The sequence below is a fragment of the Molossus molossus genome, unplaced genomic scaffold (genome assembly GCF_014108415.1).
Source record: "Molossus molossus isolate mMolMol1 unplaced genomic scaffold, mMolMol1.p scaffold_m16_p_23, whole genome shotgun sequence".
Taxonomy (NCBI): Eukaryota; Metazoa; Chordata; class Mammalia; order Chiroptera; family Molossidae; genus Molossus; species Molossus molossus.
In genome coordinates this window covers 9,687,300-9,902,500 of record NW_023425359.1, presented here as the reverse complement: position 1 = coordinate 9,902,500, position 215,201 = coordinate 9,687,300, and the positions used below count along the sequence as shown (strand labels likewise).

The following is a 215,201-nucleotide window of genomic DNA, read 5'->3' as shown; positions in this document are numbered from 1 at the left end:
CACCAGAGGAACATCATAGAAACAGACAGGAGCACTCATGAAAGGAACCTGGGAATGTAGAAGAAAATTTGAAAACACAATTTGTGCTTTTATACTCTTTAAAGACTGAACTACAAAGTATGTGTGTATATACATATGTAATTGTCCATCCACACCAGATCTTATCCCACAAAAGGGCTAAATTCATGTACAAAAATACATACAGTACAAAAAGTGAAAATAAATTACTTGGGCAATCTGGGCCAGAGATGACTTGTACAATATGAGAGGTAGCCTTGTTCTGAAACAGCTGCTGAGGGAAGGAGATGAATTTGGCTCTAAACTTTTTTAGTCATCAGTGCAAAGAGAAACAACATCCACTTACAGGAATTATGGTGTCCACAAGATCAAAGAAGATCAGTTCTTCAGACGAAGTACAGCCCTTTCTAACCCTGAGCTCTGAGAGAGCGTTCTCTCTTGAGCCTTTGTAAACAAAAGACCCTGTGTGATTGAGGCAGGATGCTATCACCTCTGCATCCTTGTAATAACCGCTACGGCAGCTTCTGTTTCACTCTTTATTACAGTGTTCCTCAATTTAGGTCCAATAAAGCCAAGTATGATTCAGCAAATGCAACTCAGTGAGTTACCAAAATAAGGTAGTCCAAGCGTACAGCTTTGGAACAAAATGATATGATGTAAGAGACAAACATATATTACATTGCTTTTCGCACATATTGAATTGTTCTCTTAAGGAATGAAATGAGAAAAATCAGGTTATAATAGGAAGCTCTACAGAGGGAGAACTTCAGAAACGAAAATAACTTCTTTTATTCTGTACAAAATGATAGCTCTGTTTCAGTCCTCCTGGTACTGGGTAAGAATGCAGAGCTATTAAGAAGGTAGTTTGTAAGGATGTTCTCGGTATTTGGGAGCTAGCTACCCTTGGGCACCAAACTCCAAAGACCCAGTATTTTCCATTTTTCTATGTGGTACTAATATTTGCTCATCTATTTGGCTGCTAACAATATGGATCTTTAAAGTGATCACTGGTAGGCATATAGGGTTTGCTTACCCTTCAAGAGGAGCCGACAGAGCTGGTCTTCCTGGAACCCTTGGTATTGGCGGCTTGGCCACGGAATGAAAACATTGTTATTAGAGATTCACACTGTCTCTTGGTTCTTCAGTTTCCACAGCCTTTACTCACTATCAATGCAGTGTAAATGGAGCTATCAGTGAAGGACAAATAATTTCTTTTTCAGTTTATTTTCAGTTGGAATGTGATGGTTATAGGACAAAAGTCACGGGACAGGTCAGATCTTACTGGGCAGCTATACCATGCTGTGCCCAATAAAATAGCACATGATATCGGCACATCACTCCATAGGTTTTAAGACACTGAAGACAGGTAAGCAGGACAGGCGACTCTCTTCTTTTCCAGATAAGAAAATCAAGGATCAGGAAGATCAGGTAGCTTCTCTGAAATCACACCGCTTGAGTTGGCACAGGCTGCACTCTGAGCAGTAACCTAATTCCAAGGTCAGTGGTTTCCCCACGACCTCATGGATATGACACTGTCACTCAACACATTCTTACGGAGTCCCTGCTCTGGGCCAGGCACTCTTCTAGGACGGGGGGACACAGCAAGGAATGCACGTACTCGGAGTCCCTGGTCCCAGAGAGCTTACCTACTGGAAAGAGTAACAGACAAGGAGAAACAAGCAAGTGAGGACTGTCAGCTGGAGCTCAGCACTGTACAGAACAGGTAAGAAGAATAGAGAACCAAGAGGTAGAGGTGGCGAGGCAGGTAGAGGAGGTGCTATTTCAACTGGGGATGGTCAGAAAAGGAGTCTTATCATGTGACACTCGAGCAGGGACCTGAAGGAAGTAGAGGATGTAGCGACGTGCCCTGGGGGAGAAATTCTTTTATACCAGACATGCTGACCCAGGTATATAGCCTTCCTTTTATTTTAATTTTACTTTTTGATACTTTGCTTGTGTTGAAAAGCTATGCTTTGCCCTGCATATTTTTGCCTTTTTCCTCCTCCTGTAAAAATTGTCATCGGTGATTATGATCACATTGTGATTATTATGACATTGTGATTATTATGGAGCGGCCCCAGCTTGGTGGGAGTAGAAGCTGCTAGACTGGAATAAATCTAATGACGACGTGCTAAAATGTGGTGAGATGGTGCCCAGAATATCCTGGCAACACGCTCGAGGCCGGGTGGGCTTGGCCTCAGAACAGGGCTGAATGAGACAGCAGATGGGGTTGCAGGATTTACGGGATGAAGACAGCCAGATTGTATGGCCAAGATCGTATCTTCCGCAGGGAATGAATCCGATCCTTTATTTCCATCCAATTTTTTAAAAGTATAAAATTTCTCTACTCGCAACAACTTTATAATTTAGCTTGGTTACAAACAAAAGCACATGATGTATGAGTGAATTAAATAATAACAAATGGCCTCTCTCTGAGCTCAGCGTCACTGGGGATTAGTAGCACTCTGCTGAGGCACCGGGGTCTGGACCTGCTCTGGTTAATATTTCCTTCCCATTTTGCCCAGTATCTCATAATGTTATCTTCCTAGTCTGCAATCCTGCATGTCTCTATTAGATAGGGCCACTCAGCGATAACAAGCATTCCTTTGGCCTCAAACATTGACCTTCTCCTTCATCTTCCTGTTCAGTAGTCCTGACTCTGGGTGCAGGTGAGCCCACCTGGGGAGATGAAGGCAACGACAGAAATGGTGCCAGGCCTCACCTGGGAGATTGAAATCGGTGGTTTTCCTGCTGCTAACAATTCAGCACGATCTTAATGGATTAAAACAACGCACGTTTATTTTCTTACAGTTCTGAAAGCTAGATGTCCGAAATGAATCTTACAGGGCTCAAATCACGGTGTCAGAAGGGCTGTGTTTCTTCTAGAAGCTCCAGGGAGCATCTGTTTTCTTGCCTTTTCCAGCTTCAGAAGCAGCTCGCAGTCTTTGGTCTGTGGTCCCTTTTTCTTTCTTCTTCTTTTTAATCCTCATCCGAGATATTTTTCCATTTATCTTCAGATAGAGTGGAAAGGTGAGGGGGGGAGAGAGAGAAAGAGAGAGAGAGAGAGAAAGAGAGAGAGAGAGAGAAAGAGAGAGAGAGAGAAGCATCGATGTGGGAGGGACACATTGGCTGGTTGCCTCCCGCACAACCCAGACCAGGGCCAGGGACGAAACCACAACCGAGGTGTGTGCCCTTGACTGGAATTGAACCCTCCCCCCTGATTCTTTGGTCCGAAGGCCAACCCTCCAACCACTGAGCCAAACTGACCAGGGCTGTGGTCCCTTATTTCATCTTCAAAGCACATCACTCCAGCCTCTGCTTCTGTTGTCAAATCTTTTTTGTTTTTTGTTTTTTTGACTTGAACTCTTTTGCCTCCTTCTTATAAGGACTTTTGTGATGACTTTGTGCATACCTAGATAGTCCAGGATACACTTCTTATCTCAAATCCTTAATTAATCACACCTGTAAAGTCCCCTTTGCCATGTAAGGCAACCTGTGTACAGATTCTGAAAATTAGGGTGAAGATACATTTGGGGGAAATTATTCTGCTTCTCCAACTTCCCTCTACCCAGTCATATTTTTTTGAAAGTTCCCCTAGTGATTCCAATGTGCAGCTATTTGAGAATAATTTCCCTAGTCTATATATGATCTGTATAATATTTGTATGTTCTAATCTATTGCTACTAGAAGACGTAACAGTGATAATAACTAAGGCTGTGCACATACCCTTACATGTCTTTTAGTACACAGGTGCACGTTTCTGTTAGGTATACAGATGGAGGGGAGGAATCTCTGAGTCAGAGAACGTGCATTTGTTAATAGACAATACCAAATTGTTGTCCAGACTGGTTGAACCACTTTCCACGTCCACCAGAAGTGTATGAGTTCCTGTGGGCCCTGTCTGAGTAGCTCAGTTGGTTAGAGCATCGTCCCAATATGCCAAGGTTGTGGGTTTGATCACTGGTCAGGACACATACAAGAATCCTCTTCCTCTCTCTCTCTAAAAAAAAACCACAATAAATAAATTATTTTAAAAAAAAAGATTACTCTATCCTGCAAAGCTATCATTTAGAATCGATGGACATATAAAGAGTTTCCCAGACAATAAAAAGCTAAAGGAGTTCATCACCACCAAACCAATATTATATGAAATGTTGAAGGGTCTTCTTGAAGAAAAAGAAGATAAAAGATATGGACAAACAAAATGGCAATAAATACATACTTATTGACAACTGAATCTACAAACAAAATGAACAAGCAGAACAGAAGCATTCTCATAGATAAAGAGAACATTTTGTTAGTTGCCCGATGAGAGGGGGATGGGTGAAAAAGGTGAAGGGATTAAGAAGTACAAATTGGTTGTTACACTGACAAACCTCAAAGGGAAGGGAGGGTTGGGGGGTGGGAAGAAATAAACCAAAGAACTTATATGCATATATGCATAAACAATGGACACAGACAACAGTGTGGGGAAAGGTAGGAGGGGTGCGAGAGTGGGGAGGAGGGGGTCAATAGGGGAAAAAGGAGAAACATCTGTAATACAGACAACAATAAAGATAAGTTTAAAGAAAAAAAAGTTCCTGTTGTTCCACATCTTTGCCAATACTTGGCATTGTTACTCCATTTAACTGTAGCCATTCTGGGGTTTGTGTAGAGGAATCGAATGTGGTTTTGATTAGCATTACCCTAATCCTGGGGAGATTGGGCACATTGTCACACATGAATTGGCTGTTTGGATGTCCTTTTTTATGAAGTGTCCGTTCATGTCCCTTGTCTATTTTACTGGGTTGTCTGTATTTTTCTTACGAAGTTGTTGGTTCTTCACATATTCTGGATATAAATCCTTCTTAGTTGTATGTGCTGCAAGTCTCTGCCACCCTGTGGCTTGCCTTATTACTTTCCTAATAGTGTCTTCGGTGAACAAGAAGTTAACATTTTAATATAGTTCAATTTGTTAATGTTTTTCTTTATGTTCAATGCCCTTTGCATACTATTCAAGAATTTCTGTGCTCACAGCTCATGAAGAACATTTTCTTTTATTCCAAAATTATCTTATATTTTGCCTTTTGTTCTCAGAATTGCAATCACACGATACTCATTTTTATGCAGTGCGCGGTAAAGGCCATGTTATGTATTTTTTTCAGTGTAGATCTCGAACTCTCCCAGGATCATCTATTGGAAAGATCATCTTTCTTATACCATGCTGACGCGCTGTCTCTGCCCAAAGGCAATGTCCAGATGTGTGAGGGTTGCTTTCCGTCTCTATTCCATCCTCTGGTCTATTCTGTGCCGATGCCACTCAGTCTTAGCACCTGCAGCTTTTCAGTAAGTCTTGGTCTACAGTGAAACAATTCTTTTTTTTTTTTTTAATTCTCACTAGAGGACATTTTTCCATTCTTTGTTCAGATAGAGTGGGAGGGAGAGAGAGAGAAAGAAACATTGACGTGAAAGGAACACATGGAGTGGCTGCCACCCACACAACCCAACCAGGGCCAGGGACAAACTGCATCCGAGGTACGTGCCCTTAGCGGGAACCAAACCCGGGTCTCTTCAGACCACAGACCAACGCTCTAACTGCTGAGCCAAATTGGCCAGGGCTACAGTGAAACAATTCTATGTCCTTTTACGCGAGTTCAAGAGTATCCTGGTTATTCCTGGCCCTTCTTATATCCTTAAAGTTTTGAATTTGTTCATCAACTTTAATTGTCTTAAATGTGGAGATTTTGATTGAGGGAATTAATTTAAAGATTGATGTCTTCAACTTACTTTGAAATGAAAATAAAAAAAATAAGATGAAGCCCTGGCCAGTTTGGCTCAGTGGTTAGAGCATCGGCCTGCAGACTGGAGAGTCCTGGGTTCGGTTCCCGCTAAGAGCATGTACCTCAGTTGCAGTTTGTCCCCGGCCCTGGTTTGGGTCATGTGGGTGGCAACCACTTGATGTGTCTCTCTCACATCGATGTTTCTCTTTCTTCCTCTTTCTCTATCTGAAGATAAATACAAAAAATGTCCTCGGGTGAGGATAAAAAAGAAAAGAAAAAAGAAGATAGATTAATGGACTAATAGGTGGATATGTGATAAAGTAAATCAAATAATATGTTAATTGTAGAATCAAGGTCATAGGTATGTATATAGGTCATCATTGTAGATATCTTTCAAATTTTCTGAATGTTCAAATTTTTTCCATAATAAAATGAGGGAGGGAAAAGAAGTCTAATGAAGAAATCAATAAAACATTTTAGAGAAAAATGAAAGAATCTCTGTAGAAATGCCACGGTGTATTTATATTTATGGTTTTGAACACTTAATTTTAGAAAGATGAAAATTCTCTCTAGATTATTTAAAAAAAACACAAAAAATCAAGTGGCTCAAAACTCCAATTATTGTATTTGCTTATGATTTTGTGAGTAGTTCGGGCTGGGGCCAGGCTCCCATTTCTGGTTTTACCTGGTGTCCCTGCGGTGAGGGCCGGCTGGCCTCAGGTGGCCTTTGTCACACAGCTTGGGTTTAATGCTGGCTGTTGGCTGGCCCTCTCTGTTCTCATCCCCAAAGAGCTAGGCCAGAATTCTTGATGGTCTCAGGGTTTCAAGAGGGTGAGAACACTGTGTTTTTTTATTCTAAAATTTCCATTTGATTCTTATTCAACAATTCTAGTTCTCTGCTGAAATTCCAAATCGCGTGTTTTATCTCCCTGCTCACGGCAAGGAGTTGTTTTAGTCTGTATTTGCTAAGTCCAAGATCTGGAGCCCCTGGCTGTTTGGTTCCATCACCTGCTTTTTTTGTGTCAGTTCTAATTCTTGGTGCCTTTCTCCTCATGAACCTGGCCATTTTTAATAGTGGGTCAGACGTATTTGGAATACGAAGCACATAATTTAAGGCCTAAGATGATGTCGTCTTTCTCCACAGTACTTACCCTTGTTCTGCAGGCTCCCAAGGGCCCTCGTGATGGAGGATTGCCTCAGTCCAATTTCAGGGACTGAAATTGCTCAAAGCTGAACTGTAGTCCCCAGTGAAGATCTGTCTACCTCTGCATCACCCACATTTCTAGGATGCAGTTCTTTGGACCCTCGACCCAAAGTGAGAAGAGCTTACCCCTTGATGAGGCCTGGATCCCATTCCATCTTCTTAGCTCTAATTACCACATCAGCTTCTTAGCTTCTCTATTTTCCCTTTTGGTATCAGAAGGGAAATTGGCTTCAAAACTTGGGTTCACCGCCTGGCTGGCGTGGCTCAGTGGATTGAGCATCCTCCCATGGACTGAGAGGTCCCGGTTCGATTCCCAGTCAGGGCACAGCCCGGGTTGCGGGCTCCATCCCCAGTAGGGGGCGTGCAGGAGGCAGCTGATGGGTGTTTCGTTTTCACATCAATGTTTCTATCTCTCTCTCCTTTCCTCTCTCTCTAAAAAATCAATAAAAACATATTTTAAAAACTCCTAAAGTGAGTTTGGAGAGTTCTCTTTTTTAAGAAAAAAACAAACAAACATTAGGTTCACCTGCTTGAGCCCCGTCCTTCCCCAGAATCTGGAGGTTCATGCTTCACCATCTTATTTGTGCTCAGGTGCCTTCATAGGGATGCTTTCTGCATTTTTCCCTGTGTTCTAGCGGTCCTCGGTGGGAGTGATTGGTCAGTTACCTAGTCTACTATTACGGGAGCAGAAGTCATTACTCTATATATTTTAGTAAACATTTTAACACCACAGCAAATACAAGGTAACAAATTATTCTTAATTAGTTTGTCAAGTCAAGCATTTTCTTTTTTTTTTCTTTATTGATGTTTTAGAGAGAGAGGAAGGGAGAGGGAGAGAGAGAGAAACATCGATGAGAGAGAACATTGATAAGACACCTCCTGCATGCCCCCACTGGGGATCAGGCCCACAACCTGGGCATGTGTTCCGACCGGGAATCGAACCAGCGACCTCGTGGTGCATGGATCGACACTCAACCACTGAGCCATACCTGCTGGACTAAGCAAACATTTTCTTAAATGATTCATTTAATCATCCTGTCGTTTGATAAATGAGGGAAAAGACAAAATTTTCTACATATTATGTGTATCCTTAAAAATTATAATTACATATTTAGTTATACTGCCATTCTTAACAGTATACTGATATAAAATCTCTTGTTACATAATGTGCAAAAATACAGAAATGATTTTTTTTTTTTTAACATCCTAATATATCAAGAAGTTGTCGATTTCTATTAAAGGAGGTTTGAGAGACTTGCTCAGTCACAAAGGGAGGTGAAGAATCATTTAGAAACCTCAAATGACACATTGAAGGGGCTGAGGGCTTGGGAGGGTATTCAGTATTGTCTCGTTTTAGGAAATCTCACCTAGGGATTAAATTTCCTTCTTTACAACCGAGATTAAAAAGTAGGAAATGGAATCATTTTCGTAAACTCCTTGGAAATTTTCTTTTTTACTTAGAATTAAAAAGAAAAAGAATCTTCTGGGGCAAAACAGATGAAGGGGTTAAAAGGTACACATTTCATTTATAAAATAAATACGTCATGGGATGTAACGCACAGCATGGTGACTACAGTTGTTAATTCTGTGTTGCATATTTGAAAGTTGCTTACAAAGTAGATCTTAAAAGTTCTCATCACAAGAAAAATATTTTTAATTATATGGCGATGGATATTAACTAGACTTATTGTGGTGATCTTTTCACATTACATATTAATATCAAATCATTATGATTTATACCTGAAACGAATATAATGTTATATGTCAATTATGCCTCAGTTAAAAAAAAGAATCTCTGGCTTAGTTAGGTGTTAAAAGTGTTAATTTTCCATAACTATACTCTGTTTTTTCTAAAGTCTCTTATTTGAGTAAATCATACAAATTATTTAAAAATATTTTAAAAACCTTAATTTTCTTCCATATTTTCTTCTGAAATTTTAGCTTCTTGTGTAATTAAAATACACGAGTAAGCAAGTTAAAAGGAAAAGACAGTTAGCAGGGGAAATCACATTCCTTGTGATTTACAACAAAAATTAGCACATGCCTAGAAACAAACATTTTTAAAAAGTGTGTGAAATTTACATGAATTAAAAAATATCTTTATTTTTCTAAGATTGTTGGAATTTTAGGAACTTTAGAACTCTTCCCAGAATGGATAGGCAGAGTTAAATGCAGGGCCCACAGTTTTTTTGTTTGCTTTTCACCAAACGGCACAGTGTTTCGGGGAAGCAGACCACCGTTGACATGGGACCACTTTCGTCACTCAGACTGTGCATCATTTCCCAGAGAGGCCGCGGTCGGCCAATCAGCAGGCTTCAATTCCGATCCTTTCCTCATGCCTTTGATTTATTTAACATCGCATTTATTATTGATCAAATTTAGACACTTTTACTTTTTTCATGAGTTCCCATTGGTGAAATTAATCCTTCGCTCCAAATAACAGAAGCAATTAATAAAAGAATTAATAAGTGATAAACCTTAAGAAGGTTAGATAATTATTCAAGTTCTATTTATCTGGAGTCATCTGGACTAAATGTAAATAACTTCTGACTTAGTATCTAAGAAACTCTGAATATTTTCTCCCAGATGACATTTCCCTGAATAAAAAAGACAAACAGACAAACAGCTAGAAGGTTGACGGGTACCTTTTTCTTTTTAATAATAATTCTCCTGCTTACCAGATAGCATGACACACAAATAATATGTCTCTTAATGCATACATTGTGATAGTAATTCTGATTATGAATCAGGTGAACAATGAAGGAGGTGGAAAGCTAATTATTATGATCCTATTATTTTAGATCTGCTTAATCTTCTTCGTTCCCTTTGTCATTTTGCTGACAGTGAACAAGAAACACTGCCTATGCCTTACGTAGATTTCAATGTATGAAAGAAGTTGGCTCTTGCTTGGGATTCAGAAGTGAGGTCACCTGAGCTCCAAGAACGATCTTCTCTGTTGATGAGCTGGCCCTCGCTTTCATCCTGAAATAAAGACTGGCATACCATTCAGACCTTGCTGTCTCACGTGCAGCCCAGACCAAGGCGGCCAGCTCTGATTTTTCTATCTTATTTGGAGATGGTTGGGAAGAAGAAAGAAGACAGATTTATTTGTGGGACGAAATTCCTTTTCAGACTTCTCCTCCGCTGTCCCTGTAAAACAAAGGACACGTCAGTTAATAACTGGTCTGACATGACAAACACTTTTCTAGAGTCAAGTGGCATTGCTAATTTTTTCAGAGCTTTTAATCCTCCTAGAAATAAAGTGTATTTATTTATTTATTTTTTTTATTATTATTATTTTTTTAATCCTCACCCGAGGACATTTTTCCATTTTTTGTACAGACAGAGTGGGAGGGAGAGAGAGGAAGAGAGAGAGAGAGAAACATCGATGTGAAAGGGACACATCGAGTGGCTGCCACCCGCACAACCAACCAGGGCCGGGGACAAACTGCAACCGAGGTACATGCCCTTAGCGGGAACCGAACCCGGGTCTCTCTGGACCGCAGGCCGACGCTCTAACCGCTGAGCCAAACCAGCCAGGGCTAAAGTGTATTTATTGACTTAACTGTCCTGTGTGCTTTTAGGGTAAAATATGTTAAAAACAGGGGGTGGTACTCCAGAAGGGTATGGATGGAAGAGCAGAAGCTTTAGAAATACTTGACTGGGCAGTTATTCATTCTGTCACTCAATTGTCCAAACTGTAACGAATTGGTTAAAACAAAAAACAAAACAAAACAAAGAAGGTTGCTAGGTTGTTGTAAGGCATAGACATATTGTATAATAATATCATCAGAGTCCAGTGACTTATAGGAAAATAAAATCAAGTGATGATCCCGCAAATGAGAAATGAAAGTTAGTTGCGATGGGATATTTTTGGAAGACATACATGTAAATGTTAAACTCATTTGGTTTAAAAAATTCAGATCAAGAAGCGTGTGATATTATCAATAGCATTCAGCCAATATTTATAGTACACATCAATGTGACTTTGCGGTCTAGTATGGGAAAGGAGAGAAAGAAGATAAGGGGAAGGGCAGACGTAGAGTGTTCTAAGGTAAAGAAAAAGACAGAGTGAGCCCCAAGGTCAAAATGTAACTACCTAAAGATACCCTAGGGTTGGACACCCACAGGTCATGCGACTGTTACTTTCTCCCTAAGATAAGGTAGGACGCTTAGTTCCCCAGACCAATCTGCTAAACAGCTGAGGCAACTTCCTAAGCTTCATTGATCTTTCTTTTTAATTTTCTATTCTCCTTTTCTTTCTCCTCCTCCTTCTTCTAACACATTCTTTCATCCAGCAAATGTCCTCTGAGCATCACTTATGCGTCCGTCTGTTCTCAACACTGAAGTTCTAGTAGAGAATTAGTCCAAGTTCCTGCCTTCATGGAGCTGAGGTGGTGGGATAGAATCAATAAAAATAAATTCTTATACAATGTAACCTCAGGTAGTAACAGGAGCTATAATGAAAAATAAACTAGCCTGGCTGGTGTGGCTCAGTGGACTGAGTGTCATCCCATGGACTGAGAAGTCCCAGTTCGATTACTGGTCAGGGCACATGCCTGGGTCTTGGGCTCGATCCCCAGTGGGGGGCGTGCAGTGGGCAGCGGATTGGCTTCTCTTGCATGTCAATGTTTCTATTTCTCTCTCCCTTCCTTGCTCTTTAAAAAAATCAATAAAAACATGTTTTTTAAAAAAGATAAATAAACTAGTGTGAGGTGATAGAGCCTGATGGGAAGGAAAGGTTCTTCAACATTCATTATTTGTAACCTGATGTGACCAGGAGCTTACCTACCTCGGACTTACACTGCACTGTATTTAAGTGTCCAGGCTCTGAAAGCAAAGTCCTAGCTCTATTGATGTGTATTTATTGATTTGATTTCATCTGCTATTTTTTAACTTATAGCTGTTTGAGTTTCTAAAATGATAATCAGCAAATGACACTTTAATCTGCACCGGTTTCCAGATTTCATTTTCCACTTGCTAAGTGCACACTTTTCTGAAAAGGACATGATTTCACTTTGAAAACAAAGTTTAGTCCTCTGGCTACACTTAACTCTTTTCTTCATTAAACCAGAAAGAGAAATGAAATTTTAATCAGGATTTTGGGGTTCCTTTTCTCTAAGTAAATGAGAGACGATCACTGTTGGCTTTTTAATTATCTATCAGAGTGATTAAGAGAAAAGAAAGTACCTATTAAAATAACAGATGCATTCAACATTCTTTAGTGTCTGGACAAATAATTTATCATCTTTCATGATCTCTGATAAAATTAATCATAATAGAGTCAATTTTTGACTGAGTGAACATTACTCATTATGTAGATTAACCATGACTAATTTTTAATTTCATTTTTGTCTTTCCCCTGGTGTTTAAGATATATTTGACTACTTTTTTTCTGTCCCTTAGTTTTTACTGTTAAATAAATAAATAAAATTAACTATGTACATTTGGAGATTGAAGTGGCTTTATTAAATGATTCATGAGACTTCCGGTCAAGACGGCGGGTAGGCAAACATGGTATCGGGTCCTCCCACAACCACATCAAAGTTACAACTAAACTACAGAACAACCATCATTCAAAACCGCCTGAAATCAAGCTGAATGGAAGTCCTATGACTATGGGATTAAAGCAGCCGCCACATGGAGACTGGTAGGAGGGCGAAGGCTGAGGGGCTGGTCCCACACCCATGTGTGGTGGATAAAATCAGGAGGACACCTCGGCTGAGGGGTCCCCCTCCCACACCAGACACCTCACTCAGGGTTCCAGTGCCAGGAAGAGAATCCCCATCACTTCTGGCTGGAAAAACCAGCGGGAACTGAGGCTCAGGGAGGCTGAGGCGGCTGGAGCCCCAGGCAGCTCCTTAAAGGGCCCGCGCACGGACTTATCGGACTCTGTCCCTCTAAACTTGGAGGGGAGGCAGCTCGAGGGGCGCCAGAGACATACAGGGAAGAACTGAGCTGTTTGGCACTGTAGGGAGGGCTGGAGAGGGAGCTTTCTCCGGGACAAACGTGCTGTCAGAGGCCTTTGTTCCTTTGGTGAGCCCTTCCCGGGGGCGGCGACAGCCGCCATATCTGGGACTCCAGCAACCTGGCTCACACTGGTAGCCCCGCCCTGGTGACTCCCTGAAGCCCCGCCCACCCAACTTTCAGGCCCACCCAAGCTGTTGCCACTTGCTTAACCATAGGATTGGCCTGTCTTGGATCCTGCTTCAGGTTTTCCTAAATTGTTTCAAACAAGCAACATCTGGTCTCAGTTAGCCCCATACCGCTCGTTAAGTAATATATAGAAACAAACACAGGGAGGCAGCCAAAATGGGGAGACAAAGAAACAGGTCTCAAATGAAAAAACAGAACAAAACCCCAAGAAAAGAACTAAGCGAAATGGACATAAGCAACCTAACAGATGCTGAGTTCAAAATACTGCTTATAAGGATGCTCAATGAACTCAGTGAGGGCCTCAAGAGCATTAAAAAGGACCAGTCAGAAATGATGGATGCACAGTCAGAAATGAAGGAGGCATTAACTGAAATAAAGAATAATTTACACAGATTCAATAGTAGAGTACGTAAATCCAAGAAGCAAACCATTGATTTGGAATATAAGGAGCAAAAAAACGCCCAATCAGAACAGCAAAAGGAAAAAAGAATCCAAAAAAATGAGGATAGTGTAAGGAGCCTCTGGGACAACTTCAAGCGTGCCAACATTTGCATCTTGGGAGTACCAGAAGGAGAAGAGAGAGAACAAGAAATTGAAAACCTGTTTGAAACAATAATGGCAGAAAACTTTCCTAACTTGGTGAAGGAAACAGACATACAAGTCCAGGAAGCACAGAGAGTCCCACACAAGATGAACCCCAAGAGGCCCACACCAAGACACATCATCATCAAAATGCAAAAGGTTCAAGACAAAGAGAGAATCTTAAACGCAGCAAGAGAAAAGCAGTTAGTTACCTACAAGGGAGTTCCCATAAGGCTGTCAGCTGATTTCTCAAAAGAAACTTTGCAGGCCAGAAGGGAAGTGTCAAAATCTCAGATTGATGAAAGCAGAACCTACAACCAAGATGACTCTATCCTGCAAAGCTGGCTTTAGCATCGATGGCCTATAGAGTTTCAGACAAGAAAGTAAAGGAATTCATCACCACCACAAACCATTATATTATTTTTTTTTATCCTCACACGAGGACCCTTCCATTTTGTTCGATAGAGAGGGCAGGAGAGAGAGGAGAGAGCGAGAGAGAACACATCGATGTGAAGGGGACACATCGAGTGGCTGCACCAGCACGACAACCAGGGCCGGGGACAAACTGCAACCGAGGTACATGCCCTTAGCGGGAACCGAACCCGGGTCTCTCTGGACCGCAGGCCGACGCTCTAACCGCTGAGCCAAACCGGCCAGGGCCCAAACCATTATTATATGAAATGTTGAAGGGTCTTCTTGAAGAAAAAGATAAAAAAAATATGAACAAACAAAATGGCAATGAATACATATCTATCGACAATGGAATCTACAAACAAAATGAACAGGCAGAACAGAAACATTCTCATAGATACAGAGAACATTTTGTTGGTTGCCAGTTGGGAGAGGGGTTGGGGGAATGGGTGAAAAAGGTGAAGGGATTAAGAAGTACAAATTCATTGCTAGACTGACAAACCTCAAAGGGAAAGGGGTTGGGGGGTGGGAAGAAATAAACCAAAGAACTTATATGCATAATCAATGGACAGAGACAACAGTGTGGGCAAAGGCGGGAAGAGGGGCGTGAGTGGGGAGGAGGAGGTCAATGGGGGGAAAATGAGGAACATCTGTAATACATTCAACAATAAAGGTTAAAAAAAAAAAGATTCATAAATTAGGCATCATCCCATCTAGTAAACAGTAGAGTGCTCTGATAAAAATGGAGGGTTTTACAGGAAGAAGGATGGTGGGGAATTTCAGGGGGTGTTATCAGACCAATGACCTCTCATTAGTGTTGGTCAGGAAATTCCAGACTGATCAGTTAAAAATTCCAGACCTGGGAGAGTCTGAAACTGCAATTAGATTAGGTATTAAGTTTTGGTGGGGCTTAGCACAAGTGACTTCATTTTGGGTCTGGTGTCTTTTTAACAGTACTTAGAAAATGTAAAGTACATTTAACACCAGATGAGGCAAAACAATGCAAATATGGGACATAAAATATATGAATTATAAAACCCCAACAAATATTCTATTGATTACCTATCAGTGTTGGATTATTTATGTACTGTTTTATCCATTACTTAACAAATTGAAAGTAAACGATTCTATTTTTATAAAAAAAAACTTTGCCAAAAATTCTTATTCAAATAATTGCTAGAACTGATGATAACAAGAACCATGCATATTCTCATTAAGGGCATAAACTAACAAAATTATGGTCAAGTTTTCTGTATTAATTAAAGCAGCTTATTTTGTCATTGTAGTTGTGTTTGTTACGTGTTATTCGCTTTGGTGCAGACAGTAACAATCCAAACAGAAATGGGATATACCATTTCTGACTTACTTTTTCATGTTGAACATGACTTCCCTTCTTCTTTCCTGGAATGCCATCGGGCTCCCTCAGAACCTCTGACCCAATGAGTGGCAGGAATTGTAGACTCGTGGGGCTTGGGACCTGGAAGCCACAAATATAGAGTAAGACATACAGAAGTGATTACTTCCGTTATGTGAATTCCGGGGTTGGGGAAAGGGGTTGAAAAATTCCAACTGCTCTAAAATACACCCTCCTTCATAGGTGCCCACTATTAATTCTTAATAGTTCACCCTCAGCCTCATCTGTAGCTTAAGAGTTTGAAACCTATTACAGTTAAGGTGTTTTTGGCAAGGAGAAGTAACATTTTAAGAAATAAGTTAAGATTAAATTGAAATATTCTACCTTCAGTGTACTATTCTTGGTTAATGAATCAATTATTTCATTTAACAAAGGTTATCTGAAATGGAGACTTGCAAGATGAGTGAGGATTTGGAGAAAAACAAGGGGTGATGAATTCTGGGCAGAGGGGTACCCAGGCAAAGTCACAGAAGAGGGACAAATAGTGATGCTTAAGGAATAGCAAGCGATTTAGCATAGCTGTAGTGCAAGAGACATGGGACAATGTGGAAGAAGCGAGGTCATACAGTTCAGGCAGGGGCCAGATCATGTAAGGTTTGTATGACAGGCTGAAAGCATTTGGATTTTATCCTGTAGGTAATGAAGAGCTAGTGTGAAGCTTAAGTTTCCTGCAGTGTTCAACGTGGAATGCCAGAGACAAGGGAGCAAGACCGCTGACACACCAAACTGAAGACTCCCCTGTGATCAGATACAGCATGTTCATGGACGCAAAGTCAGCCTGGTGACACGATTTTCTCCAACCTGGCTTGCTAGCCCAGGGTCAGGAACGAGAGGGCAGATTCCTATGGTTCTGTAACCACTCCAGCACTAGAAATGGTCAACTCACCCTATATATGGGCAGAGAACCGAAAACAACCCCCGCCTCTCTGTTTTCAGCCATGAAACCTTCTATGGCATGCTTTTGAATCTGCGAAACAGAGGAATGAATGTTTAATGAAGAGGACACATTCCATAAGTGGCAAAATTCCTGGGTTCAAACTCTGACTGTCACTTATTAGCTGCGTTACCTTACCATACCTGCATTGACCTTAGGCAAGTTTTTGCCCTGTTTAATATTTTTCAGCATCAAATGAGGTTGTGTATATAGTAAGGTGCTATTCAAATGTAAGAGTTACATTATCATTGTATTACTGATGATATGTCAAGAAGAAATTAGCAGAAAATAAATAAATAGAGAAATAATACACAATTAATAATGAAAAGGAATGGGCAAACAAGATTGCTGGTAAAAGTCAGAGATTCCTAAATAAAAGGTATTTTAACTCAATATTAATATTAAACTTTTGTTATTCTGCCAAGCAAGTGAGAAGATGAACGTATGGTAAGAAGAGAGCAAGCCTTGAAATATTTGGGGCATTTAACTGTTTTAAAACCTTTCTCCACATTTATCTGTTTCAGTTAAATTACTTTTTTTTTTTCTTTATTGATTTTAGAGAGAGAGGAAGGGAGAGGAAGAAAGAGATAGAAGCATCAATGAGAAAGAACATCGACTGGCCGCCTCCTGCACGTCCCCCACTAGGGATTTGGCCCACAACCTGGGCATGTGCCCTGACTGGGAATCGAACTGGTGACTTCTTGGTGCATGTGTCGATGCTCGACCACTGAGCAACACTGGCTGGGCTCAGTTAAATTACTTTATTTATTTATTTTAATTTTTAATTTTTTTTTTGTACAGATGTTTCTCCTTTTTTACCCCATTGGAACCCCCCTCCCCATAACTCCTGCCCTGTACCCGGCTTTGTTGTCCATGTCCATTGGTTATGCATACATGCATATAAGTTCTGTGGTTTATCTCTTCCTACCCCCCCACCCTGTCTTCTGAGGGATATAAGTCGGTGCCCTACTTCCATGTTTCTTGGTCTACCATATTCCTCAGATTGTTATGTTCATTATATTCCTCAAATAAGTGAGATCATGTGGTATTTGTCTTTTATTGCTTGGCTTATTTCACTTAGGATAATACTTTCCAGGTCCCTCCATGTTGTCTCAAAGGATAAGAGATCTTTCTTTCTTACCGCTGCATAGTACTCCATTGTGTATATGTACCACTGCTTTTTGATCCATTTGTCTACTGATGGACACTTGGGTTGTTTCCAGATCTTAGCTATTATAAATAGTGCTGCTATGAACATGGGGGTACATATATTCTTCCTGATTGGTGTTTCAGGCTTCTTAGGGTATATTCCTAGAAGCAGGATCACTGGGTTAAATGGAAGTTCAATTTTTAATTTTTTGAGGTAACACCATAGTGTTTTCCATAGTGGCTGCACCAGTCTGCATTCCCACCAGCAGTGCACTAGAGTCCCCTTTTCTCCACACCCTCGCCAACACTTGTTGTTTGATGATTTGTTGATGGCGGCCATTCTGAGAGGTGTGAGGTGATACCTCATTGTTGTTTTAATTTGCATCTCTCTGATGATTAGTGATGTTGAGCATTTCTTCATATGTCTCTTGGCCATTTGTATGTCCTGTTTGGAGAGGTGTCTATTCAGCTCCTCTGCCCATTTTTTAATTGGGTTCTTTGTCTTCCTTTTGTTGAGTTGTATGAGTACTCTATATATTTTGGAAATTAACCCCTTATCTGATGTATCATTGGCAATGATGTTCTCCCATACAGTGGGTTGCTTTTCCATTTTGATGATTGTTTCTTTTGCTGCGCAGAAGCTTTTTAGTTTGATGTAGTCCCATGTGTTCATTTTCTCCTGTTTCTGTTGCCTTAGGTGATGTATCAGTGAAAATTCTGCCGCGTATGATGTCCAAAATTTTGATGCCTACATTTTCTTCTAGAATTTTTATGGATTCACGGGTCACATTTAAGTCTTTTATCCATTTTGAGTTTATGTTTGTGTATGGTGTAAGTAGATGGTCTAGTTTCATTTTTTTTGCATGTAGCTGTCCAATTTTTCCAACACCATTTACTAAAGAGGCTGTCTTTACTCCACTGTATGCTCTTGCCTCCTTTGTCAAATATTAATTGAGCATATTGACTTGGGTCCATTTCTGGGTTCTCAGTTCTGTTCCACTGGTCTATATGCCTGTTCTTGTGCCAGTACCAGGCTGTTTTGATTACAGTGGCTTTGTAATATAACCTGAGTCCTGGGAAGGAGCAAGATGGCCACCGTCCTGCGTGGCAGCAACTCAGCAAAAGCTCTGAGCGCCCTCCAAATCCGAGTGTCCCCACATAGTTCCAGTCCAGTCTGCTCTCCCTCTGCCGCAGCCCAAGGTGAGGGGCTGTGGCTTTTTTAGCCTCTGTCCCAGCTCTGCGCTGTGGAGCCACTTGGGAGTGTAACCCGAGGGCGCTGCTCCCAGCTAAGGCGGCTGCTGTCTGTGGGCTCCCAGCCCATCTCCCGCCTTCGCAATCCTACTAGGATCAAGTCAGTGTCCCTGGTTATATGGTCCTTGTAAGCTGCTTTTCTGTTGCTTTTTCCTGTCGATTTGTCTGTGTTATAGTTGTAATTCCAGTTTGGTTCTGAGAGATGGTCTGTGTAGCTTCCGTTCACTCTGCTGCCATTTTGGAATGCTCAGTTAAATTACTTTAAAAAAAACATTTTTTATTATTCAAATTGAAAGAGAATATTAAAACTGAATACCGATCTTTATTTTGGGGTTGTACTATTTCAATCCTATTCAACAAACTTCAGTATCTGTTACATGCATACATACATGGGCATGTATCTTTGCCCATCAAGAGCTTGTGATTTAGTAGTGGGGGGTGGATGTAAAGGTCAGTATATAAATAATTCTAATTCAATGTGGACCATGGTAATTAACATGCTTGAGACATGAAGCCCAGAGAGATTGGGGTCTTTGGCAAAAGAGGAATTAACATTTACTGAGTATCTACAATGTATCTGGTATACATTCTCTCATTTACTTCACACAGCGATTCTTTGAGAGCCTTTAATATGTGTAAAGAGATAAAATAACTTATCTCAGATGAAACCCAATTCTGGTACATTCCACATTTAGTGTGTCTCCTGACTGTCACCCTTCTGGGAGAAACGATCTGAATTCCATTCAGACAGAAAGGTTTCCAAATGGCCTCATTTGGAAAGTGTTAAATATTTATTAAATATGGAGTTAATACTGTAAAAGAATGATTACATAATGAACATCTCTGGATCTGCTGCTCTGTGCAAATTGGAATAATACCTTCACCTTCGAGGTCCTCCGTGAGCCATCCTCGGGCCTCATTTCTTTTCACCGGCCCTCGGTGTCATGACTGGCCTGAATTTTGCGCTTTCATTTCTCTTGCTTTGCTTTATATAGTTTTGTCTTACATGCTTTTTGTCCAAAACAGTATTTTATTAGTTTTTCCTCTTCTTGAATTTTATGTAAATGAAATCATTATGTCTACATTCTTATATAAAGCTCTTCTCATTCAGTAGTAGGTTTCAAGTATTCATTCATGGAGGTGAGTGTTATTCTCGTTCATTTATTTTGACTGCTACATAGTATTCCAATTTATAAACACACTATAATTTATTTACCAGTTATACTGTTGACAAGCATTTAGGCTGCTTTTAGGGTTTTGCTACTACAAACAATGCTTGTCTGAGCATTCTATTTGCCTCCTAAGCACATGGTCAAGTTTCCCCAGGGTTTATTTTCATCACGGTATGCCTACTTTCAAATGTACGGGATAATGCTGTGTTGTTTTCCAAGGTGGTTCTACCACCAGCAGATTAGTGTTCTGATTCTGCCAGTCTGCCTTGATGTTGTCAGACTTCAACATCTGGTGGCTGTAAAATGGTATTTCATAATATTATTGATGTGAATTTCCACAGCTACTAATGAGGTTGAGCATCGTTTCACGTGTTCATTAGATTTTTTTCTTTTGGGAAGTATCTATTTAAGTATCTGACCTTTAAAAAATTGGCCTGTCTTTCCTTCTTATTCATTTTGAGGAGTTCCGGATACCGATCCTTTGTCAACTACAAAGGTAGTTAGAAAGGAAGGGTGGACTTTGACAGACAGAGGTCGTGGATATGGCAGGGACAGCCCAGGTGAACTGCAGGGTGGAAGACAGAGAGGCAAGCTCAGGGAGACTGTTCTGCTGTGTAGAGGGTGGGCAGCTTAGGTTAGCCATGGGAGGTAAATTGAGAAGGGTAGCCTTGGTTGATTTTATGGGAGATCTTGAAAAAAATCAATTTTAATTAATTAATTGCAGACTTTAGCCTAAAGATGCATGCTATATCCATTCTTTAGCAGGGTTAGAAATAGACTCAGTAGCAATACATTCTCCTAATTCTGCACTGAAGAAAATTGTGTCTGTCTGTGGTAAGAAGAATAAGGGCAACCAAAGATGTGTGCACCCTACTCCCCTCAACCCCGACTTGTGAATATATTGCTTCACTTGGCAAAATCGACTTTGCAGATGTGATTAAGGTTAAGAAGTTGAAGGCTGATTAGCTAGGCGGGCCCAATCTCATCATAGGATTCCATAAAAGCAGAGAAACTATCCTCTTATGTCAGAGTCATGTGACCATGGAAGACTGGTCAGAGAGATGTGACATTTCTAGCTTTGAAGATGAAGACAGGGGGCCACAAACCACGAGATAAGAGATGTCCCCTACGGCCTCCAGTAAAGGAACCCAGCACTGGTGGCACCTTAATTTGAGCCCAGTAGGACCCAGGTCAGACTTTTGTGTTATTTTAACACTTAGTTTGTAGTAATTTGTAACAACCGCAATAGCAAACTAGTACTCTGTCCATATCTAAATTCAGGAAAACAAAAGTAAAGTGGTTTTTTTGTTAAGTTACCTTGGGAGAAAAAAGAGACTTGAAAAATTTAAAATCATGTTCCACTTTAAAGGGCTTGGGGGGTGTACGTTTGAAAAGCAAAGACATTGAGCTCATTTTTCTCCATCTGCAAATGAAGATACAAGAACAGCTGTTAAATACGTTCCCATTCCCCTTTTTCCCCTCTGGGTCCCAGTTTCTTCAGCTCTCATGGCACCAACCCTAATGATGCCCCTTGCACTTAAGTCTTATTCCATTTGGCTTTCCAGATTCCCCTCCATGTGAACTAAAGAGATTTCTACTAGACCTGAACATTCCATGTAGTTAAATTCATTAATAATAGCCATTGGGCCCTGGCCGGTTTGGCTCAGCGGTTAGAGCATCGGCCTGCTGTCCAGAGAGACCCGGGTTCAGTTCCCGCTAAGGGCATGTACTTCGGTTGCAGTTTGTCCCCGGCCCTGGTTGGTCGTGCGGGTGGCAGCCACTCGATGTGTCCCTTCACATCAATGTTTCTCTCTCTCTCTCTTCCTCTCTCTCCCTCCCACTCTATCTGTACAAAAAATGGAAAAATATCCTCGGGTGAGGATAAACAAACAAACAAAAAAAATAATAGCCATTGGAAAAAATACATACTGTACAGTAGGGATGAGGAAACCCGGGGTACAAAACCAGCGTTTGATATTTGGGTGACTTGGGGAAGCTTCCACATAGTGAAAACGTATTTATACATATATGTAAAAAGCCATAACTAAGCATTGAAAACATTTAAAAGAGAATAAATATCCCTAACGAGCAACTCAGACTTCAACCTGTCCAAAACCAAACTCACTGTCTTTTTCTTTCAATTTTATTTTATGTTGGATTCCGGTGTACAGCTTGGTGGTTAGGCAATCATCTACACTATCTTTTTCTTCAGATCTGCTTTTCCTCTTGTGTGTATCCTGTCTCAGTGATTTCAGGCAAGTTGAAAATCTTTTTTGTGTGTGTGTGTGTGGTATGTGCCCCTAGCAGGAACCGAACCCGGGACTCTCTGGTCCACAGGCTGACGCTCAACCGCTGAGCCAAACTGGCCAGGGCCAAGTTGAAAATCTTTATGTTGGTCCATAAGAAAAAGCTCATCTCTGTAGAATTTCCTTGCTTAACTTTGTACCATGTCTTCCCTACTTGCTCCCTGGATCCAAACCTTGAAAGACTATGTAATAATCTTTCATTATTTTGTGCCTTTGCTTAGGCAATGGCCTCTTTGGTCTTTATTTGGACAAATCCTGTTTGCCCCTCTGTGATTATCTTAAGAATTGATATTCTTAGCAGTACTATTATACTGAATTATAGATTTTTGTCCACCCTTCCGCTGGATTCAAAATTATTGAAAAGTTTTGAGTTCTTCATCTTTGAATTCTCCGTGTCCAACACAGTGTTACCGTATCATAATAGTTTAATTCTTGTCTGTTCTCTAAAGAAAACCCAATGGGCTTACCTTTGCCGGTCAAATACCAGAGGATATTCATATTTTTGCTTGTTCTCTGTGAACTTGCTTTCTTCTTTTATTTCTATGGGATACTCATTAACATCACAAGGCAAAATGAAATCACTTGTCTGTGATATGTCAAAGGGCCTTCGCTGTCCAAAATATCCACAGTAATGGCCATTGAGGGCATGCCAGACCCTGAGGAACGGGAAAAGGCAGGAGGGTGAAGTAACTAGAATTCAGCGGAAGTTATTCTCTGAATGGTCAGATTTTCATTGGTCCATGAAGAATTTTAGACTTGAGTCCAGAATTCTTCCTATTAAATATATGAAGCTAACTATAGCATCAACTTTTTTTTTTTTTTTTTTAATCAGGTAGAATTATAATCTACAACAATTTTGGGAAATGTCAATTTGAATCTGTACTTATGACATCCAGTCATTAAAGTCAGAAAATAAGAAACAGATTTTTCCCTAAATAACGCTGTTCATTTAAGTTAATCAGAATTCATATTGACTGACAGGGTATTAGTCCAACAGGTCTTAGATTGGGCTGTATCTCAGCTGTCTACCTTCTGTGCCAGCAACAATAGAACTTGTAGGAGGAGGTACCTACTGATGCTTTTTCTATTACCCAAATCCTCTCCACTTCCATCTACAATTCCAACTCTTGTGCAAACACCATACTAATTTTTACAATGGGGTCTGAAATACAGCAAAAGAAGTGGCTCTTCATCCAGATGCATCATTTCACCATCAATTCACTCCAAAAAGTCCCCCTCAATAGTGCACATGGTTTAAAGCAGCAATTTTCAACCAGTGTGCTGCACGAATTTTTAAAACATGCAGTACCTGACTAGTTAGGGGCACCAACTTCTTTTACCTTAGATTGTCAATTTAAAAAAAAATGACAATAGCCAATACAACAATAACCATACAGTATAAATGAATCAAAATTATACCTATTTCTTTGGTCAAAAATTATACCTATATTTTTGCAGCAGAATTTTAGTAATTAGTTTATGTATACCATGAGATGAAAAGGTTGAAAAAAGTCATTAGCAGGAGCAGGTGGCCCGTGTCTTAAGGAAAGATAAAATAGTACTTGGAAGATCTTCCTTTTATGTCTTGATTTCAACCTCAGAGCAGCAAATGATAGAAACAATCACCATGTGCCCACAGCAATGACCCAGGAGAAGGATAAACTAATGAACTAAGGGTAGGTTCCACAAAGTCCAAGCGGTACCCCAGATTCAAGCAGAAAGCATTGAAGAAGAAGCAGAGCAGAGGTATCCAGTCAGGACCCCCCACACCGAGTGTTCTGACAAGGAACATGACCAGCCTACATCCCTGACATACTTGCATTCCCCAACACTACATAAATGTCATGGCCCCGCCAGACCCATTACCAAAGTGAAATGGACCAGCCCGTCCAACATAGAAGTTAGAGGGATGAGGGACTGATTTAGGACAACTCTAAATTCATTCTACATAGGCAAGGACTGAAGTAACCTTTGGTCTCCTTGCTTTGGGGAAGTTTCTGTTCCATTTCTCCCAGAGGACATCTTGCCACTCAGCCTGATGTCCTGGGCCTCAGATATGAATCCTCAGCCCCTTCTATCTTGTGTCCCAGAGGCAAGCCTTTATTATGCTTTTTCCTATTATAAAGTTATCATCTTTTTCACAAATAGGTTTAGAGTGTTAAAACTACTCACTCCTTTAGAAAGTGGCAGCTAGTGTTAGCAAAAGGATGGGGTTTAGTTATGAAGAGAAATGTATTCTGAGATAGCTATTAATAGAGCTAGGTTTTTAAAACTGAGTGTCTAGGAAGTATGCTTGAAGGAACCATAGAAGTAATTTCTTCATGTCAAGGCTGGCTGGTTTGAGCAAGGAACTGTTTGTAACAACAGAGGTGTGCACACATGTGATGTGTGTGTGTATGTGTGTATTACAATCCCCAGTGACACGTCTGATGACAGGTAGCTGGAGATCAGCTAGCGCAGAGACTGGAGGGACAGAGTTGTAAAAAGCATCTATAATAATGTAATATCATGTTCTTAATTTTTCCTACGAATAAAACAGCAGGTCCCCCTTCTGACAGAAGAAGCAGCTCTGTTTGTCCCCAAATAGGACCTTACCCCCACCTTGAACTCAACATTTCTAAAAGTTTTCCTTCATCCTTTCACGTTATAAATCTTTCCCTCTTTCAGTGACTCCTCTCTCAATGAATGTTCCCCTAGTTACATACACCAGCAGTTCGTGACGCCTACCGCTTACCTTCGCGTTCAGTGAAAGTTCACAGGTGGGTTTTGCATTCTAGTTCTCAGATCCCAAATACTTATCTCCGGCACTGCTGCCTGCCCCCCAGCTCCAGCCAACATACCCCCACGGACATCCCACTGGTCTCCTCACGCCCACTCCTGCTGCTCTGCAATCCACTGCCCATGGATTTTTGTTACATTCTTTTAAAAAAATTAATTAGTTTTTAATTGAGGTAATATTGGTTAACATTATATATTTGTGTTTTTAACATTTTGCGCACGTATATTTAGCATTATGTAACTGAAAAACAAGTAGGCTTTGTATGTTACGGACTATAGTTAATCATGCTATATTGCATATTTGAAAGTCACTAAGAGAATAAATCTTCAAAGTCCTCATCATGAGAAAAACTTTTATAACTGTGTGGTGATGGATGCTAAGTAGACTTGATGTTAACTAGACTTACTGTGGAGATCACTTCACAATATAAACAAATATCGAAGCATTACGTTGGACACCTATAACTAATGTAATATGTACATTATACCTTAATAAAACAAAGAAAGCTAACCCTGCAGGGAGGCTCTCTAAAGAATGTAACTGACCACAGCTGCAGTGTAGGTCATGTCAGCTGCTCCCTTTGCAGACCTATGCTAACACTGCCGAAGCAGGCGAGGCAGCCATGAGAGTAAAAATCAGGCTTTGCAAAATCAATCGCCTTGTCCCTGAAGCTACGAACTCCCTCTCGCTTTTCTCAATATTAGTTTTCCTTTTCTATGACTTTTTTATGACTTCTGTTCCCGTGTCTCTTTCTGTCGTCTTCCCTGGGCTTGGGCTCACCTCTCTGAGCTACTCATCTTGCTTAATTCTTCGAAATAAGTCTATAAAAAACACCCGTTGAAGGTATTTATTATACATTCTAACGTAGAGCAGCATGACATCTCATTTCCGTAGGCATGGAAACGAATTCCAAATCAATGGCCACCTTCCTGTAGCCGTTTTGTGCCATCTTTACTTGTTCGTTTATTTGTTTTAGTCAGTTAATCAAGATTGCATTAGGCTCTGTACTTAAACCTTAGCTTAATACCCTTTTCCGCTCATACTCAAACCCCGGCATTCACAGTACGAAGGTCCATACCTTACTGAGCCATCGACGGAGGCAGTAAGCACTATTTGTTTGTCTTCTACGTAGATTGCTTGAAGGATCTCTAAAGAATGAGCACGCCAGGCAAGCAGCTGCTTGAATTTCTAGAGAGCAGAAATGAAGCATAGACTTTGGAGTAAGTATGTGCTGATCAAAATTCAATCTTGAGCCAAACTATGAATCATTAAAGAGCAGCCCAGCTTATGAGTGAATGGCGTGGGCATATGTGGAAGGTGATGGTGCCTCCACCCCAACAAACTCTTCTCTTGCTTGTTAAGGTATCGAACGTTCCATATTTAGGTCTTTGTTAATCTACACAGATCCCGGGAAGAGAAAGTACCTTATGTCTTTAGCAATTTATCATTTAAGTGAGGATTAGCAATTCATTTAGTTGAAAATTACAAGATGCCTAGATGAAAGAATAGAATAGCCTCAGGATGACAGTTGTGGAGGAACTCAGAGTGAATATAATCAGGAGCAGGAGGAAGCAGAGTTGAAAGGTGGAGACTAAAGGGGAGATTGGCAAAAAGACTTCGCTTATTTTCAAATTCTATCCAGATATAGACCTAGCTATTTTTATTTATTTTATTTTATTTTATTTTTTTAGTGGTGGTGGGGGGGCAGGTTATCTGTACCACAAGAAATACACAAAAGACATGGGCCCAGCTCATTCTCTTCCAAAGACATCACAATGATTGATTGGTGTGTTCCTTCAGATGTGGCTCATTCTCATAAGATCCTAAAGGAGCCACAGAAGGTCCTGTAATTGTGTGAACTAGAGTGTCAGCCGAGGAGCTGGCTCTGTGGCCACATTGCCACAGAGTGTTTCCTCTATCACTGATGAACAGAGTAAGACTTGACCTCTTCCTGGGTCATCTACTTAGGAGTATTTGCGTAGATTGAATTCCGGCAGCTTGGAGTTCTCCTATGAGGGCTCCTCTTCATTTAAACTTTAACAAAGGTCTGGCACAATTCCTCCTACAAGTCTTGACCTTCTGATTTAATTCCCTGAGGTCCTTCTTAGAGAACTCTTCTCCTACTTCTTGTTGTCTTCAAGCTGTTTAAGAATATCTGGCCACCTGACGGCCCTTTCCCTGCCTTGGTTGGGGTTCTTTAAGGCAAGTGTTTCTCTAATATTAACCATATCTACAGTAAGGAATACATTTTACTTCATGACCCCGTAAACACATCTCTGTACGTGCATCTGTAATGAGTTTCAGTATCTTTCACAAAGGAATACTTAACCTTATTATGTGTAATTCACGTTGATACTTTCTATTCTATTCTATTGCATTTAATTCCACTTCATTCTTTTCCGTTCTATGAAGATACTGCTTGCTACTCATTAAATTGATTTTATAATCCTCTAGTAGATTACAACCTGTAATTAAAAAGACACTGTTCCACCCTGGCTGGTTTTGCTCAGCGGTTAGAGCGTCGGCCCACGGACCAGAGAGTCCTGGGTTCGGTTCCCTCTAAGGGCACGTACCTTGGTTGTGGTTTGTCCCCGGCCCCAGTTGGGGTCGTGTGGGTGGCTACCACTCGATGTGTCTCTCTCACATCGATGTTTCTCTCTCTCTCTTCTTCCCTCTCTTCCTCCTGCTCTATCTGAAGATAAATGCAAAAATGTCCTCGGGTGAGGATAAAAAAAAAAAAGACACTGTCCTAAGATGTTTTATATGCATGTTTATATAATCATATGTGTGATTTTTCTTTCTGTGGGCAGATTTTAACTATTCTGTCTCTTAGAATATCTGTACTTCATGAAGTATCTTTATGACGGTAATGGTTCAAGAGAACTAGATTTGCCTCTGACTTATAGGCTTACACATTAGGTTTTCATTGCAGTTGCAGGCTGTAACTGGATCTGGTTTAGTGCAGGGCATAGATTAGTCTTTGTGATCATGAGGCATCTTATAGCCAGATTCTGTTGTATATTTACAAATAGGCAGCCATGTAAAAATTGGAAAATCACATTGTTAAAACACAGTAAAGACTGAAATGAAGCTGGATGGGAAAAAATAAATAAGTTATTAAAATAGATTCTCTTCTTTTAAATTGGTGAAAATGCTTTATAATCAATTCTACTACTCGACTAATTCAATATCAGCATATAACTGTTTTAAACACTTTCTCTGAATTTTAAAAGGTCTGTTTGCCAGTTTGCAGAAAGTCCATTTGTAAAAATCATATTTTTTATCTATTAAAATTAATAATAGAATATTGATAATCAGTCCAAGTGGGAGAACACAATCTATTAGATAATCTTCTATCTATTCATGGTTCAAGCCTCTGATCACTTCCGTTCAGCCCATAGCATGCCTTGATTATAGGACATTTATAACTTGATAAATGAAACTATGTGCTTCATCAGTTGAACCTTAATGTTTTCCATTTGATACCAGTAGAAGCTATATATGGAAAGATCACTGGATTAGAGGGCAAGAACCCTGTTTCTGACCCTGACTTCATCATTAACTGTCTATGTCATGCTAGGCAAACCACTCTCTGATTTCCCCTCTACAAACTAAATACACTCACACCAAAGCTAAAGTATGAACTTTATAAAAATTATAATAGATTATTTGAAACAAACAAAAAAACACTCCATGTATAAAATGAACTAATAACAATAATCATTTGAAATAATAACCATTTTAAAATGCCCCCAAAATAAAAAAATATTATTTAAACTAATGTTTAGCTTTTGAATATGAAGTATTAGCTTAAAGGAAAATAAGCCTATGCTAAAATAGTGTTTCCTGCTGTAATCTTTAATTAGTGTTGAGTCTTTATAATATATGTATATATTTGTATATCCACATATGCACAAGTGTATATTTTATGGCGACATTAATATTACATTCACACTAAAAATAGGATATGTATGTTTGAGTGATAAAAAGGATTTAGACTAGATGTGACAAAGATTTTCCTGAAAATAATAATGGTTGGAAACAAGATTAGGCTTGCAAAGAAATGTTACAGAATTTTATTCTATGAAGATATATAAGATATAAAAACTGGCTGTGGAGGACGAGATGATGCATAAACTCTTTTAAGCTCTGGATTTCTGCATAGATTCTCACAAATAAGTCAAAACATGAAGTAGATGCAAAGTGACCAGTGCTGGCTCACTCACTCACTCATCCCCTCTTTCACCAGTAGACCATTGTTACTTGTCACATATCTTAAAGTTCAGTAGCAGTATATATGAACTGAGAGTAGGGAGTCTTGGCTTGTAGATCTTTTGTGATGTCTAGCACAGAGATATGCTCAACAAATATGTGCTGATTCACAAATTAAACTAAGACTAAAGTTCTTACCTTTTCATCATGAGGTGGATTCAGGAAGGAACCAATACTGCAAAGGATAACGTGTCCTTCTGTATGAACATTAGACATTGTAATATGTAATTGGGTATTCTGTGGTCTAAGCAAACACTACCTAGACTGCCAAGATATTTTGACCCAGGCATTTATAATGGTAAATAAAGCAGAATCTGAGAAACTAGAAATGAAAGAAGAAATTTTATATCAATTTTTATATGTAGCAATTCTTTTTTGTTTCTGGCTTAATAAGTCTAAATGAGGTTGCCTTATATACTCAAACTCAAAGTTCTAGACATCAGGGTAGATTAAATAGAAATAAATGGCACAACAACCAAATGAAGCCCAAACTGTTATGGAGATAATCATCCTACAATCCAAATGATAGTTACAACAACTAGATTTTAAAGGCAACAATGACTATACCTAAGCATATCATATTCAAACTGAAGAAAGTCAGAGGTAAAGAAAAAATTTTTGAAAGAAGCCAGAGGGAAAAATTCACCTTACTTATAGAGAAGTAACGATAAGAATTACATCTGACATCTTCTCAGAAAGCATGCAAGCAAGAAGAGAATGGAGTTAAATATTTAAACTGTTGAAAAAAATCCTTGCCAACCTAGAATTCTGTATCCTTAGAAATTATTTTACAAAAGTGAAAGAGAAATGAAGACTTTATCAAACAAAAATTGAGAGAATTAGTTGCAAGTAGACCTACCTTGGAAGAAATATTTTTAAAAGTTTTTAAGAAAGAAGAAAAAATGACAGATGAAAAACTCAGATTTACATAAAGGGAAAGCATAAGAAAAGGAATTAGTAAAGACAAAATAAAAATAAATAGATAACAGTTTATTTGAAATAGCAATAGCAACAATATATTTGATTATTATAATTTATGAATACTTGAATAACAATGATGAAATAAAGTGAGGGTGGAATTAGGAATACTTTGATATCACAAGGTATTTAAGTACCTGTGAAGTGGTATAGTGTTATTTGAAAGTGGACATGAATTATATGTAAATATATATAGCAAACCCTGAGGAGGTCACTAAGAAAAGTTAAAAAAAAGAAATATAATTAATATGCTACAAATGGAGAGAAAATAGATTAATATAAAATGCTCACTTAAAACCACAAAAGGGTGGGTGAAAGACAAAAATAGAAACAAAAAACAAGGTCAATAAATCAAAAACAGTAAGAAATATGGTAGATATTAAATCAACTATGTCAATAATTACTTTAGAGGTCAATAGTCTAGATAAAGCAATTACAAGACTGAGACTTAGAATGGATTAAAAAACAATAACCAACTATATTTTGTCTACAAGAAATTCACCTCAAACATAAAGAAACATATGGATTAACAGTAAAGTGATAAAGATTTACATGCTAACAGAATCAAAAGAAAGCAGAGTAAATATGTTAATTTCACACAGAAAAGATTTCAGAGCAAGGAAAATTATCAGGGATAAAGAGGAGCATTATACAATGTTACAGAAGTCAGTTCTCCAAGAAGATGAAACAGTCCTCAACACGCATGTACCTAACAGCAGAGCATCAGAATACCAGAGGTAAAAACTGAAAACCTTTAAGGAGAGATAGATAAATCTACTTTTATAGCTGGACACTTTAATCCCCATCCATAAGAAATGGACAAATCCACCCAGCCAGTGTGGCTCAGTGGTTGGGCATCGACCTATGCAACAAGAGGTCACCGGTTCGATTCTGGTCAGGACACATACCCAGGTTGTGGGCCCAATCCCCAGTGGAGGGTATGCAGGAGGCAGCCAATCAATGTTCTTTCTCATCAATGTTTCTATCTCTCTCTCCCAAACTTCCTCTTTCTTTAAAATCAATAAAGAAAAAAAAAAAATCAAAAGAAATGGAGAAATCCAACAGGAAGAAAATCAACAAGGACAAAGCTGAACTTAATAGCAACATCAATCAACTGGATATAATTGACATCTATAGACTTCTTCATCCAACAAGAGCAGAAAACACATCTTTTCAAGCTCTCCTAGAACATTCACCAAAATAGACCACATTCTGGGCCATAAATCACACACTAACAAATATAAAAGAATAGAAACCATAAAATATGTGCTTTCAATGTATGAAATGGTATAATGGAATTAAATTAGAAATCAGTAATAAAACTTAGCTTGAAAATCCCCAAATACTTGGAGATTAAACAATATATTTCTAAATAATGGGTCAAAAAAGAAACCTCAACAGAAACTTTAAATATTTTGAACTACATGAAAGTGAAAACACAACTTATTAAAAATTTATGGGAAACAGTGAAAGCAGTACTTACAGAAACATTTATAGCATTAGATGTTTATTTTTTTAAAAAGGAAAGATGCCCAGCTCGTGTGGCTCAGTGGTTGAGCATGCACCAAGAGGTTGCTGGTTTGTTTCCTGGTCAAGGCACATGACCAGGTTGCAGCTTGGTCCCCAACGAGGGGCGTGCAGGAGGCAGCCCATTGATGTTGATGTTTCTCTCTCATCAATGTTTCTTTCTCTCTCTCCCTTTCCCTCCCTCTCTTTCTAAAAATCAATAAAAAAGGAAGACATATCTTAAATCAATAATCTAAGCCTATACCTTAAAAAACTAGAAAAAGTATAAGTTAAATTAAAAGTAAGCAAAAGAGGAAAAATAATACAAATAAAGAGTAGAAATTAATGAAACAAAAAATAGGAAATCTATAGCGAAAATCAGTGAAATTAAAAGTTGGTTCTCTGAAAAGATCAATAAAATTGATAAAACCACTAGTTAGGCTAACTAAGAAAAATAAAGGCAAGTGCATAAAGATTACTAATATCATAAATTAAGAAAAAACATCACTACAGATCTCATGGGCATTAAAAGAACAATAAATACTATGAACTCTATGTGCACAAATCTAATAACCTAGATAAAATGAACCAATTCCTTGAAAGACACACTGCCAAAATTCACACAAGATGACAGACAATCTTAATAGAGCTATTTTATTAAATACATTGAATCTGAATTTGGTAATCTTCTAAACAGAAAGCACCAGGTTAAGATGGGTTTGATGGTGAATTCTACACATTTATGGACGAATACAAATTCTTTACAATCTCATCTATAAGATAAAAGCAGAGGGAATACAGCCTGCATTACTCTAATACCCAAAGCACACCAAGACATTACAAGATAAGAAAACTGCAGACCCAAATCTCTTGTAATAATAGATGTAAAAATCCTCAACAAAATATTAGCAAATTGAGTCCAAGAGGTATTAAAAATTATATACCATGACCAAGTGGTATTTATCACTGGTATGCATGGCTGGTTCAATATTTGAAAATCAATTAATGTAATCCATCACAACAATAGGATAAAGAAGAAAAGTCACATGATCAGATCAATAGATGCAGATAAAACATTTGACAAAATCCAACACCCATTCATGATAAAAGCTTTCATGTACATTCATAGACACATAATCTTTAAACATATGGGAAAGATGAAATTTATAATTAATTTAAAAAAACAGGAGAAAGAAAATAGAAATGAATAATCAAAAAAAGAATAGTTCACAGCAGCATTATTTACAATGGCCAAGATTTGGAGGCAGCCCAAGTGTTCATCAGATGAGTGGATAAAATGCTATGGTACACTTACACAGTGAAATACTGTTCGACATAAAAAGGAAGGAAATCTTACCTTTTGTGACAGCATGGATGGACTTGGAGAGCATTATGCTAAGTGGAATAAGCCATTTAGAGAAAGACAAGTACCATATACTTTCATTCATATGTAGAATCTAACAAACAAAATAAACTAACAAACAAAATGGAAACAGACTCATAGATAGAAAACAGACTGACAGCTGTCAGAGGGGAGGGGGATTGCAGGGCTGGATGAAAAAGGTGAAGTTATTGAGCAAAAAGAAAATAAAAAGCTCATAGACACAGACAATAGTATGGTGATTACCAGAGGGGAAGGGAGTTGGGGGTAGTTAGAAGAGGGTATAATGGGGATAAATGATGATGGGAAGAGACTTGACTTGGGGTGGTGAACACACAAAACAATATATAGTTGAGGTATTATAGATTGTACACCTGAAGGCTATATAATTTTATTAACCAGTCACCCTAATAAATCCAATAAAAAAAGACAAAAAATTAAAAACAAAAAAGAATAGCATTACATGAAAGAATTAAGACCAACTATATTCATTATAACAATAAATATAAAAGAAAATCCTCTATTAAAAATAAATAATTTCAAGCTTCTCCTTTTAATAATGAAGATGAATGCAACACAACCCTTTTAAGATTAAAAATGAAAAATTTACATTTTCCCCAATATGTAAGGTAAGGGTAGTCTTATTCCCAACTTAAAGATGGAAGAAATAGAATGTCTTGCTGTAAGGAAAAGCTAGAAAAGAAGTAGGTTTTCATATCCATTCATTGTGTTATTCATTCAGTGAGCTATCCATAGTACTCTCAACACTCTCGTGTCTGAGCATCCCTCTTATTCTTCTGTATCAACACAGGTCACATATTTTCCTATATTCCGTGTTACATCTTGTAGTTTAAGATACCTGTGGCCGACTACATGAGGGTAATGACTTACCTACATTGCTAGTCAGTAGTATCCTGGTACAGGAATCAATATACAGCGATGTCAGAGAAATGGCAGAATGTTTTGTAAAAGGTAGCATGTCTTTCAGCAGTTTTCCCTGCATAAAATAGAATAACAAATTCTATAAAATATTCATATCAGAGTTGAGTTTCTCTGTAAGTAATCTACCTAAAGATTGATCTCTACTACTGAAACATGATTCTACTTGTAATAAAAGTAATTTGAAACTATTCATAGGAGCTTATTTTCTTGAAATTGAATATTCATAAAGGTGTAGAGAACTTGAATGATAAGCATCTCAACTTTGATTATTACAGATCATTTCTACATTTGGGGCTTTTTGTACTTCTCATCACCCTTTCGTGCAATTCCTCCGACCTCTTTTCCAGTTACATATTCTTTTAAAGAAACATTCTTTTCAAGCTTAAGTGTTTCTCATTTGTTTTAAACAGGAATATTGTATTTGCCTTTTCAGAAATATCTATTTTTGAATACTGGTGCAAGATTAGAGATTGTACGAGATTCAGATTCAGCACATCATTTTCCAGCACTTAGTATGTCAAGATCAGAAGACGCTCCACGTGCCCTGCCTTCTTAGAGAAGAAACACCAAGCTTGAGAAGAATTTGGAGTCAGACGCGGCACCGTTGTGCTAGGAAGTCCTAAGCTTGAGAAGAATTTGAATCTGCTGCTTGGGTATAATTTTTTCCTTCCTAATTCTCTCACTCATTTATTTCTCGATTAGAGAAAAAGGGCATTGCTTCAATACCAAGGTCATCTCAGAGAAGGTTATGGTTACAATATTTTGTGCTTTTCAAGTCAAGAGTTTCTCCTAATAAGCTAGGATCCATGGACTTGGAGGTTTCCTCCAGCTCAGTAATGCTGCTCTGTGCTGTTGGATTCCATGACATGCTACACAAAACTGTTGCTTTTTCCTGGGGTTCCCTCTTTTTTTTTTTTATCCTCACCCGAGGATATTTTTCCATTTTTTTGTACAGATAGAGTGGGAGGGAGAGAGAGGAAGGAGAGAGAGAGAGAAACATCAACGTGAAGGGACATATCAAGTGGCTGCCACCCGCACCACCAACCAGGGCCGGGGACAAACTGCAACCGAAGTACGTGCCCTTAGCGGGAACCGAACCCAGGTCTCTCCGGACCGCAGGCCGACGCTCTAACCGCTGAGCCTAACTGGCCAGGGCTGGGGTTCCCTCTTGAAAGGAGCCTAATGAATGGTATTCCTTCCCTTGCTCTCTAAGGACTCCATGCCACCATCACCAGTCTACTCAAGATCTTTCCTTCCATCATCTGCTGTCCTCCAAACTCAAATTCCACCCATCTTCCACCCCAAGTCACTTAAAAGCTTCTAGTAAATAAAAGATATATATTTTAAATTAAAATGTTTAAGGACACCCATTACAATGTAATAACTTCCAATAGTATAAATAACTGAAATTTTATGCATACCCAACATTTTAGTATTCTTATATTATTTCACTATAATACATCATTGACATCCTCTAATATTTAAATACCCAATGAAATATTTAGTGGCATGTACTCATCGCTCAGTTTAAAGAAAAGAAAGAGGTAAAATAGTTAACTTTTCAATTTTGATGATTTTATTTCTTGACTTACAAAACTGGCCAATGGTAAAGTTTAAGTAGCATTGTCAGTCAGCAGGCTACAAAACTGGCAATTTGACTAAAGGTTTAAAAAATACTAAAATTGGATGCTATAGGAAACCCTAGAAGGCCGGGGTGTATTTAGTAATCCTTTGAATCCTTCTCATCCTTTGCTACTCCCGTAGATAAGGGGCCTCATCACCTCTATACTCCATAAGCGGAGGTGGCCGTCCTCGTGAGCGGTGACAAGGACAGGTGGCTGAGTCTCTGCAACATGCTTTTTGTCCCCTGGCTGTTGCTCTCCCACAGTGACATCTGTTTGCTCACCTATTGAAAAATTAATGATCTACCTTGGTGTTTGCAATACTTAGAATTCAAAATTTTATAGAATGCTTCAGAGAAGGGAGGTAGGAAATACCAAAAACAACATATTTTCTTCCCTAGAATTTATTTTTAACCCAAGAGATTTTTAATCTGGGCAGAAAACAACACAAACATGAATAAGTGGATGCCGGTACCACTAGAAAAACCTGCAGAGCTTATTTATGGTCTTATTGCAAAGCCTCTTCACTGTACATAACGGCTAAAACCATATAAACATCCAGTTTAGGTCTTCTACATCCAGTTTAAATCTTAAACATCCAGTTTAAGTCTTATACATCCAGTTTAAGTCTTATACATGGCTTATGAATCTAGTAGAAGTTCTAGAAAAAGGGCTGGAGATTAAGAGGCTCAATAATATTTTGGATTTTAAAAACCTAGAATTAGGATTTAAAACAGCATCATCATAATGGAAATTCTGCTTCTTAGACTGCTTAACCCTATTGCTCCTCAATATTTAGTCCAAAAAGAATATATTCATTAAGAGTATTCTATCACCTAACCTCCCTATTGCAAAAGCATCTTTTATCATAAGGAAGAGAGGTGGTTTCGTACTGACCTTTACCCTCACTGTCATGGATGCTCTGTTTGCTTCCCTGAATTAGGGGAGAAAAAAGAAGATATTCCTATGACATTGTAAGGGAGTGAGAGCCATAGATTCTTCAGATAGTTAATACATTTCTAAGCATTGAAGTTATTTTTAATTAATTCTTTGAAATATGTATGGCAGAGATTTTCATGCTCATAAATCGGTGCCTGCACTACATTTCCCTGGTGGTTCAGACAGAGAGATTAAATGCCCAGTGCATGCTGCATTCTCGGTGCACATCATTCTTAATTCTATTAGCAACCATGCAAGTTGGGCTTATTATTCCCTTTTCACTGATGAAGAAATAGAAACTCAGAGATTAAGTGCTGTCTCTAAAGCGAATAGATAAGTGGAACACATGGATTTAAGTTCAAGTCTATCTGACTCAACATTCTTTAAAAAAATTTTTTTTTAATCCGCACCCGAGGATATTTTTACATTTATCTTCAGACAGAGTGGGAGAGAGAGAGAGAGAGAGAGAGAAACATCAATATGAGAGAGACACATTGATTGGTTGCCACCCACACAGTCCCAAGACCCAAATTGGGGCCGAGAACTAACTGCAACCGAGGTACGTGCCCTTGGCTGGAATTGAACCCGGGACTCTGGTCCACGGGCCGACACTCTAACCGCTGAGCCAATCCAGCAAGGTCTGATTCAACAGTCTTATAAGTTTATTTTTTCCACAGTTCTAGTGGTTTTTAAACAAATTTTGCAGTGAAAACTCCCCTGGAAACAAATTTCTCACTAGAAGTGTCATGTGTAAAAATATGTAAAATTGTAACTGAAAACAGAATTTCAAAACCACACATTACATTGTGTTATCTCTTTCCCCCATGAAATGTATGGACCACTTTTAGCAAAGCAGTCTAAAATTACTTCATTTTACAAATGTAAATGTAGCATATGTAATGTATTTTATTCATGGTTATATGATTCTTTGATGTTATGAAAGCCTTCAAAATAGGGGGAAAAGGATGAAAACAGTTTAGACATTGCTTTTTAGGGAAAACAAAAAGAAATTTTATGTACACACTTACACACAGAAAAAATTCCCCCCTTTTATCAAAGGAGGAGGTCAAATGCAACAAACCATGGTTTTCGGACCAACACTGGTGTAAAAGGAAGTCACACTCTCCCTGTTTCTTGCTTACCTTGCTGCTCTGAGGACCTTTACTGGAATCACACTGGGACGAAGAGCATACGGAGTCCTGACTTGATCTTCTGTAAGGACAGAGAGGAAGCCCCAAGAGGAGACGTTGAGTTTCTTTCATACTCAGAGGGTGGTCTTCTCTGCTTTAATTTCAGTCGATTCCTTCTTTCATCCTCTGTAGATATTGAGCCACTCACTTACAAAACAAAGCACCCCGTATCTTGTGCGACAAATACTCATCTGTCTGGTGTTGGTGGAGACTGTTAGTGAACCTCTGGAATTCAAGTTCACTGCTGCCTGGTCTGGGGACTAGAAATCTTCCCTGTCTCAGGACTAAGGCTCGATGCAGTCCCAGAGGCTCTCCCCTGACATGGTGGGAGTGGGTTGGGGTGGGAGTGGGGTGATGGTGGTGGTGGTGGTGGTCCTGAGTGGCCTGGCTAACTTCTCCACAGTTTCCAGTTCTGGCCTGGTCCACTCTGTGGCATTCTTCTGGAATGAGCTAAATGATGTTCTGGTACAAGCATATCCAGAACAGGTCCTCAAAATACTCTCAGAATGAGGACATTTCAAGCCAAGGGATGGAGAAGGTGTTCTGGCTCACCTCTGGGTGACCCCAGACTAGCACAGAACTTTTGACTTCCTCCCGAGATGTGTTTATCATGGCCTAATGCCTGGAAATCAGAGCTCACAAGCAAATATAAAGAGGAAAAAATACCTTCTCTTAAGTATTTAAGAAAAGATCTCCCGCTCTCTCCGAATGGATGAGGATTGCTCAGTTTCAGTGGATGGCATATTACTCTGCTGCATTTGACCTGTCATGTTGGCTTTGCAAGTCCCGTCTGATTTTGGCTACAAGTGTGGTCAAATGAGCATTTTCCCTCTTTACTACCTACTGTTGTTAAAGGTGCTGCGAGTCTGACAGAGTGAGGGAAATTAAGTTCCCACCCAGCAAATTAGATCCCTGGGGACTACCCACCGCAAAAGACAGTGACAGAGAAGAAAGCTGAAACCATGTAGTCTACCCAACTTGTCTTCCCTCGGTTGTACCTTCCTTAATGCTGGGATGGGGAGAACTCTTTACATATCACCGATAAGACCCAGACATTATTTATTGACCAGCAAGTACCAAGTTACCTTGCACATTCAGGGGTACGAAAGAGGAACAGTATGTCATTAATTCTAAAGCGTTTGGGATCCAAGTCAGGGTTTTCAGTGAAGCAATCTTCAGGTCTGTATCTGGGAGGAAGCATACAAGTACATGATACACATTTAAACAATTATGTAACTTACATTACTTACATTAACTATCCCATACAAGGCTAATCAACTCCTAAAACATTGACATCATTGAACGGGAAGGGAAACCCAGATGTGTAGAGTTTGACCATATCTTTCTTAATAAGGCTCTGGATAACAACACCACCATTTAGTGTTTACAAGTCTTTTAATTCAACCAGTTGGTCTAGTCTCCCTACTTATAGGTCAGAGAGTGGGCTCATATAACCTCCCAGAAGTTTCATACAGTTTAAAGAATAAAATTCTACTATTTGAGTAAGTAAGAGTGACAAAGTTGGATGAAATATAGTGACTGCCATCAAGGACCTTAGACTTGAGTGGAGACAAGCAGGCAATTCGGTGATTATACTGCTTCGTTCCTGGAGTCTCCCATCGGCCCAGATTCCAAAGCGAACACCTTCCTAGGCACTTTCCTGGGAGCACAGCGAGAGTCCCTACCCGCTACACTGGCACTTCATGCTCAGCTCTTAAAGCCACACTCAACGTTCCTTACAGCAAACAGACCTTGTAGCAAAATGTTCCCTTTCCTTTAGTGGAAATCGCCTCTGCTAATTGAATCTGATGAATGATGAAGAAACCTCTGGGGGGTTGTGGTGAACCAAGCTCAACAGAGGAGCTTGTGGGCTTGATGATTTGTTAAACTCAAACTTTTCATTTATTTCTGCTCCGCAGATTAGCTGAATGGTGATGTGGATTATTAATTGCCAAGGACAAGTGCTAGATGGGTTCACAAAGAGCTTGAACAGGAAGAGAGGGGCTATTTGTCCTGACTGGGGAAGGGATCTCAGGCAGAGTTGAGGGAGAGGTAGGTAGAGGTGGCCTTCACCACGAATATGGCTACCATCTTGCACACTGGAGCTTTTAAAGCTTGGTCTAAATCACACTAGACATTTCTGTGCTCAGTTATGTTTTGCAAAATACTCCAGTGATTCTAAATCAGTTGGTTTTACATAATCATCTTTTTCTAAGAAGGGGACACTATGTATAACCCACGAAGTCGGTTCTTTTTCTTCGATGGGATGTTGAATTTGCATGCATCCCTTGGCAAAATGCCTAGCCCTTCCACAAGGAGGATCTCCACCCTGAAGCTGGACTTGTTCTTAGGGGAGCTTCCCTGTCTTCGGCTGTGGCATCAGTACTATAGTCTTTGCCTTTTTGGTCTGATTTCCCTTGGTAATGAGTCACGCACAGGCTGAAACTTATAGTGTGAGAACCACATTAATAAAAGGGTGAACTGGTCAGTTTGGCTCAGCGGTACAGAGTTGGCCTGAGGACCAATGAGTCGCGGATTTGATTCTGGCTAAGGGCACGTACCTCAGTTGCGGTTCATCCCCGGCCCTGGTTGGGGTCATGGGGGAGGCAACCAGTCGCTGTGTCCCTCTCACATCAATGTTTCTTTTGCATTTTCTTCTTTTCCCTTGTCTTCTCCCACTCTCTTCTGCCCTCCTTTCTACCTCTTCCCTTCCTCCAAATGCTTAGATAGACCTGACTTTATTGTTATTCATTCATCAAGGTTCTTGACCACCTTGTACCACAAAATACAATATTACAGACTCTTCTGACATAGGGTGTTCACACGTGGCCCTTGCTTTCTAGCCCGATTGCACAACTGTGGATTGCTTATTATTTGCAATTTATCCATAGCAAATAATACAGTCGTTACATTACTTCCTTTGTGGTTAACCAATGGCAAGAACATTTAGAAATGGATGGCAGGCAGAGGGTAAAGTGTTTGGCCGTAGTGCAAAGAAAATCGAATTGGTTGAGACTGAGAATTGCACACGCCACACCCTCGTCAGCACTGTAATGAATTAGGTGTGTTGGGGTAAGGAAAAGCCATCTAAAATGTCTATCACCATTTGACTGTGGTGACTCAGTAGATGGTGTCACTGGGAATACAGGAAGAGGAATTGTTTGAGGGAAGGGTGTATCGGGACAAAGTTTGGGGAATAGGGGGCTTTAAGGGTCTTGGTGATTACCAGATATGTATGTTTGAAGCTCTGGGGGAAATTAGAGTTTAAAATTATGTGTTTTAAGAATTTGTTGAGGTTATGAATTTGGACAAGATCACACATGAAAGCATGTTCTAGAGTGAGAAGTGTGAAGATCAAAGCACTTGAGAATACACATGGTTCAGGCTCATCTTATTTATATTATTCTGGGATTTAGACAAATAGAACATAGTCTCCTCATGAGCATAACTCCAGGAACATCTCCCTTGAGAGTGATTGTCACTTATGTTTATTGCTTTGGTGTGAATGTTACTTTGGCTCTTCTGTAATACAACTTACATTGTTTAAGGAACAGATGCAACTTACAATTCTTTGACAGTGGATGTTACAAAATTCCATAAGATGATCACACCATTTAAGGTTCCAGCAACTATCATATTATATCCTTCTACTTGTAATAAATCAATGCAGTTCACTTCTATACCAACCGCTGGATTCTGAAGAAGGAATGAAATCAACTCATTGACCATTGTGAACATAATATCTAAAGATAGTACAAGTGCTATGTGTGCACTTTGTAATTCTATCATAAACTTAAAATACTTTATTTTTCAAAAATATTTATTTAAGTATAGTTGGCATACAATATTATATTCATTTTGGGTGTACAGCGTAGTGATTCAACATGTATATGCCTTACAATTTGATCACCATAAGTCTGAAAACTATCTGTCGTGCAAAGTTATTATGATGTTATTGACTATATTTTCTATGCTGTACATTACACCCCTATGGCTTATTTATTTTATAACTGAAGCTAAGTTATACTACATCGAATATCATTGCATTATTTTCTCTACTTTTCTATATGTTCGTAATGTTCCATAATAAAAAGGAAGGAAGTCAGGAAATGAAACTTACAGTAACATGTTGAGAAGAGGTTTGCTCAACTATCAGGGTCACATCTGGGAAAGGAACGCCCCTATCTTTAGTAGCCGTCTTCAGACGCACAATGTGATTACCATCCTGTAGGACAGGCACAACATCAGGCAGCTCCCATATCACCGTGAGACAAATAGTATCTTCTTTACCCTTCAATAAAAATCCAGTGAGTAAATGATGTATCTAACACCCAGTGTTGCCAAATCTTAAATTCTATCTATCACTGCCTAATATAATTTCTCTTTCTGCTTCCCTCTCCCGAGGTAACTAGTGATCTGAATGTCGATGTTAGTTATGCAAGTTTTAATATTTCTACACAAACATGTTATATGTGTGTGTGTGTGTGTGTGTGTGTATTGTTTTCAGGCTTTTAACTTTTTTATCAATGTTATCAAATTGTATAGATTATTCTTCAACTTTCTTGTTTCACTTACAATTATATTTTTAAGATTTATACTATTACATGGAGCTCTAGGTCATTTATTATTTTATATGTTTTTGTTGATTTTTTAGAGAGAGAGGAAGGGAGAGAAAGAAACATCAATGTGAGAGAAAAACATCAATTGGCTGCCTCCTGCACGCCCCCTACTGGGGATTAATCCTACAACCCAGGGATGTGCCCTGACTGGGAATTGAACTGGGACCTCTCAGTCCATGGGATGACACTCAATTCACCGAGCCACACCAGCCAGGCTAGTTAATTTATTTTTAATTGCTTTATAGTATTGTATGACTATACTACAATTTATTTATCCATTCTCTTAATGATAGATGTTCAGGTTGTCAATTTTTGCTGCTTGTTTTTATGGACAATTGCTATAGCTTCTAGAGAAATGCCTGGAGTAGAATTATCGATTTGTAAGCTATGCACAATATTGCCACGTGATTCTTCAAGGGAGTGTTTTCTGTTTCTACTCCCACCTGGGGTAGATAAGACTTCTTCTTTCTTCTCGTTCTTGCCAACACTTGGTTTTACTTGCTTAAAACAAATTTTTTTTTTTTTTCCTATCTGATGCGTTTGAAATGGGCCCTTTAAAAACAAATCTTCAAATTTATTAATTATATTACTCACATTTTCTGAATTAGTGAGTTGAACTGTTTTTTTATGTGTTTGTGAGACATTTGGGTTTCCTCTGTCCATTTTCATCTTGGGCTGTTGGTTTTTCTCAAAATAATTTTTTTTCCTTTATTGATTTTAGAGAGAGAGGAAATGAGAGGGAGAGAGAGAGAAACATCGATGAGCGAGAACATCGACAGGCCACCTCCGACATGCCCCACGCTGGAAACTGGGCCCACAACCTGGGCGTGTGCCCTGACCGGGGGTCAAACTGGTGACCTCTTGGTGCATGGTTGACGCTCAACCACCCAGCCACACCAGCTGGATAGGCTGTTGGTTTTTCTTCTGGATTTGTGAGGTTTTTTTAGCTAGTCTCGTTCTGAATCTTTTCTCAGTTACCTGGGGCATGGTGAGTGGACTTCTCACATGATGTGACTTGTCTTTCACTTTGCTTTTCAAGAAAAGTGTTTCTTTTGTTTATTATTACTTTCCCTTTTTAAAAAATCCTCACCCAAGGACATTTTTTAATTTATCTTCAGATAGAGTGGGAGGCAGAGAGAGAGGAAGAGAGAGAAAAATCGATGTGAGAGAGACACATCGACTGGCTGCCACCCACACCACCCCAACCAGGGCTGGGGACAAACTGCAACAGAAGTACGCGCCCTTAGTGGGAACCGAACCTGGGTCTCTGTGGTCCACAGGCTGATGCTCTAACTGCTGAGCCAAACCGGCCGGGGCTATTTTTTCCTTTTTAAAATTACTTTATTTTTGTTACAGATGTTTCTCCTTTTCCCCCATTGACACCCTCCGCACCCCCGGCATTGTTGTCTGTGTCCATTGGTTACGCATACATGCATATAAGTTCTTTGGTTTATCTCTTCCCTCCCAACCATCTCCGAAAAGTGTTTATTTTAAAATTGACTGTCGCAAAGATATCTTTGTGGCATCTATGAAAATGTTATAGCTCTCCATATTTTCAGGTTGGTTATTTGTTTTTATGTCATTTCTTTATTTCTTTTTATCCTTTTCACAAAACTCTTGAATATTTTTGTTGGACTTTTTTTAGTAACCTCATATTTTTCTTTGCTATTATAATAATTTATTCTGCTTTCTAGTGGTTACTATTGAACACGCTATTAATTTTTGAATTTTGAATTTTTAAATGAGGATAAAGCCAAACTTAAAAAACAAAATCCTCACCTGAGGATATTTTTCCATTGATTTTCAGATAGAGTAGGAGGAAGGGGGGGAGAGAGAGAGAGAGAGAAAGAGAGAGAGAGAGAGAGAGAGAGAGAGAGAGAGAAAGAGAAACATCGATATGAGAGGGACACATCAACTGGTTGCCTCCTGCACGACTCCAACCAGGGCCGGGATGAACCGCAACCAAGGTATGTGCCCTTGGCTAGAATTGAACCTGGGACTTATTGATCCATGGGCCAATGTTCTGCTGAGCCAAACTGACCAGGGCCTAGCCTTCGTTTTAAATATGAAGAAGGCATTCTTAGGTAGTAATAGCCTCACAGGAAAAATAAATCAGCCTCCGTCAAACCTCCCACACAACCCTGAGAAGACTGCATCATTAACCTTAAAGTACACAGTGCACTTGTGACGACAGTCTGGAAAAGTGACTACGGATTCTAAGGGACAGGGAGAAATCCTCACTCCCTCTGACAGAGCCAGCTGGGGGGCAGCTTTGCCAGTGCGTATGCCCCAGTGAAGGTATAGCAATGTCAGCGGTGGCAGCAGGGTGTCAATTCAACCCTTCCGATCCCCAGAAATCCTTCAGCAAACACTGGATAGAGGGATGCTGTGGCTGAGCAGCTCTTCTGTTTAGCTCTTGGCTCGGACCTGGGCAAGCTTACTTCGGAACATCCTAAGAAGGCTGGTAGGGAAATGCCCTCCTCAGCGGGCTGGTGAGAGAGGAGGTCAGTGGGGATTATCTGCCGACTCAGCTGATTTTCCCAAGAAGAGCGGGGAGAGTAGGGATGTCATGATGGCATCGCTAACCTGCATCATTTTGACCTTCCCGCTGCGCTCCAAGGCCAGGAGCAAGTACTGGTGTTTCTCCTGCGCCTTCAGGAAAAACAGGCGTTTGATCCAGAGCTCGTCTTCCTTCCAGTCCTTCCCTTCGGGCAGAACTTTCACCTCCTGGCCACTGCCGAAGTCCCAGATCTTAACTGTTCCTGGGCACACAGAGGAAAGACCTTGTGGGTGAAAAGAATTTATAGAAAGCTTCGCTTTTATTTCAGAGAAAATTGGTCTAATTGAAAGCCTCCTGCCCACACTGTGTCCTATCTTTATTTCCTACTGAGATGTGAGTGTCCCTGGCCTCACCGTGCACACAGCGTATTTCTGTTGGCCTTGGTTTGTCACAGGCTGATCAAAGCTAACCGGGACAATGTCTTTTTTTTTTTTTTTTTATCCTCACCCGAGGACATTTTTCCATTTTTTGTTCAGGTAGAGTGGGAGGGAGAGAGAGGAACAGAGAGAGAGAGAAACATCGACGTGAAAGGAACACATCGAGTGGCTGCCACCCGCACGACCAACCAGGGCCGGGGACAAACTGCAACCGAGGTACGCGCCCTTAGCGGGAACCGAACCCGGGTCTCTCTGGACCGCAGGCCGACGCTCTAACTGCTGAGCCAAACCAGCCAGGGCCGGGACAATGTCTTGAAACCCTGACAGTTTTCTTTGAACTCAGACTCTCCCATCTGAGCTTTCTGTTTTAAATGGACCTCTTCTGCCTTGGTTCTCCCAGTGTCCTCCAGTTTGCTAACTACCCCTACTATCTGTCTGTCTACCTAATAGCATGCCACAGTCCTCATGAATAGTAAAGATCATCATTGCAAGCAGGGCACAGTTCCAAAGCTGCTGACATGTTTTAGGACTTTAGTTCCGCTGGGTAGTAAAAGGTTCAAGAGACTCCCAGCAGACAAACGATCAGGCTTTAAGTTGTTTTGTTGGTTACAAGGGGGAACATAGAAGAGGAGGGTAGAGCTTCTTTATGTTTGAAATTGTCCTTTCTGCTGAGTTATCTTCACTCATCTAGTTAGGGGACCTTGATGAAGGGGCCAGGAACAGTGATAATCAGTGCAGTTGTTGGATGCCTGGTTCAAGGTCAGTCCTCAGGGTAGAGAATTACACTCTCACATGGGTTTTTACAGTGGTCACCTCAGGGTTAGATCCCGTGGACTTTGCCCCTCACAGCACTTTGCCTCCCCCTCCTTAACTGGCAATGTTTAAATACCTCTAGACTGTATCACTAACGGAATAAAATATTATGCCCGCATGAAAACAGTGCCATCTGTCACGCTGAGCTGCCTAATGCTTATGTCTGATAACAGGTGTACATTGCTTGGAATTTTCCTGGGACCCTGTGCAGAGGGCATGTTGGTAAAAGCAGTGGACGCCCCACCCAGTTTGGCTCAGCGGTTGAGCATCTGCCTGCGGACCAGAGAGTCCCTGGTTTGGTTCCCGCTAGGGGCACGTACCACAAAATAAATAAATAAATAGATAAGAGCAGTGGATGCCTTTGTTCGAACTGTCCCACGCTGGAGACACTGCACTTATTCACACCCTGTCACTCAGCAGCCACACTTTTATTTCCTGTGTATTGTTATCCGCTCACACTTTTATAAATCAGACTTTTACAGCAGGGTGTTCACTCAACCATCAGGGGCTTACATGCCAGCATGGACTGAGTAACTATGTCCCTAGAATAAAGTTATTCTGTGTAGTGCATGCAGTTTGTCTACATAAAGCAGTTCTTTCCTGGGAGCTCAGAACAAGATGAGGTGCATGTGTGTGGGGGGCAGGTTCCTGGAAGTTTCATGTGATGTCCCAGCCCCAGGACATCACACACACAGCACAGCCTGAGCCCCATGTCCTCCAGTGTGCCCGGCACACGCCCCCAAAGAGCTGGCGCGTATAAACACGTCCAAGGAGAACTCTAGGTGTTGTATGACAAAGCTGGCTGGATGTTTTGTCTGGCCCCAGAGTCTACTATCATTAAAAATATTACCAGTAATCACTGAATCTAATGTCTCTCTCTTAGCGGATGGTACCCAAAATTAGGACAGAATGAGTCAGTGTGACACAGATAAGCCCGGCCAAAGATAGAGTGAGAGAGATTGTATGTGGGAAAGACTTACAAACTAGAGCAACTATGTGAATGTACTGTAAGGCACTGGCTATTCTGAACATCAGCGTCAGGACATTGATGCCCGTTAGAGAAGAGTTGTCACTCTTCAGTCAGTGCCATCTCGCTGGCACGGCGCATGTTCCCGCCTGATCCTTGCTCCCTGTGACCCAAGCAACTAATGCGTTCCTAGAACAAACTCTCAGAACATTGGTCTGACCATTGTATGCTCCTGTGGCAAAAATTAATCCGCTGTCATCGATGGCTGCAGAAGTCAGTTCAACATTGAAGCCGTGAGGGTCTAAAATCTGGTATATATGGAGGCCAGTCTCAAGCTCCCACACCTGTAGGTAAGAACAGGAATAATCAAATGACCCACAATCCCTTCGGTTCTTATCAAAATTTTACAATATTCAAAACAGCCTCAAAATTGGTGCTTTGTCCCTAGGGCTAACGCCTTTCCCAGCATTCTGCCCGGAATGTTGGTTTGATCAAAGGAAGTTCTGACGGATGCAGGACTGCCCGATGGTTACTGCGCTGCCCCGGGCAAGTCTGCTGCGCATGTACGTGGCAGCAGACTCTCCCAGGAAGCCCTGGCTTGGACCAAGTAGTCAATTGCTATTGTAAGTATGAAGCAAGACGAAAATGTAACAGGTTATGAGTCCAGCAGACAAAGACTCTGGATTTTTTTCTCTCTGTTGACACTCATCCAAATTAGCTAGAGGATCACTGGACAGAATGTGTGGTTAATAGCACGGAATCCGAGAGAACCCGGAGGGAAGAGCTTTCCAAGGAGTATTCTGATTAGGGAGAGGGGTTCGGAGAGAGAGAGGGGGAGAGGAGTGGAGGTGGAGGGCTAAGACTTTAAGACCTCAGAGAAGGCTGCCTCTAATGAGGATGGCTGTGATCAGAAAATCCAGGAACATGTCGAGACTCATCATTCTCTCTCTTTGGAAACACAGTAGACACTGTAGTCTCGCAGTCCTTCAGCCTGAATCTCCCCCCTTCATGGATCTGCTATGCTCACACATAATAAACCTGAAGTGGCAGCACAGGCCGAATTTGGTCGCACTCAGGTTATCCCGGGAGGGGCAGTGTAAGCAAAGGGCCTGCGGTAGGAAGATGCACTGCTCCTCCAGGGAGCTGAAAGAAAGTGGTTTCAGGGGGTGAATGAGGGGGAGGGGAGGAGCTGAAGAAATAGTGTGGCGGCCAGATGACAAAGGCCACCAACTGGGAAGTGGTAGAGCCAAGATCTGAAAGGAGCCAACCTGGCCGCAGAGGCCATGCTCTTAACCGCCTCACGCCCCTGAGTGTAAACAAGGTCCTTAAGGGAGAAAGAGTGTCACTGCGCGAATGGGTTTCAGTCACCTATTTACTGGCATGAAGGACACGCCCCTCAAACCAGTGGGAACTCCCCCAGATGTCTTTCTCCCCCAGGGAAGACACTTTCCCTTTAAGAGGCCGCATTGCATGAAAGCAGGACAGGTTTCAGTGTTAATTTCCTTCCACTTACTCCATAGGCATTAAGGATGAAGTGATAACTGACCGAACTCATGAGATCTGGACCTGGGAACATCTCCCACAGACGTGCAGAGGAAAGACTGGGAGGGAGTTTGGAGGGTTTCCAGAGGAATGCTCTCTACTCGCCCATGTCTCCTTTTGGAGGGCATGCACGGATTGAAAGGATAAACACTTGAAGCAAACACCTCCAGCCATCACTGCTACGCCGGCAGTGAACGCAATTACGGTACTGTTGCCATGACCACGTACCCTGGCCTCTAGGGAACGCAGTAGGGCAGGGCCAGAGGAACGAAGAGGAAAGGCCATGGGTTCATACCCCAGTCCTGCTGCTCAATCTCTCTGCCCTCATTTGCTCACCCTTCAAATGGAACTCTCTTGGTCCATAGAGGACTGTTGTGAGGATTAACTAAGGTCATGGATTTAAGGCACGTGGCACGTAGCCCATGCCTAAAGGGGTTATAGGAAACATCTATCAATTTCTTTCCCTTTTTTCTTAACATACCCTCTTCCCATAGCTCAGTTTTAAAAAATTACATAGATAGCCCTGGCCAGTTTGGCTCAGCGGTTAGAGCGTCGGCCTGCAGTCCGGAGAGACCCGGGTTCGGTTCCCGCTAAGGGCACGTACTTCGGTTGCAGTTTGTCCCCGGCCCTGGTTGGTCGTGCGGGTGGCAGCCACTCCATGTGTCCCTTCACGTCGATGTTTCTCTCTCTCTCTCCCTTCCTCTCTCTCCCTCCCACTCTATCTGTACAAAGGATGGAAAAATATCCTCGGGTGAGGATAAAAAAAAAAAAATACATAGATAGATGATAGACAGATAGATGGAAAGATAGATAGATAGATAGATAGATAGATAGATAGATAGATAGATAGATAGATTTTCTTTAAAATTCCTATTTTGATAGTAACAACTGGCTTTGTTTACTTAATTGAGAATGTGGCTTAATACCAGGCAGTTAGAGCTGGCTTAAAATACTTGTTTTTCATGTGTTTGTGAAAGCTTGAAAATAGATCGAAGTAGGGTCTCATCATGCCTGCCACTGCATTTACTTAATCATTCAGAGACTTACCAGGAAGAAGAAAAAATTCTGTCTGCTTTGCCTTTTTCTTTCTGCTCAGTCAATATGTGCTTACCTTAATTATGGATTCAGAGCAGATGGTAAGTACTTGGTGAAAACTTTTGTTGTAAAGCATGACATTGATTTCTCGTTCATGAGTGCGAGGAATCTGTTTTGTATCTTGTATCATCTTAGTTAAAGGGTACATGTCAATAACAGTTGATCCTGGAACAGAAACAAGAATCTCATAAACACCCAATGTTAGAAGTTCTGAATCACAAAGAATTTTATCCAACCATTTGCATTTGGAAATAGCCAATCGGTGAGATTAGTAATATCAATGCCAGGAACTCTAATGAGTGACAATGCATTCACTTACCAAACAATTTTGATAAATAAAGCAAATGTGATTTGGCCAGAGAAAAGAATCCATTTTGGGCTTCATTAATTTTCAAGTTCAGGTCATTTGGATTTCACTAATATCCTCTTTTCGGTGACCTCTCTTTTCCTATTTTTTCCTTTTTAGAGTGTCTCTCCTTCTGATGTAGGGTAATGGAGATGGCAATGGGAAGGAAGCTGTCATTTAGTGACTGGAATTTATTGTTAGAGAGCCCTTTTCAACCAATGAATGATAACAAAAATACACTGTAAACATGGTCTTATTAAATGTAACCAATGAGAATGATTGCAAGACAGTGTCTGCAACATTCACATTAAATACGATTATTTCCCAAATCACCATAGTGAGGTAGATGGAGAGCAGGTATTTCTCCCCTGCATTCTTTTCCAAAGGCGTTTAGGTTGGTTTTACAGGAATATGGTAATCTGCAAGTATGATTTAACTCTCAAAACCAACAAACCGTGTATCCTGGACACTGGTCTGAAAATATGAATAAGAACCCGAAGCATCCCATAGCTCAAAAAAATAAATAAATAAAATAAAACCGCTTTCTTATTTTTGATGTGGATTTTTTCCTTGGTACTGAGTCCGTCAAGTCTCTCCAAAGAAATCTCAACTTTAGGACAGGTTTCAGCGGCAGTTTTGAGTTACTGAACACTTTCTTCAGGTGCTTGACTTTTAAGATAAAATCTATTCATGTGTAAAGTATTGCGATGAATATTTTTTGATTCAAAGACCTCTATGTGGAAATAGGAGGAATATGGTACCCAGCCAGTCAAATAACACTGGATGCTTCTTGGTAGATCCTGTAACATTACATTGGCTGGGACGTCAACACAGCTAGAGACGCTGATGAACTAGTGGCACCCTCTCCATTTTGGCTCGTTAGACTATTGCTCTGGAAACAGCACAGTACGAGAAAGACTGTGGATTCAGGACTCAGAAGCTTTGGGGTTGAATCCCGGCTCTATGTTTCAACCCTGTGTCTTTCTACTAGTCAGCTGAACTGTGTGACATTCAGTTTGTCATTTATAAAATAGGAAAAATAATAACTCCAACCTCACATGGTGATTGGGAAGACCAAATAAAAGGAAGTATATGAAAGCAATTTGTAAAAGACAATACAAAAGGTAGTTGTCTTAATCAGAGTAATAGCAATAACTGTGTATTCTCTACAGCATGTTCTATATAGCATTTCCAGAAGGTGGTTGCTGCTGTCATTGGGGTTCAGAAAATCACTACACCTGCTTCATTGAAATCAAAGCATGAATTCAAATCTGAGAAATAAGCTTCATGTAATTCTGTGTCAGTTGACAGTTGCCATTACATATACAAGATGAGTGATTAAGCAATACACAGACCTCTACATTTTTATAAGCAAAATACCATCATAATTACATAAAATTGAGAAGAAATCTTGATTTTCTGCCCGCCACCCCGACCCCCACCTCTTTTGGTCTTCATACTCAAGTCCTTAGTTACTCTGTAAATGGGGTGGAAATGATGAGCCCAGTAATGAAACATGAAGTTGGGGCACTAAGCGAAAACTTGCTTAGTCATTAGTATGATGCTTTTAGAGGAGGTGATACAAGGGAGGGATGCTCACAACGAGAATTAAGTTCTGCTTTGCAAGGTGGAAAATTATCAAGCCGGAAGTGCTAATTTACTCCTAATCCAGGGAACAAACTCAAAAGTTAAAAATAATTATGCTCCCTACGAGCAAAGATAGCCCCAACCACTCCCCTGACCTAATTAGCTCTACAGGAAATCAGAGCAGGTGGTCACCAGGAAAATGCTTAGGAAAATGCATTCTGGGTTGGTGTTCCAAAAGGAAGATGTATTATTAATATGGTTCATTTTTCCTCGAGAGTCGAGGGTATGGATATAAACAGTGTTCAACCTAAATACTTAGCAGGGTCCTTTGTCTCCTTAGCAAGCCCGTGTTTCTAAGAGGCAACAAGAAAAGGAGACCTAATCTGTAGGCATCAGCCCTGGGCATCTGTCCTTCAGGCCTCTGTTCTCTCTCCACGTTCTTTGGGTAGAAGCAAAGGCAGGTAGGAGGGTCAGGACCCTTCTTACTGAGGAACCACTGTCCATTATCAGAATGTCTGGGGCCAAATTGCTTGAAGAAAGTATTGCATCTGTTCTCGGGTGGACCATATTCCTGCCCCCAGAGTCTAAGCAGAGCTGAATTGACCTGGTCTTAGCAACAGGTTACACCCCACGTTTCTGCTTAGCCCGTGTCACACCTTTCTAGGTTCGAGAACTTAGAGCCCTGATGTGGTATTTTCATGTCAGAGAAGGGTAGTTACACATCTTATCCGCCCAGCAGGGACTATAGGAAAGAATGGAGCTGAATTAAATCTCTACTGTGATGAATCAAGGTTAATAAATTCCACTCCCTCTAACAACAAGTGCTGGCGAGGGTGTGGAGACAAGGGGACTCTAGTACACTGCTGGTGGGAATGCAGCCGCTATGGAAAACAATATGGTGTTTCCTCAAAAAATTAAAAATTGAACTTCCATTTGACCCAGTGATCCCGCTTCTAGGAATATACCCTAAGAAGCCTGAAACACCAATCAGGAAGAATATATGTACCCCCATGTTCATAGCAGCACTATTTACAATAGCTAAGATCTGGAAACAGCCCAAGTGTCCATCAGTAGACGAGTGGATAAAAAAGCTGTGGTACATGTACACAATGGAGTACTATGCAGCTGTAAGAAAGAAAGATCTCTTATCCTTTGAGACGACATGGAGGGACCTGGAAAGTATTATCCTAAGTGAAAGAAGCCAAGCAGAAAAAGACAAATACCACATGATCTCACTTATATACAGAATATAATGAACATAACAGTCTGAGGAATATGGTAGACCCAGAAACATGGAAGTAGGGCACAGACTGACATCCCTCAGAAGAGGGGATGGGGGGTGGGGGGGTGGGAAGAGATAAACCACAGAACTTATATGCATGTATGCATGACCAATGGACATGGACAACTAAGCCGGGGACGGGGCGGGGGTGGGGTGGGGAGGGGGGTGCCAATGGGGCAAAAAAGGAGAAATATCTGTAACAAAAAAATAAATAAATAAATTTATAAAAGAAAGAAAGAAAATAAGCAGTGTTAGAGAATAAAACAATATATTTGGAGCCCTGGAGAAAAATAAAATAAAATAAAATAAATTCCACTCCCAGTTTTCCTTCTAGTTTGTGCTCAAGTGCTAGTTAAAAAAAGATTAAAAGTCAGGATACGAGTTTTGATTGCCATTAATTGGGGGCATGTACCTGCAATAAGCATGCCGTGGTTGGAGTCATATATCATGGAATAAATTTGCATGTCTCCGGGTCCTCCCTGGCTGTCATGGAAGACTTGCAATAGTGACAGGGTCTGTATATCCCACACCCTGAAGACCTGGGGGCATAAAGAACATAGTTCGCCACTTTGACACTTGACGTTCCCCACTCAAAGCTGTTTTTATGCGATGCATTTTCAGAGTCTGTAATACGCTCCTAGTATGACATATGATGAGCACATATTTGCTAAACTCTAATTTGACTGTTGGTTCAATTATTATTATTTTTTAATTAAATAAATCAATGAATAAATGAGATGGCTGCACAAAACATACAATTCATTTACTATTTTCTTAGGTGGTCATAATATGTTAGTGACTTTGGAGGAAAAGAGTAGTGATACTAATTAGACTCGACTGATTGTAGTCCTCGTACTCATTCCCCCCAGAGGTTGCCTGTTCCTGTGGTTGGTGTGAGTGTTTCCCAGCTGGAGAGGAGAGCTGGAGTCAGGTCTGCCCTGAAGGGGTTTAGGAAGGGAAAACATTTCAGAAAGAGACTGAGTTGACCTAGAGAGAAAATCTGAGCGGATTGGTGGTTTCCACTAGAGAAGCCCTGGGATTGCAGAATTGAATGTGTATAAATTAGAAAGTAAATATTACAGACATGTAAATAAAGATGAAATTACAAAAAAGATTCAGCTGCTAGTAGCAGTGAAGCCAACGATGATTCTGATTTTCAAACAAACTGGAAATGGAATTAGGTGGAAGTCTTTTTCTTCACATTGGGAAATTCCAACCATGAGGCTGATCAAGCTTTCAGTATAAAATGAAAACGAAACCTTTTGTGATGCATGATTAATACATAATGATGAAGTAGAAAAATCTGAACAACGCTGCCTGTGTTTGCCAGGAGCGAGGGCGGTTTTGACTCAGTCATGTTCCCTAGCTTTTAATTCGTGCAAACTTGAGGTCAATCACTATTTTCCAAATGCATTATTAAAATGTCTTTTTTATTTTTATCTATTTATTTGTAAATATGTATTTATTGTTTTTTTGGTGTTTTTTTTTTTTTTTTCTTTTAGAGTGAGAGGAAGGGAGAAGCAGAAAAGAGGGAGAAACACAGATGTGAGAAAGAAACATCGATCAGTTGCCTCCCATGTTCACCCTGATGGGTACTGAACCTGCAACCTGGGCATGTGCCCCGGCCAGGAACTGAACCAGTGACCTTTGGGTGCATAGGACAATGCTGTGTGGTGAAAGTGGGGTGGGGGTGGGGGTGGGGGTGGCGGGAGTGAGGAGGAAGGTGTCAATGGGGGAAAAAAAGAGGGACATCTGTAATACTTTCAACAATAAAGATAAATTTTAAAAAATAAAGTGTCCTATTTTTTATTCTTAATGGGTGTTTATTATAGAGTGACCAGAGCAGAATATCTGATGTTTACGAGTTGGTCTCAGATACATAAAATAATGCAAACCTAACATGACACGCAAAAGTGGTTATAGACCAAATCATTATGGAACTCTGGGCTGAGTGCTAGAGAAGCCAAGATCAATAGAAGCACTATTACTGTTCTTGAATAGATCTTAGTGTAAGTAGGAAAGTAGATGCAAAACAAAAAATTATAAGGCATTTTAAGAAATATTCAAATGAAAGTTTATCATCGTGTTATGACAAAAATTGCATTGGCAGAAATCTCTGGAATGCAGTAACATTTAGATAGAAGAAGAGACATGGGAAATTCACTGGGATTTTGCCTGTCTTGCTCATTTTACCAAATGGCTGCAAAAGGTAAATAAGAATTTTGTCTCCAGATGAATCAAATTAGGGTGACATAATTTTACATTGAAAGAACTTAAAGAGCCCTGGCCGGTTTGGCTCAGCGGTTGGAGCGTCGGCCTGCGGTCCTGAGAGACCCGGGTTCGGTTCCCGCTAAGGGCACGTACCTCAGTTGCAGTTTGTCCCCGGCCCTGGTTGGTCGTGAGGGTGGCAGCCACTCGATGTGTCCCTTCACATCGATGTTTCTCTCTCTCTCTCTCTTCCTCTCTCTCCCTCCCACTCTATCTGAACAAAAAATGGAAAAATGTCCTCGGGTGAGGATAAAAAAACAAACAAACAAACAAAAAAAAGAAAGAACTTAAAGATATCTATTGTAAACCTCTTTTGAAAGTTATAGTACTAAAGACAAATGGTATACTTGAAAACCAGGGTCTTATAACTGTGCAGTACAAATGGTGGTCAGTTAACATTATGTGTGTAGGCAATTCAATGCAAAATGTATTTGTTATGTTCTTGCAAGTAACTTAAAAAGAAGAAAGATTTTTGTAGCAATGTGAAACTAAAACTGTCGATTTTGTTATCTTGCTCACATATTTCCTATGTATTAACTGGCAAATAGAAAATGAAACAAAGACACCCAGCATGTCTTTTAAAATTTAACTTTTTTTTTTTATCCTCACCCGAGGACATTTTTCCATGTTTTGTTCAGATAGAGTGGGAGGGGGAGAGAGAGAGAGAAGCATTGACGTGAAAGGGACACATCGAGTGGTTGGCACCCGCATGACCCAACCAGGGCTGGGGACAAACTGCAACCGAGGTACGTGCCCTTAGCGGGAACCGAACCCGGGTCTCTCAGGACCGCAGGCTGATGCTCTAACCGCTGAGCCAAACCAGTCAGGGCAAAATTTAACTTTTTAATTACCACTCAAGCTGGTTCCAGTGCCTTTTCCACACAAATGGCCTGTCAAGACTCATGCTTCAGAGTTTCCTAAAATCTCTCAAACAAGCAACATCTGACCTCAGCATGCCCTGTACCTCTCACTAAGTGGCCCCAGGCCCAGCACTAGTAGCAGCCAGCTGTGGTTCACAGCTTGACCTCTCCTGGGCACCTCCAAGACCAGCATCTGCAGATCAGTTTGTAGCTCAAGCTGAGTGGCCCTGGACAGAACACAGGCACAACTGACCATGGCCTGCACCTTCCAGGAGGCCCCAGAGCCAGCACACCTTGTGGACAACACCACTCAGCCACCTCTACAACAACACACTCAAGGGGCAGACTCAGTGGGCCCCAGAGCCCTGCTGAAGTAAGTCCTGTTCTATGGGGTGGGACCCTGCACAGGTGATCCTCCACAGTGGGTTGGTGGTTGCATCCAGCTCTTGCAGCAGTTAGGACTAGGGGTAAATCTCTCCCATTGATGCGCCAATAGCAATCAAGGCTTAACTACAATAAGAGGGTGCACACAGCCCACATGGTGGTGAGAGTGTGCAACTAGAGTACCTCGCTTGGATGACTGGGGAGGCTGTGCCACTGACCCTATAGGACACCTACTACATTAGACCACTCTACCAATCTGGAGAAACATAGCAGCTCCACCTAGTTCTAATACATAGAAACAAACACGGGGAGGCTGACAAAATAAGGAGACAAAGAAACATGTCCCATATGATCGAACAGAACAAAACTCCAGAAAAAAAACTAAACAAAACAGAGAGAAGCAATATATTAAATGTAAAGTTCAAAACATTGGTTACAAGGATGATCAGTGAAATTAGGGGAAGAGTAGTTGAACTTAGAGAGAACTTCAATAGCATTAAAAAAACAAACAAACATGGAAACCATAAAAAAGGACATGGGAACCATATAAAAGAACCAGTCAGAAATGAAGGATACACTTACTGAAATGAAAAGTATTAAAAGCAGCAAGAGAAAAGCAGTTAGTTACCAACAAGGGCGCTCCCATAAGACTATCAGATGACTTCTCAACAGAAACTTTGTAGACCAGGAGGGATTGGCAAGAAATATTCAAAATGATAAAAAGCAAGGATCTACAAGCAACACTACTCTACTCAGCAAAGCTATCATGTAGAATTGAAGGACAAAGAAATAGCTGCTCAGACAAGGAAAAGCTAAAGGAGTTCATCACCACCAAACCAGTATTACATGAAATGTTAAGGGCCTTCTTTAAGAAGAAATAGAAAAAAAAAAGATTAAAAATATAAACAATAAAATGGCAATAAATACGTATCTATCAACAAATGAATCTAAGAAACAAAATAATTGAAGTAGAACAAAACAGACTCACAGATACAGAGAACATTTTGACGGTTGCCAGATGGGAGGGATACTATGGGTATGAGTGAAAAAGGTGAAGGTATTACAAATTGGTTGTTACAGGACAGTCATGAGGATGTAAAGTTCAGCACAGGGTATATAGTCAATAATATTTTAATAACTATGTATGGTGTCAGATAGGTATGAGATTTATTGGGATGATCACTTAGCAAGTTATATAATGGCTAATTACTGGGGTGTACACCTGAAACTAATATAATATATGTCAACTCTAATTAAAAATTTTTAAGAAAAGGATCCCAGCTGGTGTGGCTCAGTAAATTGAGTGTCGCCCTATGGACTGAGAAGTCCTGGTTTGATTCCCAGTCAGGGCACATGAACTGGGGGTTGTAGACTCGACCCCCAGTAGGGGGCTTACAGGAGAGAGCGATTGATGTTTCTCTCTCACATGGATGTTTCTATCTCTCTCCCTTCTCTAAGAAATGAATAAAAATATATTAAAAAAAAAAAAGAAATCACCCTAAGGCTATATGAATATTCACCTGTGCTTTCTTCTGGAAAATTATAGGACTTCTATGGTTTGTAGTTTGCATTTAAAATCTTTAATCCATATGGAATATATTTTTATATTTATTATGAAGTGATGATCTGATTACATATTTTTCCTTATATAGTTAATCAGTTTTCCCAACACTTAATGAACAAAACCACCATTTGCTCACAAATTTGAAATGCTACTTTTACCATACAAAATTCCCATACACACATGAACTAATTCTTGCATTTTCTATTTGTTTCATAGACGTGTCTAACAATTCCTGCATTGACTACTACTTTGTTTTATTTATTGTGGTTTTATAATATGTTTTAATGAGCATCTGACAAGGAAAGTGTCATCTTATAATATTTTCCAAAATTTATAGGACATTCTTATATATCACTATTTTTACATTAACTTTAAACTCGGAAAACTGATATTTAAATAATCCTGAATAGCACTAAATATGTAACTTAATTTGTTGGACAGTATCTTACAGTACAATATTCCCATGCAGAAACATAGAATGTCCCTCTATTCTGTTCTTAAATAAAAGTACACCAGTAAAACTTCATAGTTACCTTATACTAATAGTGAATATTGCTTGTTATGGTTATTTTTAGGTATTTCATAATTTTTTGACCTTGTGAATGCTATCCATTTGACCTTTTTTTTCTGAGCTGGTTACTGCTCTTACATAGCAATTTACTTTAATAAATTGCTATTATAACCAGCTACCTTATTAAACTTATCATAAAATATTAAGCTGATTTTATTAAAATTTTCAAGCAATCCCATTTTTTGGAACTATAATAAATGTCTCCTCTTTTATAATATTTATAACTCTTTTTTTTTTATCATATTAGATAGAACATTTAAAACACTGTTTGATAACAGCAACAATAATAGAAATCCTTCTTTGTCCTGCATTTAATGAAGATGTTTTGTCTGTAATGGGAGGGCCTCTTGTGTCTGACTATTGAGGTTAATATGAGCTCTCTCCCCAGAACTGTATTCTTTCTACTCTCGAAACATGTCCTTCCTCATGCTGTAATCAGAGAAACAGAAAAGTGGCTCATCATTTTCCTCTCTACATCGATGATATTTTTCTCAGGGACTATCGGCTATTTCAGTAAAAAACTGTCTGTATTCTAGATTTTCCAATAGTTGATTTTAAGGGGAAAATTAGCTTTTTTCTTGTTGTTTCCTTTTGTTACCTTGGCAGAGGAAAGGCTGATGACGAGTTGGTCTTTCTCATTTGTGACGATCTCAGTGATACTGAACATGTGCCCTACGAGCTTCCCCACTGGCTTGGTGTTGATATTGGGGTGCCACAGCCGGAGCACCTTATCATCTCCTGAAAAGGAAATGGAACAGTTTATTTTTTCAGGGATCCAGGTGATCACAGTTTAAAGAGTCTGTGTCTCCCCATTTCCCCTGCCCTAGCCCTTGGGACCCACCATTCTACTATATTTCTATGCGTTAAATATATACTACAGTACACGTCTTTCTCTGTCTGACTTGTTGCACTTAACACAATGCCCTCAAAGTCGGTCCTTATCGTCACAAATGGCAGGATTTCCTTCTTCTTCATGGTTGAATAATTTTCCGTTGTGTATAATATACCACGTCTTATCCATTCATCTGTTGATAGACACTTAGGTTGATTCCATATCTTGGCTATTGTGAATAATGCCGCAATGAACATGGGAGTGCAGACATCTCTAGGAGATGTTGGTGAAAGGCTACAAACTTTCAGTTGTCAGGTAAATAAATTCTAAGAATCTAATGTACATAATGGTGATTCTTGTCAATACTACTGTATCAAATCAACAGGTTGTACAACTTAAACAGTGTTAATTAACCATGTCAATTATGTCTCAATACAGATGGAAAAAAAGAGTCTGTCTCTCATCCAACCAATATCCTTATCTTTATCTCTCTTCTAACAGCAAATCACAGTCTGTTTCTTCCGGGGTGAAGTCTGGGACTTGCTAAGAGGGTAGCCTTGTTTGGGATCTGTTTCTTCTTGTCAAGGCTTTTTGTAATGATTGTTTTTACACATACAAATGTGAATTCTCATAAATATTTGATGAGCCCTTTTCTTGATTCAGTACTTTCCTGCTCATTCATTCATTAATGTATTATTTATACTTGATTTACTTCCCCAAAGCATTTAGGGCAGCTGTTCTTTTGTTTTCACATTTCAAAATGATGCTAACATTATAATAACGAAAGAAATAAAAGGAAATGGAAAATTGCACACAATCTATACCATTATAACAAATCAACTGTTTTCATTTCCCATATTCTTTTCTAGCACATATAATTTTATGTAGTTACTATCATAGCATAGATACTGCTTTTTAATTGTTAAAATCATGCAGGCACATGGTAGAAGATTTATACAATATGGAAGGGTATACTTTATGTCTCTTTCTTAGATAAACCACATTTTCTAAATTCCCTCGCAGTTAGGTATAGTCAAATCACTGACTTTTAGCCATTGAACTATAAAAACAAATTTTTAGATTTTAAATGACTGAAATACATTTCCATTGTGTTGGAGTCATTATACACTTGGGGGCTTCTTTGTTGTAACAGCTAGCATTACCAGGATTACCTGAACTACTGCATAGTTGTAATCCAATTGTCTATTTTTAAAAGTAATTTAAGCCATGTATAATAGTTTACAAAAATAGAGTATTTTTAAGATGTGTGATTAATACTATAATGTCTTTATGGAAGTTGTCATAAAAATACAAAATAATTTCAAGTTGGGAAGCTAGAGATTATATGACCCAACTCTCATATATCACAAAAGAAAGAAACTAGCTCTAAAGATTATTTTAAGTAAATGATTTGATTTAATGATTTAAATGTGATTTGTTCAGAAACATATACCAGAAAATGCTATTGCATTAGAAATGTTATGGTGCATCTATAATATCTTATTTGTTACCAAGGACCTTCAGGGCAACAGGACAAAAAAGATATTTAGTAGCATTATAACCCAAGATATATTTTTTATATAAGCTAAACCATAAAGAATCACATTTCCTATATAATATATCTAAAATTTAGCACTGTTGTTTTAGTTAATCAGGTAGCATATATTTGGCAACCCACAGGATGAATTTGCTAATGTGCTTTGAATTTTTTTATGTAAATATACTATATACATTGAAAGAACTAGTCATGTATGGAGGAGAATTAGGCAACTTGCTAGTTGGATATTCATAACCTAGGCAAATGTGATAGATCAAATGCTTCTATAATTCTATGGTTATGTTGTTGGACCCCATGAAAAAGGAACATAGTATTTTCTCTACACTTCTTTTTTCTCCTCAAATATTTCAATCCATCCTTCAAATATTAGCATGGCATAACATTCCAGAATGTCCTCATATTCTTCAAATCTGGTGCCTTGCCATTCTGCCTCCCACTCCCATCACCTCTTATAATTGATTATTTTTCTAGACCTGCTGCTAAACTCTAAATGCCTTATAGGCAGAACTTTTTCTTGTTTATTATGGTATCTCTAGTGTGTAAGCTTTAGTAGGAGCTCAACAAACATTTGTTGAACAACTTGAATAACTTCAGCGTTGAAATGATGAATCCCCATCAAAGGTTTAATTACCAACTGGCAAAAGGATGGGAAAACATGGATCCAAACAAAAAATAAATCTTCATTGAATGTTCATCTGTTAGCTATTTCTCAAAAATATGTTTTTATTGATTTTTAGATAGAGAGGAAAGGAAAGGGAGAGAGAAATGTCAATGAGAGAGAAACATCTATTGGCTGCCTCCTGCACGCCCCCTACTGGGGATCGAACCTGTAAACCCAGGCATGCACCCTGATCAGGAATCAAACAGGTGACCTCCTGATGCATGGGACAATGCTCAATCCACTGAGCCACACTGGTTGGGCCATCTGTCAGCTATTTTATTCTGGAGGTAGTCAGGTCCTGGAGTATTATTAGAGTCAGGATGACAAATTTCAGAGCACAGCTGACTCTTAGTTTCCATTGCTCAGGCAACTGCTATGGATCAAATATTGCTGCCTCCCCCCACCCCCTACACCCACACCCATTCCCCACACACCTCAAATTAATATGTTGAAGCCCTAACCCCCAGTGTGATGGTATTTGGAGATAGGGCCTTAGGGAGGTAATTGGGTTCAGATGAAGTCATGAAAGTGAGGCCCTAGTGATGAAATTCATGCTCTTATAAGAAGAGACACCAGAGTTCAAGTTCGCTCAGTTTCTCTACCTGCCATGTGAGGAGAAAGCAAGAAAATGGCCATCTGCAAGCCAGGAAGAGACCCCTCACTAGAAATCGACCTTGCTGTCATCTTGATCTTGAACTTCTACTCTAGAAGTGTGGGAAAATAAATTTCTGTCGTTTAAGCCATTCATTTCAGTCTATGACAGTTTGTCATGGCTGCCTGAGCCGACCAAGGCAGCAGCCAAGATATTTTAAGGACCATTGTCCATGAGTAAGTGGGATGTTTTATTAAATTGAAAACTTACATGGTACTCTTATAACAAGAAGAAAAAAAATATCTTGAGTGATTACTGTATATTTGGCATTTTGAGCATATAAAGAAATTCTACACATTGACCCTATTGAAAGTCAACTTTTTTAGAAGACCAAAACTTAAACCCTTTTAGACTTAGTTCCAATTTTTCCTCCCTAATGCCTTCCCTGATTACCTTCTCTAGCCTCAGATTGAGTTAAGACTTCTGTGTTCTTAGGGTGTTTTCTTCAGATTTTTTAATAGCATGAATTCTATTCAATTTTAGTTCTTTGCTTCCATATATGTTTACCCATTATTTGGTGAACCCTATATTTCTCATTTATAGCAGTGTTTGACAAATAGTATTTAATACGTGTTTGCTAAGTAAATTAGTTGGCTAGTAGAGTCATTCACAAAGTGGTTAAAATGTATATTTTTCAGTAAGTCTGCCTTGATTTCAAACCTGACTCTATCACTTCCTAGCTTTATGACTCTACCTAAGTCACTTCCCTACCCCGTGTTATATAAATGAGGCTTATGTCCTAACATTATTGTGAAGATTAAATGGGTCATACATGTGGACTGAACAGTTTTTGGACCCTGATCTGACTATTACTGCTCCTACTACTAAGTCCCTGCCACGTGCACTTCATTTTACAGAATGTTTGAGAGGAGAGAAGGGGAACTGGGACACGGATATATGAAGCCTGGTCCTTCCTCTTCATCGTCGGCAATCTGGTAGTAGTGATAAGGCACGGATGAAGGATATCAGGTAAAGAAAAAATTCATAAGAAAGATATCGAATCTGAAGACAGGACATGACACTATAAATGACATATTATGGTTCATAAAGAGCTCGTGTCTTGTTTCTTTGTTATTTTCCATTCATTTCTATTTATTTTGTTGTGAAACCAGGATTTAAATGAGGGCACACACAAGATGGGATTTCTTTTCTTTAGCGGGCTCTTATCTCAGTTGGTGAGTCATTTGACCAAAATGAGTCACTCTGGATGAGGTGGATGGGCTCAGGTCAGAGAGAAAAGCGAGGGAACGAGTGTCTGTGGGGCAGGTTACTGTGGCCCGAGGAGAGCAGGGGCTGGGAACACAGACAACTGACTCAAGCTCAGTCCCCGGCTAAGTGGCCATGATGTTGTGGCCAATCATTTTCCTTCCTGGGACCTCAATTTCCCTATCTGTAAACACATTTGTTTCTTTTTGGTTAATCTTCACCTGAGGATGTTTTTTTACACTGATGTTTAGAGAGAGAAGAAGGGAGGAAGAGAGGGGGGGAGAGAGAGAGAAACATTGATGTGAGAGAGATGCATCGATCAGTTGCCTTCTGCATGCCTGACTGGGGCTGGGAGTTGAACCTGCAACTCAGGTAGGTGGCCTTTACCAGAGTCAAACCTTCAACCCTTTGGTGCATGGACCGACGCTCTAACCACTGAGCACATGGGCCAGGGTCCTTATCTGTAAAAATCTGATCTCCAAGATTGCTTCTAGCTCTGAAGTTTTAGGATTGTGTGCTCTGGAGGAAGAGATTGCTACATTGAGAGTAAGAGCAATCTGGGATTTTTAAAGGTAAGTTAACAGGTATGTGATTTAAATGGAATCATTCCAATTATGCAGTGTCTTGCTTGCTTTTGCTTTTCACTGCCCATGGCCACGAAGTGTCACCATACAGTACTCAGGTATGTTCAGGATCCCAAGCCTCAGGCCCACGGCTGGTCCTGGACAATGTTGGCAGGAGCACCTCCTGGAATAGGCTTTATCTCACCTGGAGGATGAGGCCAGGCTGCCCCCAGAAGAAAATCCATGCCTTGCTTATCGCACGAAGAAGGATTCAACAGAGGATTGCTACCTGGAAAATGTCCAGGACTTTTAAACTGAGGGCTGTGTCCAGTGTGCAGGACAAAGGAAACCCAACCTTCCAGAGGTTCCCTATTGTCTACTACAGGGGTCCTCCATCTCTGCCTGCTGTCTGTTGATAGTAATAGAACCATTTATGGTCTGCATGGTAGCTATTTGGAGCCAGAATAAATAGAAGGGGGCATGATATTAAGTTCTAAATGCCTACAGCATTCCATCTATATTATTATTATTATTATTATATCTGTTGAGTCATGCTCCACTTTGTATGATAGCCACTTGTAAACATGTCTTATTTGAACTATTAGATTTTGAATTCTTAAGGATAGAAATAAAACCTTATCTTTATGTTTTATAATACCTAATCCACAACAGCTGTGCAATCGATATTTCTTGAATGAAACATTAACAACGTATGCAGAGCCCCCAAGGCATCTTGCATGCAGAAAATTGATTTTATACACTTGACCTTCCAAACTAGGAGTTTAACTCTTAAAATGGCCAATAGAGATGAACAAAATAGGTCCAGAGGCATGGATACATGGGACAGAATGAAAGAGCTCAGAGCCGAGGTGGGGTGGAGGGGAGGGGGAAGAGATTACTCAAAGATTAATCAAATATATATCTGCATAACCCATGGACACAGACAACAGTGTGGGGGAGGCCTGGGTGGGGCAGGGACTGGGTGGAGGGGACACAAAGAGGGGAAAGGGGGGACATCTGTAATACTGTCAACAATAAATAAATAAGTAAAAGAGAATTCTTGCTGGTCACCAAAATAATGCTCAGAAAATTTGCAAATTTTTGGTAAATACCTTGTCCTGGTTTGGCCTTTCTTTTTCCCCCCATGCAAAGACTTCTGTTTTTTTGTTTGTTTGTTTGTTTGTTTGTTTGTTTGTTTTTAAGGTCATCAAATATCCCTGCATGTTTAACACAGTTAGTTGCAGCTAGACAGCTGCTTTCATGGTATATTTTGAGTCGTCAGCTGGTATATGTGCTTGGCTGAGTCCCTAGTCAACAAGAGTATTCCCCAGAGAAAAACGTGTTTTCAGTTTTGAGGGATTGCATTTTCAACTAATAGAGGCTCCCTAACTGTGACAATCCAATAAATTATGCATGGGGAAAAGTATTAGTTGCTTGTCATTCCACTGCAAAATGCTCTCTTGCTTTTGTAAGGGAGCTAGAAAACCTATAATTAATAAGTTTCCAAAATTGTAGATGGGGATCTTAGAATACAATGAACACTGAGATTAAGGAGAGTCAAACGCCTTAATCCACTTGAAGTGGTTTGAATCCCAGAGCTTTCCCAGGCACATTTTTCCCCCTAGAAATGATTGAAATACTTAAGATGACAAAGGATACGAAAGCTCGTCAATTCTTATGCTTTGTGTTCTTTTGTGTGAGAACACGGGCTGTCCAAAGGAGCTGGTGAGATTTGTGTGACAGCGCATCAGATTTGGGAAATCAAATCTCCCTTTAGCCACACATTTAGGTATTGCTTTCTCAAAGGGCTTTGTGGCAGGCTTTGAGATGAAGGAGGTGAACACACCTAACCGAAGACATAGTGGTGCAGCACCCATGGAGGTTTGAGTCTCAGGCCATTTTACTGCTTCTTCCGTCAGCATCACTATGCTCTCCTTCCTCCCTCATCTCTCGGATCACCCACCACTCCTTTGACGTGAGGTCCAGGCCAGGAAACCTGCCCATTTCCACTGCAAGTAACAATCCAAGACATTCATCAACTCAGGGAGGGGCAATGGGGATCAAGGAATTGTGATACAAGCTTTCCAGTTCTGTTTTGGAAAACATCCAATTTCGTATTTGTTCCCTATGTGTTCTAGACTTGGCATGGAGGTCTTTAATGACAACTTTAATTTATTTATTTTTATTTTTTTAATCCTCACCCAAAGATATTTTTCCATTTATCTTCAGATAGAGTGTAGGTGGAGGGGGGAGGGGAGGGAGAAACTATGTGAGAGAGACACATTGATTGGTTGCCTCCCACACAACCTCAACCAGGGCTGGGGACCAACTGCAACTGAGGCACACGCCCTTGGCCGGAATCGAACCCGGGACTCCTTGGTTCAAGGGCTGATGTTCTAACTGCTGAGCCAAACTGGCCAGGGCTTTAATGACAACTTTAATTAATACAGTTCAAACATTCAGATTCCAATTTGGAAATCATCACTATCAAGCTTCAGAAAACTCACTGTCAGTCCAAGCCAAGGCCCCCAAACTACTCTGCAGACTTCTTAGCCACATGCCTGTCCTTTGTTGATGTCTTTAGTTGAAATCTAGAAGCCTGCAGCCAATTAATGCTGTTTTGCAGAGTACCCAAAGCTGTGACTATGCATTGAGTGATATCTAATTGGCAAATTGGGTTCCAAATTTTCCAAAGGATTTTTTAGTTTAACTCCCTATGAGCAGGAATTTCTTAAAACAATGGCATCAGAGTATTTTAGGCTCAAAGGGATCCTGGAATTTAGGAGTCCAACTGTCTCATTTTATCCGACGAGGAGATTGGGAGAGATTGAGTGATTGTTGAAAACCATGCAGTTGGCTCGTTGTCAGCCTTCTAGCCTCTGGTGCATGCTTTCTATTTGCTTTGCCTTCCAGTAGACTATTATATAAAAATAATATTTGAACTATAAGTTAATTTTACGTTAAGTGTTGTAGAAGCCCCAGAGCTCAGAATAGATTTAAATATAAACTTTAAATACACAGTGTGCTTGAAAAAGATTAGCTTTATTCCCTCAGGGAGATCAGCCAGTCTGTGTTTGTATTATCAATAGCAGCACCCCGGGCTGAGGCCGGGTACTCTGGCAGGAAGCAAACATTGTCTGCTCTGTGTGTGTTGGGGAAGGAATTTGACAACATCTTACATGGAAATGGTCAACAGTACATTTAACATCTCGGCTTCTTTAATAAATACCTTTGCTGTAAACTATTGGCAAATGGTACATTTGTTGATTTTTTTGGATGACTCTTCCTTTTACAAAAATTGTGGGTTTTTTTCTCTTTTCCTTTTTAAAGTACAGCTCTCCAGTCTAGACCATTTTCTTTCTTTCTTTTTTTTCATGGTATATTTTTCTATTTATGTCTTCTTTATTTTTATTAATTAATTTTTGTTACAGATGTTTCTCCTTTTTCCCCCACTGATACCTCCCTTCCCCTCCCTCCCTGCCCTGTCCCCAGCTTTGTTGTCCATGTCCATTGTTCATACACACATGCATATAAGTTCTGTGGTTTATCTCTTCCCCACCACCCCCTCTTCTGGGGATTGTCAGTCTAAACCCCACTTCCACATCTCTGGGACTACCCCATTCCTCAGACTGTTATGTTCATTATATTCCACAAATAAGTGAGATCACATGATACTTGTCTTTCTCTGCTTGAAGGCCATTTTCTTGATGTTTCTTTGGGTTTCTAATTTGTTCATTTACTTCTTTCAAGTCTACCTGGCTTTTGTGTCCTTGAAGGTGACCTTGACCTCCTTGAGTTGCTGATGGGAGTTCCTCTTCCAGACACAGGCAGCCTGGGAACCCTCGCATCCCAACCTACCGCTGGATCTTCCCATGAAGGGAACATCCTTTAGGAAGTCTAACAATGACTTCTTCTCCATGAAGACTGCCTAACGCTCTCCTGTTCATCCAGCCTTGATCTCTCGCTCCATGGTCACCTTAGCCCACGATGCAGTGTGCTATCATTTATCATTAGTCTACTTGTGACTTCCTTGGTGTATCAATCACTAGTATTTGTACAATAAATTGGAATCATTTCACTTGAAAAAAATTAAAAATAAAATTGAGTTTGGTCTACTCTCCTCCCCATGGAGCCTCCTCTTCTGTGTGACCATCATCAGTACAACGGCTGTCTCCTGCCCTACACATTCAGGGCTGGTGATCCCTCTTATGAACTTCCAGTATTATTCTGTCTTCATGTTTTATAAATAATGTATTTCCATGTCTTTGAGACTGGCTCTTTCTTTCTCCACAACACCTATGATCAGAGTTCTTCCATCTGTCACTCATGACTTCAGTAACAGCCTCCCAAACAGAATCTCAGGTGTCATTTTATTCCAACAGAACCTCCACACATCTGTCAAAGTAATTTTGCTTACATGTTGTAAATAGATTGCATTAATATTTGTTGAGAACTTACTATGCACCAGGCATACATTATCCCAATTAACCTAAACACCACCATATGAAGTAGGTGGGTTTTTTAAAAAGTGTGATATTATTATTAGCAAATTTGTAGTGAACACTTAGGTGCAAGACACTGTGCTAAGGACTTTATTCGAATTTGCTTAGTTTTATAACAGCCTTATGAGTAGGTACTACTATCAACTCCACTTTACAGATGAGATTGAAGCTTGGAGGAGTTGAGTAACCTGTCAAAGGCCACACAACTTGCTGGGAAGAGAGCCAGGATTTGTTCCTAAGCAATCTGACTCCAGAGCCCAGGCTCGAAGTGGTCGCCCTGTACTAGAACCCAGCGTTACAGATGAGGAGTCTGAGCCCCTGAGAATAGTCAGTCTTCTACCTTTCGCAGGTTCTTATGGCATCATCTTAGCCTTTACTCTCAGCAGATAACCTGGTTTCCTGTCTTCTACCCTACTTAGCCCTTAAATGTTGGCACTTTTAAGGACATATCTATGGCCTTCTTCTCTGTTAACTTGAAACCATGGGCTTTTGACGTTTTTGGTCACGGACGCCCTTTGACGATTTGATAAAATTTTGAACTTTCCAGAAAAATGCACATAGACACACAAATCATTCAGCTTTAGGGGGTTGCAGGATTCCTTTAAAGTCTAGGCATGGGTCACAGGCTAAGAACACGTGCTCTCACACATTGAAGTAAGTTCTAGATAAATTCAAGAACTAAAGTTAAACTATAAAATGAAACAATAAAAAATTATAGTAAAATATAGAAGAATTTGCTTCACATATTCTTGGGCAAGGGGAGGCCTTTCTAAGAACCCAGAAGCTACACACACAAGGCAGATGGATTTGACTTTATATACATGCTTAAATTCTCGAAAAGGTTTTTCCAGCAGTAAAATTCAACCACTTCATGAAAGTTCTGTACTGTGCTAATTAGGAGAGCCCAGCTTGCAAAGTAGGAAATCTCTGTGCAACACGAACTATTCTCTTACCTCCAGTGACAATGACATTGGCTTTTATACAGTAGCAGAAGGTGTTTGCTCCTCTCGGCATGGAAAACTCTCTGACAGGCCTGGGGACACAAACTTGATGTCAAACATGTTTTCCGGGATGAAGCTAATTCCAGTTTATAAATAGGTTTTGTTCAATAGGTTCATTTCTCAGTTGGTTACAACTCCATTTACCCACAGAAAATATTGTAAGTAATTATTAAATCCTCACTGACCCACACAATCCATTTACTCCATAAGGTGGTGATAATAGCACCATACTTTGTAGTATTTCTACTTAAGAAAAAATATCCAGGAGGTTAGGGGTTTGGGGGCTGGGTGAAGAAGGCGAAGGGATGGAGAAGAACACATTGAGAGTTACAAAACAGTCACAGGGATACAAAGTACAGCACAGGGAATACAGTCAATACTATTGCCATAACTCTGTATGGTGTCTGGTAGGTACTTGAAATACCAGGGGGAGGGGGGCAGAGATCACCTCGTAAAGTATATGATCATCTAACCACTATGCTGTACACCTGAAACTAAAACAAAATAATACTGACTGTAAACTGTAATTGAAAAATAAAAAATAAAAAGAGATCTAAAAGCACATCCAGTCCTTCACCTTGGAGGTATGGCTGTGCTGTTGCTAAGGATGGGCAGAGATATGTCATGTCTTAGTCCAGAAAGCACACTGGGTGGCTAAGTGAGTCCCCTGGTAGCCTGTATGCCAGGACACAGTGCACACTTCCTCTTCTCTCACCACCCACATCCAACCTGCTATCAAGTCTTGTTGATTTTTGCCTCGAAAATACACCTGAAATCTCACCACTTCTTCCCATTCCCACCACAATATCTTGGTTCAACCCTCCATCCCTCTTTTTTTTTTTTTTTTTTATCCTCACTCGAGGACATTTTTCCATTTTTTGTTCAGATAGAGTGGGAGGGAGAGAGAGGAAGAGAGAGAGAGAGAGAAACATCGATGTGAAAGGGACACATCGAGTGGCTGCCACCCGCACGACCAACCAGGGCCGGGGACAAACTGCAACCGAGGTACACGCCCCTAGTGGGAACCGAACCCGGGTCTCTCTGTACCGCAGGCCGACGCTCCAACCGCTGAGCCAAACCGGCCAGGGCAACCCTCCATCCCTCTTTATACTCTAATAAACTGCTAATTTCTCAGCTTCTGCAGTTGCCCATTCTTCCCTCCCCATTCCCATCTAAATTCCATTGTCAGGCCACAGCCGAGTGATCTGTGCGAAACATGAGTCAGATCACGTCTCTTCTCTCCAGCGGCTTCCCCAAGCTGGAGGACGAGCCCCGTCCCTTCACCTGGCCCACTTGGTGTAGGTGGTCCGTGGCCTTTCTGGGCTCACCCCAGGCGCTCCTCATACATTACAATCCAGCCACATTGCTCTCATCCGCCTCCTTGCTGGGTCCCTGAGCTTTGCCTCCTCCAGGGCTTCCGCAGAGACCAAGGATGTTCTCCCCCCAGATCCAAGGCTTGTTAGCAACTACCTTCCTACAGGTGTTACTTTCTCAGAAAACCTTTCCTGACCTCTTCCCTCCACCCCTACCAACTAAATAATCTCTTATATATTACGTTCTCTCCAGTACCATGTTACTTTCCCCCAAGGCATACAGCATTTATCACGGAGTCTCGGGATTGATGTTGGCCCGTGTTGTCCATTCCATAACAAAGTAAGCTGTAGACAGCACCGGACTGGGGCAAAGAAGGCTCCCAGCAAGTGTCTGTTTGGATACCATGAAGGGACACACACCTGGTTGACAACACCGCTTTCCAGAGTCATATAGAACAAAAATGTAGCAATTCTGAAAATTTCCCTCCGAATCTTCCCCTGGTACCCTTGATATGATAGCACTTTTGAAAAAGAAACAGTTTCCAACAATTTTCGCAAAATGAGGGTGGGAAACACTACTATCAAAAGACCCTGCGTGCCTGGCTGGTGTGGCTCAGTGGTTGAGCATTGACCCATATACCAAGAGGTCGCTGGTTCAATTCCCGGTCAGGGCACATGCCCAGGTTGTGGGCCCGATCCCCAGTGGGGGGCATGCAGGAGGCAGCCAATCGATGTTCTCTCTCATCGATGTTTCTCTCTCTCTCTCCCTCTCACTTCCTTGCTCTCTAAAATCAATAAAGAAAAAAAAAAAAAAAAGCCCTTGCCTGAATCACAGCATGCTCCATCCAGGTCTCCCTGCTGTGCTTACACATACTTGCAAGCTTGGAGCCGAGAGGGGAGCTGGGTCAGCAGATGGAAGGTGAAGAGGTGACTGTCCAAGGGCACGTGCTACATGACTGGGTTGTTTAGTGAACGTAAGATGATGCCCTGACACGGAGGCATCCCAGGGGCTCGTGTGCTTGCTAACAAGCAAGGCCAGTGAGCCAGCCATGTCCTTCTGTCTCTTCTCACTTTGGTCATGGGGGTAGTTGGTAAGACATTTTTATTGTCGCCTTGGAGATGTAAAGTAAGACATTTCAGGGTGCCTCAGGTAGAGGTATTTTTTAAAAGTGGTTCTCACTCTGGATTATCAGCTATTGTTGAACTGCACTGTGCCCATTCCCAAGGGAGGGTGCCGTAGAAAACTCTAGAAGATGAGTTGGCAAACTTTTTCTTTAAGGAAGTAGATAATAAATATTTTAGGCTTTGCCACACAGTCTCTGTTTCATAACTACTCAACTCTGCTGTTGTACAAAAACAGCCATAAATAATACATAAATGAGAAGTCACGGCTGTGTTCCATACCATTTTATGAGCAATGAAACTTGAATTTCATATCATTTTCATGGGTCATGATATATTATTTTCAACCAGTTAAACTTGTATGAACTATTCTTATTTAGCGCATGTTATAAAAACCCATAGCCCCTGAACTTGCGCCCCCCAACCCCCCCCCAACCCCCGGCTTTTCTGACTCCTATTTTAGATGCGGGAACACAAAGCCCATAGCAGTATGGATCTATAATAGCTCCACCTGTTCTCCTCGGTATTCACATTCTTTTTTTAGATGGTTTTCAGTATCTTCATTAAGGAAACAAAAAGAGACTTACATGTGTTGAGCACATTGTGCCAGACATTGTCAGGCACTTCATGCGAGTTAACTTAGGTCACTTTTATAAGATTATAAGGTAGGTATATTCGTTCCCATTTAAAGATAGAAACATTGAAGAAGTGCTAGTGGTAAAAGTCACAAGGCCAGTGGATGCTAGGACAGAAACCAGTTCTGTCTAGCTTCACAGCAACTCTGCTGAGAGGCACTGTGCACTCTCCAAAGAAATAATCTGCCTCTGAGTTGGGTGACTGATACAAAGTAATGCCAAGTAGTTATTTGCAAATTTCTTGGAACTTACAAGCTGTGGAAGGGTGAACCTTCCAACATATGTCTCACAATAGGCCAACATGCTTCCGTGGCATAATTAATTGCAGGTGTTCATCTCCTGGCTGATACAAAACTGAGAAATAGTCACATAAAATGCTATCCAGAATAATAATCATTTTTGAAACGGAAATTTTTTTGAGAGGAGTTTTTCCCCCAGCTTTTCTGGGATCTGTGCTGGCTCCCATTTTAACAGCTGGCCAATTATGAACTGGTATAAATGCAGTTTCATCTGGTTCAGCTCAAGACTCATTATAGGAAATTGCAGGAAGAGGAGTTTGTTGAATCTGGGGCTGCAGTGGACCCGACTCTCCTCCTGTTGAGGAGACTGACACTCCAATAGCGGTGTGGTTCAGGAAATCGTGATTGCACTGTATCACTTGAGAACTCTCTTTAGCTTCCAGATTTAAAAGAAGAGTGGCTCAAGGGAGCAACTGAAAAGCCCAGCCAGAATCTCACTGAATAGATCAATAATCACCATTTGCTGAAGCTGTCTGAGTATTTTTATTTCACAGTTGGCTGACTCCCTTGAGCTGAATGTATCATCAACCAAATTCCAGGAGATAGAGTAAAATACCAGGAGGCACAAAATTGGGCTCAGAGACAAACTCCTGACTATTGCAAAATGGATGCTTTTCAGAGAAAAGCAGAAAGTACTGGCTCATTGGAAAAATAAAACCTTCTGGATAATCTCAGTGTTTACAATCGCTAGGTAGCAAATCTGTGGAACACTATGGAGAGTAGGGATTTAAATTCTCCTCAATACTATTACATAAATGAAAAATGCATAGCATTTTGCAGGAAACATAAACACAAGGATACATTAAACCCACCAGAATGGTTGCCTGTAGGGCTGTGTGTGTGTATACACGAGACAATGGAATGGGATACAAGGATTAAAAGGAGTAAAAGAAGAGGAAGGTATTTTCCTTGACAAAAGAAGATGTTCAATCTGAGTGAGGTCAAAAAGATTGCTATCTCACTTAAAACCTAACGCAAGAATTCACCACTTGATTAGCAGATCCCAATGCTCAGAAAGGGTCTATTGGCTCTATTGTAACTTGTTCCCAAAGGAAAAGATTAGTGCCTTTCCTCTCTTCCAGTATCGGACTATTTATTATTATTGTTGTTGTTATTATTATTATTATGGATTTTGACAGCATGTGGAAATCAAAGTAATCTTTAAAAATCCATGCTTCATGAAAGAGCTTAAATGTCTATGAGCAAAGACTAAAACTCAATTGTTACAGCATATTACAGTTTTCAAAGCGCCTCTGCCCATCTAAGCTTATTTGAGCAATGCAAATCCCATGAGTTATGAAAGTTGGTATTATTCCCACTCATGAATGAGGTCATTGTGTGTATGTATACACGTTAATTCCAATAAGTTAAGTAACATGCCCAAGACCACTTGGTCAATAAATAAGTGGTAGAAGTGACTCATTTGCTCCCTCATGAGCTTCTTGCTTCACTTACATTTTCTCTATCTTAGAAGCACAGCCATGCAAACAGCCCTCTGGACCAGAAGCCTGGCAGTCATGCGTTGCTCTAATACTTCCCTGAGATATTTGCATCCTTTGCTCTTCTCCTCTCAGACCTCAGCTCAAAAGCTACCTCCTTAGAGCATCGCTCGTGACTATCCAATCAGAACCACTGCCTCCCATCACTCTCGACCCTGTAACACTCACTGCTTCATTTCCATCACATACTAGCCCAAACTTGTAGTGTGCATTTGATTATTACATGTCTCTTCCACTGGATTATGAGCTCAGGAGAAGAGAAAGTTAGTCTCTTTTATATTCCTTGAATCACTTCTTGGAACAGATTTTGGTCTATAATAGGCACTAAACAAATATTGTTGAGAATGAAAAGATGAAACTTAGATTCCTCTCTTTCCTTCGTTGCTCTCATCTAGTCGGTGACCAAGGTTTGTACATTATAAAATAACCTGTTTTCTCTCCATTCTCACTGATTACGTTCAAGCTTTCATCATTTACTTTCTACACTGTCACTGTGTCTTCCCAAGGGGTCTCCCTCTTTCAACTTGCCTTTTCCCTTCTTTAGTCCCTGCCTGGCTGCTCGGATGATCTGTCAACACACATACTTGATCACTGTCCTTTCTTTTTTTTTTTTATCCTCACCCGAGGACATTTTTCCATCCTTTGTACAGACAGAGTGGGAGGGAGAGAGAGGAAGAGAGAGAGAGGGAAACATCGATGTGAAGGGACACATCGAGTGGCTGCCACCCACACGACCAACCAGGGCCGGGGACAAACTGCAACCGAGGTACGTGCCCTTAGTGGGAACCGAACCCGGGTCTCTCCAGACCGCAGGCGGATGCTCTACCCGCTGAGCCAAACCAGCCAGGGCGATCACTGTCCTTTCTAAAGCTTTCAGTGCTTCCTGTAGCTTTCAGGCTAACGTTTCCACGCTTCATCGTGGCATGCAGATCTCTTCATGTTTGCTGTGTCCAGCCCCATTTCCCCAACCTTCCCCCTCTCCGTGCTCCAATCACATTGAACCACTTACGGTTCCTAGAACTCATCATCTTCTTTTTTCCCTTTTATACCTTTATAAACGCCATTTGTTTAATGAGGTTATTTATCCACTCCACTCACACTCAACTGCTTTTTTCTTCCTGACTCAGTATGCACGGCACGTTCTTTAGAAAGCTTCCCAATTTTTCTCCCCCTACAATCCTACATTACAATGTGCTGAGAACTCTCCCCTGCTCCCATCAACCATCTGATCTGTATCATGACACTTAACACCCTCTCTGAAAATCTGTTTTCTCTCTCTTTAGACAAAAGATCAAGGACCTACCCCCCCTTTTTTTGCTCCCCATTTTCTAAGACAAGAGGCTTTCCACACTGGACCCCAGTCCTGTCAGGATAGCCTTATTTATTTTTAAATTCCCAGCACCAAGGACAGTGCCTCAAACATATGAATGAATCAATAAGTATTTTCTAAACAAATGAATATTCAAACTGCTGCTCTACAGCTTCTTTTGAAGTCTTCCCTGTAGTTTTGTTCAAATTATAGGGCAATCAGAAAGAGTGTTGGATATATTAAATAACTCTGAACAAGCTTAGTCTCTTGGAAAGACATGTCCTTAAATGTAATTAAAATGCAGTGAATACAAAGACTGAGGCATATTAAGGGTATCTAACCCAGTTAGGGAAGAGGTGTTGGGGAAAGGCGGAAAACTCCCTAGAATTGGCTTCATCTAATCCTTAAACGATTATGGGGTAAGTTATACCTCAATGAAAATAGAGTTTAAAATAAAAACCTTCCCCACACCCCTAAAGAAGGTTGGAGGAAGAGAAGAACAGGGAGCGTATTTCAGCAGCGAACATGTATAAAGTCCCAGTGTGGGATACCCAGGGAGTGAAAAAAAGTTCAGAGAAATCAGAACTTAAGTACAAGGCAGTGAAGAGCATGAGGACGATGAGGGGAGAAGTCCCCAAAGGCAGATTATGGAAGTGCTGTGGAAGGGACAGAGAAATGTGAAAGGTTTTGAGATGGCTGGATATCTTCTTCCTAAGAGTACTCTGGAAGATTAATAAACAATAGTTTTGGCAGGAATAAAATTGAGGCAAGAGACTAGTTGGAGTTAAGAGCCTAGGAAAATAGAGATAAAGATAAAGATTCAACAAGAGTTTATAAGGTTGAACAGACAAACTAAATGCTTGATGGTTTGTGGGGGTTGAGGGAAAGGAAGGAATTATGTGGGGTTGCCAGATTTCTGTTTAGGGTGAGTTGATGGATCATGGTGCCACCAAAAAAAATTAAAAATGCTATAAAAGGTGTGGATTAATAGGTGGGAAAGTTAAGTCCAGTTATGCACAGATGAGTTGGAAGGGTTATGACATAGATATACAAGAGGAGATGGTGAGCAGGTATATGTATATGCAAAGTTCATGATAGCTTGGGTTTCATCAGCATATAAGTATTATTATGTTGGAGAAGAGGAACATTATCCAAGACTTGCATAGAAAGTGAGAATTAACATTGGCTAAGTACAGAATTCTAAAGAACAACACCATTTAAGAGCAGATACAAAAAGAAGAATCACAAGGAAAAAGAATAAATAGAAAGACACCAGGAGAAAACCCTGGCTTCCCCAAAGCCAAGAGAGTAGAATTTCAGAGTGGGTGAGATCAGTAATTTTGAATGCTCTGAGGCTATCTGATGTAAGTGTCCATTGATTTGACCATGCGGACATTGACCAACTTGAGAGTCCTTTCTAGAGAGCCAGAGGGGGAGAGACTATCTACGGGAGGGTTACAGAGGGAATTGATAATGTCCAGGGAGTGGAGATAGTGAATCCACAGTACTATTTTTGGAAGAGGTGTAGTATAATAGTTCAAAGGAGATTGGAATGTAGGTTAAGAAACACATTACTCAAATCAGAACAAACTTGAGCCTTGTGGGTTGAAAATGAGAAGGTGGGAGAAACTGCGATAGGAAATCCTAGAGAAGGAGTTAAGTGTAAGGTCACCAACGGAGGATTTGAAACCTCAACTTGTGAAACGGAAAGAAGAGACTTGCACATGGGTGTAGATACAGAAAGTTCTGAAAGACCAGAGGTGTTGGGGAATCGCTCCTGAATCCTTAGAGTTTGGAGTCGTGTAGGAGGACAGGGCATCAGTGGATAGTGAGAGGAGCTGAAGTAGGGGAATGGAGAGGGAGTAGATCAAAGGTGTGTAAAAGGATTGAAAGGCTGAGCGTAAGGGCTCTGCTGAGCAGAAGGGCTGGGATTTTGCTGATTGATGCAGTGGGCAGACAGGAATATAAGGCAATGAAGAATGTTGGTGAGATACGAACTCAAATGATTTACCTGGGTCCAGGTGGCGAGGGGGGGAGAAGGTCAAGGAGAGAGCTGATGGAGAGAAGGTATCAGAAGCCTCAGCGAGGTCAGCAAGAAGGTGCAGTGGGGGTTAGAACATTCAAGGGCTGATAAGGTCAGACGCGAAGGTCAGACAGAGAGGGATAATGGAGTTCCGGAGAAAAGTTCTAGGTACCGGAAGTTAGGACCTGTCAATATCATTCAGACTAACTGGTAATGCCAGATTGGTAATAGGCAACTACACACAGCCATGTCAAGGTACCTTTAAGAAGGAAGAAATAAGCCTCTTCATTTCTCCAAAAGCTGACTCGGCATGTTTATTGTTGCTGCTGCAACTTTTCTTCTTTAATGAAATCACTAACAAATTTATTTACATGTCCCCCATATAAAACTTCTTGTTTTCATCTCTATAGACCTACTAGAGGACAAGAATTTATTACTCCCTTTTCTGAACCCCTATTATGCCTAGAATCCGACACCACTCAACTGGCCTTCAGCACGCTCAGCTTTGCAATGAGAATTATCCTATGCTGTGGTGGATGGTAAGCGGGGGTGGGGAGTGTCCAGTGGTTTATCATATTTGCTATTTGCTATTATATATATTATATATATAATTGTGAGCTTACACAATTTACTTTTTAGTGATGGCAGTGTTTAACAATAAGTTGACCAAATTCCTGAAATCTTAGTAATCGACTCTTACGAGCTGATACGAGCTGGCTCCAGAGGACCGGTGATTTTATGTTTGTATTTTTTGTCTCCCACTTAGCTGTTAAACATGAGAAAACAGGGGTCATGACTTAAACATATTTGTATTGTCCACAGTGCTTAACATATAGTGACTCAGTGAATATTTGTTGAATGATTGATACACTTTTGGGTTAAGGGCTGAACTACGTGACCTGTATAGTTCTCTGGTTGACATACTGACTGTCGGAATTACCCTCGTGAGTGCCCTGGAGGTATCTGTGCTGCTAACAGTATGGTTGTACATTTGTGTATCTTGGAAATGAAAACCCCTTTTCTGGTTGTTGAAGTACAATATATATCTTCAATAGGATCACAAGAGCATATTATATTTGCACATACTTTCACAACATTTCTTTATGGTTGTAAATGAATTTCAACATAGTATACAATCAAATTAGAAACAAAGTCACATTTATTTCTTAAATGTTCAAAAATGCAGTCCTTTAAAATGCCATCGTGTCGTCACTAGCAGTTATTATGTTACAGAAGCTATTGTTTATGCCACAGAAATGGTATCTGTGGACTCAGAGCTAGTGTTAAGAAACGAATCTGTTTTTAAAGTGCTGTGAAAAGTTTGTAGTACATCTCTCAGTGCCATATGTTACACACTAAGATAAACATTTTCATCTTTATCTAAATAAGGGAAAATATGTGTCCATTGCGGTTAGGACCGAGTGATGACTTCCAAACTCCTTAAGGCCAAACTGGAAGTCTCAATGCATTTTTCAGGGAAGGCTTTATTGAGGTATAATTTATATACAATAAAATTCACAAAATGTAAGTATGCAATTCAGTTGGTTTTAGCAAACTTACAGAGTTGTATAACAACCACTGCGATAAGTTTGGGAACATTTTCATCGCCCCAGAGTATTCCCTTAGCCCACTTGGGACCCCTGCTGCCACCACCTCGTCTTGGCATCCACCGATCTACCTCCTGTTTCTACGAACTCGCCTTTTCTGGACATTTTATATAAATGGGATCATCTAACACGCAGTCTTTGGTGTCTGGCTTCTGTCACTTAGCATAAGGTCTTTGAGGTTTATCCACATTGGAACCTATATCTGAATGAATTTTTTTAAAACGGAAACTCCAAATACAGTAACCGTTTTATAGTTACTATATATTAACATACTATTACTGCATTAACATAACCATTAACATAGAGTTGCTGTACGTGCATAGTGATTAAGAAGTTATCCACAGTCACCTGTCTCCAGGAAAGCCACCGTGTGTGCCTCACGTGACGATTGTCCCGCACGTCCTCTCGGGCTCTGCTTAGCCAGCTGACGTGCAAGAATGATCTTTAAAGTACACGGATTTTAAAACTATGTCGTTTCACCAATAGGACTGTATTTGGGAAGTGCAGTTATGGATACACCTGCATTGATTTATTCCAATCGATTATAGCAACAATCAACCAACGAGCAAAATTGCTGCCAGGAGCACCCGTCATGTTAAGATTCGCACAAATAAGTTCAATTTCCTCCCGCAAATCGAATCTTGTCAAACAAATGGAATAATGAACAACTGGTTTTTCTGGAAAACAATTTGATGGCGCCAAGGCTGCCGGCTTATCAATGATAGGAAGTCTGACGCGCATGCGCACTCACCCTCTCAGGAGCACCCCCGCTGGGTTCTCTTCTCCCCCCACCCCCAGCCTGCCCTTCGCCTTTCTCTCTCCTAAGCTCCAAGGGCCATTCTTTTGCCTCTGGAACTTGTCTCCTGAGCCTATGCAGCCCAGCTGGCTCCCTTCTACTACCTCTGTAACTTGCCAGAAAATCGTTCTCTTATACTTTGAAATAAATAAAAATAAAAAGCCTGAAAGTCACAGAATATTCATGTATATAAACTATTGTACTCACGAATTATCCTCAAGTCTTTTCAAGGATTCCAAAACCAACGAGTGGACACTGTCTAAGGAGCAGGATCCAAAGCAATTCAGGGTTGAAATATATTTGATTTTCATAACCCAGTCATTATGTAGCTTCCTTTTAACACTGGAAATGTAAAGAAAAAAAATAAAGAGGGATTATGTTAGACACACAGACACATCATGTTGAGTGTCTGTTTGTCATTTCAACTTTTCTTTAATCAAATTGCCACTCTGAACAGGGGTAAAGCCTGCATATATAATACCACCCTATGCATTATACCACTTTTAACTGTTTAGCTAAATTTTCATGACCTAATTTCTTTAAAATGAAAAGATAAAAGATTATCAACACATTTTGAGGTATAGATTCAGAATTTAAAAAATAATATAGAAGAATCTCAGTCCAATATCGGTATTATCTCCTTTACTGAAAAATATTCTGGTCATCCAAATGAAAACTGTGTTTCATAGCTTACATGAGTCCATTCATTTTTATATTTTCTAGTATTATAAATACTGATCATTTAAATGAATCATTCCCCTATTGTTGGACACTAGATTTTTTACTATTAGAAATAACACAGTGACAGATACATCTGTCAACACTCGGGGACCCCAGGTCCCAATGCGTGAATGTTTATTAGGACTCTTGATGCATCTGCCCGAGTGTTTTCCACAAAGGGACCCAGCTCATAACTTCACCACCCGCAGGGTGTGAGGATGCCCATCTCTCAGCATCGTCCTCATTTTCAGTCTTTTTCAATTTTATAAGTGAGAAATTATATCCAATTTTAAGTGGTTTTTCTTTGATCAATACAGAAGACACATTTAATACAAAGTTTGTTTTTCTGCTAATAAAAGAAATATATGCCTTACTCTAAAATCTTCAGAGATACTATAGTTATAAAGAAGACAATAAAAATCACTTGTGACCTTATCAGTTGGAGACGATCGTTGCTGGCATTTTTGCCCGATAAGCACTTGGAAATGTTTCTTGACTATTTGTATTGTGTGTGAATTACCTGTTAATGATCTTTGCCCACTTTTCTCTGGGGGAATTATTATTTCTTTAACTGAATTCTAATACTTATGAAAGAGTATTAAACTATTGTCTGTCATATTGGTTATAAATATTTATTCCAGTTTATTTACTTTAAAAATGTTATCTTTTGCCCTGGCCAGTTTGGCTCAATGGTTGAGCATCAGCCTGAGGACCAGAGAGTCCAAGGTTCAGTTCCCGCGAGGGGCACGTATCACAAAAAAAAAAAAAAGTTATCTTTTGGTGCCCAGAGGTTTCATTTTGTGTAGATTCAAATCTATGAAACTTTTTCTTTGAACATTATATCTGCTTTTGTTTAGAATCTTTTTTCATATTTAAATGTTAGCAAATAGTTGCATTTATCTTCTATCGTTTCTCATAATTTAATTTTAACTCTTTAATTTATTTAAGTATCTATAGATTTTTAACTGCCAAAAGCACTTTAGAATAAGAATTTTAGTTGCTAATTTTCCCGTCTGTTTTCCCTTCGCATTGGAAGTTCCTGAGGTAACAGGCATTTCTTGTTCAGTTTTATGTCTCAAATCATTACCACGGGGTCTGACACACTGTTTTTCCTCTATAAATACTCGAATGATGTCTATATGAAAACAGTTCATTGTTTTTACTATATAAATACTTGAGCAATGTCTATACTAAAACAACTGGACTACCCATGCAATACACTTGCCTATGAAAGTCCTTAGAGTCTAGGACCTGGCTTTGTAACTTTTTCTTGGTTTTTGCCTGCTTTAACCCGAAGTCGTCACTATGCACCGTGAATTTGTTCACAAAACCGCCGTCGTCCCCCAGGAGGATGTCATCCCGGCAGAGCTGGTCGGACAGGGGCACGACACACACACAGAGGAGACAGTGGTCCATCGGCTTTATGACGAAATAGTTTTCCTGGAAGCAGAAGACCACTGTCAACAAGTGAGCACGGTGCTCTAAATACCTAAACATTAAATTTAAATATTGTCCTTACTGTTTGATAAAAGTTTTGCTTCTGATATTTCTTATTTTAGATCTTTTAACAGTGTTAAAGGAGCTTGAAAAAAAACAAAAAACAAACACAGTTAACCAAGTAAAATTCATGAACACTCCCTGCAAGCCCGAGGTTGCGTTTTAGGCTGATTTGTGGAGAAAAGAGTGAGGAGCCACCCTCTGGCTCAGTAGGGATGAGATTTTGGGGTGCCATCATGTGACTGTCCCTTTGGGGTGCCATCATGTGACTGTCCCTTTTTGGATTTGTAAGGTGCTATTAACAGGAAGCATAAAAAGGTTCAGGTGTCAAAAGACAATCGGCATAAACTTGGAAAACAGGAAAATCAAGTATCCAAGTCCCAATTAATTCACAAAGAGTTATCAGGAGAAACATATCCTAACACCCAAGTTTATCCAGAAATATCAGCCAGCGATTGTGAAGCTGACGGAGCTGCGGTCCTGGGCTCCTGACACTCAGTCCCCACCTGAGGCAGAAAAAAACACATATTTCAATTTTTTAATCTGTTGTGTTCCCTTTAGAATGAGTGAGTTGAACATATTTAGAGATTCATTCCATCACTCAACAAATACCTATGACACGCCAAGAACTGTTATAGGCACTGGCCATACAGTGATAAACAAGACAAGTTCCAGCCTTTGTAGAGCTACCATTGTAGTGCGGGAGGCAGATGAATGAAACAGATCAGTACACAGCGTGGGAAGTGCAGGTAAGTCAATAAACCACAGTGCTGTATTGAAGAGAGACTGAAGAGACCTCTGCAGGTCCAATGGACGGGGAAGGTGACCTTTGAGCTGAGACCTGACTCAGAGGAGGTTAGGAGGAAGGAGAGATTAATGATTATTTATATATATATATATATATATCTCGAGGGCAAAGGCTTTGGAGATTTTTTTCTGGACCAGGCAGGAGGTGACGAGGGTGTCATGTACAATGATATTTTGCCTTCAGCAAGAGGAAGGAACAGAGAAAGCAAATAGCAAGTAGGGGTGTGTTTCTAGTTAACGGTGCAGGGGAGAGGGCTGGAATTTGACAAGGAACAAGCCTCACAGATTCAGTTTTCTCAGCACAACAGGGGCGAGCTCAGCTGGGAGAAGGGAGGAGAGGGCCTGAGAAGAACAGAGGCATCTGGGGTACTTGCCAGCAACGGGAAGTGGGCAGGCGAGGGCAGGAAAGAGATGCATAGAAGCCACTGAGCCCTCAGATGAGTCTGCAGACCCCGAATCTGGGGTGATGCCAACCAGTGTGGCTCTGCGGTTTTCTCCAGCAGTGCTCAGCCGTGAAGGGCCCGAGAAGGGCCATCGCATCTGCCCAGGACAAGAGTCTTGAAGGAGAAACACTTAAGAGAATGAGGGGTGAGGATGACTTCAACCAGCTGATCCGCTCAGGAGCACGGAGGAGAAGGAAAAGAAGGAAGAGGGAGGTGCTGAGGAGTGGAAGAAAAACAAGAGGGAAGCCCTAGCCAGTTCCTCAGTGGTTAGAGCTTCAGCTTGTGGACCAAAGGGTCTCGGGTTTGATTCCTGGTCAAGAGCGCAACCTGGTTGCAGGTTCTATCAGGCCTGGGTGGTGCGGGAGGCAATGAATCAATGTGAGCGCTCTCTCTCTCTCTCTCTCTTTCTCTCCCTCCCTTCTTTCCACTCTCTCTTAAAATCAGTGGGAAAACATACTTGGGAAAACAAGAGAGAACTGGAAGGACACGAGGTTGCCATGAAGCTGCAGGACAGAGGAGAGGGACACCTCCTATAATAAAGCACATTAACAACCACCTGCCTTCTTGGAAGTCATTCTGGTGTCCCTAGCTGGCTACAACACTGTGGACAAGCATGAGAAGTTCGCTTTTCCACCAAGACTAGGGACAAGTATAGCACGAAGGGAGCTTAAAGTATTTCTTTTTTAATAAAATATTTTTTCTTTATTGATTTTAGAGAGATCAAGGGAAAGGGAGAAAGAGATAGAAACATCAATTGGCTGCCTCCTGCATGCTCCCCACTGGGAATCGGGCCCACAACCTGGGCATGTGCCCTGACTGGGAATCGAACCAGTGACCTCCTGGTGCATGGGTCGACGCTCAACCAGTGAGCCACACCAGCCGGACTTAAAGTATTTCTTAATCCTCCATGTTTTTCCAGTCAGCTAGCTTCCCAAGGGCACCATTTTAGATCCTTGCCATTCATGGTTCTTGTGACTCTATTCTTTTCTGTATCAATATATTATCCATTATATTTCTTCATGAGATCCTTCAAGACCGAATTTTGTTTGAGAGCAGGGAGTGTGTTCATTACTTCCATATGTCTGCAAATGCTCAATACTGTGAACTGGTTAAGTGGTAAGCTCTCAGCCACTGAAGGGGTTAACATTAACATCTGCCCCCCTAGATTTTTTGCCAGAACTAGGCATTTGATTTGAGTAATTTTCTTACCAAACGAAGCTGGGCTAGAGAGAAAAGCTTGAATAAATGAGCATAGGCAAAAAGCTAATACTTGGATGCAGAGCAGGCTATAAAAGGAAGGAAGGAATTAGCCCCTTGCTATTAAACAAACAAACAAACAAACACACACAATATACCCAAGTTAAATAGACACAAAGTGGAAACCTATTAATAGCAATATTAATGCCGAACTTGATTATTTAGTTAAAAGTCCCCCTTTGACATGTAAGGAAAGTGATATTGCTCACTTCCTACCAGCATGGACAAGACGATCTCATTTCTGTAAGTATTTCTCTGGATACAGTACCTGGCTGCTCCCTTGAGCTTTATAATCCCAGACTATAATGGTCCTTTCTGTGGTGGCAACGATTCGTTTCAACTGTGACAGGTAATCGCAGCCTGTAATCCAGGAGGTGTCCTGATAGAAAAGCACAGAATCGGAGGGCGGCATACACTATGTTTTGTCCTGTCCTGTAGTGATGGTTACTAAACAACGTTAGTTCCACGGAAAGCCCCATTTTGCCCCTCATTTGCAGAGGGGCCTCCCAATGTCTGTCCTGTGATGTCGTGGGAGAGGCTCTCACTGTTTTCCCTCTCACCCTGGCCCTGAGATTCTGGGTGCTGTCGGCAGGGGGTCGGTGGAGTGAGTGCCTGTCACAGGTCTGGAGGCACATGGCAGCTGTGCCCTGTTCACCTAGGTGACTACCTTCTTCACAGGGACACACGGGGAGACTAGATTGGTCCCCGTCTCGGCCCTGTAGCCATGCTTACCGTTTTTAGCTAGAAACGACCTCAGTGATACTGGTCAATGATCAAGTTGAGACCAAAGAGTTGGTCTGTGTCTTGCCTGAAGTCACCAAGTTGGCACAGGGAGGATCAGAAATACCCAGGACAGCATGCAACTGAGCAAAAAACCAGCTCCCCTTGGTGGGATCCGGGAACTGCTGGGTGTGTTTCAGGCCTGCCCTTGCACCTTCTGTAAAACACACTGGGAATCCTAACAGTTTCAGAAACAGAGGCCCAGAGGCCTAGAGAGAAAGCAGACCCCGCGCCCGAGGGCCTGGCGCCCTCCGTGGTGGTTCAGCGCACCGGGTGCAGCAGGCAGGAGGACCGGCACCACCTCCGGGTCTCACAAAGGCGTGGCGGGACTCTGGGGGCGAGCACTGTAGCTTTGTGTCTGCTTCTGGGTCACTTTTACAGTCAGCAGTGTGGACTGCATCAATTCCAACCCTGCACTCAGAGTGGTACGCGGTTTTCAAGTTTAAAATAAAATGCTTGAAAACTCTTCCTACTGGCTACGTCCTTGTCGTTGTTCTCACAATCTGGGCTGTGCCCACGTTGTACATTCCTGAGTAGTGGGTGCTCCGAAGAGCTTAGGTGACGCTTTCGATGGAAGCTTCCCGGAGGGATCAGTGTTCAAGTACGTCTCTGCCGTCAGCGGAGCTCCACAAAGCAAGACCGGGGTACCCCTGGCTTCTGCTCAAGGTTTGGTTTTGGTCAGTGGACCTACATTTACAATCTGTGGGAGTTTCTTATTCTCAGAGCATTTCTGAGATTGTGATTAGTTACCGAGGAAACATCATCAGCGCCCTGACTTTGACATCATTAGGATTTTGTAAAATGCACTTACTGTGACATTGGTGCTGGTCTGGATTCTCATCTATAGACAGAGGGAGAGAAAAATGAAACCTAGTTGGCTCTATAATTAAAGGTGAAAATGCTGACTTGTAAACAGCACAATATTCCCTGGCTTGCTTTATTTACTTATTAAAAAAAAATTTTTTTTTTAATCCTCACCCGAGGACATTTTTCCATTTTCTGTTCAGATAGAGTAGGAGGGGGAGAGAGAGAGAGAGAGAGAGAAACAACCACGTGAAAGGGACACATTGAGTGGTTGCCACCTGCACGGCCAACCAGGGCCGAGGACAAACCACAACCGAGGTACTTGCCCTTAGCAGGAACCGAACCCAGGTCTCTCTGGACTGCAGGCTGATGCTCTAACCGCTGAGCAAACCGGCCAGGGCTATGCCCTGGTTTTAATCTCCCCTGTCAGTTCCTCTCCCGCCAGCCTCCTCCCTGTTTCTCCCTCTCTGAAGGTTCTAGCTCTGTGGAATATGCCCTACCTGCTTCGGCCAAGGTTTGTCGTTAAGCCTGGTGACTGTGCTCTCAGAGTCTTACACTTGACTAGTTCTTTCTATTTTGCCAACTGCCTCACGTTCTTTAGTTATTCAGAGCAAATAAAAAATTGGGACTGCAAAATAATACAGCAATGGCAAGAGTAATGAAAAGAATGCTACGTGGGTTGATGTAAATATAGATTGATGCAGAAGAAAACATTGCTTTGTTTGACATTTATCTCTCAAGTTATTGAGAGACTGAAGAACACTCTGTACTAAAACAGTTGAGGATCATAGATTTGTTCCATACAGAGCTAGAATGTACACAAGCAGTCTCTTATACCCTTAAGGCATGTTAATTAATTGTTTAGTTGAAGTATATTAGTGACCTGTTTTTAAAAAAAAATAAATTTATTGCCCTGGCCGGTTTGGCTCAGCGGTTAGAGCGTTGGCCTGCGGTCTGGAGAGACCCGGGTTTGGTTCCCTCTAAGGGCATGTACCTCGGTTGCAGTTTGTCCCCGACCCTGGTTGGTGGTGCGGGTGGCAGCCACTCGATGTGTCCCTTTCACATCGATGTTTCTCTCTCTCTCTCTCTCCCTCCTGCTCTATCTGAACAAAGAATGAAAAAGTGTCCTCGGGTAAGGATAAAAAAATAAAAATAAATAAATAAATTTATTTATTTTTAGAGAGAGAGGAAAGGAGAGGGAGAGAGAGATAGAAGCATCAATGAGAGAGAACACTGATTGGCTGCGTCCTGCATGCCCCCCCACTGGGGATTGGGCCCACAGCCTGGGCATCAAATCGATGACCTCTTGGAGCATGAGTTGGCGCTCAACCCATGCACCATACCAGCCGGGTGACCTGGTTTCTTTTCAATGCTCAAATATGTAGGAAGTGGCTGCCCAGAAAAAATGGATTATGTGAAAAGGGAAAAAGTGAGTCAGGGCGATCACTGAAACTGTTAGCTGTGGTCATCGCAATGTGTCTTTCACTTCCTGCCAGGGACTTATTCTAGATGGACACATTTCTAAGGAAATTGGTGAGCAGAAAACAGAACACCTAAGGTTTCTCCTACTCAGTTTCTCTAACTGCATCCTCAGGGGAAGTCTCTAAAGTTCTCTTATCTTCTTTAACAGTTTATCTTCTGAATTTTTAAAATCTAGCCTTTTTGGCAGGAATTTTTATTAATGACGTTTAAACTCGAGCTTACCAAGCCCTCTGGAGAGCACCAAGAAAATCCTTAAATGTATTTATTTGACTTCAGATAGAGCCTAAATTATGGATTAAGCTGTGGTAAAATGTTTTGCATTATCGGCAACCTTTTAATAAATGATTCCTGTGACTTAACCTACCAAATTACTATTCTCATAGAATGTGTCATCGCGCCTGTAAGGCATGCCGCATTTAAAATGCTATATTTACTCCTGGTGTATCAAATCTGAGAGGGATTGTTTAAGCAATGTTTTCCCTCCAATTACAGTATCTTCTAGGACACAGATGTGTCTGTGTGCATGTGAGTGGACATGTGTCACCTGTAAGCATGAGTGAGTGTGAGTGATACACACATTTCTGCAAATATGACGCCACCTCACTTACTCCACATAACCCTGGACTATTTCACCACGAAGCTCATTATTTAACTTCTCACATTTTTATTTAGACATCATATTAGTTCTATTTTTGAGGCAATAAAGGTAAAAAATGAGAAGCAAAATAATGCACTGAAAAAAGAGATCAGGAGAGACGTTCTCATTTCGTTTTCATATCGTTGGTTCGTAAGCCTGGTTGCCAACGTTCACCAAATGCTCACGATCATGCGAACTGAGCACTTCTTGTGTATGAGCTTATTGAATCAGCACCACTGCCGAGGAAGGGAAGTTGTCTGGTTCTGAATGTGGAGGAACCAGAACATGGAGATAAACAGGTAACCTGCACAGCTGGGCGGGGAGCCAGGTCCCACCCCCCACTCAGAATCTCTCCTGCAGGGCCTCTGGGTGCAGGAGGCCCCTCCTCACCAAATCCAGTTGCCTGTAATAAAGATCACTGAAGGGCTGACAGTTATTGTTGACATTTTAATCATATGATGATTATTTTAACATATTTTACTTGTATACAGCTTGCCTCTAGTTGGAAATAAACTAGTAATTGGAATTATTTTTTGATATTTAACACCAAACATTCACCTTGTATTTTCATAGTGAAATGCTATATATACTATGTCTCCATTATTTCATATTTTAAACATAGAAGTCCAAAACTTATCAATTTAGAAAGGAGTGACAGCAATCAGGGCAAGACGTTTCGCTTCTACAGGGATTGACTGTTGATAAAGTGATTCCTCATCATCATCTCTCATTTGACCTTCACTGAGTCCTCTGGGGGGAAAGAGCACTGGTCCCACTGTCTTCATTTTACAGATGTAAAAAATAATGCCCTGGCCAGTGTGGCTCAGTGGTTAGAGTGTCGGCCCTTGGACGAAAGAGTCTCGGGTTTGATTCCGGTCAAGGGCTCGTACCTCCGTTGCGGTTGGTCCCTGGCCCTGGTTGGGGCCATGCGGGAGGCAAACAGTCGATGTGTCCCTCTCACATCAATGTTTCTCTCTCTTTCCTTCCACCCTATCTGAAGATAAATAGAAAAATATCCTTGGGTAAGGATGAAAAAAAAGAGATCTGAAAAATATATTGGCTCCTTAAGTTCCCTACTTAACATCATAGCTAATAAAAGGGCTGGAATTTGATCCTCACTTTTACTCTAAGGATTTTTTTTTTTTTTTTACCTTTCATTATTTGGTAGAACTATGACAAAATCACTGGGCTTGTGACTTTTTCTGAGAAATCATCCAAGGTCATCCTTTAATTATGCCGATGCCACATGGTTCGTGTGGTACACCAGGAACAGTGCTAAATGCAGTTAAATTTCAAGGAAGGAAGGCAGGGAGGGAAGAGGAGAGGAAGGAAGGGGGAGGGCAGGAGGAGTCCGAGACTTGAAAGTACCTGGTTATTGAAGACGGTTATTAATCCTCTTTGAGAAGCTGCTATTAGCAAATCCAGCTGAGGGATCTTGACAATGCATTTAATCACATCCCGTCTCCTGCTACCTGTTAACGGCATGATATTCAGTTCAACTCTCAGCAGTAAAGATCCTAAAAGTCATTCGTTAGGTGAGAAAGAAAGAAAGAAAGAAAGAAAGAAAGAAAGAAAGAAAGAAAGAAAGAAAGAAAGAAAGAAAGAAAAGCAATCAACTATTTAAGAGAAAACACTGTCCCCATGAAGGTGCAAATTGGTACTTGGGGTGTGTGTGAACGAGTCTTACTCTTTTTGTGTGTAACACACAGGTATACCTATGGTACGAAAACAGATACATAGTGCTGTGGGGTGGGGGAAGGGGGCTGGGAGGGGGTTTTGGGTGAAAGGGGCCCACAATTAGGAAAAATGTCTAAAGGGCTCCTTAGGGGACCAATAATGGAAAAAAGACTGAGAACATATTCTTAATGCAAGACACCACCAACCTATCTGCTTCTAGCCCTTCTCCACTGTAGACGACATTCAACACAGAAGCCAGAATCAACATTGAAAGTATAACTCAGATCCTGCCTGTCCCTCTATCTGCAGCCCCCTTGAAGCTTCTCAAGTCTTTAGCGTGGCCACAAGGCCCTAGACATGTGTCCCCACACTCACTGATGTCCCCCCCCCCCACCTGAAGCATATGGTTGACTCTAACTCCAGGTCTTTACTGCCTTCCCAGCGTGTCTTCCCCGACGACCTATTTAAAATCCCGCACCATGTCCCCATCTCCAGACCAACTTCTTCCACAACCTGCTTACTTCATTTATTTTTTCTGTATCACTTAATACCATCTGACCTACCATATATTGCTTGTTTAATGTTTTTCATTGGCTATCTCTCCCCATTAGAATGTGAATTTCATGAGTTCAGGGATTTACACTTATTTGCTCACTGCTGTGTCCTCGGCACTTAGAGAGCTACCTGGCCCACGTGTTGACTTTTAACACATGTTTGTTGAATGAATAAATAAACTACAGAACTCAACTGCCATTTAGAAAGATGTTTTCAAAGTTCTAATGTAGGATGCCAGCAACACGGGTCCCCTGCTTCCTGCCAGCTCAGTGGTGGTGGCAGCAGCAGGGGCAGCCCCCTGGCTCTGTTCTGTGCGAAGAGTCCCCGTGGCTAGAGTTTGGGCTCTGGTGAGGCCCATGGTTGGGCTGAGAAAGGCTTGGAGGCAAAGGGTGGGCTTGAGTCACAAAGAACTGAGATAAATTCAGGTGCTTTTGAAAGGAAGAGCAGATTTGACCTGGACTAAGGCTCTTCATTTCAGAATTCGGGATGAAATGTGAGAGAACAGGGCAGATCAAGCTTGGACCTCTCTCTCCCTGGAGGGAGACAGGAAGGAAAACCCACAGGGTCAGCAGTTGAGAGGGATGGGAGTTGTTGGGTCCCAGGCTCCCACTGAAAAATAACTTCCCTGCAAACTGGAGACTTTCCAACATGCGGGAACACCCCTCTGTGATGGGCCTAAACACAGTTTCACATGTAGGGTCAAACCTCCACGAGACCGTCAAGGATGGGAGTGTGGAAAGGAGATCTAAGTAGTGAAAACTTGAGAATTCAAATGTAAGGATACTGTAAAAGAAATGTGATTCCATTTGGAACGTGCATTCATAAGGCATCATTGGGGAGCTTGAACTTGAGACCTGTTCCTCCTCAGTAAAATGTGATCCCTGCCTTCACATTCCCTGTTCAGTGTTCGTTAGAGCAACGACAACATTTCAAACTCAACTGCAGGCACAGTTTCTTCTGATAGTGCATACGAAACTGTCACTTATAAGGTAAGTGAAATGAAAGGTGAGTCCATGGGAATGTTATATTCCCAATATTTGTTTTTGAGAAAGTATGAAAACATATTAATTTGGAAGGACAATTGACAATTTCACCTGAAATTACAACTCGCTGTTTTCTAGAGATGAGGAAAACCAAATTTTCTTCATCCATGTGGGAAATAAGCGAATCGTCTTCAGAGGAGTAGTATCCAAAGATCTAAAATCCCAAACACATATACACATGAACGGTGTTTCAGAAATCATTGCAAAGTAACACATTGGATGTTGGTTGGATTTAAAGTCTTGGATTAATGGTCAACACCTTGGTTTGTAAATGTCAGGGGGTCTCACACAAAGAGAAGGCAGTCTAATACATCCAAACACTGTGTGCTGATGGTGCATGAACTTTAAGCAGTCTGAGTTTCCTTTGTGATGGATGGACCAGGCTGGTGTCCCTGCTCAGACTGATAGTTCTGTTAGGAGCTGGTACTTGGCTGGAAATCATATCAGCCTTTATCAGACAGGGTCCCAGTTAAGACCCTTGACATTGAATTTGGCCACTGTCAAATGACTTTTCCTATCCATTTCCCATAAATCTTTTTGGGCAAGATTTTTATCCCTTTTAGGAAGAGTTTTAGAATTTAAGAGGCTATACAGCTTAAGACAGATGTTCAATTAATTGTCTTATGAGTAAGCAGACATAAAATTCTCATAAATTAACGATAGTATTTCTCATAAACTTGAGACTGGTTGGTACTTGTTAATGAATAGACAGAATGAACTGCGGAGATTTTCTGAAACAATGGTATTAACACGAGTCACTGGGAAGCCTGGGAAGGTGCAGATTCTGATTAGGAAGGCCTGGGGTGGGACCTGGGAGTCTGCATTTCTAACAAGCTCCCAGGAGGGAACCACACTTTGGGAATAAAGAACCTTCTGACAAAATGACTCAACTGAAAATAAATCAAAACCAGCTATACATCAGTTTGTTTTAATAACATTTACTCTGACTCTTGATGATTTCACATTATGTTAACATACGTCCCTTCAGTTGCTTCACACATCACTACCTCCTCCTCTACAACACCCAGCTCGCAAACCTCACAACATATAACAAATGCCCCAAACATGTTCCACAATTAAACTTCATTTGGTGGGAAGGTCAGGATTCTCCAGCAAAAGCAGCACTCAATAAAACCTTACATTTACCATCTGTCCAGAAATTGCCGCTCACTTTCCATGAGTACAACACTTCTGGATTTAGTATCTAATTCCTCGAAAGGATTGGGAAAAGAAAAAGAAGGGTACTTCCAACAAATCTGTGCTGGCCTGGACAGGAACCTTTTGTCACGCAGGGTCCTCGTCATCACTCACGGATGCATCATCCAGTTAATCATCAAGTGTTGATGTGCACCTTAACACTGTGTCGTGTGAACCCACAACATGGCCTGAGGGCAAAGGGCATGCACTGTGCAATCAGATGTCCACTGTCTGAGTTCAGGCTCTACAACTAATTGGTCCTCAGAACTTGGACAAATATCTTCACCTCCCGAAGTTGCAGTTTCTTTATCAGTAGAGTAAAAGGACAAACTTCTGAGTTTTTAAAATGATTTTTCCATGAGATAATGCACGGCAAATACTTTGCGCTGTGGCGGCAGTCAGGTGGGCATCGGGACAAGCTGATGGTGTGTGGAACCACACCGGGAAAGGTTTGTATGACTTCCCCAGCCAATCAGAACTAAGAGGGAAATGAGCCCCTTGCTCCTCCTAACCCATCAGGTCCCTATGGCTTTCACCTCCTTTCTTACCCAGTTTAGAGTCAGGGCCTGTCACCTCAATCACAGATTTCCACAGCCCTCTGTTCCTTTACACCACTGCACCGGCCTGGAAAGAACCCCCCTGCTGGTAAAGACTGCCTGCGTCCTTGACCCACACCTCTGGCTGATCAGCCCCAGAGAGAACTTCCCAGCCCCGTGGACGTGGCAGCAATCATTCAAGAGCTCCAACCTCCTGGGGCCCTGGCCACTGGCCATCACTCTATGCTTCCCTAAGTGACTGCATCCATTGTCCACAGAAACAACGCCAAACCTTCGCTCTCGTGGAACATGGGATTCCACCTTTTTGTCACGCTCAGCCACTGACGACACCTCCGACTTCAGATGATGGCAGAAGCCATCAGACAGTTTCCCCAGCTCATCTTGGGATTCATCCTTCCTTCCTTCCTTCCTTCCCTTTTAAAGGCAGATGGGTTTCGCCTTTCCCAGACCAATGCTTCCACCTGGTTTCTGCACCCCATCCCCTTCCATCTCTTCAGAGCTTGTGTCCTTTTCCCCTCAGTATCTTCTACGTCTCCCTTTCTGCTGACCTTTGCCTTCAGCATAGTCAAACCTCTCCTCTTAAAAACCAGAACACAGCAAACCTCCCACGGCAGTCACAGAAAATGAGCCTTGGTCTGTCTCGATATAGTTCTCTTTCTCCAAGCCTTGCTCCTCCTTCCGTTGCTACTGAATCTGAATCCCTCTCATGGCTGCACTTGGTTTTTGTTGGTTGTGAGAGCAGACACAGTCTTCTTGAGTTTTAACACTGTCTCCCCTGTGTTCGCTTTTCTGTGGCTACTGAAATGAATTCCCACAAACACAGTGACTTAAAATAACATCCATTTTACTAGCTCACCACTTTTGTAGGTGAGAAGTCCAAATTAAGTCTCGGGCTAAAATCAAGCGATGTGTTGTTTACTGAACACTTGGGGAAAAAATGGCTTCCAAATTCAGTCAGGTTGTTAGCCCAAGTTCCCTGTTTCCTTGCTGGCTGTCAGCTGGGGCTGCCTTTTGCTCCTAGAGACCTCCCGTCGGTCCTAGTACATGGGCCTTACCACTCGTCACTGGCAATGGTGCTGCAAATCCTCACCACATTTGGAACCTCACTTCCTCCTTCCTCTGCTGAATTTAAGGACTTGTGATTAGACTGGGCCCACCCACATAACCCAGGATATCTCTCTACTTTCAGGTCAGCTGATTAGACCTTAATTACATCTGCAAAAGTGCCTTCTCAGCAGTACCTAAATTGGTGCTTGATTGAATACCCAGGAGACAGGAATCTTGGCAGGGTGAACCTTTAAAATTCTGCCTGTCACGGCTTCATTTTATAAATGCAATTTAGTACAATTTCAATGACTTGAGCAAAATACAACCAAAGACTGACTGATGTTAGCAGCCAATTAAACCTCACGTGGTGAGTTTCAGAAAAGATGGAGTGACGACTGTTTCTGTTTCTCAAGGATGGGGGGACTCCATACCACATGGGTTGCCCCTAATTGAGAGCAATGCTCTTGATATGTCTATAGACTCTACATGTCCAAGAAGCAGTTTATAGACCATTCAACTCGATATTTAATTTTGGTGTAATTTTGATGGAGACAGCGATGTGGTATCTGTTAAGCATTGAGAACAAGAGTGGGAAGAAATCCAGAATCACTATTGGGAGATTTTGACTTGGGCCCGGGTCCAGTTCCAGTTCTACTACTGCCTGCTAGTCACAAGACCTCAGTCATCGTCCTTCATTTCTCTGTGTCTAAGTTTTCCCCGTCTGTAAAGTAAGGATATTCAGTGATAACCCAAACCATATGTCTTGGTGTAAGCACTGAATGGGGAAATGCACCATTAGATTACTTAGCAATTAGGAAGATTAGGATTTACTTAGATTGCACCAGGTACCAGGCAGGGACTCAGTTGACATTGACATTTGAGTAAATATAATTCCTAATTTTGCAACAGACAGTATAGGAAATAGAGCTCAGATGTCCTCTTAGCCAGCTTAAGACTGTCCACCGGGCCCTGGCCAGTGTGATTCAGTTGGTTGAGCATCATTTTGTGCACTGAAAGGTCATCGGTTTGATTCTCACTCAGGGTACGTGCCCAGGTTAGGGTTTCGTCCGGGGTCGGGGTGCATATGGGAGGCAACCAATCAATGCTTCTCCCTCACATCAATGTTTCTCTGTCTCTCTCTCTCTCTCAAAAAAAAAAAAAAATCAATAAAAACATTAGAAAAAAGAGACTGTCCACTGGGCACTCTGCTGCCTGTCCAGGCAACCCATCAGCCATGCAATTTGTCATACATACATTTTATAGTCACAGCTACATGTCGGTAGTTGCCATCCTATAGGACATCTGCTCTATGGATATGATAAATTTTGCTGCTTTTACTTATAACAACATAATATTATGATGCTTACCAGAAACAACTTCTAAAGGACACTAAAAACATCAAATTGCTAACATTTCTTAAGGAAAAATTTAAGGGATACTACACCAGATAAACTCCTTCATAAGAGACAACTAAAGTTTTACATTGAAAGAAAGTGTTTCAATCAAAGAAATGGTTTTAAACATTTCGTGATGGAGCACACAGCCTCAAGGATCTCAAATTTCTCTTTCAACAGTTCATTGCAGTCTAGTGATTGTACTTGTGACGTGCTTGGAGCATTTTATGACTAACAGTGACGCATTAGAGTATCAGTTCTTTTCTTTTAACTGTGTTATTTAAAGAGCTGGCTCCATGCTTAAAGTGATTCATTTTTTATCTACACTTATCTTTGGATTATGTGAGGAACACGTAGTCAATGGAACACTGGGAGAAAATGAAAAGCAGATAGAAGAGAACCAAAACCTATATGGAACGTACTTTTTATTCTACCCTGGAGCACTCTTGTAAGGTTTTTGAAGTTCACAAATAGAATTTTAGGTTATAATAATTCACTTGTAATGCACTGTGGGGAGCACATAGTTATAGGCATCCCTTACGGTGTTGGATGCCAAAGAGGCCTTCTTTGAACTAATTTGAGTGTTTTCATGAATTGCCTACTGGAAACATAGACTAACATGGTCTTGTAGCAAAAGTATATTATAACTGTACCAGAATTTCCCACTAACTAGCTTTATAAATTTAAGACCATCACATTTCTATAGATCCTTTATTTCTAGTGTTTCTCATTATAAATTAAAGGGGCAGATCTCGATGATGTATTCATTGAGAGCTAAGTTTCGTTATTTTACAAATGTCAGTTTTCCCAAGCTCACCTGTATCTGAAACCGAGGAAGAGATAGTGCGCATGTCATGCCATCGTTACCGTGAAGATTTACATTGAGAGTCGGCTTGCACCGTGTGCTAGCTTCAAAAGAGCAAACCTAACTCTTATTACCTGCCTTCTAACGGCTGATCAGGAGCAGCTAATTCATCCTGAGATGCAGTTACTCTTCCAGCACTGAATTTCCTTTTTATGATTTACTGATGACAAATCTGAAGCCCAGGAAGGTGAGGTCCCACGACTTGAAATAGAAATGCCTCTTAGGAGCATTGGCACAGAGAGTTTGTAAGGAAACTTTTTAAAAAAATTTAAATGTGTGTTGAGAGCTTTTCTGACTATCCCCCTCTGGGCCGCTTTGCTGTTCGTGACATGAGACAGACAGTTGCTGTGGGTGTCGTCAAAGCAGTGGACAAGAAGGCGGCTGGAGCTGGGAGAGTCACCAAGTCTGCTCAGAAAGCTCAGAAGGCTAAATGAATATTATCCCCAATGCCTGCCACCCCAGTCTTAATCAGTGGTGGGCGAACGGTCTCAGAACTGTTTGTCTCAAGTGGCCATTTAAGTTTAATAGTAAAAGACTGGTTAATGATTACAATGCACGGTAAGACCTTCTGAAGGAAAGGAGAATGTTTTGTGGACCACTTGTTTTTGTGTGTGTGTGTGTTGCAGTTTCTAAGTTATTAGTTTTTAAAATCAGTACTTTTTAATGGAAACAACTTGACCAAAAATCTGTCACAGAATTTTGAGACCCATTAAAACAAAGTTTAATGAGGAAAAAAAAACCCCGCAAATGATTCTTCAAATACATGCAGAGTGTCAGACATTCAGCCTAAGTTTTTCTATAAAACTTGCATATGATTTATAGGAACCCAAGAAATGTCATGAAAGAAAGAAAGACAGAAAGAGAGAAAGAAAGAAAGAAAGAAAGAAAGAAAGAAAGAAAGAAAGAAAGAAAGAAAGAAAGAAAGAAAGAAAGAGAAGGACAAGGAAAAGTAGTCAGCTTGGCAATCAGAATGATCTTTGCTGCATGGACCTGGTACTCCAGTAACCCCTTTCTAGTTCTATCTTTATCTGGATTAGATGTTTTCATATACGTTGTGCTTTCATATTTTTCACTTTTGATGGTATAATCAAGTAAAGATCTGAGTGAAAATCATAGTTTTAATTTTCACATCTTGCAAAAATGAACGTGCTTTAGAAATATGCTCCCCAGTAGAATCCTCATGCTACAGTGTAGGTGTCCAGGGCTTTGTGAGAATTCACCAGCAGTTTATGAGAACAGCTTTCAATTTCTACAAGCAGCCTGAAATATTTATAAGAATTATCAAGAAGACATAGGATGTATTAAAATTCAATTACTGTTGTGTCAGGGTTTCTATTAGTTATATCTGCATTAATTTCAAAAATCTATTTCATTGGAATTCTATTAAATGTATAAGCTAATTTGGGGACAGGTAGGATCTTTGCAAATTGAGTCTCTCAGTTATTCTCCAGATTGTCTCTCAATCCTTCAGTCCAGTTTCATAGCCTTGTATGTTCCTTAAAAGATTGATGTCGCCCTGGCCAGTTTGGCTCAGCGGTTAGAGCGTTGGCCTGCGGTCTGGAGAGACAAGGGTTCGGTTCCCGCTAAGGGCACGTACCTCAGTTGCAGTTTGTCCCCGGCCCTGGTCGGTTGTGTGGGTGGCAGCCACTCGATGTGTCCCTTCACGTCGATGTTTCTCTCTCTCTCTCTCTCTGTTCCTCTCTCTCCCCCCCCCACTCTACCTGAACAACAAAATGGAAAAATGTCCTCGGGTGAGGAAAAAAAAAAAAGATTGATGTCATATTTTTTATTTTATTTGTTGCTCTTGTGAGTGGAATCTTTTTTTTCCTGTTACTTGTGTGTGTGTGTGTGTGTGTGTGTGTGTGTGCGTGTGCGCACAGGGGGTATTGATTATTGTTTGTGAAAGTTATTGATTGTTGCATGTTTATCTTCTTTGAATTCTCTCCTTAGTCTGCCATGAAATTCTGAATATTCTTGGTAGACAACTACAAATAATGATAAGTTTGCATTTTAATGGTTTATTACATATCACTTCCTTTCCTTTTTCTGTTTTTGTTTGCTTGCTTTGTTTACAACCTTCAATAAAATGTTGAAGGGTAGTGGTGCTAACAGACATCCCTTTTTAAAAAAAAGAATAACTTATTGGTTTTTAGAGAAAGGAGGAGGGAGAGAGAAGCATCAATGTGAGACACAAACATGGATCAACTGCCTCCTGCACACCTCATGCACACCAAGGATCGAGCCCGCCACTGGGGCATGTGCCCTCACCAAAATTGAACTGCCAACCTTTGGGTGCACGGGACAACGCCCAACCAACTGAGCCACACTGGCCATGGTTTATTTGTATATTATTTTAAGATCAAAAGTCAGCAGACTTTTTCTGAAAAGGGTCAAGTAGTAAATATTTTAGGCTTGCAGGACATTTAGTCTTTGTTACAACTATTCAATTTGCTGTTATGGCGCAGAAGCAACCGTAGGCAACACATAATGAGTGAGCACTACTGCTGTGTTCCAATAAACTGTTACAGATCAAATGGCTGTGGCCTGGCCAGGTAGCTCAACTGCTTAGAGTGGCATCCCGATAAGCCAAGGTTGTGGGTTCGATCCCCAGTCATGGCACATGCAAGAATCAACCAATGAATGTATAAGCAAGTGAAACAACAAATCGATGTTTCTCTCTCTAAAATTCAGTCAACCAAGCAGTAAGCCAAACAAATGGCTATCTAGATTTAGCCCGTGGACTTCAGTTTGTTGTTCTCTGACTAAGGTTATCAAATTATTTTTTCTTCCCTAACTTGTTAAATATGTTATTGGGTTTCTAGTATGAATCATCCTTACTTTTCTGAGTAAATACTACTTAGAAATGACTTTGTAATGCATTGCTGGATTCAACTTGTTAAAATTTTATTTCAAAGTTTAGCATTTATATTCATAAGTAATATTGGCTTATAATTCCCTGACATTTTATCTTCATTCAATTCAGTGTTATTTTAGCCTTTTAAAATGGATTGGGTAGCTTTTCAGCTTTCCTAGGTTGTAGAAAAAATGTAAAGGCTTAATAGAAGCTCTTTTAGTTTGCAATTGTTTTATAGAATTATTTTTTATTTGTTTGCTTTTGGGAATTTGGGCTATCTTTCTTATTAGTTTCTAATTTTGTTATGTTGGAATTTATTGAAATATTCTTTTTAATCTTACACACGGTGAATCTTGTGATGGTCCTTATATGTAGTTGAGATGTATTTGTTCTGTATCTTGGGTCCAAAGTTCTCTTTATACATATCTACCAACTGACTAAATGTTATAGTCAAATCTCTTAAATCCTTACTTTTTCTTTTGTCTACTATACTACTGATTTTTTAAGAAAGAGCCTGAGAATTTTAAAAATCATTTTAATTACTATGTATGCATGTATGCAAGTTTTTAATCATAAGCTACTACAAATCCTTTTAGAATAAGAATCTCATTTATAAATAAATCTACAGTCTGGTCTTCTGTGTGTTTAAACAAAGGTCAGAGGCATTTTCTCTCCATTTCCATAGTCCACTTAACTACCAAACATGCTTCTGCGTGTTCTTCCAAGAACACCAGGGTGATAGCTAAGGAATCGGTTCTGTGATAGTCAGAAAATGACTCAGAAAATGGAAGAGGCGGTCACTATCACCTTTTCTTCTCTTATATTGAGAATTTGATACACAAATAAGTGTATACATTGACACTATTGAAAAGGAATATTTCATTTAGAATGCAAAGAAGATCATTAAAATCTTAGCTGTTGTTAATAGTATGTAAAGTTCTTCCAAAGGGCAACTTGCACTAGAAGTATTTAAGAGTTACTCAATAATAATGCAATTAAATATCCATCTGCTTTACCCACTTTTAGTTATGGGCAATGCCCCCTCTGTACAGGTGTAGACATTTAAACCTACCACCACACTCTATGTTTACCCCCTATGGGAGTAACACTTTGATTTAATTATTTATTCTAAACAAAGAAAAAGAATACGTGCATTTCATACTATAAACATGAAGAATGACTACCTCACACCAGTCTGGAGGCACATCAGGGTTGTTGCAGAGTTTCCTGTAAAAGCATTTCACATCATGATTCTTCACTTCTGGACCAAACAGTTCCTGCACTGCTGCATAAAACTTCTCGTAATCAATCATATCTGCATTGTAACAAAGTGCAAGCACAGTCATCAAACCCCAAGGACTACATTGCGTTTTGTAGCTGCCTCTTCTATTCACTAATCTATTTCATCATTTCAGCCTACAAAAACCAGGTTCTTTTGCATTGTAAAGTTTTTTCCCCCCCATTGGAAATATAACTAGGGACTTAGCTAAAAGGTTACTTAGAAAATATTTTACTTTGGTGTTTAATACCTCGTCCATAGCTTTTGTTGCAACTATTTTAGGAGTTTTGTTCAGGAATACAAAGATAAGAAAGTGAGACACTTCTTTTTACTGTGAAAAGTTTTATCAATCAGGAGTCTTTGCTCGAGTTCAGCTTGAGTTAGCAAAAAACAATTCTTGATTGGTTCTTTGACATTGTAAGCACACAAACACACCATTTCTTGAATATTGATTTTGCCAAATTTGATGATTCACTGGGGTATGACTATTGAGTCTGAGGACAAGAAAGACTTAGACACAAAAATGTCCTGAATATCTGCTATGTGTCAGAACTGAGCTAGATGCTGACATTCTAGTGCGAGAAACAAAATTAACAGGGAAACAATCAAATATTTACAGACTGTGACACGAAGACCACTGCCAATAGGCAGTAGATTAGTGGCTAATCTGCGTTAAGTTGAGAAGGGCATGAGGGAACTTTCTGGGATGCTAGAAATGGTCTTTGTCTTGATCTGTTTGGTAGATACAGGTTTGTTGACCAATGTCCAAATTTATTGAGCTATATACTTCCGATTAGTGCATTTTATGGGCTTCACTGTATGCATGTCATACCTTAGTAACAAGGTAAAACTCATTACTTAGAGCATGAGACACGTGCTAGGAAGGAAACCAGTAGGGACCTGTGACATGCAGTGGGGAGTGCTTAAGAGAGTGGTGGTGGGTGGAGGTGGCCTCAGGCACGCCCTGCCCGAAAACATGGGGGGAATTAAGCCAAGACCTGAGAAGCAGGAAGGATTCAGCCTTGTGTAAAGTGAGACAGGAGCATTTAGGCAGGGGCTGACGAACACAGCGACGCAAGACTGGCGAGAGCCTGGCATATTCTGGGAGGTCAGTGAGTGTGGGGTAAGGTGGGGACCCCAGATCGCGCTGTGAGGTTAGATCAGAGGAGGAGGACAGGGCTTGAGTCAGAAGTTTGAATTTTGTTTTTTCTTTTGTTTTGTTTTTTTATCCTCACCCGAGGACATTTTTCCACTTTTTGTTCAGATAGAGCAGGAGGGAGAGAGAGGAAGAGAGAGAGAGAGAAACATCGATGTGAAGGGACACATCGAGTGGCTGCCACCCACACGACCAACCAGGGCCGGGGACAAACTGCAACCGAAGTACGTGCCCTTAGCGGGAACCGAACCCGGGTCTCTCCGGACCGCAGGCCGACGCTCCAATTGCTGAGCCAAACCGGCCAGGGCAGAAGTTTGCATTTTATTTGGAGCATGATGATAAGCTATCTCTTCAGTGTTTTTTGCAGGAAAATGATATGAGTTGATTTAAAATTTTTTGAAAGCACAGTGGCTGCTGTGAGAGATGAGTGGAAGCCCCCCCTTCAGGGGCTGGTGTATTATTGGGGTTCCCGACCATGCAGGCTTAGGCCAGGGTAGTCCAGCGGGTGATCATACATACTGGTTGCCATGGAAAGTCTCATCCACACCTAGTTCCTCAATTTAATTACTAATAACAACCCCTTTCACTCCCCAAAGTGCCCTCAACTGGATGTGAGTGGGACAGGCACCCAGGAGATGGTGCTGAGATGGCGAGAAGTGGCTGGAAGTAGAGTCGCAAAGACTTGCTAGGGGCTTGGGAGTTGCTGCAGCAGGACAGCTGAGTGAAGGAAGGCGGGGATCTAGGGCAACTGTTCACGTCCAGGGGGGACCTTCTCCCTCTCTTCCACGGGGACAGGTGGCAATGTCTGCAGTCATTTTTGATCGTTACAACTAGGGCTGGGATGCTACTGGCATCTAGGGTGTACAGGGCAGAGATGCTGCTAAACATCCTGCAATGTACAGGACAGCCCCTCCACATACACATACACACATATGCATATGCATGTGCACACACATACACACATGCATGTGCGTGTGTTCACACACACACACACATTCATACATACATAGAACAAAGAATTATCCAGCCCAAATGTCAGTAGTCCAAGGCTGAGAAACCCTGTTCTAGAATAACACTCAGGTAATTTATCTAGTAGTACTTAGTCTTTATCAAATCTATATTCTCTATAAAATGTGTACTATAGTATAATATTATATAAAATTGATACCTATAATATATATTCTTTCTCTCTGTGTGTATATGTACATATATTAAAAGGAACATATATGTGTACACACACACACACACACAAATACTACAAAGGAAGAAAAAAATTCAATATGGCTTTGTGATTGCAAGCTTTTAAATGAAAGCAAGTTTCGCCTGTTCATTCAGCCCACGTTGTAGGAGTACAGTACTTCCTGGACACCAGACTCTGGGCTAGCCCTGGGCTACAGAGCCTTCGCCGCATGCCCGGCTCGATGAGGGGGAAGGAGCAGGGCGCACACATGATGGCGATCTCAGCAGGTGAATTCCCCGAAGTGGCAGGACAGTGCCCTGAGTGCTAAAGATGACTTTGCTTGGGGAAAGATTGGACGTTTTAAGTGGAGATGACATTTAATTCAGGTCTTGAAAGAGAAGCAATAGTTTACTGGTACAGAAAGAGGAGGAAAGGCACCCCACATGGGGGCAATGATGTGCAAAGTCAGTCTATAAAAGCAGAAATTCCTGGAGATGCCGAAAAGTTCATGTCAGGGAAGAAGATGCTTGATGGGAAGTTCCAGGAACCGAGGCCAGAAAGGGAGGTTGAGGCACGACTGAATAGCCCTGGATGCCAAGTTAATGTGTATGGATTTTAGAGGTGAACTGATAAGCCAGGAAAATGGCTATTTAAAAATCTTTTAAAGGAAACACTCTCAGCAGAAACATAGAGGAAGGATATAACTTTTGGCAAGGAGACCATTCTATTGAGAGGCTGTTGTAATAACCCAAGTGAAAAACCATGCAATAGTCAAAAGCTTTACCAAGGTACCTGGCTTAGGAGACCATGCAGATGGCATCTGGGCTCTAAGACTGAGAGAAAAGACAGGCAAAGCTCAAGGAAAGAGAAGCAAAGAAAGAATGAGAAAGAGAAAAAGAAAAGACTGGTACGATGAGAGACACAGAGGGAGGAAGTTTCTGGAAGCCAGGGTAGTTAACTGTCAATGCAGTGAAACAGCCAGTAAGCTGGAAAATGAAAAGAATTTATTGGATTTGGCAGCCATATTAGATGATCAAATACCCCGGGAAAAGCACTTCAGAGAACTCATGAGGAACGCCAGACCTGAGTAGATTGAAAATCAAGTGGTGGTGCCTTGGAGAAACCTGGGAGAAGCAAAGGAAAGATATACTGTAATAGCTTAAAGGGAAGAGGAAGTTAAGGTGGGGATGGTTGGAGGTATTTTTAGTTCGAGAGGACAAAGCCAGTGAAAACAGAGATTTTGACGTTGCAGCAAAGTGATACCCTTGGAGGGGAATAGGGTGGCAGAAAGGGCGGGTGGTGCTTTGGGAGGGAAGGGAGTTTGAGAGAATTCTTGTCTTTTAGTCTTGTTTTCTCTCGACATTGGAAGCTTGGCTGAGAGGAGCTGGTATCCCATAGAGGATGCAGGAAAAGTGGTAAGGTTAGGAAAATCCACTACAGGGAGAGGTAAAACAAACGGACTGGGAAGGTGGAAGTTTTGTTGAGTAGTTTAGAAAACCCAGCCAAGTTCACAACCACCTTAGTCTGAGTCTTAGCTCTAACACCTGGAAGTTGAGTGCCTTGGACAGATGAATGATCTGTATCTCTCATTTCTTAACAAATAAAATTGGGATAATGGCAATAATAGTAATATTTGTCTATTAGAATTTTCACGAGAATCAATTACATTATATTTACTAAAGTGACTTATAAATTTGTAAGTACTATTCAAATAATATTAGTTTGGGCTTGAACACCTGAAGTCAACAGCTCAAAATCATTCCAGCCTAGAGACACAGGGAGAGGCCCAGAGGAAAGTCTCTATGCTCTCATGACACCTTTAAGTAAAGAGATGGCAGGTAGGCCCTGGCCAGGTAGCTCAGTTGGTTAGAGCATCATCCAGATACGCCAAGATTGCAGGTTCAATCTCCCGTCAAGACACATACAAGAATCAACCAACGACTACGTAAATAAGTAAAACAACAAATTGATATTTCTCTCTCTCTCTCTCTCTCTCTCTCTCTCTCTCTCTCTCCACTCTAAAATCAATAAATAAAAATTAAAAAAAAAAAATGTTAAGGTGATGGCAGGGTGGCTTACATGTACTACCGAGTCCCAGATCAACCAGTGAGCCATCAGATGGTAGACCCTGCAGGAGAACCCTTAGCTGTCATTTCAACCCCCTAACTTTACACTTGAGACAATTAAGGTTCAGACAATTAAGGTTCAGACAAGTGAAAAAAAAAACGATAAGAAACAGATTGAGGAACCTCGGAGGAAAGGGGTGGGGTGTGGAGTTGGGGCAGGAAGAGATAAACCAAATAATTTGTATGCATATAAGCATAACCGATGGACACAGTCAATAGTGTGGTGAAGGGCAGGGGGAGTGAGGAGGAGGGGGTCAATGGAAAAACAGAGGGACATCTGTAATACTGTCAGCAATAAAGATAAACTAAGGAAACACAAACAACAAACAAAATCTTCCCCCAGACGACTTCACTATTTAGGGACTAAGTCAGGAGGACTCAGGCCCCCTTTTAAATAGTGTCTTTGCTCTCAAGCCACATTACCTCTCTCTGGTGGCTTAAAGCATTTCCCATTTCTAATCAACAGACTCGACTGGATCACGGATCTCACCTTCTTTCTGGACAAACAAGCCTGCTCTTTCATCTCTTTTCTGGGCCGCTGTGCGTTCAACCAGTTTTTCAAACCCATTTAGGGCTACCTTGAAATTGCTTATCTGAAGTGCGGTGTTGACATGCTTTTCCTCCATGGAGTCCATTGGAACACAGGGAAACCTTTCCTTTGTACAGAGAAAAATAATGCAAATATGCCAGCTTGGAAAACCTCCCAACTCTTACATTGCCTTCCTGCTGTCTCAGTTGCCCTCGGTCTCATTCCTTTGCTCTTAAAATCCCATTCCGTGGGAAGGAAGAGTACGAGTGGCCATTAGGGTGTTGGCTGGGAGGAACCTGACTGAGGTCTAATGTGTGTCACATGGGCAAACATTTCAGTAAAATTCTGACCTCACAATGTTACCAGTGGCCTTCACAGGTAGCCGTTGCATCATAATATCTCTGTCACATCCTCCTCCCTTGATAAGGGGGGCATTGAGTTTGTTTTCCCACAAATTGTATGTGTGGGGGTATGTGTGCATGTGTGCGTGCGTGTGTGTGTACATTCCATCGAGGGAAGAAGAATGACTAAAGACCAAGAAGGGAAACTGGGCATGACTTTCTCTCCCCTCTATCTACTCTCAAATCTTTTGCCTTCTTCCTCAAGATGCCGTGGAGAGTGACAGTCACATCCATTCTTACAGCTGTAGTGGCGATGAAAGCATGAATTTCTCGAGAGGAAAGTGTTATTTCAGCATCTGTCATTTCTATCACAAATGAAGGTAGTTTTTAGAGGCCATAAAGACTATAAGTGCCTCTTATTCCTTTAGGCGTTGTTCTTCAATTAAAATAGCAGTGAGCCAGGAATGGGGAAGGGTGAGTTCTTCACGGGGTCATTGGTTGAATGAGAAGAGGATTTTCTGCACACCTCCTTCCCTGTCTTTGTAATCTTCAATACTCCAATACCATTTAGGCCAATTGCTATTGAATAGAGTTTTTTAATCTTCAACATTTCATGGGAAGGAGAGGTTGTCTAGGGGTAAAATCGCATGGTTTAGGTGAAATAGATGAAGTCCATCTTTAAAAACATCTGCAAGACCTTGCATTCGGAGGTGAAGCAGATGGCACCTCCAGAAGATGCTGGGCACCTCCAGTTCTAGTAATCTCTAGGTGTCCACCTCTGATGACTCTCAGGAGAGTGACATAAGATTTTTATACAGGAAATAATACCCTAACTTTTTTTTTCTTCTCTTTTCCCTCTAAAGCTTTCAAGGTACTGAATGGTGACATCTGAAGAACCACTTTTCCTATAGTTCTAATGCACACATTCTTTTGTTTATCCAGCCAATAGTCGTTGAGTACCTGCTTCATGCTATTTCAGGCGCTGAGGATACAGCAGTGAACAAAATAGCTTCTCAAACTACAATCTAATAGAAAAGACAAACACATAAGCAAATCATATGTTAGAAAGTGATATGTGCTACGAAGAAAAGGAGTACGGTGTATGTTGGAGGATAAATAAAAGTAAAGGGGTCAGGCCCTGGCCGGTTTGGCTCAGTGGTTGGAGCGTCGGCCTGTGGCACAGAGAGACCCGGGTTCGGTTCCCGCTAAGGGCATGTACCTCGGTTGCAGTTTGTCCCCGGCCCTGGTTGGTCGTGCAGGTGGCAGCCACTAGATGTGTCCCTTCACATCGATGTTTCTCTCTCTCTCTTCCTCTCTCCCTCCCGCTCTATCTGAACAAAAAATGGAAAAAATGTCCTCGGGTGAGGATAAAAAATAAAAAAAAAAAGTAAAGGGGTCAGGAGCGTAGAGCAGGCCTTACTGATAGACCCTTGGGCACCAACCACGGGAAAGGGAGGTGACAAGCCATGCATGTAAATGGGGGAAGGGTTCCAAGGAACAGAAAGCCTGAAATCCTGAGATCAAAGTGTGCTTTTCACATCTAAGAAACAGCAGAGAGGCTGTGTGAATGGGGTGACATCGGCGGGCGAGGTAGCGTTGTAAGGACTTTGGCTTTCACCCTGAATAAAATGGGGAGTTTTGAGTAGAAGAACTTACATTTGAAAGGGACTACTCCAGCTACTTTGGGGAGAATAAACTGATGGAGAGAAGGGGTAGAAGCAAGGAAACCAATTAGGTGGCAGTTTCAATAATCTGAGTAGGAGAGGATAGTGGTTCAGATCCAGGTCCTAGTGATGGAGGTAGGGCTCGGGGGTGAGTCTGCATGAAGGTGAATGAAGGTGAAAAGATTTGCTTCTGGATTAGACGGGAGTGTGAGAACAAGAGATGTAGGGAGAACTACGATTCTGGCCTCAGAAAACTGAAAAGGTTTAGTTGTCATTTACTTTGGGGAAGAAAGTTGGTGGCAGGAGATTTGGGGGACAAATAAGAATTCATTATGGGAGCTGTTAAGTTGGAGATGTCTATTAGGTAAGGAGTTGTAGATGATGTAAAAAATAACCAGATGTAAGAATGCTTGAGAATCATCACCATTTTGATGATACTTAAAGTCCTCAGACTGGATGAGAGTACCTGGGATCAACGTGGATGAGCAGGAAAGAAAGCTGAGGATGGAACACTGATGATGCCAGCGTTCAGGGACAGTGACCCAGGAGCACGAGTGACAGAGACTAAGAGGCATGACCAGTGGGGTAAGAGGAGCCAGGAGAGACTTGCATCTCAGAAGCCAAGAGAAGAGAGGGATATAAAAAGAAAGGAGGCATTGGAAACATCATTGCATTTATTCATTAAGAAATTGAATAAGAAGAAAAAAGAAGGAGCAGGGACATACAGACTGAAAAGAAATTTAAGGATGCACCAACCAATCATTGTGTGTAAACTTTATTTAGATCCTGACTCAACCAAACTGAAAAATAATTACAACGTCTGTGAGACAATTGGAAAAACACCAACTAGATATTTGGTGATATTGAGAAATTACTATTATTTTAGATGTATTCTAATTTATGTTACATTGCTATTAGTGGGATATTCTATTTTAGATCTACATACCAAAATATTTACAGATAAGCATTCAAATACAAAGGAGGGGTAAGCTGTGCCAAATAGTGCTGCTAAGGTACATACAATGATGACTGAAAATTAAGCACTGGACTGTGGATTGTGGTGATCTTGAAAAAACTACCTTAGTGGCACAGTGGATTCAAGAGAGAGTGGGAGGAGGGACGGTGGAGACAGTAGGTATAAATACATATTATGGCACCAGCTTTTGGGAACATCTTAAAAGTGTAGGCTGTCACTATTCATAGCTATTATGGCTATTTATAGAGCAACAAGATGCATTTGTACTATTTTCTCAATTGCAAAAATGACCTAACCACAAATTTAAAGAACATTAAAAGCAATCACCAATGTTCCTGCCATTCTTACAAAACTATTGATTTTCCAAAACCGCCTTCTAGGCCCAGGTCACATACTTTCATAATTGAAAGCACTTTCAACAGAACTGTGCACATTATTTAAACATCAGTGTTCTGTTTCTAAAGCTGTACCCCTGATTCTAATACCCTTTATGACTTTAATTTTTCTTTTCCTTCTATTTTTCTCAATCATATATTTTATTAATTACTTTTTACATATAAATGATTGTAAAAAGTGATGGCTATAAAAATTCAGAAGCAAGCCCACTCCTAGCTGTAGAAGGAAAAGAAGTAGAATTACCCCTGTTAGAGAAGGGTCTAGGAAAGAAAGAACCGGAATGGCTACTTTATAACTACGATGGCTTCCACCTATGAGTCCTCTTATTGCCGTGTGTGGAAGGCTGTGGGCAAGGCCATGACACAGGCCTGTGGTTAGGTCCTCAGCTGGTCTGTGACATGGCCCAGGCACTGCCACCTGCTAGAAATTCTATCAGGAGAATACCTAGCTCCACGTTTTCTGCTTCTGAGCTCACCACGGCCAACTCCAGCTCTCAGGATCAGTAGGTCAGTGAAGAACGTCTCTGGGGTGACATGAGGAATCTCAGTCGATGCATGTGACAGGGCACAGAGATGGGACAGGGTTTTCATTGGGCAGGGCACTGGCCGACTGGGTACTGGTAAGCACCTGGGCCATGCTCATGCAGGCATTTTCAGGGTAAAAACATGGTCCAAGAGCAGAAGGCATCTTGATGACGCTCCTCCACGTGTCCCTCCAGCCACATCCCCGCAGCCAGGGCTGATGGATGCCTTCCCTCGCCAGGGCCCAGCTGGCACACTGCTGCCTGAATTTGCCATCGTTTGGGGAATGCCCTTGTCTTCTCTTCTATATTCTATGTCTTTCTTTTCCAGAGTTTATTCCCTCAGTTTGGTGACTCACATCCAGAAATAGTACCTGGAAGATAAATTTTTGATACCTTGCATGTCTGAAAATATCCCTAATCTCCTCTTGCAATTTGATTGATATTTGGTTGGGTGTAGAGTTCTATGTTGGAAATTGCTTTCTTTCGATATTTGGAAGGTCTTTTTACTTCTAGGGTTGCTGTTATAAGAAGTCTATTTTAATCAACTTCGGTTGCTGATTATAAGCTATTATTATTCCCAATCCTTTGAACATGATTTGTCTTCATCCTCCCCAACTACCATCACCCAGTCAGGAAGCCTGTAAATGCTCTTTTTGTCCCCAGTGTAACAACATTCACTATAATGGACATCAATGTAGAAATTATATATATAATAACTTTATGGACCATTTCCTTTTAGAAAGTGACTGTTTATTCTTCCCTAAGTCCTTGCTCACCCAAACTCTGCTTTTAAGAGCAAGGTTATAAATGAGATTTCATTTTTAGGCAAATGTATGTGTTTGGGGGAGGGGAACGTGGACAGGTACACAGTTCACACCAAGCTGATTGCTGCATCTCCCACATCTGATGTCCGAGGGGCTGTGGGCACAGGAAGGAGCAACATTCAGAACCTGAAGGCGTGCCAGCTTCCCTTTTCTTCTTAAGTTCAGTTACATTCACTATATTACATTTTCTAGGCAGGAAAAGATGCAGATATGTTTGGCCAGATTTCCTGCAAGGGCTCTTCTTTCTGCTTCTCAACGGGAACCAAGGTTAGGGAGGCCAGGGGAGAATGGATCCTTGCCCTTGGATGACCACTCCATTCGGGTTGACTTAGCCTCTCAGGTGACATGTATGTGATGCAGAAGGCTAGGGGTCATCCACGATCCAAGCAAGAACAGCAGATAACACCAGTCTCCATTCTCACTCACCACCCTCTCGTATTTTGCAAAGGACTTTCTTGGATTAAGTGACTGTGATGGTTTAATGCTCGAGTGTAGGCGGATACTGAAATAGACCCATTTTCCCTTGGGTGAGGCCTCACACTACCATGGGCTTGAAGAATCTCCCCATTCCCAAGGCCAGTGCTGCATAGCCCGTGGCAGAGGATGTGTAGAAACACGGGGAAACCAGTTCTGCATGTATCAGCCCATTCTCTTCTTCAAGCTACTTAAGGCGGGTTCCGTAAGAGGTTGAGGAGACCCTTAGAGGACACTTCCTTAAAGAGAATTTCCAGGGTAGTCAAGGCATCAGGACTTTTCACCACTTCTTTCCACCCAATGGGGACCGAAGGGGAAAGACTAGGCTGGTCGGTTCTCCACAACAGACCACGTCCAGAATTTGGTGGAGCAGAGGTGCATGCACAGTTCCAGAGAGCCAGATGCTGGTCTCCGAGTAGAGAAGTCAAACGGGGTCATCTAGGGAGGAAGGAACACAACTGGGGAAGACTGCCTGTAAGGCAGGGGACCCTAACCAGGGTCTGAGAGGAGACCCCAGCAGCCAGCTGACAAAAGCATTCATTCCCCCTCTCAAGGGCATTTGGGGGAAAAGATCTTCAGTGACTTCAGGTCCTCTGAAGAACCCACAAGTCACCCTAGAAGAGAAAAGCACAGCATTTAAAATCTGTACAATCAGAGAGCACCAACATCAGGTGACAACTTCACCAATCAAGGAAGACTTTTCTTTGAAATCCTGGAGGGGCCCAGAGCAGCATCTGAAGGAAATGAGAGAAGCTAAACTTATTATCCCCTCCACACCTACCCTCACCGAAGTTTTCCAGGTATGAAGCAGATTCTACTTTAGAGGTGGACAAGTGAGTTTTCCAGGAGTTTTAGTGTTTCAGTATTACAATATTCTGGACTTTATATTAACTGCAAGTGAACAGAAAGGCTTTGATGCCTAACAAAATGTCATCCAAGGGCAGTAAAGAACGGGTGGAAAGAAGACATTTGAAATGAGCAGTGGGAGAGAGAGTAAAGTAACTTTTTGCTTGCACCAGACTGAGTCCGGCTTGCTCAAGAAACTGGTTCTATCAGTTTACTTCTGCTCTGAGAAGTGAGATGCAGGTACAACTTACAATTTACATTCAATATTAGTTTGTATTAGTTTTAGGTGTACAGCATAGTGGTTGGTCAATCCTATATTTTACAAAATGTTCCCCCCATTATTTCCAGTACCCACCTGGCATCATACATAGTTATTACAGTATTATTGACTAGATTCTCTATGCTGTACTTTGCATCCCCGTGATTATTCTGTAACTACCAATTTGTCCTTCTCAATCTCTTCATCTTTTATACCCAGTCCCCCAACCTCTCTCCCTTCTGGCAACCATCAGTCTATTCTTTATGTCTATGAGTCAGTCGTTTCAATTTCATTAATTTTGTTCTTTAGATTCCACATGTAAGTGAAATCATATGGTATTTTACCATTTGTGATAGCATGGCTGGACATAGAGGATATTATGCTAAGTGAAATAAGTCAGAGAAAGACAAATGTATGCACTTTTTTATTTCGGTAAAATATACATAATGTAAAATTTACCATTATATACCATTTTAAGTGTACAGTTCAGTAACTTTAAGTATATTAACAATAGTGTGTAACCATTATGGCAATTTATTTCCAGAAATTTTGCATCACCCCAAACTGAAGCTCTGTAACTAATAACCACTAAGTCCCCATTCCTCCTTCCTCCCAGCTCTTGGTAACTGCTATTCTGCTTTTTGTCTGTATGGATTTGCCTATTCTAAGTCCCATATTAAGTGGAATTATACACTATTTGCCCTTTTGTGTCTGGCTTATTTCACGTAGTATGTTTCCAAGGTTCATCAATGTTGTAGCATGTATTAGAATCTCATTCTTTCTATGACTGAATAATATTCCATTGTATGTATATACCACAATTTGTTTATCCATTTGTTTTTTGATGGATGTGTGTGTGTGTGTGTGTGTGTGTGTGTATTACATCTTTTGGCTATTGTGAATAGTGCTGCTATGAATATTGATTTACAAATATTTGCTTGAGTCCCTGCTTTCAATTTTTTTGGGGGTATACCTAGGTGCAGAATTGCTGGATAATATAAAAATTCTATGCTTAACTCTTTGAGGAACTGCTAAGCTGTTTTCCACAGTGGAAACATTTTACATTCCCAGAATTTTACATTTAAATCCCCACCAGCAATATACTAGGGTTCTAATTTATCCACCAACACCTATTTTCTGTTTTATTTTAATTTTTTGATAAACGCCATCCTAGTAAGTACAAAGTAGTATTTGACTGTGTTTTTGATTTGCGTTTCCCTAATGACTAATGGTATTGAACAACTTTCATTTACTTAGTAGCCATTGCATGTCTTTATAAAAATGTTTCAGTTCTTTACCCATTTTTGAATTGGCTTGTTTGTGTTGATGAGTTGTAGAAGTTCTTTATATAGTCTGGATATTAATCTATTACCAGATATGATTTGTAAATATTTTCTCCCATTTTATGAGCTGTCTTTCACTGTCTTGATAGTGTTTTTTTTTTTTAATCCTCACCTGAGGATATTTTCTTCCATTGATTTCTAGATAAAGTGGAAGGGAGGGACAAAGAGAGAGAGAGAGAAACACAGATGTGAGAGAGACATATCAATTTGTTGCCTCCCACACAACCCCGACTGTGTCTGGGATCAAAACTGCAACCCAGGTATATGCCCTTTACTGGGTATCAAATCCACAACCCTTCAGTCCACAGGCCCATGCTCTAACCACTGAGCCAGGGTAATGATAGTGTTTTTTGATGCACAAAAGTTTTTAATTTTAATGAAGCCCAATTTATTTGTTTTTTTCTTTTATTGCCTATGTTTTTGGTGTCACATCCAAGAAATCATTGCCAAACCCAATGTCATGAAGATATTTTTCTCCTATGTTTTCTTCTAAGAGTTCTATAGTTCTAGTTTTTAAGTTTAGCTCTCTGATCTTTTTTGAGTTAATTTTTGCATGTGATGTAAGATAAGGGTCCAACGTCATTCCTTTGCATGTGGATGTACAGTTTCTCTTTCACTATTTGTCCTCTCCCCATTGAATGGTCTTGGCATCCTATTGAAAATCAACTGCACACATGTGAAGGCTTCTATCTTGACTCTATTGTTTTCCATTGGTCTATATATCTGTCCTTAGGCCAGTATTGCAACTTGCTTTTAGGTTGTAGTATTTTGCCATTGTCCTATAAATACACTGAGAATAAATAAAATATATTTTGACAAAATATATTTGTGATAACACTGCCTATTTCTGTCAAGTATAATAAGTATCCTTAACAGTATTGTAAAAATGACAATATCAAAATTCTTATACATTTGCCAAAAACATCGCATTCCTCATTTCCTTGACTGCTAGTATTACTCTTGCATGGTGGTTTCCTGGCTTCACTCTCACAGAGTAAAAGCCAGAATCCTCTTATTAAAATGGCCAAGGGCCTGCATGATATGACCAATCACTAGTCACCCACCTCTCTGCCCTCATTAATTCTTATTCTGCTCCAGCTACATTGAATTCCTTGTTTTGTTTTTTTTTTTTTCAACATGCCAAGCACAGTCCCACCCCCAGTATAGGTACCCTGTGCCTGCGGTGAGGTTTTTCATAACCATCCAGTTCAAAATAACAATCTCATCTGCTCTCCCAACACCACAAGAATCTAAGCTTTATGAGGGCAGGAACTCAGCACCAAAGAATAAATGAATGAATGAATATTTTAGGAAAAAATATAGTGAGTTCTTTATTCATCCATTCAACTAATATTAAATGAGAACTTATTGTAGACTAGACACTATGTTAGGAACACAGTGGACATTAAACATACGGAACTTGTTAAATGGTTGCATAAATCTAAAATATAAAACTAAATGAGTTTTTAAAAGAGGTGGGTAAGTCTCATAAATGACAAATCCTAGTTGGAAAGATTAAAATCAAAGTTTTAGGGCAGAGCTCATTGCTCCTCACCTATCGCTCCATGCACCAGGGTAGAGAGCTTGAAGATTAGACTCTATCTCCAGAGAATTTGGAATGGGGTTCACTGAAGCTTGTCATTCTTCTTAATTTTTTTTTCTTTTTTGATTTTATAGAGAGAGGAAGGGAGAGAGAGATAGAAACATTGATGAGAGAGAACATGGATTGGCCACCTCCTGCATGCCCCCCACTGGGGACGTGGCCCATAACCTGACCGGGAATTGAACCGGCAACCTCTTGGTGCTTGGGTCGATGCTCAACCACTGAGCCACACTGGCCTGGCTGAAGCTTGTCATTCTTTACTGGTCTGTTAAATAGAGGTGCCAGGGGTAAACGTCTTCATGGAAGGCACTTCCTTTGCCCTTCTACAAACTGTGCAAGTCACCAGTGCCCAGGACAGCCAGCAGGTCTGGCTCAGGCCTGTGGTCCTCCTGTGGGGCCTTGTTAGGGTCTGATAGTGCAGAGACTCAGGCGTTGCCCTTGCAGTGTGATCTCCTCCACAATCTATATTTGATTTGTACTCTATTTTCATTACTACTGGGGAAACGGCCAACTAGAAAATGCATGCTGTTCTAAATATAGCACCTACCTCTCTATAGCTGCTAGATTGAGGCTGAAGCTTCGAGGGCACCACCCAGGCAGCCACCGCCAGCGTGGGAGGCGGCAGTCCTCACTAACAGGATATATCTGCTGCTACTTCGGGACCCAGCAGGAAGGACATTGGCAGCCTGGGGGCCAACCTGGGGGCCAGCCTGGGGCTTCCATCACGTGTGACATGGGAGTGGCGTTGTAAGCTAGCCTCCTGGGAAGGCGAGCAGCCCAGGGTGGAGACCTCATCCCACTCTCTCCTTAGCACAGGGTAGGCAGCAGATGTTTATGAATGAATGAAAGCATAAGTGAGCGAGTCAATGGGCATGATGCTTCCAAGCTGGGTGAGGGGAGACAGGGTGAGAAGCCATTGCGGTTGACTTGCCTCCCTGCTGCTTTAGCCTCCCGGAAGCACGCTGGCAGGGTTGGAGGGGACCTGGCGACAGGAGGGGCAGAAAAGACTGGACCAGAGCAAGGGGCTACCAGGGAGCGCCAGGAGACGCGGCCATCAGGGCGCGCGGGAGGGGGAAGGGGGACGTGGCGGGGACGCGCCCGCGGGGGCGTGGCTACGAAGGCGCCGAGAGGCGGGACGCATCCGCGGGGGCGTGGCTATGAAGGCGCCGAGAGGCGGGACGCATCCGCGGGGCGTGGCCACGGGGGCGCGCGGGCGGAAGAGGCGGTCTAGCGAGCACAATGGCCAGAGCAGGCGGCGGCTCCCGCGTGCCAGTCAGTGCGGATCGCGCCGCGGGCCACGCGGAACGCTGAGCGCCTCCGTCCGCCGAGCGTGCCGGCGCCGGGCCATGTTCTCGGGGAACCGCAGCGGCGGCCAGGGCTTCTGGGAGGGCGGCGCGTCTGCGGGCGCCGAGGGACCGGAGCCGGCGGGGCGGCTGAGCCCCGCACCGCTCTTCAGCCCGAGCACCTACGAGCGCCTGGCGCTGCTGCTCGGCTCCATCGGGCTGCTGGGCGTGGGCAACAACCTGCTGGTGCTCGTCCTCTACTACAAGTTCCAGCAGCTCCGCACCCCCACCCACCTCTTCCTGGTCAACATCAGCCTCAGCGACCTGCTGGTGTCCCTCTTCGGGGTCAACTTTACCTTCGTGTCCTGCCTGCGGAACGGCTGGGTCTGGGGCAGCGTGGGCTGCGTGTGGGACGGGTTTAGCAGCAGCCTGTTCGGTGAGTTGGGCTGGGAGGAGAAAGCACCCTCCTCTCCTCTACAAACTTTCCCCTCCCTGCATTGCCACCGTGTCTGTGACCCTCCTGCCACCCAGCCCACCTCGCCCCGGACCCCGACCTGCTTGGCGTCCCTCCCTCCAGCCTCCAGCCCTCCTGCCCCACGCTGTCCTCGACTCCTTCCCCGTGGCCGCCCAGCTCCCCGCGCCGACCCTGCACCCCACCTCATCAGCAGCTCCAAGTCCTCATAGCTCTGTCCAGTCGCCTCATTTCTGTCTGCACCTCCTCGTATAATTAATTCAACAGGGCACGAAACGACAGCCTTTACGCTTTGAGGAAAGAAACGAGGGACTTTAGAGTCAGAGATTCAAGAATAAAAGTGATGAACTCGTGGGAATTGGAGAGGGTGATGAGATTTAATTCATACACTGTTTGTTTCCTAAAATGAGAAGGTAGAAACCGTACAGAGCACCAATGTGTAATTAAAAAATATTTGTGCATCAGTCATTTTTAACATTGGACTGCTTCCTAGGAAGTGAGCTTTTTCAGTCAGGTCCTCAGGGTGCAGACTGGCATGTGCCCTGTAAGCAATTTTGACTCTATTTTCCTCCTTGTAGGTTCCAACGCACCAAAATCTAGGGTGAGATTGATTACAAGTGACTCAGAGAATCCCAATTCAGATGAACAGAATATTAGCTGTGCAGCCAGTCGATATTATTAAAGTAGAACTTGATTATTAATTGAAGACTTGTTTCAAAAGTACTCCTAATCCTTGCGGAAGATTTAAATCTCACTGGGACTTGACATTTTGAAGGGTGATCCACTCAGCATATCACTGAAGATGTGATTTTCTAAGCTTGGGAAAGGATCTTTTCTGAGTGTTCTGGTAATGATTTGAAATAGAAATATGTATTTCTCAGGTGTTAAGGTTTCTTTTTTTTAAAAAAAATCCTCAAATCTATTTCTACTTTATTACTGTTTTATCTTGGCAGGTTTTTCTTTTTAATGGAAAATTCATTCTCAAGGTTATTGGGAAAACTGAAAAATGAAAGAATAGTTAAGAAAAAGTGTTTAAAAATGAGAAAATACTTGCATTGTCACACAGCAAAATATATTGCAGATCAGTAGCAACTAAAATGTCATGATGCTGGCAGAAGAATTAAGAACCAAATCTATGCATAAATGAGGATTTGATAAGTTAGAAAGATGACATTTCAAATTAGTTGGAGGAAAGTCAAAATAATTAAAGATGTGGCTTTTGAACAATTAACTCACTTGGAATAAAGTAATCTCACACTGCATACAAAGATAAACACAAGATGGATTAAAAACTTTAATATATAAAGTTTTAAAAATTGAAAAACTGAAAAGAATTTTTTAAAAGGAAAGCAGATGATAGATTTGAGTACCTAGAAATAAAAGTTTCAGCAGGACGAGAGACAGTTAAAGGCAAATGACAGATTGGGATAAAGTACTCAGAATACATGCATAACCGAGTCCTAATGTCTGGTACACGCACAGACTCTATTGAGCAGTGAGTAAGCCAACCAATCCAGTGGGAGACCAAGCAAATTATATGATGGATTATCCAGAGGAGAAATACAAGTGGCTAGTAAATATGAAAAAAATACTCAAGCTCAGAGGGAATCAGAGAAAATGAAAGAAAAGCAATGAAATACATTTTTTTTTTTTTCATAAGCTACATTGTATCTGTCAGGCTGGGAAAATTGTGCTGGAAAAAATGAGGGAAAATATTGGTTCTCTTGAGCTCTGTTAGTAAGAATGCAATTTAATACAATATGAGGAGGGTTTTTTTTTTTTATTGCTTAGCTCAATTAAAAATGCATAAATTCTTCATCCTAGAAATTTTATGGAGGTTTCTACTCCAGGAAAATATTAGTATACATTGATAAAGACAGATCCACTGTTTGTAGCATAGTTTCGATCCGTTTTGAATTTCTATCTATCTATCTATCTACCTACCTACCTACCTACCTACCTACCTACCTAACGAGAGAAGTAAGGGTCCAAGTTCATTTTTTTGCATGTGGATGTCCAGGTTTTCCAGCACCATTTATTGAGAAAACTGACCTTTAACCATTGAGTCTTGGCACCCTTGTCAGAAATCAATTGACTAGATATGTGAGCATTTATTTCTAGGTTCTGTATTCTATTCTGTTGATCTTTGTACATCCATCCTTATGACAGTACCACACTATTTTGTTTACTGTAGTTTTGTAGTAAGTTTTGATAAGAGGAAGTGTGAGTCCTCTTTGTTCTTTTTCAAGATTGTTTTGGCTTGTATATAGGTTTTCTTTTCTTTTTTTTTTTTATCCTCACCCGAGGACATTTTTCCATCTTTTGTTCAGGTAGAGTGGGAGGGAGAGAGAGGAACAGAGAGAGAGAGAAACATCGACGTGAAAGGAACACATCGAGTGGCTGCCACCCGCATGACCGACCAGGGCTGGGGACAAACTGCAACTGAGGTACGCGCCCTTAGCGGGAACCGAACCCGGGTCTCTCTGGACCACAGGCCGACGCTCTAACCGCTGAGCCAAACCGGCCAGGGCTATAGGTTTTATTAGATGTCCATTATCAGGTTAAGGAGTTCCCTTCTCTTCCTAGTTTGCTGAGAGTTTTTATAATAAGAATTTTGTCAAAAGCATTTCCTGCGTCTATTGAGGTGATCTCATGGTGCATTGCACTTGGCTTTGAATGTTAAACCAATACTGAATTCTTGGGATAAAACCACTTAGTTATGATGTATTATCCTTTCTATACGTTGTTGGAATCTGTCTGTCAAAGCTTGAGTAAGAATTTTTACTCCTATGTTCATGAGAGATATTGGTGTTAATTTTCTTTTAATGTCCTTTTCTGTTTGGTTATCAAGTAATGCTGGAGCTACAAATGCAGATCGTTCATTCCTCTTAGGTTTTCTGGAAGAGTTTGTGTAGAATTAGCGTTACTTTATTATTTTCTAATTTCCTAAAATGGAAGCGTAGATAGATTTTAGGTTGTTCTTTTCTAAGATAAGCAGTTAATGTCATAAACCGCACTTCAACTACTGCTTTGGTTGCATCCCACACATTTTGATGTTATATTTTAAGTTGTGTTCAATTTCAAATAGTTTCATTTTCCCTTGAGATTTCTTCTTTGACCCCTCTAGCAGCATTTTCTTTAATTTTCGAGTGTTTGGAGGTTGTCCTGTCATTTTTCATTGATTTGTAATTTAGTTCCATTATAATCAGAGAATACACTTCTGTTGTAAATTTATTAAGATTTGTTTTATGGGCACAGGTTCAGTGGTACTAAAAGTTCTGATTTCCTTCTGCCACTGCCCTACCACAAGATGCTCCAGATGTTCTGCCGAGGACTTTGGTTGCATTCAGGGGGACAGACAGGAGGGAGAAAGCTCTCGAACACCCAAACCAGCTTCATGTTCTGTCCTCATCCCTGTGGGTACCCCTTGGGTCCACCCAACCCACTGCCCTGGAATGCCCTAGTCTCCGCAAGTCCCACTGCCAGGCTGGGCAAAGATGCCATGTTTTTTGAGAACAAAATCTTTGTAGCACTACCAGATTTTCTTCTTCACCAACCTCCTATTTTGACAAAGTGAAATATTTGTTATGTTTCATTTTATGATATTCTGAAGGAAACAGTCCTAGAAATCATGGTTTCATTTATAATTTCTTTAGTGATTCTGTTACTCTAATTTGACCTGTCCCTCCCCAGTAATCATTAATTGGAGAATTTCACCTGTATAAAGAGCTGAAACTTTGAGTAGGCTATAAGTATATGTAGGTGGTGGGTTAGAGGGCCGTATGATCACACTCTTTATATTCATTTTAAATACCTGCCAGGCCATGTTTTAGGCTGAGCTAAGCTTTTATTTATATATATATATATTTGTTGTTGTTAGAGAGAGACGGGAAAGGAGAGGGAGAGAGAGAGATAGAAGCATTGATGAGAGAGAACATCGGAGAGAGAACATCGATTGGCCACCTCCTGCATGCTCCCCACTGGGGATCAGGCCCATATCCTGGGCTTGTGTCCTGACCGGGAATCGAACTGGTGACCTCTTGGTGCATGGGTCGATGCTCAACCACTGAGCCACAGTCACCCGACTAGGCTGGGCTAAGCTTTAAAAAGAGTGATTCAAGCCAAGCCTAAAGTGTCATCAGCAATGCTCCTTGGGATAAGCAATGGGTGTTTGGTCATAGACATTAAAGTTCTTATTTCCAAGAAGTGCTTTTTCTATGCTAGGAAATTCTATTTCTATCCCAACCCTGTGCCTGGGAGTTTGGAAACAGAGGTTTATTGAGTTATTTATTATGATCAGCTTTCAGTCTCTTACTCAGCTCTTTCCTTCGAGTCTCCTTATCTCTGCCGTCCCTTTTTTCTCTTTATCATCCCTACTCAGATCCCATCCCAATCAGAAGGCATATTGTTCTAAGGCTACTAGAAACGTTCACCGCTTGGTATTTTCCCTGATGACTGCCTTATTTCTCTAGGCATTTAGTTTGTGTTTTCAACCATGGCTATCTCTGTGAATCAGAGGTAAAGACTCTAGGGTAAGGGGTGAAGACTTGTTTGAACCTTGGGAGACAAGTCAAGTAGCAGGGTTAGAGTGGCGCTGAAAACATTCTTAGCAAAGATCAAGAATGTCTTTGCCTGGAGTCCGTTGTAAGAATTGTGCTTCTAGATTAGAGTTGAAGATGGCGAAAGGGAGGGTGCTTTCCCTTTGTTATCCCTGAGCAAGAACTAATTAACTATGAAGCATGGAAGGGGAGGAAATTAAAAATGCGGAAGTGGCTGCTAGCTCCGGAGGCTCTGGAGAGGCTGCTCTGCCACGGGGAAGACCCCTGGCCTGATGGTGGGAGAGTGCGTCCTACTCTTGACCTGTGGCTAACTCACTGTGTGCACTTTCCTCCACTTAGTCCCTTCAGCCATCATATCATCTCTACGATGGGATACTTGAGCTAAATCATCTTCAAGGTTGTCTCGTCCTACTTGCTGTGTATTGAGGGCTCCTTTGCTTGTAGGGTAGAAGGTGCCTGGTGTTAGCATTTTTGGCTAACATTCTCTTTTCTTACTCCCATCCTCAGCTCTGTCCCCTTCTTATTCAAGAATAAGTACACACTGTGCTTATACTTCTTCAGAGACCCCCATGGGAAGAAGTAGAATAAGTAAGGAAGAAGGCAGAATAAGTGAGACATACTGACATATATGAGGGGGTCAGACAACTACTTCGTTCTGTGCTCAATTCCTGGTTTCTTAGGGCATGTTGAAAACAGGTGGAGTCCCTGATACTCCTGAGGCAGAGGCTTCGACTAGACAGGACAGTTCAGATGGCCATGTGAGTAGAAACTGACCAGTCAGCTCAGTGAACTACTCAATTTAAGTTCTGATTGAATGCCTTGTTTTACAGATGTCTAAGATAATTAGTCATCTTAGCCAAGGTAGGGTCTAGATTTTAGTAAGTTTACTGTTGGGGAATCTTAAGAGCTTATAGTGTTGTCACCCTTACTGTGCAGGGATGAATGATAGCAAAGCCCCTAGCATGTGTCGTTTGTTGGCCTAAAGATTTCCAGGTGAATGTACCTTTCGCCCTCCGGGCTGCCTCACCTCTGGCCACACCAAGTGCCACACAGGTATTCTACTCGTGGAACATAACCAGTGTCATGTCTGCAGTTAACAGGAGGGCTTTTCTTCGCTACCACTTCCTACCCTGCCAACAACAAGAACAACAAACAACATGTTAATATAGACAGAGGATATTTAGACCTTTATCTCAGGAGACAAAGATTGAGGATCACAGAACCAGAGTCTGGCAAAATGCAAGTCACCCTATTCAAATAGAAGTAGGTGTTTTTATATTAAATTATTTTAACATGTAAACCCAGGAATCTTCCTTTTTAACTTACACCTAAAAAACACACACATGCATATGTACATTCATATGAAGATTTGTTATAAATACATTTTCCCTTCAATAGACCTATTCTTTTGAGCACTGAAATATTTTTTAAAATGCCAGTTATTTTACTGAATCAATGCTTTTGTAATAATCTGGTTAATTTAGTTGAAATAGTCTCATGTTTCTACCACAAGATCCTTAAGGGTGGGTGGGGTGTGGAAAAGTCTTTGATCCAGCTGTCCTAGAATCACCCACAGACTGTACTGGGCCCGGGATATTCCTCATCACGACAATGTGCCCATCATATACAGTCTGTTTCCGTAAATACAGTGGAGCCACACATTTCTTATCTAAGTGCATAGTCATGTATAGTTTTATTCAAATACTAGTTTTGTTTTTTTTAAATATGTTTTTATTGAGTGTTTTAGAGAGAGAGGAAGGGAGAGAGAGAGAGATAGAAACATTGATGTGAGAGATATACATCGGTCGGCTGCCTCTTGCATGCCCCCTACTGGGGATCAAGGCCACAACCCCGGTATGTGCCCTGACCGGAACAGTGCCGGACCTCAGTCCATGGGATGACGCTCAATCCACTGAGCCACACTGGCTGGGCAATGCTAGTTTTCTTAAAAGCAGAGTTATAGAATTGTGTTATATTGATTCTTTATTTTGTGGGACATTGTTATATCCATTCTCCATTGAATTGCCTGATTTGAGGGAATCTGTCTCTATTGTTCATGTCCAAGAAATGAGAAAATATGTGAGAAATATTAAAAAATAATGACTAGCTTTAGTAGAGACTTGTGTCTTAATAACAAGTCAGGCTCTAGTGGACTGTAATTACTGTTGCATGAAATCCCTTTTAATATTGTTTACAATGGTATTTTTTGAATTTTCTTCTTTCACAGAAGAGTTCCAGTCACAAATGCACATATTGTGATGCATTTGGACAGTTACTTCTAAGATGTGATGCAGAAATGAAAACTACACATTCGTTTTAGTATGCTCAGATGTGATTAGATGCACTTAGATGTTTTTATGCTACTGACCTATAAGAAAAAAACAAACAAACAACTAAAAAGGGTAGCAGTACTGCTAGGACCTGCAGCCTTGATACTTCTGCGATGACCTGGGACCTCACAAGGAGAGATTTTGTTACAGCGTATTCACACCTCCTCTGAGCCCTCAGCCTAGATTCATACACATTTCCTTCACTGCCAGTCATCACCAGACACTGGCTCCCAGGATGGCAGACAGTCTCCCAACAGAGTTTGATGTGGTTATTATAGGGACAGGTTTGCCCGAATCCATCCTTGCCGCTGCATGTTCAAGAAGTGGTCAGAGAGTTCTACATATTGATTCAAGAAGTTACTATGGAGGAAACTGGGCTAGCTTCACCTTTTCAGGATTGCTCTCCTGGTTGGAGGAGTGTCAGCAAAACAGTGACACTGGGGACAAAAGTACTGCTGCTTGGGAAGGCCTGATCCACGAAACAGAAGCAGCCATCACTCTTCGTAGGAAGGATGAGACCGTTCAACACACAGAAGTGTTCTGCTATGCCAGTCAGGGTATGGATGACAATGTTGAAGAGATTGATGCTTTGCACAAGAATCCTTCCTTGGTAGCGTCTGGTACCCTCACTGAACCTCTGGATTCTGCATGCCTATCTGAAGAAATGCACTCATACGTTACTACCCACGAAATGCCTGCCAAGGACACTCCAAAAAACGATGGGGCCATTTTACTAGAAGTAACTGATGTAGAGGGAACTCCGGCCAAAGAAAAATCTTGTGGAGATAAAACTTGTATGCACACAGTTTCAGACGGAGATAAAGGTGAAAACAAACCCACAGAAGAGGACAACACTGAGCAACCAAGGAGAAGAAGGATCACTTACTCTCAAATAGTTAAAGAAGGCCGGAAGTTTAATATTGACTTGGTATCAAAGCTGCTGTATGCTCAAGGCTCGCTCATTGAGCTTTTAATCAAATCCGGTGTGAGTCGTTACGCTGAATTTAAAAACGTCACTAGGATTCTCGCATTTCGAGACGGGAAAGTAGAGCAGGTGCCTTGTTCCAGAGCAGATGTCTTTAACAGCAAAGACCTCACCATGGTGGAAAAGAGGATGCTAATGAAGTTTCTCACATTTTGTCTAGACTATGAACAACATCCTGATGAATACCAAGATTTCATACAGTGTTCCTTTGCAGACTACTTAAAAACTAAAAAATTAACCCCCAACCTCCAACACTTTGTGTTACACTCAATTGCAATGACAGAGTCATCCTGTACCACAGTAGACGGCCTTGAAGCAACAAAGCACTTCCTTCGGTGTCTTGGACGGTTTGGCAACACTCCATTTTTGTTTCCCTTGTACGGCCAAGGAGAAATTCCCCAGTGCTTCTGCAGGATGTGTGCAGTTTTTGGTGGAATCTATTGTCTTCGCCATCAAGTGCAATGCCTTGTAGTTGACAAAGAGTCTGGGCGTTGTAAAGCGTTTATAGATCACTTGGGTCAAAGAGTAAAGGCTGAGCATTTTATCGTGGAGGACAGCTACCTTGCTGAGGAAGCGTGCTCAGGTGTGCAGTACAGGCAGATCTCCAGGGCAGTGCTCATCACAGATCAGTCTGTACTAAAGACAGATTCCGACCAGCAGATTTCCATCTTGGTAGTGCCTCCAGCAGAACCACACACGTGTGCTGTTCGTGTCACTGAATTATCTTCTTCAACCATGACATGCATGAAAGACACCTATCTGGTACATCTCACCTGTTCGTCTTCTAAAACAGCAAGAGAAGACTTAGAACCAGTGGTGAAGACATTATTCACCCCATATGCTGAAACAGAAATAGACAAGGAAGACCTTACAAAGCCAAGACTCTTGTGGGCTCTTTATTTTAATATGAGAGATTCCTCAGGGATCAGCAGGAGCTCGTACAATGGCTTACCTTCCAATGTTTATGTCTGCTCTGGGCCTGACTGTGGGCTGGGAAATGAGCACGCAGTCAAGCAAGCTGAGACCCTTTTCCAGGAGATCTTTCCAGGAGAAGAATTCTGCCCCCCAGCTCCAAACCCAGAAGACATTATCTTGGGTGGCGATGATAAGCAACCAGAAGCTCCTGGAAACAATATAGCAATGGCCAAACAAGGATCCTCCGAAGGAAGCAAAAACCTAGAAAGCCCAGGGAAGCACCTTCAAAATTAGCAAAAAAGGAAACTGGAAATGCTACTTTGGGCCTTCGTCCTAGCACCAGAATATTCTCATTTCAAGGACAGTTTCCTATATGAGTAACTAGTAGTGGTTATATAAGTACTATGCAGGTGTTCACTTTAATTCTGTTTGAGCCATTCAGTCATTGGATATCTTTGTCAGCTTATCAGTAACTGACCTATTAGTTATTGGACTATTTTTGTTTGTTTCAGAATGTATTCCATGATCCAGGATCTTAAACCGGGTTAGCTTTATTTTAGCATTGGGTGTATATGTGAGGGTTCCATGTTAGCAACTGTGCTTAAAGGAAGGTAATATTGTACCAGCTAATGACCTTCAGATGTTATTCTTGTCTACAAAGACAGTGTCTAAAGAATATTTTACTTTGCAGCTATTATAGTTGCTACCACCTGAATAAAACACACACACTGTAGGTTATGTGGGTCTTTTGTATAATATAAATATATGCATACATGACAGCAATAGCACTTAATGCAAGTGCCAATATAAAATACATTTGTCTAATCAGAATATTAGCTTTGCATGATTCTTTATTTGTGAAGGTCTGATGTTTACAATAGGTCTTCCTGTTGAATTTTCCTACTATACCCTTGTAACCCAGGAGGCGATGTCACCATCACAATCTTCTACATTAGAAAAAGTGCCAGAGAGTTCAGCTACTTGCTGAAGAGCTCATTCGTGGGAGGTTCATTCAAGTAAAATCTAGGGAACGAGATTCGTTCCAATTTGATATTTCAGGAAATTTCTGTAGAGCCCTGCTTTGGCACCTAGAAGAAAAGAATTTCTAACCAGTAACTCAGGCGAAAAGAAAAAATAAACTGTAAAAGAGACATCAGAATGACTGTTCTGCAATTCCTAAGGAGACAGGTGAGTCCATTTCAGCCGGGGCTTGACACGCAGAGCTTCCTCAGTGAGGGTGACCATTCCCCTCCTTGGCTCGATGACTGCAATTAGCAGCACCACCTGCAACTGGCAGGAGTGAACGGCAGGATTTACCACGTCCCCTCGGTTGTGTCCCAGCACAGATAGTGACTAACCACCTTCATTATAGCTTCTGCCTCTTGGTTATTATCTATCTAGACCCTAGATTCTAGAGAATAGAAATACCTGTTTTTTCTAGAAGCACAAAGCTGTAAAGCTGTTGTGAGCCCAGTGGTGAAAGCCTGTCATCCCATTTGCATTCCTCAGTCAGAAGGGATCTGGGAGGGGCGAGCCCTTCTAGAAGCTTCTGTTCTGGAATGAGCCCTTGCTGTGTGCTTACCACGCTCTCATGACCACGTCTCCACCGTGAGAGGCAGGTGGCCCCGAATACACCTTTAAAGAGAAGATAAAGACTTAATGAAAAAGGATTTAAGATGATAAATGAAATGGAGGTGAAGGCAATCCAGACCTATTGAAAAACATGTCAATTTCAACGTGAACATTATTCATAAGAATTTGAGAAAAGGAACAGGGAGAAGTTGCAGAAGACGGCAGAGTCGAACATAGTGGAAACAGGAAAGACGTTAAACCAGGCCAAAGCGAGGGTGATTCTAAAAACTAACAAAATAAATATTTCACTTTCTATGTGAATATAAAATAAATCAGAAATGATAAAATTTATAACCAATACAAATCCTTGAAAGTGTAGGGAATATAACCTCGTATACTTTTCTGATGAGTTGGAGTTATTGGTGTAGTTTTTCAAATGTTCAGTGAATAATGTCTATGTGTCATGAAATGATTTGGTAATGTCTGAGGCAAATATGGCCTCGCTACTAAAAGTCAAACATTTTGAAAAGGGTCTCATTCTGAACAGATGCAAAATAATACACAACAAATAAAATGCAGGCATACCTCACTTTATCACACTTCACTTCATGGCACTGTGTAGATGATGTGTATTTTAACAAACTGAAAGTAAGCCCTGGCCGGTTTGGCTCAGCAGTTAGATTTTCGGCCTGTAGACCAAAGAGTCGTGTGTTTGATTCTGGTCAAGGGCACGTACCCCGGTTGCAGTTCATTCCTGGCCCTGGTTGGGTAGTGCAGGAGGCAACCAGTTGATATGTCTCTCTCACATTGATGTTTCTCTCTCTTTCTCTCTCTCTCCCCCTCTCTTCCTCCTTCCCTCCCTCCCCCACTCCCTCCTACTCTATCTAAAGATAAATGGAAAAATATCCTGGGGTGAGGATTAAAAAACCAAAAAAACCAAAACCAAATTGAAAGTAAAACCCTCCACCAGCAAAAAGATTCTGACTTGCATTTTTTAGCAATGAAGTATTTTTGTAGGCATAATGCTGTGCACACTTGATAGACTACAGTATAGTATAAACATAACTTTTTTATGCACTGGGAAACCCAAAAATTCAAGTAACTTCACTTTATTGCCATATTCACTTTACTGTATATAACTGAATCCACAGTATTTCTGAGGTATGCCTGGAATTAGTTACTATGAGTCAGGATTCTAAGGTCAGTGTTCAACAGAGTAAAATAGTGAGAAATTCAAACTGTTAACTACAGATATTTTTAAAAATCTGAGTAACATCATCTTTAATTATTTCTGATAATAATTTTGTTGGTTTCTCACAGTGTGATAATTACTTAAAAATCAAGAACTAACATTATTCATATTGGGGAAATATTTAGGAAACCTCTCTCAAGCAGAAATCAAACAATCTTGATACCGTTTTTATTTACATATGGTTGAAGGAGCGTGTTGTAATAAAACTTTATTGAGCATTCACAAAATGAGAAAGACAAGGAAAGAAAGCAGCACTATAACATGGCTGCATAACCAGGGAAACCTGTAATGTGTGAACATACAATAAAAGACTTAGCTCGGGAAGTTTCAGGATACACAATCTAAAAATTAATCTCATTTCTAGATTCCAACAGTGATAAGCTAAAATTTTTGAAGTGTTTGGATATTAATATATACAAGCTGTTTAAAGAAGGTTATACAGCTCCATTGGGATAAATGAAGAGAGATGCCTACATAGAAGCAGGTTGAAGGAACTGCATCCTAGTGTGATGGAATAGAAGGAAATACAAGCCTGAAAACCAAAATTGGAATCCTCCCCTCTCTACTTACCAGTTGTATAGTCCTGGGAAAATTACTCCTAGATCCCATCTCATCATCTGCAAAATAGAAATAATACTTTGCAGAATTATTCTGAGGATTAAATTAATGTACTCAGAATGTCCAAAGGAATGGCAATAGGTGACATTCGTATGTAGATTTATGACATTGCCACTGAACATGCCAAGTGGATGCTTTAGATAATTTGACAGAATTGTAATAAATTATTTAGGAAAATATGCAAGCAAAGATAATGTCTTTTTAACATATAGGAGTCTTATACATTAAATTCTTAAAAAGGTGCTAGTAAGCAACCTTTCTAAATATACTCTGTACTGACTAGGAAGAGTAAGACTAATAAGCCAATTGGAAGGGAATGAGTACATAATAACTGCTGGGGGACAGGTTAGATGGTTTCTAAAAAAGAAATTAGATCCAAATGATCTAATAACAATTCCAAATGAATTAAAATGTTAAATATGAAGGTAAAAATAAAAACTACGATTCTCAACCCAATAATGGTACAAAGGAAACTTTGTAGCAATGAAAATCATTATTGACAGGTAGATGAGATTAACTAAAAGAAAAATGAAAATCTAAATAGGAAAAAGATGGAATAAAAGACGGGATTTTAAAAAGCTACTTGCATTATATATGGATCCAGTACTTAATATATTTTAAAAGGGAAGTACAAATCCATAATGTTTTCTACTCTTTACTAGCAAATTTATTAAAAGGATCGGTACAAATGTGAAAATGCAAATAAAAGTAAATTCTTTGAATAATATTCAAATTTCCTATTAAAAATGCTAACTGAAAAAACCTTCGCCTAGTTCATGCTAGTAGCAAAAAAGTATTTCAGCTGCAAGTTCCTCATACCAGTAGCATTGTTATGTTAGTAGTTTTTAAAAAGGAACTATTTAGAAAAATATAATAAGAGCTCTATAACCAATCTATCTTTTGGTAGATCTAACTCACTTTGAGAGGCATACATCCAGGACAATAAAAGTAAAAAATTACTTGTATAACGATATTTCTAGAAAGTCCATTAATTCGAGTTTTTGTGTTTTGTTTTTTTTTTAACACCAATAAATAAAATTTTGTGTACTGCTCTCAAAAACTGTTATATAGTCATTAAATAATATTCATATGTGTAAAATTATATGGAAAAATGTTTCAATGAGACTCAAAGTGTTAGAGCATAAATTATATTTATTGATTATATGTACATTGAAAAGAATCAGAAGAAAAACATAGTTGGAATTTAACATTAAGAGTTTTTTTTTCTGTAAAATACTGATATGTGCAATGAAAATAAAAGATTAATGGTATAATCTGAATTGCTGAGAAATTATTGATTCCTTGGAAACTTCTAAAATTCTTTAAATTAAAAAATATATATATATTTAAAATGTTAAATATAAAAGTTAATCTCCAAAAATGTTGCTATAAAGTTTTATAGCTCTTGGTGGGAAACATTCTTGGTCAGAATGGATTTTGAATTATTTTGTATATTTTCTCAGTTAACCAGTGTTAAGAAATAAGAAGGTATATTGTGATGACACTTTAAAAAATTTTTTAATGGAAACCTCAGAGCCAAAAGTGGAAAAACTAGAAGTAATATTAATGCATTCCAGGACACCAGCATGAAGATGTTGCATAATAGTTAGAGTATGTTCCCAAATCCAACAATACCCTTCATTTGGGGTCTTGGAGGCCCAGGAAGTGATGGTTGGAGTTAGATTCCTAGAAGTGGCCAAGCCTGGGTCTGAGGAGTGTTTTCAGGGAGACTTGTGCTGAAGACAGATCTCAGGGCACTGAGGATGCTAGATGACCTTTCTTGTCAGCCCGAGAGACCCAAATCAAGGTGATTTAGTTCTAGAAATATCAGTTGAACATCACCTCTGGTTATCAATTGGCACTATTCTAGGGATTACAAGTAAAAAAAAGAATAAGACAGGTCCTCTGTTCCTGAGAACCATTCTCTTGGAGGAAATTCATACCTTTTACCTTAATGAGAACTAAGATGTTCTTCATCCATCATACTCCCCATTATAACTATCATCACCTTCCTCCAAAGAAAAGAAAAACAAAAGAACCTGGTCTATGATAGCATTCCTTTAAAGGGGTGCCTGACATTTTATTAGGCAGCTGGAAACAAGTAGCTTAAAAATTAAATGGTAGATTGGTCAATGAAGTCTGTGTCAGCTAACATTCAGTTAATTAAGAAGTTTCTGGCATTAACCAGAATTTTCTCTCTTGGCTGGGAAAGAAGTGAAGAGAATGTAAGGGCCTCAGAAGAGAGCTAGGGAACAGGAAGTGTGAAGAAACTGAAGGAAAGAAGGTCATAAGCAAGTTTCAAGACCAAGAAATCTGATTCAGATTACTTGGCAGGACAAATGGAAATCATGCTCTTCTTGCATTGAAGTAATTGCTTCCTTTTTGAGGATTTAAGATTTTTTAATTTTAGTATTTTTACCTTTATTATAATGAGGTATTGTTTCTAGTATCTCCCTTATCCTTTTAACCAACAACCAAACGTATTCATTCACATTTCAACAGCAGGGGACACAATACCTCCAGCCTTCTGTAAGGCTTGAGCAAAGAAGCCGAGTGATTCAATTGAAAGAATTTGACTCCAACATGAATATTATGACAGCTGTTCTGCTACAACATGTGTAGGAACACTGCCTTTTCTCCTGACAACTACATTTTTTTATGTGAACCTCAGAACAACTCTGTAAGGTAAGAAAGGGCCGGTATTTGTATCCATTTTACAGCTAGGACTTGCAGGAATTAGGTGTCTTGCCTGTAAGCATTCTGATCTGTTAATTAGAATTGAAATGTAACCTTTCTGCTTCGCCTTCATTACATAGAAGAATGCATGTCACGTAAATCACTATTTTAAAAGTGGTGGCTTCAAGCATTTTGGAGTACATTTCTTTTTCAACCAATAAAAAAGATCATCTATAAATTAAAATTTGTGTAATTAAAGTGGGTGGACTTAGGTTGGAAGAGGGAGAAGGCAGTTGATTATTTAAGCTCACACCTGAAATCAAAGCAAATTTTCTTTCTCTTTAAAAGTTTTTCTTAATTGATTTTAGAGAGAAAGGAAGGGAGAAGGAGAGAAACATCGATGAGAGATAGCATTGATTGGCCTCCTCCTGCACACCCCTCAGAATAAGGCCCACAACCTGGGCATGTGCCCTCACTGGGAATCAAACCGGCAACCTCTTGGTCAACGCTCAACCACTGAGCCATACCGGCCAGGAAAAGCAAATTTTCTTGATCCTGGTGTTTTATGTCAGGAACTTCATTTCTTTCTATATGAGATCTTTATTAATTCCTGCTGATGTCCTATAATTTTGGCATTTGCTTGTTGCTAAATATATATTTAACCCTTAATACACTCTGAACAATGGATATGAGTAAATGGATTCACAGTGAAGAAGGAAGGGCTTTGGATTCAGAGGTGCAGGGTAGACAAGATGTAGGAAGATAAATACCTGTTTGTAGTTCACTCGGAAGGAAATGTATCTTTAGACATTTTATAGTTTTAAAGAAATAGGAATCTCTGGGGACATTAGTGTAGTAGGTTTATGCCAATTTTTTTTTATAGGTCATGTAATTAAAAGGCCTTGAGCACCTCATTTCTGTTTGAGACTTTTTATTATTTTACTTATTCATCCCCATTCTTAAAAATAACAGAAATATTACTATTCCAGTATAGGGAAATATTATTTTTACATCATTATAAGTTAATTTTATTATATATGTGTTTATAGTTCAAGTTTTAAAATTTTAGCATTTTTATTGCCCATTATAAAGAAGATATTTGGGGGAAAGTATTGCCAAGGAAGATCAGGGAATCTTGTTTTTAGGCAATTAATTTAGTTGCTAATTTCCTAAAATGGTTTAAATGAAGTGATAGAGAAATGAGCTATATGTCCTCCTGTTCTTTGCCCCATTTTATGACCACATAGTATCCTTTGTAATGTTGCTGAAACATAAATATCAACCAGTGGTTATTGAACAGCAAAAACGAAGAGAACAACCCTGGAAGTAGTTGGCCGCGAGGTTGTGATCTTACACAAAGCCCGTGGGCGGCAGCTCTGTCCCCGGCTGCCCTGCCCCCCAGGCAGCCCCCGCGCCTCTTCTCTTCCCTGCCATCCCTTCCCCTTCCTCTCGCTCCAGGTTCCAACCCGAGCCACAGCGCCCGGGCAATCTCTGGGAAAATGTATCAACCACAGCCCTGCGTCCTCATATTATTGGTCCACGTGGTTTTAGAATAAGCCTATGTGAGTCAATAAAACTGCTTAAAAATAGGGAACATTTCAATAATCTGTAAGTCGTACCGTCTGATGACTAATTTTCTTCCATCAAGGCAGCGGTTCTCAAACCAGGGTGATGTGGCCCTTCTGGGGACATCTGACAGTGTCTGGAGACATTGTTGGTTGTCAGGACTGCCAGGGGGAGGGTGGGTTCTAGACACCCTACGATGACCAGGACGGCTCTCTGCCCCAAGAAAGAATGGTCCAGCTCCAAATGTCAGTAGTGCCGAGTTTGCGAAACTGCATTAAAGTAAAAGTTTTGAATGTTTATAATGAATCTGCTTTCCTTTTTTTTATGCTCCCCATTTAAAAAACAATCTTTTTTCCTTTATTGATATTAGAGAGACAGAGAGGAAGGGAGAGGGAGAATGAGAGAGAACATTGATTGGCCGCCTCCTGCATGTCCCCCACTGGGGATCAGGCCCACAACCTGGGCATGTGCCCTGACCGGGAATCGAACCGGCGACTTGGTGCATGGGTCGATGCCCAACCACTGAGCCACACCAGCTGGGCTCACCTTTTTTCCTTAATGTCTTCCGACTCCCTAAGGTCTTCTTGAACAGGTCTCTGTTGGTAGGAGCCACTGCGGCTGCTCCGTGTTCCCCACTCCCCGCCTCCCTCCCTCTCTGATCAGCAGGGCTTCCTCCTGAAGGTGATGCTGAAGCAAAACAAAGTTTAGAGAATTGGGGAATATTTTTCATTGTCAGATATAGATGAGAGATTTGGTCGTTTTTAAAAAAATCAGGCATCTCATCCAGAAACTGCAAAGCAGTTGTAGAAATGAAAGGATAATACCTTGTTTTGTTTTTGTTTGTGCTTTTTATAATATCCCCTTATTAAGTTTTAGAGGATGTTTTTCTATACCCTGCAAACAACTACCTCAGAATCAATGCAAGATATTTTAACATGCTGCTTTTTGGAGGGGTGCTGTTCACTACAGACCATGGGCAAATTAATCAAATTCCATGTATGTAATAACATCCTGGGTTCCAGAGAAGCCAATACAAGACTAAATAAACCGTCCATCATTGAACTGTATTCTCACAGCATATCCTTGTATAGATCTCTTCCTACCCAACATACAGGAGTTCATCTAGGGTTGTACTGTCCAGTTTCTCATGTGAAATGTAGTTAGTCCAGCCCTGGCCCGTTTGGCTCAGTGGTTGGAGCACCGGCCTGTGGACCAGAGAGTCCGGGTTTGGTTCTCGCTAGGGGCACGTACCAAAAAAAAAAAAAATGTAGCTAGTCTACATTACATGTAGGTATGAAATACACACCCTATTTTGGAGACTTAGTATGATGGAAATAATATAAAATATCTCACTAATAATTTTATGTTTATTCCAAGTTGAAGTGATAATATTTTAAATATGTTGGGTTAAAGAAAATGTTACTAATGGTATCTGTTTCTTTATAATTTTAAAAATGTGGCCACTAGAAAAATGTCACGTGTATGGCTCACGTTATATTCCTACTGGATAGCTCCGCTCTGGGGTGCCCGAGGAAGCCGGGAGTTGCTGGCATGGCAAATGCTGGGTAAATTTTCAAGTGGACTTCTCCATTATCCTCAGGCCCACCCCTTTATAGAAGCCCTCGGTGCTCTCCCCTCTCTCGGACCTCCTGTGGCACCGAGGTTTGGGTCTCGTTTGGCATTTCAAAAACAAATTTCGTATTTTGGTTCATGTTTTTATGTTGCCTTTTCCCCTTTACGCCAGGGACCGTGTCTGTGCTTCCCCAGCACCAAGCTCGGCAGGGCACGTCAGAGCCCCTTATGCACTGAAGGGGCTCACGCACCCCGGGGCAGACACAGCCGCGAAGCTGTGATGTGTCATCTCATTTACCAGAATGTGCCTACGTTTCGTGTGCACCCCGGCTTCTCTCTGCTCTCCAGGATATGAGGAAATTCCCTAGGAAGTGACAATAGTCTTCACTCCCCGCCCCTTTCACGATGAAACTGCCCCGCCCCCCAACAGGCTTCCCACTAAGGTTCCGGAGTCTTGGGGTCAGCCTGGGCCAGGCTGCTTAGATTTGTAACGGCTCCCTTTCAGACAACATCACCTTTTCTGAGTTGCTGCCTGTGGTTCTATAAAACGAGACATTATGATAGCTTTGGGGAGTATAAGAACCAGCAAAAGACAGGGGAATAGGTGGAGAGGAGTAAAATATTATGAAAGTCCGATATAAACTAGACAAGGTCCCTTCCTAGAGCCGGAGCCTTGTGTGACACAGCCTTTGGTGTCCCGTGGAATAGTGTTTTGTGAAGTGTTGACACAAGTGAACGGTCCGGTTCACTTTCTCTCACGTGGGGCCGATGGCAGAATCTGAGCACGGCCTCTGGACAGCGGGCGGAGAAGCCAGGAGAGGTTTAGGGCCCAGAATGACGCTGCTGGAAGTTTCCCTGACATTTTTCACGTCAAGGGACTTGGAATGTGGAAAATATAACAGGATTTGATGTAGAAAGAACTGTAAAGAACAAAAGATTGCAAACGTAAAAGGCGTGGTAGCACCGGTTTTGGGGTGTGTTCTGTGTGCCCGCCTGGGTGACCCTCCCTGAACGTCCACACGTGCACACTGGGCTCTGCTGGGGCGACTCTGTCTTCTTTAAATATGCAGAATTCTTACATAGGATGGAGGATGCCTAATCTAAGAATAAATGAACAGAGTGCAGGTATGCAAAACAATGTAACACGAAGAAAACCACGGACACCCTATGATGCATCTGAAAATCTTCTCGTTGAAGGGAATCACTCCACGGAACACTAAGGTCTGTAAATAGTTTCCAACCCTGTGCTGCTGGCTGGACAGGGACGCGGAGGTTGTGATGGGAACTGTGGCTGTGCTGTCCATCACTCTTCGGAACCTGAAGTAATCCACAGAGAAGTGACCTTCTGTTCAAACTGGTCACGTGGGCATTTGTGGAATCCTGTAGAGTAATAACTATCCATGTCCACTGTCTCGTTGTGAGCTGTCCCGTCCACCGTCCTCCCCTAACCAGCAGGGACACAAATATGGAGAGTTTCTAACGAGGCTCTATCCCAAGTTAGGGCACCCCTTCCCCTTGGTTATGGTGTGTGAGTTAAGTTAGGACACCCCTTCCCCTTGGTTACGGTGTATGAGTTAAGTTAGGACACCCCTTCCCCTTGGTTATGGTGTAGAGTTAAGTTAGGACACCCCTTCCCCTTGGTTACGGTGCATGAGTTAAGTTAGGGCACCCCTTCCCCTTGGTTACGGTGTGTGAGTTAAGTTAGGACACCCCTTCCCCTTGGTTATGGTGCATGAGTTAAGTTAGGGCACCCCTTCCCCTTGGTTACGGTGTGTGAGTTAAGTTAGGACACCCCTTCCCCTTGGTTACGGTGCATGAGTTAAGTTAGGGCACCCCTTCCCCTTGGTTACGGTGTGTGAGTTAAGTTAGGACACCCCTTCCCCTTGGTTACGGTGCATGAGTTAAGTTAGGACACCCCTTCCCCTTGGTTACGGTGCGTGAGTTAAGTTAGGACACCCCTTCCCCTTGGTTACGGTGCGTGAGTTAAGTTAGGACACCCCTTCCCCTTGGTTACGGTGCGTGAGTTAAGTTAGGACACCCCTTCCCCTTGGTTACGGTGCGTGAGTTAAGTTAGGACACCCCTTCCCCTTGGTTACGGTGCGTGAGTTAAGTTAGGACACCCCTTCCCCTTGGTTACGGTGCGTGAGTTAAGTTAGGGCACCCCTTCCCCTTGGTTACGGTGCGTGAGTTAAGGTAGGACACCCCTTCCCCTTGGTTACGGTGTATGAGTTAAGTTAGGACACCCCTTCCCCTTGGTTATGGTGTATGAGTTAAGTTAGGACACCCCTTCCCCTTGGTTACGGTGCATGAGTTAAGTTAGGACACCCCTTCCCCTTGGTTATGGTGCGTGAGTTAAGTTAGGGCACCCCTTCCCCTTGGTTACGGTGTGTGAGTTAAGTTAGGACACCCCTTCCCCTTGGTTACGGTGCATGAGTTAAGTTAGGGCACCCCTTCCCCTTGGTTACGGTGTGTGAGTTAAGTTAGGACACCCCTTCCCCTTGGTTATGGTGCACGAGTTAAGCAATTAACTGGACAAAAACACCTAACACTGTTAAATCACAGGCAAAGCAAAGGCAAACAGTCTAAACTGTTATCTGCCCAAATGGAACTGTAGGAAGGAAGACGAGGAGCCAGGTATGAAGCCAGAAAAGGCAGAAACTGAGGGCCTCTGATGGTAAAAACACCTACGGTACCAGGAGAGACTGTTATGATTTCCAAGCTACTGTGCAGATGCCACGGTAGCCCAGGAGGAGGGGACACACACGGCCAAGTCCCCTGTGCTCTACTACCTGTCACAGCTAACCGCCCCTGTCTCCACTATAAAGGATCACCAGATTCACGGGGGGACGCACTCCCCTTCCACTATGTATGAAGCACCAGTGGAGGGGACACGAGACAGAGCCCTGAACCAGCAGCACAAACATCTTGAGCCGTGAGAGCACCCAGACACTGCCCGAGGACCGGCTCGTTCCATCACCTTCTTCCGAGGAGTCTCTGGCCCTTTGGTTACGGGAGCTCCCGGTTCTCAGGGCACAGCGAGCATTTGGTGGCTCGTGTCCACATGGCAGTCAAAAACCGACCACAGTTTAAGCTACTTTCCTGAATCATAATTTTTTTTTAACCCATGGAAAGAGTTTTAACTCTTGTGCTGTGCTGGATTTCCTACGGAAGCGAGTCTCTGTGCAGTAAACATGAAGAACATGAAACTTGGTTCTGAATAACGAAAAAATTGTATTTGCTAAAGGGAGGGAAGCAGATAGGATAGAAGGAATCCTAGAACTAAGTTTCTGCCTTTGTAGACATGTGGTAAATGCCTGAATATGTGCACTCAAAACCAACCATCATTTGGTGTTTTGAAGCACTGCTGTTATGGATCAAATGGAAAGTGCTCATCCAATGGCTGAGAAATATTATTCAAATAAAGATGGCCATCCTAATTTTTCTTTAAATTCTTCAGCTTAAAAAAATAGTTGAGTTTAAAAAATGACCTTTCTTGATATCAAAGGTAGACACAGTCACAGACCATATGTAGTAGGTAGCAAATGGACTGGACATGCTTTCTGGAGAGCCTGCTTCACTAATGTAAAGTTTTTGATAATTGCCAAGCGGGAGTTAGAAATGAGTATAGCGCCCTGGCCAGTTTGGCTCAGCGCTTAGAGCGTCGGCCTGCGGTCCGGAGAGACCCGGGTTCGGTTCCCGCTAAGGGCACGTACTTCGGTTGCAGTTTGTCCCCGCCTGGTTGGTCGTGCGGGTGGCAGCCACGCGATGTGTCCCTTCACGTCGATGTTTCTCTCTCTCTCTCCCTTCCTCTCTCTCCCTCCCACTCTATCTGTACAAAAAATGGAAAAATATCCTCGGGTGAGGATAAAAAAAAAAAGAAATGAGTACAGCATAGCACGGACTGTGGAAGCAGGCTGTTTGACCTGAATTGTGGCTCTGTTATTCACTAGCTTGTGATGTCAGTGTTACTTACTCATTTTTTGCTTCCGTTTCTCATCTGTAAAATGGGGATGATAATATCTACATGTCTCACAGAGCTCTGAGGATTAAATAAAATAACGCAGGGAAACTGCTTAGAATGTTGCCTGACACACGTAGGAACTCTGTTAGTGGGCTGAAATTACCATTGCTCATTAAGTAAAAAGGGATGGGAAAGCTTACTCAACAAATAAACAGTGTCAAGATTTCAAAGAAGTGGTAACTCGCCTAAGGGAACAAGCTTTTTCAAACATATTAAATGGACTTCTTTCCTTTGATGTTGTTCAAATATGAGTGGAGGTCGCTAATTAGTAAAGAAGTGTCTTTATTAACCAACTTCAAACAGTTTTGTTTCCATTGCTATATGTGGACGAAAGTAATTAAACTGCATCTTTAGATATTTTCCAGAAGTCAATACATGCTTTCGAATGAAAAAAATTAGAATTTTCATTGGAAAAAATGTATACCCACTTAGTTTGGAAGATTTTACTGCATGGTCTGTAAGATATTACCTGCCACCAGGTGGGTTTTTACAGTTGCCCCATTTTCTAGGTGGAGAATTTGAAACACAAACTATAAAGTGGTTTGTTCAAAACCACCTAGAGCCCTGGCCGGTTTGGCTCAGTGGTTAGAGTGTCGGCCTGCGGTCTAGAGAGACCCCGGTTCGGTTTCCGCTAAGAGCACGTACCTCGGTTGCAGTTTGGCCCTGGTTGGTTCGTGCTGGTGGCAGCCACTCGATGTGTCCCTTTCTCGTCGATGTTTCTCTCTCTCTCTCTTCCTCTCTCTCCCTCTCCCTCCCACTCTATCTGAACAAAAACCAAAAAATCGTCCTCGGGTGAGGATTAAAAAAAAAAATCATCTAGAAAGTCCACAAATGAAATACATTATCTCCTAATCATCTTCGCTCCCAGATTTATTTCTCTCCCTTTCCTTTCAAAGTCAATGCAACACCATCCATTCACTTAGCGAAGCAAGTAATACAATATTTCATTTGACTCTTCTTTATTTATTCCCACATCCAACAAAGATTCACGGCGCGAAATTTATTGGCTCCTTCTCGTCTCTCCTTTCCAATGTCACTGCATTCATTCCAGTTCTCATCAGCATACTTGTATTTTTCCAGTAGGTTTTTCAATAACTAGATTTCTCTCCCCACAATTTTTCTTCCATAATGCAACCAGAGGGAGCTTTTCATAAGGAAATCTGCAAAAGTAAAACCAAAGGAAAATAAAATTCTCCAGAATCGTGGAGACATAAGACAACAAAAACATTTTAATGCTTCTTCAGAGCCCTTGTGATACATTTCAAAATCCTTGCTTGGCTTTTAAGGGTCTTCCTGAGAGAGTCCCTAGTCTTTTACTTCTCAATTACTAGAACTTTCTGCTTCTACCATATTGCATTATTTACAGGAATCCACACGGTACAAGCTCTCCATGTGTTTACAGAAGCGGTTCCCTCTTTCTAGAATAGAATTGAATGTCCTCCCCCCACACCCCCTTATTTGCCTGGTTCAAGTGTACTTAATGGTTAAGACTCAGGTGGTACCTGATTCCCAAAGAAAGTCTTTTCCTGTACTATTCTTCCCCAACTGTCAGCCTGGGAGTTTCTCCTTATACCCCTTTCCCTGGAATGGGAGCTCCTTGAAGGCCTGGACATGGTCATATTAACTTTTTAATCTAACACATAGGAATGAACTGATCTAGAATATGGTCCAAGCAATACCTATTCTAAGCATCTGTTCTGTTCGGTGTGAACTTGCTTACTGGGAGTCCAGACCACTGACTACTCAGTGTAGACATCTGCTGGCCAATGGGGGAAATGACTTTGTTCTGGAGCATTTGTACATATTATCACTAGAAAAAATGACCTCTGCTCATTTTTGTGCCTTTGCCAACTGTCTTCCACTATACTCAACTATTCAATAATAACAATACTTTTTGTGTTACTGTTTTAGTAAATACATTCATATTCTCATTTCATACACAGATAGTATTTGGTACAATGATTCCTATTTTACTGATGAGAAAATTGAGGTTCAGAGATGTTAATTAATTTTCCTCTATTATAGAATGCATCTCATTGTGTCATAATTATTTATCTCTCTGCTTATAATTCATCTCTTTTTCTATTGCCTAGCACAGTACCTGGTATGCTGTACGTGCATGGTATGTATTTGTTGATAAACGTAAATGAATGCATAATCGTCAAGTTACATCACAAAGAACTTCACTCAAACTGATACCTGCAGTTAACACTTGAATACCTCTTTTCACTTCTATGTTTTGTACACACCATATCCTTGGCCTTGAAATATCCTGACTTTTGTCAACTTGATAAACTTCCTCTCCTGCATTAATTCTAGTAAACATTGCCTTCTCTAAAACCCTTCCCCAGGTAGAGGTAAGTACTTCTCCATTGCATTCTCCAGCTTCCCAGACACAGCTTCAGTTTAGCACATTCCTGTAATCATTTGTTTACGTGTCTGTCTTCTTCAACTGTGAGATCTTTGTCAGCATTTCGGGCGGAGAGAACAGGGGCCAGCTTCGAATCTGGCTGGCGGTTTGAGACATGGTGTATATCCCAATGTAAGCAGTGCAGTGAGGTTAAGCAACTTTGATAATGGGCCAGTAAGTTTACCTTTTATAGACTGCTATCTAGTATCAGAGTATGCCTGCTGCCAGGGGCACACGAACTCTTCTTAATGGCCGTGCAGGGGTAGGTTTACTCCGAGAACCAATTTCTAAATTCTCAACTCCCTTTGGTATTCTCTCTTAGATGTAGGCGGCCTGCTACCCAGGCACCCTCTGCCTCCATCGCCCCTCTCCCACTTCACACAGAGGGGTAAACTCATCACCCTTTCCAAACCAAATCTACTGTGGAGTATTACCAGTGGGGGTGGGGTGGTTGGAAGGAAATTCCAGGATGGCAAACAAGGGAACAATTTAAAATACCGATGAAGATCTTGTCGTAAATGACCTCTCAGGTGGTTTTCAATTATTTGCTTTTAATAAAATTGAGTTGCTAATTGGTAGATCATTAAAAAAGTTTTGGGTTTTTTGTTTTTTTTTACAACAAACACTAATTTTGGCATGTAGTTTAGGAGAGTTCACGTAATTGATTAAATAAGAAATATTCTTATAGTTAGTAAGAATTGAATATAGACAAACTTCTTCCATTATCTCTAGATTTATATGTGATCAAGAAATCTCTCTTTAACTTTATAAATAGGAAAGATAGGAGGAGAATTTATCCTGTGTTATTCTAGCACAGGTAATGGTAACACATGGATATATATATCCTTTGAGGTGAGGGAAATCTATATTGATTATTTCAATAGATGTATTTATAAGTAAATTTTTACTCTTATGTTTAACAAAATATTTTTATCAATTTTATACTACTAGAAATTTTAATGATACATTATCTATAAGACAATTTAAAAAGTCATTTAGAGACTTTCTGTCCAGGAAATTAAAATTGTCAATTTCTAAATAGTGTATATTTTTGTTCCAGAAAAGAATAAGGCAAAAAACTTGAAATCTTACAGCCATACCAATATATTACAATGGGTTAAAAATTTTAGGGGAAAAATGGACTTCAAGCAAGTGTAAGTTTAAATGATTGATCATGTATGTACACACACCAATACAGACATATATGGAATTATTAACATTTATAAATCATTAGATATAATTAAAAGAGTAAAGTAATTGTTTTATTCTAAAATGTTTATATTTACATTAAAAAACTCTTTAAACTTGCCCTAGCCAGTTTAGCTTAGCTGTTGGAGTGTCAGCCCGCGGACCAGAGAGACCCGGGTTTGGTTCCCACTAAGGGCATGTACCTCTGTGGCTGGTTGTCCCCGGCCCCGGTTGGGGTCATGTGGGTGTGGCAATCCTCTCCAGAGTATTAAGGGAAATGAGTGCACCACATACAACAGAAAATTAGACATCAATGAAAATGTACATGTAATGTGATTGCCAGTCTATTCATCCTCATCCTCCAGGGATGTGTTCCTGGAATCAATTAGAATATAGCAAATACTGTGGACTTACGACTAAAATTCATTAGTCAGCAAAGTGTTGTTGAGGGGAGAAACAAAAGGCTGATCTGTATTATGCAAGGAAGGGTTGTGGTTTAGTTCAGTTCAAATGGGTCATTCTGGAAAACTAAGGCAGTCTGAGTAGCCTGTTATTATGTGCCATACAGTCAGGGAGGGCCTGGGAGATACCAGGTTTGTTCTGCCTGGTCTGCAACTCACTGCCCATGGCCCCAGATATTGGCAATTGAATTCAGGCACTTGAAGCTCACTGTGCTTGCTAGGACACAGCCATGGTTGAATACTGAGATTAAAAATACCGATCTCTTCAACCTAAATAATAGAAGGAGAAATTCACTGACTCCTGCATCCTGACTTATCACAGAGCCAGGGTTGTTCACACTTCAACTCTGAGCACAGCGAGGCTCCTCCCGACCCTGTCAGTACCATGGACCCCTTCACGCCCTCTCCCACCTCACCTCTGCCATCACTATTTTACTTGTTTGGGTTTTCTGAATTATTTTTTTTTATCAAGGTAACATTGGTTAATAACATATACATTTCAGCTGTGCAATTTGTAATTCTGTATCTGCATCCTTGACTGTGTGCTCACCACCAAAAGTTTAATTTCCATTCACTACCATATGTTTGACCCATTTTTTCCTATCCTCAGCCCCTTTCTCCTCTGGTAGCTACTGTTCTGCTCTCTGCATCTATGTTTATTTTTTGTTTTGTCTGTTACTTTTACAAATTTTCTATTTCACATATGAATGAAATCATATGGCTTTTGTTTTATTCTGTCTGACTCATTTCACTTAGCACATACTCTTATGATCTATCCATGTTGTCACAAATGGCAATATTTTATCTTTTTTATGGCTGCGTAGTATTCCATTGTTATATGTACCACATCTTCTTTATTCACTTATTCATTGATAGACACTTAGGTTGTTTTCATGTCTTGGCTATTGTAAATAATGCTTCAGTAAAGATAAGAATTCATATATCTTTTCAGATTAGTGTTTGAAGCCTACAACTCTACTGTTTATTTAGTATTTCTAATAGTTTTTTGGTGGAGCCAGTGGTTCTCAACCTTCCTAATGCCGCAACCCTTCAATACAGTTCCTCATGTTGTGGTGACCCCAACCATAAAATTATTTTTGTTGGTACTTCATAACTGTAATTTTGCTACTGTTATGTCTTAGGCGACCCCTGTGAAAGGGTCGTTCAACCCACAAAGGGGTCGCGACCCACAGATTGAGAACCACTACTTTAGAATTTTCTATAAATGAAATTACTGTATGTCCTCCTAAATAATGACAGTTTTACTTTTTTCTTTCCAATTTGGATGCTTTTATTTTTTATTCTTGCCTAGTCATTCTGGCTAGGATTTCCACTACTATGTTGAATGAGAATGGAGAGAGTGGGAAGCCGTGTCTTGTTCCTGATCGCAGAGAAAAAACTTTTAGCTTTTCACCATTATGATGTTAGTTGTGGATTTTTCATATATGGCCCTTATGTTGAGGTACTTTCCTTCTATACCCATTTTATTGAGAGTTTTTATCATAAATTAATGTTGTAGTCTGTCAAATGCTTTTTCTGCATCTATTGAGATGGTCATATGATCTTTAGCCTTTATTTTGTGAATGTGGTGTGTTTCTTGGGCTGATTTGCAGATGTTGACCCATCCTTGTGCCCTGACATTAATCCCACTTGATTGTGGTGTATGATCCTTCTAATGTATTGTTGTGTTCAATTTACTAATATTTTGTTTAGGATTTTTCATCTGTGTTCATTAGAAATATTGGCCTGGACTTTTCTTTTTTGCATTGTGCTTGCCTGGTTTTGGAATCAGGGTAATGCTGGGCTCATAGAATGAGTTAGGAAGCATTTTATCCTCTTCAGTTTTTTGGAAGAGTTTGAGAAGGACAGATATTAAATCCTCTTTGAATGTTTGGTAGGATTCATCCGTGAAACCATCAGGTCCTGGACTTCTGGTGTGGGGGAGGGTTTTAATTACTCTTTCAATTTCCTTACTAGTGATTTATCTGTTCAGGATTCTTAATTCTTCATGGCTCGGTCTAGAAAGGTTATATAATTCTAAGAATTTGTCCATTTCTTTTAGGTTGTTCAATTTGGTGGCAAAGAGCCTTTCATAATACTCTTTCATAACCCTTTGCATTTCTGCGATATCTGTTGCAACTTCCCCACTTTTATTTGAGTCTTCTCTCCTTTTTTCCTTAGTGAGTCTTGTTAAAGGGTGTCAATTTCATTTGTCTTTTCAAAAAACCAGCTCTTTGTCTCATTTATCTTTTCTAATTTCTTTTTAGTTTCTATTTTACTTATTTCCACTCTGATATCTATAACTTTGAGCTTCTTTTTTATCATTCCTTTAGGTGTAATGTTAAATTGTTTACTTGGGATTTTTTGTTGTGTTTTGAAGTAGGCCTGTATTGCCATAAACTTCACTCTTTGTATGTCTTTTGCTGTATACCAAAGATTTTGGTATGTAGTATTTTTACTTTTGTTTATATGTATCTTTTGATTTTTTTCTTTTAATGCTTCATGTTCCCAATAGTTATGCAGTAACATATTATTTCCCACATATTTTTAATTTTTTCAGTTTTGTTCTTATAGCTGATTTCTAGTTTCATGTCATTATAGTCAGAAAAGATGCTTGATTTTATTTTAATCTTCTTAAACTTATTGAAATTTGTTTCATGTTCCAACATATGGTCTATCCTTGAGAATGTTTCATGTGCACTTGAGAAAAATACATTTTTTTACTTTGTAATGGAAAGTTCTGATGATATCTATTAAATTCATCTACTGTAGAGTGCCATTTAAGGCTAGTGTTCCTTCTTGATTTTTTGTCTAGATTATCTATCCACTGGTGTTAAGGGTGTTAAAATTTCTTACTGTTATTCTGTTTTTCTCTTTTTTTCCCTTTAGGTCTGTTAATAATTCCTTTGTGTATTTTGGTTCTCTTAAGTTAGATGCATATATATTAACAAATATTATGTTTTCTTGATGGTTTTGTTCCCTTTACTGTTATAAAATGTTCATCTTTGCTTGGCTGTTGTGGCTCAGTGGTTGAGCATCGACCCATGCACCAAGAGGTTGCCAGTTCAATTCCCAGTCAGGGCACATGCGCAGGTGGTGGGCCCGATCCCCAGTGGGGGCATGCAGGAGGCGACCAGTGGATGTCTCTGCCTTTCTTTCTCTCTCTCTTCCCATTCTCTCTCTCTAAAATCAATAAAGAAAAAAATTACCTTCATGTTATAAAAAATAATGTTCATTTTTGTCTCTTATTCCTTTTTTTGTCTGGAAGTCTATTTTGTCTGATATACTTATGGTTACACCTGCTTTTCTCTAGATGCCATTTGCTTGGAGTATCATCTTCCACCCCCTCACTTTGAGCCTGTGTCTGTCTCTGTAGCTGAGATGGATGTCCCAAAGACAGCATGTACTTGGGTCTTGTTTTTCATTCCATCTAGCTTATTGGATTACTGAATTTAGTTTATTTACATTTAGGGTGATTATTGATATAAGATGACTTACTCTTGCCATTCTATCTTTTGTCTTCCAATTTCTCTGTATCTCCATTGTTTCTTTTTCCTTGTGTTTCTGTCTGCAATTTCGTTCAGTATTTTTCTCCATTTCCTCTTTTTTATGTTGTATATCTCAGTGCTGCATTATCGTTTTGTGGTTACCATGAGATTTGTATTAAATGTTTCATAGATAAAATAGTCCTTTCACTTCTGATAGCATCTTATCTTCATTGTCCTATACAAGTTGCACTTCCCCTCCTGTGCTTGTGTTTGATGTCACAAATTATTCCTTTTTGTGCTCTATGTGCATTAGCGAGTAGCTATAGTTATTTTTAGTGTTGTTTGCCTTTAACCTTTATGTTATAATTAAATGTTTAACACCCTATTCTGAAATAGATTTGCAGTTTTCTGCTTTTGTCTGTCACCTTACTTAAAGTTTTGCAAACCTCTGTCTTTTTGTTTCAGGTAATGCTGGTCTTTTGGTTATGAATTTCCTCGGCTTTTGTTTGACTGATGAGCGTTTTTTCTCTTTCATCTCCAAAGGACAACTTCCCTGGATATCTTATTCCTTGGTCAGCAGTTTCCATTTTTCAATATTTTGGCTATTTCATTCTGTTCTTTCCTGGCTTGTAGTGTTTCTGCTGAGAAATCTGATGATAATCTGTTGGGGTTTTCTTTGTAGATTACTATCTTCTTTTTTCCTGGCTGCCTTGAGAATTCTTTCCTTATCATTAACTTTTTGTTTGTATCATTAAACTTTTGACAGTTTTAATATAATGTGTCTTGGAGACGGTGTTTTACGCTGAGATAATTGGGTGTTTTCTTAGCGCCTTGTACTTGAATATCCAGCTCATTCCCTAGGGATGGAAAATTCTTCCCAATTACTTCTTCGAATAGGCTAGCTATTCCCTGCTTCATCTGTTTTCCTTCTGGGATACCCATTGTCCTTCTTGTCCTTTCTAAAGGAGTCATTTCTCATAGGATTTTTTTTTTTAATTAAAAAAAAAACAACTTGGTTCTTTCTCCTCTTCTACCTGAATCATTTTTCAATTTCTGTCTTTGAGCTCATGAATTTTCTCTTCCATATGATCTTCTCTATTTCCAATGTTTTCTAGTGAGTTCTTCATCTCATTTACTGATTGCTTTAGCTCCAGAATTTCTATTTGGTTCTTTTTTATAGCTTAAATCTCTTTGACAAAGTACCCCTTTTGTTCCTTAATTTATGGCTGAGCTCTGCGTTTTTGTGTATCTCATTGAATTTCTTCATCACTGCTGTTTTGAATTCTCTGCCATTTAGACCACAGTCTTCCATGATTCTGCGTTTAGTTTCTGGAGAATTGTCATTTTCTTTCTGTGTTACCATGTTACCTTGGTGGTTCATCGTACTTGATGGGCTGTTCCTCCTCTGGTGCATTTGAAGTAGTGAACACTTTTCTTACTTAGGTATCATTTTGATTTTAGTAATTCAGCAGTTTGATTAGACATTTTTTATTAAATAATTAATTAATTTAATTACTTTTGTTACAGATGTTCCTCCTTCCCTCCCCCATACCCTCCTCCCCACTCCCGTCCCTCCTCCATCTTCACAGTATTGTTGTCTGTGTCCATCGGTTACGCACATAAGTTCTTCGGTTTATCTCTTCCCACCCTTCCACCCTGCCTTCCCTCTGAGGTTTGTCAGTCTGTACTCTACTTCATGTGATTAGACATTTTTCTTTTGTATTCCAGTAGATGGTGATAGAGTGCAAGTTTTTTTTTTTTTAATTAAAAAGAATTTTCAATTGCAGTTACATTCAATATTATTCTATATTCGTTTCAGATATACAGCATAGTGGTTAGAAAATCTTGTACTTTATAGAGTGGTTCTCTTCCCCCCAATGTTTCAAGTATCCACCTGGCCCCATACATACTTACCATGATATTATTGACTATATTCCCTATGCTGCAATCTACTCTGTGATTGTTCCGTGACAACTCATTGGTACTTCTTATTTTCTTCACCTTTTTCACCCAGCCTTTCAACCTCCCTCACCTCTGTCAACTGTCAGTCTGTTCTTTGTGCCTCCAGGGTCACTGTGGGGAGTGTCATTGTGGTTGTAGGTGTTACTGCCTGGGTGACTGGGGTGGTGGGTGTCCCTACTGTGTCTGGGACACCTGGTTCTAGAGGCACCGCTACCATGTGGGAGGATGTGGTGGGTGGGTGAGAGCCAGCCAACTTCTGTAATGCTTCCTGGTTCCCTGTGACCGCTGGTACTGCGGAAGGCAACAGATGTGTGTCTGTAGCTGCCACCCCATCTCAGCTGTGATTCAGGGAGGGAGCTGGATCCTCTGATGAGGATGCTGCTGCTGCCCTTCTGACCCTCCACCAGAGGGTGTGAGGGCCTCATCCTGACTCCATCACTACTGCATTGGGGCTTGGGCTCAGCCAGTAACTGTGTCTGCGGCTCCGTCCCTGTCCTTCCCCCCCACCCCCTTGCCTCCCCACGCATTCCAGTTTGCTCACCTTCAGATGTCCCAGTGTGTGGATCTCTCAGGCATCCTAGTGTGTTGAGCATCCTAGTGTGTTGAACCCATGTGTTGGGTTATACATGTCTGACTAGCTGCAGACTCATGGGCAGTACCATGGAGCTGTCTCACTCTGCCACGATGCTCCAGCTTTAAATTGTTATCTCTTGTACACACTGTACTGTAAGCTCCAGGAGACACTTATTTCACTCACTTGACACCTATTTTCTAGCACGACTGGCATGTAGAGAAGCAATAAATATTTAACGAATAATGAGATGAATGAAAGTTAATGTTGTTCCAGCGTATGGCTTTACCCATAAGAACTCGCTTATTTATCTGTAGTACACCGAGAGCTGCTCACCTACAACACTGCGCTTGTTCGCAGAATGTTCCTTGGCTTTGAAGGGCTACATTGCATTCAGGGAAAAATGATCAAAGTTAAAGGCCAAACCACGTTTTAAAATTTAAACTTTATAATAAAATATTATTATATTTATTATGAATGTTTGTAAACGAAATAAAACCAACAGTATTTTGTTAGTCAATTTACGTCACTATCTTTAGATTTTTAGAGTTTCTTCTAGGAATATATTCAGTTAAAGAAAGTATAATATCGCCCTGGCCGGTTTGGCTCAGCGGTTAGAGCGTCGACCTGTGGTCCGGAGAGACCCGGGTTCAGTTCCCGCTAAGGGCACGTACCTCGGTTGCAGTTTGTCCCCGGCCCTGGTTGGTCATGCGGGTGGCAGCCACTCGATATGTCCCTTCATGTCGATGTTTCTCTCTCTCTCTCCCTTCCTCTCTCTCCCTCCCACTCTATCTGTACAAAAAATGGAAAAATGTCCTCGGGTGAGGATAAAAAAAAAAAAAGTATAATATCTGTTGTTAGGTAGAAATTTAATAAGGTAAAAACAGATTCTTTTTTCTGAAGACAACACATTTAACTTGAAATTTTCCTTGTCCCCAGAATTAAATACAATGTGAATGTAAGTTAATTTGCTGTTACACCACTACTTTCTGAAGCATCTCCTCATATTTCAAAACCCAATCTTCTTCCAGTCACTATGTCCTTACTGAGCATTCACTCGTTTATTCAATGAGCATTTATTGATAGCCACATTTATCAGACACTGGGGATAATACCGTCTTCTTCTCCCCCCTCAAAAAACCATCGTGGTCTAAATGAATATTAACTATGATCTGTCAATTGCTTTCTGAGTCTAGGATTTCTCAATTTCACACTTTCGTAATTATAAAATTAACAAATATTGTATAATGTGAAGAGATTTTCAATTTCACATGAACAAAAATAAAACTATAGTCCAAAGAGAACTGCATGAATTCTCAAAGTTACAGAGCCATTTAGTGGGGAGCTGGGACTCATTCCCAGGCCTCTTGAAAACCTACCCTTCACATCCCTACACTACTTCTCACGAGAGCAGTCTTTTTTTCATTCTCCATTAGAATCACTTTTCTACAACCTGTTTTGACCCATTCATCTAACAGATACTTATGCTAATATGTTTTAGGAAACTCACAATTCCATTTTCTCCCTTATATCTGCTCATACACCTTGTAATTTTTAATCTCTATCGATGTATTTACTCTACTCATCACACAGGTTAGGAATCTCCACAGTTTTCTTTTTTAAATTATTTTTCAATTACAGTGAACATATGATACTATATCAGTGTCAGGTGTACAACGTAGTGATTAGACATTTATGTATCTTACACAAAGCGATCACCCTGGTAAGTCTAGCACGTGTCTGACACCATACATAGTTATCACAATATTATAGACTCTTCCGCCTGCTGGCTCTCTGTAATCCTTCACTCCTCTCGGTCCCTCAACTCTTCACATTCAATAACCTGATGAATTCTCTTGATAGTAATTGCTAAGTGTCTCTACATTTTGACTTCACTGAGCAGTGAAGGTACCCACTTCAGACCCCATCATGTCTGGCCTGGACTGTTGCGATGGCCTGCAAGCTGGTCCCCACGCAGTGGAAAGTTTCCAGTTCTATATCACCGCTAGGATGGGTTCTTGCAGAGGCAAATGGAAGAGGTGTAAAGGAGAACATAACCATTTTCACTTTCATGCTTAAAAAACATGATGGAGTAACATACTTGTAATATACCATGTTGTACAGGAAAAAGTAAAAAAAAAAAAAGAAGAAGAAGAACAAAAAAAACAAACAAATAAAAAAACCTTACCAAGAGATTAAGTCACCCTGGCCAGGTAGCTCAGTTGGTTAGAGCATCATCTTAATACACTGAGGTTGCAGGTTTAATCTCCTGTCAGGCACATATAGGAATCAACCAATGAATGCATAAATAAGTGGAAAACAAATCCTTGCCACCTCAAAATCAATAAAATTAAAAAGAAGAGAAAGGAACAGTCTTTCTCAGTATGGCTTTATTTGTGCTTCCTAACCTTCTCCTCCAAGCCCTGGCATCTGAATTCTCATCATTTTTAGACCCTTTAACAGCCTGGATGCTCTGGTGCATTATTCTTCATTCTTCCTGGGATGTGCTTCTCCTGCCTTGTTCGCAAAGGCTCCCTGTCCTGTGAGTCCCACAAGACGTCGTATCAGAACTGTCGCACTTACGCCTTGTGCAGTGTTTCGGCTGTTCACACATCTGCATTGCCTCTGGACGGGTCGAGTTCTGCGTCTCTGTCATCACCGAATCTCCTGCGTGAGCACGGGGCCTGGCACACGTGGGTACTTAATAGGAGCTTGTTGAGTGAATAAAGCGCTCTGGGAGAGGCTGAGAAAGAAACACATAACACTGTGAACGTGTACTTATTGCAAGTGGAGGTATAACTGAAGGCGTGGGAGCACAGACTTCACTCCCTCGTCAGCAGCGCTGTCGGTGAAGTTCGCAGGTTGCCATCTGCTAGCAGGCAGGGCAGGCCTCCTGCACGATTTGATCATTACTCTGGTCATTTCCCACTGCGGAAGCCACTTTGACTTTATTTCCAATAGCTGAGTGGGACGTGGCTGTCAGGAGGAAACGCCGTGAGAGACACTGGCGTTAATGACCCCCCTCGACAGGCTCCAGACTTTCTCTTCGCAGGAAATTTACCTCGATAGCGGCATCATTGGGGCGGGCTGAGTTTAGGGCCTTCATGTTTGTCCTGCTGCGACCCACATGCCATTTGCTATTTCACATGTTCTTTTATGGGTGAATATATTTCCAGTCCAATTTCCCGGGGACGGTGAGGCTTGATTGGTCTTCGCTATTTCAGTATTTGGAGCACGTCGTTGGTTCCGGACACTGTCAGGTGTCCCCAGGGGAGGGCGAAGCCCTCTGTGATGTCCGTCTCCTGTGCCATGCTACACTATCGCACTTTCTCTTCCTGCAGGGATTGTTTCCATGACCACCCTGACGGTGCTGGCCTATGAACGTTATATCCGCGTGGTCCACGCCAGAGTGATCAATTTCTCCTGGGCCTGGAGGGCCATTACCTACATCTGGCTGTATTCGCTGGCGTGGTCAGGAGCCCCTCTCCTGGGCTGGAACAGGTACATCCTGGATGTACACGGACTAGGCTGCACTGTGGACTGGAAATCGAAGGACGCCAACGATTCCTCCTTTGTGCTTTTCTTATTTCTTGGCCGACTGGTGGTGCCCGTGGGCATCATGGCTCATTGCTATGGCCACATTCTGTATTCCATTCGAATGGTGAGTTGAAGACTCCGAATGCCCCTCCCCCAAACTGTGTCCAGGGCAGAACGTTTGGCATGGGATCAAAGAGAATTAAACTCTTCCTAAATGATCAGTGGGTGCCCACAGATGAGCAGCTCTTCCCATTTGATAGAATTTTGCACTGTGAGTCACTCTATGGAAAGGTCAATGAGGAGTAACATTTCTTCTCTCTGTGCCACCCATCTAAACCAGGGGATTCTGGACAGAAAAAATCAACAGCAACCAAAACAAAACAAAACCTTTGTTCTCCAGTACACCCACAGTTTAAGAGCACTGACAAAGGGAATTCCATACTTCCCATCATTTTACTCACTCAAAGGTCACATAAACCCGCTAGAGAATAGCGTAGGGATTTTGTCGGGACATCACTTTCAAGTCCCAAAGAACAGGATCTGACCACACGCAGATTTCCTGTGGGGTGCCCGTGGAGTGACGTCTGAAGTAACACAGTGTGGGGCACCCTCCACGGCCCAGCGTCTCACGTCAACCACGTGTTTTCCTCACCCACTCAGTGCTTCTCCTTCCCGTTTCCTCTTTCATCAAAATTCTCCTGTGTCTTGCTCACTCTGCCAAACCCTCTAGCTTTCACCTGTTTTTAAATCAAACTCAGCCACAGGTATCACTTTAAATCATGACCCACTGCCCTCCATTTCCATGTTCCAGTTTTCTTCTCACACATCTATTCTGTAAAAAAAAAAAAAAATCCTTGCATCAGTGCAACTCTGTTTTCTCTGTGGTGTAATTAAACTAGAAGGGGAGCCAGAGGGAAACCTCGCCATGTTCTCAGGTCCACACACAGATGTCATCTCAACAGTGTCTAGAAGTCTTGGGATGGCAAGATGATCCACTCTCTCCACACAATCGCTACTTATTACAAGTTCTCAATTCTCATTTTAATCTCTTGCCTTACTACTATCCCTGTGACCGAATTCTTATCCAACAACCATGCTTCTTATTTATTGGGAAAAATAGAGTCATTATAAAAATTCCTCACCCTGCCTGGTGTGGCTCCATGGTTAGAATGTTGGCTCATGCACTGAAGGGTCAGGGGTTCTATTCCTGGTCAAGGGCAGGTACCTGGGTTGCAGATTTGATCTCCGCATGTGGGTGGCCACCAATTGATGTGTCTCTCATATAGATGTTTCTCTCTCTCTCTCTCTCCTCTTCTTCTCCTGTCCTCCCTTTCACTCTCTAAAAATCAAAAGAAACAATATCCTCTGGTGAAGATGAACAACAACAACAACAAGAAAAAGAAGAAATTCCTCAACTCCCTTTATGTGAACCTGTATGTTTGCACTCATTCTTAGACCCCTCTCTTCAATTACAGGGTGAAGGGAGAAGTCTCAGGACCAAAATGATCCTCAGTTCTGGCTTTTGCCCCCCCCCCCTCCATTCTTTTGCCCCAGGGACCTCTCTTAAGTAATAATTTTCTTTTTCACTTACATCTTCTCTCTCTCCTGTACTACTGGCTCTTTACTTTAGCATATAACTATGTTAATTTAATACAAAAGCAAAATATATTCTGAACTACCTCTAGTTACCACTGTATTTTTCTCCCCCCTTGCTGCTAACTCAAAGAACCATTGGTGGCTTTTGGTGCGACATCATCACTCAACAAGAATTTATTTGACCAATGTTTACTAACCATTTCAAGTGTATCAATTACTTACGGTTGTGTACTGAATACTTGTGTCCCCTCAAATTCGTATATGGCAGACTTTACCCCCAATGTGATAGTGTAGGAGATGAGGACATTGGGAGTTAATTAGTGTTGGATGAAGTCACGAGAGTAGGGTTGTTGTGATGGTATTAGTGCCCTTTTAAGAGGAAGTGGGATCAGAACTCACTCTCTCCGCACATGTCAGAACACGAAGAGAAGGTGGCCATCTCCAAGCCAAGAAAAGAGGCCTCAGAATGAAACCTACCTTGCTGGTACCTTAATCTTAGACTCTCCAACCTCCAGATGTGTGGAAAATAAATTTCAGCCTTCAGTCTATGGTATATTGTTATAGGAACACAAGCTAAGACATTTTCTAAACTCTGATGATACAATGAATAAGCCATAGTCCTTGTCTCAAAGAGTTTATAGTTTAGTAAATTCACCTAGTATTTATTCATCAGTCTTTTGCAAATTGGCACCTCCTTCCTCTACCACACTGTCGTGTACATCAGCTCTCATTAAGGTCACTAGTGATCTCCCAAAGGTTACAGCCAATGGACACATTTCTATTTCCATTGGTTTTCTGGCATCTGTGGTATTTGAGGCTTCTAGCATTGGTGGAAGCTTCCCCTTAATTGTGTTTTCCCCTCCCACTGTTTCTAGGACATGGTTCTCTCCTACCTTTGTTGCTGACGGTCTGGCCCATCTTCTCAAGGCTCTTTCAAGGGCTTCTTTTCTGTGGGCCTCCCCAGCATTCCATGCTTAGCTCTCACCTCATGCTCCACACTGGCCTTGGACAATCTCCTATACTGCCAGGATGTCTCCTCCTAGCAATAGCTTGGTGACTTTGAAATCTGTTTCTGATCCAGGTTGTTCTTCTGACCTCTATCAGATTCCCACAGTCAATTGCCTATTAAACACTTCCACTTGGGTAGTCCACAGACTAGGAAAATTCAACATGTGTGTGCCCTGGCCGGTTTGGCTCAGCGGTTGGAGCGTCAGCCTGCGGTACAGAGAGACCCGGGTTCGGTTCCCGCTAAGGGCACGTACCTCAGTTGCAGTTTGTCCCCGGCCCTGATTGGTCATGCGGGTGGCAGCCACTCGATGTGTCCCTTCACATCGATGTTTCTCTCTCTCTTCCTCTCTCTCCCTCCCGCTCTATCTGAACAAAAAATGGAAAAATGTCCTCGGTTGAGGATTAAAAAAAAAAAGAAAAGAAAATTCAACGTGTGTGAAGATGAACTGGTCATCTTTCCCTCCAAATCTGCTACTCATCCGTTCCCTTTCTCAGTTAATGGTCATCATTTCTAGCTACCCAGAAATTAGAGAATGATCTTTGTTCTTCATCCTTGTTTTCCCCCATAGCTAATTATCAATTTTCATCTATTCAATCTCAAATATTTTTCCATGTATCACTTTTCCTCTCTCCTATTTCCACAGACACAATTCCAAAGGACCTTAGTTATTCTTCCTTTTTTCTTGCTTTCCTCTAGTCCATTTCCTTCATATTGCCACCAGAGTAATTGTTCTCAAATACAGATGTTCTCATGTCACTGTCTACCTTACATCCTTTAGCGGTTCCATTGCCTTTATGATTAAGGACAAAGTCCCTGAGTGTGACTACCAGGTCCTGCATGGCCATCTCTAGTTTGCCTGTCCAACATCATTTCTTGACACACCCTCCCTTTTGCCACCTAAGGGTTCAGCCAACTGCAGCATTTGTCGTTCTTAGAACCTGACATGTGTTCTTTTACCTCTTTGCCTTAACACTTTTCTTTTGCCTGGAACATTCTTCTGTCTCTCCTCCTTCCTTGGCGAACAAACACCTCCTCACCTCAGAAGACTAAGCGCAGGATCTTCTTGCTCGAACCCATCTCTGAATTGATCACCCATCCTATATATGTATTCCCGTAGCCCTCCCTGCTCACCTCGCCCATGGCATGTATCACTTACCAAAGCAGTCTGTGTGCTTGTCCCCCTCACCAAATAGTGAATTAATTCCTCAAGAGTAGAGAACCAGTCTTATTTAGTCACCTATAGCTGGAACAGTATGTGCATGTCATAGATCATCAGTGACCATTTTTGGAGTGAGAAGCAGACAGAGGGTATAGGAAGGGGAAGTGGTGAAGGTGTGCAGATAGCCTGTCTGGTAACTTGGGTTTTCTGTGGTAGGCAGACTTAAAGTCTCTGGGGAGGCCTAGAGCCCGGTAACCAAATTTGCAGACAGTTCCTAATCGTAATCTAAGGGGAGTCATCTGGGTCTTGCGAAGGTTTTGGTTAATAGGCAATAGACCTTTGCTCAATTTCTGTTTTGGAGTGATGGTCTATGTAATGTTTAGGAAAATTATATGTGAGAAAAGGTGAAAAGTATGTGTGTATAGGTTATGATTGTTTATGTGATAAAAATAATTTTTAGATCCCACAAAGGAGAGGAAAAACCCAAAGAGAAATTATCTTTTGTATCTGTGTCCAGTCCCTCTACTCTAAAAGAAAGAAAGAAAGAAAGAAAAAAAGAAAGAAAAGACATTTTAATTATCCATGTTATCTTCTATTATTTGTCCATATGAATATATGATTGTAATAAGAATCTAGTTTCTTAAATATAATTTTAGATAGTATCAATAATTGAGATATATTTTTAAGTACTATAAGTACATGTTCTAACTTATTTGGAAAACTTTCCTTAATTTTCAAAATAATGCTAGAAATAAAAGAACCCTTAGAGTTTGTTGGAATGCAACAAATTTCCCAGTTTAAAATTACATACTAAATATCAACATATGCCAGGTACCCTTTTAAAAAGCAACATTTAAGGCATTTGTATTTTTGTAGCAGAATGAGCTTAGTATAGTCAGAGATGACCATTTTACTTAAGAACATATTTTGGTGTACGGGAATATTTTCCCCTTCACCTTAATAACACATGTATAATAATAATAGGAGGAACTTCTAAAGAACATTTTATCTGAGGAATTTTGTCAAAGAACTTTTGAACGTAAGCCGTTACTCCTTACTAGGTCTGATGGAACAAACTAGGAGCAGATGTGCTGGTTTGAAAGGAGCGGGGCCTAGGTTTTCCGAGCGCTCTTCCCTACAACCAAACGCCCACCGAAACCAATCGCAGGTTCCTCACCAAATCCCACTTCACGGTCCTTAGCTGCGACCTGGGAGGCCCAGTGGTTCCCGCGAGAGTTCACTTGGGAAATCAGTTGCCATCAAGCCCAGCTGCAGGGTACCCGTGCAGAACCCGGACTCGCGTGTTCGCTGCCTGCTCTGAGAATCTGATGCTTACGCCTCCGTGAGGGTTTCCAGGACTGTGGAGAAGTTGTCTTCCATGTTTCAAGTCCTTTAGGTGGTCTGTTAGTGACTGGACAATTCACTTTATACTTCTTTAAGTAGCCCTGGCTGGTTTGGCTCAGCGGCTAGAGCATTAGCCTGCAGTCTGGAGAGACCCACAGTTGGCTCCCACTAAGGGCACGTGCATCATTTGCAGTTTTAGAAAACATTTTTAAAAAACCATTAAAAGATCTCAGAGACTATATAGTTCATCGTGCTACACTAAAGATGAGGAGACTGGGGCTCTGAGAGAGGAAGGGCTGGGCCCCAATGCAGGTCCTGGGTCAGAACTCAGCCTCCCAAGGTCCTGTTCAGTTCTCTTTCTATTAAGGTGGGGCCAAGAACGGAGTCTGAATATCGATGATAAAAACAACAAAGAAAAATTGTTCTTTTCTTTTTAATTCTCTTTCTTTCTTTCTTTCTTTCTTTCTTTCTTTCTTTCTTTCTTTCTTTCTTTCTCTTTCTTTCTTTCTTTCTTTCTTTCTTTCTTTCTTTCTTTCTTTCTTTCTTTTTCTTTCTTTCTTTCTTCAGCTTCGTTGTGTTGAAGATCTTCAGACAATTCAAGTGATCAAGATTTTACGATACGAAAAGAAAGTGGCCAAAATGTGCTTTGTTATGATATTCAGCTTTCTGAGTTTTTGGATGCCCTATATTGTGATCTGTTTCCTGGTGGTTCATGGACACCTGGTCACTCCTACCATGTCTGTTGTCTCCTATCTTTTTGCTAAATCAAGCACTGTATATAACCCACTCATTTATATCTTCATGATCAGAAAGGTAAGCTTTGTAATCAACTGATTGTTTCACCCTGGGGTGGGGTTGTTGAAATACATAATACGTTTTCTGAAATAATTCAGAGCAGCTTCCATGGAAAAAACCTAAATCAAAAGTTTTACAGGCAAGTAAAGGCTTCAGGAAGAAACGTAGGATATTCCCAACAAAAATGATAATTCTGCCATTGGAGGTTCATGCTTGTTAGGTAAAATCCTATTCAAATTAATTCATCAGGACACATTTTATGTCTAGTGCTAACAACAGCCACAGCAGAAGTTAATAATACAGGCATACCTGGGAGAAATTGTGGCTCTGGTTTCAGAACACAGCAAATAAAGCGAGTGTGTACATTTAAAATTTGTACTGTACTATGCAGGTTAAACCTATTATCATTTAAAAAAAAAAAACTGCATGAAATAGGCACTGGTGGTTTTCTTTATTTTATTTATGGATTATTAAAGATGTTCAGAGAAGTTCAATAGCTTGCCTGATCTAGGAAGTGTTGATGGCTGGGTTTGAACTTTGTTTGCATGAATCCCAAAAGCCCATACTCGTAACTCCTCACTTTGAGGTCATGGGCACTGTTCATGATTGGTTGGGTCATGTTATGCCATGGCCAATATGCAGCTAAGGTGAATTTGCTCAAGAAACTTCCTCTAGATCTGCTGGGAAATCTATGATCAGTTTCTGTATACACCATTGTCGTTTTGACTAAATGGCTCTCAGTCATGACTATGAGGGCCCTCATTAGGACTGACAAGAAGCTGAGCCTCTAAGTTACAAAGTGTAAAGATCAGAGAATTTAAACGTTATGAAAAATGGTTAAATTACAATATTAGAAGTTTTAAGTAACAGGTCATATTAATAACAGGCAAAATAACTACTCTGACTTCTAATACTTGAAGAGTTTGGAAGAAGGGGGCACTTCTATATTAACTTCATAATACTCACTGCCAAGTCTTCCCTTCTTTTTGGTTTACCCTCTCCATGAATTTCTTTCCTATGGCTTCAATCTCCTTACGTGGATGGTCTTCCTCCCCCTTTCCCGTTGCCTTCTATTGGTCCGTTTCCTTGAAGCCAACGATTTTTAACTTGGGAGTGTTTTAGAACCTAACAGGAGAGCCATTGGAACCCCTGAAACTGTTTGTAAAACTTTTTGAAAGTTTTTATATGTGAATTTTTCTAGTGAGCTGGATTGTAACTTTCATTTTCTGAAGGAGTAAAGACCTCCGTGTTTTAAAGACTACCACCTCAACAGGAGAATACATTTAGCTGCTTTAACTAACAGTACTTCTGTGCCCTTTCACTGGGCAATGGGCTATAAGTCAGTGCTTTGAAAACTTTCGCATGCACACACCACACCCGGAGACCTTGTACAGAATGCGTATTCTGATTTAGTACGCTTGAGTGCCCAGGTTCTGCCTTTCTAGCAAGCTCCCATAAGGCCCTGATGTTTCTGGTTGCCGGGAGTACACTGTGAACAGGAAGTCTAAGAGACATAATAAACAAACAAAGATGGTCCTTATCCTCAAGGATCTCAGCATTTATGTGGGAAATACTTTTTTGGGCATACATATTCTATTTAACACTTATAATACGGTGTCTTTAGCACTTAACCCGACACACACCAAACAATACATTGGTGAATCAGAAAAGTTACAAACTGCCCTGGCCGGTGTGCTCAGTGGTTAGAGCGCCGGCCTGCAGACCAGAGAGACCCGGGTTCGGTTCCCGCTAAGGGCACGTACCTCTGTTGCAGTTTGTCCCTGGCCCTGGTTGGGTCGTGTGGGTGGCAGCCACTCGATGTGTCCCTTTCACATCAACGTTTCTCTCTCTCTCTCTTCCTCCCACTGTATCTGAACAAAAAATGGAAAAATGTCCTTGGGTGAGGATTAAAAAAAAAAAAAGAAAAGTTACAAACAAATAAATATTTTAAAGTGTGTATAAATTACATGTTAACTTGTATATAAATGGGCTTTAAAGAAGATAGATATCAATGTAGCTATTATACTTTTTATTGATATTTCCTGATCTGGGAAAGTCCATGTATTACTCCAAGCAAAGGGGATAAGAATTAAATTAACTTTTTATTTACATCTTCTATTGGTCATGATAGACTGACTATTGTAACAAAAACCCCAACATGTCAGCGGATGAACAAGGAAAAGCTTGCTCATTGCTCATTCAGATCCAAGTTCACAGTTCATTGTGGAGAAGACGGGATCTGTTCCATTCAGTCACTTAGGAGTGTGGGTTGTGACCAACTTCACACCTTGACCTCCAAGGGTCTTATAGACAGGGAAGAGCAAGAAGGAGCCCCTGAAAGGGGCTCAGAAATTGTGTTGTACCCAGGACAGAGAGAAGAAAAGTGGTGTTGGTAGACACTAGCACTCTCTGTTGTAGTGTTTTTGCTCCAGCTGATTCATAATCTTGATAGAAAAAGTTTTTCATCTGATGAAAGGAACATTAGTGAGTCCATCATACTCTCTGCTTTCTCTGCCAGGAACGGCCTTGTCCATCTGTGCTACCCACCGTATCCCCAGATTGTAGCACATGACTGTCACCTAGAGAGCACAGTGCTCACTGAAGATTTGTGGGGTGAATTTTTTTTCAAAATCTCTTAAAGAAACAAATCTAGCTTCCCTCATAGATGGTTCACGCAACTTGAATCTGTGGAGATTATAGGTATTGAAACATTCCTATGTGGTCTAGTTAAGAAGAATTATAATTAAAAGACAAAGCTGCAGGGTTGCCTAGGTAGATCTGAGTATGACCACCTAACTCCACACCCCTATCAGGTCATAAATAGGAGAGAGCCACCCAAATTAAATAATTTTTTCTCTTTTTCTTTTCTCTCTTCTCTTTCTCTTCTCTTTCTCTCTCTCTCTCTCTCTCTCTCTCTCTCTCTTTCTCTCTCTCTCTCTCTCTCTCTCTCTCCTTCCTTCCTTCCTTCCTTCCTTCCTTCCTTCCTTCCTTCCTTCCTTCCTTCCTTCCTTCCTTCTTTCTTTCTTTCTTTCTTTCTTTCTTTCTTTCTTTCTTTCTTTCTTGTGGTACGTGCCCCTAGTGGGAACCGAACCCGGGACTCTTTGGTCCGCAGGGCAATGCTCCAACCACTGAGCCAAACTGGCCAGGGCTAAATGAATTTTCTTGAATGTTAATCCAGATTAGGGGCCACATTTTCTTGTATTCAACTTTATTTTCTCTCTGCCCAGTTTCGAAGATCCCTTTTGCAACTGCTGTGTTTCCGACTGCTGAGGTGTCAGAGGCCAGCCACAGACCTACCCACAGCGGGGAGCGAGCTGCAGATCAGACCCATTGTCATGTCTCAGAAAGACGGTGACAGGCCAAAGAAAAGAGTGACTTTTAACTCTTCTTCCATCATTTTTATCATCACCAGCGATGAATCACTATCAGTTGATGACAGTGACAAACCTAAGGCTGATGTGATCCAAGTACGACCTTTATGAGAATAGATGTGAACGGTAAGGCAAGATGGGAACGTCAATGGAACCCTACTTTGAGACTCCTATTGTGAGGACTGTTTTGGGATCCCCATTCTCTGTAATATCAACCAAACTTTTGTGGCCTGGAAGAAAATTTGAATTGCTCATATGCTCTCTGGCCTCTGGGGGCAATCAAACTGGACCATTTCTTTTCATTCAATGGGTCCTTTACATAGTGAGAAACCATGTGGGTACACGATAGGCATCTGGCACCGTCAGCTTCTAACAGGTGGGAAACTTGCATTTTAAATAGAGTTTTTAAATTACTATTTTCCAAGGCACATAGCACAGTCTTCTCAAAAAATACATAGCTGTGAAAATAACTTTATCTCATACACAGGTGTGAAATAGCAAGAAGATCTTGAATTTTCTTCCTGTAGTGTTGGGTTGTATTCAGACTCATGTCAAATGTTTGACCAATCAGCCCTGGCTGGTTTGGCTCAATGGTTAGAGCGATGGCCTGTGGACTGAAGGGTCATGGGTTTGAATCCTGGTCAGGGGCATGTACCTGGGTTGTAGGTTCGATCCCTGACATGCTTGGGGTCATGTGGGAGGCAACCAATAGACGTGTCTCTCTCACATCAATGTTTCTCACTTTCTCCTCCTCTCTCCCTCCCTTCCACTCTCTCTGAGAAATCAATGGAAAAGTATCCTCTGGTGAGGATTAACAGAAAAAAAATACATATATATATCTTCAATCAAATGTATCAGAGACAGTTCTAGGATGAAAAGAGAATCAAACCCCTAACTTTATCTAAAACAAAAGACTTTCTACATGATAAAGAGGAGCTTCAGACAAGTGTGCTGCTCAGTAAGCTCTGAAAGATGTTACCAAACAGCAAGAGGTGGGGTGGGGGTGGGGTGGGGCTGGTGGGGCAGGGTTGGGGGTCTGGGTGAAAAAGCTCTCCCAAAGGATTCAGCAAGGGAAAAAAGCTTATAGACACCGACAACAGCATGGTGATTACTAGAAGGAAAAGGGGGTTGGGGGAGGTAGGAGAGGGTAAAGGAGGAATAAATGGTGACGGAAGGACACTTGACTTGAGGTGTTGAACACACAATACAATATACAGATGATATATTAGAGAATTGTACCCCTGAAACCTATATAATTTTATTAAGCAATGTGACCCCAATACATTCAATATTTTTTTTAAAGCAATGCAGCCCAGAAAATAGGGTGGTGAATTTTAAGGTGATCATGGCGTGTAGGCAATCATACATGAGCAGAGCATGTACGTTGTCAAGATTGTGTTGATGCCAGATAGATATTTCCATCTATCATTTCAGACATGAACACAACAGGATCATCTCTCCTTTTCATAATTTTGCACAATTTTGCCAAGAGTGCTAGATTTTTAAAAAAGGAGTTTTAACAAAACAAATTTACATTGGAAGGGGGATGAAAGTAAGTGTAGAACTGTACTCATAAATGTATTATTTAATTTTTATTGCTCTTCAATCCACTGGATAATTAATAGAGGCCATTTTTCCATGAGTCATTGTTTGGACTACATATGGATTATTAAACCTCAAGCATTTCTTTGACAATTAGAAGAGTAACACTGAACCATTTTATTTTATTGCCTAATATTTATTTCTTAGATCACTGTCCTACCAGTGTTGCATTTTCATAAGGAATTGTGTTTGAAAGACTTCTGAATGATTCAGTTGGCCTATCGAAGAGGCAAGAACCAAAGAAAACATTTTCACTGAACAAACTTTTAAAAGTCAGTTTATTTCTGGTTTGCCTCAGCACGTAGTTCAAAAATAAGTTAGTAAGTTGTTTCTAAAAGTCTGAAATGGAATAAAATATGGCTTCCTGTTTATACAAATACCATCTCTCTTTGCTTCCTTTCTATTCTCTTGTATATGTAGATATTTGATTTATAAATACAGCCCTTGTGTCCTTCACTTAGCTTGGCATTAATAGACTTTCCTAGCCTTCAAAGACTGGGAAATAATATGGACTCATTGCGAACTCTCTAGAAAGCCCCCAAAGTCCTCATTTACTGTTCTACTTCCATCAGGTGAAACTGAGCCCTGGGCTTAGATAAGTTGTATCCAGGTGATGAAAAGTGCCACTAACATGTTAGGTAAATTGTAATATTTATTCCCAGGTGTTAAGTCAATCCCATTGTGATCTCTGTTTTGTCCTGTTGCAAGGTGTCAGTGAGACGCAGAGCCGAATTGTAAGGAGCACTTTATTACACCGAGGGGGTGGGGGGGCTGGGAGGATCTCCCAAATCCCAGCAACCTGCCTTCTTTGTTGCCTGCTTTTAAAGGCACAAACTACAGAAAAAAACTACATTCTCTTGGTGCCGCTTTTGGCATCGTTAAGGGGGGCTGATACAGAGAAGGGGAGAGAGGAGCTTGTTAGAGGTCAGGGCAACTATTAATCTCTTTTTTCTCATGGTTCCTCTGAGTTTCCCAAGGCCATCATTAACCCCTTATCTTCAGAGTTTTCTTTGGGTTTCGCAAGACCTTATGTTTACAAGAAAGAGTCTGCCAGGGGGACTTCCGGTCAAGATGGCGGCGTAGGTAAACGCGGTATCGCATCCTCCCACAACCACATCAAAGTTACAACTAAACTACAGAACAACCATCATTCAAAACCGCCTGAAATCAAGCTGAATGGAAGTCGTACAACTACGGAACTAAGGAAAAAAAAAAAAAGCAGCTACATTCAGACCGGTAGGAGGGGCGGTGGCGCGAGGGGGGGCGGCCGCACAGCGGCCGGAGCGCGCAGCGGCGAGACGGGCTGGTCCCACACCCAAGCGTGGTGGATAAAAATCAGGAGGATCCCGCGGCTGGGAAGGTCCTTCCTGAGGACTGAGGGGTCCCCGTCCCACACCAGGTGCCCCGCTCAGGGTTCCAGTGCCAGGAAGAGAATCCCCATAACTTCTGGCTGGAAAAACCAGCGGGAACTGAGGCTCAGGGAGGCTGAGGCGGCTGGAGCCCCAGGCAGCTCCTTAAAGGGCCCGCGCACGGACTTATCGGACTCTCTCCCTCTAAGCTCAGAGGGGAGGCAGCTCGAGGGGCACCAGAGACACACAGGGAAGAACTGAGCTGTTTGGCACTGGAGCGAGAGCTGGACAGGGGGCTTCCTCGGGGACAAACGTGCTGTCAGAGGCCTTTGTTCCTTTGGTGAGCCCTTCCCGGGGGCGGCAGACAGAAGCCATATCTGGGACTCCAGCAACCTGGCTCACACTGGTAGCCCCGCCCTGTTGACTCCCTGCGGCCCCGCCCCACCCCACCCAACTTTCAAGCTGTTGCCACTTGCTTAACAATAGGATTGGCCGGTCTTGGATCCTGCTTCAGGTTTTTCCTAAATTCTTTCAAACGAGCAGCACTGGGTCTCAGCAAGCCCCATACCTCTCATTAAGTAATACACAGAAACAAACACAGGGAGGCAGCCAAAATGAGGATACAAAGAAACAGGTCCCAAATGAAAGAACAGAACAAAACCCCAATAAAAGAACTAAGCGAAAGGGAGATAAGCAACCTAACAGATACTGAGTTCAAAATACTGCTTATAAGGATGCTCAATGAACTTAGCGAGAACCTCAGTGAACTTAGGGAGGGCATCAAGAGCATAAAAAAGTACCAGTTAGAAATCATGGATACACAGTTAGAATTAAAGGAGGCATTAACTGAAATAAAGAATAATTTACACAGCTTCAATAATAGAGTATGTAGATCCAAGGAGCAAACCATCGATTTGGAATATAAGGAAGCAAAAAATCCCCAATCAGAAGAGCAAAAAGAAAGAAGAATCCAAAAAAATGAGGATAGAGTAAGGAGCCTCTGGGATAACTTCAAGCGTGCCAACATTCGCATCTTGGGGGTGCCCGAAGGAGAAGAGAGAGAACAAGAAATCGAAAACCTGTTTGAAACAATAATGGCAGAAAACTTTCCTAACTTGGTGAAGGAAACAGACATACAAGTCCAGGAAGCACAGAGAGTCCCAAACAAGATGAACCCCAAGAGGCCCACACCAAGACACATCATCATCAAAATGCAAAAGGTTCAAGACAAAGAGAGAATATTAAAAGCAGCAAGAGAAAGGCAGCTAGTTACCTACAAGGGAGTACCCATTAGGCTGTCAGCTGATTTCTCAAAAGAAACTTTGCAGGCCAGAAGGGAGTGGCAAGAAATATTCAGAGTGATGAAAACCAAGAACCTACAACCAAAATTACTCTATCCTGCAAAGCTGTCATTTAGAATCGATGGACATACAAAAACTTTCCCAGACAAGAAAAAGTTAAAGGAGTTCATCACTACCAAACCGTTATTATATGAAATGATGAAGGGTCTTTTTGAAGAAACAGATAAAATGTATGAACAAACAAAATGGCAATGAATACATATCTATCAACAATGGAATCTACAACCAAAATGAACAGGAAGAACAGAAACATTCTCATAGATACACAGAACATTTTATTGGTTGCCAGTTGGGAAGGGGGTTGGGGTAATGGGTGAAACAGGTGAAGGGATTAAGAAGCACAAACTCATTGCTAGACTGACAAACCTCAAAGGGAAAGGGGTTGGGGGTGTGGGAAGAAATAAACCAAAGAACTTATGTGCATAACCAATGGACACAGACAATAGTGTGGGAAAAGGTGGGAGGGGGGCGGGAGTGGGCAGGAGGGGGTCAATGGGGGAAAAATGTGGAACATCTGTAATACATTTTACATCCAACAATAAAGATTTGGAAAAAAAAAAAAAAAAAAAAGAAAGAGTCTGCCAGGGTGTGTAGGTGCAGTAACTGAGGGTCCTTTAAAGAAGTGTGGTCAGTGTCTTCCTCGATGCCTCTGCAGCCTTACTTTTTGGGAAGTGAAAGAGGTCTTGGTCAGTGCACTTCATATTTAGAAGGACGTGACGTAAGCATAGTGTTGTGGGGAAGCTGCTTCTGCAGCTTGAAGTGGTGACATCTAAAAAAATGTCTCAGTGAACACACAGACATTCTACAGTGGATTTAATTCTAAGCTGACAAACATCTTCGATCAGTGAATTAAATATGACTGTGGGAAACGTGGTTTTGATCCTTAGATTTGGTTGTAGAGAAGTCAAGTGTATTTGCTACTTCAGGACCTTCTGTCACCCGCTAATGGCCCTGGAGATTTGTCCTAGAGACTACTCCACGGGGTTTGAAGTGAAACATGTCCTGTGTTCCGGAAATCAGTGACCCAGTCCCATGGTCTTCTCAAGTAGTCCAGGGGTGTCGGCGACATGAAGCGCACAAGCAGGTAGGTGCTACCAATGGCTATCAGTGTTCCAAAGAAAAAGAATCCTTTTTTTATCACCTGTAAACACAGCAAGAACTCACTTATTATTTGTCCAGAGGTTAAATCTTGAAATAGATTTTATTCTTAAATGACCAAAGAGTATACAACTTCCTCACTGTTCTTTAACCCACAACAGCAATTTCATTTCATGACCATTAGCGGTCTTGCAATGGCTGGTAGGGCCAAGAATTTGGGTGTTCCCTTTCTCCCTTTCTCGCTTCTTTCTCTCTGTCCAGAAACACCGGAACCCATGTGTTCTGAGTAAGGAATTCCTAGCAGTCAACCTTTGTACAGCCATTAAATAAAAACAACCCACAGTTTAGAGAAAGAGCCGTGTCCTCTGCCTGGATAAAGCACCGTGTGAAACAACTCCCTGCTCAGACCCTGCACGAAGCGTCCGAGAGAAGGTGGTGATCGTGCTACAAAATATACAAACATTGATCATTATGTCGTGCACTTGAAACTAATATAATGTTATATGTCCATCATACCTTACTAATTTAAAAAAAAAAAAAAGATGTTGAAGATTCTGTTTACCATTGCAGCTCCTCCTCTAGTCATTTTCACAGGCATTTGCTACCTTCCGGCTCCCTTGAAAGACTTGCCTTTCCCACTCTGGCCACGTGGGGGCCTTCCTTAGCTCCCAGGTGCCTTGGCCCACTCCCCTTCTCCTCCAGGGGCAGTGTGTGCCTTTCCACTGCAACTGTCCCCTCCTCTCACTAGTCCCCGCGCCAAGTGAAGGGCAGGGACTATTTCTTATTCATCACCACGCCCAGCTTAGTCTCTACACTAAAAAAAAACCAAAAACAATTGGTTGAATGAATGAAGTTGTAAACTTTCCAAAGTGGAGGATGAGGAATCCGAATGTCCATTTACTGGCTTCTCTAGGTCAGCTGCATGTGGTATAGCATTGCATTGGAATTCGATTGTTTTCTAAGTGATTCATTTTGATGCAGTTCTACGAATTAAATTCACGAGTATTGCTTGAAGCAAAAGTCGATTGCTTAAAAAAAAAGCGAAACGCCACTTAGTTAAAATAAAGTAAAAAGTGTAGAGTTAGCACCCATTTCTTTCTTTGATCATCTTCTCTTCCAAGGCTCACTCTCCCTGCCTCTAATTTTGTTCAGTAAGCATGTTGCCTTCTGTGTGTCCAGGACATTTTTTTTATTTGGCAGACAAGCACTTCATGTCTGTCGCATCATTTCTGAACTTGTCTGACATACACATAAGCAAAACAGTATGAATCTCAGCACACCAGATGGAGAAAACAAAAAACAAAAAAAACACGAGTCTGTCCCAACCTTTTTTTGCCAATGCCAGCGCCGCACCGCCTCATGGTATCTTATTCTAGAAAACGTGACCTGTAAGAAGATTTAAAGAGCACTCTGTGTATTCTTCAATGGCCCAACAGAAGATTAAAGCGAGGAAAAGTCTTAAACTCAGACCTTACCATGGTGTACAGGGGGATAAAGGTAGATGGCATGACAGCATGAAGAAACCTCACCAGATGCTTTTGGAAGATGAACCATCTCGAATTGACATGTGCTCGCATCTGCAATAATGCAAGAGTTTTAAAGAACACCTCGAATAAAGTACCTTCATGTCTTTACCACAACTTATTAATACTCTTTATTCTTATTCATCGCAAAGCCAGACACAAAGTAGTCAGATAAATTCTTATTTCCCAATCTCTTTTAGGAATTCTCAACAGTATAGGATGTTACCTTGAAAAGCTAGAGTAATTATACTAAACATGTTAGAAAACTCTATTTTGTTTAGAGGTCAGTATGGGAACTCGGTTGCAGTTTGTTTAATTGGATCTGCACCAAATCTGTGAACCCAATGATTTGAATAATTTCTGTGGCTTCCCCATTGGTTTGGAATATTGTTTAATCATATATCTGATTAAACCTACTCTATATTCAAGACAATTATTGGGCTGTAGCTGTCTTGCTTCTAAAGACACAGGGAAGATACATTAATGAGCCTTTTAGTATTTTATAGAACTTCCCCACATAAAAAACCACTCTGCTCAAGTTGAGGTCCACTTTATTACTTTCTGTCTTAAGAAAAGACGGAAAACAGCTACTCTGTCTTCTTTAAATTTATCTTGTAAATTTTTTTCATTGGATTACTTTAAAACTAGAACCACAACAATTTATTGTGAGCTTATCATGTGACTGGCTCAAAATGGAATTATGTTTTTTTTTTTTTTTCAGATTATTCATCTTCTGACCACAAATTGCTTTGGTGTTCCTTTTTTTGTTTTCAGTGTGCAATACCCCAAAGGATATTCAAAGCTACTCTAAGGGTGCGGTTGTAATGTTAAGAGTGGAAAGGCCATTTCTTAGACTTTTCATCATATTAACACATTGAAGTTATATTTTCATTAAAATAGCATATTACTAGCTCTAGTAAACGTCATTTTTGTTACCTCCTATATGCCACTGAAGTGTAGATGGAGATGATGTGTTGGGTCACTGTCACCGTCTCCATGGTCACAATCCACCTCTGTGCAAGGAAAGCTGTGTGTGTATATGTGGGTGTTCTTTTGTACCCATTCTTAAAGACCTTTGTCATCAACGTTTGTTAGGTGTCAGTGAATGATCTCATGGAACGGAGCCAGAGCCTCCCCTCACCTCTATGTAGTTGTACATGGACAGGTCTGAAATCGCGTGGTCATCTGGAATTCTAAATCTTGAGAATTCGGGAAGACACATACCTGGAAGCCAAGTTAAATAATACATCTTTTCCAAGACAGTCTATAAAAATGAGCTGGACTCTACATAGGTAAAATGAAGTAGTATATGCTCTACCCTTTTAAAACTATGGGTAACCAGGCTGTCTGACCAACAATCTATGAATACTGAGCGATAACACGTAATTGTTTCTTACTGTGATTAAATAAAACATGACAGTATAAGGTATACTGATTAGTGAATCATTATTTTTCTTCTTCTACAAATGAAAAGCAGTTCACACAGTGACTGTACATGATCCTCTCCCGTCCTGCTTAGTATTCGCTGTTCTATATGTTCCCCTGGCTCCCCCATGGACAGTGCTTCACTGCACCCAAGACACCTTATTGGCTTAATCACCAGCTCCCTCATCTCCCAGAAGCAGCCCCATGTTAATTCATGTTTGAAATCTTAACCTGGTATATGGTAAATACTGAATAAAGATATGATAAATTAATGGCTGATTAATATAACTTCCACATGGCCCAACAACTCTAGTTATTAAGGAAGCCATTTCTAAAGTCAGAGAACCTGGGTGCAAGTCCTGGTTTTACCACTTCCCAGTTACATGACTTTGGGCAACTTACTAAACTGTCTCTTGGCTTAAATTTCTTCAGTTGTAAAATAGGGACAAGAATAGTACCTGTGCTGCATGTTTCTCAGTGAGGACCAAATGAGATAATGCATTAAAAGAACATCTAGGTGCCTGGCCGGTGTGGCTCAGTGGTTGAGCGTCAACCTATGCACTAAGAGGTTGCCGGTTTGATTCCCGGTCAGTGCACATGACCAGGATGTGGGCCCGATCCCCAGTGGGGGGCAAGCAGGAGGTGGTCAATTGATGTTCTCTCTCATTGATGTTTCTCTCTCTTTCCCTCTCTCTAAAATCAATGGAGAAAAAAATAAAAAAAAACAACAGAAAACATCAAGGTACCCAACACATATGAGATGTTCAGTGATGTTAGTTATGATAATTACTGTCATATTATTATTACTTTATCTATGTTCTCTAGTAACCAAAGCCAGTATCGACAGTACGTTCTGATCTATGAACCCCCCATCCAGACGCAGTCACCACAGTGCCGGTGACTTCCTACAATGCTTTCACAAGTGTTCATTGTGAACTTACTTTGCACAAGCCTTTTTTTTTTTTAAAGCTTTACACAAATGATTTCATTTCTACAACTCTCTGAAGTTAGTATTATCATGTCTTCTTTATAAATGGAAAAAACCCTGAGACTGTAGAAAGATGACGCGACTTGCGCAAGGTCACGCAGCTGATTAGTCACGACTGGAATCCGAGGAGGTTTAAAGCTGGTTCTGGGAGTCCGTCCCTTAGAACAGTTTTAAATTCTGGAGACTTTGAGAACACATGATGCGGAGAAGCGGTGCCAGTTCTTCAGTTGTTAGGCTATTGTTTGCGATTTCTTTTAGAGATAAAAATTATGTACATCTAATTTCATTTCAGAATTACAAATAGAAACGTTAAACTTTCATATTTGTAAAATTAACATTTTGGCGGAATCGATTTTAATCAAAAGGCAAATGGAAGTATCTGATTGAGACCTTTGATCAGGCAAAAAGCAAGAAAACACTGGTGCTCCTGACTGTGTTTCTAAGGGCAGCTTCTGGTGTAGGCAGGTGATATCCTGGTTGAACAGGAGACAAAGGAGCACTTCCCTCTGGTCTGGGAACTTTCCTCTTTGTGTGGATCACCACATAGATCTCTATGTACCAACCTGGGAAGAATTATGTTGCTCTCTCTGGGTGCTCCTTGTCTGATATGGGCAACGACAGTGGCAGAGTCTATTAACAGAAACGTGTATAATCCTGAACAGGAACTATGCAGATGGGGTTTGTGATCATCCAGGATCAGACATAGGTCCACAATTAATCAGCAGGGCTAGTCCATTCCATTTAAGAATTTTTACTTACTAAGGTCATTACTGAATTTATCCATTAACTCATCAAACACCAAGCAGTCTTCAAAGCCCTGAAATAAGAAGAAAAAAAAAAGAGAGGGTGTGGGGGGAATAAGCTAGAAATAATAAAAGCTTCTTAGCAATTTTGAATAGACCTTCCACTGGTCGTTCATAGCATGTTTACCCTCAACCAGCAACAACAGCTAGATAGTCACACCTGGCACTAAATGATGATTTAAAAGACCATCAACTGTCTGCTTGATGGTTTTGTCTTTGCCCAATTCATTTATATATATATATATATATATATATATATATATGAATATATATTCTATAATATTTGGAATTTGATCAAAATTTTAAATTACTCTTGTAATTTGGATTCCATTGCTTCTTCAAGAAGAAGAATAATTACATTGTTCTTCCATGAGTATTAGAATTATATTGAAACTACCCAGGTCTTTAAGATTCATATTTAGGCAATTTAATGATAGAATAGAACTCTCATATTAATTTAGTTCCTGTGAACCATGAGTAAAGCAACTTTCCAGTATTAAGAACTCTACAAAATTAGTAAGGTGTTGTGCTAAATACAGCAGGGAAGAAGGACAGAAACCTATGTTTCCTGCTTCCTAGAAATTCAAACTGTAGTTGTAGAGGCAATATGAAATATGTAAAAAACTAAAGTAATTTTTATATTAAATATAGAGATTACATCTGCAGCAAATAAATTTACTTGTCAGTTATATAGACTGTGAATTTAGATGTGAGAGAGATCATATAGGGCTGAGATAATAATACTTTTGAATTCTCTACTTAACTCATTTGCTCTCTAAGAATCTCTATGAGGTAGGTACTGTTAAAATCCCAATTTTACAGATAAGGAAATAAAGATAAATTAGTTGTGCAAACGCATATTTTAACAAGTTGTGGAGTCAGAATTTGAACCCAGGCCTCTCCTGGAGCCTGGGCATTTATCCACTAACATTGGTGTGTTCTAATGGAGTACTATGCAGCTATAAGAAAGAAAGAGCTCTTATCCTTTGAGATGACATGGAGAGACCTGGAAAGTACCATCCTAAGCGAAACAAGCCAAACAGAGAAAGACAAGTATCATATGATCTCACTTATTTGTGGAATATAATGAACATAACAGTCTGAGGAATGGGGTAGTCCCAGAGACGTGGAAGTAGGGTACAGACTGACAATCCCCAGAAGAGAGGGTGGGGGAGAGATAAACCACAGAACTTATGTGCATATATGCATGACCAATGGACATGGACAGCAAAGCTGGGGACAGGGCGGGGAGGGACGGGGAGGAGGGTGTCAATGGGAGAAACATCTATAACAAAAATGAATAAATAAATAAATAAAAATATTGGTGTGTTCTTATGTTTTCATAAAACAGAATGTTTATCACTGCTTTGTAGAAAATAAAATTGATTAGATTCACAACCTATTTATACTTGGGATATATCCCAATAACCAAAACAATAAAAGACTATGATTACAAAGCTCTTAGTTGTCAAACACACACACGTGATATTTGAACACTATTTCTTTTCTGAAATATTTTTTCTAGCCAGATGATAAAATTTTCATGACAACAGTAGTATTCAATATCTAATCTGTTTCAAAGTTTTATTTAACCCCATCAATTGTGTTTTTCATTCCTTGGGGGGGGGGGTGAAGAAAAAAAAAGATAATTTGAGATCTTGTCTTGCTTTGAACCTAACATTTATATAATTTATATACTATATATTATATATTTATATAATAATCTCTGGAAAATATTTTAAAAATTGTTTTGTATCGCTGATAGTCAAGTCTCCAAATTTTAAGCTAGCAATACATTTTCTAACTGCACAGATAATATGCTTTTTTTTTTCTACATTAAATTACTGGATCAATAATTCAAGACTTGACTATAGTTACTGATGAATCTAGTTCAACAGCTGGTATGATTGTTGAATTGATTGTGTTCTCAGAGATTCTGTGGGGATAGTTTTAGACATGTTTTGTTTTCATTTAAGATGTTTGGGTTGGGATTCAGCTGGGGCAAAGAACTTACCGCATTCATTCCTTGCCCAAAAAAGGGCACTATGGCGTGGGCTGCGTCGCCCAATAGCACGCAGCGTGACTTAAAGTGAAAAGGAGAACACTTCACAGAGATCATGGGCTGGGCAGGCAACAGGAAGAAATCTCGTGTCAGGGCTCGCCTTCGGAGAAAAATAATCGAAGTGTAAAGACGTTAAATTGGGTACGAAATATTCTGTAATTCTTTCACATTTACTGGCTTTTTTATTACCAGAGGACTTCATTGACAAATGCACCAGAATGGCAGGGAGAAAACAGGAAAGGGAGAAACTGAAGTTCCTTCTGATCCCCAAGTTTCTCCATTGTCCCAATCACCGTCTTGATTTGCAACAATATTAATCATATTTTATTATTTTTGTTGTTGTTGTTCAGATAGAGTGGGAGGGAGAGAGAAAGAGAAACATCGATGTGAAAGGGACACATCGAGTGGTTGCCAACCGCACGACCCAACCAGGGCCGGGGACAAACTGCAACCGAGGTACGTGCCCTTAGCGGGAACCGAACCCGGGTCTCTCTGGACCGCAGGCTGATGCTCTAACCGCTGAGCCAAACCAGCCAGGGCTTAATCATATTTTAAAAGAACACATTTGGCTGCATTTCAGTGATTTAAAATACGCATGTGTTACGTGCCATGCCAGTTTCATGTACGTGGATCATGCAATTTTCAGTGATGCTGGTGCGTGTAGGTTTGCACAGAAACATCGAGATGCTGCTGTGTGTTTGATGAAGCCAAAACAAACCAAAATAAAAGTTTATGTGAATTTATATGTATTTGAAAGTAGACGGCTATAATCAAGCTAGTGTTTGAAAAGCATCTGCAGAGGTTCTATGGAAGCCGTTAAGTGGAGAAACAGTATGTAATCTGGATCGTAAATCTGGTTGGAAAGGCAAGAAATAGCCATGGGACATAAGGGTTATATTTTGGTGTCCAGACAGATTTCCACCACGGTTGGAGAAGGAGAGATAAAAATAGACAATTAGTCAGCAGGAAAGGACGAAAATGGGCTGGCAGTGGGCTGTCCATTTTACATAGTCAGCTCATTAAATTTTCACAACTGCCCTAAAAAATAGGTGTCCTGATGCCCATTTTAAAGATGAAAAGCCTGAGACTGGGGGATGTAAGGGACAGAGCAGTATTAAAATCTTCTGTTTCTGCAGCCTTGTGCTGTCTCCATGACGACATGACTGGAGGGAGAAAGTGAACTGGCGTTCAGGAGGGAAGGACAGTGTGGGCAGAGGCACGGAGTGAGACCAGATGACAAAGGCTCACATGGAGGGTGATGTTGACATGGGCCCGAGGAGCCGTGGGTTCTAAGCCAGACAGCTAATACAGTTAGCTGTTAATCTTGGGGAACTTAATTTGCGCCAGGCTCTGTGATGAATTATTTATAGGCACGGTGTCCTTTAGCCTTCACAGTAACCATTTACCTTAGGGTCTGAGGCCAGGAGAGCTCACACAGCTAGTAAGTGGTAGACCTGAACTTGTGCCACCGATTTGCTCATCCAGCTGGGGCCTGAAAGCTTGCACAGGATATAGAAAGGCCCAGGGACCTCGGTGACGTCTTTACCAGAGAAACTGGCCCTGGCCTGGGGTTGTTCAACTAACTGCTCACATCACAGTGTCCACTTCATGTCTAGGTCACTGTGCGACTGGACATGTTTAAGCAGATATGAAATTACAGTCGGCCCTCTTTTATCAGGTTAATCAGTTTCAGACTCTCCCAAGATAAATGAATTTCCGCGAAGTAGGATTCTTTATTTACATAGGTGCATAACCCTCACTTGATTTTTGAGTAAGTCAAATCAATGGAGCAAAAGGCATGATTGCACATCTTGAAACTCACTCTCCCATTAGAGGCACGGAGTCCGGAAAGTACTTGTAGAAGAAATCCAGCACATCTCTGCTCGTTAGGAGTTTCTCAAACTCTTCGAAGGGCATGAACAACGTACACGTGAAAGATTTGTTCTGTGAGGAAAAGAACAGCGTGAGAGCGAGCAGGGGGCCCGTGACATGAGCACAAAGGTGGAGCCCTAAGTCACAGGGTTCTTGCTGTGGTCTCCGGGTGCCTGGGAGGAATGTCCAAGCAGATAGAAAGCACCCTCCCTCTTTTCCCAGACCCCCAAAGGACAGCTCCCCCAAGTCTCACGGCTACCCCCTAGCTTCTCAGTTTTTAGGAGAATTCTAGACATTTTTCACCAAGTAAACACTACACCTTCGATTCCTAATAGGTTGGTTGGATTTACTTTCTCCTTTTTTGCTCTATTGTTCGTTTTATGGCAGTATTACTAGGCATTGGCCCCCGGAACTGATAACAAGAGAAAGAAAAAGACCAGCCAGAGAAGCAGATAGCTCTATCTGTCTGTATTACCTCATCATCATAATAACAAAAACAAAATAACAATAACAGTGATGCATATTTTTAATATATTTATATATCTGAATAGTGCCGAGTCTAATGAAAGAACAGCCCTACTATTTTTTGATAATGGATATCCCAGTGTTTTATAAATCTTAAAGGTGGAAAGTACTTCCTAATATACAACCCAAGTCTCTTTGGCTTTATTTGGGGAACATTTCTTCCCGCACTGTCTTGGGAAAGATGACAGGCCCCATGATGCATGACCCCCAATAATCATCCATGTATGTTAAATCTTCCCGATGTAAATGACAGGAACGACTTCAGGGGTTTCCTCAGAAGTCCCCAAAGTTTCAAAGATGTAATCACTAAGTAGACTAAAGGATGATTAGATTAATTAGGTATACACATACTAAGTGCAAAAGTAAATAACGGATGGCATTAATTACAGATGCAGGATTACAGTTGATAAGAGGTTCTATTCTACCTTGTTAGGAAGTGCGATCATCATGAAGGTATTTCTAGGCCAAATGTGCAGATAATTAGGTTCCATGGCAAACTGCAGAAAAAATATGTTTGATTAGCATATTAATGCAACATATTTATAAATCGGACTCTGCTTATTTTATAATAATTTCCACAGCCATTCAAATCAGTGTTGTAGTCATGGTGTTATGCACATCTTTGCTACATGAAGTAGAAGCAGTCTTAGAAAATACTTAGAAAATACCTAAATAATCTTAGGTGAGGTTATTTTTGTTTTTAATAGAACCATTGCCTTTTATTAAAAATGTACTTGATCACTTGACTTCAGTGCCCTATTCCGTATACCACTAGGGTGGGTGTTTGATACACTAGGTATAACTGAAGATTTGAGAACAGGCTACAAGACTTTCACTCTCTCTTCTTCTCTTTATTTCCACACACACACACTCATGAACACACATACATAAGATATATATATATATATATATATATATATATATACACACTACATATGTATGGATATACATATATGTGTGTGCACTATTTTTATACTTTATTTTCACCTTATTTGTATGGATGAAAATTACATGGGCAAAACCAAATTTTACAAACAAGCCTCTTATCACTTGTTTCCCACAACATAAACAGTAAAGAGATCTGGTCTTTTTAGTGACCCGTCTACAGTGCAATAGCAGCCTGAGTATGTGTTTATTAGATCAATGGACCCAAGACCCAACTGACCCAAACCCTTATGGTTCCCAGGAATATTTTATGTATACAAGAGTATACAACTAATTTTCCAGCTATTTCGGGTTTGCATTGCTTTTTATAACTGCTTAGAAAGCACGTATCTTGTGTATCTTGTACATAGTAAGAACACCGGAAGCACACAGTAGTCTCCTAGCTACCATTTGCCTACCTTGTCAGAGTTATTTGTGGGTTAGGAGAAGAGAATATGCCTTCCTGGCTTTTTAATCCCCAGAGCCCCAAAGAAAGCCCAACACATAGACATAGAAACGAATAAATGCATAACTCTTTGACCTCAAAGACCTTACAGTGCGGTTGAATAGGCAACACGTAACCATGTGGGAAGTCAAATAACTTCCCTTTAACACCAGTTCAAGTGGTAGAGAGGCAGTAGGTGATTTGGTGCTCATTTAGAAGTATAGGAAGTAAAAGCCAGGCAGGTAACACGTTTGTGGGGGTGGGAGTGGTTAAAACAAGGGATTCGTGGATTATATTGAAGGGCACTGGCTTCTGGGTGAACTTGCCAGGCAAAGTGAGGCTGCACAGGTGAGCAGTGTTTGAGACAGGTAGCCAGGAGGCCAGCCAGGGGAGGCAAATGTCCCTGCTTTTCCCTCTTGCTATCTTTTGACCACTTCTACAACCTTTCAGAGCTCCAAAGCTAAGAAAGAGCAGATACATGACAGCTGACCAATTTATCATTTAATGCAACAGCGAAGGTTTAAATTGCTGCTTCAAAACAGTTTGGTAGATAACATATGCCTCCCATCTTCACCGCTGGCATAGATAATGGTTTATACGTTGTTTTGAGATAGCCAAAATGATACCAAGAACATTTTGGTGTTCATACATATTGCATGATGTTGCAAAACAACCCTTTAAGTTTTCAGCTTTTTATTACCAGTTCATGCAATCAATAGACATTCTTATCCAACAGCAGTTCAAAGGTCAGTCTTATAGTAATCACCATTGGTCCTCTCACCACAAGTCCCTCCAAACATAAACTCTAAGCCAAAGCAGTTTGCTCACTGTGGAAAAACAGCTGTAAGATGAGCTTCCCATTCATTTCCCCAAAGCATCCCTTTCATATTCACCCAATACTGCCACTCACCCGATTTCTCATCCCCACTTCAATAATCAGAGATGCAGTGAGAGTATCTGTTACATTAAAAAGGAAAGAAGAAAGGAAGGAAGGAAGGAAGGAAGGAAGGAAGGAAGGAAGGAAGGAAGGAAGGAAGGAAGGAGGAGGGAGGGAGGGAGGGAGGGAGGGAGGGAGGGAGGGAGGGAGGGAAGGAAGGGAGGGAAAAAAACAAAGAATAGTTTTCACTAGATTGTTTTTGGGCCAAGTCAAAATATTCCCATGTCAGGGTCACACTGCTATGTCAAAATGGTGGTTTTTGTAAACCACTAATTGTTACTCTGATATATGGATGCCTAGAAAATAAACAGTATCAAATTTACACTAGGAGACATGATTCCATGCAAGTTTGGGACGATTTTTGAACAGAAACCTAATATCCTGATGTTCAGGATTATCAGATCCTGGGCCATGGGAATAGGATCTGCCTGAAAATCACAGAATCAGTATTGAAGAATTAGTAACACATTTTTTACCAGGAAGAAAAAATAGAAAGACAATAAGCCCTGGCCAATTTGGCTCAGAGGTTAGACATCGGCCCGGAGACCAGAGAGTCCTGGGTCCACTTCCTGCTAAGGGCATGTACCTCGGTTGAGGTTTGTCCCCAGCCCCGGTTGGGGTCATGTGGGTGGCGACCAGTCGATATGTCTCTCTCACATCGATGTTTCTCTCTCTCTCTTCCCCCCTCCCTCCCTCCCACTCTATCTGAAGATAAATGCAAAAAAAAGTCCTCAGGTGAGGATAAAAAAAAAGACAATAAAATCTTAAAATATGGATTTGACTGATGGATACAGTGTGGTATGTCACTGGTATAAAATACCACTATACCAAATTGACTAGCTATTTTACAGATATCTGAATTTCAGATAGATAGATTAAATCAGTACCTTAAAAAAAAAAAGATGTTTTATATGCAAATCAAGTATTTTACTAAAGCTGTTTATTTATCCTTATTTATAAACCAAGATCTTTATTCCTTTCTTTGGGATTTTAGTTTTTCTTAATAAGTTCCTACATTTATTTGCTTATGACAATATAAAATATACATATCACATACAGTTTAATATGGGAACAAGGAAATAAGGAAACTTTTTGGAGAACATACTCACCAATGATACATCTGACAAGGGGTTAATATCCAAAATTTATAAGGAGCTTATAAAACTCAACACTGAAAAACCAAATACTCCAATTAAAAAATGGACAAAATGCCCAGCTGGTGTGGTTCAGTGGACTGAGAGTTTTCCCATGGACTGAGAGGTCCTGGTTCTATTTCTGGTCAGGGCACATACCCGGGTTTTGGGCTCGATCCCCAGTAAGGGGCGTGCAGGAGGTAGCTGTTTGATGTTTCTCACATTGATGTTTCTATCTCTCTCTCTCTAAAAAATCAATAAAACATATTTTTAAAAAAATGAGCAAAGGACCTGAGTAGACACTTTTCCAAAGAGGGCATATAGATTGCCAATAGACATATGAAAAGTTGCTCAGCATCAGAGAAATGCAAATTAAAACCACAATGAGATATCACCTCACACATCTGTCAGAATGACTATCATCAATGAGTCAACAAACAACAAGTGTTGTCAAGGATGTGGAGAAAAGGGAACCGTCATGCACTGTTGGTGGAAATGCAGACTGGTGCAGCCACTGTGGAAAGCTGTATGGACATACCTCAAAAAGTCAAAAATAAAACTGCCTCATGATTCCACTTCTGGGAATTTACCTGAAGAAGCCCGAAACACTGATTTGAAAGACTATGTGCACCCCTATGTTTATTGCAGCATTATTTACAATAGCCAAATTTGGAAGCAGCCCAAGTGTCCATCAGTAGATGAGTGGATAGAAAAGCTGTGGTTCATTTGCACAATGGAATACTACTTGGCCAAAAAAAGAAGAAGGAAATCTTACCCTTTCAACAGCATAAATAGACCTGGAGAGTATTATGTGAAGTGAAATAAGCCAGTTAGAGACAGACAAGTACCATATGATTTCACTTATATGGGGAATCTAATGAACAAAATAAACGAACAAACAAAGTGGAGACAGACTCATGGACACAGAGAACAGACTGACAGCTGTCAAAGGGGAGGGGGTTAGGGGCTGGGTGAGAAGGATAAAGGGATTAAGCAAGAAAACAAAGAAAGACTCAATGACAGAGACAACAATATGGTGATTGCCAGAGGGAAGGAGAGTGGGGTAGTTAGAAGAAGGTACAGGGGGGATCAATGGTGATGGAAGGTGGCTTGACTTGGGGTGGCGAACACACAATACAACATGCAGATGATGTATTATGGAATTGTACACCTGAAATCTGTATCATTTTATTAACCAATGTCACCCCAATAAATTTAAAATATGAAAAATAAAAGAGAAGGAAATCATAGAAAGAGGAAAAGAAATGGATGTTTTATATGCAAACAAAGTGTTTAACTAATGCTATTTACTGATCCTTACTTATAAGCCAAGTTCCTTATTCCTTTCTTTGGGATTTTAGTTTCCCTTAATAAGTTCCGACATTTACTTGCTTATGACAATGTAAAATACACATCTCACATATTTGCCTCAGGCCACACATATGGTTTAACATGGAACGAGGGAATAAGGAAACTCTTTGGAAATCTCTTTGCAACACCTTGCTGTTCGCTTTATTTAACAACAATTATTGATTTAAGCATGAGAACAAGACCTCTGGACTGTCCGTGTACGGAACTGATTCCCAACCCATTTTCTTCTCTCAAGAGAAAACAGAAAAATGACATTATTATGTAAGACAAGTTCCCTGAGTGTTTTAGTAAGGTAGCTGTATTTCCTCTTTCTTTACTACGTAGGCAAGTATATCAAAAGGTAAGGAAGAGAGAGTGGTATTATTAAAGAGATACCTATAGCCCAAATTATTACTGATGACAAAGTACTTGTTCACCACTATAGCCCAAATTATTACTGATGACAAAGTACTTGTTCCACACCTCAAAACTGACTAAGACCCGCGACCAAGAACAGCTGCACCAAAAGATGCTTCTACACCAACATGAGGTGGGTGTGCGGGGGGGTGGGGGGAGGAAAGGAAGGGACTTACCTCCCCATTCTTAGGGGGAATGGTCAGCTCCATATAGCCATGAGGAATGTACTGCTGACTGTAATCGAAGCGGGGTTTCTTCATGAGGTGAGTTCTGACAGTTGAATAGGCTCCATCACATCCTACAATGAGGTCATAAGTGACATCTTTGGGAACACTGTCAGATCTGAAAAATAAAATGAACCACCCAAAAATAAAAAATAAAAAAGGTCTAGTGGTGAAAAGCAGGTCTCAGTGGGGTTTACTCACTTTTACAAATCTGACCACAAGCTTTGAGATGATAGCTATAAAAAGATGATAACACTCATCCCTATCACGGGTTTTCTTCTGAGAATGAGATTAACACACAACCATATGACTAATAACGACTAACAACCATACGATTAATAACGACATGTTGTGAGGTCATGGAAGTATGTCCAAGATTTGAGTTCCCTGCATGAAACAGGAGACTCTTGAAGAGAAGGCAAAGTGTTCTAAGTGGAGGGAATGTATGAACCACCACAGGGATGTGGCCAGGGCACTTTAGCAGCAATGTCTAGTTGGAGCAGAAGGTAACAAAAGATAAGCTTAAGAAAAGAATACAGTGTGGGGAGAAGAAGATAATTTTAAATGTAAGACAAAAGATTTAAAAATATTATCCTGCCAAAAGGGAAAAAGGTATTTTTTTCTATTGGGGAGATGATGTATGAAAAGTGGCAACTTAAGAAAGCTCACTCACAGGGGACATATTGAAGTGGAGGCAGAAGGTAGAGGAGAAGAGAGATGGGAACAAGGTGACCACAATAGCCTACCTGTGCAGGTATGACTGCCCAGTACTGTAGTGCTCAGGACGAAGGAGATATGGACTCTGAGGCCAGTGGAAAAATGAGGAGAAAATAGGGAAAGGGGCACGTGATTATGATTCTAATTATCTGGGCAACAGAACTAGAGAAGTCAGGATGGGACATGCTTGGAGACAAGCAGATGATCAAGGTTTCAGATGTGTTTGAGGTCATGGCGAGAGGGATGGATGAAAATGTTTCATGAGAAAATGACATTGATTAGGATTGAATTTAGGACTGAGAATGAAGGTACTGGCCCGGGCTGGAGAGGCTCATTGTTGAGATTTGAGTTTACACGTGGTTGTTGAACAAACTGGGAATCTATGACTTATTATAAGAGTGGGACTTGAGGCTGGAACTTCAGAGGAAATAGAGTCAGCTAAGGAGAGGAGGACAAATACATCCAGAAAGAGGGGAGAGGAAGCAGGGCTGGGAGAGTCATCTGTTTCTAGGGAGGACAGAGGGTGAAGCAGTGTGGTTGAATCTAGAACCTAGTTGAATTACCCTTTTAGTAACCATTTAACTCTTTCAAAAGAGCCAAAGGACAAAGTTTACAGCTACAATTCTCCACTTTTGCCTCTGAAGTCAACAGGCTGATGGGTGATTACCCAATTACTGTGATCATTCCTTCCTCAGGATTACATTTCAACAGCTTGTGGCCAAAGTACACCTTCACGTTGGGATATTTCTCAACAGCTAAGGAAACAAGGAGAGAAAACAAATACAAATAAAATTCTAATTCTCATTTCACTTAATCAAACTAAAATAGTAATTATTTTCAGATGTTCGTATGATAGAGTTATTTATTCTTATCCATGTAAAAAATGTTTAAAGGGATACTTTTATTGGGTAAGTGTTCCAGGATGATTTGATAATAAAAGACATAAATAAAAATCAACTACTCTCATCTTAAAAAGAAAAATCCAACTAACCCCATTATGCAAATTTTTACATTGCTAAGATTATTGGCACTCTGAAAAGGAAACAGGTATTACAATTTTCAAATAGATTCGGAGACATGGAAGTAGGGAACAGACTGACAAACCTCAGAGGGAAGGGGGGTTGGGGGTTGGGAAGAAATAAACCAAAGAACTTTTATGCATATGTACATGGCCAATGGACACAGACAACAGTGCAGTGAAGGCAGGCACGTGGGAGCGGGGAGGAGGGTCAATGGGGGTAAAAAGGAGGAACATCTGTAATAGTTTCAACAATAAAGGTCATTTTTTTAAAAAGTTGCCTGTAATTTAAGGCTCTATTTGTGATTGAAAATATTCAGCCAAACTCTTCCTCATATGCCTGCCATGAGCCGTCTAGACTTCTAATTCAAGTTGTAACAAACATGGACGACTGACACCAATTCTTTGTATAATCACATACTGGAACACTTAGGGGGAAATGAGTAAACAGATGGGAAATGTCTCAATAACCAGAATTAGGTGGTTTCAGTGTTTTTATTTTTATTTTTTGCCTGCTAGCCATCTATAAAATGTAGTGATTTTCATGTTCTTGTCATAGGAGTAAAATATGATTTTTGTCCCTACGAATTCTCAAGGATAGGAAAGCCATCATTACAGGTTACTTATTGTTTTTAAAGCTATAAGTCAGGATGTAGGGATTAGTTTAAAACCATTTATCTTATAAATGGGGTAATGAAGGCCCTGGAAGGGAAAGGAAGATGCCTGAGATCACAGAACATCTGCCGGAGCTTCTGACTTTCAACTCGAATTCTCTTCTGCCTCAGATTTTGGATTCTTTTATTCCATTTTGATTGAGTTTGATTGGGGGTTTGAAGACTTTAAGATTCTTCTTGACCTTCACACTGCCTGCATCATACAAAGCAACATTTATATCCAGGACTGGCTACATAATCTGTGGGAACCAGTACAAAATGAAAATACTAGGCCTGTTTTTGAACTTAAAATAAATGGAATCATAGTTAAAAAAAAAAAAAAAGATTCTTGAGTGTGGGGCTGGAAGTTTTAGGATATTGAAATCTGAATGACCTTAAGCCAAAGACTTATTTGTGTCTAAGAAATCTTTTGGCAAATAACTTTGGAGAAATCAAAATTTACCTGAACCACCAAGGTTACCTTTTACAAACGCAAAATGCATTTGTGGGATCAACTTTATTATATTCTTTTCTTAAATGTACTCTAATACATCCCGAAGAATTTTCCATAGAACAGTAGTCCTGGGATGTGCTCCCTAAAAGAAACCAAACTTTTCTGTGGTCAAATTTTTAGAGAAATGCTAACACTGACCATCCTGGCTGTGCTCGCCAGGTCTCTGGCCATCTGTGGCTCCTGAGTGTTTGAAATGTGGGGTTGGTTCAAATGGAGATGTGTTGTATACACTGGACTTTTACAACTTAGTACAAAAACAAAACAAAACAGCCCTGGCTGTTTGGGCTCAGTGGTTAGAATGTTGACCCATGGATCAGAGGGTCGAAGGTTTGATTCCAGTCAAGGGCACGTACCTTGGTTGACATCCTATCCCCAGCCCTGGTTGGGGTCATGCGGGAGGCAACCAATCAGTAGGTCTCTCTTACATCAATGTTTCTCTCTCTCCCTCCCTTCCACTTATCTGAAAATCAATGGAAAAAATGTCCTCGGGTGAGGATTAAAATCAAAACAAAACAAAAAAATAAGAGAATGAAAATGTCTTATAAATAACTGTCATGTGGACTGCACATTAAAATGATAACATTTGGAATATATTAGGTTGAAATACATTGCTAAGTTCACCTGTTTCTTTTTAGTTTATTTTTTAAATGTGGTCAATTAAAAATTACACATGTGCCCATCATCTGAGTCTATATCTTGGACAGCACTGCCCTAGAAGATCTGCAATGCAGACCAGTAGAATAAAGGCCCTGAGAAGTACTGTAAGAAGAAAACTTAAAACTTGTTTGATGCAGCACTTATCAAACTCAATTGACCATTCATGTCCTTTTCCTCTTTGTCTTGCTCAGCAGTTCCTAACATCTCCCGGAATAGTGAACTGTGAAAGAAACCCTCATGGAATGCTGATGCAGGAAAATGCTTTAGTTAGAATGTCTCAGAGGGGAAGCTGCTCAGTCAGGAAGAAGTGAGCATGTGAATTAACTGACTGTGTGGAATGGGCAGCTCGTCCGTTTGATCTGTGTAAAGGAATAAAGAACTTTACATTGCAAAGTGTAGGAGTCAAGAGGCTGGGCGTGCATCTTACTACGGTGTCTATAGGGTTTATGGACATGCGTACTGTGCAGCACGGTTCAGTGACGAGCAGTGCGGGGCCTTCTGGTCTATGCACCAAGGTTGGATCTTCCTCTGTAGGCTGGCTCCTTAGTATTAGCAGATGTTTCATAAATCATATCGGAGGCAGTGACAGTAGTAGTTAAAAGCATGGACTTTGGGATAAACAGACTCAAGTTTAAGTCCAGATTCTACCGCTTATTAACTGCATGACCTGTTACCCTGTGGAGTCCTCTGAGCCTCCTTCACCATCCATACAACTATGATCAAGTTCATTCCCATCTCATAGTTGTAGGGAGGGTTATACAAATCAAAGATATGAAGCACTTAACATAGTGTCTGGTGCCTCAATGGATGTTTATATCTTGGACAGCACTGCCCTAGAAGATCTGCAATGCAAATCTGAAATGATAGTTATTTATCGTTTTCATCTTGATAAATTCAGAGGATACTATAAAAAGATGGTCCTGGGTCACCTATACTACATTTTTAAAAGGTGTTTTTAGGTTTATTTATTTTCTTAAGATCAACATGAATCTATCTAGCCACCTAGCCCTACCCCACCCATCTGCCCATAAAAAAGACAAACTTATCAATGTAGGTAAAGAAATTAAATTAAGAATACTAAGACCTATGTCTTAAGTCCCAGATGAATCAACTAGAATGACTTTCTTCATCACTCCTCCTCCCAGTTTGAGGCAATTCAATTCGAAAGACATATTGCGAACTGGCATGGAGCCTTTGCCTCCCAAAAAGCAGAGACTGCTTGACTGTATCAAGACAGACTGCTTTGGGAGGCACGAGAAACACTGAAGAGGCACGCTTTGCAGGGAGTGAATGCGGTACAAATGCGGAAGAGGAGAGAAAACCACTATGATCAAGGGGTACAGGGATCTGATTGGATTGATTAGCTAAGCTACAGATTTAATTGCCAATCCAAGGTTTCCGCCATTAATTTACAGGCCTTTTTAGCTACTCAAACGAGAAAACTTAGGGTTATATTTTACGCCATCCTCTTTCTCAACCTCCAGTGCCCTCTAACTATTGGGTCTCCATGTACAATGAATACAAATACAGGGGATCTACTCCCATTGCTATAGCTCTAGTCTAGGACCTCGTTTCTGCACACAGGCGTTATCCTAATATCCTGAAGACAGCAGCCCTCTGTTAGTGTCTGTTTCTGAAATGCAAATCTAAGTGTGTTACTTTGCAAATCATTAGAGCATAACTGTTGTTCCACTAGACTGCATTATTCATCCAATGCTTACAAGACAACAGGAATTCAGTGCACGTTGAACAAATGATTTTCATTTAGATCATTGAAAATGTAAAAAAGAGATGCCAGAGAATGTATCACTACTGATTTTCAAGGTCTCGGTACTGTACATAGTCCTGCTCTTAATAGCTCATAAAAAGAAATAGTAAACAAATCCTAATAAATCATGTGACAAGATTAGCATCATGTGCTATACTCAGAATGAAAACTGGTAAAAAAAAAAGCATTGGACTTACCAGTTAATAGATCCTTGTTTAGATTTTCTCTGCTTATAGAAAGAATATACTGCAAGAAAAATATAGTAGATACTGTTTGTTTCTGGAGAATGGACAAATATAATTCTATGCTACTCACTCAGAAATAGGAAAAATGTATTACTTAGCAGAAGTTTACAAGCTCGGTTTTATGATCATTTAGCTAAGTAGCCTTTTTAAAAAATAAACACTCTAACCAAATACATGTAATGTGATGCTTATGTTTAAACTTAGGCTTCTTCAAAGTTTGATACTATACAAACCAAACGCTTCTCTTGTAGGAAAATATTATTTTCACTAAGATAGTTTTGTTTTAACAACAAATCGTAAAGTTCATATTTTTGTCTTAGGTCTCCAAATGGAGCTGTTTAGAAAAACTTCAGAGAAGACAACATCACTAGAATAAATGTATTATTTTCCAAAGAGATTACTTTGAAGGCCTCAAGTTTAATGTGAATGTGTGTGTGTGTGTGTGTGTGTGTGTGTGGTGGTGGTGGTGGTAGCGGTGGTTGTGGACAGAAGGGGGATGGTAGGAGTGGACCAACCCTCCCTGCGATACAGTAGTTTGTGACTTTGTAGGACAATCCAGTGGGGTTCACTGCTTCTGAGGTATGGCAGGCACAGTACATAGGGCCCACCATATTTTTAGGGGTACATTAAAATGTTTTAATTTTAGTTTATTTTAATATCAGAACAAAAATAAGTGTAATGAATATAGATTAGATCAATATTCATACCATGTATTCATCCAAATCTTATTTTTACTATTTATTGTTTTACAGAGAAGGAGGCCCACGAAGGCTAGAGTGCCTACCTAGAGCCCATGAAAAACATAACACAGCCTTGCAATTCAGCGTGAATCGATTGCTTTAAATTTTAACCACAGAATTTTCCATACTATGGCATATTGCATTTAACACAAATATACTGATTTATAAATCTTCACCTCACCCAAATGCAGACATTTAAAATTAACAGCTAAATCTATAGTTGGAATAAAAATAACGTGGTCATGCTACAGAGGCAATGACTGTGGAAGAGTTTCCTGCGTCGTGGTTATGAATGGAAATGAGCAGGGACCTACTAATTCTTTCTCCCACTTCTGTTTTGCAGTCTTCTATGTCATTAATAACCTCATGTCAATGGAAACCACACTTGTTATTCTAAGTATATCAGGCAACATTCTAACTATAAAGGCTCATTTACATGGGGGAAATATTCTTTCCATATCAATAATCAGGCTTGATTAATATCTGGGAATCAATAGACACATGGGTCCTGGAGACAGACACAGAAGGGTCCCTGTTTGGTCTACTCTGTATCTTTGGGTAGTATTTTTTCATAATCAAAAGTCAGAGTCACTCCCATCAGTCTTTAATTTCTAAAAGGTTGATCTTTTGAAGAATAAATATAAATAAGAGCTATAAAGTGGCTCTTATAACCAAAATAATAATAATGATGATAATCATCATCATCATCTAAAGGAAGCTGAATTATCTCCATTGGAAATTTCTAAGACAATAGTTACAGTGTTGCCTTTTTCAAATATATTAGGAAAAAATGTTCACATTCTAGGTACTGAATGCCTTCAGATGGGAACACTCCTAGTAGGGGAGAGCCATGATTTTGGGCTTGGGAGTTTAGAAGTAAAAATTGGAGCCCTGCCGATGTGGCTCAGTGGTTGAGCATTGACCCAGGCACCAGGAGGTCATCAGTTTGATCCCGTCAGGGCACACACCCAGGTTGTGGCGCAGATCCCCAGTGGGGGCCATGCAGGAGGTGGCCCATCCATGTTCTCTCTCATCCATGTTTCTATCTCTCTCTCCCTGTCCCTTCCTCTCTCTCTAAAAATCAATAGAGAAAAAAAAAATTTTTTTTAATTGGGGAGCTCTGATTTACTCTGTATATTAGGGAATATTTTGATAATTCCCAGGGCAATTTGGGAGAGAAATGAGAGAAACCAGCAAGACAGGAAGAACCTGGACACTGCAGGGGAAAAAACCAGCTGGAAGAGGAAGGCTCAGAGAAGGGGTTCATGCATTTTAGAGGTTTAACTGTGCACATTAGGGATTTCAAAGTTGTTAGCTGTGTGCAGGGTGGGCCCTCCAGGATCCACAGACTTCAGCATATTCATGTGTCTTCTCAGTGAGTGTCATTTGCAGAAATTGGTGGGAGGGGTAAACCTCATGTCTGGATCATCACAGTACACCGCCGATACTAGACGAGAGGGAGTAGACACCTAGAGGCAGCAGAGGCCAATAGAAAGTAGGCTCCCTGGGGATCCATAGAAATCCAGGGGTCATGGGTGGGGGGGACTTAGATTTCCACAGGACGGAATTAAGCAGTTCAAAGCAATCTTAAAGAATAAGGAGGCCCCCATGTTTGATTTAGATATCAAAGTAATGATGCAAACCAAAGAAAGAGGGGTGGCTATAAATTTAGCATTAACTCAATTCATTTTTTAAAAATATATTTTATTTTATTTTTTAGGGAGAGAGAGATAGAAACATTGATGAGAGAGAACATAGATTGGCCGCCTCCTGCATGCCCCACACTGAGGATTTGGCCCACAATCTGGGCATGTGCCCCGACTAGGAATCAAACTGGCGACCTCTTGGTGCATGGGTCGATGCTCAACCACTGAGCCGCACCAGCTGGGCCGCATGAACTCAATTCTTAAGAATTGAGAAATGGCAGGATTGGTGGGCGAAGAGTCATTTCCTCCTCCTTCTAATGTAATGAAGGCCCCCAAATGGAAACCCCCAGTGACACTGTCACCCTGTTGGAAAATCATTGATGATGAACCTTCTTCTCTCTGTCCCTCTCTGGTGGTACCGGTAGGGAAGCCAATTTTAGTCTCAGGTCTAAGTCACTTCTAGCTTTTCTGATAATCTGAGCCATATCTCACTCCTTGGTCTGTTTGTACTGTATTGATTCACTCTTTGCTGAGGGGATGGGTATGATGGATTGGCCTCCCTCAGCACATTCTACGTTCATCCAAGAAGAGGGTGGGATGATTATTATGAGTCACTCTCAATGTAGGAAAAGATGTAGCGTAACTAAGTAGTACTGCCCAGCTCTCCTGTGAGGGCCTCTTACACCACGCTCTGCTGGCTCTGTCTCAGAGGTAACCTGCCTCATGTTTCCTCTGACCTGACCTCAGGTGACCATGCAGCCTCGCTCTTCGTCTGTAAAGCAAGGTGGTTGGATTCGGTGAATCCAAGTTTGCTGATCACTGTCAGATTCTGTTAGGAGAAAATGATTTACATGTTTCCTCCTCCAATACACACGTGGCACTCAAACCTTTATATTTTTTAGAAATCTGGTCTCACCCAACTTGCCTCCGTTGATAGACCCTCACTGGATTGGGAAAGCGCTATCTCACTGCTGATTTAAGATCTCAACACATCGTCTACCTCAAGTCTCACTTTCTCTGTGAAGACTTCTCCGAAAACCAAAGCCCTCCTCCCTCTGAACCACAAGCTGAGCGTTCCTGCCATCACTGAGCTGAGTTCCTTTCACATTGAACCTGATTGCTGTCTATCCTTACCTGGTCGCAAGCTCTATCCCTAGGCAGCAACTGGCTCAGGACGTGGCACACAGGAGGACAATTATTATTTACAGAAACAAAACATTTTGTAATGAAGGGATCAAAATGTTGCCACCCTGCTTTTTGGGGTACTGATTTCAAGGTATTTTTTAAGAAACAAAAGACTCAGAAAGAAACTTTGACCCTCCCTGCCTTTTCTACCCACGAGATTCAGACAGAGAAACCTGCTTCAGGAAGGAGATCTTAGGACGTCACTTTAGCCTAGTTTGAATTGAATGTGCTAAACAGGAGGCTCCAGTAGGTGCCTGTCGCTGGATGGATGCCTCTGTCCCATTGTTCCTGATCCCCCAGCAAGGATCTGTGTGCCACCTGCGTTCCCCTCTTCAACTACCTGTAGATCGCCCACTCTCACTTCTGAAATCTAATACCCCACTCCCTAGTCCCTCTCTCCATTGTTCAAAACTGTCTTATATACCCAATGCTGCCTCAGTGTCTTTGGGGATTTTCATGGATTTATTATGGCTATGTGAATTTCCCACGCTCATGTATCAAACTTTGATTTTCTCCCGTTGATAGGTCTCGGTTGATTTGGTTCTTGGTTCAGCCAGAAGAATTTAGAAGGTGGAAGGAAAAGTATTAATAGTTTTTTAGCTCCACAGTTAGCACAGCTTATACTTGACTTGCACGTGTAACATTTACTTGCCTATTAAGAAGGCACGATTCTTTTCTTTCCTGTAACACCAAGCTCAATTTGGGGCCAATTAAAAAGCATGTATTAATTATCTGACAAGGTTTATCTGACTGTGAATGGTCAGTGGGCCTTCTTCCCTTTCATTTCCCTGCCAAGCTCATGAATGAAGACTGTATCTATGTTTTTATATGCAGGTTATTATTTCTAAAAAGTCATTAAATAGAAATTTTTTATTCTTCCCTGACACTTCTTCCTCCAAAGCCCTTAGCTGTTGGAATGTTTTGCTTTTGACCCACTTTTTAAACAAATTTTAATTGTGGTAAAATACATATGATATAAAATTTATCATCTTAACCATTTTAAAATATACAGTTTATTAAGTACATTCACAATGTTGTACAACCATCACCATTATCCATCCACAGAACTCTTCATCTTATAAAATGGAAACCCTGTCCCCATTAAACAACTCCCCATCCCACCTTCCCCCAGCCCCTGGCAACCACCCTTCTGCTTGCTGTCTCTGTGAATTTACTCCTCTAGGTAACTCATATGAGTGGAATCATATAGTATTTGTCCTCTCGTGACTGGCTTATTTTACTTAGAATAAAGTCCTCAAGGTTCATCCATGTGGCAGCATGTGTCCCTTCCTTTTAAGGGCTGAGTAGTATTCCACTGTATGTTGTATAGAAAACCTACACTTCTACTTCTGGTGTCTCTTACCTTGACATGACTACCACCAGTTGGATGTTCTATACTTTAACCCGATTCTGATACTAACTGCCTGGAGATAGCATCAGATCCTACAGGTTAATGGCTCAGTCCCAGAAGACTGCCCCATCTGACTTCAGATGCCTATCCCAAGTCCAGGTTGTCACCTTTTCTCCTGACTGCCTATAAATTAGAGGTTCTCCAGAACCCCTTTTCAGGTTCAATTGATTTGCTAGGATGGCTCACAGAACTCAGGAAAACAGTTCACTGTTTGCCAGTTTATTACGAAAAGATATGATAAAGGATACGATGCCGATGAGCATCCAGATAGAAGAACTTTGTAGGGCAAGGCATGTGTGGCAAGGGGTGCAGAGCTTCCGCGCACTCTCCAGAGTACCACGCTCCCAGCGTGTGCTCATGCTCACCAACCTGGAAGCTCTCTGAACCCTGTATTTTGGGATTTTCTGGAGGTTTCCTCACATAGACATGATCGATCATTTGCTCCATTTCCAGAACCTCTCTCCTCTTTGTAGAATTGGGGGTAGAGCTAAAATTCCAAGCTTCTAATCATGACTTGGTCTTTCAGGTTGCCCACCTAGAGTCACCTCGTTAGAACAAAAGACACTCATAATACCCAGGAAATGTCAAGGGATTTAGGTACTCTGGGTCAGGAGCTGGGGTCAAAGACCAAACATTAGAACAAAAGATGTTCCTGGTGCTCTTATCACTTAGGAAACGATAAGGTTTTAGAAGTACTGTGCCAGGGGCCAGGGGCAAAGACCGAGGTGTATATATTCTATTATCTCACATATACACACACCAAATTTTATTTATCGGTCCCTCCATCAATGGACATTTGGGTTGCTTCCACCTTGGACTATTGAAATGCTACTATGAACATGGGTATTCAAATATCTGTTTTTGGTTCTTTTGGATAAATACCAAGAAGTGAAGTTGCTTGATCATATGGTGATCCTATTTTTTGAGTGTTTGAAGAACTGCCACACTGTTTTCCATAGTGGCTGTACCATTTTATGTTTCCACCAACAATGCATCAGGATTTGTTCCCCTTTCTCCACATCCTCGCCAACACATTATTTTCTGTTTTTGTTTTTGTTTCTGATAGTAGCATCATAATTGATGCGAGCTACTTCACCCACTTTATCATCACAAGGTCCATGAAGACCTTGTCCTATGAGCAAATGACTTTATCTCTTGCTACCTACCCAAAATGTGGCCCACGGACCAGAAGCATGGACACCGCCTGGGTGTTTTGGGGTTGCAGAACCCCAGCTTCCATTCCAGCCATACAGAATCAGACTCCACATTTGAACGAGATCCCAGGTGAGTCTGACAATCAGTGTTATACCTGCAGGCTCAGATCTCTAGAGGAACAGAGACTCAGAAGAATATGATCCTCACTTGGGTTCTGCGCTTAAAATGAGGTGTTGCTGGGGAAAGCAAGTTAAAGTTTTCTTGTTGATAGATGTTTGTACCTTTGTTCTCTCAAAGAAACAAACTTAGAAGGTGTAACTAGATAAAATACATACTTTGCCCAACTCTGTATGTTACTGTGTAAAAGAAAAGAGGAAAACAAAAAGCAAGATACTGGATTTTCTTTGATAAACACTACATCACATTCTGGACTCTGATGTTTTAGAAATTATACAACACTGAAAGCATTTCAGATTCATTCTAAAAATTCCATTATAATTAAATTTTGGGTGAGAGAGTCAGAGAAGACAACATCATCATAAAACCCTTTAAAGTTGTTCTTGCATATTATGCTTGATAATAAATACATGGTGATTGTCTCTGTGTGAATGAAAGAAGATGGGAGGGAAGGGTTTCCAGTATGAGCAAAGTGTAGAGGCAAGAACAAGCTACCAGTGATGATAGTAATAACTACTGAATGTTTAGTAGGGACGAGGCCCTATTTATTTTCAGCACCTCTTGTGAATTAACTTGTTAACTAGTTTATGTTACTGAATTCTAGACTGAGGCAGGAAATGTCAAAGACAGGTCCAAGTGGCAGGATATAGACTTTGGACTTACCTATAACCAAACAAGTATCTCCAGCATCAACCTACCTGTGACTTTGTCCCATAGGGAATTGCAGACTTTTTTCCTGAAAAAGAGTGAATCATTCTTGCTCTCATGGGAATACCTTGAGATACAATCTGAAATAAACCCAGAAATACCAACTTCAATTTTTGTGACACGGCATTATGCAAATGAGCTAGTGATTACTTTTAAGGTGTGATGTTGAAATATTTTCAAAAAAATTAAAAAATAATGTAAAGGACCATGGAAACGTAGTATGGTGGAAACTTGATGGGAACTGTGTTCCTGCAAATTTAGTTTTTTTCTTGAACCTTTAGATTTGGAACTAATTTAAAGTTTATTGGGTCCAAATCAAATAGTACACTTGAGGAATGTGTTTCATTGTTGGAGAGAGTAAATGATTTTTCTCGTGGAGAGTAAAACCCAGGACTCCTAAATCTAGTGCAGTTTTCCTACACAAGACCTAAGAAAAGTGTAGACATGCAAATGAAACTTATGTTGACTTCTCATTTCCAAGACCCATTGTCAGCAAAAGTCCTATTGAGAAAAATACATTATTTCTGTCCACATGTTTAATCTGCATGATAGACAGTGAGAAGTTCAGCCACATGAAGACCATGCAAAGAAAATCTACTACAGGCCCACAATCCTTATCCAAAACCTTGGGGCCCACTGGTTTCAGAATTCAGAAGTGTTTGAATTTTTGAGTTGTAGTTGAGCGCACACGTGGATATCATATAGCTCCCAGCAGCCTGGGGCACCGCCTTATACTGAAAAAATATTTTTGTAGTAAAACAATCACACCAAATAAAAAAGGTTTTAAGGCTATAGAAAGCCTCACATCAGGTCAAACCTTTTGCTGAACGGGTGATGAAAAGCTTTCTATTTTCAGAGCTTTTTGGAATATAGAATTGTGGGTAGGAGACTGTGGACCTATATAGTCGGAAGAACGGAGTTTGCCTGCCTCCTGTCATCCTAATAGCATCTCGGATCTCAGTTTCTGCAGGCAGAGACCTACCGTCTGGTTGAGAGCCTGCATCAGCAGTAATCATCAGGTGGGGTTGCAGGATCTCCCTGCCCCACGTCACGCGTTATGCTCTGAGTCCCCTGGGCACCTCAAACATCAAGTGTTCACCCTCTTGCCAATTTTAGAAGTTTGAAAGCCTTTGTAGAATGAGTCTGCATGCAGAGGTTCTTAGCATTCAAGAGTGCTTTGACCCAGGATGAAATCAAGATCATACAGTTGTTGGAAAACGGCAGGTGTTATCTTCTATGAGGAACATGCATTAACAAGATACCTGATCTTCTAGGCCAATGGCTTTCAAGGCCTGCCGTCCTCTGTGAGAAAGGGCCAAGTTAATGCTTCTTCCACGTGCCGATTTAGCCACTCGGATATCTAAAACATCGGAAGTAGACTCCACGTTACACTCGTCTCCTCATATCCCAGGACAGGATGGGCGTGTGACGTCTGAACAACTGGTGGGATCAGCACCAAATGAAAAGATCTTGGTACTTCTTTTAAAGAAAACCCCACCCTGGCCGGTTTGGCTCAGCGGTTAGATCATCGGCCTGTGGTCCGGAGAGACCCGGGTTCGGTTCCCGCTAAGGGCATGTACCTCGGTTGCAGTTTGTCCCCGGCCCTGGTTGGGTCATGTGGGTGGCAGCCACTCGATGTGTCCCTTTCACATCGATGTTTCTCTCTCTCTCTCTCTTCCTCTCACTCTATCTCAACAAAATGTTGAATAATGTCCTCTGGTGAGGATTAAAAAAATTTTTTTTTAAATAAAGAAAATACCAATAATAGTAAACTTGTACTAAACGAATTTAGATAGTTCTAACAGTTCCCCTTTAAAAAAAATAGCTTTTGAAAATCTAAAGAGAAAGAGGTCACAGAATGAAAACCATATCTCACAGTTGTCGGTATTGTCTTACCTTCCCTAGCTTCATACACATCAACTTGGAAATTCCTCTTTGCAAGGAAGCATGCATTCAGTGATCCAACCTAGGAATCAAAGCAGTTTTTTTCATATTTTTATCTGATTCCACCAGTACAGAGAATTTTTACTGTTGTGCATGGCTTGGTTATCACAGTGATTTAGTCACTACTAGAAAGCACCATTTGCAAAAATAATGGGATAATTCAAGATTAAATGCTGTAGTTTTAGAGACAGGCTTTTTTTTGTTTTTGTTTTACTTTTTTATAGTGAGATATAACTTTCATACAGAAAGATCACAGAGCATGTGTACAGTTTACAGAATAATTGGGAAGCAAACACCCATATAACTATCACTCTGGTCAAAAAGTAAAACATTGCCACCCCCTAAAGCTGTCCCTACCTCCTCCACAATTACAAACCCCACCCTTTCACCAAAAGGTAAACATTATGCTGACTTGTGATAACCCATCCCTGCTTCTTTAACGTTTTACCACTTAGATATATATCCCTAGGCAAAATAGGTTAGTTCTACTTGTTTTTGAATCACATAATTAGAATCACACGTGTGTATTTTTTTTTTTTTTTGCATCTTGCCTCTTTAACACAACAATATGCTTATGAGATTCATCCACATGGTTGCACGTAAACTCTAGATCATCCATGTTTATTACTGTATGATTCATCATTGTATGAAATCTCACAGATGACTTAGCTACTCTACTGTTGAAGGATGTTTGAGTTTTTCCTGGTTGAGGAATATTATTAACCATGCTGCAAAGAACATTTTTGTACGCAAATTCTAGTACACATGTGCATGATTTTGTCTGGAGTGTTATACTTGGAAGTGGAATCCCTGTTCAAAGGCTTGTTTCTTTATCTTTATTGTGCCATGTATTTCAACATTTTGTACTAATGTGTTTTCCCACCAGCAGCTCTGGGAGCTCATCTTTGCCAGCATTTGATGTTTTCAAACTTTTAAACGTTGTGATTGGAGGGTAGGATGGGGAGGAGTGTGTTTTAATTTGTACATGACTGATAACTAGAGTGTGAACACTTTTTCACATATTGATTGACTATTTGGAACTCCTCACTTGTAAACTGCCTATAAAGTCTCTTGCCTATTTTCTACTGGGTTGTCTGCCCCTATCCCCCATATATCTTTTGAGTTATTCATAGATTTGAGTACAAAGTCTTTTCCACTTTCAATTTCTTTTTTCTTTATTGGTCTTAAAGAGAGAGGAAGTGAGAGGGAGAGAGAGATAGAAACATCGATGAGAGAGAACATCGATGGGCTGCCTCCCACATGCACTAGGGATAGGGCCCACATCCGGGCATGTGTCCTGACCGGGAATCGAACCGGTGACCTCCTTGTGCGTGGGTCCATGCTCAACCACTGAGTCACACCGGCCAGATGAGTCTTTTCCATTTTTAAATGTTGCCAATATCTTCTCATGTGTGGCTTGCTTTTTAAACTTGATTGTATTTTTTAAGGATGAGAAGCTCTCTATTTCAGTGTAGTCACATTTTTCAATATTTTACATTATTGTTAATGCATTTGGTGTCTGTTTAAGAAGTCTTTCCCTACTCTGTGATTCTGAAGAATTTTTCGGTCTGTTGTCCTCGCAAAGCTTCACAGTGTTGCTTCCTGATAGCTGTATGTAGATTGAGGGGTTTATCTGCTGCTTCATCTTAAATTTGGTAAGATCATCCATATTCAATGATCACACCTGAATTTTCAGCAGTATTCAATCAGTGCTGTTAGCCAGCCTCTCTTCTTGATCTCTTTTTGAGCTCATGCATATGAATGTTTAATTAACGTAGCTTCTTGAATGTCTCAAAACACCTTGGAATCAACAGACTGAAACTGAAATGTGTGATTCTTGCTCTCCATCTTGTCAGCCCTGTGCAGTATTCCTCATGTCAGTGATGATACCCCTTCCTTCCTGTTGCTTAAACTGGAAACCCAAGAGTCACCTTTGGCACCTTGCCCCCCCGCCCCCCATGTTTAATCCACTGGAAGTTCTGCCAATCCTACCCTATACTGTTTCCCCATCTACCCATCTCTCTTCATGTTCACATTCTGCTTCTAGCTATCATAATCATTATACTTGACTAATGCCAAGTTTTCTGTCTATTCTACCAGCATTCACCTGGCCTTTTGCCAATTGGTTCTCCATTTAGATAATGGTGAAATAGGTCATTTGAACTGACCCTTCTGCCAACAGTAAAAGAAAACTCAGGGAGATGAACCTGGCATTGGGAGCCATGCCTAGCGGCAGCTACTGTTTGCACAGCAGCCTGAGAATTTCAGCAGAATTTTGGTAGACTCATGAAGCGACAAGGACATAATCTGGAATTCAGGACACCCATCTAACTTCCTGCTCAGGAGGGTCTAATTAACCTTCAGGCTTTGGATCAGGATTCTAGCCATGTACATCCTAGGAGAAGGGTAAACTGGAAATAAACCCATGGTCAAAGGGTTTAAAGTCTGTCTAGGACTCGTCTCCAGTCCCGATCGGATTGCGTTCATCTGGGACTGCTGGTAACGACAGCCACCTCACAGAAGCAAATGCAATCCGGCTACAGGAAACCACCACCATAAGCCTCTCATTTTCTTAAGTACACATATATCGTTATTCTTCAGCTGAGTATATGTTTGTTTTCATTGATTTTTAGAAAGGAAGACAGAGAGAGAGACATTGACATGAGAGAGAAACATCGACTGGTTGCCTCCCATATTTGCCTCACTCCAAGATTCAACCCTAAACCCAATAGGTACTCTGACCGGGAATCAAACCTGCAACCTTCGGGTGTATGTACAGGACAATGCTCCAATCAACTGAGCCACCCGGCCAGGGCATTATCATATATTTTAAAATATATTCTTAATAATTTCTTAAGTGTATACATCTAATCATGTGACCCTTCTGCCCCAGCCTTCCCAGCCATCTTTCATTGCTGTGTTCTCACCATGCCTTCTCCCACCGGAGGATGTAGCGTGTGTTATTTCTGTGGCCAAGAATCTTCTTCCCGTTCTGCTTTACCTAGTGAGCACCCACGCAGCATGGCCCACCGCTCAGCTGCGCTTCCTCGAGGAAGTGTTGCATTGGCCACTCTACCCACTCAACCGTCTTAGCTCTCACAGTACCATGGACTGTCCCTTTGGGAAGCCTTAAGAGTTGAATTGTGACCTCAAAATTTATATGCTGAAGTCCTAACCCCCGTACCCCAGAGCGTGACCTTATTGGAAGATAGAATTATTACAGAGATAATTAAGCTGAAATGAGGTCATTAGGGTGGGGCCCAATCCAGTTTGGGGGATTTGGACACAAAGATCTGAATCGAGGGAAGCCAGTGTGGAGAGACACCAGGAGAAAAGGACTATCTGTAAGCCAAGGAGAGAGGCTTGAACCCCCTCACAGCCCTCAGAAGAAACCAACCCAGCTGACCCCTTGATTTCAGACTTCAGCACTCCAGCACTGTGAGACCAGAAGTATCTGGTCTTGAAGCCACTTGACTTGTGGTACTTTGTTAAGGCAGCCCTAGGAACTAATACAAAGAGCTTGGTAATCTAAAGGTTACCAAGATAAATCCTTATGCCTAGTAACACCTAATTTCATTAAGAAGAGACAAACAGCCCTGGCTGGTTAGAGTGCTGACCTGCAAACGAGTGACTCAAGAGTTCGATCCGGTCAAGGGCATGTACTTCAGTCTGCCCTGGGCCTGGCCCTGGCTGAGGTCGTTCGGAAGGCAACCAATCGATGTGTCCCTCTCACATCAATGTTTCTCTCTCTCTCCATCTCTCCCACTCTGTCTGAAAATAAGTAGAAAAAAATAATATCCTTGGGTGAGGATTAAAAAATAATAACAATAAAAAAGAAGAGACAAACATATAAACCAATCGATGCTTAGCACACCACTTACAAAGGCCCACTTTTTACATAAACATGTTATAGATTCCCCACATTTTCTGGATTTCTACTGTGGGTTGGTTAAAAAAAGGAGTCACATAATTTTATTCCATAGATCCAAAGTTTGGGGTGCATATAGGGAGACCTTTCTTTGCAAAATAATTCTGGGCCCAGAGGTAGAAATCAATGCGGAAAAAAAGGAGGTGGGATTAATTTTGCCTTGAAGGATGAGACAGACCGTATTTTTCAAAGATGGTCATGACAATATCTCCCATCCTACATGTTCTTCTGCAATGTGACCTTGACACTCCATCACGCAGTGAAGTTTATTTCTCCAGTTTCTTGAATCCAGCAGGGACTGCGGCAGCCTTCATCAATGAGATGCAGTACAAGTGATACTCGAGTTGTTTCCAGGCATAATCCGTAGCTGGCCTGGAATCTTCTGCGTCCTGCCTTTGGGAGCCAGTGATCATGTAAGAAGAGCAGCTCTCTGCAGGCCGCCACGTGCGAGAAGCCCAAGTCACTGGCAGTTGCTTGAAGAGCTTGAGCTGAGCTCTTTGCCCACCAACTGCCCGCTGTCAGAGACGCGTCTTGGATGTCCAGTGGGTGTTGGAGTGGGTGCCGAGATTCAACTGTATTCAATTTGTTCCAGATCATGAGCTGCTCTCGATCAAAAGGCTGGAAGTGTGGCTGAATAACATCACAGAAGATACAGTTGAGGATGGAGACCACAAATGTGTAGTGGAACCAAGATGTGAAGTTTATTATATTTTTTTTCCTGCAGTACTAAGCAGCCAGGCAGGATGGAAAACAAAGGAGATGAAGATACTGGGTGAATGAACTGCTGGTTAGCAACAACTAAGTTAAAGTGTATAGAAGAAAGACAGAGGGGGGGGTGATAAACAGGGGCAAGCATAAGGTCCCCGTGAAGAACAAATGTAGCAGAAGCAACTGAATGAGAGAGCTAGTAAGTTAGGAGGTTTTTCACCAGAGAGTCCCAGGTCTGACACTATAGTGTTCTGCAGGATGACAAGGTCCAAGTCCAAGAAATGGTCATGGGACTTGGAGGCTACAGTGGAGGTGGAAGAGATTGGAAGCACAGAGTTCAAGGGGCCAATTGGATGGGCCAACAATGTGATCTTGGATAGTCCCTTAGGATGATGGCAGGGTTGGGGTATAGAAAAAAGTTATGTGTAGGTGCTGAAGCCTTCAATACTGAAAGGAGGTGGCCCAGAGGTTCCCTGACGCTAACAGTGAATGGGGCAGAAGGTGGTACAAGGTGGTACAAGTAGATGGCACCAGCCTCAAAGGGTTTGCACATAAAGTGGAGAATTAAGGGCAACTGGAGGTTGAATGTAGAGCGAGGACACCATGGCCCCTCCCATCTTGAGGTACCTGGGCTACGAGAGAAGGCTGCAAGGCAGGTGTTGTTCCCAGGTTGAAGCTAAGGCCAGGAGTTGGGGGGGCAAGTATAAGGTCCCCATGGAGAACAAATGTAGCCTTATGGTTCAGGGCTTACATCTCCTCTTACCGTTCAGTGATACTGCGACCACCTAACTTTCTTCATGTTATTCAGTTTCTGTAGACTAGTGATGATGATTTTTAAAAGTTAGTCCCAGCCTGGCTGGTGTGGCTTAGTGGTTGAGCATCAACCTATGCACCAAAAGGTTGCTGGTTCAATTCCCAGTCAGGGCACATGCCCAGGTTGTGGGCCAAATCCCCAGTGGGGGGCATGCAGGAGGTGGCCAATCGATGTTCTCTCTCATCAGTGTTTCTATCTCTCTCTCCCTCTCCTTTCCTCTCTGTAAAATCAATAAAGAAAAACAATTTTTAAATAAATAAATAAAAAATAATAAAATAATAAAGTTAGTCCCTATTTAAACCATTAAGTGTGTTGTAAGTCTTCAAATTTAATTGTTTCAAAACAATTCATATATTTAATACTCTGGAAAGTCAAGTATTAAACCAAGAAAATCATGTTCAATTATTTTGTTAAAATACATATACCAGTGTTGGGGGTAGTGTATGAAAAGGCAGAGCTCAGAGGATTTTTAGGGCAGTGTAAATACTCTGTATGATACCATAATGAGCATAGATGCCTTTGTACTGTCCAAACCCATAGAATGCACACCCCCAAGAGTGAACCCCACTGTAGTCTACGGACTTTGGGTGATAATGATGCGTCTGTGCAGGTTCATTCGCTTTAACAGATGTGCCAGTCTAGTGGGGGAGGTTAATAATGGGGCAGGGAATGTATAGGAAATCTCTGTACTTTTCTCTGAACCTTAAACTGCTCTAAAAAAAAAAAAAAAAAGAAAGTTTTAACAGACAAATCAACCAACCATTTCTTCCCTGTGTGTAGCTACTACTGAAATCATGAACACATTACTTGTTAACATTTGGTGCATTTGAACAGACCATTACAAGTTGCTTCCCTTTTCATTCCTCAGTCTGAAGTGACTTCATTTCCATCCCTGTCATCATTTCTCAACGGCAATGAAGCTGCCTCAGCTTACAGTACAATTTGGTGCCCGGCATAGAAAACCGTGTATCTCCCATTCTTCTTATCACTTTCGTTGCCCCTTCCTAGAGGGTCTCTGGAGTCACCAATTACAGCTCTTTTGATTTCTTCATGGTTGATTTCCTTCTGTTAAATACCAACATCTTAATTCCCTTCCTGCCTTCCTGGCTTTCTTCCAATGTATAAAAAATCTCCCGTTTAGCTTCCTTGTCCTTGCATGAATATCTAGCGAGGTCAGTAACAGTGATACACTTGTATCAAGGAAAAGAAAACCTATAAGCCTACAGTGAAGTTCATGCAATGAAATCAATTTCTTTCAAAGGTTGAACTGCTCACCAGCATTAAGAGGGAAAACATACAAAAGGGATTAAAGGCTAAACAAAGTAAGTCTCACTGAGCACCAAGGGAGAAGAGAAAGGTTTGTGGAACTCCTCTCTTTCACAGCGTCATAATCACAGCTCCTTTTCTGGGGTGGAAAGCAGGAGAGGGAAGGAGACCAATCAGGAGACCAGCAGGGTTGGGACAGTTGGAGAGACTGGAGGAAGTGATTTAGAAACAGGCCTTTCTTACTGGGAAGTAGACCAGGCAGAAATGTGGGCAGGACATGCAGTCATAGTCTGAACCAATGATCAGTGACACCCTGCTGTAGGGACGTGATCTAAGAGTAGAGAGACTGGAATTCAGAAACAAGAAGTCTATTTATGCATTTCCTGGGAATTCAACATACAGATGAAAATCTCAGTGAATAGGCCCAGTTCCAAGCCAATAGTGGGCCAGTTGTCTATTTTCATGGGTTTCTTATGTTCCTTGTCTTTGACCAAAATTGATACCAGGATCTGGGGCGAGGGAGGTTGACTTGAGTGGAGATTTTGATTCAATCCTTTTCAAGTTGGCAGGTACTGATTCCTACAGATATGTGTTTGTCAATCAAACGTATAAATGGTTCCTCATGGAAGAAGGGAAAGAAGGGGCCTCGGATGGCATGAATACAAAGGGGTGAATATGATCTTGGTTCATGAAACTACCAAGAGCTACAGAGGATTCGGGCCACTAGGATCTCTTACGCATTGTTTGCAATGATCTCATCAAGTTGAACATTCATTCACACATCTGATAAACCTCTTTAAGAACTATATCCAAGAGATACCCCAGAAGACACGTGCCAGAATATTCCGAGTGGCACTTTCCATACCTAAAACAGATAAACAAAAATACTGGAAACAGCCCAAATAGTCATCACAGAATAATGGACAAATCAATTATGGTATAGTCATATAATATAATGCAACAATATAAATATATTAGTAATGCTATAAGTAAAAAGAATAAGTCCCAAATAATTTCATACTACATGATTCTCTTCTAAAATAAAGACAACTAAAAGAAATCCACAATATATGCACATACATAATTTAAAAGTATTTATGTATTAATAATGTATATATGTGTATATGCTACATTTACACATAAAACATTTTAATATATATATATATATTTTTTTTTTTTTCAAGGGAATGATGAACCCCGGATTCAGGGCAATACTTGTAACAGATGAGAGAGAAGCACAGAGGTGAGTATAAATCTTTGGCAATGTTGTAATTCACATACTGAGTGTTGAGTTCAAAGTTTCTGCTTCTGCCTATTATCATTAATGAACAAACAAGCAAAAAAAAAAAAAAAGTAAAAATGTCTTCTCCAAAACAGGTCATAATAATGTGTCCTGAAACAAAGATTATAATTCCAGTTCTGTGTAAGTGAGGTTGAAATAAAACTAAAAGAAAAAAATATATATCGGTAGATGTTATAGACATTAAACTAGGATCAGCAGCATGGCTAATAAAGCACATTCTACACTATTTCCTCTTCTCGCTTTCTGTAGAATGTGCTTAATTGAGAATAACTGTCAGTACCTTCTTTAGTTGTTACACTGGCCAAAAAAAAAAAAAAAAGAAGAAGCCTACTGAAACTACTAAGACAGGAAGATATAAAAGGAAAGGAAAATGTGTGTAGACCACTCTGAACCGCCAGGGCTCTCGCTGGAAGCCCAGCTGGTTCCTTTGGGGAGACAGTGAAGAGGCTCCTGAGAAATGAAGGCCTTGGGGTTAGACTCTGGGGAGCTGGAGAAACTTTCATGATGCCAGTTCTTGGAGTTAAGCCCGGAAAGAGACAGGACAGTTCCATGAAGGGCCTGGGCAACTAGGAAAAGTCCCTCCATTTGTTTAAAAGCACCAGAAGTCCAGAATGATTTCATCATAAAATAATGTGTAAAGTTGTAGTTTTCTGAACAATTAGTCCAGCCTATTTTACTGGTGCATAAGCAGAGCTCCGAGGAGATTCTTTGGTTACCCAATTATGGATTCACCCACTTTTCTGTTCTTCCATTAACCCACTTTCTTTTCCTGTCTCCTCTTACTTCCTTCTTCTACAAGTCATGTGCTTGGCCCCACCCTGCCCATGATATCCATGCCTCAGTCACCAATGAAAGATCTTATTTGAAAACCTTTTTAAATAAAAATGATGAGATCAGCTGCCTAGGTGCTCAGCTGGTGTGGTTTTATATGAGAGGATTCCTAACTTTCTGTGGTTCCCGTGGGATCTCTCCAGCAATGATTGTTCCCCTGAGCTGTGATCATGAGGAGACCCTGACTTTAAAGTGTAAGTGCTGACCCTAAAGGGGAGGGGCATCAGGACGATATGCATTTTACACTTCTTGATTGTAATGTGTTTGACATTAACCTGACAGTGTAATGGTAAACAAGTGTCAACTTGTCAATTACTTTTGACTTAATGAAGCATATGAAACTCTTCCTAAGAATTGATCTGAGTTTGTCACCAAATGACTTATTTATTTATTTAATCCTCACCCAAGGACATTTTTCTATTTTCTGTTGAGATAGAGTGGGGGAGAGAGAGAGGAAGAGAGACAGAGAGAGAGAAATGTCGATGTGAAAGGGACACATCGAGTGGCTGCCTCCTGCACGACCCAACCAGGACTGGGGACAAACTACAACCGAGGTACGCGCCTTAGCAGGAACCGAACTCGGGTCTCTGTGGACCTCAGGCCGACACTCTAACCGCTGAGCCAAACTGGCCAGGGCTGTCACCAAATGACTTTTAAAAAGCCTATTTATACCTCCTACTCATAGAATTATAGTTTGGTCTCAAGAATGTGATCTTTGGACATATCATCAATGTAATGAGAACTAGATTGTTAACTGCACTTACTATGAAATAAGAACATAAAAATCTCTTCATCCTTAATTAGCAAATATTACATGTGCTAGAATTGCTTATGGTATGCCAAATATTGTTTTATTATTTAAAGCTTACTCTGGACTCTGACTTGTAGCATCTGGATTCGGTCTCTAAGGCCAAGCAGTTGTCTTGATTTTTCTTTCCTTTGAAGACGATACAAAAAATGTCCCACAGGCTTGCCATGGGGTTGTTGGGAAAACCGGTTTATGACTTTTTCTCTATCCTCAGCCCTTCTCAGCACCATCTCTGACTTTTTTTTTTTAGTTTTATCCTCACCTGAGGACATTTTTTCATTTTTCTGTTCAGATGGAGTGGGAGAGAGAGAGAGAGAGAAACATCGACGTGAAAGGAACACATCGAGTGGCTGCCACCCGCTCGACCAACCAGGGCCGGGGACAAACTGCAACCGGGCTACGTGCCCTTAGCGGGAGCCAAACCCGGGTCTCTCTGGACCGCAGGCCGACGCTCTAACCGCTGAGCCAAACCGGCCAGGGCCCATCTCTGACTTTTGACTAGGTGACTTACAGACATCTCCGTCTCAGCATATCTCAATTTGTCCCCATCCTTCAACCTTCAAAAGCTTCTCCTTTCATGTTCCACATCTCAGAGGAAGCCATCTCGTCCGTATTTCACCCAACCAGGATACACGGAGAACATCTACCGCCCCTCTCTACCCACCAATACACATGTAATTAGGCAACAGGTGCTATTGGTTGTTATTTTTTAGTCTTTCTCAACATAGATCTCCTACCCATACCCTCCTTGCACGGGGCCCTCATTACCCTTTATCTGGACTACTGCAACAGTTTCCAACAACATTCTTCCTTCAGTCTCTGCCTATTCAAGTCAAACCCTACGAGAACTAGGTATCTTCTAAAACAAAAATTAGAAGATGTATTTTCTGTCTTAAAGTCCTTTATTGGCTCCTCATAAGTCTTCAGAAAGAAGTCTCAAATTTTCAACATGGCATAAAAAATTCTTACGTGTGTGTGTGTGTGTGTGTGTGTGTGTGTGCATGTTTGTTTTTAATTTCTTTCATTAACATCTTCTAGTTTTCAATATACAGGTCTTTCACCTTTTAGTTAAATTCACCCTTATGCATTTTATTCTTTTTGGTGCAATTGTAAATGAGATTGTTTTCTTAATTTTTTTTTCTGATTATTATTAGTGTATAGAAATGCAACCAACTTTTGCATATTGATTTTGTATCCTGAAACTACTGAATTTGTTTATTAGTTCTAATAGTTTTTTGATGAAATCTACAGGGTTTTTATCTATAATATAAGTTTACCTGCAAATAGTGACATTTTAGTTCTTCCAGTCCAAAAGACTTACTGGCCTTTGCTTCTGTAATTCCATGAATGTGTATGTGCTTTGACATTTCTCACAATGAATTAAATTATTTATTTACATTACTTTCTGACTTCCCTATCAGGCTGCGAGTTCTCACAGAGTAATGTTATTTGCATAATTTCTATTTTATCAATCTATTTCTGGTACAAACCACAATACCTGATACTTAGTAAGAACTCAGTGCTTTTTAACCAAAACTTAAAAAATATAGATAAACAGAAAGAAAACAGTAATCTCCCACTATCTTACCACCAAAGAGAACCAGTGTTAATATTTTCTTTCTATATAAGATACATGATATGTCTTTTAAAAAGGGTCATAGGCTATATATTTTATGATTGCTTTTTTAAAGTGAATAGTATGTGAATCTATTTCCATGCCAGAAAATATTTTAAATCAAAACATTTAATCATTGCACTACATTTCATTGTATGCAGTGCCTTTATATTTGGAGATTTAAGTTTTAAATTTTTACGATTATAAACAGTTGTATGCTGTACCCTCATGTCTTCTGATAAAATTACTGTAATGAAATGGTCCACCACAGGGCAAGTTCTAGTGAAAGGGGCCAAACTTGCAGAAACCACTACGATCCACACTCTGTGCCCCTTGACTCTGGGGCCTTAGTACCGAGGAGGCATGAGAAAGGAGAGAGAAGAGAGAAAAAGAGAGTCTGAAATGACTTGGGCAGAGGATTTTCACATCTTAGGGTGACGGAGGAGTTTAGCTGCAAAGCACAGGGAAGATGGAAAGTGAGTGGGGCAAGATTATTTTTAGAAAGTTTTGAATATACTCCAGATTTAGTTTTTATTGAGAGACCACATTGAAGACCCTAACAGCTTCGAATGTCTCTTAGGTTGAAGGACGATTGTTTCTCTAGATGCAATGTCACGCTGAGACTGACTTCAAGGGAAACATAGCTGGTGCTGCTTTCTGTAATACCCCCATATTTTTAATATTGTCTGTCTCCTTATTTTCACATTCTCTTACAGGAAAAAAAAAAAGTAGCAATTTAGATGACCATCAACAGTGTGTGACTGTGGGTGTTTTCTCTTTGAGTGAACAAATTCATAAACAGGTGATGGATAGATACGTCTGAACAGATGGACAAACCATCTGGGAGTACTGGGGGATAAAGCAAAGGGAAGAAAAACACATTCTTCGCAGGCAGTTAACAAAGCTCTGAGCTGTTTGAAGTTATGGTTCTCTTCCAGACACTGATCATGAGGTAGTCAATGAAGTCATCTCTGAGAGGGATGGGTTCTCTGTATGATGTTGGTGAGAGCAAGATGCACAAGGCACCTTACGAGTCCATCAGGGTAGTAAAAAAGAAATCTCAAAATGTTAGTTAATAATGTGAGAGAAATACAGATAGATAAGCAAGGCAGCCAAAAGAAGATGTGTTTGATGAGAATAATTGGAGCGCAAGCAAAACCACAAAAGAGACTGAGTAAAGCTAATTGAATGAGATCAGAACTTGTTCCAGCCTCTGAGCAGATTCGGAATGACTTCTACACCCACAAAGCGATCCCTCTACGTCTGCATGGAGGAGGCGCTAGACATCAGGGCGGTAAGGAGGGGTTTTCGTATTTGGGGGGGTTTGGTGCCTGGGGTGTAGAAAACAAGAGCGAAGTGAATAGAGTTTTACTTTAACATGAATAAAATTTTAAAAATAATAAAGGCTAATAGTCATTAAGTTCTTCACAGGGCTTATCTCGTTAATATTTACATAAAATAAAAGTTATTTACTTGAACCAAACTATATCTAGACCTTGACCCAAGATTAGAGTTTGTAGACATTTAAGTTTGTACGTGTCGGGACTCACTTTGGGGAAAATAAAAGTTCTGGGTGACATTTGATTTCTGCTTTTATAAAGACTAGATGTATCTGTGAGTGAGGAAGCATGACAAAAAAGCAGTACAATTTTAGAGTTAAAAGAGCTAGTGACCTAGTTTTAGCCCAAGAAGAAGAAACTGAGACCCAGAGCGAGGAAGTTTTTCTGGGCTTTTAGCTGATTGCTGAGCCTCCTATGCTTGGTCCCCGCACTGGCTAATCTCTCTATCCCATTAGGCTGAGTGAGGAGCGAGTCTTGAAGTATAAAGATCCTAAGGAGACAAGGACTTCTGTGACTATTCTGAGTGTCTAAGTCTATGACAGAATCTAACATCTATACTGCTGCTAGAGCAAACTCTCAGGTCAAGGTCAAGTTCCTTCAAAGGCCATCAGCAGAGGCCACGAACTTGACTTGAAAACCAGGGGCAGGGCACGGTTATCAACAATCGGTCATAAAATGCATGAATTGTCTCACCCGATGTTTTGAACAACTTTAACCTTTAAGTACCTTTTAACAGAGAATTTTGACGGGCCAAAAAGAGGAAGAATGAGTCACAAAACACTGTAGTGGGGTTGCTGGTCAGTAGAGGAGACAGAAAAAAATGCTTTAATGACACCCTAAAACACACCATTAGAGTGTGTGCTAGAACAGTGGGCACACCTACAACAGCAGGCGACAGCTGAACCTGGCATGCTCCCTAGACATTTTAGCTAAAGTTGTAGGCTTCAACCAAAAAACGAGGGCTCAAGTAGCTGAAGCTGTCACTGAATGAGTGTTTTTGTCTCCGATCATTTCCATCATATCTTTAAAAGTTGAAAATAGCCACCAAGGACCTGAGTATGGACAGAGCTGAAGGATACAGGGATGGGTTGGATGATAGCCTTGCTTTTGACTCCTCTGGCTTGTCACTTGGTAAAGAAAAGAAGCACATCACTTGAACACACTTGTATGGCCGTCTTTCCCCGCTAGACTGACTTGTTAGAATTGGAAAGCTATACCAACCCCTTCCAGCCAGAAAAGTAAAGATGGTTTTTCAAATCCTTTTTCAAGTTAGTCCTTCAAAGGGCTACATTCCTTATGGCACCATTCTGGTGACAAACATTGTCTTGTTTCTAATCCTCATAACTTCTAAGAATGTGATTCCCAGCTTTGTTCTGAAAGCAAACTCATGCACACAAAATATTTTAGCGTGTTTGCTTGTATAAGGCACTGGGATAACCTTTAGAAAAGAGAAGGGAGCAGAACCCAAAGATAAGACAATCGTTAGACTCATGAAGTTAAAATCCTTCTATGGGAAATAAACTATGCATATCAATAATTTTAATAGAAGGCAGCCCATGATAAAAGCAAACAAAGCCCTGTGGACATTTACAGGAGGGAAGAGCGTGGTACAGGCTGACCCTCCAGCTTCCAGGAGGTAATACCGTTGGCAGGGGAAGGGTCAGGGAGCTACACGAAGAGGGAAAAAATCCATACAGTGATTTTTCTAAATATTCAGATTAACATTCTTGAAATATTGGTTTGACATCTTTTTCTAGTCTTTCATAGTTAAACTTTCACCATTTTATGATTATGGCTTACAGTTCCTTTAGTTTTTTTCAGTAAGACTTCTTTCAAGGATCTGTTCATTTCTTCTGACCTCCTTGACATGTCTTCAAAGAACATAAGTAAAATGGTTTATCACAGGGTCAGATGGTCACTACATGCTTTGGGTAATTTCCCTAGGTAAGGCTACCACTGGAAAAAATAAGGGATATCTTTGTATTCTTTGGACATCTTAGTAAAGGTTCTCAACTCTGTTGCATTTTTCCCCCCCTAGGACCCTGGGAGAGCCTTTAATGTGTTAGACAATGTAAAGTCCCAGGATATGGCCTGTGGGGAGGAAGGAGATGGGAAGGGTAAAAAAAAAAAAAATACACAAGGAAGACGATGGGCAAGAAAGTAATTTTGTCTTCTATGTGTTGAACTTAACCTTCTTGAATTGCTCTAGTTAATCAATACTTTTCTTAATACCTTTAATTTTCAAACTTTCATTTGTTATGACATTTTCTTCACCCTCATATTCTTAGGAAGAGTTTTTTTCATTTCCCTTTTTTATTAATCCATTAAATACTAACTAAATAATAACACTAAATGTTAGGCATGGTTCCAGCCACTAGGATATATTAGTAAATAAGAGTTTATAGATGGAAAAAATAAAATAAAAATAGTTTATATCCTAGTTGGAGTAGATATTTAATATATAGGCAAAAACACAAGAATAAATACGTGTAATTTCAGATTCTTACAGGTAATATAAAAACCATAAACAGGAAAAGGGTGAGGTCAGGCAGGTGGACAGGTCAGTTCATGTAGGGCTTTTGGTAAAGAGTTTGGATTTTATTTTATTTTTATAATGGAAACCACTGGAAGTTTCTAAGAGAAGAGTGATGATCATCAGACACATATTTTAAAAGGATGATTCTGGCTCCTGTGTGGAGAATGGACTGTCTGTGGATAAGAACAGAGCTAGGAGACCACTTGGGAAGTGGATGAAGGAATGTTGCAGGATGAGGGTGGTAACCATGGCGAAACTGAGGTATTTTGGATGTACAGTCACCAAGGCTTACTGGTAGAGCAATAGAGGAATGGGGGTTGAACGAAATGAAAAAGGGAACCAAACATCATTCCCAGACATGGGCCTGCGCAATAAGGTGGATAGTTCCTTTGCAGGACTTTTGGTTGTTTCTTAACACATGTATTCATTGATCTCCCATTTTCTAGCACATGTATGTGTGTCCAGATAATGGAGAGTTCAAGCGCATTTCAGTGAGAAATCCATGGATGACGCCCATATTTGCATGCCCTCCCTAACCATATATCCAATCAAGTATTTGTTGCCTCCCCTTGGCTTTCTAAGAGACATCTCTGCTGCAACCCTGTCCAAGTCTTAGACAAACACAGCAGCCTCCTAACTGCTCTATCCTGGCTTATAATTTTCCCAGTCTTTCTCCACCTAACAGCCTGAGAAATGTTTTAAAATCACAGCTAAAACCCTGCCTAAAATCCTCCAATGGCTTTCCATTGCGCCTGGAATAAAATCCAATCACCTTGCGTCGCCCTCTGAGATCTGAGGAGATGCAGCCATGTCAGTTTCTCCAGCCTCAGCGGCTGCTCTTCCCCAGCCTCGTTCTTTCTGCCTTTCTGTCTGCTCCCTGAATGTGCCAGGTCATCATCACTTCAGGGTTTCTCTGCTTGCTGTTCCCTCTGCCTCAAATGCTTTTCCTGTAGCCCTTCACCTGGTGGCTTCTTTCTCATTGTTCAGGTCTCTTGTCATCTACCCCCATCTCGGAGAGGTTGTCCCGACCATACGCTAACCAGATACTGGCTAAGATACTCCCCAGAAGTACCTTGCTGCATTCCTTGTGTAGTGCTCTCACTGAAATTCTCTATTTCACCCCTGAATCTGCAGTATCTAAAGCAATGTTGGCACAGAGCAGGCGCTCAGTAAGATTTTGTGTAAACACGAATTCTCCTTTTATGCAAAATTTTGATAGAAAAGAATTGAACCGAAACCCAGCATGAAGAAATGACTACATACATCACATGCATTGACCAACATGGCACGTAATGGCATTCCTCAGCATTTTGAAATTTAGAACCATACGTGTTTGAGGAACTGTCATAGTCTTTTGAGGGAAAGACAATAAGGAAGGCAGAACCAAAGACAACTTAGCATACACTATATGAACATAGGTGTAACATTAGACCTGCTAACCTATGTAGATAGATGAGCTGGGCCCTCGATAAACTTTTGTTGAGTAAATAAATAAATGAATAAATAGCTATGAGCTAACTGCCTACAAATGGTTAGCCCGAAGAGGACAACAGAATCGTTAAATTTTAACTAATGGGGATATTTTGCTGAGAGGGGAGAAATCCAGTTACTTGAGACAGTGCCATGTTACACAGAACTGGCTTTGGTAACACCGTGACTGCAGAGAAACCCCTCTTACATCTTGCCTGTTACAGGTAGGGCATGTCCCCTCGAGGTCACCTCACCTGCTCAGTGGGGGGGGCCCACTCTAGTGCCTGAGGTATTCCATTAGACCAGCCGAATAAGTCAGGGACCGAAGAGGTATCATTTCCAACGACACAAATAACTAGCGAATGCCCAGCGTGATAATCTTGCACTAGCTTCGTGTTTCTTGACCCTTTTATTCTTGTTAGACAGAATAAACTGAGTTAAGCAAAGTGAGGCTTAGGTTTTATTAAAATGACTATTTACACTAATTTAAAGACAAAACAAAAAACAGTCAACCTGGGGATCAATACAGTCAATTATCTTTATTTTCTTTTTTTAAAAAATGCTAAATCAAAATGACAAGCAAAAACAGATGCCTTTGTATTTAATGGAAATCACATCTCTAGAAGAAAGCAAATGAAAACTAATACATATTTAAAATATGTATATTTAATAATTAGAAAAGTTTTCAGAAGAAAACAAATAATTTGTACAAGTGATTAATAACAATCATTAAGAGTAATGATGGTTAATATAATACCACTAATAGGAATAATATCCAAATAGATGCTTACCAAGCCGCCACCAATGACAGCGATTTTTTTCCTTTGAATGTCAGATGAATCCATGACCGCTGAAGTGTTTTCTGTAAACCTTGTAGGTCCTGGCACAGAGAAAAACCGTGTCTTCCACACACAGGTTTCTCCCAGTCTTTATACTGCCTGGAGCCCAGCCACAGTGTTTGAATAGGACTAATTCCCCTTGAACTGGGAGGTAGCATTTAACCCCTTAGTAGCCCAATGCACAATCAGCTCTGCTTCGAGAAAAAAAGGAAATTCATTACATTTACCAAATTTTGAAAACCCCAGCCAAGTGGAGACACGCCCTATCTTAAGTGCAGACATAAAAATTTGTGAAGCACAGTCTTGGGGCGTTTCTTCTTTTTCTACCGCATGGGTTTTCTTAGTTTCATTTTCATTCATTATTAACCATGAATGAAACTTCCCTTGTCTGAGGTCCCAAAGCATTTTAAACTTCTCTTAGAGAGTGAGATGGTATGACTTCATAATTGAATCATGAATTATTTTTGTCATTAAGATCCATCAGGAATTTCACCTAAAGGGTCCTCACAGATTGTCTACCAGGGTTGCCTACTCTTAATATTCTTCCAGCAAGTCTTTCACTTGTGTGTCTGACCATACTTCCTTTTCTTTTTTTCTTTTTGCATCGGATGCTGAAAACTTTAGAATCTAACTTGTGCATTGTCACTAGGGAGATGATTAATAATATGCTTCTTGTAAACTCCGTCCTGGCTTCATATTATCCCTCCACTTCTTTGTCTTCTTTAAACTTATTTTAAATATATGTATGTATATATATTTGAACATGATGTGGCGTTGAATACAGTAAGGACATAAAAGATGACGTTTCTTCACTTCCTAGTGAGAGCAGGGAGAATTCAGAACCGCTTTCCCCTGGTTAAGAGCTGGAGTTGAACAACACTCAATAGTGACCCCTTGTGGATAAGGATGGAGTTTCTAGGAAACTTCGTTAGGTATTTTATT

The 215,201-nt window shown here is 40.9% G+C and overlaps 4 protein-coding genes across 4 annotated transcripts; 2 read left to right on the top strand and 2 right to left on the bottom strand.

Moving 5' to 3' along the window:
- Nucleotides 1–10,047: 10,047 nt before the first annotated feature.
- Nucleotides 10,048–106,370, bottom strand: WDR64 (WD repeat domain 64). The gene is made up of 28 exons (XM_036277678.1): nucleotides 106,226–106,370; nucleotides 101,179–101,309; nucleotides 92,132–92,234; nucleotides 90,174–90,277; nucleotides 86,694–86,723; nucleotides 85,371–85,481; nucleotides 82,324–82,538; nucleotides 80,586–80,720; nucleotides 69,728–69,807; nucleotides 59,399–59,538; nucleotides 53,566–53,692; nucleotides 49,955–50,103; nucleotides 47,522–47,645; nucleotides 45,171–45,346; nucleotides 42,086–42,256; nucleotides 41,531–41,661; nucleotides 39,051–39,152; nucleotides 37,918–37,987; nucleotides 36,734–36,770; nucleotides 35,996–36,120; nucleotides 34,164–34,269; nucleotides 29,546–29,604; nucleotides 26,214–26,323; nucleotides 22,824–23,012; nucleotides 21,368–21,473; nucleotides 16,431–16,511; nucleotides 15,497–15,607; nucleotides 10,048–10,131 (listed from the first exon to the last, which is right to left on the bottom strand). The coding sequence occupies exons 1-28, from the start codon at nucleotides 106,368–106,370 to the stop codon at nucleotides 10,048–10,050; spliced, it is 3,252 nt and encodes a 1,083-aa protein (XP_036133571.1).
- A 10,489-nt stretch (nucleotides 106,371–116,859) lies between these two features.
- OPN3 (opsin 3) lies at nucleotides 116,860–162,577 on the top strand. Its single transcript, XM_036277502.1, has 4 exons — nucleotides 116,860–117,232; nucleotides 152,756–153,075; nucleotides 158,627–158,872; nucleotides 162,082–162,577. Exons 1-4 carry the CDS (start codon nucleotides 116,860–116,862, stop codon nucleotides 162,334–162,336), a joined length of 1,194 nt encoding a protein of 397 aa, XP_036133395.1. The 3' UTR covers nucleotides 162,337–162,577.
- CHML (CHM like Rab escort protein) lies at nucleotides 124,158–126,485 on the top strand. The gene has a single exon (XM_036277501.1). It carries the CDS (start codon nucleotides 124,393–124,395, stop codon nucleotides 126,349–126,351), a length of 1,959 nt encoding a protein of 652 aa, XP_036133394.1. The 5' UTR covers nucleotides 124,158–124,392; the 3' UTR covers nucleotides 126,352–126,485.
- A 4,904-nt stretch (nucleotides 162,578–167,481) lies between the features above and the next one.
- KMO (kynurenine 3-monooxygenase) lies at nucleotides 167,482–214,265 on the bottom strand. Its single transcript, XM_036277759.1, has 15 exons — nucleotides 214,212–214,265; nucleotides 196,754–196,823; nucleotides 196,120–196,217; nucleotides 194,848–194,937; nucleotides 187,788–187,836; nucleotides 183,648–183,735; nucleotides 182,216–182,381; nucleotides 177,259–177,330; nucleotides 176,259–176,380; nucleotides 174,389–174,536; nucleotides 172,331–172,388; nucleotides 170,300–170,382; nucleotides 169,111–169,212; nucleotides 168,962–169,021; nucleotides 167,482–167,678 (listed from the first exon to the last, which is right to left on the bottom strand). Exons 1-15 carry the CDS (start codon nucleotides 214,263–214,265, stop codon nucleotides 167,502–167,504), a joined length of 1,437 nt encoding a protein of 478 aa, XP_036133652.1. The 3' UTR covers nucleotides 167,482–167,501.
- Nucleotides 214,266–215,201: the final 936 nt, after the last annotated feature.

Excerpts from the sequence above, each read along its gene's own strand:
- WDR64 (XM_036277678.1), bottom strand. The coding sequence starts at position 106,370 with ATGGACTCCATGGAGGAAAAGCATGTCAACACCGCACTTCAGATAAGC. Across the intron at positions 53,693-59,398 it reads TCAGCCTTTCCTCTGCCAAG|GTCTTCAGGGTGTGGGATAT; the intron begins GTAACAAAAGGA and ends TTATGCCCCCAG. Across the intron at positions 50,104-53,565 it reads CCACGGCATGCTTATTGCAG|GATCAACTGTTATTGACATG; the intron begins GTACATGCCCCC and ends TTTCTGTTCCAG.
- OPN3 (XM_036277502.1), top strand. The coding sequence starts at position 116,860 with ATGTTCTCGGGGAACCGCAGCGGCGGCCAGGGCTTCTGGGAGGGCGGC. Across the intron at positions 117,233-152,755 it reads GTTTAGCAGCAGCCTGTTCG|GGATTGTTTCCATGACCACC; the intron begins GTGAGTTGGGCT and ends CTCTTCCTGCAG. Across the intron at positions 158,873-162,081 it reads ATATCTTCATGATCAGAAAG|TTTCGAAGATCCCTTTTGCA; the intron begins GTAAGCTTTGTA and ends CTCTCTGCCCAG.
- CHML (XM_036277501.1), top strand. The coding sequence starts at position 124,393 with ATGGCAGACAGTCTCCCAACAGAGTTTGATGTGGTTATTATAGGGACA.
- KMO (XM_036277759.1), bottom strand. The coding sequence starts at position 214,265 with ATGGATTCATCTGACATTCAAAGGAAAAAAATCGCTGTCATTGGTGGC. Across the intron at positions 183,736-187,787 it reads AAACAAGGATCTATTAACTG|CTGTTGAGAAATATCCCAAC; the intron begins GTAAGTCCAATG and ends TTGTTTCCTTAG. Across the intron at positions 182,382-183,647 it reads GGAATGATCACAGTAATTGG|ATCTGACAGTGTTCCCAAAG; the intron begins GTAATCACCCAT and ends TTTATTTTTCAG.